This window comes from Idiotropiscis lumnitzeri, chromosome 1, assembly GCF_059441095.1.
Source record: "Idiotropiscis lumnitzeri isolate Australia: NSW breed Sydney's pygmy pipehorse chromosome 1, RoL_Ilum_1.0, whole genome shotgun sequence".
NCBI lineage: Eukaryota > Metazoa > Chordata > Actinopteri > Syngnathiformes > Syngnathidae > Idiotropiscis > Idiotropiscis lumnitzeri.
Genome location: NC_142391.1, coordinates 1470001 through 1674692, shown reverse-complemented (window position 1 = coordinate 1674692; position 204692 = coordinate 1470001). Strand labels below are relative to the sequence as shown.

Sequence of the window (204692 nt, the reverse complement as noted above, 5' to 3'; positions counted from 1 at the left end):
TTGCGCGACATTCACCCCAAAAACTTCAATCATCATTCTTATGTAAAGGGGCCGCTGCTCAACAACGCGGAAACTCGGCAATGAAATTTGAGTCCTAAAAAAAAGTCCGCATTTTAGCTCGATTTGTCAGCTGTTCAATGTTACGCAGAATCTAAATTTCATATCCTGAATGTTGCGAGAAAAAACAAAAATCTGACTTTTCTTGACTAAAATTGTAAGACTTCCGACTTGCAAATTACAATCAAGTCGTTAAATAGCTCACACTTTCACACTAAAGTTCAAAGGAAAAGCCGTACAACTTCATTAGTAAAATATTCATCTATTTTTACATTTCCTCTTTCTTTTTTTTTTTTTTAAATCAAAGTACGATTCATCAAAATAAAATAAACTAATTTTTTTCTTTCAAACTTTCCATTTTTTTTTATTGTTTTATGTTTTTAACATCAGGATTGACCTTGTTTGAGACAAAAAAAATAAATAAAATTAAAATTGGACATGTAGACGGCTAAAATCAGTTTTTTGTTGGCCTTCACTTTTGCATTCCCGATTACGACACAATTCTGTTTTCAACATTTAGATTCAAGATAGACAACACAACAGACATCAAATTAAACGCTGGATGTCAATTACAAAAAAAGTTTGGATTCAACTTTTTTTCTTTTTTTAATTTTCAAGCAATTCCCACTGTTGTTTTTAAAAAAAAATTTTTTTTTAAAGAATCCAGCGGCGAAAACCAGCAAAAACATGACAACAATTTAAACTGCTTTTTCTTCCCAGAATTAAAAAACTTTGCGGAGTTCTGACCTTTTCCCAAAAACTTGTAATCCAACCTTTAGCTCAATGAGGCCTTCAGGGCAAACTCCATTATTTTTATTATTACTCCAGTCTGTTATGATTTTCTTTTCTTTTTTTTTGCTTATTTACTGGTTTTCTCTCAGGGTGAAAAGTTAATAGCGTCGTGTTTGGTCTTGAGTTGGTTTTTGTCCGACACCTTGCAGCTGATGTTTGTGCGTGCGATGATAAGAATGTTAGCGGATAAAGAAGAAAAAAAAAAATTAAAAAGCACGTTTATTTCCCCGGCTTGAGGCTTTCCGACATCAACGTGCTTTTTAAATTTTTGTAAAATGGACGCTGAGGAGCTGGCTAACAATAATTTAAAAAAAAATATGTGCATATAAACAAATGTGGGGGGGGCGACAAAGAGGACACACACCTCACACACCGCCGCGACAAAAGCAAAAAAACGCGATGAGTCAACAAAACGTTTTTCCGCATTTCATGTGATTTTTTTTTTTTTGATGATTAAATAAAAGCAAGCGTACGGACGTCCACTTTGTCATGTTTTGCATTTGTTGTAAAAGTTAAACGAGTGCTTCATTATTTTTAATGAATTCATGACCAGAAGTGCTTATCGGCGCAAAACTAGCTAGCTATGCTAGGTAGCGTGTGGAGAAAGCAACCAAAAAAAAAACATGCCCGAAAACATGAAAATAAACCCCAAAAAATTGAGGATGTCAAAAAAACAAGACAAAAAAAATGTTGACTTGACAATAGTTAAAAAAAAAAATTTGGAACCCCACAAAAGAAAAACTGTTTCTCAGCTTCTTGGTTCGTTAAATTTTTTTTTTTTTTTTTTTCATTTAAATACAAGTGATGAGGTGGCGGTGACCCCCCCCAAAAAATGGACACTCGAGGTTGCGAATAAATAAGAAAATTGGGCGTATTGCAAATAAAATAAAAAAGTAGCATTCTTGTCTTTTTAATCAATAAGCTTGAACCTAACGAAAATTTAATTCTTTCACTCTTAGCAGGCAGCAAAAATTTAAACAAAAAAAACAGCAATTTTTTTTTTTTTTTAAATGTGAAAAGCCAACAAAAAATGACGACGAAAAAAAACAGTCACGAACGAGTCATTTGAGAATTCCGAAGCGTAATTCCAGTTCCAGCAGAGCAGCTTTTCGCACGTGACATTCCCCAAAAAAGACAGACATCCAAATATTTTGTTGGCTCGTTCTTTCCTGCCCTAATTCGTGTAGAGCAGCAAAAAAAAAAATGGAAATGCTAAAACATATTTTGTTTATTGTTGACATTTGAAATCAAGAGCAAAGAGCGAACAAAACGAAGCATTTGAGCATTTTGACGGCGTTTCGCTCGTGAAATTGAAATCCAACCAAAATTGGTCAATTTTGCAATTTCTTTTTTTTTTTTCTTGTTGGGAATTTGTTGGAACCGAGCTTGACACTAAAAGTTTGCATTCCACAATCCCAGGATGGCCCAGTGGTCTAAGGCGCCGCGTTCAGGACCCAGTCTCCCCAGGAGGCCTGGGTTCGAATCTCAAATTTCCCCATTGTGGGACTAATAAAGGGAATATTAAACGACGTTTCTGAGCTAAATGAACACGTTTATGCACTGCAACATTCCTCGAATCGTGCCCAAAAAATTGCTTTTTTTTCCTTTGCCAAACATTTAAGAGGCGGAATTACTTTTGGAAAAAAAAAAAAGTTTTTGTAATGAACAAAACGCTTAAAGTTGTCACAAACTACAAATTTCACACACAAAATACTCCCAAACGCAAAAAAAAAAAAAGTTAAAATTTGATTATTTTTTTTCTTTGACACCCAAAGTCGAAGAGATGGAATTAGTCAAACTCGCCTTCGATAGAATGTTTTTTTTTTTGTTAAAATCAAGCTGAGTTGCAAACGAGCAAATTGAGCATTCCAAGAGGATTTTCACATTCACGCTATTCTCTCAACGCACCAAAATTTGTCAAACTTTTCGTGGAAGAAGAGGAACCATCCGAAATCACATGAGAGGCGAAAATGTGACTTGTTGTTTTTCCTCCCAATTCAAGAGAATTTGCGACATTCTCCAAAGCGCCGCCGAAGCGACGTGGGCCAATTGGAGCTCGTCAATCGCCGCGGTTACCTCTGGAGGCGGAATCGGCCGGAATCCCGTCAGTCCATTGGAGAATGCGTCCAATCCATGCGAGGGCAAAGAGTCCCGTCCTCCAGATGACGACAATTAGGAACCAAATAGCTTGCGAGGACGTGGCGGGATTCCTCAGGGATGCTACTCGGGGGCTCCATCATTTCGTCACGAAACAAGAAGCGAAAAGCAAATCGTCTTGGGTGGGATGAGATGAACATCTCGTCTAGCAGCATGAAAGTGTTCCCAGCATGCACCTCTTCTGGGTGACAAGTGTCTGAAGAAGGGAGGAGGCGGGGCTTGGAGGCCGGAGCGCCCCCCGCAGGTCAGATGCAGGTGGACGGTTGAGCGCTGGGCTGCTGCTTGCGGCTCCTCAGACCTCCCGACTTCTCCTTGAAACCCAAACACATTTGTTGCGAAACGTCCACCAGAGCGCTCGCCACCGCCAGACCTAAGCAATCGAAACCAAACCAACAATCTTCAATGACGAATATGGGACGAGCCAGAAGCACGCGCACAAGCAGACGACAACGATAGATTTTCAACTATACATTGGAAAAAAAAAAGCTAAAACTGATAAAAACTAAACAAAAACAAAGCATAAATAAATTAAACTATTATAAATTTGCTGAAATTGAATTCCAAAACAAAAGCGGAAATGAAATAAAATAAAAAAAAAAGAAAGATCGTGAAAAGTCGAGAAGCGTGTCGCGCGTCACGTTACCCGACTGTCCCGGTGGCGGAATTCCTCCGCTGCCTCGTGGTAGACGAACGAAAATGGAAAGGACGGCCGCTTTGTTTCCAAAACACGGCTCCAACGCAATCGGCTTGGGAACGCACTGCAGACAAACACCACAACAACCACACAAGTCAACAAATTAGTATTATTATTTTTTTATTTTTTTTTGGGAGAGGGGGAAGGGCAATATACACATCCTTGCGATTTGGCACCTGCACATTCACCCAAATCTTTTTACCAATATTTTTAAAAAACATTTTGGGGAGGCAACTTCCATTTTATGTAAGCAGGTCAATATTTTGTTCGAGGAGTAATAATCCAAAACGAAAATCCATCCACTTTTCCTCATCTTTGGGGTTGCCGCCATTTTGGTCCTGTGGCGCCCCCTGCTGTCGACGCGAATTGTTCATTAAAGTGTCCTCGGGCACGCATTGCTTACGTCACAAAAAAGAGGTGAGCCGTGACTTCTTGTCTGTTCCTTCTGGTTTGTTTGATATTTTACACGCGTGACGAGTGTCGCGTATTCCACACGATTCGTTTTTTTGCTCAAGCCAAAAACATTCGAGTTTTACTTTGAGCAGCAAGCTCGCCAACTCAAACAGTGGGGAGGCACACACACACGCACATACACGCACACAATTGCGGACGCGCGCACGAATGGACACGTGCGCGCGCATTAACGTACTTTCATGTTATTCCGAGTCGGAGCCATTTCACACTTTCGATCTGTGTTGATGTTTACTTTTACCGGCAACTCTGACGAGAGAGCGCGCGTGTGCACGTGCGCGTGCGCGACCGTTGTAAAAGTGTTTGGTTGAGTGCGCTTGTTTTATTAGTCTTGCCTGAAGGCAGCAATAAAGAAAAGGATCAACTTGTTTTGTGTGAATTATTCAACGAGTTCCATTCATATAATATGTAACTTTTTATTTATTTATTTATTTTACTTTCCCGCCGGGAATGTCTCACTTTTATTATCGGATCCTTCCATTGCCTGCTTACACTTGTTCCTGTGCGTCCATAAACGTGTTCTTCCGCATCCGGCAGTACATGTTGTGTGCGCGTGCGCGTGCGAGTGTGTGCGCGTGTTCCTGTTCGTGTTGTTCTTCGGTGACCTCAGCACACCACAACATGATTTACTGTCAGCATGGACTATCTGGATGTGTGTGCGCGTGTTTGCGACCATAATCTCATTTGTCTGCATTTCAACTCGCTTAGCCTCTGTCAGCTATCAGACGCGCGCACGCACGCACGCGCGCGCGCACTCTTCCTCACTCACTCACTCCTCGTAATCTCTCTCTCTCTCTCTCTCGCTTTGCTTTCGGAATCCCTCATTTTGTCCCACTCAGTTGTGGTCTCATCTGAATTATTTCCTTGAATGTTGTGTTTCCTTCAGTCCTGTTATTCGCCTTTTTCGCCTTCCGCGGCCGCCACCGCAACAACAAACAGCCAAGACGACTTATTATCTTTCCGGCGCAGGCAGAACGACGCGTCCTACTTCAATTCAGCTCCAGTTATTAGCCTCCCTGCTCACTCACTAGCGCGGCGTGCACGCGCACACGCGCGCACGCCGCGCCTCTTTCATCACTCGCCGTTCAAAAATGAGCATCGGGAATAGCGATGAGGCGTCTTGGCGCGATGATGACTTCCCGTTGCTTCAGTTTGTCAACACGCAGAAATGAGCATTAAAAAAATAAAAAAATAAAAAAAACAAATACAAACGTTAGCTTGTTTCGCCAGAAGCAATTACAATCCTTAATTGGAATCTGCGCTATTCAAAACAAGAGATCAAAGATGCGGCCGTGAGGACATGATGATTCATCAATTATTCATTTATTGTTAAATTGGTTAGTTAAGTGCAATTTAATGGAGTTAATGTTGATATAAACGCTTCAATTAAAAACGAATTTTGAGCAGTTTGAAGCCTTAATGGTTTGGCAACGAGATCAATATGTTTTCTAATTTATCTCCGGAGTTAATATACTCAAGCAAAATGCACACTGAACATTATTTACGTTAAACATGACCGTGAACGGCAACACACCTGCAAATCGCTGCTCAAGTGATTTAAAAAAAAAAAAAAGAAGAAGAAATGAATGCTAATTGCTAGCGCTATTTTGTCACGATAGAGTTGAACCGGACCGACTGGCAGGTTTGCCGCAAAATCGGCTGCAGAAAATAAATAAATACATCAATTTTAGATTCTTGACTAGAACGTCTCGTCAAAAATTTAAACTTGACACCATTGGGGCATTAGTTTTTGCTAAAAACGATCTTGTGAAAGGGTGATTCTCAAAGTTTGACGTCAAAACAGCTTGCCAAAGAGTTTGAAATCAACAATATCTGAATATGAATTTCAAGCGATTTTTTTGTTACAACGGAAAACTATGAAAAAGAAAAAAAAATATTTGGAAACTGGCAAGCTCGCAGAGACGCTCAAAGTACCAAAGAGATGCTAATTGCTAATGCTAATTTAGCCCAAGACTGAGTTCATATTATATGGGAGTAATTATTGAAAAAAAAAACACAAAGTTAGTAGAAATGTCGTTGACGACCACAAAACTTTGTAGTTTGAAGCCTAAATGACATTGAAAATGAATAAAATGTTAATTCATTTCCTAACTCTATTTTGAGTTAATTCCGTGTAATTAAATTACAAAGAAAAATTAAAAACTAAATAAAATCGCTCTTTAAAGTATTGCATGGATTTTATCTTTCCTTCCTTTGCACACGGACTCGGAATAAAATGTCTGAAGAAATGCAATCTGCACAGATAAACACAAACCGGCGGACGCGGGCCGGACGTTGTGAAATTTTGCCGTTCATTCGTGCGACAAATCTTTGACCACCCCTCCCAAAAAAAAAAAAAAATGAAAACTTGCAGTTTAACGCCAATTAGAAACGGAACATTCTTTTTCAATCACTTGTAGCCGTGAGTAATGCGCGCGCGAGGCTTGTGGCAGCTCTCGCCGCCGCCGCCGCCGCCGCCGCCACTTTGGACAGCGATTTAAGGCCACCAACAACTTTTAATGAATGTGCGGGGCTTGGCGGCACGTCGCCTTTCAAACGGCGGCCTGATAAACGAGCGGCGAAACAACGCCGCCGAGAAGCTCAATCGGAGCCGCCTGGCAGATAGGACGGATGGACGGGCGTGCGGCCCGGTGGCGGCGCGGGGGGAGGAGGGCGGGCGGACGGGAGGATCTAAATTGGATCTGGGCTGCTGGGAGAGCGGGAGAAAGAAGAGGAGAAGAAGAAAAGCCAAAGCGCAGATGGAAGAGGCGGAGGAGGACGGAGCTGATAGCGGCAGCGAGTTGCTGTTTTTGACTTTGCGCTTGTTAAATACACGCACACGCACACGAACGCACGCACGCACGCACGCACACGCAAGAGTGCAGATAAGGCCCACACAGAAGAGCAGACGTGATGCGATAAGATCAGCAAAGAGGGTCCGTAAATGAGACGGAAGTCAACACGCCTGACGACGCAAAATGCCAGCGCTCCCGTCACTTTTTTTTTTTGTGGGTCTTCTCATGAGAGACGTGCCCACCAAATTCCACGTAGCCACGGCGGAATTTTCCGGTTAAATCCGAGATGGCGGATTCCGAGTTTCTTTTGAGGCGGCCATTCTTGAGAGTTTTGCGTTTAGACTCAAAAGCGTTGAAAATGTCCGGCAAATTTCGAGTGGCTGAGTAAAGCCAGCTTTAGGGACTGAACGTTTGGCGTTGGATTCTTGCGGGAGCCCAAATGGTGGCCTCAAAGTCGATTTCCCGATTTCTTGTCTTCCTTTTTTTTTTTGTGGGTTCCCACATGAGAGACAAGCCCACCAAATTTTATGTGTGGCCTCCCCCGTTCAGCATGGCTCCTTTTTTTGGAGGCTCAACTCATGACTGACTCGTCCATCGAGCGTCGTGAGCGGAAGAATTTTTGTCGAATCAGAAAATGCTTCCGAGCCAAAATGTCTGCTTGCAACTCAAATTTCTCTCTTTTTTTTTTTTAATGGGTCGACTCATTGCTGACATGTCAACAAATTTGACTTGGCGAAAGAAAACTGGAGTCAAGGTCTGATTTTGGTTTTTCTTCTGTTCAATTTTTGAGGGTTCCGTTTTAAACCAAAACAGCCGATTGTGTTCTTGCGACCTTTTGTGGCTCTCATCCTTCTCAGATTTCATGTTGCCATGTCAAACGTGTTTTTGGGGCTGACTTCCCGTTGTTCTTTCAGTCATGGCTTCAAGAATTTTTTTTTTTTTTTTTGTGGGTCTGCAACAATGAACAAACTCCTCCAGCGGAGATGCTAACTGGACTTTCTGCTCCCGTTTCTGTCTCTGTTCTGACAAATTCCCGGGACGATCCATCTTTCTCCACTTCAACAAACAACATCTGCTACGGAACTTTTTTTTTTTTTTTTTTGGGGGAAAAAGAAGCGGCACAAAAACAACTTGATTGCTTTTTCTTCACTTGTTTGTTTTCACGCCACACCGCCTCCTTTGGATGAACTTGCGTTGACGTCTTGTTACGCAAGTCAGCCACTCATTTACACTTCTTGATGTCTTCAAAATTTATAAACATCGACGAAAAAAAAAGGGGACGCCCGACAGAAACATAACCCAACAAAATAATCCGCCAGAAAAAAACTAAAACTAAAACTTTGCAATCCATCAAGCTCACCTTGACGTTTCCTCCAATCAGGTCCGGCGGCTCCTCATCCGTCTCCAAGGCGACGTTGACGGTGGCGAAAGGCCGGCTGGCCATCTGCTGCATCTCCCTCAGCAGTTGCTATGGCGACAGAGGAGGAGGGCTCACAGTTAGCCGCGGGCGCTAGTCGCTAACGTAAACGTAGCTGTGACGTAACAGCACAAACGAAGCGATTGAAAACATTTTGACTCGACTTGTCTGCTCTCGAGTGGCAAATGGAACTTATTGCGACAAAATAAAACAAATAAAAAAAGAAAAGCAACTGGATTCATACAATGACTCTCCAAAAGCTCCTCGTTCCCAATCGTCAAAATAAGCCAAAGAACATTTTTCATCTGAAGTTCCCAAAACTTTCTGGAAGCTAAAGGGTCCAATCCGAGACCTCTCCAAAGTACTTTACTCCCTCAGCACAATCTTGTTTCGGACCCAGTGGATGATCCTGAAACTAAATCCAAACAACCGGCATCCAGGTCCGAACACGCAAAAGTTCTGAGTTCGGTGATAAAGATTCTGCCATCTTGCGACAATAAGCTCAAGTGCCCGCCCAAGTTCCAAGTACCTAAAAGGCCTCAGCACTTGTATCGTAGTTCCTGGAACTAAAAGGTTCCACTCAGTCCTAAACGTTGCTGTCACCTTAAAAGTACTCACAACCTTTTGCTGCCATTTTTTGGACTCCAAAAGTCACTTGAGATCAGAGTTCGAGCTCGGAGGTTTATGGAGCTTTTCATTTTTTTTTTTTTTGGACCGGCCAACCGAATTACTTAGCGACGCCTTCTTTTGATTCAAGATGACCCCAGAACTAAATTAATTAATTAAGTCAAAAGTGCATTTCCAGTTCCAAGTCCGAGGAACAATATGAACCTGGAACGTTTACGTCGTTGAGGCCTCGGAACTGAATTTAGACGACAGTTTCAGTGATCCAAAAGTTCTTGTCTCAGGGGTTAAAGACACTAAAAAAAACGTCATCAAATCCTGACAGAGCCCTCCTGGATGCGTCCACGTTTATCCAGATCTGCACTGAATTTTTTTTTTTGTGGTCTTTAATTGAATCTCAGCTGCCTGCCAGTCAAAAACTGATAAGACTTTCCCGCATGTCGACGCCGGCCGTTAGCTTATCTGCTAGCGTCAATGTGGAGGTTGCGGGTGGGCGGGGGTCCTCATGCCGCCGGGAGGATCGGGGACTTTGGGAAGTGCTTCCAAGATGGCTGCTGATAAGTTTAATGAAGCGGCAGGCCGGCGAGCGGTTATCGACAAAAGCGTGTTCACGCGTCAACCTCGTGTCGGCAATCGTTAGACTGACACGCATTTACGAAACGTCACAGATGGGAAAAAAATCTGACTGGAAATTTGGAGTTCCACAAATGATCAGTCGAAACAAAAACTACGGTGGAGTTTCGACTTACGAGTGACACCAGTTCTGTGTTTTTTTTTGTTTAGTTTTTTTTTTATTCATAAGATTCGAGCCATCATGTTTTTTGTGGTGAACTGAGAGCAAAAATTGGAGTTGAGCGCTGGCCATCAGAAGTTAATGAACATTTCTTCAAAAAAGAAGTTATACAAGTGCGAGCTTAATGCTAACACAAAATGCAAAACTCTGTAGTGAGGCTAGCCTTTGACGAATTGAACACAAACGGTGGCGCAACATGTAGACAGGCAATGCCACAACATTTACAATCCTCCTTAGAATCGCGCAATTGGAAATTGCCGCCGATCGCGTGATTTGCAACTGATCGGTAACGGCTGAAAAAGATTAACTATTTGATATTTTGTTTTCTTTGTTTGGATTTCTTCTTTTGACAAAAAGAAATGACAACTTTGACAAAAAGGGTTGGATGATTTTAGTCCGAGCCACGAATCGGCCCTCGCGCGTGTGATGAACCTCCTCACGAAAAGTGCCTCCCCAACCCGTCAAAAGTTGCCGACAATTTTTAGCAATAAGGCCGCAGGGTCGAGGCCGGAACCGTACCGAGATCGGGGCCAAAAAAGGGTCAAATGCCCGGCTCGGCTTTCAACGGTCGACTTCATTACGTTATTCCGAATGCTGCGTTTGGATCGCGACAACTTGAAATCTTCAAGAAGGAACAACAAAGTGCAAAGTTTCTAGAACGTAAGGTAGGACAATCATTGGAAAAGGCGCTAACAAAAGACGCTCAGCGTAGCAGCGCAACTTTTCGAAACTAAATTGAAGCTGCAAGCTAACAGCTCGTCCTCATCTTCAGGCCGAAACTTCGATCAAACAAAATAAGCGCAAATGAGGTCATCCCTTTGCTGTAAGGAACCTGGCAACGATGATGGATGCTTTTGGGGGGGGGGGGTGCGAGGGGTCACGCGGGGGTGACGGAACGGCGGATTAAAAAGCTACAGCAGCCAGTGGAGCGTGTCCAAATGCTAATGATATGCTACATAAAATAAGGGAGCCAGATTAGCGGGATTAAGATGCATCATGGGAGCCGTGGGAGACAAAAAGACACGCGTTCACACCCGCGTCAAGCTAGCAGACGCGTGGAAAAGTGGAAGCGGTACAGTCGGCGGGGAAGAGAAGGAAAATGCAATGAGAATGCTCAGCAAGGAACGCTTGAAATAGGGTAAAAAAAAAATGGGGGTGGTTGGGTGTGTCATGTGACAGACATGAGCTGTTCTTGGCAGAGGATAAAGAATACTTAGCGTTATGTTGTCTGTCTTCATGTTTGTTGAAATATCCGTCGCTGAAAAGGGCATTAACGCCGTGACTATCGATGCTAATCGTTAGCCTGTCAATGACGTTTTCCATTATGTGTTAGCCTTATGCTAACCAGGACAAAGTTGTTTGCTTGCTTTACATGCACAACATGTACTTGTCTTTGTTTTAATGGGAGTTTTGGTTCTCAAAAATGAATCGAGTCGAGATGCTGTTTTCATTCCAACGATGGTGATGAGCGTGATTTGCAAGCCGGGTCATGTTTTCAAATTTAGGGCCAACAAACAGCTGGAATGAAACTTTTATTTGTGCGCAGGTTATCCTCAATGAGCCCTCGACGGCTGAGAGGCGACGTGCGGGGTTGGGGGCGGGGGGGGGAAGAGGTGAGCTCCGAGAGGTGCACTTTGAGAGGCTCTCCACACCTGACGCGGCGCGCAAACAAATCGAGTTCACGACACACCGCGTGTTGCCGGATGCGTCCGCCTCGAGAAAAATGCAGCACTCCAAAAAAATAAATGCATTAATTCATAAATACATCACTCATGTTCATGCTGAAAAGCGCCCCGAAAAGACAAAAGGGCATCCGACACAATCGAGGGGGGGTAAATTCAAAATGTGCACAAAATGGCGCCTTCGCTTTCGAAAAACACACATTAAGTTTAGTAAAAAATCGTAAAGATGAATCGAAAATCGATGATATCGATTAAGATGCTTAAAATATGCATTGATGTCAAAGAAATAAAATCATTTCTCAACGCTGCCACGTTAAACAACATTTTGGATATTACTTGATTTGACATGAAGCACGGCGGACGAATCACGAAACCCAAAACGTCGACATTTAATTTGAATAAACGTCGCGTTGCGTTTCCCCCCCCCGCCGGCTGTTTGCAAACTCGGACATCTCAACACTCAAAGTTACACAACATAAGCCAGAAGACATTGAAGGCAACATCTAAAAAAGAAACACAATTTAAAGTATTAAAATTAAAAAAATTAAAAATTAAAAATAAATAAAAACAATCTTCCTCCGCCCCCCCCCCCTTTTTTTTTAAGAAATTCAGGCACATCACATTTTGAATGTGTGGGATATATTACGCATACTAGAGAAGCAATGCAAATTCTTTGCATTGACGTTAAGTAAAAAGAAAAGAAAAAAATCAATTCAAGTTTTCTTTTGCACTGTTCATTTCCCTCATTTTGCGCAATTATTTTCTCTTTTTCTTTTTTCCCTCTACATCCCAAAAATGTTTTGGTGCCCAAGAAGAGTGACATTTCTTTAAAAATATTCATTTTAGTATTTCTATTTAGTATCATAGCATTAGTGTAGAGCAGGCGTGGGCAAACCACGGCCCGGGGGCCACATGTGGCCCGTTAAAGGTCTTAAACTGGCCCGCCAAACTTTTAAATGAATAAACCTTGTTTTTTTTTCATATTGTGGTTTTTCAAAGACATATATACTGTCAAATTTTAGAACCCATTGTGGCCCGCCAGTCAAAAAGTTATAAAATGATGTTGTTAGTAGACCACATAGTTGGCGGAAGAGTTTGTTTTTGCGTGTGTGAGTCGAGTTGATTTTGTGCAATGAGGGTGTCAGAATCACAAATCGTCTCAAACGACGGCGGCGGGCGTTCCGCAGGGACCAACCTCGCGTCTGCGCGACGCCCAGCAGCTCTGCTTGATCTTCCAAACCACGGCGGCCACCAGCAGCAGAGACAGGAAGCAGCTGCGGACATACAGGAAGTGGCGTCACTGACACCATCGCTAAGTTACTTTGAAATCACCTGAGCCGACTTGAGAAAATAAAAAAATGAAAAGAAATCAAAATGGCAAGAATTAAAAATGTGTGATGTCGGCGGACGTGAAAAACGCAAATATTGCAAATGAGTTCAATGACGCTGGTCGACGGCAAATTTGAATCAGAGATGCGGCCCGAAACGTTTTGGACGGCAATTTGAGAAATTATTTTCCAGCACATCAGGTTGGTCAGATATTTTCTATTCTTTGAGTCTGACCTATAAAAGCTTGCTTCACCTTGTGTTGTAATTTGAGAAAAAAATGTAAAAATCCACCCTTTGCTGAACGAAACTCTTAATTTATAAATTTTACTAAATATATGACTATGAAATTATTGACGTCATTGTATTTATATTCATATTCTGAAAACAGCGCAAACATTTGTGATTGTTTTGTAAAAACGTGTTGATCAGTGTTATTAATGTTTTAATCAAATTAGCAATTTAAAATAAATAAAACGTGAATCGATGGTTAAATGAAAAAATAAATAAATAAATAAAAACCACATTAAATAGGTAACAATTTTACGTAAAACAAAAACACCAACCAATTAAAAAAAATGAACTAAAATCAAAAGTCATGAAATCAATAAACTTTTAAAATCCTAAAAAGTATAAGGCAAAGCTCTGAATAACACATTCAAATTAAATAACTAAAAATAATTAAATAATAATTTATAAATCCATACAAAAAAAATTTTTTTTTTTAAATCTGCTTAATTAATGAGCAAACACGCAAATAAAAAGAAAATCCTCCACAAAATAAAACAACGTTAAATGTTTAGATTTAATACTGAAACATTTTGAGCAACATACGACGATGATGATGTCACCTGTCGTCAAGCAGATTGCGACGCTGCTGACAAACGTGCCAAACATCAGACACTTAAACACCCCCCAAAAAAAAAAATTTAAAATAAAAGCACAAACATCGTTTTGCACTTTTACACAAAATCCCCCCTGAGGAGGTCTGGCAGGTGCTGACGATGCGTCATGTCACCTTCTGAGTCAGCAACACACACAAACGCACGGCGTGTGTAAAAACCGCCACGTCCAATACCCGAAAGACCTTGATACATTTCCATTTTGATGATCCCACCTTTAAACTTTACGGCACAAATAAATCCCCTCAGTTATGACACATCACAAGTGTGTGCGTGTGTGCGCGTGTGTGCGTGCGCGTGTTGGTGCGTTGAAACGCATCAGCAGCGGCGACGTCTCTCGGCAATCGCGCCATTTCCTTTCTGCCGGTTCCAGCGCGCACCTTCAACAACTTCGGCGAGGGGGTAAAAAAATGAAAATGACCTTTCCGTGTTTCATTTGGATGCATCGGCAGAAAAAAAATCAAATAAAGAAAGAAACAGCATGAAAAATGTTGACGGAATCCCTTAAATTGGGTTCATCTTATAATATCGCTTGTGATGTTTCTGAAAAGCATTCAGACGCGTTTTTTGGTTTTTTAATGTTGAAGTTTCGTCGTCGCTTTGATGTTAACTGCAGTTGTCTTTGATGTTTACAAATTGTGCTTAAAAACGCAATGAAATCCTCTCGGTTCATTGATGGACATGAAAAGGTCTTTGATGTTATTTAAAAAAAACAAAAACGTTCGTTTGTGGAAGATGAAAAATGATCTCGTTTACGAAAACCTGGCGCGAATCGTCTTTCATGCGCATGAAATCGCCCGAAGTTTTTCCGAAAGGTATTCGTGATTAATTGTGGAATACATCAGCTTTGATGTTCATGAAAAAAAAAATTTACTCGAACTCGGAAGTGTCTTTGTTGTTTACAACCAAACACTCCGGCGACAAATTGAACGGATCATATTTGACCTTTACTGAAACATACGTTCATGAAGACTAAATTGCATTTGGCATTCAGTGAAAAAAAAAAAAAAAGAAAACAGAGAGCCAGAGATTTATTCTTTCTGGTTCCGTGTATTTTCTTGAAATATTTGTATTTTCCCAACATACTGATTGTTAAGTGCTCCAAATGTTGCGCACGTTTGCATGCTCGCGTATCGTACTAATGGTCTCGGTGGTATTAAGACGTCCATAGGGAGCCAACAATTATCGTCCGGGCAGATTATCGGCACCGATTTCCAAGAATATCGGCATCGGCCTTTGTTTTTTTTTTTTTGTTTTTTTTAAATTTGATGGTAAATCACCTTCAAACTGGATTTACTACATTATTTATTATTACTTTTTTTTAAAAAATATTTTTTGTGAACTTTATAATTGATTCAACTGACCCTGGGAACACACTCAGCACCTTTTATTTTTAGTTTGAATTCAAAACGAGGATAACGTTTTTGTTATTTTGAAATTTTGGCGACCTTTATTTGCTGTTGAAAGCTCACGGACGGCAAAGGACGTATGTTGTCCAATATTTATACAAAATATATAAAAAATAAAATAAAAAAAAATAATTGTTACAAAAATTAAAATCTACATTATGCAGACCCCCCCCAAAGAAAATGCTCAATAAACATCCTTCAAGATGTTTCTACAAAGTTTAAATTTGGGGGGATTTTGCCGCCAATATTTTCTTTTTATGAAACGGCTCGAAATATCAGTTATTGGTCTCCTTGCCTACTATCAAACAAACAAAAAAAACGCATCGGTCAATCTCTATAAGCCAAAAGCTGACGTCTTTTGACCTTTTGGTGGCGGCTTCTGATGTGCTAGCTCCCTTTTTTTTTTTCTTCGATTTTCAACGCTTTCCCACACTTTTTGGAGAGTAAATGCAATCATCACAATTGGGTTGGCGGCACACAACTGAACTTGTTCCCAAATAGCTACTACGCGAGCGTGTGTGTGTGTGTGTGTTCGTGCGTGCGTGCGTGCGTTCGACGGTGTGAAAAAGAGCGGCACCAGGCTTCCCACCGGGATGGCATCGTACTAAAAATACCCCCACCGAGTCTCCCGGAACCAAGCGCACCTTTTTCTCCCCCCCCCACCCCACCCCCTTCCTCTTTCTTTTCTTTTCTTCTGTTTTTTTTTAATGGCAGCCGCAGTGCGCCACGACAAGTTTCAACTCTCGGGGGGGAGAAGAAATGGAAATTTTCTGGAACATCAGGCCTCACCGCAGGAAAACATTTGAAGAAATAAACACAGCAGGAGCAGCAAAGACAAAAGCTCACACTTCACCTGACTGCTAATTACGACGCTACAAGCACAACAACACCGACGCCGGCTGCAAAACGCACTTTCAAAACCCCAACTTGACACCTTAACATTTGAAACCCCGCCCCCCGGAACCCTCATTTGAAACCCTAACCTATTCCGACAGCGTCAATGTGAAGCAAGCAAGATTGTAAGATTGGATTTGGTGTACCTAATGAGGTGACCAGTGAGCGGACATTTGGCGCGCACACACACACGCGCACGTGCTTGTGTGTGTCGAACAAGCGACCGCATACACACGCCATCAAGCGCCCAGTGGACACGCCTCCACACTCAATCTTTGGCAGTCATTTTTAAAATCAATAACACATTAGAGCACTTCCTGAAGAGATGCCACGCGGACCACTGAGCCTTCAACACACACACACGCGCCCCCCCACACACACACACACGCGCGCGCGCGCGTCGTGTACTTGTGTGCTGACCTGAAGAAAGTGACAAAGAACTGAACGAGGTCCATGAAGTTGCTGTGCTGCGAGAAGGCGATCTGTGGATGAAACAAAACATAACATCAGCACATCGGGCGACGAGGAGGCATCGGGAAGATTAACTTGGAGAAAAGTAGTGTATGGAACCTAGAAGGCGAACAGCTGAACTTTATTAGGGGGTCATCAAAAGGGAAGTTGGCAGGTGTGCGCTAACGATCGTTTTGGTTCATTCTGAACGCAGACCCGACGCGGCGATAGAAGGGTGTGCACACTTGCGCAACGCCATGATCTCATGAGTTTGTTTTCAATTCCCCTCAAAAGAGTTTTCAATTTAAGTTGAGTAGCACACGTTAGAGGTCACGTCATTTATTTAAATCATTCACGACCAGGAGAGTGAAAAAAAAAATATCTTGGACGTCTTTAGCCGTCAATGGCAGTCAATGAGTTTATAAAAGGCAATAGACTGATTTAAAACCCAAACTTTTATTGGAACCCAGACCTGAAAGGACAATTTGAAAACCTACACCTGACATCAAACCCAAATTTGAACCCTTCACTCTGTCTTTTTTGAAAGCCCAACATCGTCTTCAAACAAGCCGAATTTGAAACCCGAACCCTAATTTGAAAGCCTGACCCTGACTTCAAACCACAGGATTCCCTTCAAAACCCCAACCCGCACCTTCCAACCCAAACCCAGACTTGGCATTAAACCCCAATTTGAAACCTTAACCCTGCCTTAAAATGCCAATTTGACACCTTAACATTCTCTTGAAACCCCACCATGGTTTAGGACCAAATATTAAAAATCTGACTTGAAACCCTATTTTAAAACATGAACACCGTCTTGAAAGCCTAACGCGGATTTGAAAGCTCACGTTGAATACCGAACGTGAGCCGTCATTGTCTACCCCTCCAACCGACTCGGAACCTGAACTGGAAACCGCAACTCGGTCTTGAAACCCTATCCCTGTCTTCAAACCCTAATTGGACGTTGGAGTGCGGTTCATCCTGCACAGGCCAAAGGCACACGCGCTATTCGTAGCATTGCTGCTAACAGTTTGTGTGAGCCGCACGACGGCACCGCTCGTGAGCGTGCACGTGCGCACATGCACGCTCACGAGCGGTGGGCAGAAGAAAAGTCAATTGCATCAACGACGAGCTCCTTAATGAAGGTTGCCAGGGGCAACAATGGAAGTGTGCCACGAATGGCGTCGTCGAGCATCAGCCGCGACGCGCCAGTCAAAGGCGTCGCGACAGCGCCCCTCTCTGGCACTTTTGCGTAACAAACTCCATCCGCGACAAGTCGTCAGCGCGGCGGCTTTTTAGTCGTCCGCATCGGCGGGATTGGCACAACAAGTTCATGAATATTTCATGGTGCGTGAAGATATTTCTGTGTGGTTTGATGTGGAGGTCAGAGAGCGCCGTTTAGAATGGATGGGCGAGGGGGGTGAAGTTTGACGCCGTTCAAAAAAAAAAAAAAGCAGACGCGCCTCATCGACCAATTACAGGTTGCAGTGTCTGTTTGAAAATGTTTGTTTAGATGATTTTTTTTTTTGGTGGGGGGGGGCATTTTGGCATTTTCATTAATTTGTCATTTTCTTAATTGGCTGTCATCGTATTACGCGCGTTTATCTTTTGGCATTTCTTATTTTGTCATATTCTTTATTTACTCTAAATTAGATTTTTTTCCCCCCTCGATTTTAATTAATAAGCCACTTTGCACTCAGTCGCAATTCCTGCGTGAGTTAACTATCCAGTAAACCGCTCTCTGTGACTATTTCGATTTATTTCTCATTTTTGTACAGTTGGCTTAATACCTATTTTGGTTTAACGCTTTACTTGGTGCAATTCCACTATCGACCACAAGATGGTGGCACACAGTTTGAGACTAAATTTAAAAGAACAAAACAGGAAGGTTATCAGCACAGCCTGGTGTTTGTTGAACTCTGCAATCCTGCTTTTTTCGCCGACATAAAGCGACAACAGCGGCTTCATTTTTATAATGTACATTTTTTATTCAATTATTTAACTCATTTACTAAAGACGTCAAAGATCCATTTTTTTTTTTTACTCGGCTTGTAGTGAATTAATTGTGGATGTACTGTATATTTATTTATTTAGTTTTAAAAACACGGGATCTGTTTACTATTTACAAGTAGCGAGATGTGCACACTGTTTTTCTTTTATATATAAATATATATATATATATATATATATAAAAATTATATTGTAAAAGCATGCCAAGAGACAATTCAAAGAGGGAATTTTTTCATCGCACGAACAATCGAATATTGCAAATGGAGGAGGGACTACCGTAATAACACATTTACAAGCATTTTTTTTTTTTTTTAAATGCTCCCAAAACAATCTCCGCTGTCTATTGTTTTGCCTTTAAAATTCAACAAAACCGAAATGAAGCCAAGTTAATATTTGACCAGCTAGCGACGAGCTAAACTGTCAAGCTAACGTAGCTTACCTGTCTTGGTGTGTTTGACAGCAGCGGACGATGTTAGCTCTCAAAGTTGTCGAGTCGCAAACGGCGCGTTGACATTCTCGTTTTCCCCATTTGACCCAAAACATAATCTTCCGATCCCTTCTGGAAAAAGCGAACCGGCGTGTTCGATCAGAACCACAAGGGCCGGATCGGGAAAGTTGCTGTGCTGACCAGCAGTACTTTGTGGCTGGCAAAGTTAAAGGGCGGAGGGAGGGCGGATTTGCTGGGAATGTTAACGGGCCGAGCCGCGCTCGCCGCAGGCGAACACACGCAAAGTGCTTCCGCCGAGGCATGAAGACGCACATTCACGCCGGACCGCACAGCGCACCGGCGCGGACAAGAATCCTATTCATGTGCTTCAGGTGGACGTTGCGACGCAAAACAAACACACCCGCCGGGAAATAGAAGGTCGGCTTGTTGACAGAAAATTCGGGCCAACCAGCGAGGGGGGGGGGGGCCGTCGCAAGAGACGCAGACGCACCTGATAAGGTGGCGCGCCAACAAGAGGAAACACGAATCATCCAGAGCGTATTTAAAATAATGCGAAAATTTCATTTTTAGGCCTCATTTGAAAGCTCATTTATTTTTTTTCAATGACAAAAGCAGGAAAAAAACGTTTTTCTTCATTTTGGCTGAGTTATAATTTTTTTCTTCTTTAGTTATTTTTCTGCCAAAAAAAATCTCCCAGATGTTTTTTCTTAACTTTGTTTCTTTCCTTTTTTTTTCATAATTTATTTCCGATCATCATCTTTCATATTGATTTGATTTTGATATTTTACATTTGTCATTTCCTTCATTTCTGCAATGATTTCTCGCAGCCATTTCCTTTGTATTTTTTCATGACGATCATTTTTACTGATTTCTTTTTTTTGGTCATTTCACCTTTTTTACTGTCATGTTATCAATCAATTTGTCAGATTCTTTATTTTTATTTTGTCATCACGCAAATAATTTATTTTACTGCAACTTTTTACATATTCGATTGTCAAGTCGACATCTTTTTCTTTCTGCTTTCATGATCTGAAGATTAAAACGCACTTTGCCATCTGGTCCAGAATGATGAGGAATATTATTATTATTATTATTATTATTATTGGAAGCATTTTATTACTTTAGTCATAATTAGCAAATCATCAATATTGTTACAAGAGATCATTTCTGAACGGGGCGTTTGAAGTTGCAGCATGAGGCGAACGGATGTCGTGAAGCCGCGATGCTAACGCTAACGCTAACCCTTCAATCAAGTTTCCCTCCTCACCTGTATCTTGATGGGCCACGTGAAGTTGCTGACGTAGACGAAGAAGGTGATGTTGGGGCTGTTGCGGAAGTCAAAGTTCTCATTGGAGAAGCTGTCCTTGAACTCCTTGATGCTGCTGCGTGACACGATGGGGATCTCCTCGCCGCTCTGCGTGCCCGCTGGACCGCGACGACAAGAAACCATCAAAACACACCTCGACGATTAGTGGCTTCGTGAACGAAATGGGAGGGATTCATTAAGAGCTCACCCGTGAAGCTGGCGGCCCAGGTGATGTTCAAGTTGAAGTTCTTGGACGCGTTGATGAACATGTCTAAGTCTCGGTTCGGCTGAAGAGAGAAAGCGGTGAGCTTTTTAATGACGAGACACTCGATGGCGCAAAAAGGGACAAGAGAAGGCGGCGGCGGCGGCTCACCTCCTCGGGGGTGGCTACAAAGTTGATGGCCGTGTAGTAGCGGTCGTCCTCCTGAGACAGGCTGAAGGTGAACTGGTAGTCGATCAGCAGGGTGTCTGTTGGGGTTATTTAAGTTTGCTTTTGCCAAGTTCTTTTTTTTTTGTTTGTTTGTTTCATGAAACCAAGATGTTGCTCTTCCAAAAATGCTCGTTTCAATTTCATAAGACAGAAATCTGACAGGGACTGACTCAAGACATCAAATGAAATTTGGCCTTAAGACCACGCAAACGTTATTTAGTTTCAGTCACCAGGATGTTGCTCACGGGAAAATGAGGGTCATCCAAATGGCTTCAAATTTTGAAGCATGACAGTGTAATCATTTTTAATTTACTATTAAAAAATTTTTGTTTTTTTTCTGCATAATTGTTTTCTTAATTAATATTTTGTCCAATTTCTAATGTTTTCATTTATCCCCATTTTCTTTTTTCTAATTTTTAATTGGTCATGTAGTTTTTTTTTTAATCTCTCGAAGCACTTGGAGATCTAATCTGTGTGGTCCGGCGTTTGCTATATGCAAAATATATGATTATTATTATTATTATTGCAGTAAGAGATTATTTGAATGTAAAAAAGTCTGGGTGACCGCCACCCGTTTGGAACGTATGAGTCACGATTGTAGACTGTTATGTATGCCGACCCTGAGGCTTAATGAGATGCTTGATGCTAACCTGCTGCTGCCGCTATAAAAAGAAAATGACTCGCCGGGAAGAAAAAGCCGCTTCCCCAAAAAAAAAAAAAAAAAAGTTTCATCGATTGACTTTCAGTGGCACTTGGAATGCAGACGAGCGCCATCTGCTTCTTGTCACGTCTGCGCGGCATCAAACCTGACGAGTGGCGCTTTGATTAAAGTGGAGCGCAACTACGCGTTAGCATTGACCTCCATGCTCGCCCGTTAGCGACGTCTGAATCTGATTTTCCACAAGATGCACATTTTGTTTTAGAAAAAGCTCACGGCACACCGCCGAAAAAAATTGGGAGAGTCTTCGCCGCATGTGCATTTCTTTGCGCAATTTCAGCGCATTAAAAGAAAAAATATATATATTATATATTTAAATATATACAAAAGCCATTTATTTTTAAATTAAATTAAAAAAAATGTATAACGAGTTGATTAATATATGGATTCATTATTCATGCTTCTTCGCTATTCGCAGCAGGCCGTCATTCCTTTTGCACACGACTTCCTTGAGACCAATTGTTTTTCTCTGTCGCCATCTGGTGGCATGTCCGAGCGTTAAAGAAAAAGCACTGTCCAAAATAGCAGAAGAAAAAAAAAAAAAAAAAAAAGTGGAGGTTCACTGTGGCACTGAAATAAAGACGACCTCATCAACATTTCCTGCAAAATTGTGAAGTTGAGGCCCGTTTGGTTCAACAAACCGATTTTAGGCATGGCAGCAGGTGGATCAACACTTTAATTTGAACTTCGGGCATCTAACGTCACCATACGTCACTGGGATCAATTTCATTGTTTGTGGTAAATAAACATTTTCAGAGCGACTTAGTGAAACTGAATCTTTTCCCGGCAAAACGGCCTGAATGGTACTTACAATAGCATGTGCCTTTCAAAGGGTTGCCTTGGTAACGGTTTTCCAGCTCACACCTGGAACACACAATAAAAGTGATGAACAACAAAAATGTTATGCTTGTTTCATTCTGCTCCATCCGACCCAAAACGCTGAAGATGACCATTAGGTGCGTGCGTGAGTAAAAGTAATTACAATCCATCCACGGGCATTAATGAACAGATGCATAATGTCCGACACGCAGCACGTCTTCTCGGCGTGCGGTCGTGAAAAGTCAAGCTGGGCCTTGAAATGGTGTTTGCCGTCCGTTTGATGGCACATATTAAATGACAACGCCACGCCGCAACGGAGCCCGCCGGGACGCAAGCGGGCGGGACGACATGAAGGACGGCAACGAAAGATTATAGCAAAGTGAGAGAATGATACGGACAAACAGTGGACAGAAAGAACGAGGGATCAATGAAAACAAACTTCTCTTTAAGGTTTCCGACGCCAAATAGTTTTTGACATGAGAGAGAGAGAGAGAGAGAGAGGGAGAGAGAGAGAAAAAGCCAGAGAGAGAGAGAGAAAAAGCCAGAGAGAGAGAGAGAGAGAGAGAGAGAGAGAGAGAGACAGAGAGACAAAGAGAAAAAGCCAGAGAGAGAGAGAGAGAGAGAAAGAGGGGGACAGAAAAAAAAGAGACAGAGAGAGAGAGAGACAGAGAGAGAGAGAGAGAGAAAAAGCCAGAGAGAGAGAGAGAAAGCCAGAGAGAGAGAGAGAGAGACAGAGAGAGAGAGAGAGAGAGAGAGAGAAAAAGCCAGAGAGAGAGAGAGACAGAGAGACAAAGAGAAAAAGCCAGAGAGAGAGAGAGAGGGGGACAGAAAAAAAAGAGACAGAGAGAGAGAGAGAGAGAGAAAAAGCCAGAGAGAGAGAGAGAGACAAAGAGAGCGAGAAAGAGAGAGACAGAGAGAGAGAGAGGGGGACAGAAAAAAAAGAGAGAGAGAGAGAGAGAGAGAGAGACAAAGAGAAAAAGCCAGAGAGAGAGAGACAGAAAGAGGGGGACAGAAAAAAAAGAGAGAGAGAGAGAGAGACAGAGCGAATGGGTCTATCACTATTCCATGCCTGAGACAGAACGGCCCGGAGGCCGAGCCGTTTTTGAAAACGGACTGAAGTTTAGTCCGTCCCTCACCGGGTTAAGAACCCACGGACAGAAACACGTTCAGCCTGTCTTGTGCGCGCCAATACACTACTTGAGACCGAATGGTAGATATCCCAAGACGCCGGGACATATGAGGCAGACTCCGCCCACCAAGATGCGGGCGGTACGGACTTCTAAAAATAAACTTTTTAATCACCGTGGCGCTCATGAGTCAGTGAGGGACAACTGCAATTTAATTTTTGGGTGAGCAGAAGAACCAGCTTCCTTTCACACAGCGACGGACGGGATGACGGTCATGCGTCACAACGAGGTCAAGTACGTTCACGGAGTCACGTCCAAACGCAAGTGATCACGCCATGACAACAAACGAGCAAATAATGAAACAAGTCAAGACGCTAATTGACGCAAAAAATGTTGAAAGGTGTGGAGAGAAGCGCTTAAAAAGGACGAAGACGGACGGGGACGGAGTTCGATTATTTTTTTTGGGGGATAAGGACAGACGGGTGGGCAGGTTGCGGACGGAATGGCGAAATAGCGTAGAGTGGCCATCTTCGCTTATTTGCGGCGGACGTGACGAAGGTCGCCAAGTCCACAAAAAGAGGAGCGCGACTTTAAAATGTGGTCAATTTCTCGCTATTTTGGTTCAATCCGCAAAATGATTTTGACAAACGGGGCACCAAAAGAGTGATCAGCTTAAGTGTGAAAGGAGGAAAGGGGGCGGGGCAACGGGACACTTCTGACAATTGGGACACCCTGCACCATGGGTGGGCGAACTTTTGGATCGGCGGCCCACCATGGGTTCTAAAATGTAGAACCGGGCCGGACCAGGAGCAGATGGATCGAGTGTTTTGGTGTCCTCACCACATCGGAGAAAAAAAAATATACATTTAATTTTCAATGAAAATGAACAAACACATTACAGCAAATAAATCTGTCTTTGAAAGACCACAGTTTTTAGAAAATAAAACATTCACAAGGTTTATTCATTTAATTATTTTCAAATTCGGCGGGCCGGATTAAAACGTCGAACGGGCCGCATGTGGCCCCCGGGCCGCATGTTTGCCCACATCTGCCCTACTCACATTTGACAGGCACAAGGGTGCAAGTCGGACTATTTGGCTCGGGGTGGAAATATTTTGACGCATCTACTCTTGAACGGCTTGGAAGTGCCAGCTGATTGGTGGAGAACATTTAACTCATTCATTGCCATTGACGGATATCGACGCCAATCGTAGCAGGCATACCAAAACTCATTTCGAAGTCTTTTTGACAGAGAAACGCAGAAAAGGAGATTTCTTGCAAAACCATCAACCGAGCTTCAAAATTCTTCGTGTGTTGTGCTCAGGTTGAAGCAGAAATTCAAATCGGAGTCAGCATTTTGCCAAATGCTCAATTGGCTAAGACGGAAAGACAACAGAAAATATTTGTGCGCTGGTTGTACTTACAGGTGGCAGCGGTCTCCTTTGATGCCCTTCGTCGTGCAAAAACATTTGCCGTTGTTGGGGTTACACATGCTGGCGTGGCCGTTGCACTTACACGCTGTTGCCAAGGTGGGAGGGGGGGGATTCAAGTTAACGTTGCGCAACTTTGAAGTGACCTTGAAAAAAAAAAAAAAAAAAGTCCTACTGACGCTGGCAGCTGCCGCCGTTGGTGGGGTCGCCGTAGAAGCCCGAGATGCAGCTCTCGCAGTGGCGGCCGGTGGTCAGGTCCTCGCACTTCTCGCACACGCTCTCGTTGACGCAGCGGCTGTGCCCGTTACACTGACACGCTGGCCGCAAGAGCAACAACCGGCAATTATGGCGTGCAGGCGCAGGAAAAATGATGAAGCTTTCAACATTTTTCATGTCCAAAAAATAAATCAATAATTATCACGTTCTCTAAAGCGCCATCTTAAGATTTTTTTTTTTTTTAACACGTTTCTCAACTGATTCAAGCCATTCTGTCCTCAAAGCTCATTCAGGAAATACACAAGTTATGAGGACGTTCCCATTTTTTTTTTTTTTTTTTAAAGTTAGTCACCAAAAAAGAAAAAAAAAACCTCACCTATTCTTTCGTTTGCCGTTTTTGTGCTCAGGCCAAAGTTTGGTCTAATAAAAGACAACCCATAAAAGGGAAAATACTTTTTTTAAATGATGCGTCATTTTAAATAATTACTGCAAAATACACGATAAAGCCAAAAAAAAACAAACAAAACAAAATTAATCTGCAATAAAACATGAACAACTGGAAAACAATTTTTGGACCAGCTTGTATAAAAGTATTGCTTTGGCGCCATCTTGGTAACAAGAAAAGATGCTGGCATGAGGGGAGGAGCGTCCATCAGTCTGGCAAAAGCCCTGAAAATTGATTAATAAATTAAAAATCTAAATATTCCTTTGGCGTCATCTTGGTGCCAACGAAGAGGGGCGCAACTACCCACTTTTTCTCAGGGGGGGTGCAGACAAAACATTGCTTGCAAATTATATTCACAGTTTGACAAAAAGTGTGTTTTTTTTTTTTTTCCTTAGCTAAATCGAAATCATCTCAAGATGATAACCACTTCTGCTAAAAAAGAACGCTTAATGGGCAGATTACGCAACTCTCACCTGATAGTCAGGATTTGGCTCAATGACTTCCGGAATAAAAATAACGGGAATGTTCTTTTCGGACCCACCTGGGCACTGGATGAAGGACCAGTTGTAGAGCGCCTCGCCGGGGCACATGCTGGCGTTGAGGGCGGGCGGCGGGCTGGCGGGCAGGCCCGGCAGCGTGGACGGCGCCGGCACGGACGTCTGGAAGGGTCCTCGGTACGAGCCCTCCATGCACAGGCCCTTGCCCGTGTTGCTGGCGTCCGTACACCAGCCGCAACCCGGCTGCTCCAGACACTGGCCGCACGTACGGTAACCGGAACAGTTCTCGGCTGCCGGCGCCCAAAAAAAAAAAAAAGTTACGCGATTGCATGGCAGTTTTGCCAAAAGTTTGTTCTTACGTGGACACGTGCTCATGGTGTACCACTCCATGCACTGGCCGAAGGGGAAGGAGGCCACGTAGGCGTTGGAGTCGACGCACTGCTTCATGTTGCTGCACCACATGCACTCCGAGCTGCCGCTGGTGCACTCGCTGCACGTCGCACGCGTGGCGCACGGCGTGCGGCACTGTTTGGCGCTGTGGTTGGCTGTGGGAAAGCAACAAAAAAATTCTTAAAACACCCGCAAAATAAAACGTTGGCGCACCACGGGGTCCGTTTTCATACGGTATGATTTGGAATGCGAAATCCAGATGTGTCTTGGCGGTGTAAGCGATCCGTATCAAAGTGAACCGAACGGTACCGCTAGGTGGGAACGGCTCGTTCAACGACTGCGATCGGCAATCTCGTTCTCGACCGGTCGCGTTTCATGAGGGAGTTGGTCACGAGCGTCGCCGGCGGAGTCGAAGACACGTTAGCCGCCGCCGACCCCGAAGGCTACGCAGTTGCATCGCGTCATTAGCAATCCAAAAAAGACGATAACGCGTCAAGGAATTCTTTACCAAAGTAAAAATGGAAACGGTAGAAATGTATTTCGACACGCACACGCATGTACACGTGCCGGTCTTGTTAGCGAGAACGCCACTGCTTTTGATTTACATTTTTGAGGCCGTACGGTTCCAGTAACTGTACAGAGGTACCGAGTAGGATCAAATTCTGAATTTTGGTGACAACCAGGGCTGAGTTTAAAAAAAAAAAATCAAATATAAAAGAAAAAAATTCGATATATCGATTTTCCTTCTCCGAGCCCGACATCGATTCACAAAACCATATATCGATACTTTGAAGAACATCTTTTTCTTTAAAAAGTGACATGACCATGCGAGATCTTGTCACCAAAACTAAAATGGAAAAAGTCAGCGCCAACAAGAATAAAAGAAGATGTATTTATTGTTTCGATCAGGACGATTCATGGAACGGCATTGGCTTCAATTCTTCATGTCAATATTCAGATTTTGGCTAATGCAACTCGTTACAGCAAGAAGTCGGTACTCATTGCAGCGTTGGTTCTTCCATAAAGTTAAATTGCGACGGCGTGAAATCTTGGATTGAATCGAAAAGCGATCGAAAGTGAATCGAATTGCCTTAAAAAAAAATAAAAAAATAAAAAACACGCTAACAAGAGATGCATTTCCAACAAGTAAGGTACTCAAGTTTGGTACCAAAGAATTTAAAATGGAAAAATCGTTTTGCGTCTTGTGCGGAATGACGCAAGCGACCAAACTTTGGAAATGATGTTTTTGGTTACGACTCCAACAGCCAGGAACTCGACCGCAGAAACCCCAAAGAGCGCCGCGCGCCAATTCCGAAGACGAGACCGATCCAAATTGCTAATCCGAAATTGCGCAACTTTATGCCGTTAGCGTAGCATAGCGCGGCTCCGCGCACTCACCCGGCCGCTCGCACAGACTCCCGTTGACGGGGCTGATGCAGGTCTGCGCCTTCAGTCCGCTGGAGGCGGGCTCGGCCAGGTAGCCGCAGAATCCGGCGTCGCTGGGCTCGCCGGGCAGCCACTGCAGCGACGTGTTGGTGAACGGCGACATGTCCTCCCAGCACCAGTACGACACGTTGATCTTGCGCAGGCCCACCCACGGAGTCACCACGGCCTTGTACTGAAGCACATTCCGAAGATCGCGTTTCAACATTCGATTCCCACATTTTAGGTCAAGACGGAGTGGCCAAAATTCAACACAAAGATTCATTGAGGCAAGAATGACGATTTTAGAATGACTGCATGATTTTGAGTTTGCTTTCAAGACTAGAGGAGCACGTTTTCAAAACGGGATGACAAACGTTTGAATCGGACGTGGCAAAGTTGAACTCATTCACTGCCAATGACGGATATAGACGTCAAAAAGTACATCTTGTCATGCAGGATGAATTCCAAACGTTCTGAAAATCAAAGCAGTGTCTGGCAGAATATCAAAGGTGAAAACAAAATGAAAAGGACGCTTTCCGACAATATGAAGATTCAAGAGGTGACAAGATTTTAACATTTTAACTGTCAAGATGCTGACAAGTAAAAAAACAAATAAAAAGTCTGAAAATTTCCGGACAATTTTCTAAGAAGCGATCCCATTTCCAAGCCCAAAATACCGAAACAAAATGATTGCTATTCTGACGTTTCGAGCCGATATAGTCGAAAATGAATCGGTCCGAAGAAATGGACGAGCGCTCTCGCGTCCCCGAAGCGCTCAACATTTCAGAACATTCCAAAAATACGTTTACGGCGGTTTGGTCCGATAACGACGAAACAACAATAACAAGACGAGGCCGTGAGAGCAAACTTGGCCCCGCCATCAATTTCACGGGCCGAGCCGAGCCGAGCGAGCGCGGCGATAAAAGCGCGCTATCGGCAAACCATCCCGTCTGCAAATCAATTTCCGCGGCGCCTTGGCGTGTGTAAACAAAGAAAAGAGCTCCATCTCGCTCAAACGCCGCTCCAATTACACCTTTCTCCGGCGCTGCCATTCCGGGATTGATTGATCGTGTCTGGAAGGGGCGCTAAAGGTGGCGGCGAGATCGCGAATCCCCGCAACGCCACTCCCTTTGACGCCTTACCGCCACGATGGTGACACGTTTTCAATTGACAACATTTCAGGATGGTTTGCCGACATTAAAGGGGACGTCGACCCCAAAAATTTCCTTGACAAGAATTTGTTCCATGCGCCTTCACGAGTCAAAATACGACATCCCGATTAATATCGCGTTTGCGGAATCATCCACCTCCATTTTTGTTACTTGTCGTCCACTGAAAATGCGCGGGGCTGAGTGCACGGCCAATTGTGGCTCACCATCAAAAAACGGGATTGTAATGCACTTTATTTTGGAGTCAGCCAGCCTTCAACCGGTCCAAAATGCTGCCGCTCGTCTTCTAACTGGCGCTCCGAAGACGGATCACGCCACCACGATCTTGGCCTCGCTTCGCTGACTCCGTGTGCACATTCGCGTTCGCCTCAAGAGACTTGAAATCTTTTCATGGCCTCGCCCCAGCGTACCTCGCTGAGCTCCTTCACCCCGACGCAACTCCACGAAGCGCCATGCGGACATTCCAAAAAAAAAAGAAAAAAAAGTTCCCACTCTATGGCGACGTTTCCAGACGTGATGCCGATGTTCTAATTCGTTTCAAGACAAAAGTTTGACAAATAAAATGCCAACGTTCTTACCACCACGCTCATGATCTGCAGCTCCTTGAGGACAAAGTCCACCTTCTTCTGCGTGGTGAGGGACGCCAGGACGGCGTTGTGGCTGCGGCACGCCAGCTTGGCGTTGTCGTAAGAGTCCTTGGCGGTCAGGAACTTCAGGCACGAGTTGCCCACCAGGTGCCAGCTCTCGCCGCAAACGTTCGCTGCAAAGCATCAAAAGAAATTTCACCAGCCACGCTTGCGCAATGATTTCAGGAACAAGGTGAGCGCCGTTCCTTCATCGGCTCATCTTGAAGATGAGCCGCCTTCGCTGACGTATCAAAGGCGAGCAACTCACGAGCGGTAGCGCCGTTAGCGTCGTTAGCATCCGGCATAGTTACCAGGCAGCGAGATGCATTCCTGATTGCGCGGCTCCCACTGGCAGTTCTGGTCCAAGGCGCAGCTCTTGCAACTCATCTTCTTGTTGCAAACGAAGGACGCGTTGTCTTTGGGGCAGCCGTCAAAGTCCAGCACAGCACCCTGAACAAAAGATTAACGTCGCGTAGTTGTGATGGAGTTGATGATGTCGTGCAAGTGATGCGCAACGGCTAGCATGCAGCCCGAGACCGCACACTAGGAGTGGAGCCCCTTGATTTAAAAAAAAAAAAAAAAGTTGGGCTTCTAAACGTGCACCCCCCCCCCCAAACACTCACTGACAAATTAATTTATTTGTTAATTGTTTTTCCTATGATTTTTTTTTGTAGGGGAGTAAAAACATGGAACATTTATTTTGGAGGGTTTTGAGAGTTTTTTGGGGTATTTAAAAAAAAACAAAAAGCCTACAACATGAGTAGGCTGTTTTTTTTTTTTTAAGGCGGGGGTGACATAAAAAACTTTGGTGGGAAAAAAATGCCCAAAATGAAAAAATTTCTGAATTCTTGTAAAGCAGTTTTTTTGCCTTCCTTGAAAGTTAATTTTCATGCACAGCAGTGGTGGTTATTTTTGTAAAAATTTTTTTGGATTGTTTGAAGCCTTTGTTGTTTCTAGGCTGCATCTTTTACATGTGCACTGAAAAATGGATTATGAAAAAATAAAAACATATTTTGTCCATAATTAAAATGCCATTTTGTTTTATTTCCAGTTAGGAGATGTGTGCTTCTAACGGAAAAATAAAAATTGTGGCCCTCTCCATCATTGAAGTTGCCGCTCGCCGGCGTCGTGTTCGTTACCAAGGCGGCGGTGCAGTTGCTTCCCAGGGAGACGCACTGGGCGGAGCACCACTGGCAGCCGTTGGTGTTGGCCGTGCAGCTGAAACAATCCGTGTACTGGTCGCAGTGCTCGTTGTCAGCATCTGGTTGGGAGGAGACAAGGACATTGGGCCACACCTTTAAAAATTGTTTCACAAACGCCTGCATGCCAACGCTGCAAAACTGTACCAAGTTTTGGGACTGCAAAACTTGCCAGATTTTGAAGATGGCAGTGGTGGGCGGTCGAGGCCTTCTCTGCTGGACTAATAACATCATCAAGAAATTATGATCAGATTCTATCCTAGAGTTGTATTTTTCGTGAGAGTTTTTATCCAATCAGAATTCAGCAAGCTCGTGTTGCCAGGCAGAGTTCATGATACCAGTAGCAGGCACTACTCGTCCAAGGCCTTCACATACAATCATGCGGGCTTCTGTTCTGTCAAAATCAATGAGCTTTCAGATATGAAAGACATTTGCGATAGCCAATCAGATCGCGCGTTGACAGTAAGGCCTTCTCGCTGGTGATGAACGCATTTTTGTGATTGGATACTCACTCGTGAGCGGAATCAACACAGCCGGAAGTCGTCACTGGCGATCGTTGGAAAATCTAAAATAGATTCTTGCTTTTTTAAACCACATTGGCCGAAGGAGGGAATTTAATTGCAGATACACTTGCGAGGACATTTTCAAGAAGGACCTTTCTCGAGAAGCTAGGTCGTCCAACACTCGCTCAGTGGTGCGTAAGTGTCTTTCTGTATTTTATTTGTCCATCCGTGTTGTCATAAATGATGCTTTTATGAGGGGGATTCACTCAAGTCGGACTTGACAGAAGGCCGACGTGCGACGATAGCATTCGGAAACGAGTGAAAAGAGTCGTGTGGCGGCACCTACAGGATCTGGTGTTGCACGACACGGGCATCTGCGGCTGCTCCGGGTTGCCGTTGGCCCGCCAGGGCAGACAGGAAGCCAGGCTGCTGTTCCACAGGCAGTGGAGGCCCGCAGAGGCCTGAGTGCACGAGGCGGCGCTGGAGAAGGCCGCGCAGCTCGGAGACGTGTACACCAAGACGTCACTCAGAAGCAGACTGTTGAAGCCGCCCAGCACGTACATCAGCCTGCGAGCAGAAAAAAAGGATTTAAAAAATAACAGCAAAATGAAAAGGACATTTTGTTGTGCACTACTTGAAATAAATGGATTTAGTTTTGCGCATTGATCTCATTAATTAGTTGCGTAATTGAGATACTGTAAATAAATTGTCCAATTGTACGCGCAAATGGAAACTTTGGATTTATGATAGAATATAAGTCATTGAATACATTTCAGTATTTGATTAAAAAATGTAATTTTATTAGATAAATGACACTTGCATTTCTACAAGGGATTTATTTTACCACAATAAACAGTAATTAGAAATTGTCAATCAAAATATGAGAATTAATTATTGACATTTTTTCTCCCGAAACATTTTTTTTCTTCATTTTTTTAGTGTGATAATCACAAAGAAATTTTTAAAAATACAATAACTCATTTTCATTACCAAATTGGAATGAATCAATTAATTAATAAAGCAAAAGCAAACAAAAAAATGCTGAATGTGCTATACGTCTTCATTTTGCTAATTTCCATTATTATTTTTCAACAAATGAAGCATCTAAAGAGATACACTAATAAGGAAATTTTGTTTTAATAAAATTCAATCATTCTCATTCATATTTTATTAATATTTCACATCATTTTAATAAATGAACCAAATATTTAATAAATCATTTCATTTGAATATTTTTTGCGAATTAAATTAACAAATTGACTGAAAAAAAGATAAATAATAAATAAATACATTATGAATAATAATGATAATTATAAAAATACAAAAAAAGTTCATTCTCGTTTTAAATTTTCTCATATGTATAAAATAATTTCTTACATGATATTATTACTGCAATCAAATATTTAACGTGATAGATTTAAAAAATGCACGTATATTCCCTTGAGAATGAACTCAATTGTGTAAATTGCTGGGCGGCTCAACGTCATCACGCGCCATCTGCCTTCTCGCGGGCAAGTTTTGCCTCCGCCTCACAGCTGCAAGGACGTCAAGTGATGAGTCGAAAACGACCTTGGGGTCGTCACGGCCAGCCGAGTGCTAATTAGCCGAGAGCTAATCTTGAGAAAATGTGCAGGCGAGAGCCCTTAAAAAGTCGCACGCAAGACAAATTGATATCATTAAAAAGTGACATGACTCACATTACAAGTGATTGAAGACAAAAATCAAGACGCCGCCACAAAATTCTCAGTTGGCATGGCAAAAGTTTAAAGTCGCAAAGTCTTACAAACAGTGTGGGGAATGTTCAAGCAGCTTTAAAAGTCTGAGATTTTTCAACTTGTTTTTATTTCGCAATTTTTATTTTTGGGGAAAATGCTTCACTTTAGTTTAAATGTGCCAATACTGGTTTTATTCTAAGATATCGGGTACTCACAGAGGCTTCCGATACAGAGAAAGAAAGAAAATAAAAGTATAAGATTCAGGCTGAATTATAGGCACAAGTTTTCAAGATCGTATGACAAATTTCCAAAAGAGCACGGTGACTTTTCAAGCCGCTACAACGTTTCACAACGGCTCTCGTGCCTTTGAAGTCGTTAACCCAGAAAAGTGTGGCACGGATGTCGCTGTGGCCCGGCGTCAAGTCTCCTCGTGTCAAATATTCATGTACACGTAAAGACATCTCCACGTTTGCATGACATGTTCATATGTCACAAAATGTCACGCATGCATTATTAACACGCACTTCCAACCTCATCTTACTTACTCATATTTGAAAAAGCACGGCAGGAACACATACATTACATTAATATTCAATTTTATGGATTATAGATTCACCCGTCACTGGCGACCGCCGAGTGGCCGAAGCGGTTCAGGTCATGGAAGAGTTCAGGCCGGGGCAACGGCGTCCACTCGTCGCAAGCTGGAGAGAAGAAAAATGACAATAAGTTGACAAGATTCATCAAAAGACAAAAAAAAAAAAAGGTCCAAGTGTCTGAAAGCTGCAGCTCAACGGAGCAAGTCTCACTGCGTCATCCACTGTACAAAGGTGAACAGTGCCACCTGGTGTACAAAAGCAGAACTGCAAGCAACGAGACTCCTATGACGTCATTGGTGCAATGTCAAGCAAGGCCTTTTAAATGAAGCATTCTGATTGGCTGCAGCTTGACCAGAAGCAACAACCAGCAGTCCGACAACCATAGTTGTAAGTTTTCGCTTGCCGTTACAATTCCAAGCGTCCGGACGTGTCCCAAACGGGAAATGCAACAAATCTCACAAGCACACCCAGATAAATTCCCCCAGGAATTGAATTTGGACATTCGCCACGATGGAAAAAATTCATTATTTCACGATTATCAGAAACGATAATGGCAACAATACCAACCGAGGCTGTAGGCCATAAAGTCAGACGAGAAGCACTTGGCGCCATGACTCATGGAGGTGTCGTTGTGCGTGTTTCCACCAAACACCAGCATGGTGCCGCTCACGATCACGGCCGTGTGGAGGTAGCGGAAGAAGCCGCTGTCCTTCAGGATGGTCCTGCCGCAAAAAAAACCCCTCGCCGTTAGTGTGTGGATCGGACGCCCAAACGCCGCGCCGCCACCCACTCACCACTTCCTGGTGTCCACGTCCAGCCGGTAGAGGTCTCCCGCCAGGCCGCACTTGTTGCCGCCGAACGCCTTGTAGCCACCGTGCGTGTAGATGGCTCGGGTGGCGTCGTCGAACACGCTGCTGTGGCCGTAGCCGCCTTGGATCAGGGCCCCGTCCGTGGGCAACACGCTCCATTGGTTACGGTCTGCAACCGACGGCAAAAGGCGCTAAGACCCGACGACCAGGTTTGGAGATGCCATGATGAGGTTTCAAAGCACGATGACAATTTCGCAAGACGGTAGCGATAGACCCGTATGCTTTTTTCAGGGCCAATACTGATACCGATTATTAGTAGTCATGGAGGCCGATGGCCGATATTTGAAGCCGATATTCGTGGGTTGAAAAAAGGGGGAAATGGTGTAAAAAAAAAAAAAAAAAAAAAAAAGTTTTTTATTTACTCAAATTTCAGCAAAATCCGTAGCTTGTTTCCTCCCACAGTGAGCGTGACTCAAGGTGAAAAAGCAAACAGGCATCTGACTGCTGATTGGCTGCTACCCACTGGACAAGAAAGCAATCGGATGGTGCTGTGGGCGGGGCCAATCTGCTTCTGCGGGCAGGGCCACCAGCACAGCACAGAGAGAGAAGACGAGTGGGCCGCAGCGAGCCGAAATAAACCAGCTTTTAATTTAATTTATCGGCCTTGAAAGAAAAAAAGGCCAATGCAGATAATCTGCAAAATGACAAATATGTGCCGGCCGATAATCGGTCAATCACAATTATCCTGAGCCCCAACACCCCGTTTCAAGACTGTAACCGACGCTTTGAGGGGGGCGCCACGCTCAACTTTGGAGAGCGCGCGACTCGGTTCTAACTTACGAATGTTGTACTCCTGCACCAGGCTCATGTATCCGTAGAGAGGACAATGTCCAAAGAGCACCAGCATGACGGGGGCGTCGCCCTCCTGCAGGGGGGGCACCACGTGGGCCGAGTGCCCCACCACAGCGTACTGCTCCTTGGTGCGCGGGCTGAGGAGAACCCAAGTCTGGTTCTGGACGTGGAAAACCCACAGCTGGCTGGACACGTTGCCCGTGGAGTCCATCTTACCGCCGTACATGTAAACTTTGCCCTGTGGAAAGGAGAAAGAAACATTTCATACTTTTTTTTTTCAAGCCTCTTCAAAGGCACCCCCGCTCTCATCGATACAACCTCCCAAAAATAAATAAATTAGCCTCGCTCCACGGAAAACGTCAACCTGATCAAGCCCCTGGGCGCACCTCCTCTCCACAACAAGTGAACATGCCACAAACTATTTGAAAACATGCACCGACTTCAACATCCCAACAGAGTTGGCGCACCCCTTTTCACCTTGCACACCAATCAATCCTATTTTTTTTTTTTTTTTTTTAAGCCATGACCCAGAGTCGCCAATGTCTGAAGCGCACCCCTTTCAATATCGCGACACAATTGGCGCACCTCCACTCCCCGGCAAAAAATTTGCGTCAACCACGGAAATCCTGCAAAAATCCTTACTGACTGTGCACACCCGGAACCCTCCCTAAAAAAAAAAAAAAAAAGTAAATTCCTCGAATTTACCAAGGCCCACATCTCTGTCAACATCGTTATAGATTTGGTGCACCCCCTTCACCCCTACAAAATTTCCCAAGCCACACTTGCGCATTCAACATCAACATACTGAAAAATTTGATGCATCTTTTCGATCGCACCATTTCGTTTACTTGCCTGCCACCTCAACAATCTCCACAACATCAAAGATGGAAATTGGAATTACCTCGTATAGCGCCACCGAGTGTCCGTATCGAGCTGGGACGGTGTTGACGGACGGGTCCAGCGCCAGCCACGACTTGCTGCTTAAATTGAAGCTACGACGACAAGAAAAAAAAAAATCAAACTTCTTCTTTTGCGACGCCGAACTTTTCCGAGGATTCGCACTCACGCTTTGACCATGTGATAGTCGGAGGCGTTGAAGACGTATCCCCCGATCACCCACATGACGCCCTGCTCCACCGCCGCCTTGTGCGAGGCCCTGGCCACGCCCGGCTCCGACAAGAAAGCTTCCCGGCTCCAGAAACCCGAGTCGGCCGGGACGGACACGGAGCAGTCGGGACCTGAAGGCGAAAAGAAAACCGCGTTCCTTCTGTTTGCTTATCTTACCGCTTTTAGTTTGCCAAGTTGAGTTTGCTACTTCTTGTTTTTTTATCGATAGCGTCAGAATGATCGCAGGCGGAATGGAGTTGCATTTTGTGAAGAAGAAAACTAAATGACCCTGAATTGGATATTCTGTAACTGGTGTGAGCTTAAGTCTTGGTTGTGGTGACATTTTACATACTAGTGACAAACCGAGGAACGATACCGATATCGATTATTAGTAGTCAAGGAGGCCGATAACTAATATTTCAAGCCGATATTCGTGTGTTGAAAAAAGGGCATCCAAATTTGGAAAACTAAAAACTTCTCTTTAAAGTTGACTCCGGCAAATAGTTTTCTATTAGTTGTGAGTGGTAGTAGGCTGACATTTATTCACATTTTGGCAAAGTCTGTCACTTTGCCTTCCTCTGCTCACAGGACCTCTTCCATAGTGGATGTGACTTGAGGTGAAAAAGCAAACAGGCAGCTTACTTCTGATTGGCTGCTAACCACTGCACAAGGAACCAATGAGATGATGCTATGGGTGGGCCAATCTGCTTCTGCAGGCAGGGCCACCAGCACATCAGAGAAAGCGATAGAAGTGTGCTGCAGCAACCAAAATAAGATTTTAATTTATCGACCTTGAAAGTAAAATAAATAAATTACATTTTTTTAAAAAGGCCTATGGTGATAATCGGCAAAATGGCCCCAGTAATCGGTCTGTCACAAGTCTATACTTCCTGATTGGTTTGCTATCCTTCTCACACGATATTAAGCAGCCTCTTTTTTTTTTTGCACTTTTGGTTCAGTGATTTTTAGCATTATCGCGAGGCTTCAGTTTGATAGTTCGCTACTTCCTGTTCTTATTGCGTCGCTACTACCTTGACTGGAATTTGTCCAGAAGTTTTTGTGAACACAGGACAGTCAATTTGGTTGGTTGTGGTTCTCGTACGTTTTAATTGGGCAGATTTCAAATTCCTGTTTCAGCTTTTTGACTTTGAGTTTGGATCTTTGTGAGAATTGTAGGTTCAACTATTTAGCAACCATTTTAGAAATCATCGTTACAATGTTTTATTATGACAGGTTGCTACTTCCTGTTCTTGTTCCGATCCAATTGTGTTCAATGCGAGAAAGAAGTCGATTCTGGTTCTTACCTGACCCGTTTTATTTTGGTAGGTTTCACTTGACCCTTTTTTGCAAGTCAGTCCCCCGCCCTCTGACCGCGATCTCGATACCGTTGCGGCCCAGACCCTCCGGCCTTATTCCTAAAAATTGTCGGCAGCACTTTGATTGGGCGGCCTCACCTTGCCACCCGCGCAAGCAGTCGCACGTCTTGTCCCGACAGCGTCCTCGCTCGGGGAACCCGCAGTCGTCGGGGCAGTAGGGCACTTCGCAGGCGTCGCCCTTCCAGCCGTCTCGGCACTGGCACCGCGGCGGCTCCGTGGCGTTGACCAGGCGGCACTCGCCCCGACCCGAGCAGTCGTTGGGACACGTGTTCACCCTGCAAGCGAGGACACGAGCACACGTTGCTGAAAAGCAAACGCTGAATAAAACATCACAGGGCGTCTGATGAATTATTGACGCTCACATCTGCTCTTGTGGAATTTCGGGCCTGCTCTTTAAAGAGTGGAACACGCCAGTAAAGCCCAAAATAAGAAAACAGCGCAGGGGAATGGTGAGGATTTATTTGCTCAAAAGAAAACTCAACTTTTGACCTCCGGCATGAAAACAAACCTCGTCCTTTCAGGTTGATGATTAACCGCCGGTGTGCTTCATACACAACTTTTATAAACACTTTAAGCAGCCTTTTTTTCCCCACAAATCATTCGGCGAATGTGACACCGAGATAAATATATTTCTATTTCATCATTTTCATGTTTTTGACTCATTCACCGCCATTGACGGGTATGGAATCCAAAAAGTACATTCATTTTCGTGATCAAGAACGGAGGAAAACGTCGTCACCTGTATGAGATGTTGAATCCGGTCAGGTTGTAGGCGGCGTCGCTAAAGAAGTGCAACAAGGCGAAGCCCGACTGCGACGCCACCTCGGGGACGGTCTCGTTGCCGTAACTCTCAGGAATGATCAGACCGCTAAAACAAAGCAAATCGGCGCCGAGCGGAAAAACTTTCATTCGGTCCTCGTCGAATAACGGCGACGGACGGGAGTACCTGAAGGCGGCCAGCAGGGGAGCGTAGATGGAGTCTCCGTCGTACACGTAAAGGTGGTCCCAGCTGCACTCGGTGGCAAAATGTTCAAAGCGTAAGCGAAGGACGGAATTTGGACTGAGGAAGAAAGGAAGGACCAACGTTAGCGACCAGTTAGCAACCGGGATAAATGCGTTAGCGTTAGCGTATGTTGTTAGTTTCCTCCCTGTTAGCTTCCAACTAACCTCCTGGCCGGGATGCTAACTTCCTGTTAGCATCTTGTTAGTTTTAGTGAAAGACCGATTATTGGCCAGGCTGATGTTTGGCATTTTGCCGATTATTGGCAGATAAATAAAAACCTGGTTTATTTTTGCTCGCTGCAGCACACCTCTATCGCTTTCTCTGATGTGCTGGTGGCCCTGCCTGCAGAAGCAAATTGCGCCGCCCACAGCACCAAATGATTGGTTCCTTGTGCAGTGGGTAGCAGCCAATCAGCAGTAAGCTGCCTGTTTGCTTTTTCACCTCCAGTCACACCCACTACCGGGAGAGGTCCCAGAAAATCATGATAGCTTCCTGTTAGCAAACTGATGTTAGCTTTCCATGATGGTCTTGGCAGATTAGGCGAAGGCCTGGTGAGACACTGAAAGATTTCGATAATCTTAAAAGATTGTTTACCTGTCACTCGTCACTCACACCAAACATGAACATTTAATTTTTTATTTTTTTTTAAAGCGGCCTTTAACGGTTTTGATAGTAATGTGTGTAGTGTGCTTCGATAATCACAACACAGAACACCGCGCACCACCGCGGATCTCAAATTGAGTCGTGATAAAAAGTGATCCAACATAAACAAAAAAAAAACGGTGAGTAAGAAGTGAGGTCTGAAATTTGGCAACTGGCTGGTGTTACTTTTTGTTTTGGACGACCTTTGTTTTTATTGTATCTCCCGCTGCTTTCTTGCGTTCTATCAGGTCGCTTCTCGATTGGCGACATTCCATTTTAAGTCACGACAAAATCAGCTTTTGCCCACTCACCAAAAGTTTTGCTCAAGAATATTCAGCACGTTTCATTTTCAAGATTGTCGGCCCCGATTCATTTCTGACCCTTCAATCGGGACAAACGCGCTCGTAACACACCTTCAGAACGCAACACAATTTCTTTCGATAATCTTTTAAAGCATAAAACAATCTTGCGTTTGTCGTCCCTTTTCGTTCGCTCCCAGGCCGAAGAATAGGGTCACTTCATTTCCTTTAGCTCGCTTACGGACAATTTTAGCTCCTATAACAATGATGTGAGCTTTTTTTTCCCCCTCATTTAAAAAAAAAAAAAAAAAGACTTCCACAAGTTTTTAACTCATTTACTACCATTGACAGCTAAAGACGTCAAAGATCCTTTTTTTTTTTTTTTTTAACTCGACTGGTAGTGAACGAGTTAAATGTGTCCGCAGTGAGTTTTTATATTTGAACATGTCTGCACGGTGATGATTAACTGACACATGGTCCAAATGTTTCCCGTCCCGCAGAAACACGTCAACAACAATCTCAGGACACCTCGGTCAATTATTAAACTATCAAAGTGTCATTGGATCAAATCTGTGTTATCATGGCTGGCAAAAAAAATAAATAAAAAAGATTTTAAAAAAATAAATCTACACACCCCTGTTCAAATGCCAGCTTCTTGTGATAGCAAAAACATTTCTTTATATCTGGACAACTCAACTGGGAAAAAAAAATATCAAGAGGGGGTGCTAAAAATAAACAAAAGTAGTCGTGCACCAAAATGGCCAAATTGTGCCTTTTTGATTGTCAGTTGCAAAGCGTCGGAACGCGACAGAGTTGTGACGGGACTCACCGTCCTTCAATGAGCCACGTGCACTTGGTCTTGTATTTGTAGTTCCCGGGTCCGTCCGATAGGAAGCCGGAGGGCGCCGTCAACCTGGAAGCCAAACGCGCAACATTTACGCACCAAAACTTTGAAGATGACGTAGTTGAAGACATAAATGGCTTTTTTTTTTTGTGTGATTTGTTTGATTACAATTAGCGTCTCTGTCGTTTCTTTTTCTACAATCGGTGCCGTGTGCATTTTCATTTCACTTTTTTGTCTTCTCGGCGAGGTAATGCAATTTTATTTACAGAGCACTAATTCATACACGAGATAATTCGGTGCTTCGCAGCTACATCAAAAATAATGGAGAGGCAATGAAAATCAATCCATAAAATATTAAACCGTAACATTGAAAGTCATTTTTGCGATGGCGTTGATCTTTACATTAGCATACATGTCCATTCGACATGTGAGAAGACGTGACGTAGAATATACCGGGCCAAAAGATCTTGTGATTCACCCGAACCGTTGACTGCTGTAAAAAGAATTGATTCATCCGATCCAATACTTTTTTTTTTCAGCTCCCATGCGGTTTTTTTGGTGACCTTGTAGCAGGTCACCCTTCAAAAAGCCGTCAGGATCCTCGGCACTGTCGTGGACTAAAACGGACAGCTCGGTAGAAACACATTTGCCAACAAGCTCGCCGCCACTTCAGAACTCTTAGTATCCCCTTGCTGCTCACTTAACGACGTCATAGAGTCTACGGGGAATTTTGCCACCAGGAAACACAAAGTCCCTCAACTGGCCCGATGCTCCCGGTGTGGCTCCAAAGCCAAGGCGGAGTCTACCAAACGAACCAACGGCATTATCGAGCGCCGCCACGACGCTTTAGCTTCAAATGATTAAACAAAAAGGAGGCGTTTCTCCGTAAGAGTCTTTCAATTTGATATTCCAAAAGTACGATGAAAAAAAAGTATTCACCTGCACGGGAGAGTACAACAAACACAAGATGGCTCCTGGCTAATGACACCGACACGTGACCTGATTGCGGGCCACAAGATTCTGTAATCCATGCCTTCATTACATCTCAGGAGGATTACTTTATAAAAGACTTTATTTTGGAGTCAGCCAGTCAACCTTCTAGCATCTCCAGTTAAACCAAAATGCTGCAGCTCGCCTCCTAACTGGAGCTCGTAGGAGGGAACACATGACTCCAAATTTGACCTCCCTTTACACTTTAGAGTTCATTTATCTTATCAATATCTTGTTTTAGCTGTTTGTTATCATGCGCCACATTTTTATTTTATGAATACCACTTTGTATGCAGCTGCGTATTTTTTTAATGTGCTCTGTAAATAAGTTCAGTATGTTTTCAGGCCAAACCACCCTAGTGAGGAGAAGCGGTACTGAAAATGGATGGATGTTTTCAGGATAAAAAGTTAAATCCTTTCTTAAAAAAAAAAAAAGGTCTATTTTCTGACAAGAAAAAATATATTTTTTTAGATAAAAAGAAACATTTTCTGCAAAAAAAACGAGAACACACTCTAATCCTAAGAGTCCCTAAAAATAATTTAGTAACATTTTTCAGCATATTGCAATAGCATTGCAATATTAGAATGCATCAAATGTTCCGTTGACGTGATTCAGGTGATAAGAAGGCGCCGCCATGTTGCTCAGGTGAGACGAACAGCGCTTCAATGCTTTGAATGCTCGAAATGTTTTTACGTGTCGCGGGTCACCCGATCGGCTCGCTCTCGAACTGGTGCCGGTGGGGTGCCGAACTCCCTACCTGAATCTTCCTCCGCAGTGCTGGCACTGGTCCCCGACCCAGCCGGGGGAGCACACGCAGCCGCCAGTCGCCGCGTTGCATTCGCCGTTCACGCAAGGCTTGTCGCACTCCTTCGCTGCCGCCGAGGAACCGGGAAGCCCGACCACCGCCGCCGCGAGCACCACAAGCACCCCGACCGCCAAGCTTCGGCCTCCGGGGCCGGGCGGCGAGCAGGCCCGTCGCCGAAGCCGCGTCGTCCCGAACATTTGTCTCGCTAAAAGATGGCTGCTCGAGACCCCAGACGCACCGCTAGCTCCTGGGTGGGCGCCGCCGCCGCCGCCGACGGCGTCAGGCGTCGTTCGAACGCCGCCGTCGGAATAATGGCGCGTGAAGGCGTCGCTGGTTGTCGTTGTCTTGGAGGTGACGAGGCCGGCTTCACGGTTCCGTCGCAGGTTCCATGTTACATGTTGGGGGGCTGTTTGTGTTGCTCAGCTCGCCGCACCGAACCGCATCTTGACGTCCAGAAGTGACGTCACGGCGGCGGAAGTGCCAAAGAGTGGAGGTGGGAGGGGCGGGGTTAGAGTAGGAGGAGGGGCAACGAGGGGCGGGGGGCGCGGTTGTTGCCACGCGCGCTCACCTGGGACCTTTGCGGCGACCCACGACAGGCTGAAAAAAACAAGATAAAATAAAAAAAATAAAATAGAATAAAAAAGACCCACGACAGGCTACGTTTTAGGAAAGTCACGTTGGAATAGTACCACAAAAAATTTAATTATTTTCCCAAGAATACATTTAAAGAAAAAAAAAGTTATGATTTTAAGAGAGTCGTAATCATAAAGGGAAAAATGAGGGGAATTTTCCAAAAGGTAATCGTGAAATATGTTAAATTGTAATTTTCCCCTAAAAAAATATACTCGTGAAAAAACAACTGAAATGTAATAAAAATTGTATTATTGCAAGAATGAAGTTATACTTTGACAGCTGTAATTATGCTTAAAAAAGTAACCCTGCAATAAAAGTCATCATTCCTCAAAAATAACATTCTTCAAAGTTACACATATAAAGTTGTAATTAATGAGAGGTTATAATGTCCAGAAAAAATGTCACTATTTATGAAAATACAATTGGAAATAAGCGAAAAAGTTGTAATCCCTTTTTTTTGTAATTTTACAGATTCTGAGATGGCAGCTTGACAGCAAATAGCAGGAATATAAACATAATTATGAGGAGCAAAGGATGACACAAACCAACTTGTTAGGTTTTTTTTCTCAACAGTTTTATTAGTCAGACTTGTAAGAAGTCATTCTCTTGTTAATAAACGCCAACCCCAAACGGATTGATCAGCATGGAACATAAATAAAAAGCCAAATCAACATATTTACAATTCTGTAGGAAAAGAACGTGTGCCTTTTCACCTGGAGGAATTTTTTTCTTTTTTTTCAGCAAAGTAGGACCACGCTACTTGCACCTTCATATTTTCTCGCCCCCAATGTCACCCCTCGCCCCCCCCCCCCCCCCCCCCGTCTCTGTCAGAGCGAAACAAAAGGCAGCAAAACTTCCGCAAACAGAAGAGGAACAATCAATGATGACTTAACTTGGATGAGGATGACGACGTGGTGATTGTCCACAACATTGTGTGCGTTCCTGACTCACATTAGAAAAACAGCGTGGAAGGGCCCAGCACATGAACAATAACTTGGCTTCCAAAAACGCTGCATAACAATTAGAACAAGAATAACAATAATAATCATAATAATTCAACAAAAGACAGACAAAAAAAACTCCAAATGCTCTTGTCCCCAAAACGTTAGAAAATGACAATCATGGGAGTACACTACGGGTCACGTGACTCTCAGCGCTTGCTGAGCACGTGACGACGTCAGGTCCAGAATTTCGCCAGCTCACCCGCCGAAATTCGGCGGCGGCTTCTTCAGCCCGCGCCTAACACCGCAAATATTACAATCACAATTACAAAATGAGAAAAAAAACTTTGGAATATTCAGAGGAAAAAGACATTTTCCACACCTAATAATGAAGTCGTCATGAGGAAACAAAAAGTTGTCACAGAATGAAATCTCAATCTTACATTCTATGAAAAAAAAGTTGGGATTTTACACGCATAAAATTGTCATCATTGGGGTGCAGAATTTTCTGAGAAGTTGGTGGGGGGGGCATTATTTTTACGAAAACGTTTACATTTTAGAAAAACAAGTTGCAAGTCTTCCGAGAAATTAAGTCGGAATTTTCTTACAAATCGTCAAAGTCAAAAGTAATCATTTTTTGAGAATGAAACCCATATAAGAAAAAAAGTCGGAATTTTACACATTTATTTCCCATAATGAAGTTATTACTGTCCGAGAAAAAAAGGGGGAAATTTAGAGTTGTAACTTTTCTACAACAATTTCATCTGATCCAGCAAAAAAAAATGCAGATATTACTTAATTTCAAAAATTTGTATTTTCTCGGCCAAATAAAACAATTCCCAAGAAAAAGTACATTTTCCCATATGAGTTGAAACTTTGGCAGAATAAAGTTATAAAAAGAAACATTTTATAAGGATGCGAGACTAATCGCAACATGAGAAATTGGCATAAACCTTGCAATTCTGCAAGGAAGCAATTAAAGAAAGTCGCAATGACTTTTTTTTTTTTTTTTTTTTTAAAGTCATCATTTGAGGGAAATAGCAGTGCAAAATTCAGCCTTTTTTTCCCTACCATTATTCTCTTCATGTAATCACTTTCAGCGTGGCTCAAAAATACATTCTCATACTTTGGGCCACATGTGCACGTACACGGCTGGATTGAAAATAATTAGAATCACAATAATGGCACTTTATGATGGAAAGAAATTCCACTTTAAAAAAGATATTGCAGGTTGACCATGCCAAAGCACTAGGGGGCACTGCTGGACCTAACCGTGACCCCATTTTGCAATTGGAGAAGAACAAAACCAATGGAACAAAATAAACTGTTTAGAAAAAATAAAAAAGTAGCAGCCTTCTTGTGGACACAAAACTGCAATGAGAGGCGAGCGGTCACTCTGAAAAGCGAGCGGTCGCTACACTCCAAATCAAATGGAGACATTCCGAGAACTGCATGGCCTGCTGAGTGTTATCGTCCCATTTACACTTCAAGACCGAAGAGAGGCTTTCACACTGAGCCGGTCGGTGACAACATTTTATCGGAAACCCCAAAATAAAATGTAAGTACAAAAAGTGGACGTGGGCACTTTTTCCAGAATGGAAAAAAAACCTAAACTTTCAGAGAATAAAGTTATAGGAAAAATGCTGTCATTTGCAGTGAAAATATGACATTTACTTGTAAAGATTGTCTAATTTTCCAAGAAAATAGTTGAAATAATAAAAAAAGAATTGAATGTATATGAGTGATAGTGCAATGTTTATGAAAAAGAAGAAATTTTTTCAGGAAAGGTTGTGTGACTTTCCAAGAAAATCGTTGACATTTTCTGCGCAATATAAATTTTGAATTTTCCAAATAAAAACCTGATGTGCTACAAAAAAGAGTTGCCTTTTTTTTTTTTTTTTTTAAATCAGCGTCCAAAACACAATCAGCTGTCTCTGATGATATTGCAAACTATTATTTTCATGTAATATTTATGGAAAAATAAAAAGTCAACATTTTGAGACAAAAGACAGTTTAGATTTAGGATCAGTCTTTCATATCTATGCAGCGTCCTTTGCGCTAAACGGCGATGATTCATCATTCGGCTAACTTAGCAATTAGCATGGCCTCTCCGTTTCCTTCCGTTCATTATTCCTCGTCGCGCTTTGGTGAGAACCGCATTTGCAACCGCAAGCGTGGCTTATTCGCCGCCATGGAGGCGTCGAGGGGCAACTCCACGACGTGTTTTGTCGCATCAGCTCGCCAGCTGAAGCTCGTTGTTAGCTAGCTCGCGAGCTAGCCGTTGTGTCCCAAGAAGAAAGTAGCATCCTTAGGTGACAGCTGGAAGCGCCATTTCAGTTTTGCTTTTCTTTTTCATGCTTGTGTTGATTTCATCAGAGGCCTCACTCAAGTCAAGACCATGCCTGACACAATGGTTAAAAAAAAAAAAAAAAGTTTATATACCAACGCATTAGTTGTAAATTGTTTGTTGAATTAAGGTCACAGGAATCTTCTCGTTTGCTGAATTTGTTGCTTTTTTTTTTTAGGCTAGCGATTTGGCGATAGCTCAACTTGTCAGGCAGCACCAATACCAGCTCAGCGTGAAAGGGGTCGTAATAAAAGTAGAAGCAGTGGTAGTCAACCAAAAAAAAAAAAAAAGTACCGGATTGGATTGGGCCATTCATTTAGTCAAAAGGCAATTCAGATCCTTTCCTGTGCACATTTCAAACAAAATATGAAAAAAAATGAGCGTCCGTTTCTTTTTGGTCTTTTAAATCAGGCATGTGACTGAAGGCCTCTCCTCGGGGTTGTCATACCTGAAGCGTAACGTGTGCGATGGCGTCGGGACTGAAGCGTGACGGGAGGGGGGAAAAAAAAAAAGTTCAGAGAAGCACTTGGCTGAATTCAGTAGCAGTCGTGTTGAAAATGTGGCGTCCAGGCGGCGTGTCAGGTGGCGCAGGACTGTCGCGAGGGGCGTCCTCCTCCTCCTCCTCCTCCTCCCCCGCCGCCTCCTCCGCCGCCGCCGCCCGTCGACGACGTGCTGTACGTACGTGAGCGCTGTCGCACGGCCGCCAGCCGACACGGAAGCTCCAGGTCCTGGAAGAGCGGCAGGCTGATGATGTCCGCCGCCTCGGGACGCTCGCCGGGGACGAGCGACAGCATGCTAAGCACCATGCTCAGCTAACACACACACACACACACACACACACGCACACACAACAAATAGCCTTCAATGACATTACAATGAATTAGCGTGAGAGAAATAGTGTTATGTCATGACGCAAATGAAACTGCTAATAGTAAAAACAGAAATAATAAAATAAAAATGATGTGTCACATCAGGAGACTTAAGATGTAATGTTACAGGAAAAAGAAGGAGCAATATGCTGATTTAAAACAAGAAACGCGCACGCACAAGAGCATGTTCATGCCAATATGAATACCAATACAAAAATAAATAAATCACGCGAGTGTAATATTAAGGCTGAAGTTGTAATTTTACACGAAAAGTCGCTATATGAGGGGAAAAAAAATAAAAATAAATCACAAAATCCTCAGCAATGAGGCATACAAATATCACGAGGTCAACTTTTGCAAGAATAAAGTCATTATTTGACAAGACCAAGTTGATATTTGACAGAGAAGGAGAAATTTTGTTACATTGAACGCTTTGGAAATGTAGCTGTCATTTTACAAAGAATAAAATCCTCATTTGAGAAAAAAAAAAAGAATTTGGGCAGTCATAATATTATGAAAAAAACAATGAGACAACATAATTATGAAAAAAACTAAAAAGTTGTGCGTCATGAGAAAAAAAATGTTCAGGATTTATTTTTTAGCTGAATCAAATCTTAATTTTATAAAAAAAAATAACTCCTCCTTAAACAAACAACTTTAGCATTTTTTTTCTTTTTAAAATGTGTGTGTGTTTTAAAAATCATTTGAAAGCAAACAAAAAAAAAGAGATGCATTTTGTTTCCAGCAGATGGCAGCACTGACCTCTTGGGAGTTGTTTTTGGAGAAGGATTCTGGAAAGTGAAGCGATCGAACCTCCATCAACGTCTGCAGGGAGGCAAGACAACTCACGTCAACGTCACCCAAACAATTACAAGAGCACAAAAAAAAAGTTTCTTCTGTTTTTATCTAAACAAAAAAAGACATCAAAGTGGAGAATAATGCAGACAGTCACGTGTGCGTTTGATGACTTTCAGTCCGTGCGACTGAATAATCAATTGAGTCAACTCGGAGTCAATAAAATTCTTCTGACTATGATAAAGAGTAAATCCAGTCAATTTTGTTACCTCGTGTTTTTATTTTCTCGACGAGGTGGGTGACGTTATTGTGAAGTACATTTTTCATTCATTTTCTATCGTCAAAAAAAAGAAAAGATCGCACACAACAGCTTGTTGATTTTCTTATATTGTGAGTAAATATTGTTTCCCAACTTCTACGGTTAAAAAACAAAACAAAACAAAGGTTTAAATTTGAACGGAATGAGGTTCCACAAATTGCTAACGTTTGTGGACTACTTCTGAAATATGTCGATTTTTTTGGGGGGGGGTTTGTTTTACCTTCCATGATGTTTAAAAAAAAAAAGTGTCGTCCAATGAATGGAATGAGGCGGTTGAAGTTAACAATTTTGCTAAAAACAATTTCAAGAGACTGAAGTGAGAAACACGACTTCTTAATCTTGCCAATTTTGTAACCTTGCAAGTGGATGTTGATGTCCAAAAGAGGCACAAAGTGAGCAGAATAAGGTGCCTCAAGCGTCAAACAACTGAACAAGCCCATGGATTTTATGACCGGATGATTTAGCTCAAAAGTGGCACGCAGTGAAGGGAAAGACGGTTCGGTAGGCAGCAAAACGTTTGAATGACTCACCCTCACTCTTTCCATCTGCGTCCTAAACGGGTAGAGGAGCTCAAAAAGGATCAGGCCCAGAGAGTAAATGTCCACTTTGTGCGAGTACGACTGCCCGGAGAGCTGTCGGCGGGGGGGGGGGGGGGGGGACAAAAAAAAAAAAATGAAAAACTGAGTCGAAGAAAGCCACGTTGGAAGCACAAATGTTGTTGCCGTGACGACGCACCTGCTCGGGGCTCATGTAGAGCTTGGTTCCCACCTGGCCCGTGTGTCGCGTGAGGAGCGGCGCCGGCGTCAAGGTGCACTGCTCGCACTCGTCCTCCTCGTGCTCCATGGCCGTCACCAGGCCGAGGTCGCCCACCTTCACCACGTCGTCCACCGTGAAGAATATGTTGGACGGCTGGCAGAACAGACGCACGCACGATTTTATCGGAAGGCCGCAGACAAAAAATATGAAATCTGCCTGGCAACACAATCTCGCTGAATTCTGATTGGATAAAAACTCTCACTAAAAATACAACATGAGGATATAATATGACATCAATGTGAAGAATTAGATCCGAATTTCTTGATTATGTTTGGCCAGCAGAGAAGGCCTTGAAGGCCTTGACCGCCCACCACCGGGGATGCGGCGAATGGAGTGAGGTTCCCCGAGCAGGCTAAGCTAGCGCGCTCGTAGATCTGTCAATTTTGTCGCATTGATGTGAGTTGATGTTTTCATCTTCTGGAGATGCTAAAAATGGAGTGAGGGTCCACAGGCTGGTGTAGCTAGTGCGACATTAGCTATAAAAAAAATAAATAAAATGAAAAAAAAATCGCTGTCACCTTGTGAGTGGCGATTTTTGTCTTATAAACCCGTAAGTGTAAAGCAAATTAAGTTAGATTCCTCGGGCAGCCGGAGCTAATTTAATTATGAAGTTCAAATGTCCTGTCAAAGATTCGAAAACTGGTAAAGAGAGATTGGAGCAACGTTCCTTTGACGGATGAAATTAGCACAACACCACATGTGAAAAATCCTGCCAATTTTTGAGAAGAGATGTTTTTTTTGTCTTGTATATTAAAACAATTGATGACAAGAATAGCTAGCGTTACAATTTAGAAATTATTCAAAAAATCAGTTTTGATTTCAAAAAGGTTGAGCACAACACCCAAAAAAAAACCTGAATTTCGTTACTCTGTGGGCGGATGTTTTCATCCTGCGGCGTGAGGTTACTCGAGCCGGGAATAATTGACTAGCTTCCATACATTCAAAAGTGTCCGTAAAGAATCCGTACTTCCCTTTCCACACTTGCAACTATAAATAATCGATTTTTTGTTGCAAAACAAAACGACACCGTAGAGTTAATAATGGCCAAGAAGAGCGCCACTGCCAACTAGTGGAGTGGATGTGCAATTACACTTTATTGTAGTCTGGCCGAATAAAAGCATGTTCCCCAGCATGGCTATTTGAGAAGCGCTGGTTTACCTTGAGGTCCCTGTGCATGAGGCCCTTGCTGTGCAGGAAGTCGACCGCTTCGGCGATCTGGAGGAAAATGTCCAGACACTGGTTGTGCTCCCTCTGCTCGGGGAGGCAGCGTTGGGCCATCCAGTCCTTCAAGTTCTCCTTCCGGCACAGCTGCATTTGGATGTACAGGTACACCTGCGGACGGGACGCGACTAATTAGCGTTGCTACGAGATGAGCCGAAAAAAAAAAAACAACAAAAAAAAAACAGCAGCAATCCATAGGAGGGGATCCGAAAATTGACACTGTGACCCAAAATCTTTTCAAGCACAGCATTTTCTCATTATAGACGCGCCTCACAAATTTCATGTTGAGAAGTTAAGATGATATTTTGGATTTGGTTTAATTCGAGTGTGCTTCTGAGCCAAAATGTCCACTTCAAAGCAAAATGTCAGCCTCTCTTCAAGCAGAACTTTTTTGTGGGTCACCCCATGATAGACAAATCTACCAAATTTTTTCAGAAGTCATATTTTTACTCCGACTGAACCGAATCAAGGTTATTTACAGTAAATGGAACCTAACTAAATAACTAAAAACATTTCACGTTGCAAAGTGAAACTGGATTATAAGGCAGAATTTTAGAGGAAAAAAAAAGTGTCATTAAAATAGAGTTTTAGACGTAAATTTTCACTCCGATTGAACCAAACGAAGATTATAGTTAAGGAAAGCCAACGAAAAAAATAAAAGTGAATTTGAAAACATTTAAATTCATTTGTTTACGGAAAAAATTTAAAAAACTTAAAAGAAAATAAACTAAACTAAAACCACATCTTATGTTTATAAAACCAACTAAATTAACATTTTAATCCTGCACTTGACAAATATTCCATACGTTAAAAAACTAATACTGAAGCTAACAAAGACGAACAAACTTGCTCTAATCACTAATTCAAATTAACCAAATTAAAAAAAAAAAAAAAAATTCTAAATGAGATAAAAACTGCCTGTAACGAAAAATCCCACATTGTTTTAAGCCGGAACTAGTCTGAAGATCAGATCAAGAACAACAACGGAACAAATAAAAGTGGCATCAAAATGTGGAACCTTGGGAGAGGGTTGCCCTCGTTGGCCGGTCGGCATCACGGGCAGCGCCAGGGCCAGCGAGTTGGGCCGAGGAGGCGAAGAAGAGGCGGGCTGGCTGCTCTCGGGCTGTCGGGTGGGCGGCGAAGACGAACCGGACCTCTCGACACTGGACGGGTCCCGTCGTGTGGCGCCAGAGGCCGAGTCCTCCTCAGCGTCCACTTCAACTCCGGCGTCGCGGTCGCATCCCGAGTCTTCGAAGACTATGTCGAAGGAGGACGAGGTGCAGTCGCTGGGCCGGTGCGGCAGGCACAGATCGAATGAGTCCGGCGTGTCGGGGCGCTCCGGCTCGGCCTGGCTGTCCGGTTCCGACCCGAGGCTGTCGCGGCCCAGAAGCGGGGGGAGGGCCTCGTCTCCATTGAGGCCCAAGCCGGCGGCGGTGCCGGAGCCGCCGAGGAGCGACGGGTGACGATGATCGTACCCGTTCACCAGCACACCCGCGGCGCCCGAGCCGCTGCCCGGCGACGCCGAGTTGGACACGGGTACTTTGACGGACAGCGCCTCCATGTGGTCCACGAAGCTCATTGGAGACTCGGTAGCACTACAAGACAGAAATGCGTCAACTCAAGCTGAGTGACACCGACACCAAACACCATTTCGACTTTCGCCGGCTCAACCCGGGCCGATTCAACGGCACGTCTCGAGTCCAACCTGGCATCTTGCAGCCACCTGTGGTCCATCTTCTCCTGCCAGCCCTCTGGTGGGCTTTCCTGCCAGGCGTTGAAGTATCGAATGATGCCGGGATGCTCCAGCTTGGCCAAGGCCTTCACCTCCCGCATCACCTTCTCACGCGCGACCTCACTGACGGCGCGAGAGACCGCGTTTGAACAACATTTGCCGAGGTGGCGTTGACGTCGGGAACAAGACGAGGTGAGGCACCTGCTGGGAATTCGGATCCTCTTGATGGCGTAGTTGCAGTCGTCCACTTTGTTTCGCGCTTCGAAGACCACACCGAAGCCCCCGCGGCCGAGGCACTGCACGGGCTCAAAGTCCGTCAGGTACCTGGAGAGAGCAATTGGGCATTCCTTTGGTACCGCAATGTCGCAGTCGCGAAGCGGTCGGTGGCGAGGAACGACAATGACGAACCTGGACACGTAGTTGCTGGAGCGCGTTTCCTCGCCGTCCGGCTCTTTGGATTCGACAACCTCAAGGTCGCTCTTGTCGGTCTGGCACTGCGTCTCAGACTCTTTACGTTGCTTTAGAGAGGAAAAAAAAAAGAGACACATCAACTAAGCTTGAAATCCGTTAGCCGACGAGACAAAATGTCCATCTTTAGTTCTTGCTCTGACAGTCGTTGAGTTCAAGATTATAAGTACAGGTGTAGCGCATGTTCTCGCCCAATGTCCGCTTGGATTGGCTCCCTTCTAAGCTTCTCTTGCCAAAAGCCATCTGGGATCAGCACCCCATTTTTCTGACCCAAAGTCAACTGGTAATAGTGGTATCAGCTCCAGTCCAGGGAGTACCCTGCTTCTCTCGCTAAAATCTACTGGGATCGGCTCGGGTCCATGGTGCACACCGCTTTTCGCACTACAAATCAACTGGTACGGACTCCAGTCCGTAGAGTGTCCTGCTTCTCTTGCCTAAAGTCAACTGGGATAGGCACGGGTCCAGGGTGTACTCCACTTCCCTTGCTAGTCTAGCGTCAACTCAGGTGGGACAGACTTAAGCTCACCGGCGTTATAGAAAAGGAAGGCATGGCCGTTCTTCAAATTTGGGATTGCCTCAAACGGTCTTGGGGGTTACGAACCCCACATGTTGTTTTGTGTGTGCTTGAGGAGACTTTTTTTGGGGTCGGGGGTCTTACCCTTACGCCGACCGAGGCGGACGGGTGGAAGAATTTGCGCACGATGTAGGTGGTGGCGGCGATGCAGAAGACGATGGTGCCCAGGATCTCCTTCCACCAGGGCAGGAGCAGCACGGGGTCCTTGTTCCGGCCACGCTCAGGCTGCGCCCCGCTTCTTTTGATCACACTCACGGCACTGTCCCGCTTCTCCCGGTAGCGCTTGCTGTAGGGGAAGTAGTAGCCGTTGTCTACGGAAGGAAGAGAGGCGGGTGAGATGTTGGGAAGACGAGCTTTCGGGTCCAGACTCTCACCGTAAGGATACTGCAGGATGGACAAGGCTCCGTTGCTGTACTCGTCATGGGAGAACTTGTCGTTGTTCAGACACTTGTCAAACTCGTCGGAGCCGACCAAGGCCGGAGTCCGAGACGGGGAATCTGCGGAAGAACAGCGACCGGGGTTGTGGCGCTTCGTCATCCTGACTTTGCGTACGTGCAAGCCACCGGACTCACGGATGAGAGGCTTCCACTTGACAGTGGGCAGCGGAATGATGTCCTTCTCGGACCCGATGGCTTTCGACGGGAATTTTTCGGTGATCCTCACTGAGGACTGGAGGTAGAGTTGTCCCTGGAACATCCCTTCAAGGGGGCACATGATGGGACGGTCAACCCCAAAATATTCACCATTCATCGTATTCCATTTTTCTGGTAAGATGACACCAAGGCCCGGAGATTGGAAAAGTCCAATTTGGGGTCAAGGAACTTCAGGGGTGACTTTGGATATCGGTTTAATTCGTTCTGTGACCAGTATCTCAAATCATCTTTCCCCATGGAAATGGACTCTAATCCCATGAATAAATTACAGAAAAAATTTGAATTAAAAAAAAAATAAATAAAAAAAAAGCAAAACAATTTTGCACTTAGTTATGACCCAATTAAACAGAAACTAAACTTTTTGGCCCCACTCCTTCTGGTGTGCGTCTTGGCCACAAGGGGGCAACGGTGAACACATACCCAGGTAAACGCTGGACGCCGAAGCATCTTTGGATGCGTCTGGATTGTCGTCGTCGTCCTCTTCGTCCGTTTCCGACTGGTTGCTGTAAGCCGTGTCGTCAAACAGGCTTATCGGGGTGACTTTGCCCCCGCCCACCAGCCAGGCGGAGGCGATGGGCGTGCAGAACTGCAACGAGAGGAAGCATTTAGTGACTCCCAACGGTGAGCCGACTAATCCGTTCCGCTGACTCACCTGATGTTCCCAGACCAGCTGTCCATCAGGCTCGGTGCTGAAGGCCATCACTTTCCAATCAGGGACGGACACTTTGATGACCAGATCCAGGTTGGGGATCTTATTTTTGTCCGCCTGTTCTTTGGACTCCTCTGTGATAATTCTCCGGTTCTCCCGCCGCCACCAGGAGTCGCCGTTGGCCATCTCTCCCTCCAGGAAGTTGATGGACGACTGCGACTCCGGCAGGAGTTTCAGGTCAAAGTTTCCCACGCTGAAGTTCCACCTGAAGCCGAAAAATAAGAACGTACAAAAGAATGTATACGAGCGGGGTTCCAGACCAGATTTGGATACATAAAATTCCAATTAACTCATTCACTGCCATTGACGGATAAAGACCCCAAAAAGTACATTTATTTTAACCGGGCTTTTTTTTTTTGCCTTAAACAGTTGAGATCAGAAACGTACTGAGTACCTGATAACTTGAAATAAGACCGGTTTCAATCCCTGCCTGAAACCAACACCAAGTATCGGCACTCGCCCATCCCGAGGAATGAGACTACGTACTTTTCCATTCCAGAGCGGGGCCTGATGGCTCGGACGGTCTTCTGGGTCCTCTGAAGCAGGAGCACGTCTTCGCCCTCCGTTTCTTCGGCCCCCCAGCGGCTGCAGCCCACCGCCGAGCAGATGTAGCGCAGCTAAAGAGAAGGACGACAACTCAATTACGGTGCAACAAAGCTCGCGCGGACCGATAACGGGGCTCAATTGAAGCCTTTTCCCTGACTTGTGAGCCAAGTCAGCAAAGTCACAATTACTGGATTTTTCGTGAAATTGATCTTGAGAGATCATTCTGTGGTGTGAGCAAAATTATTCAGAAAAGTCACAAAATTACTTGTTAGAAAAACTAAAGCTAGTACTGAAACTAAAAAAAAGCTCAACTAAAACGAAGCCTTTTCGAAAAATAAAAACCAGGCAAACTTGTTCTAAAAACTGAACTAAAAAAAACAAAACAAAAAAGTCAAACTGAAAAAAAAAAACCCCAAAACCTTTACAAGCCAGGATGCGAAGTTTCTCAGGGTTGAAAACAATGATTCCATGCGTACAAAGTATCCCACGACCTCACCTTGCCGCTGTAGGCGCCAAGGCCGTAGGTGGTGAGCGACTTGCCGCCGACCAGGACGGTGTCTTCTCCGATGCGGTAGGACGACTCCAGCAGGGACTCCACGCTGAAAGGCACGGCCTCCATGCTCTCACGATCGCGGTTCCATTGGAACAAGGCGCCGTCCAGAGACGGGATCACCATCTTGCTGCCAAACACCTGAAGTGGAGACACGCACACACATTAAACGATGAGCCGTGATACAATTTCAAAGGTTAGTATTAGAATTAGAATTAGAATTAGAAATCCCTTTATTGTCATTGTACTCAAGAGTGCAACGAGATGTGAGAGCTCCCCTCTCCAGTGCAATACAACAATAATTCAGATAAATATATAAATTAGATAAATAAGAGAGTGCAATGGAAAATAATACTGAAGGGTATATAAAAACACATCACGATGCTGTTCTGCAAGGTAAGGGTGGTCTTGTGTGTGTGTGAGAGTTCAGGAACTTGAACGTGTGGACCCTTTCCACACACACGCCTTCGATGCAGAGGGGGGGCGGTACCGTCTTGTTCCTCCTGAAGTCGACGACGATCTCCTTTGTTTTTGCAGTGTTGAGTTGCAGTCTGTTGTCCTCGCACCAAGCCGTCAGCTTTACACGTCCTCCACCCGTACGCTGAGCACCGGTTCCCCTCAAGGATGCGTGCTGAGCCCTCTCCTGTACGCCCTCTACACCTGCGACCGCAGCCCGGCCCACGGCAACAACACCATCGTCAAGTTTGCTGACGACACGACAGTGGTCGGTCTGATCTCGGAAGGTGACGAGACAGCCTACAGAGAGGAGGTCCAGAGACTGACGGCTTGGTGCGAGGACAACAGACATTGCAAAAACAAAGGAGATCGTCGTCGACTTCAGGAGGAACAAGACGGTGCCGCCCCCCCAAGGACCAATAGACTGAGAAACAGTTTCTTTCCAAGAGCCATCTCCATTCTAAACTCTAACTATTCTCTTATTTATCTAATTGATATATTTATCTGAATTATTGTTGTATTGCACTGGAGAGCTCTCACATCTCGTTGCACACTTGAGTACAATGACAATAAAGGGATTTCTGATTCTGATTCTGATTTTGCATCTTGCGATTTTTCAAACATAACGATTGAATCAAATATTTTTCATTTTGTTTTTGTTACGCAACTTTGGATCTTACACAAACGTATGCCCGGATGACATCACTGCAAAAAAACTGACCCAATCCTGACAGTTTAGAAGAGATTGTACAAACAACTAAGACTAATCTCGTTACCCAATCTCAACAATTCCATTCATTATACAGTTTGTATTTATTTGATTTCTTCAATTTTTTCTTTCTTTTTTTTTTTTGAAGGGGGGCAGCGTTCCGGTTTCCGGCAGCTTCCAGATTGCCGACGGCGAGCGAGGGTGGAAGATTGATGGTGGACTGAAAGTGCCAGAAGGCTGATTTAGTGGCCGGCGGGCAGAGGTGATGTCATCGCTTCAAGATGATGAGATTTAGCTGTCTAATGAAGAGGATGTTGACGCGGAGGGGGGCAAGTGAGGGAGGGGGGGGGGGGCTGGATGGTCCTCGTCGCTGAATTAACGCATCCAATTGATTGAATCTAGCGTAGACGACACGTTCTTCAGTTGTTGAAGCAACAAACCATGAAATGACGAGTTGACGTGCAAAACGTCCGGATGAAAACAGACGAAAAGTGGAAAATATCCGACACTGGCACAAGAAAGTCACGTGGAATAATTTAAAGGAAGCGCGGCGTTATTGACACGCTTACTTCTCTGGCCGAGGGAACCTCACGTCATTCACTTTTTTTTTTTTTTTTTTGGGGCATCAAAATTTGCATTCGACATTGGAGGACAAAGAAAGCGCAGACTTGCAGATCGCCGCAATGACATGCGATGAAATGAATACACTCGGTTAAATAAATAGTCCGAAGGAAATTGGAGCAATTTGTGCTAAAAATATCCGAGCTCCGCCTCCTCCACATACGTCATGACCGAAGACGAATGACTTGCCAGCCAGTTGGCTCGGACGCTCGTCCATCACGGAACCTGATTCATTCACTTTGTGTGTGTGTGTGTGTGTGTGGTCTCCAATACGATGACATCATCTCTGGGCCCAAGCATTACCTCACTCTCCTAATCATACACACACACACACACACGCGCACACGCGCGCACGCAAACACCCCCCCCTCATCCCTTTACACTCGCCAGTGTGACTCACGCCGGTTTGATTGACGTCGTCGTCCTGACCTTTCGACACACAAGCGCGCGCACACTTGCATAAACATGCGGCACTCACGTTATCGCAAACACACAGGAACTTTCAACACGCTCACACAAGCAAGCACATATTAACAGACACACACACACTCACACACACTTGCAACAGGCAAACACACTCTCAGCACACGCACAAAAAATGAAATAAATCACATAAGCACGCATAGTACATCCATGAAAAGACACATGCGCGCGCGCACGCACGCACGCACGCACGCACGCACGCACGCACGCACAGGAACTTGGAACAGGCAAACACACAACATATTCACGTTCACAAACATGCGCGCGCGCGCACGCACGCACACAAGTGGTTAAGGTCAGGCAAGCACACACGTGCTCGACCTCTGTACGCACACACGTTTCTTTTTTGTGCAGACAAAGCAGTTTTGTGTTTGTCGATCTAAAAACCAGCAATGAAAAAAAGAAAGGCGCCAATCGGCACACTGCGGGGGGTGGCGTGGTGTGTGCGTGTGTATGTGCGCGTGCGTGTGCGTGGGCGGGGGGGTGGGGGTGGGGGCGCAGCAGGTGACTGGCTGCCGCAGCCAATGGCGCGGCGGCAGAGCCCTCCCCGACGGGACCCTAATCACCGAGCAGACTGTCTGAGTGCACGCCGCACGCACGCACGCACGCACGCACGCGGAAGACGCGTCGACGTAACCGCGTTAGCGGCGGTCTGAGGTGGCGACGCCACTGTCACAAAAAGTACATCGAAATAAAACAAATACGCGTACGCACTCTCGTCAAAAGTCAGAAGAAATGACGTCACGGCTAAGTGAGCAAATCGACTTGCTTCTGCTCTGGCACACTTCAAAGCCGACAGGTGAAAAGTGAAAGAGCGCACGTGCACGCGCATCACGATTCACAAAATACAGCCACTCAACACACGCGCACACAGACTGAGAAACACACACGCAGAGGCGCTCATATCTATTAATTTGTTTTTCCGAATCAAAATTTAAAAACCCAAATGTGCCTCATCAGGTGAAATTTTGTGCGCAAAATTTTTGGACCACATTTGAAAGCTTTGACTTCAGAGTTTCCGGCGATTCACATTGAAGCAGGAAACAATTTGAAATTTCAACGCAAACATCTTCAGAGAGAAAGTTGGCCAAGGTAATTGAGTCCGTTTGTTAAAGTTCAGAATCAATATTGCGTGTGTGTGTGTGTGTGAGTGTGTGTCGTATGTCGTGCGTGTGTGTGTCGGGATGACATGAAAGCAGTCGACGTTGAATTGAATGTTGCTGAGATGACAAAAAAATCATCCTGGTGAGGATTAAAGCCTCCGTGAAATGGTGTCGCAAAGCCTGGCATTATCATTTAAGGAGCAGGAGGGCTTTTTTGACATTTTTATCGACAGTTTGAGGAGAAGGGGGCGAGAAAAGACGCGCCCCATAAAGAATGGCGAGCGCGGGAACCAACGGCAACGTGCAGCGGCACCCCGACGCCACATTTCCAAGTCACGCGCCAGCGAGATGTTCAAAGACTTTGCTTCGAGCAATTTCCGTTGGTTTCACCCAAAACCGTTTTTGTGACAAGAAAGATGGCGAGCAGAATGAGCAAATCGTTTTGGCAGTCGTGACGCCTCAAACTAGAAAAACAACAAAAGCGAGACTGGGAAAGCACTTTTGGCGGCAAATATTATTTATTTGCGGCTACTGAGACGAGCGCCCGTGAGCGACCGTGACCCGAACCCTGCAATGGTTTGATTTTGTATTTATTCATTTTTTTACATGGCGTTTTCTCACGATTGCGAAACACACTTACTCCATACTAAGACATCCGCGTTGGAACTTCGCTCCCTCATAATGAACTCGGCAATTCTGGGAAAAAATAATAATCACGATTACTTTGATTGATATTGAAATCAAAAACAATTTTTCATTGACTTGAAAACATCGTATTTATTCAACGTTCATTCAGTTTTTTTTTTTAGGTCACTAAACAACACCAAGTAAAGAACAATAATAGGTTAAAAGTGGTTTTGGAATACACTTTGATGCAAAAGACAACTTTTGCCTCATGTCCGATTAAATTGTTTCCTTCCAATATAATGTTTTTATGCTCGAGTGAAACAAAAAAAAAAAAAATCAAAAGAATGATTACATGTTGATTAATATGAATAATCAAATTCACCGCCTCATCTTGAACTTCTCCTCAAAAGCGGTGCTGATGACAAATCCAAAGCGGCCGATAGTCATGAATGAGTGAAAAACACATGCATGGAATTTTGAATTCTTTCGTCGTCGTGGTGCCAACAACACAAGGCGAGGGCGACAAAAGTTGCCGTTCAAGGTGACATTGTCATGCAGATGGAAATATGAGTTTGCGCTTCACGCCGCTACGAGCTTCCTTCGGGGGCTTTGACACGTTGGAACCTCCGAGGAGCATGCGCGCAGACACAGCTCTGCTCACTTTTTTAGATCTCTCTCAAAAAAAAAACAACACACTTTTAGTCTGAAGCGTTACGTCTAAATTTAGAACGGCAGACTTGACGACAGCCGCTCTCATATTTCCTTTTTATTCTGCTCAAGTGTGAAGTTGGACGAAAAAAAAGAAACTTTGCTACCCGCAGCTGTCAGATAGCTAAAAGGGGGCGGGGCTGAATGCTGATTGGTGGACAGAACAGACAATTACGCAAAACAAAAACAAAAGGTTCTCCTTGTAAGTAAGAAAGAGTAAAACTTGCTTGAAACCTGACCTGAAATTTTTGCTTGAAACCGTAACCACTGAAGCAGGCTTGAAACCTTAATTAAACCCCAATCCAAGCCCGAGACCTTCATTCAAAGCCCTAACTTTTGCTTGAAACACAATTTGAATCCATCATCGAAAACCCTAACATGAAGCTTCAAACCTTAATCTGAACCCTTGACCCTGTCTTGAAACCCTAATTCAAAACCCTACATTGTTGCTTCAAACGCAAAGACCTTTCACAGAAATGTTTTAAACACTCCTCTGAAAACCTTACCTTGAAAACCTTAACCCGAACAGCGTCTTCAACCCAAACTTGAACTTTATTTGGACACCCTAACTGAGGCTTCGAACGCTTCCAACTCTTGACGCCGCTTTCGGGGGTTCAATCCCGGATTAAGGCGTCAAGCAGGGGTTAGGTTTTGATGGGCCATCTCATGGAGACTCACGGGAGCAGCATTTATCCTTCCAAGCGCTCGGTGGAAACGCGTCTCTTGAGATCTAATCGTGCACCCTCCGCCCCTCCGTTTCGACGGCGAGTTCACACGAGAAGCGAGCGGCGTCGGAGCGGTCGCCGCGATGCCGCTCCGATGTGGGCGTTTTAAGTCGGCATGTGCGCGTGTTCCGACGTGGGATCCGACTGCGTTTGTGTGTGTAAACCTCAGCGGCTCAACAAAAGCGGATAATCCTCCGGGCAAAAATGCGCCTCTTGGCGAGTGTGTGTGTGGGTGTGTGTGTGTTACAACGCGTTTACATGTTCCAAATGTAGGCAACGCCAACGCCTGCCCGACTGTTCAAAGTGCAGCGAGTTCAGCGGCGGCTCTTAAAGATGGGGCGCCCTGGGACTGGGGCGGGTGTGGGGTTGGGTGATTTGAGGGGGGGGGCGGCGGGGGGGTTCCTTTGAGCACAAATGCATCCTTGACCTTCAAATGGAACACAAAGGCATTTGTTTTTTTGGGTCATGTTCTACAAAAGTGCCCGACCGGCGTCTGCGTCTGCGTCACATCAAAGCTCGCCGTGGTGCCGGCTGAAGATACGAGAGTGATAATCGGGTTAGGCAGTGGACAATTCTTTAAAAAAAATAAACAGTGCAAATATTTCAACAAAAATGTTGGCGCTAGAAACAGTTCTGGTGGAATTCTTTTGTGGATGGATGTTTCTTAGGATAACCGGGGGCGGGGTCGGGGTGATACCTCGGGTTTGCTGAGGCTGGAGGACACCAGGCACCCCGAGCCGACGTCCAGGTCCCACTGCTTGCGGCCCAAATTGTGCGGATCCAGTGCCGAGATGCGCCCGTCCAGTGTGCTGATGATCACCAGAGACCTGCGCAAACAATCCAGACATCATTTGACGCTCAAGCCATTCCAAACACAAAGTCAGTCCGCACCGGACATGAAGTAAGGCATTTTCTCAGAACCCTACCGCCCTAATCCAGGTTTCCACTTCATTGGCCGGTGGAACCTCACTTCTTTTCTTGAAATTGTAAACCCGTCATGAAAGTTGAATTTGTAATAAACGAGATCCTTCATCGTTGCTTCAAAACGCTAAACCGGGATTCAAACCCTAATTTGAAATCCGAAACTTTGCAGAAAATCCAAACAAAGTCTCGAAACCTGAACATCACGTTTACGTCTGCAACCGATCGCGGAAGTCAAGAAAGAATCATTCAAGTCGCTGAACTGTTTTTGCTTCATTTTGACATTTGTGGCCATTTTTGCGGCGAGCGGCGCCTGTCGGTGGGTCGCGCAGGATTTTGCGGGGATGACGACGGCACAGATGGGAAGCGGCGAGCGCACACGTTGTGACTTTCTGTGGGTCATTGGCGACGTAAAAAGAGGCCTGCCTCATTTGCATGGAAAGCGGCAAATAAAGGTTTCACGCTGGCGAACAGAGCCGGGACGCCGGCCCCGCCCTTTTGTGCCGCACCGGCTGTCAATCAAGCGGCAGGCTGAAGGGGCGGACAATGGATTGGATTGGTGCAGCTGAGGGATTGCAGAGTTGGATTTAACTGAGCAGCATCTTGCTTGGGGAGAGGGGGGGGTGTCCGCCTTTTTAACTGCTCAAGTGGAAAGGCAATAAAACAACTAATCAATCAGGTCAATCAATAGATTGATGACAAGTGGCTTTTGGTGAGCAAAGGAATGTCCTGAAAAATGCAGCATCAAAAGACATTTCTGCTTAGCAACATGAAATTTGGTGGACATGTTTATCATGAGTAGACCCCCCCGCCCCCCCTCAAAAAAAAAAAAAAAAAATGAAATTTTAATTTTACCCCCCGAAAAAAATTCAGCCCCTGAAGTTCGTTTCAGAAGGAGATGTGAAATTTGGCAGATGTGTCGATCATTCGTAGACCCACCAAAAAAAAAAAAAAAAAAAAAAAAAAAAAGGTCTGCCATTTTAATTTGAAGCAACCACTTTTTTTTCATTTGTGACGTTCCCTAAAGAATTTAACAAAATTATTCAGCCCCTAAAGTCAGTTTGATTTGGCAAGTTGACGTGAATAAAAATGAAATGGAAGTACTGAAGGTGTATCAAGAGGAGACCTAAAAAAAAATAAATAAATAAATGCACTCAAGAAGTCGGGCCCCAAACAAGACAGGAAGTCAGACATTTTGTCCTACAATAGTTAGCACTTTGCCACATGAAATTGGCACGACGTCTCCCGTGAGTCGACCCACCAAAAAAGTGTCACCATGCCACGCAAATCGGCCCATTTGTTTTGATGTGACCATTTGAAGGTCATCCAGGGGTCATTCAAAGAAGAGCAATTTTCTCCAACGGCTTCCAAATTTCAACCCCGCCTACCAGACAGAAATGTGGGAAAAGAAAATTCTTTGGCATTACCAGTGGAATTTGACGACATAACCTGAAACTTTCTTTTTGAAGTCAGTTTCTCAAGTTGAGCAAAAGCTGACCGGAAGAAAAGCTCGTCAGCGCCCCCTTCAGCCTGAAATGTATACATGCAATCCCATCACTCTTGCTTTCTTTCAAATTGTCAACTCGGGATGACGACTCTTCAAAACACAAGCCGAACCATTTCTTCATCAAATTGGTCGGCCCGGCATCACTCGCTATTGATCAGAAATAACCTGCGATTGATCGCATCTATCGAACAGCGCTCAAGCATCAAGGAGAGCGAGCGTGCCGGAGGATGTGTCGGCCCGGAGACGACTAAAACCAGGATTAAGCCCGATCGATGGGAGGAAGTTTCTTCTGTTTTTGCACACTGGAGAGATAACACGAGCCGCCCGCCTGCAAAGCCTTTCCCGTTTGATCAGAGGAGTCTGGACGCTGCTGGGGGGAGAGGCGGGGGGGCGGGTGATACACTGCGGATTAGTTGAGAAAAAAAAATTCAGGCAAAGTTTCACAGTCAGTCAAAACGGGGGGGGGGGGTCTTAGTGTCAATTTCCACACTTGACCAAGATGCTGCGCTGACATCCGAGTCACTTTTGTATGCCAAAGAACGCAAGTGAAATGTGCTCCAACATTTTCCAGCCCGACGCCAAAAATGCAAACACGGCAACAAACCGTCAAGGATGAGATGATCAACACCTTAAAAAAAAAATGCTCCTGGCATTATCTGGCGTGCTAAGAAAAACATTGTTTTTTGTTTTTTTTTTCCTCTCTGGGCCGCCAATGAAAATAGGAATCACGTCGCCCATTCTATTGGCTGTCAGGCCCTTCAACTGTAAAGCCGATTGGCTGTTGCTAAGCAGTGGCTTCAGGACCCGCCCCCTTTGCTGAGGAAGAAAAAGTAGTAGTAGTAGACTAGAGTACCAAGTCGAGACGGAGATCAAAAGCTTTTGTGGACTGCCGATAAAGGATGAGGGGGTGGGGGTGAGCGGCTTGTGTACGTTCGTAGCATCATAGCGTGACGCTAATGGAGTAAATGAGCAGCAGCCAAGCCAGACAAAAGACCAAAAGACAAGACATGAAAACTATTTTCTTTTCTTTTCCAGTCCCACGCAGTGTTCTCAACTGCAGGCGGTTTATTTACACAAGTGGTTGTCAAACCCGGGTTGGGGGGCCGGGGGAGGGGACCTGACGATCAAAATGGAGGGAGAGCGGCGAAGGAACCCACCAAAAGAGGTCTATGATTGTTTGCAAATAGCCACCACAGAGGCGCCGTTGCTGTGGTGAGCCCAAAATGATGACAAGTGGGAAAAGCAATAAACTGTACACACTTGATGCAAATATTCAGGCTTTGGCATTTGCCAATTTATTTTGGAAACCAATACCATCCCGCATTTTGCCGAAAAAAAAAGATCTTTGTGCCAAGGAACTCTGTTGAAGTGCATTTCGATCAAAGTAACGCTTTGTCGCTATTTTATGGCATCCTGGTGGCAAGTTGTTGACGTTCAGGAACTTCATTTGGACAAAAGTAGTCATTTGATGTCATCTTGTGGCACCTTGGTGCCAAAGCTCGACGTTCAAGTGAGCTGAGGATCTTTAGTTGACAAACATAGTGCTTTGCCGCCAAATTGTGTCCTCGTGTTGGCAGGGAACAATGTTGACGTCAGTTGAGATGCTTCATTGAGACAAAAAAAAGGGATTTGCTGCTTTCTTGTGATATCTTGATGACAACTGTGTGATTCATCTGGACAAAAGCAGTTTTTGTGAGTGCTACTAAGGGCACTGGACTCAAGAAACTTGAGGCGCTTCATTTAGACAAGAAAGTGCTTTGGTGCTATTTATTGGTATTACGGTGCCAAATAACTGCCTTGATGTCAGTTGAGCTGCTTCATTTGGACAAAAATAGAGGTTTGCTGCCAACTAGAAGCATTTTTCTGCAAGGGGACCGAATCGAGGAAGTTCATTTAGACAAATGTAGTGCTCTGCCACCAACTCGGGCGAAGTGAGTTAGCTTCATTCGGACAAAAGTAGTAACTTGCTGCCATCTTGTATGGATAAAAAAACGCAATGACAAATCTCAATGAAGATATGTCAAATCATTCTTTTCGGCGTAGTTGCACACCGCAATCACGCAACGGCAGCAAACGGACGCGTCTGCTTCTCGACGTCGTGGAATCAGAAGCGTGAAACAGCCGCCGAGGGGGAAGAAGGCTGAGCTCGAGGAGGGGCGAGGCCACCAAACGGCGGCTCGTTAGCGTGGCGAGCGCCGTCACGTCAACGTGTCAGAACAGCGCCGCGCTTCTTCAACGGCGGCGGAGAGCGAGGAGCCAATTAGCCTCGCTCTCAGCGCTCCTCGGAGACAAGCGCACACTCGCGGGAGGTGCGAAAGTGAGCTGTAAACAACCTCCATTGAAAGAAACAAGCGGCGTGTTTACATATGGCCGCTCTCGAAGGAGAGCCGCCACGGCCAATCGGGAGCCGGCAAACGCCGCCTGCCAGCCAATGGGGGCCGTGTTGTTCTCCGGCGCTCGGCCCAATGGGCAGGCGGCCTGGCGCGGAGCCGGCCAATGGCGGAGCGGGGCTGCTTGTAACCATGCGACAAGGAGAGCGCCGAGGAGCAACAAAAATACGAGCGCGTGGGGAACACGTGGTGGGGAGAAAAAGTTATGAATGCGGCGCTCAGGCGGCCGCACCCAACGGCAGCATCAAATTGGAAACGCGCAGGCCGAAGTCTTTGCCGCACAAGGAATCTTAGTCACGCAAGATGCCGCGCTTTCAAGAGCGAGCTGCTCAAAAAGTGAAAATAAAAGCTGGAGACAGCAGATTTTCATTAGTGTCAGTAGAAGCGTGTCATGTTTTGGCGAAAATGCGGGTGCAATTGGCACGCACGCACACGCACACACGTGGCCATGTGACAATCACTTTACAAATTTCGGAAATAAAAGAAAAATCGACAGTTGCGTCATAATGATGATGTCGTGAAAGTTCTAATATTTCTTGTTTAAGGAGCCATGTCAGACAGGTCATTATTTATTATAAATTTGCACTGTATAATGTATGCAAGGAACCAAATTTGGCAACCGAACTTGACGCACGATGGAGGCGGGTAAAGCACACTACAAAATCGATTCCGATATTAAGTACATCAAACTGTGGCGTTAGTTTTATGTCACGAAAGTAAGGGGAAAAAAGGGGTTTAAAGAAAAGGGAAAAAAAAAGGATTAAGAGATTAAATGACTCCAGCGGTCAATTAAATGACCACTTTGTTGGAAAAGGACCAATATTTGTCAGGGAATCCTTTTCATTCCATCCAAATGGAACTTTATATGGCAGGGAACCATATTTGGCAAATAAGATATGACACAAAAACAGACCTCACGGATCAGCACAAAGCTGCCGATGAGGAATCAACTTTTTTTTAACGTCGTTTGAACGTACTGCAAAGTAGGCTAAATGCAACAAAAAAAATGCATCCAACAATAAATTAAAAACTTCACGGAACCTTATTTGGCAACTTAAACGGAAGCCAAATCGATGCCACATAACAATAATGCTGATGTTAAAGCATAACTAAAAATTCCACAAAGTAAGTCAAAAACATCATGAAAATGATTACAGATTCAAATTTTTGTAAGGTTCAAAACGTGTTCTATAAATAGAAAGTCACACGGGACAAGGAGAAAGCGACCCGTTCCACATGACACATCCCAAACGGCATCACATCACATCACGACGACAAAAGTCAGCAAATTGTTTTTGGTCCTAACAATGTCACGTCTTTTTATTTGTGTTTCTCTCGTCACACTACTCAAAAATGCAACCAGCTCCGCTTCAGAGACATTCGGAAAACGTCTTTCGTCAAAAGGTGTCGACGTCAAGGCGACTGCAGAGTCAAGGGTGTGGTTTTTAGGTGGTTAAAAAAAAAAAAAAAAAAGCTCCGAGACTCTCCTTCCTCGAAAAAGCGCACTGGGCTCCTCATGCTCCTCTCATTCCATGTCCGCTCACACGTGCTCAAATCCAAAACTGCGTGGCGCCACGCTCCTGGCAGCTCATTGGCCGAGCAGCCGCCACGCCATTGGTTGTTGCCAAGCAGTGAGTGGAGCGAAAACAAGACAGCGTGGTCCGGGCAGCTGCCGGCGAACGCCGTGTTTTTCCTCGCTCTCCTTCTCCGAGCGAGCGTTCCATCTCCTTTTTTTTTTTTTTTTTTTTTTGCCTCTGCCCCACCCAAAGTGCTGCAGTGCTGCGGGATGTGTCCTGCTGCCGACTTGTCAAAGTCGCCCCTGACCTCGTAAATTCAATCTGCTGCATGGGGAACAACTTTTCGACAACAAATATGCCATTAGAAGCTCCACACACGCAACGACGAAAAACATTTCCTGCAATTTAGGCTCCAAACGTGGTTGCAATATGATAAAAACTCCACAAGTTCATCTATCAAAAAAAATAAGTAAATAAATCTCCACGACATGGCCACTTTGCAAGCACGGCTCAACTCCCTCCCTGGGACTTATTTTGTGGCTCGACTGATCAAAAATCAACGCTCATCCCAAATTTCATGCCGCTAAGAGGAACTCGTTTTACGGGCTGCGTGTTTCAAATTCTAGCCGGCGCGACTGAGCAAAAATGGCGGCGTTAGAGCAAAATGGCAGACGTGGCCGGTTCTTGAGAGGCGGCACGGTGTCCGACTGGTGAGCACGACCGCCTCACAGTGCAGAGGTCGTGGGTTCGAATTTTTGTTTGTTTTTGTGTGCCCTGCGATTGGCTGGCAACCAGTTCAGGGTGTACCTCGCCGACGGGTCGCGACCCTTCGTGGGGAGAAGCAGAACAGATAAATGGCTGGATGGAGGATTCTTGAGACTTTTTCGTGGGTCAACTCTCGATAGACATGCCGACCAAATTTCATGTTGCCAGTAAAATTGGCTTTTGGGCTGATTTTTGATTTTTTTTGTCAAATTTTCAGACTGCTTGAAATTGACTTTGGAGTATGTTTATTTTTTTCGTGTGTGTGTGTGTAAAAAGCTACAGAACCAAAAGGGCAGACTCCCCGGAAGTTTCAGGTTTTGGACGAGAGACTTTTTTTGTGGCTCTACTCATGATGGAATGCCGAGCAAATTTCACGGCAACCGACAAAGCCAAGATGGCTGCCTCATAGCAAACTTCCTCAATCTTTTTTAGGATTGGCTTCTTGAGACGTTTTGGTGGGTCTACACATGGAAAATAAAACTACCAAATTTCATGTGGAGAGGTTCAAACGACTTTGCGGACGCAGAATCTTTATTATTTTTTTTTTTTTAAACGTAAAGGCACTACCAAGCCAATATGGCCACTTCAAAGCAAAACGACAAGCTTTTCAAATTTTTTTGTGGGTCTACTCATGATGGCCGCTGACCAAAAATCTACTTTGAAACAAAACCAGCCTTGGAGTTTGAATTCAATTTGTTAAATTCTAGAGGGTACTTTAAACTCAAACTGCTTCAAAGCAGAATATTCGACTTCTTGCGTCTTTTCAGCTTTGTCGTCTGTCGACCGGAGTTTTTTTTTTTTTTTTTGGTGAGTCTCCTCATTGATTGACATGTTGACAAAATCACATGTCGACGTCAAACTGGTTCGAGCGGCTGAATTTTTAAAAAGCGTAGGACGAGTTTGTGTTGTTGTTAAAATTGCCGCTTTGCACCAAAATGAAAGTCTTTACAGGACTTTTTTTTTTGTGCAACAACACACGATCAAATCTCAAATTTCTTTGTCCTAACAATAACGACAACAAAAGACACCAAGCAATTTCAAGCGTGTCAACAATAAAACGATAACGAGGACGCACTAGATTAGATAAGATAACATGACGTAAGCTTGTTAAAGAGGAAAAAACAAAAAAAACTCGCATCCCGCGTGCTCGAAAACTTTCCCTCACACTTCCTTCACTGCCTCTTCTGGCCCGCCGCTATTTTGAGGACAGCTTCTATTAATAAAGTCTCCCCTGGTTGCAGCCACGTGGCGACTCAAACTAAGTCAGCAGGACGGACAAAAAAAAAAAGGATGAAAAACATCAACTCTTACACCTCCTCCTCCTTCTCTGCAAACTAACCAGAATCGGACCCATATGGCCCCGGCGCTCGAATACGAGCAGCGGCTTGTTTCTTCGACGCCATTGGCCGACCGGCCCATTGGCTGTTGCTAAGCAGTGGGGCTGCTGCACAGGAGCCGAGGCGGCGAAGGTGTCGGAGCCCTGAGGGGGCAAGATGGGAGGGGGAGGGGGGCGAGGGAGGGGGTGTTGAGGGCGGAGGTGCAAAGGAAGATGGGGGAAGCAGGTTCAAGCCGTGCCAACGTCCTCTCGCGGCCCGAAGGTGGCGCCGCCCGGCCCCGTGTCAGGTGATCACGACTTCATTGAGTGGTTCACGAAAAAAAAAAATAAAAAATTACTCAATTCTATTTTTGGGTGTCTATTCTTTCGAGGCCATCGGAAAGAAATCGTCGGTCAATCCATTTTTTGAAAGAAATGAAAAAAAAATAAAAATCAACAAAATAATGTGATCTAGTGGAAACTAAATTTCATAAAAGCACAAGGACGTATAATTTGAGAGATTCTAGAACCAAATACAATTCGGTTGTATTTAACTTTAAAGTACGAAACAGTTGCATTTATTCAACGACGGTTTGCCCTTCTTTTATTTTGGAATACATTTTTTTTCTTTTATTTGACGTTTTTGTGTGAAACATTTTCATTGATTCATGAAGTCGACTTTTTTTCTTTTTTTTCCTCACATATTCAAAAGTGCGAATGTTTATCCGGTACATAACGGAACAGTCGCTTACAATTAAGGCCCCGCCAATAAATCAGCCAGCAGAATTAATTGGTTCATTTTATTTCTTGGCAAAAAAAAAAAAAAAAAGGGAAATTTTTGATGACATTCCATTCACCGCCTTTACAATTTTTTTTTTTTTTTTTTTTTTAATTTTCTTTGTGTTGCAAAGTAGGACAAAGTATTGTTAAGAGGAGCTGCGCTCGTCAACGGGGCGACAAGCGTCCTGTTCAGCAGGCCTTGCCGGTGTTGAAGGTACGCAAAGGTTTCCGCATACATGATTCACACACATGCATGTAAACACGGCATCTTCGGGGGGTGTTGGGGGGGGGGGGGCGGTAGACGCACAGCGCGACGTTTGCAGGTGAGTCGCTGACAGCAGCTGCTGATCAAAGCCAACGTCTGCAATATTCATAGAAGACAAGAAACAACGCACACAATGGGAACCAGCAAACGACAAGCGAACGTTTGATGGCCGAATGTTGGCCAAAGAAAAAAAAAAAACAACCTGCTGACAACGACGGCATCAACAAGGGTCGACACCTGACCATAGAAGTGCCGAGCAGCCGCGTATCGCGTGATTTTCGGTCGCTTGAAGAGCGAGAGGCTCATCAACACAAACTCAACTGTTGTCAATCCCTCCAACGCCATTTGGACGAACTTCCCACTATTGATGCACTACTGAGCGAGTGTTGGACGAGCGAGTTTGTCTTGAAAAGTCCGTCTTGAAAATGGCCTCGCAAGTGCATCTGCAATTAAATTCCTATCTTCAGCCATTGTGGTTTAAAAAAGCAAGAATATATTTTAGATTTTCGAACGGTCACCAGTTACGACTTCCGGGTGTGTTGATTCCGCTCACGAGTGAGTATCCAATCACAAAACGCGTTTGATCACCTTCAGTTTAAGGCCAGCGAGAAGCCTCACTGGAAGCGCCGCGTGATCTAATTGGCTAGCGCAAATGTCTATCCACTCTGAAACCCCCTTGATTTTGACAGAAGAGCTGCCCGCACGATTGTACGTGAAGGCCTCGGACGAATAGCGCGTGCTACTGGTATCATGAAATCTGCCTGGCGACACGAGCTAGCTGAAATCTGATTGGATAAAAACGCTCACGAAAATTACAACACGAGGATACATGATGACATCAATGTGAAAAATAGGATCCTGATTTCTTGATGATGTTCGGCCAGCAGAGAAGGCCTCGAAGGCCTTGACCGCCCACCACCGCAATTACGTCAATTGCAGCATCTTAGCCTCGCCCACCCGCGCCCAAAAAAACCGACATGGTTAAAACTGTGCGACGCGATATCAAAACAGAAGAACACTGCATGCACGTTTTCCAACTTTTTTAGAAATACATCTCAGAAGTGACTTTATGGGGGGGGGGGGGGGGTTGACATTAAATGAAAAATGTTGCTTATTGCCTGTTGCGCTTGTATCCTTTCATGTGTGCGTGGCGCGGCCTGAGCTAAGTTCAATGGCAATCCTCCTGACAGATGGATGGAAAGCAGGCAAGCAAACCTCAGAGGACCCGACACAAAGCAGCAACTTGCTTCTCCTGTGAACAAGGTGAACGCAAGGAGCCGAGGGGGGGGTGACAAAGGGCGTGCGCGCACACACACACCCAGTCTCGTCTGTGCTCTTGAAGCAATATTGACGGCAAACGAGACATCCCCGATGATCCGTTGTCATCATAAAGAACGACGGCCCTTCCGATCGTCTTTCGTTAAGCATTCAACACGTCCTCGATGGTGTTTGATCCCCATGAAGGAGCGGCACGTTTCCTTTTTGTCCCCCACCACCTTTGTGACTTTTATGTACACGCCGTGTACCTCGCCGATCGCTCTTCAAAAGTTTTCCTCTTTCAAGCCTTCCAAGGCCAGGCTTGATAAATGGATGACTGATTTGGGATCAGTATTTATTTATTTTTTTTTGCGCCGACTCGTGATTGACGTTTTGCAGTAGATGCAAAAAAAACAAAATAAAATAAATGCATTTGATGTAAATAAGTCAATCAATCAGCAACAAAGACTGGCGGGAAATAAATGGAGCGAGGTTCCCCAGGTTGCAAAGGTTTGTCGGTTTTCATACTTGCTTCAACTTTGATCAATGTTCAACTGAAACAAAAACAAAAGTGGGAAAGACATGGAGGGAGGTTCCCAAGTGGCTGAATTTAAAAAACATATTGCAATATAACATGCAAGTACAACATGGACCGGTGTGTTGTTCCACAGGCTCGTCAAGTGAGCACGTCCAAACATTTGCATTCCTTCAACGAAGAAATTCTCGCCATACTTCGCTCGAGTACGTCAAAGGACAAGTGGGAAAAAAATCAAGTGAGGATCCCCAAATGTCACAAGTGAGCATGTCCAGAATCATTTGCATTCCCTCAACTTGAAATTATTTGGAATTCAAAATTAATGTGCGTATTGCATCGTTCCAGCAAAGAGTCACGTGAAAAAAGTGAAGTTCCCCAAGCGGCTAACGTTAGCATGTCAGATTCATATTATTTAGAATTATACATTTTTTTTCAAAATATCCCGTATGAGTACGTCATGGACTGGTGGCCGATTGATTCCCAAGATAAGTCAAGTTAGCCTCATGTTATTTTGTCTGTCTACATTTGTTCTCCACCGTTTGTGTTCTATCGCTTGTGCTTGAAGGCTTTGTAACGCCACGACAGGGAGCCGTTTGTCAACCCGTCCGTCTACAACCCTTTGCAATATTTGTTCGCATTGTTTTTTTTAAAAATTATTTTCCTCCATCATGTTGTTTTTTTGGGGTTGGAAATTACATTTTGAACACTTTGCGAATTTTTTTTACAAAGCATTTCAATGGCCGTTAATCCTAAATGGATTTCCGCTATTGTTGTCGGCTGTTAGTTTTAAACTCACAATGCGGAATTCTCTCGAGTTTTACGTTTAGTTTGACGACAAACTTCAACAACCTGAAGGCTCTCTTTTTATTTCAAGAAGAAGAATCGTCTTAAATGCCGCTTGCTGCGCCTCACTCGCAAGTGGAGGTCGAGCAGAATCCCCGACAGCGTTAGTGGAGCAGACAACAACGTGGCTTGTTTGGTCTCTTGACGAGGGGAAGCCTCGTCCATAAAAAAAGTTGGACAGGAAAAACGGACGCAACTTCAATACGCTTCAACGCCTTTCAAAAGCTTTTCATCTATTTCGCCATTTTTGATCCTGATCCGATGCCCGCAAAAAGACACGAGCGAGTGTGTTAAAAAGACCTCACAGAGAATAATTGAGCGGTTACGGCGAATGATCGGCGGCGTCGGTTCGCAAGGAGGCGGCATGAAGAAAAAAAAAAACCCAAAAAAAACCACTGCGGCAGATGCATTCAAAGTGACGGCAGGGTTAAATCAATGTCCGAGTGCTGCATCTCTCACGTTCTCCAACGCCGGCAACTTTCGACACCAAACTTGAAATCGATGCCCACAATAATGCCTTCTGATGATAAATATCATTTGATTTTAATCATAATAGATTGAATAAGGAGCATGAGAGTAAAATTGCTCCTAGACGTCATGAACAATGACGTCAATGACAAAAAAATCAAAAATAAATTGATCTTTAAGAAAATAAAAACAGCAATATGGTTATTTCAATTGTAGTTTGCAGTGTAAACATTTTGACTTGCAATCTTTGAAGCGTTCACTGCGACAACTTGCATAAACAAGTCAAATTACAACAAAGGCGCTCACAAATCTGTGACTTTTATCACTTCAACTTTTCCTGAAACAATGAAATGTAAACACGTCGACTGCACTAAACTTCTCTGGACACTACCGAACAGAAATCAATCAATAAAATAAAAATTAAAAAAAACAAAAAAGAAAACAAAGCCTGCCAACTGACTGAAATGGAGCAGAGGTTGTTGTTTTTGGATTTTTTCTTTTTCAAAATCACATTCTACTGAATTGCAATGTTCATTTGAATCGGATTGTTCAGCCCAACTATGCAGAGCTGTTTTTAATATTGTGATGACTTGATTGAGCCACAGGAATGACACCTAACAATCGCAAATTAGAATCACAACAATTATAATGTTGAGAAAGCAACGGTAAAGAGTTGTCGCTAAAATGCGTTCGATGGGGGAAACTACAAATTCTACCTTCACAAAGATAAAAATGCTCATATTTCATAAGAGTGCTATCTTGGTTATTATTGTACAACAGAATAACAGGTTTTTCATCATGGCAAAAGACTCAAATTGTTTCCATCATGCCGCCGAACAGTTGTGTGCACCTGCAGACTTCAATTTCACACCCAATCACATTCATAAACACAAACAAATCAGCCGTTTTGACGCGTTATCTCCAAAAAGACGCATTTTCCAATGCGACTCTGGCCGACCGTGCAGGTGTGCCTCATGACGTGATTATTTTTATCCAAGTTTGGGATCACAGCGCAAATAAGTTACATTAAAACATCAAACACCACACCGGGCAATTTAACAGCAAGAAATTGATTATTATACTTCTGCTTTGGAGGTAAACGAAGATTCTTGCAAGATATAATTAAAAAAAAAGTTTGCTTGCGGAGCTGCCACATCGTCCCCGCCCACAAACGTGTCGCAAAAAAAGCAAAATACAAGCTTCACATTTCAACACCTTCAATTAGGACAACTTGAACTTTATGGAAGGAGCGATATGTCCGCTTGCTTGTCTTCTTGAACACTTTGACAGAGATTAACGCCGATTTAAAATGGCAGAAGAAAAAGTTGAATTTGAAGGTATGGTGAAGGGAATTTTTTTTATCTGACTGCTAGTTTCTTTTTCTTTTGTGTTGGTTGCTCGAAAACGACATAAAAGTTATTTCGGTCACATCTAATCTCCTCAATGAGTCAAGTAAGCGAAAGCTTTGAAAGTCAATTTACATAACCGCTTCGTGGGGGCAAACGTGTGATGATGCTGGTCAGCTCGAGTCACATCCGCCTCGCCTACCTCCTCATGGGGACACTTCCGCGGCGTTGTCCGCCGCAGGAGCCTCCGTCGTCGTCGGCGGCGGCGGCCGGCCCGCTCTCCACGTCCTCCACCGTGACATCCGCCAGTCCCGGGCGCAGCTTCACGGCTCGGTGTCCATCGCCCGAGCCCCTGGCGGCCAGCTGCGGCTCCCGGCCGGCGACGACGAAGCCCAAAGTGTGCAGCGTCCCGAGTCCGATGACCACGTTGAGGAGCAGGAGCGCCAGAGAAATGCACACGTTGCCAAAGCGAAGCCCCCTTTCCATTTGGAAGGCTGGCTCATGAGGGAAGCAGATTTACATGCCACTGGTCGGCCGCGGAAATCTTTACATGCACCAAAACTAAAACAAACAAACAAAAAGAATCAAGTGTCAATAAAAGTAATGTCGCGGTTTGCCCTCAAGTGCCCCTTTTCCTCGTAATTGATGTAAACACGGCCACAGGAAAAGAACGCCGTGTTTTCCCCTTTATACTTGACGCAAGACTTGCCGTGGTTACGATTCAAGGCCCCGCCTTGTTTCTATACTGTGATTGGATGACGGAAAGCATGTGTTCGTGAAACCTTTTTTGTATTGGTTGCTGAAGTGTCAATCAAAGAGGAGGCATACTCAGCACAAGGTGATTGGATCGCCCACCCGTCAATCTGGGAGAAGCCCGCCGAAACAGTAAGTTTCCATAACAGTGCATATGATTGGTTGAGTCGCCAGGCGTTCGAAGCGGCGCGTGCGCACATTCCCAAAGTGTACGATTGGTTGGAGGGGTGTCTTCCAGTTGTCCAATCAGAGAGAAGATCGTGGTAAACAACGACACGATTGGCATAACGCGTTGCCCTGTTTACTTGAGGGGATGACTCCATTGGATAATCCAGTCGTCAATCATTGGCGGTTGTTGAGTCGCCTGACGCAAAAACACCAACGTGGCTCCCCCGGTGGACAGTTGTCGCGATATTTCCTTTTCCTGGTCACGGGTTATCTTCCTGTTGACAAATCGATACTTGAAAAAAAAAAAAAGACGTCAGGCTCTTAAACGAAATACCGATACTTAAAAAAAATAAAAACGGGTAAAAATAGAAACACTGATTCAACTCCTTAAGTAAAAGCAGTACAGGAATTAAAGTTTGATAATACTGTAATAAAAACAGACATTCATATTATATATACACATTTTATATACACACATACAAATATATATACACAAATATTGGGAACGTCTGATGCTTTTAAACTCTGCCTTCTCGGAAAATGTTATTACGTCGGAATCACAGCGCCACCGTGTGGCATACACGTGAGACTAATGCCTCACCAAATAGCTTTTCTTAAAATAAGTGATTCGTGTTGGACCGTAGGTCTGTAATAAAAACCAAGTCAAATATTAGATCATGATTAAGTTTATTTGTAAAATTAGAAGCAGGCACATGCATGATTTTGGGCATGTATTTTTGGGAAATAAAAGAAAAAGAAAAACGAGTAACTGGTACAGTCAAAAATCATCAGTCACAGTCACATTGGAATGATTAAAAAATTTGGTGCAAAACAGACTTTGGTGAAGCGGAAGATGCGGATTTAGCGATGGCACAGGCACTGAAAACAACTCAGAGAAAAGGCAAAGGGAAAAAAATGTTGTTTTTTTTTTTTTTTGGTGCGAGAAGTGAAGACAGGAAGCACAACCTGTACATTTATGGTTTTTGTATTATGACATCCCTGTGCCTTCATTTGACTTCCTTCTAAAAACATCAGACACTACGTCAAGGCACAAAGTGCGCAAGTCAGGCGCATAATAAAATGAGGAAAGCGCTAACAGGAGAATATGGCCCGTCGATGTATACTGCATCCCATCTCTTTATGTAACCGTTGAAAATAACTCAGACGGCAGCACAAAACCCAAAATTGTCGGTCACACAATCCAGATAAAACCCGATCACATTCCCCAGAAAAATAAGAACGGGATGACACGATTCCAGAGAGCAATCACGTGATCCAATGGAGTCATTGCCTTAAAATCCTCCAGAGTTAAAAGATGTGTCCATTGTGCACATCAGACAGTAGACTTGTAAAACCAAAATGAGGAAAATTGTGTTCCGGTCGCCGTTGTCAGTTGACGGGCGCGTCGCGTAGCTGCACGCGCCCGTCCTGCATGCCGAAGTAGGCGCGCTCCGCCATGCCCACAAACAGTCCCGTCTCCACCACCCCTGAGGACGACACGGCAGACGAGCAAATGGCACCACACGCTTGCAAAAGTGGGCACACCCTCTTATTCTTCAAAATGAACTCATCCCAATCCGACTCGCATTAAAATGCGAGTCATCACGCAGCGCCGCCATTTGAAAATGGCTCTGATAAACGCTTCAGATGTTCGAGCAACCTCTTCCTGACATTCAGCGGACCTCACCTGGAATCATTTTGACGGCTTGGTTGACGTCCTTCCAGCAGTGAGCGCGCTCAAACTTCCAGTCCAGGATGAAGTTGCTGTTGTCTGTCACCACAGGACCCTGACAGGAAAGAGAAGAGAGAGAAAGAAAGAAAAAAAAAAAAAAGAGCTTAACTTAAAGCGACAGTTGCAAGAACTGTCGTCTTTACACTGCAGAGCATAGTGTAAAGATAAAGATGTCCTTTATTAGTCCCACAATGGGGAAATTTGCGTGCTGCTTTTATGAAACAAACCAAAAGTTTCTGTGTTCTAAAAAAATGAAATAAAAGATGGAAACATCGCACATCTTACGATGTGAATATTGCGCATGCGCACGTCGCAATCGCGCAGCCCTACTTGGTGAGCTATTTTTAGAACAGACCCGTTGGCTACTTATGTTGTCCTTGGGACTAACTCGTACCCGCCGGCAGATTGTCACTTTTTTTTAGGACAAAGTAAATGATCAAAAGAGCAAAAAGGCATTCATGTTTGCATCAATCTCACTTTTGTTGATAGTTTGTTTTTATTGCAACTTACAGCTTTACTGACGCCCATCCGCAAGTTGACCTCCCCTCCGAAAAGTTGGACGATCCTCCTGGAGACGGGCACGTGGGCCACGGGGACCACCTCGATGGGAACGCCCTTCTTCCACTGCTGGCCTAACGCTTTGGAGTCCTTCCTGACGGGAGACACCACAAATATTTTGAAAAGCCCTCGGCTCAATAAGCTCTCTTCTTCAAAGCAGATCATCTTGAATCCAAACCTGTAGTCCGCAATGACGATAAAATGGCGGGCGCAGCCTGCGACAATCTTCTCCTGAGTCAAGCAGCCACTGACAAAAAAAAAAAAAAAGTCGGCGATGATCGTGAACAAAAAGAGCCAAAGGAGCCACGGTAAGCGGCGATGCCACACGGAACTCACCCTCCGCCTTTGATCAGCGTCAGATCGGCGTCCACCTCGTCCGCTCCGTCGATGGCAACATCCAGCTGACCGAAATCCAGGAAACACAATTTAAGATCAAGAAGTGGCCTGCGCCAAAGCCAAACAATCACGCCATCTCGTGAGAAAAAGCTCACTGCAGGCTCTGCGGCTTTTGTCGTACGATTTCAAAAAGAAGCTGCTTTCGGGTCATCACTTACCAATTCGACCCCAAAATATAAACGAACACACGCATCATTGTCACATTTGGTGGAAGTCAAACTACCGTAGTTTCCCGAATACAAGATGCATATAAGCCTTTTAACACGGCAACAACTTTGCTCATGAAAACAGAACACCACCCCCCAAAAAATAAAATGTGAGATTTATTTAGCGTATTTTCTGAACTATAGAGCGCCCCTAGTGGTGAGAGAAAAAGCCACAGAAAAGCCGCACCGCTGTATTAGCCGCACGGTTCAAGACTGAGGAAAAAAGTAGCGGCTTATAATCGGCAAAATATGGTAATGTCCTGAACCTTCACCTGATGCGTCAGTCATTACCTCAGGGTGTCTGTCCAGATCCGACAGCATCAGTCCGTGCTGCAGAATCAGCTGACGGGCCTGAAGGAGGACAAACATGGAAACTTTCATTCTTTACTCGGAGAACATCAAGAAATTCGGCATTACAGGAATACAGAAAAGACAAACTAGCCTGGAAGGAGGTGGGCACACAGATGATGTTCAGCTTCTCCTGACGCACTCTCTCAGCTGAAGGAAAAAAATATAAAACACACACACACAAAAACAAAATGAAATACTCAAGCTGCTTATCCACCACATTAGGATACATTAATATCATCTTTGATGGCCGAAAACCTGGCGGTGAAGTTTAAGATTATCTTTCCGACAAATGAATGGCCTTTTGTGGGGGACTCAACAAGCCTGACGACTTTTCATCGCCAACACAAGCTCCCTAACACACACCTTTGGGGTAAAATAAAAAAATCAAAATCAGCCCCAACACGTCTCAGCCAGTCGACCAGAAATTGAGCGTGTGCATTTTGACAAGACACACAAAAAAGTATCAAGGACCCACGGCCAGAATTGAACATCAAGTCGGCCATTTGGGTTTGCGGTTGTCATTTTGCGCGATTCCAGGCTTCACAGACCAAGTCCGTCCGACAAGAGAATTGGGCCAACCATTCCCCGTTCAAAAACAAGAATCGTTATGTTGACAAACTTTTTTTTTTTGGGTCTATGGCATGTCACATGGGTGGAGCTTGGCATCAAATGATCAATTTGAGAATCCCGGGGGCCCCGGAAAAGTAAAAAAAGAATTAAAAATTAAATGACCGAGACAGTAATTAACACAAAATCGGGTGGACATGCCTGCCATGACAGGAAACACGAAAAAGCCTCATGGATGCGTGGTCATCCATTTTCTGTTGAAACAGCCATTTTGAGAGAAATCCCAACTTTCAGAATCAAGACTCGTTTTTTGTATTTTTTATTACCATGAAGATTCACTCACCTAGTCTGTCCACCGCATAGACGATGGTCGAGCCACTGCCGACTCCAACAACCTGATTGTTCTGTTGGGCAGCACACAAATTCCAAATCATTGCAATCGATTACACTAGAGTGGACTTTAGAAGTGTGTTGTTCTCTGTGTGTGTGTGTGTTTTGTTCTTCTTCTTTTTGGTGATGAAACAGTCTTGTGTTTGTTCCAAACATACAGTTAGGAATAGTGGTCAAAATGTGTCAAAAACAAAACTGTCACCGTGTATGCGACTCAGAAGGGTCGTATAGCAGATTAGATTGACATGGCAACAGAAAGAATCTGAATTCTGATTGGACAAAACAATACTCAATTGTTTTGTCTTGCTAGCTAGCTAACTTTTACAGTATAACCAGATTGATACGTGCAGGTCGTGAGTGGGGCGGCAGCTATTTCAAAGCATCAACCGCGGACGATGATAATTAAAACAAAAGCGCAAGTCCCTACCTGCACGTGGTTGTCCACCGCCGCATAGGCGGCTTGTTTCTTCGCCTCTTCCGCCATGCTAACAACACACGTGCTTGTCTTGAAACCGGCGGCGAGGACGAGAGGACAACGACCGGACGCAGGAGACAACCGAAGGAGGGAGGCAGGAGCGAGTTTAATCCAGGAGACCCAACCCAGAAAGCTCATGGGCCCAACCCACAAACTCGCAGTCGACTTCCAAAATGTGCACTGGGGTCTGCACGCGACATTTCCGCGTTTGGGGTCCAGCGGCGTGTAAACTTCCGGTCGCTATGGCTAACGCTAGGCCTAGCGGTAACAAGACCAAATGTTTGTCAAGTTACCGTAAATAATGTTGGACCGTCATCACGTTACCGGTGCAAAATTTCGGCCGCGTACCAGTTTCCGGTCTCTCCACTTGTTTCACTTGATACTCGGACGCCATCTGCAGGAAAAATAAACCTTGTTAATTTTTTTTTAATGTGGGCGATATCGCAGTGGTCAAGCTGGTGTGAGCGAAAATGACGGTGTCACGCCGAGTGCCCGTTTTTGTTTTTTGTTTGTTGATACTTTGGGGGGGAAAAAACACCCTCCGCTCCAAACGAGGCAGTGGCCAATGCCGTGAACAGTGCGTAATGCGCATGCGCAGATGCTCTACCTGAAGTGTACTCACCTGAGTTCTTGGCAACAAATATCCGAGAGGTGACTATTCCTTTTCACCCTTTATGATACATTATCCACATTTAAAGACACAAACTCAAAAAAACGCATCCCGTATTAAAAAAATCTCTTATTTGTTTTGACGCTTTTGATGTAATTGTAGTGGCCCGAGGGTGGCGCAAGAGGACAGTTTGAAGTGTCAAGTGTTGAGCAGCGCACGACTCAAGTCTCGTAATAAAAAAAAAAAAAAAAAAAAAAAGGTCTCGTCACTAAGAAGTCTTCCATGTTTATAGTTGAGCTTATTGTCCATGTTAGGCATTTTGTCAGCAAAATAAAGGTTCCTTTTTATTTTTTTGTAATTAACGATTGTTGTAATACAGTGAACACAGACAAACTTAAACAATGATAATGTGAATCATATTGTATTGTTAATGATAAAGTGAATTTGCAGTGATCAATAGGGGCAAGGCTTCGATCAAGCGTGGTCACTAATTGGGTTGAGGTGTTCATTCCCCACAAACTTGCAGGCAACTTATTTGAGGTGAGACATTGATTTGTTCAAGTGTCCGAAGATTTATTGGGGCACGGCTCCAATTGTATTGAAGGCAATTGACTGGGGCGCGGCTTCGATTAAAGCCGAAGCATGCTGGGTCGACTGGATTAAGGGTGGCGTTCATTTGTGTGCAATTAGCTGGAGCACGGCGTTTTATTTGCTCAAGCGGACGGATATTCATCGGGGCACGACGTGGGCAATTATTTGAGGTGAAGTGATTGCTGAATAATTGGGGCGCGGTGTTTCGGAGGAGGTGCTATTATTTGAGGTAAGGCGTTTATTTGTTCAAGAGGACAAGGTTTAATTGATATGGTGTCCATTAGAGAGGAACAGAGACATCTCACATTTGAAGTGAGACGTTTTAGTTCATTTAATTCAATTTAATTAATTACATAATAAATAACCCTAACGAAGTGGGATACAGACCTTTAATTAAATAAGCTATTTAAGGTAAGGCATTTATTTGTGGATGGCTATTTATTGTGGCACAGAGTCAAATAGTGGGGCGGCCCCCGCGCCCGGGGGGGCACGGTGCGATGCTGAGGGGGGGTGCGTGCGACCGTGGAGAACATGCTTTTTTTTCCGCGCACTTCAATAAAGTGTAATAGCACATCCTCTCCAGTAGTTGACAGTGGCGCTCTCCTTGCTCATTGTGCGCAGCGAGTATTTTAATTCTACGGTGCAGGTTTGTTTTGCAACAAAAAATATTCATAGCTGCGCCGGAGAGTGGGTGGTGGTGAGGGGCGTGAGGGGGGGGGGGCGCAAATTGTTTTTTCTTGCTGGGGGGGCGTAACAAAAAATAATTGCAAAGCATTGTAATAGAACAAAGTATTCCGGGTGAGGCGCTTGCAGGTTAGCATAGCGTTAGCTGTTTGCGAGACATCAAAGGAGAAAAAAAAACACCTCCAACATGACTACTTTTTTATTTGGCAAACAGCTTGAGATAGTCTCTTTTTTCAGTATGTATGTATATTTATAAACATATATATACATACAGTGTATATATATATATATATATATATATATATTCATTTATTTATATACTATGTAATAAAACAACACATTCTCTTAAGATATTTTTTTACATCATATTCCAGCTTACAAATATAGCTGATCTTTTCCCACAACAGAAAAATTACTCAATGACACCCAAGTGCGAGATATATATATATATATATATATATAGTCACATCTTACATTCATGGTTAGAAAAGTAGGCTACTGTATATGTAAGAAAAGAAAAAAAGGTTTCCGGAATGCAGAGGACAACAAAAGTTGGGCACAGAGAAAACAACTAATACACAATAAAACACTTTCGAATGGAAGTTAAGAATGAAAAAGACTTTTGGGATGATGAAAAGTTTGTACGAGTCCGTGTGACTGCTCGTTTTCCTCTTTTTTTTCTGCAAGGATCATTCAGAGGATTATGCAAATGTCTCCACGTCGGCTTACGACTTTTTTCCCGCGTGGTCCGACTGCACGAGGGGAGCTTTTTTTTTTTTTTCTTTCTTCGTCTTCAAAAATAGAGCTCACTGAGCTTTTTTTTTTTTTTTTTTTTTTAATTATTTTTATACACAGTATTGCTGAATCGTCGAGTGTTGCATTCAAGGACGGTCTGTGAATTGGCAATGAGTTGTAGGAAAAAAAGCAAGACACGTCGAAAAATCTTGACTTTCCGCGTCGCAAACGTTGTCGTTAATCCAAACTTGGAGGCTATGACGTGATGTTACTTTGCAAAAATGAGCCATTCGAATGCTTTTTATGCCACTTTGCAGAACAACGGTGGACTCGGGACGGCAGAATGTTTTTTCCGAGATGTAAACACATGAAACCAAAATGGCCGAATTGCCAACACAATAAATGAGAAGCGATTCAAAGCACACAACGGAAGAAGCCTTTCTTTAAAATAAACCAAAAGATAAATCGATATTCAAAGCGATAATAGATATTGAGAATTGGCGTTAAACTACATGTTTTGGTTTGTGCTGAGATTCCAAATAATTACACACTAATATATATATATATATATATATATATATATATAAAAGTAATGATTTCCATTCCCCATAAAACATCAGGGACAGGACAGGAAGAGTCAGGAGGAGAGTTGGGATGAGGTTTCAGAGTTGGGGTTCAGGATTTGGGACAGTACAAGTTAGGGGACGAGCGACGTTAGGGGAAGGGGGTTGAAAGGTCGCTGGTGGGGGTTTCGGTTCAGCAGGGAGCAGTTTGAACAGAAAAAAAAAAAGATTTCTTCATGAGGCATGAATCATTTCATGGAAATCCAGCAGGAAGGGACAGGACAGTGGGCACGGGAGTAAGGAAGAGGACAGAAACAGGAAAAGCTCGGGTTAAGGGGAACCGACAGGAAGGCGGCGGACATCGGAGTTGTTAAAGATTCGGACTGGAACGGTTGTGGGAGTGTTAAGGTTGGTGTTGTCCGTAAGGGATGGGACAGGCTTGCAGGAGGTGCGAGATATTGACCAGGACAGCAGGGAGTGGGACATCGGGGTTTCCGACAGGACTTGTTTGTTGACAGTTGGCTTTCACATCAAAAGACGATTATGAGACTCAAGTGCAGCTTTTATTTCATGGAAAACACATTTCCATGAAATAAAAGCTGGACGTCTGAACTTTTTTTTTTGTTTGGCGGTTGGGACCAGTGTTGTTTTCGTCAACGATGACGTAAATATTTCGTAAACGCCCCTTTTTTTCTTGACGATAACACAAGAGTGGGCAAACCTTTTGATTGGCGGGCCACAACGGGTTCTGAAATTTGACAGAGGGGCAGATGGGAGTGTTTTGGTACATTTTATTTTCAATGAACGTGAACAAAAGCATGAAAACAATAAATCTGTGTTTGACACACCAGAGTATTTAGAAAATAAAAGATTTTTTATTTCATTTTTTCAAGTTCGCCGGGCCGGATTAAAACGTTTAACGGGCCACGTGTGGCCCCCGGGCCGCCGTTTGCCCACACCTGCGATCACAAGCACAACGTGGCTCTCTCACGTGGCGTGACGAAAAAATCGGGATCAAATTGTTAGCGTGAGGTCCGTCGGTTGTTCCAAATTGATGACATCACCTCCAATTGGACAAGCAATCTCGTTCCCAAAAATTGTGACAGGAAGTACCAGAGTAGATCAGAGTTATAGTTCGGGACGGGAAGGGGAGGCGGATGTCAACTGGAACGGTTAGGGTTATGGTTGGGAACAGGACAGGAAGTGTTGGCGTCAACGGTAAGGTTCAGCATTATGGTTCGGAACAGGACAGAACAGGAAGTGTTAGCGGACAGGAAGAGTAAGGCCTTCGGGGTAAGGCGTGCATTTTAGGACAGGCAAAGAGGGGTTAAGGGAGAGAGACAGGACAGGAAGGGCTCGGATTGTGGCTAAGGTTGGGCCAGGAAGTGCAAGAACTTTACCAGAACCTTAAGAGACATTTAATGCCAGTCATTTTTTTTTTTATATATCAAATGAATTTTGACTGAATTTGACAGAAGATATTCATTCCTAATGTCCTTGAAGTGTGAAATGGTGTTTGGTATTGCCGCTTTTTTTTTTTTCATGCCAACATGTTGCCCTTTCATGACAAGTCAAGTGATTGGTTCCAAAAGATGATTATTGACAATTTTTACTGCAGCTTTTGACGACGCTGACCGTCTTTTGTACTATTCGGAACAAACGAGCGCAGACATGGAGAGGACATCGTGAGGGCAAGACAAGCCGCAATGATGCAGAGTCGCCTCCAGGGGGTGCTCTAGGGAATGCCTGAAAGAAGAGGGGGAAAAAAAAAGTCCATGCTACCTTTTGGATCTAGTATTCAACTACTCATCAACACAGTGTAAGTACACGTCACGTGGACCAAACAGCACCAGCACGGTGTGAAAACACGCAGGTGTGAAAAAAGGGGGTCGTGCCGTTACATGGTTTGTCACTTACACGGCATTAGTGAGTAGTTCAAGTACTCGAAGCAAACACGACGACGACAACTGCGACGAATCGCGGACTTCTGGAATGGGTCCGCGGGCGCCTTTGGACGCTCTGTTGGAATGTTCCCGCTTTGGCAACTGTCGCTGCTCAACTTCCTTTTTCGCCTTTGCACAGTTTGGCGTTACCAAAAAAAACAAAAAACAAACAAGCAAACCTTTCCCTTGCCCTTTTTGCGGCAGGTCTTTTGTGTTCCATCTGGCATGGTTTTCGCCTTCTGGGGCTACATATGTTGGGCATCCATGATGTCCAAGTATTTGGCTTCAATGATGTGAGGAAGCACCCTGTTCCTACACACACACACAAGAAGAAAGTGAGGTTCTACGTGACTTTTTAAATTGAATTCAGATTTGATGATTATTAGTTTTACTTTTTGAAAGGAATTTTTTTTTTAGGAATTTTTACTTGATTTGGTGTGAATTGTTTTTCATTTTTTTAAAAACTGTTTTAATTCAATGTTACCTGTTATCAAGGAAATATTTAAAACTGTTTATTTTTTCAATGTTTCTAATGCATTTTTAAAAATATAAATGTTGATTTTCTTTCTTGATTTTTATATGAATCTTTTTTAATGAATTTTGGTATTTTTTTGACCCATTTTAATTAATGACAACTAATTTTAAATGTTTTACTTATATTTTATATTTTTTAATCATTAAAAGAATACACAATGTGACTGAACTTTTACTTAGCTTGAAATTTGGATTGTTGAATAAAATTGTACTCAAATTGCTTTTTAATGAAGATGAATGAATAAATACATTTCATAAATTTCTCCTTACTTTTAGATCTTTTCTTTTTCAAGGTGGGGGGATTCCCCACCACTTTTTAAGATTAATTCTTTAGTTTTTATTTCAGGAACATTCAACCTTCAGAAAAATAATAAATAAAAGGACCTCAAACATTTCCCTGGGGAACTCCAGTGTGCTAATAAGTGTGTGAAACGTGAGCGGGATTATCTTAAAAAGTAAAAAACGAACAAGTGTACTTGATGAAGTGGCTGAGTGCGTGCGTGCGTGCGTGCGTGTGCGCACCTTTGAAGTGCAAATGTTCATTTCTTATTGAAAGCAAGTGCACTAGAGAGACACGTCGCGCACTGTATAGAAAATCATATATAATGCAGAGCAAACATCTGCTCGCTTTCATGTCGTCTTCCAAGTGAGGAGCTGTGTTGTGTTTTCCAACAAAATGACCTCAACTCAAACACAACAAAACATGGAATTCTCCCCACCAAAAACAAATCAATCAATCAATCAATCAATGCAGGTTAAGATAAGATAAGATAAGATAAAATGTCCTTTATTAGTCCCACAATGGGGAAATTTGAGGTGTTACAGCAGCAAAATGCAAATGCGTGAGCAAAAGAATTTGAAAAGCGGCGTTTTCTTTGATTGCAAGTTGTTGGAAATAAAGAAAATGCATTTGGACAAAATTATTTGGCCAACTTACCGAAAGGTGAAAAGGAGGAAAAAATGGACACTAATGATAAGATTCCTTGTTTTTGTATGATAACTGATTTTAAATAAATGTATAAATGATTGAGTTGGACTTTTTTTTGTATTTCTACTCATTGCAATTGTTTTTCAAATGTGTAACTTTAACAAAAAAATGTATTTAAATGACAATTTATCAATTACTTTTACTTTTTATGATTTATAAAATTAATTTGTACTTATGTTCGAATGAAAAATCTCAAATTGTTGATCGATGAATTTTTAAGTCTGTCTTGTTTCACTTTTAACTCATTTTTAAAAAATAATTAAATAATTTTTTACTCATTTCTAATGAATTTGGAATTTTTTTTTTAACGTTTTTGCATTGTCCTTGCACTTCAATATTCTTTTAAGAGTTACTTTTTAACTGAGTTTGTTCATGTTTGATTTTTTTGTAATTGTTACTTTTTGATATTTGTTTCGTATTTATTTGCATGCTTTACCTTTTCAGTTTTTTTTTAATTAAAATCTCTTTTTTTTTTTTTAGGAGTTTGATTCATTTTTTTCTTGCTTTTTAATGAACATTTTCTTTGGGACTTCATTTGTATGAATGGTTTTGTTTCATTTGTATTTGTAAATTAGTCGCCTTCAATTTTCACGCGTGTGTCACCTGATGGGGATGAGCAGGATCATGACCAAAGGGAAGATCATCTTCATGTAGGGGATGGGGTACATGCCAAACGTGCACAGCACCAGCAGCTGCATCATCTGCAGGAAGGTGAAGTAGTGGATCTTCCTCTGGGGCACTTTGCGGATGTAGTGGGTGGGCGGGTACGACGTCTGCGGCAAAGGGGGCGAAAAAGCGTCAGGAACCGGCCGGGAAAATTCAATTCCCTGCGGTTGTCTTCCTCCAGCTGTTGCAAAGGGAACATCTCCAGCAAACGACGTATGGATCAACATGAAAAGCAAAGTTCATTCCCAAGACGCCACTTTTAAGCTTTGCCGTTGCTTCTGCGTGAATGGCAGCAACGCAAAACGGAACGACGAAGGAAGCCGGCAAATTTCGGGGCTTCGGCTGTACCCGAGGAGCCAAAATCGGAGCGTGAAGTCCTCGTTCGCACAACCCGTCAAACCAGTTTTTGTTTTTCTCATGTCGCTGAATTGTGTGAAAGGGTCCGACACGGAAACTTGAACATTTTCCAGTTTGAGAGGCTCAATGTCAAAGGGAATAGCATCGAGCCAGATCAAGTGTGTAAAGCTCGTCGCCGGACTGTGCGAAAGGGTCCAAGGCAGATTTTGGGCTACAAAGCCTAAGAATGAAGATAAAAATCAATGTTTTAAAAAGGCAGCAAAGGCCCCTTTCGCACTGCTGAATTGAAGTGACTGGATTGCGTGAAAGGGACCGAAAGAACAGGAAGATCAAAGCAACCCAGAAATGTTCCGGCTTGAGAGGCTCAACTGTTGCTTTGGTCAAAGTGCAAAAAGCAAGAAAAAGTCTAAGTCCCCTTTCACGCTGCCATCTTTGTTGCTGAATTGTGTGAAAAGTGCCGACTTTGGTCCCAGAGGAAAAAGGCAAACTGCAAAAAAACCCCACAAGTTTTGCCAAAAGGAGTGGCAGCAAGGGGTGCAAAGTGCCCTTTCACACAGCCATTTCCTACCCATATACCCGTTGACTGTGTGAAAAAGTCCAACACAGATTCTAGCAGACGAATCCTAAGCGTTGGAAGAAGAACCGCAGCTATGTAAGAGAGAATCGCGACAAGATTGAAGAGAGGTGAAAAGTTGGCTTTCTCCAATTTATTTTTCACCCCGTTACTTGATTGCGTGAAAGGGGCTACGGGAAAAGGTCAACTCAAGTGTCCCACATTGCGACTCCCCTCCGACACCGATCTCGGGGTGCAAAGGTGAGCCGTGACCCCCCCGGCATTGGCGCCGTGAGAGGGAAGACCGACCCCCCCCCCTTTCACACAGCCCGCCAAAGCCATCTTGGCGCCCGCTCCTCACCTGCTCCTTGAGCAGCAGGGCCATGCGGTCGCACATCTGGTTGCCGTCGATGGAGGTGAGCGCGATGTAGAGGAAGAGTCCGTACAGAACCGGCTTGGGGATCCACTGCAGCGGCAGCGGCAGCAGGAAGACCGACGCGCCGATGAAAACGTTGGCGGCCAGCGACGTCACGCGCGTTTCCTTCACCTGCACGATACTGAGCACAAACAAAATTACACGCTGGCCCAAGGTAACGCAAACCGAAATTGAAAAAAACATTTTTGCTGATAAAATGAAACGAAAGCAAAAGTGCTAAAAAAATAATAAAAAATTAAGAAAAAAATACTGTTACATGGAAAATGTCCATCGCTTTCATCTTTGTCGATTCATACGTGAGGGCTCATTTTAAATGTATTTATTTTGGCATCAGTGCACATCCAATTGCACACGACAAATACTCCATTTAAAAAAAATACAATAAAAATAAAATAAAACGAACACTAAAACTAATGAAGACTCAATGAAAACAAAGCAGTTAAGGAAAAAAAACTGCAATAAAACAAATGTAACTGAATTTTAAACAATAAATAAAAATCCAAGTTCAAAATGAAATAAAAAGATTCAGTTTTGCACATTTGCGGATTTCTCATCCTTAAAATTGGCGAATGAAAGTCGTGACTTTGACTGATCATCAAAAACAAATGATTTTTGGTTCGACTTTCTTGTTAGCGTGCCGCGACTCTCGGCCGATATGTTTGGCAGCTTTTTGTAAACAAAATGCGTTTGACCCGCACCTTCCGCGGCTGGTCTGAGTTACTCGTTACATTTCAACTTCCTGTTGACTCCCAGCCGAATTATGGAGCATTTAGCCAAGTTCGCAGTTTTATTTTGGTAGATTTCTACTTCCTGTTTTTTTTTTTTTTTTTTTTTATTGGACATGATTGTTATCGAGCAGCTTTTTGTGAAGAAAGGGGTGATTTTGAAGCACGACTAAAATTGGAGCCTTTAATGTTAACTCATTCACTTTGACGTCTTTACCCGTCAATGGCAGTAAATGTGTGAAATATGTTATAATTTTGAATTTAAGTTTTTTTTTTTGTTTTTTTTACTTATTTTTTTAATGTCTTATGTGGCATCCATCTTGCCTTACACCAAACATTGCCAAAATATTCCGAACAGCAATCAATATACTTCATGGCACTTGGATCTCACCCCCCCAAAAAAAAAAATAAAAAATAAAAAAAATAATTAATTAATTAAAATAAATTAAGATAAATTAAAATAAATTAAGATAAATTAAAAATAAATAAATAAATAAATAAATGAATACAATTATTTTTCTAAAAATATTGATCCAGAAGCTCCTTATTATTCAGCATGGCCAATTGGCCATCCCGTTCAATGGAGGTCAGTAATAACGCTTCTTGTCTTAAAGGCACTCACGTCTCGTAGAGGTGTCCTCCCTCCACGCGCTGCTCGACGAAGGCCAGCTGGCGCACGTGCAGCGTGGAGTGCGGGAAGGCGGCGTGCATCCAGGGCAGCCCCAGAACCGACATCAGGATGTTGATCAGGCCTGACAGCATCAAGTCCCAGTGGTACGCCGTGCCCTTCAGCAGCCTTGGCGCCGCAAAAACAACAACATCAACAAACGCATGCGTATACAAAGACCCCCCCCAGCAACTTCTTATTTTGTATTTTGATTTGGATTTTTTTTTTGCTTTGCAGCACGAAGCTGCTGTGACTAAAAACTTTCAATCAGACGTGTTGAGCGGAGCCTCGAAGGCTCTCGGGCCGAGCTTAGCGGACACTTAAGTGAGTAAGTGGCCGAACAGCATAATTGAGTCATTTGGAACTTACTCGCACAAGAGCAATCTGATTTTTAAATGTTTTTTTTTTTTTAAATACCAATGTGATTGCGCAATATTTGAACCGAGGCAACCGGACTCTTGTTTGTAGAATTTGTTGTGTTTGGTTTTGCAAAAGCCTTCCAAATTGACCGAAGCAATTACGTACGCTACTCGTCAAACCAAACAAGATACAAAACAATCATACATTTTTTATTTTTTGAAAAATGAAATATTCTGAGCCGTGAACTTCCTCAAAAGTCCTCCAAAAGTGTCAAGTTAGAAAAAAAAAAATTCTGTTGTTTTGGAACTAACAGATAGCAATCGCATATTGTTAGCCTGATAGCATTTTTGCTAACGTGGTCTTTTTTAACGTTTTCGGAAAATGGAAAAAAAAAAAAACAACAAGAAAATCAAGAAACCATCACTGCCTTGATTTAACCTTTGCGGACGACCGTGAGAATAAGAAGGAGACGAATAAAACCAGAATAAGGTAACCGGATTTGAATGGTAAATTCGCCACGTTTAAATAAACCTCTGCCGTTAGCATCTCTCCTTTTTTAATTTCTGGGGCCCGGAATGGGGTCGGGGGCCGACAATTTTTTCTGAATAAGGCCGGAGGGTCGAGGCCGAAACGGTACAGAGATCGCGGCCGGAGGGCGGGGGACTGACCGGCAAAAAAGGCTCAAGTGCCCAGCTCTGCTCAGAAATGAGGTGAAAATAATGGTTTCTGCGCTCCGGCACTGCAAACAAGCTTTCAAACTTCATGACTTTTGATACCATCTTGGACTAAAAGAATCCAATCAAATGTGTTTAGTTTGAAATTCCCGAACACTTTACTTTAGGGCCGTCTAACTCATTTTAGCTCAGAGGCCACATAGACGAAAATCGATGACCGAGTGGGCCGGAACAGTAAAATCAGGATCTGGAACATCAAATAATTGGCGTCAATATTACTATTATTGTTGAATGTGTTGATTTTTTTTATGTTGTACTCAGTTTTTTTTTTCCTCCCCAACTTGCTCTACTCATCTGAGCATTGCTTGATTTTGCGAAAGGCTTACGGGTTGACGGCCACATTGAATTTTTTTTATTCATCTTAAAAGTCCATTGAATTGGGTTGACAGCGTGTCGGCCGTTTGTTGAATTATGGGGCCGCTGTTTGTTCAGTTGGGCCATACTTATTTTTAGACTTGGCCAAATCTTCTCGCGGGCCGGATTAAATCCGCTTGAAGGCCTGATCCGGCCCACGGGCCATACGTTTGACACACAAAAAAAAGGCTATCTCTGTGGCCCCGTTTCCAGCTTTCAACGCACCTAAAATAAGAGCAACGCCGACCTTGAAACGTATCGAATAAATGTGAAGTCTGTACACTTGACAGACTTCCCCTCCATAAAAGAACGTCCGCCGTGCGCCGGCTCACATGTGGCGTCGCATTCATCAAAGTCGGCGCCGCCGAGCGAAGCGCGACGTCGCCTGACTTTTAGCGAAGATCAACTTTTACGGCGCACCGCAACATTTTCATCCCCGCCACTCATGAAAGTTACTCGCGGCGGCCGCGGCTTTGTGAGACTTTTTTTGGTGGGTCTATTCATAATAGACATGCCGAACAAATTTCACGTTGCTAAATGAAACAGATGCCTAATACATTTTTTATTTTTATTTTAAATGTCGCAGGGATGCCAGCGGGCCAATTTGGGAATGACACTAAATGGTTGCTTCAACTGAAACTTCCTGTGTGTTCTTGAGGCCTTTTTGGTGGCTCTGATAATCAAACACGACAACAAAATTGCAAAGTCCGACTGGCCTGAGAGGCTGAAAAAAAAATACATCAGAGGTGCTCCTTAGCCTATCTTGAGCAAAATCTGCAAAGCGGTTTGTGTCGTTTAGGGCAGAGTTGTTGTTTTTTTGTAGACATTTTAGTGCATCTTTTCATGATAGACAAGACGACCACATTTTATGTTTCTAAGGCAAACTAGCTTTGATACATTTTCTGTATTTTTGAAAGAATTGATTCTTGAAACGTTTTTGTGGGTCACTCAAATTTCATGTCGCAGCGAGAAACTTCCGCGGCGTTGGGGGGAGGGGCTAGCGCAACCTATAAAAATATTCAAGAGGCACTGAGCTAAATCAAAATGGTCAAAACCAGCGTCAAATGTCGACTTTCGAGCAAAATGGCAAACGTCCTGTTTCGTGGGATTCTTGGGACGATTTTATTTTGTAGCTCTACTCGTTCTAGAAATACCAACCAAATTTCATGTTGCTAAGGGAAACTCGCTCAGCGCTAAATTGGATAAGCGAGAGAGCATCCAAAAGTAGCTGCTTCAAAGCAAAATGGCCGACTTCCTTCCGTCTTTCGAGACACGGCTTCTTGGTACTTTTTCGTGGGTCGACTCATGATAGACACGCCCACCAAATTTACAATAAATCAATCAAAGAAAGAAAATTGCGGCCAATCCGTCCAAAATGAGCCTCAAATGGTTGGTCGAAAAAACAAAATGGCCGACCAGCTTGTAACTTTTCGGGGACGGCTATCAGATAATGAAATGGATTCCCGTTTAGTAGCTCTCATTTATGAAGCAATTTGCTTTTTTGAAGGATTTATTGTGGCCAAGGCGCTGATTTATGACTTGAGATTCGCCGGCGGCATCACAATCGGGCAGTCGGCCTCATGTCGGCCTGCGATTTGTGGAGGGCGGCAGGCGGACCAGATAAGGCTGCAAAAAGGTTTCACTTCCTGTTTTGGCTCAGATGTCAACTTTTGTGGCTCACTTGTCGCTAACGCGGCGAAAATCGCCAAAGGTCGTCCGTGGCTTTTGAAGCAGGCGAGCTCGCCTACGATTATGATGAAGAAAAATACGGACGCGGCAACGTCATCGGCTCGTTTGACGTATTTTGGTTGCTTTCTACTTCCTTTTTCGTTCCCCCGACATCGTTCTGACTTCAAGCGGCTTTTTGTGAACAACGGACTGAGTCGCGTTTCGTCAGCTCTCACGTTTGAACTTTTGCTTTATGACCTCAGCAACTTTTTTGCGTGAGGTGTGAGCTTTGATTTCCGACGGTGTCACCAGTTTTATTTTGGTAGGTTTCCGCTTCCTGTTTGGATTCTCTCTCCTGTTGTCTTGACAGGATTCTTTAGCGTTGGAGCAGCTTTTTGAGGACAAAGCAGCGCAATTTGGATCTCGCAAACGCAAACAATAAATGTTGGTTCTGTTTGGCAATGTTGAGCATTTTCACCGCTTTTATTTTTTTGATTATTTTTACTTCCCGTTCTGGTTCCGTTGACACTCTCAGTCAACTTTTTGTGTACAAATCGATTTGGATTTTTTTTGTTGCTGCAATCTTTACGGCTGTTATCGCTTTTATTTTGGCAAGTTTCTACTTCCTGTTCTTATTCTGTTTCTCTGACTCTTAGATGTCACTCGGCATTTTTTTTTTTGTGAACAAAAGATTGACTTCGATCTTCTGCGACTTGTTAAGTCTATTTATAATATTTAGCGTTGCTGTCGTCACTTTGCTAACTTCCTGTTTCGATTCCGCTCATGTTGTCTCGATCGCAAGGAACATTTTGTGGACAAAGGAGAGAAATTTGGATGTTCTGTGACATTCAGGTTTTTTTTTTTTTTTCCCCCACCTGTTCTCGGGCGCATTGGTGAGCGACACGACGATGTTCTGGTCGATGAAGATGAGCAGGGCGAGCAGGAAGCCGAGGCCCATGGCGCTCAGCACGTTCAAGGCCGTCAAACGCTCCAACGGCGCCACGCTGAACGTCGGCTTGTTGTGGACTTTAAACACTGGAACTGGAAAAATCACAAAAGAAAAGCATGCATTTTTCACAACGTCTGTCAGATTTTTCAACCATAGATGTTTAGGGGTTTTTTCTTTGTCAAAATTAACCATCAATAACATATTTTTCCTCCAATTTTTAATTTGACCAAAAAAGTAATAACTGTATTTTATATATATATATATATATATAAATATTATAAATAAATATTAGGGTTAGGGTTAGGGTTAGGATATATATTATATATTTTTTCACAATTAAAAAAAAACATTTTTTTTATTCTAGTCATATTTCTTGTATTATGTTAAATGTTACTGAAAAAAAGACATAATATTCCAACCATAAATTAGCATTTTTTTGGGGGTCAAAATAAAAGGCTCCACTGATTTTAGGTAAAAAAAGCTGCGTCATATTTTTGCCACATCAAGTTTTTCTAGTGTTTCCAGGGAAAATGTTGACTATTTTGGTGACAGAAAAAGTCAGAATATTCCTAAAGTGGAGTTAAATTCAATGAGAAGTTGTAATTTTACAATAAGAAATTGGTATTTTTCTCAAGCAAAAAAGCTGCATTGTCTAAAAAAAAATCTTCCAACACTAATTTTTTATTAATAGGCATTAAAAAAAAAAACATTTCTGTCATTCCCCCCCCATACTTAAAGTAAGACTTTTTTTTTTCAGAGACAAAAATTTGAAAAAGCCTCAGGTAATTATTGCTTTTCTAAAATTCTATAAAACATACCAATTAGTTCAAAACAAATCAATAATCAATAAAAGATGGACATAGTTTTCACGATGAGCTTTTAAAAAATAAAAATCTTCCCACAATTAAGAAATGTCTTTTGAGGTAGATTGAGATTTTTTTGCATTTTTTCAGATAAAAAGTCCAGTTTAGAATATAAATTTTTCTTTTTAATAATAGACATTTGCATCATAAGATTTGTAACATGAAATATAAAAAAAAAAAAAGGCATGTTCCGACAATACATTCCTTCTTATTTCCTCCCCAAAAAGACTTTTTATTGTTTTTTATAGTCATCGTTGACCTTGAGGTGGGCCAGTAAAAAAAAAAAACAAAAAAAAAAACATGTTTTTCATGTTTTTTTGTTGTTGTTATTTTTTCCCTTCATGAAGTCGACTGCAAGTACGCGTTTGTAGGGCAGCGAGGCCTTGAGGTGTTCCCCGAGAGACACGCGGCAGACGCTCACGTGTCTCGTCCATGAAATAAACATTCTCTAAACAAAACATGAATAATAAGGTAGACGGCGGATATCGCCGTTCAATTCCCTCGGCCAGGCGTTGCCCCACTTCACGTGCGCGCTCCTCACTTAAACGTTTATTTGTGCGCACCTCAACGGCTCAAAACACAAACAAATCGTATGCGAGTGTGTGCGTGTTCAAGCCACACAATGCTAAGCTAACACAAAATGCACTTTTATCGTTATCTGACGGTAAAATCGGACTAAAAACCAGCGGTGAACATTTTGAAGCTAAAAAGTCACAGTTCGCAATAAAAAATTGCGATGCTTCTTTGAGAAAACCTTTTTCAGAAAAAAATGCAATTTTCTGGCCCACCCCCGTCAAGGAGGCGTTTGTGTGATGAGGCAAAAAAGCAGAAAGTGTACTAACGTTCGATGTCGCTAAACAGGTATGATCCGATGAAGGAGAAGAGAAGAACCGAGATGGGCAGAGCGCAGTCGGACAACACCTCCCTCACTTTGGCGTGCAGGAACGGACTGACAACACACACACACACACACACACACACACACATCGAAACCTGCACCCATCAGGCCCGACGAGGCAGTCGGTGGCGTTCATTGGCTCATTTGAATGCCATAAAGACAAAAAGTATTTTAATTATTCGGCACGTCCATGCAGTCAGTCAAGTTTTCAATTTACAATCGGATTCACGTTATCAGGCCCAACTATGCAGATGGTGGACTTCGACGGCTCGTTTGAACGAAATGAATAAAATGAAAGGTACGCACTCGGTGTTGTTTTCTGTGTCACGTTCATACTTTTTCTTTATGCATTCAAAGCATTCTGGGTTATTATTCCCCAGGCCCGACGAGGCAGTCAGTCGGCGGCCCTGCGAGCGCATACCTCCTCTTGAACTGGTAGAGTGTGTAGCCCATCCACAGCGTGCCCATCATGAGCAGCAGACACAGGACGGGCCGCTCACGTGAGCAGTTGATCAGCGAGTCGGGTAGGACCTGCAGCACCGAGGCCACGCCCAAGTCGCTCCCGTTGACCCCCGTGGCGTCGAAGCGGGGCGTGGCGTTGGTCGTGCTGGCGTTGGCCAGTGTGGGCGGGTGGTAATACCTTTGGAAGACTGGAAGCACGTCGGAATTGGAGCTTCAATTGTCGGGATTATGAATAATGCCTTCTCAAAATGGCGTCCGAATGTCTCCAATCCATCAACAAAATGGAAGCCGCTCCGTCGGGACTGATTATTAAAAATAGGGTGCTCGTTCATCAACGTTACAAATGTATCAAAATGCAGAATGAATTAGCATTAGCGGCGTCGGAGGTTAATGTTATGCTAATGGCAGAGCGGCTAGCGAGGTCTCCATTTGAGGAAATTAAAACGGCTTGAAATATTTATGAAGGGGCTGCGACGGGCAGCGGGTCAGGATACCCAAACCTCACCGACTTTTTTTTCTTTCTTTCTTTAAACCACGACGACACATTGTTAGCGCACCGAATTATTCAAGAGAAGGCTCAAAGCAATCTGAACTTTCTATTCATCAGGAAAAACAAATGAGTCATCATGCTAATGTTCAAACTCGAGTTGGATGATTTGCGTGGTTAGCTGACTCATCCATATTAAGTTGCGAGACGACACGGAAGCTACCGTTAGCATTGGGGCTCACTTGTTTCAGACGGGTCGCAGAAAGTTGTATCTTGGGCGCTACGGTTAGCGTCGGCTAGTTAGCGGACTAAATGACGAGCCCTCTGAGCACAGGGCTAGCTAAGGAGTTCCTACGATTAGATAGCATCATGCTCTTTTTTTTTTTTTAATTTTGTTTCTTGATTTACATTTCAAGACAGATCCCCGCAGTTGGTTCTGAAATGAAAGCTTGTGTTAGCTTTTAGTCATTAGCTGACTCATCTATGTAAGCTGAGAGACGACACAGAAGCTAATGTTAGCATCCAAGCTCATAAACGGATACGCTCATAAAAGTTGCGCATGTTTTAGCAATTAATATATCGTTTTTTTTTTTGCCGAATTCAAGCTGCAGTATGACATGAAGGCTAGCATATCGTTATCATTGGCGCCCATTCACTGACTTGACAAAATATGGATGCTAGCATTAGCATCAGCGTTTGTTAGCTGACTTGTGAACAAAAACTGCTGGGCAACATGGATGCTAGCATTGGCATCAGAGCCAGTGAGGTCAAAATAAGGCAAGCACGGAAGCTAACGTTAGCATAGGCGTTGACTCATGTAGCATGGGAGCTAGTCAACTCATTCGTTGGGATGACATGGCGGCTAACATGAGCATCGAAGCTCACGCGCTGACTTGAAATGCCGCAAAATGTCGTTAGCATTCGAGCTAACATTAGCATTTGTCACTCACTTTTCACCGTTCCTTTGACGGCGTCCACCACAAACGCGATAGAGATGAACAGAGCGATCACCTCCTCTGTCGACCTGCAAATTCAACAAAAATCAGCGATCAAAAGTCGGACTTTTGGCCTCTTGTCTTTTTCTTTTTTTGCGCACCTTTTGAAGAGCTTCATGACCAGGCTGAGGTTGAAGACTCCTCCCAGGATAAGGAAGAGGCAGTTCCACAGCCCGATGCAGGCGTAGAAGGCTGGGAAGTCCAGCTGGTAGTCATCGCAGACACCACGGATTACTGCCAACAAAGACATTCGCATTCTTGTCGTTAACAGGCCCGACTATGCAGCCCGTCGGTGGCCTTTGGGGGCAAATGATTCTGGTGGTTATCCAGCCCCGACGACGCAGGTTTCTTGGTCATCTTCATACTTTTAATACACGATGTGCCATTTTTATTGCTGTCGTCAGGCCCGACTATGCAGTCACTTTTTAATACGAGGATACTGATAATTGTCATCAGACTGGACTATCAAGTCTCCGTCAGTGTTGTCCTCTTTTTTGTTTTCATATTGCGCTTAAAAAGTACATGAAGATTGTGGTCATCAGACCCGACTAAGCGGTCAGTGGTGTTTTGAGGCTCATATCAATACTTTATCGGAACGACAAGTAAATTATTGGTATTTTTCGACTACAAAATGTTTTCTGTTTTCTAGCTCATGGGAATAATCATTAAAAGGATGACAAGTCCATGCTTATTGATGTCATCAGGCCTGACGGTGCAGTTTGTGGTGTTTTCTTGCTCAACGAGTGCAATAGGTACATGATGATAGTTCCTCTCAGACCCGACTACAGAGTAAGTGCGGGACCATCTGATTATTCTCAAGTTCATGAATACTGTCACCAGGCCCTGCTAGGTAGCCCAAGGTGTTTTATGATTCAAGTACAATCTGGTGATTGTTTTCACGAACCGACTAGGCGGGGAGTTTTGTTTTTTGGGATCACTGTGAGACTTTTAGTACAAGTGAATTGACACAGATAATCGCTTTTGGGCCCTTAAGTGGTATAAGTACATGGTTAGGGTTTGATATCAGGCCCAACTATGCAGGCAGCTAGCTCACGTAGTACTTTTTTCCGTAGTCAGGCTGGCGGCGGCGCCGCTACCAGGATGCTTTAAATTCCAGAGAAAACTGCGTGCTGATGTGCGTGTGGCGATACGTACCACTTATGAAGATGGCGAGGGGGGCGGTGGTCAGCGGGATGACCAGCGGCGAGCCGGCAAACAGCGAGTAGATGACGCCACCGATGGACTGCCCGATGATGGTCTTCCTCACGTCTACGTGCGCATGCGGTGATTAAAAACAGAGATGCGATATTGAGAGTGATCATGTGACAAAGTATTCCCAAGAGATACTTTCAATGTCTTAACGCTAGTCGTAAATTAAAAGCCATTTTTTTTATAGCTTACCCTAACCCTGCACGTTTTCGAGCTGTGTTCCCAAACGTATCGTGATGTCAGCAGCCACAAACATAAGCGCTGGCAAAAATTCACGCCAGCACGGAAAACACAAACGTACTCATCAGGCCCGACTGTGCAGTCAGTCTGTGCTGTTTAATAGCTCAGGTACACCAGGACGATTGTCACGCGGCCCGACTAAGCAGCTCGTGGCGCTTCATGATATAAATACACTAAAATTATTGTGGACGGTGCTGTTTTACAGCTTAGTTACAGCACATTAACTTTCTTATCATCAGGCCCGACTATGCGCTCAGTCAGCCAGCGCTGTTTTCTGGCTAAACAACATGAAGATTATAAGCAGGCTCCACTCCACCGTCAGTCAGTAGCGTTTTGTCCGCCTCATTTATTTGTAATGGGATGACAAGTACATGATTGCTATCATCAGGCCCGATCAGGCAGCCAGCCAGTGGTGCGAGGTAAGGGATTGTTGGTCGCGCTCTCCCCGCGCGTGCTCTCGTTGTTGAGCGAGCCGAGCGCAATGGCAGGCAGCGGGATGGCGATGTACAGCTCAAGTACAAGAATTCTTTTATCAGACCCGACGCACAGTTAGACAAGTTTTCGGAAGATTTTTGTCATGGCGTTCGAGGTGTGGTTTTTGTTGGCCCATTGGAATATATATACAATAATTGTAGAGGTTTGTGAGGCAACGGCAACCATATGACCGTTGGTGTCATCAAGCCCGACTATGCAGTCAGTCATCGGTGCGAGGTAAACTATGGCTGGTACCGATCTCGCCGCGCGTGCTCTCGTTGTTGAGCGAGCCGAGCGCAATGGCAGGCAGCGGGATGGCGATGTACAGCTCAAGTACAAGAATTCTTTTATCAGACCCGACGCACAGTTAGACAAGTTTTCGGAAGATTTTTGTCATGGCGTTCGAGGTGTGGTTTTTGTTGGCCCATTGGAATATATATACAATAATTGTAGAGGTTTGTGAGGCAACGGCAACCATATGACCGTTGGTGTCATCAAGCCCGACTATGCAGTCAGTCATCGGTGCGAGGTAAACTATGGCTGGTACCGATCTCGCCGCGCGTGCTCTCGTCGTTGAGCGATCCAAGCGCAATGGCGGGCAGCAGGATGGCGATATACAGGAAGATGGCGGTGGTCATGTACTTCAACAGGGTCTTGTTGTTCCCCACGATGCCTGCAGGGGGGACAAACACACACACACAAAATCACATGCTAACATGCTAATCTAGCTAACAAGTACTTGATCATGGAGTTTGTGCCAAATTTCCGCTTATTATTTCCCGCAGTCAGACGGTTTTACAATCAGGTCTGAAGACCGTTGCTAGTTAGCTAGTGGCTTGTTAGCCGGTATCGAAGATGACTCCGATTCTCCGGGGAACGCAAGCTAATATGGCTAACAAGCACAGGAAGCAGGTTAGCCACTTGCGTTTTGCGTTTTGGACATCATGTGGCAAACAAATAATTGCCAAGACACAGCAGGCGGGTTCGCATTCAATGTGGGCCCATTCTTTGGCCAACAAGATAACGCGGCTAGCGAGCACTCGCTAAGGAGTTTGTCTTCTTGTTTCGTTTCGATTAGCATCTTATTGCTTATTCATGCTGTTGGGCGAGCGACGCAGGTGCGGCACGTGGACACAGATTAGGAAGCAAATCCCACCACCATGTTGTCGCGCCAATATTAGCGTCAGGCTACGTGCAAAAAGGCTAGCGTGCCGTTTGTCGCACCGACGGGAAGCTTAGTGGCGACACTTAGCATAGTTGGAGCGACACAGGCGTCGGGCGTCGGGCGGCGGGCGACTCTCACCATCTGTGAAGTCGGACGCGTAGAGAGGAAGGCGGCGACACAGGTCCTCGTAAATGCCGCGGCCCGCTAGGAAGAAGTCTGTACACTAGGAACACAGAAGGGGGGCTTGTTGTTAACGAGGTTGTTGCGACCCGACGGTGCAGGACGACCCGAGCCGCTCGGCGCCGTCGACATGGCAACGAGCTTCATCTTCAGCTTTCTTTTAGTTGCAGATATTTGTTCACTTGAATACCGCCGTGTCACTATTTAGATCTTTTGGATAATCTTTTTTTTTCCAATTCAGTTTCTGATGAACTTGCCCATTTGACATTTTAGACAGAATCAGAAATATTTGTATCGATGTTTATTCAACTAAAATCGGTGAAACTCAACACGATGTACTGTGATGAAATTGAGTTTTGGAAGTACGTAATTATTTACGATTATGTTAAAATTCAATTAGTAATTTCGATTCGATTATAAATGAATTGATTTTGCGTCGATCTTATTTGTAAGAATGAATGTGCTTTTTTGTTTGGAATGATTCCGATTCGATTTCCAATTGAAATGAATTCAATATCGTTAATTTGAATCATATTACACATTCAATTACAAAAGCTAATTATAGTTTGGAAGTATGGAGGGGAATTTTGAAATGAAGAGACATGATTATAGAATTGTAATTAATTAATCAAATGCTTAATTGACTTTTTGAGGCTTCTAATTTGGGCACTGATATATATATATTTTTTTTTATTTTCATTTTTTTTAACTGCGCCCTCCTCTTCATCATCCTTCCTTCTTTTCCTAGCTTCTTCCTTTTTGCCACCCTCAGTGCACCCTTCCTTCATTGAACGACTCTTTCGTTTTCTCCCTTCTTTTCTTTTCTGTTCTTTCTTTTTCGGGCCTGAGGAAGGACACCCGACATGCTTGAGTGGAGGAAAAATGTCTGCGAGCCCTCAACTGTCAACAGGGTGTGTGCGTGTGCGTGTGCGTGTGCGTGTGCGCGCACGTGTGTCAGGGACGAACGGTAAGCTTCTTTGGAATGGAAGCTGATCGATTGTGTGCAGGGGAAGAGATGAAAAGAAGTCGGGCCGGTTTTCTGAGCCCTTCAGCAAAATTGTGACAAGTTGGTGAAAGAATTGCCTTTTTTTTTTTTTCTTTTTTTACAAATTGTGGGTGGTGAGGGGGTGCGCCATGTTGAATGATCTGCATGTCTTAAAATGTTTGGGAAATGTTACATACTTTGAGAACGTGTGGCACAATATGACAGGATGAAGGGGGTGCGTGGATTTAAAAAGTTGGGAAATTTGAGGGTTTACGATACTTTGTATGTTTTACTGGTATGTTGAAATGGGTGTGTTGCTTCAAAAGTTTGAGAAAATTTGAAGGGGTGAGGCGGCGCGCCAATTCTTGTCAAGATTTTGAAGGGAACACACTACTTGAAAAGAGTGGAAAATTTCATGTTGAAGGGGTGTGCCAACGATCAGGATGTTAAAATGCTTCAAAAATATGGAGTCACTTTGTTTTGAGGTGTGTGCAGGGCAGAGGGGGTGCAACATCTCATTCACATAAAAAAAATAGTGAGGAGATTTCACAGAGGAAGGGGATGCAACAACAATTTGGATCGGAAGGTGGTGCATGTTGCAAAAAGTCAGGGAAATTTTGCCCTTTGAGGGGTGCACGATTTGATCATGTGGAATATGAAGTTGGGATTAGACGTTGAAAAATGAGAAGCAAAAGAGGTGCGCTCACCTTGAGGGGCTTGTGGCTGTGGGGGTCGGTCTCCTCCTTGCCCAGGGCGGTGGGCTGCTGGTTAGCCGCCGTCAGCTGGTGGCGCTGGAACACCAGAGCCTCCTTGAACTCCTCCTGGGTTTTGGTCTCCAGAAGCTTCTGGCGGAAGGAAATGTCAGAGAAAAGCGTGGCGAAGGTCCTGCCCAGCTCCATCGCCGTTTTGGTGCTTTTCTGTGGGACAAAACAGGAAGCAAATATTGGGATTAACATGCGGGGAAACCACACAGCGCACCCCTGCACACCCGCTAAATATTCTGACCTATCACCATCACCCTTCCCAACATACCCATAAAAAAAAGTCAACATTTCACTTTTTAAGTCACAAACTGCGTTCAACATCACCGCAGAGTTGGTGCACCTCCTTTCCCGCGTAAAGTATCAGAAAAAAATCACGCCATCTACACGCACCCAATGAACATACCATTGGATCGTGTGGCACATTCTGAAAAATTGTTATATATATATATATATATATATAATATAGTGTCTTTTTCACGGACTGCACAAGAAAAAAATGAAAGAAATGAAAATTAAATAAATAAATAAAAGAGGCATTGGCCAGATGAGAGCGGAAAATGTTGCCTCGTTGTCATGCTTGTTTGATGTGACAGTTGTAGCCGAGAAGTCGGCCGGCGTTCTTTCGGCAGGATTTCATTCCACAGATTCGTTTTGGCTAACGAGACCAGAGAAAAGAAATGTCAGCGTCCAGCAGAGACGAACAGGAAAAATAATCAGCCACCCGAGGGCAGGACGCTGATTACTCGCCGTGTGTGCGTGCGTGCGTGCGTGCGTGTCAAAAGACTGTATAGCTCCAAAAATACAAACAAATACAAATATAGAAATACAAAATGTATAAAATGTAAATAAAAAAAATTGGTGTCAATTAAATGCAGTATTACAAAAGCGCTAATTTAAAAAAATCTGAAATATATTTAAACTATCAAAGGACGAACATATGAATAAATTAAGTCTAAAAATATTCACTAAAATAGATTTTTTTTTAATAAATCAAGAATAATATTAAATAAAATGAAAAAATTCTAATGGGAAAATGTATGCACGCCAAGCAAAAAATGTCTAAAAGAACAAAGAAAATAAGAGTGTTAAATTATAATAATTCAAACATAAATAAAATTTTAATTATTACAAAATGAATCTGAAAAAAAAGGACTAATTTAAATGACCAAGAAAATACAAATAAAATAAATACAATATAAGGAAGCATTGAAATAAAATAAATCATCAATAACATGCAATATTAAATGAACAAATTCAAAATATAAAAATAAATAAAAACTGAAAAAAAATATCGGTCAATGAACAATAATGTACTTTGTAAAATATCTATTTTTTAAAAAATGATTCTACAAATATAAAAAAAATATCATTATAAATTATATACAACCAAAGAGCAGAAACAATATAAAAAAAAATCTTTTACTTGATAAGCCAAAAACAATTAAAATCCCAACAGGCAGTCGACTGCAATGCTACATTTTGGAGGAAGATTAGAATTGACTTTTTACTATAAACAATAACGCAGATTTTTTTTTTCTACATGTCTGGCAATGAGAGGTAAAGAAAAAAAATGTTGAATTAATTTTTTTTTATCTCCATTTTTACCATCTTGAGCGGCGCTAGGACCAGGATGACGTAACGGACCTCGCAGCAGTTCTCCCCCCAATTCTGAGGCCTCTCCAGCCGCGAGATGCACACGTGGCGGCGCTGCAGGTTCTTCAGGTTGCACCTACGCACGCACGCGCACAGAATAGAATAATGCCAAGGCCACAGTTGCACGATACAAAAAAAAAATAAAAAATTCAATTCACCCGTCACGTGTATTATTACTCAAGTCGTCTGTTTTTCTAAAACGAATCTTGGTGAAGCAGCATGCGGCTTCCGGGTACTCACAGTATGCAGAGCCAGGACTGCTGGTAGTGAACTCCCGTGTCGGTCGCCGTCACGCCCTGGATGGTCTCGGACAGAAGGTGAACTGAGCGCCCCAAAAAAAAACAAAAAACATATGAGAAGGCGTCATGCGCTTCGGGAGACATGCAAGAACATCGACGACGAGAACATGAGAGTGGAGCTGAAGGTGACCGTCAACGTTATCAGCACGCACACACACACTTCAAGTAACGCAACTCGAATTTGAAACCCTAACCCGGACTTGACACCGTATCCTCGGCTTGAAACCTTAATTTGACACCGACGCTCTTCCTCGAAATGCAAAACCTCGTCGGAAACCGCAAGCTCATTTGGAATCCCTCACACTGTCCCCAAAGCCGGATTTACCGTCCTCAAAACTGGAATTTGAAACCCAAATCCATGTGTGAAAACCTCATTTAAAACCCTAATCCTCATTTTTGGAACGCCTCACTGGGATTCAAGAGCCAAATTTAAAAGCTAGACTGAGTTAGGGAACCTCACCCTGTTTCCAAATCCGAAGCTCAGATTGAAAAGCCTTCTTTGAAAGTCCAACCTTCTCTTGAAACCTAAATTTGGAATTTGGAAACACTTAACCTGTGTCCAAAACGTTCATTCCAATTTGACCAAAACGCAGAATCTGATTTGCCGCCAACGAGATTGGACGTCGGGCGTTTGAATGCTTCATTCCGATTGGATGTCAGAATCTTGCCGCTCATCAATATTCACGACGACCTCCCGGTTCATTTCGCCTTCGATTGGATTTGCCGTGCGTTTTGTTTTCTCGGCCAATCCAGCGGCGCTCGCGTTCGTGGCGGCAAATGACGGGCGTCGCCGTGGCAACCGGCGGAATGAGGCGGCCGCCGTGCGCGAATAAAAGACCAGCGCGAGCGGGAAGAAAGGACGAGCCAGAAAAAAAAGAAGAAGAAAAGGAAAAAAAAAAAACTGAAGGAGAACATTTCAATTCAATTCAATTATCGACGCACGGCGAAATCTCAGTCGGGAACCACGCAACAATTTGGGCTCACTTGCTCCATTTGAAAACCCAAACAAGGTTTGAAACCCGAAAATGAAAGCCAAGACCGCTCTTGAAACCCTCATTTAAAACCCCAACCCTCTCTTGACACCCTGATTCAACACCTTAATTTGAAATCTCAACCTAGGCTTGAAACCCAACCCTTTCTAGAAACCCTACCTGACCTAATGCCGCAACCTGGACTTTTTGGCGCCGTTTTTTTGTCTTAAAATCCTTTTTGGAGACGCACACCCTGTCTCGAAACAACAACCTCGGCTTGACACCCTCACCAAAGCTGCAGAGCCATAATCAAAAAGCCCTCCCCCTGTCTTGAAACCCTACCCTCGCCACCCGTGTACTTTTGCAGCCGTCTAAGTCGAGTAACGACGACCAATTAGTCACGTGGTGGAAATTTGCTCTCAGTTTGCTTCGCTCAGGTCAGGTCGCTCCAAAACTCAAAAGATGAGATGAGGCCAAGAAGGTTTGAGACCACTTTTGTCACACCTTACCAGTACGAGTATTCGACTCTCTGAGTTTCACCGATACTGAGTGCTGGGGCTGAGAAAAAAATAAATACATTTTGCCATTTATTGCGATACTTTTTGGGCCGATACCAAGGAGGGAGAATCGGTACTTTCGATAGCGACTTGCACTCCGGTGTGTTGATGCAATTTTCAATGGTGACACTTGAATAAACGTCAAATGGCACTTAAGTTAAAACTTTGTCATTCACGAGCAGCTGAGTAATAAAAAAAAATGGATCTTTGACGTGTTCATCCGTCAATGGCGGAAAATGAGTCAATACATATTTTAAAGTTAATACTTAACTCATTTACTGCCAGCCAAGTTAAAAAAAAAAATTGACATCAATAGCCGTCATTGGCAGTGAATGAGTTCATATTTACGTATCACAAAACGTATGGGATCGCCACCCAAGTATCGGTATCGGTATAAAGTGTATCGTCCCCGCCCTCTTGCATTCCGATACTGATGGAAAATAAAAATTGTGAAACTGCCAAACACCACAAAGGACGACTTCCACAACGTCAGATTGATTTTGCCTTAAGTATCGGCGGCCGGTATTGTCAGCCTCCGCGAGGTTTCGATACCTTAAAATAAGGCCGCTATCGGCACTTAGTGATACTTGAAAGAACCCCTAATTTTGGACGCAAATTTTGTCACCCGAATCCTTGTTTGATTTGGAACCCCAACTCCGACTTCACACCTAAATTTGAAACCCGAACCTTTTGTTTCCACCCCAAACTCTTGTCTTGAACACTTCACTTGTAACCCTAACCCTGCTTTGAGAACCCAATTTAGGCTTGAAACCCGACCCGTCTTTTGGGTTTAAAACACCAACGCTGTCTTGAAGCCCTTCTTAGTAAGCCTCACCCTTTCTCAGAACCTTAACTTTGTCTTAAAAATCCCAGGAGGGTGTCCCAAACGCGCCTCATATTCCAAATGTGGCGTCTAATGTGCGTCGTATTGGCTGGAGGTGTGCGGCAGGTTGAGGAGCATCTTTGGAGGTGACCTCAATAAAAGCCCACAATCTTATGCAGCCTCAGAGATTAACTGTCACACACACACACACACACACACGCCGACTGAGGAATGATTGGTTCCCCTCATGGCCCGGTGAAGGAGGTGATTAAACGAGATGAGGTGGCCGATGAAACACTTATCCTATATGAAGGCATCGAGGGCCAATCAGCACGCGGCATGCCGATGATGTCACACCACGCAGATGAGAGGATGTAACAAGGGGGGGGGGGCGGCTTGTCGACAATCGGGGTTTTCAAATCCACCAGGACGCCAATCGTAGGATGGCAGCGAGGTCGAGTGGCGCCGACATGCCGCGCTAAATGGCGGTTACATAACGCGGTCGGACGCGAGCGAGCAATCACAAAATATTCTCCTACGCCGTCCGCATTTTACGTTATAGTCCAAGGAAGTAACTTGCAGTGCTGGGATGAGGAAAAACACTAAATAAGATGCTAACGCGTCACGCTAAGTCGCAATTAAAAAGCCTTCTCCCACAAAAACTGTCCCGAATGTTGGTCGCCACAAACTAACATGACAAATTTTAGGACCCTAACATGTGTCCTAACTCTCAATTCGGAAAGAACGTCTGGCCACAAACCGGGACGGAGCTGGCGAGCTAGCATGACAATCATAATAACTAAGACGCTAACACATTGTGCTAACTGGCTACGGAAAAACACAAAGCAGGAAGTAGCTTACAAGCTATCATCTAAAAAGCTCGAAGGACACAAACATGTCACGCTAACTCAAAACCATAAATCTTCTTCCTCGGAAAAGCACGTTCGTTTACGTTATTCCACCAAATACAAGAAGTAGCTAGCAAACTAACATACGACACCACATATGATAAATAAGACGCTAACATGTCATGCTAACTTGCAATTCTAGAACATTCTCCAACAAAAAACACATTTATTCACATTTCATGTTCGCAAACGAGGAAGTAGCTTGGAAATTGACGTACAACGCAAATGATAGATGCTAACACGTCATGCTAACTCAAATTTATGAAGCTATCTCCAACGCAAAGCAGGTATGTCCGCATGCTACATTACTAAAATACTCAAATGAAAAAAAAATAGAAAGTCGTATGTCACCAGTGAAATGATCTATTCACTTATTTTTAAATTTTGCTCACGAATCGTCTGCACGTAATTTCTGTTGAAAAAGCCATTTAGCTAGTTAGCCATGAAACAGGCGGATGGATTGGCGACGCGATGGATGAAGACGGGGATGAGGACACGGGCAAAGAAACAATGCTGGTTTTGGACATTTTTGTTCCCGTGGTTGCTTACCGTCGTCAAAGAAAACAAAACTGTGAGACAAGTCTGCGTGCAAAACAAAGGAACAAGAAAGAGGAGGAAGAAAGGTCACAGGTCAAAGAAATTCACATTTGATCTTAGTTCAGTGCCGCACAAAGTTTTCATATGAAAATAAAAGGTTGGGAGGGGCACACGTGATTGTGCTCCAGTTATTCTGAGTGCCGACAAATTCTTACTTGACCAGAAAAAAAAAAGCAATCCAATTTCAGTTACTTTTTTGTGATTTATCGAGACAATAAATGTTTCATGGCAGCGAATGGTCACATGACCAGCACAAAAAAAAAAAAAAATCTCCCAATTACATTTGACTTTATATAAAAAAGCTGTTTTATTACGCTCCAAGAAGTCTGCCTAGCAACAAGCGGTCACGTGGCCAGAAAAAAATAAAAAAATTAAAATAAGCTATCATTTCACTCCATATATTCTGCCTAGCAACAAGTGGTCATGTGGCCAGAATTTTTTTTTTTTTTTTAATTAAAAAATAAGCTACCATTTTACTCCATCTATTCTGCCTAGCAACAAGTGGTCACATGGCCAGAAAAAAATAAAAGAATAAAAATAAGCTATCATTTCACTCCATATATTCTGCCAAGCAACAAGCGGTCACGTGGCCAGAAAAAAAAAATCTATCATTTCACTCCATGTATTCTGCCTAGCAACAAGTGGTCAAGCACCTGCGAATTCTGCCTAGCAACAGGTGACCGGGAAGCATCACAAGCAATTTTGTTGCCAATTAGCCGTATTTTCGTCGCAGAAACGTCCCTAATGTGTCACGTTATTCTCCCTGAATGCAAATCGGTGGCGTGTTTGCTTGCATAACTGACAAAGTGTTACATCACATCTTCAGCGCCGCCGCCGCTAATTAGCTCGTGGCTTGCTCGCGTCGGACATGATTGCTGTTGCCGCTACTGCTAAGATGTTTCCTCGGGAGGGAAAAGCTGCCTGAGTTTTTCGGCCGAATTAAAAAGTATCCCCGGCACCAACTCGGAGCTAACGAGAGAGTTATTCCAGTGCGTCAAAGTTGTGCAACGGAAAAGTCCTGCTTAAATATATCCACCTCATAAATGTTACACTGACCTTCAATGTGTGACAGCGCTCGTATTTCCCATTAATGTTCCATACATTTCATATTTTTCCCCCTCCAGCACACTACATTGAGTGCAGAGGTGATTTTGCATAAAAGCATCCAGCAGATGGCGCTGCTATAATAAAAAGAAAAACTATTTTTCTCTACTCTATGATGACAATTTTTTTTATTGCTTTTTAAATGATTCAACGCCAAAAATCAGTGATGATGGTGCTGTACAAATTCTGCCTAGCAACAAGCATCCAAACTCCCGTTCGTTGTTACTGTTAAGAAATTTAACAACAACATAAGAGTCGTAAATGTTCTCCACAAAATTCCAGAAAAAAAAAATAATGCGTCAGATTCATAAGCATCCGAGCACAGATTTCTTTTTCGTGATTCCGAGACAACGTGGGATTTTGTGGCACAAAAGCCTGCCCTCCGCAAATTCTGCCTAGCAACAAGCGGTCACATGACCAAGGAAAGCGCATCTAGCACCGTTCGTTCAAATGTTTTGGTGTTTGAATAAAACGCGGGCTTGGAGGCACACAACAACAAGGCAACACGCTTAGTGAGCGCCTTAAAAGCGAAGAGCATCTGAACACCATTTTTTTACTTCTTTTTTTGTGTTCCGATCGAAATCTGAGCGTGCAAATTCCCCAAACTGGTCAAATGATGACCAAAAAACATTTGTTCATTTTTGGTACCGTTCAGCTTTTTAATGACGAAATTTGTGGTTTCAAGTCATGCTGCGGGATTTCCCTGACCTTTCGCTGCTCTGCCGGCTAACCGAAATGTCATTTTCCAAAGACGATAAAAGTGGATGGCCTATAATTGTTGCCCGCATGAAGGGCTGGTGCTCCCAGGAAGGAGGCGGCGGCACGCGCTGGAGTGGCGGCCGGATGCCACGTTGGAGAGACGTTTGATGCCACCGCTCAATTATCACCTGGCCCAGGTGTCAACAACGTGGGGGCGGGAACCGAGCCTCGCCCGCCACCCACCTGGCGGTCCCGCTAAACGCCGAGCGTGCCGCAACAAGACAGGCGGCCGTCACCTTGGCGAGCCTTCGTCATCGAATTTGCATCTTGTCAACCAGACGTTTTGTGTGAATGTGAGGAATTTATTCAAGACGGACTAAGGAGGACTTCACGGAAGGCCCATGTGTGAAATGCGCGGCCCGCCTCGAGGTAGTCGTCGTAGTCGAGAGTACTCACCGTTCACTTCCTGCGCGCCGGCGTCAGTGAAGAGCAAACTCATGATGCCCTCAAAATTGCACCCTGGTTCCGGAGCATTGTCGTCCTGTCCAACATGTCTCAGCATTCTCTTCAGGACGTCATCCAGCGACGCCGCTGTCTCATCCAATAGGATGCTGGCACGAGCCAGGAAGCCGTCAAGGTCGCGGTGGGCGCGGATCTCCTCCTCGAAGTTCATCAGCTTCACGTACTGCACCACACAAGTTTTTTTGGGGGGCATTTTTAGCAACGAGCTGCATGCTAGCAATCACCACAAAAACCACATGAGCATTGTTAGCTGAGCTAGCCGACCACTTGGTTGCGAAATGTCAACTGTTAGCATTCTCATTATAGAGTCTTGTCAGTTTTCTAGATGTTAGCATGCTACATGCTAACAGTCAAACTGTTTGCATGCTAGCTAGCCTTTTGTCATGTCTCATTTGAAATCATACATGACAACAGGGCATGAGGTCAGCGATATCGCTATCAACTGTTAGCATTTTAGCATTTGCCACCTTGAAGTTCATCAGCTTCAAATACTGCACCACAACGCCGCATCGTTAGATATCGAATAACTCCATTTACTACGTATTGGCTTGCTATATGTTAGCATTGAAGCTGCTAGCATGTTAGCATATTTGCCAAACTTAGTGCATTGTAACAATCATAATACATATTAAAAAAAATAATTCATTAAAAATCCTTTGTCCCGAAAAAAGTCAAAACACACACACACACAGTTTCCGACTCTTTCAGGAGACGCTTGAATGGGCGACCAGATGATTACGGTTCGATAAAGAGCGTAGACCCCCCCCCCCTCAACTCCTCCCTTGGAGTATTGATCGAGGGATTGACAAAAATCCCAAAGACTGGTGGAAGCCCCCGCTGCTCTCTCTTTGCAAAACATGAAAGGACATCTTTCTGGAAGACATCGCGACACACCGCATTGTCGCGCCGTGTTTGTTTGCGTGTCTGGAGACGCGGGTGGGCGCCTATTTTGGGCTCCCGTCAACTCGGCGTATTTTTATTTATTTATTTATAAATCATGTCTTTGGATCAAAAGCGGCATGCATAACACACGGAGCTGCTGCGGCGAGGATAAACGTTAAACGCGCTCGTCTGACGACAACGCTCGCGCTTAAATGGCGACAAACTAAACTCGCAGAGTCAATCGAAAATAGACGCTTGATTACGTCCTGATTTAGTTCTTTGCGTTAGAATTCATATATTGTAGGGCTGCACGATATTGGAAAAAAATGACATTGCGATTTTTGGGGAGGCTGCGATGTACATTGCGATATTGAAACTAGAAAAAAAATGTCACCAGATGACTCCAATAGCTCTGTTTGGGAAGACTTTGCTTAGTTTATTGTACAGCTCTGGGATGGCACCTTTATAAAAATATGTGCGCCACGGCATTTTATACTTTAGAATTATTTAGGTATTCGTTCAGCTTCAGCTGGTTAAGAACAACTCACGTCAATGACAAACGGATTACGTCACCAAATCGTAGAAATTGTACGTTGGGTGAATTGGCCTTCGATCGTTAGTCAGTTCGTTTCGGGACTCTTCTTTTTTTTTTCTTTTTTTTTTTTTGCAATTTGTGCTTTTTCTTGTGTTGTTTAAATGCAAAAGAGCTCCCTCAAAACATGCAGCGGGTGCACATAAGATGAGCACGTAAGCCGCAAGATGTACGTAAGAGCATATCGACGATGACAGCAGAGCATCTGGGTTGTCAGGATCGCTCACACAAATTGCGTTCACCAACCAACGGGCGGCACAACGTTGTGCCACTCGTGGGGTTTTTTTTTTTAGCGAAAACTGATGGTCTCCAGAAAGTCCTTCTTAAGGACGTGCGTTTTTTTCCTTTTTTAAAAATTTTTTTTTTATCTTGAGCGGCTTGCCGCTAACGAGCGCTAGCTCGTTAAAGCCCTTTTTATTAATGAAGTCATTTCAGGCTTACCCTCCTGGACGTGTTGAGCAGCACGCAGCCGGAGTCGTCGCTCTCTGCACGGGGGAAGCAAAACAAAACACAATTAGACAAGATGTTAAACATTCACACACACACACCCCCACACGCACCCCCACACACGTTTAGGCGACGTCATGTCGTAAGAACAAAAATAATTGAAAAGTAAAACAAGACAACTGGAGAGGAAAAGTCACAGCGTGGTGAGGCAGCGGGGGGGCGACGATTTTTATGAGTAAGGTCAGAGGGTCGATCTGTACCTCGATCGCGGAAGGAGCGCGGCGGACTGAGCGGCAAAAAGGGGTCAAGTGCCCGGCTCGGAATGTGACGTTAAAAACGAGTCCGCTGTTCTTCTCTGACCTGATGTTGGAAGCAGAGCTTTAAACGCCAGCATTCAGTTTCGATTAGTCGTCAAAGACAGAATAGTTGATGCTCGATTATGCGTTCTGAAGCACGATGGCCTCGCAATGCGGAGGTCGTGGGTTCGATTCCGGCTGCGGCTTTCCTGTGTGGAGTTTGCATGTTCTCCCTGTGCCTGCGCGGGTTTTCTCCGGGTACTCCGGTTTCCTCCCACATTCCAAAAAACATGCATGGTTGGTTAATTCAACACTCTTAATTATCCTAAGATCTAGACTAAATTTAATTGTAAGTTTATTTTTCACCCTTCATGATGCAGGCTTTTTTTTTTTTTTTTTTTTTGAAAAATATTTTGAAATTCTGGGGGAAATATTGAAAATTTTCTTAGAAAATGAATAATTGAGAAAAATAATTGGAACATTTTTTTTACATTATTAAAATATTTATATATATTTTAAAGGTTTTTTTAAAATTAGCAGCATATATTGCATGGTTTCTTAATTTAGAAAAAGGAAAATATTCTAAATCATTGAGATAACGTATCAAAATATTTCAATTTTTTTTTTTTTCATTTTTCTTCAAATTTATTGTATTTATTTTCTCAGCTCGATGGAAAAAATTATGTCATTCAAATTCAAAAGGCAAATGAGACAAGAGGCAAAACACAGAAAAACGACTTGAGCAGACTTGCTGTCGGGCCTTGAAAATGCTGCCGGAGAGCGCGTTTCTCAGGAAGCAAGGCCATCGAAAGAAGACAAATTCCCGCAAATCAGCTTGGGGAAGTGAAGGCGAGGAGAAGAAAGAGAAAAAGAAGGCGAGGAGGGATCGTTGCGATGCGAGGCTGCTTCTCCGATAACGCTTTTAATCTGCACGTGATTCCGAGCTCGGCGGTGATAGAAGACCCAAAAAAAAAAATAAAAAAAGTCTGACTACGGGGGGAAACCTATCATGCCGGCCTGCCGTTATGTAACGCGCTTAGCGTCTCGCGCGGGGACAACGTTATTAGCTTTAGCGCGGGCTTTCCTCCGTGGCCTGTCGGAGAATCAATGAGAGCTTAAGAAAGCCGTCGTCTCTGCTGCGTGACCGAGATGTTTGGGGCTCGGGTGGGGGCTTTATGATTTTTTTTTGGGGGGGGGGGGGGTCGCGCACGTGGCCTAGCGGGCCGACACCACGCTCTAATTGCTGTCAGGCGGGCGCGCTAAGAAGATCGTTTTTCCATCCATAGAAGAAGAAGATTAGCCCATGTTAGGTAATCGTCCTTTTGAACAATCGTGGCCGTCAGAGGAGGAAGCGACTGATGACATCACACAATGAGACCAACAAGTTCATACCAAGCGGGGCTGCACGATGTGCAGTTTGAAAAAACATCCCGAGACAACCACATTTAGTGAGGAGGTGAAAAAGCGTTCATCTCGTATTCCGGCGGCCATTTTAGATGATGAAAAAGGACTTTGTCCCGTGCGCAAGTAAAAGCGTGAGATTTATCGGCGCGTCGACCTTTGGGTAAACGATAAATCTGCGCTCGCTCCGACGCCGCAACATGACGAACGACTCCATCATATTTGACAAAATGACGAGTCAATAATATCTGACGGCGATGAGGTCTCACCGCACGCGTCCTCGCGTCCACATTTTGACTTGCCGCCATCAATCTCGGACATGTAACGTAGCGGCAGTTAAACGTCCAGCAGACACCGCGTTGCGACGTTGACGGAAAGGTCGACATGGGCAGGAGGGGCGCAAAAAAAAACGCTAACAAGAAAATCCACAGGCGGTTTGAGGAGGCAGCCATTCCAAAACAGCAGAGGTCACGTGACTCGTTTGTCTCAAATCATCTCTTCCCATTGAAATCAATGGAAATGCCATCGATCCGTTTCTTCATTTTTGTTGAAACATTTTTAAAATGCCCAAAACAAATATTTGCGTCACAATGTATTTGGGAAACTTGTGAATGGGAAAAAAAAAAAAAAAAAAAAATCTCCCCCAAAAATTTGAAGCTCATTTTCAACTCATCTTACAAGATCCGCCTTAAAAATAAATGTCTCTCGGTTTTTGATTTGGAATTTGTGTTAGCGTCTATCAGCGCTCCGTGCCGGCTTGCCGAGCGGCGATTTTCTTATTTTATCTGTCAGCGTATCGTCACGTTTTAAGCTAGCGGGCGTCTGTCGCTCTCCGGGATCACCTGGGACCGTTACCATGGAAACCGTTGACCTGTGAGGACAGGGTGTGTGTGTGTGTGTGTGTGTGTGTGTGTGGAGGAGGGGGGGGGGGGGTCCACGGGTCCAAATGGTGTACACCTGCAGCTGAGGAGCCATCCACACCTGCCATCCCGTTGTTATGGAAACAGCGCAGCAACACCGCGGGAAGGATGTCAAAAGTTGATTTTATTTTGGATTTTTTTGTTGTTTTTTTTGAAAGACGCATGACACCGGGCCTTGTGTGACATCAGTTATATGACACCATATGGAAAGCGCTTTGTTACACCTCCATCTGAGGTGAAATGCGCTAGAAAAATAAAATTGTATTTAACATTTTTAACAATGCGCGTATGAGTGTGTGTGTATGTGGCAGTTGGCGTGTGTGCATGCATTTTATTTTGTTCCATTTTGATTCCGATGCTGACCCACATACGCACACGGGAGACGCACGCTATTGAGCAACATCACAACATCGACAGTAAAAATAGTCCTGCTAATTTTACTGGCATCAATCCGAAGATCAGCACCAAAGTGTCGGAACAATTTAGAAGCCCATCGTTGACACGCCCAATTTGGAGCCAACACGTCAGCATTTGACAACAAAAGCGCCTCCTTGGATCACACGGACTGCTAGCATCTCCACGCATGTTAGCATCTTGACGGCAGTTAGCATTTCGACGCATGCTAGCATCGGTAACAAAGTTCTTATTACCAAATGTGTTCACGTCTCTAAGTGAGTTGGCATTTCTGCGTGAGTTCTGTTAGCATCTCTTGAGTGACTGAGACACCCGAAAGGTATGCTAGCATCTCAAGGTTAGTTACGGTCTAAGCGAGTTAGCATAACTGAATGTGTCAGCGACTTGGTGGCTCAGATTCAGAAAAAAGGTGAGCCATGATTGGCCATTACCTGAGCCCTGAGAAACTGTGATGTCATTTTTAGTCCACAGAAGTGACAAAATGGCCGCCCCGTGCGGTGGTTAAAAACGGGTGGATTTTGCTGCATTACTCATATTCCACAAATATTAACGTTTCGAAGATTTTCTGGGGGGGTTGACTTCCCCTTTAAGTGAGTACACGGACCTGGTCCAGGAGTGACCTGGTTGTCGTAAAGCTGGACGTCGTCTGCGGAGGTGACGGGCGAGTCCTGGACCTCCTCTGGGCCCTCGCGTTCCTCATCCGGCTCCACCTCCCTCTGCTCTGAGGACACCAAGACACGGCGTCAGCATTTTTAGCACTGGCTGGTCACCTCATTGCCCTCCTTCACGTTTTGCTCGCATTGTTAGCACTAGCAAGTTATTTCTGACATCCGGGACCTTGCCGTTATGTTTTAGTAGCATTATTGGCTCATGAATGTCTGTAACATTTTAGTGGCATTTTTGGGAATAGCTAGTCACTTCAATAATTTCCATTCCATTTTGTTAGCATTTTTAGCAATTGGAGAGCACCTCATTAACTTCCGTTACCAACCCCATGGCCTTCGGTCACATTTCCTTGGCATTGTTAGCACCAAAAGGAAAACAAACTGGTGTTATCTGACAAAAATTCTAAATGTTTTCTTACCTTTATAAGTCATCGCAGGCCGAGACGCTTTCTGTGGCGACAGCAAGCTAAGCTAATGCGGCTAGCACTGGGTTGCATCTGTTGCTTTTAAATGATTGTCATAGCAACAAGGGGGCTAACAGCTCAGAGAATATCATAGGTTGACAACAACATGCTCCCTTTTAAGCCGCGTGCCGACGGCGACGCTAAGCTAGTAGGGGCAAAGGTGGTTAGCGCCTTTGCGGGGATGGCAAGAAAACTGAAACTAACAAAAATGAAGGCACGTTTTGCGGCATACGGTTATGCACAATGGCGGCCCATCACAAGGAAACTGGGAAAAAACTTTGAACGAGTAAAACTATATTTTGGTCTACTTTATTTCATTTATTTATTTATTTTACCAAATATTCTGGCATTGGAAAAAAAATCATCCTTGACAGATAAGCCAGTTGTGACTTCATTTCTATGTCCATGCGTGGCCTTTGAGGGGAACATGACCTTACCAACATGTCCGCCATGATGGAACGTCGGGTAGCCAGGCTGCTACACAATGCCGGCGTATTTAGCCTTCTCTCCATTTGTCTTTCTTGTCACATTTACGCTATGTTGGTTTAGCATCTTTTAGAATCGTATGCGACAAAATTCTGGTCCAAACTTACCCATTTCCTGAAAGAAGTATCCATTCTTGGACATGCCACAGGGAGGCGCCTCTGCCGGACGAAAGAAAGAAAGAAAGAAAGACAACGTCAGTCACGTGACCTAAAGGGCGTCATCATTATTTGCATCATAATAGAAACCAAACAGCAACGACAACAACAACGTTGCTTAAAATTGGCACCACACCGAATCATTCCGAAACGCCAAACTTGCGGCAATTCAAAATGAGGATAACCATTAGCGCTGCTAGCTAAAGGATAGTAGCGAAGCTAGCAAAGTTTAACACGTGTTTTACACCTAAAATTGTATTCGCTACTCCTAACAATGCTAACAAAATGTGCCGAAGGGTCTCCATGTGGTCAGATAGTGCTAACGATGCGAGCAAAACACGACAGAAGTTTATGAGGTGACCTGCTAGCGATAACAATGCTAACAACCCAGTTAGATAAAAAAATGGTGGTAGAAGTCAGCAAAGTGATTTGTTGGCATGTTAAAAAACAACAACAACAAAAAAACAGAACCATGACAATGTACGTCAATGTTTTCCAGCGAACAGCTAGCAGTGTGGCTAATGCTAACTCAAATTGACTTTGCTCAAAGCAGAACAGCATGAGTCGCCGCAATCGGAATTAAAGAAATCCATTGAAACATTTTTAGCCACAAAAACGAAGATTTAACAACTCTAAAGAAAATGATGTGTTTTTTTTTTTTTCCTCGCCACGCGTTGGCTCATCACTCATGTGGAAGAAACCTGTTGGCCAAGCTTCCAGTATGCCACGAACGTCGCTTTAAATGTCGCCGACCTGAAAGGTGACATTTTAGAAATGCCGGTGGGGGGGAGAAAAAAAAAAAATGGAAACTGGTCATTTTCACCTTAACCTCAGTTGATGTGTCGCAGCTGTCGCACTGTGCGATGCTCATGACGATGACGACGAGATTCACGCAGGACAAATTCACACAACAATGTGAAGCAACCTCATGACTTCAGCGGAAACACAAGAGCGTGGAGCGACCACTCGTTCATGTCGACTCCGCAAAACATTCAAACAAGCGGAAGCTCACAATGTTGGAGAATTGCTCAACTTTACTGGAATGTAAACATTGTGGAGCAACCGCATTCCAATGTAGTAAAACAAACGTGGACACACAACAGCGTGCAGGAACCACGTTTGGGTCTACTCCACACAACACTGCGGAGCGACCTCCAATACTGTTGACTGGAATTTGAACTTGGATCCGCACAACATTGCGGAGCAACCACGTCAGAAAACAAATATCGACACACAACATTGCGGAGCAAGCGGACGACTGTGTGAGTTGACTGGAACATAAAAGTGCAGGCGCGCAATGTTGTGGCACAACCGCATTGCAGAGCGGACACGGCGCTTAAGGGGTGCGCCGTCACAGTGCAGCCTTTGTCCCGACAGCGGAGACGTGCAGCATACTTGTCAAATATTTGCCGTCTCTTTTAAACGACATAAAATGCTGCATGTTTTTTCAGCTGTCATCAAAAACTGAAAACTGCGACCAAGGGGCCCAAAATCAGAGTCAGGACGGCGACAGCGTGAAAGCCGCCACAAGTGTGCGACACTCACTTATTCACTTCTTGTTGTGTTCAAAGCAATTTTTGCCGCCGACTGCGCAAAAGTGTCCGGTGACGCGGCTCTCCTCGGACCCTTTCACGCGCTCTGCCAGATCTGACTCTCAGGTTTTTTTTTGGTGTTTGTTGAGCTGAGAGTAATAAATGTGTGCGTCTCTCTGCGTTCAAGCGTTGCGTGACATGGCTCACTCGTACATCAATCGAATTTAACGGACGCGCAGCCCCTTTCACACTGTCCGTCGGCTCGCTTGTGCCGCAATCTCGCTCACCTCGTTCGCTGTCTGTCGCGTTGAAAACAATTTTTGCGCTAGCCTTCCTGCGTGAAAGCGTCTTGTGACATGGCTCTCTCACAAACTAAAGCCCCCTTTCACACTCCTTTCAAAGCCGACCCCCCCCCTGCCGTGTCATCATTATGCGTGAAACATGGAATGATGGGATAAAGCCAACCCGGCAATTTCTTTGTTACCAACGTAGCATCAAAGTCGGGACGGTGGCTGTTTGAAAAGGAACAATGAAAAGCCGGGACCGGGTGGGGGACCGGGTGGGGGGGCGAGAGGGTTAAAATTGAACACCCTGCTGCCTCGTTGTGTTGAAAGGAACGATTATTTTTAGACCTCACACGAGGATCCGGTGCCAGAAATCTCGGCGTGAAAAGATGCGCTGCAAAATACGCCGACATGTTCGGCCGTTTATTTGAGCCACTTTTTCCAAATGTGACGCAGCGGAAAATCGGAACGTCGCCTTTGGCGCGCAAATAAATCTTCAAGCGCCGAGTTGGGTTGCGGCATACAACTTTGCCTGCAGGAATTGACATCAGTCAGTTGGAGACTCAACAAACATCAGAAAGACGTCGTCAACTTCAAACAGTTTTTTTTTTTTAGAAATATTTAGAGGCGTTTATTGAGGTGTCTACTTGGTCGTGGGCGGGGTCGGAGTTGGGGGTGGGGCCGATTACGCCCGCGGGCGCTTTTGAAGAGCGGCGCTATCCCCCTGCCACTTGCATTTTTGGCTAATGATGCTCATTTTGGAGAGGAATTTGTTCCCGCTGACAATCACAATCAGGGCCGTTTGTTTGTTCGCGGGCAGGATGACAAAGCAAAAAGAAAACCAACGTCTTCAAAGTGTGGCGGCGGGCGACAAAGTGCGGGCGAAGGGAAAATGTGGCGACTTTCAGTGCAAATCTGGTTCAATTCAAGTATTGAGCAGAAATGACACGTGCAATAAAGTTATTTCGCACATTTCTTTTTTTTTGGGGGGGGGGCAGTTTTTTCCGCCTTCCTTTTATTTCATGTTTTATTTTTGGCATGAAACGCGACCGCAAGCGACAAGTAGAGCATTTGAGCTCAGCGTCGATGTTGCTGATGATGACTGAAAGGCAATCCTGCTTTTTGTTCCTACGGAACGCGACAGCTGTCGGCTTATTTAGAATGTACATTTTTGTGGGATGATAAATTTGAAAAATGCGGAGGGATGACGACGGCATGGAGTTTCGATCCAATGTACGGGCGCACCCCCCCGCACTTTAATTTTTGCTTCAGTGAAAAGCTAAAAATGTGTCCTTCAAAATTCTCAACGCTCCGCACGATGAAAACTAAGAAAATCACACGCATCAGCAAAGTATTCACAGCGCACCCCCCCTTTTTTTTTTATGTCACGGCCTTCTTCATTTTCATTTTTTTTTTTTTCACACCACAACGCCAAACGGAAGGTGGTACGCGCAATATTGGCGCAAATGAAAACAAACGGAAGAAGACTGTGCGGTTGCCATGGCAACGGCCGCCACTCTTTTCTCACCTGTTTGCCATCCGGATGATTTTGAGGGGCGACATTTTGCGGTGACACTCCGCCCTCCCGTTGTTTTGACGAGCTTGGCGACGGCGGCCCACTGCTTTTATTTGACAACGAGCGGAAGTGGCGCAAAGATTTTTAACACCGGGCGAACGGTGCATTTATTGGATCGACAAGAACCTTGAGGTGCAGTGATTCACTGCAGACGAACAGGAGAAAATAAATAAATAAATAAATAAAGCTTCTTTTCCCACAAAGTCTCATTGTGATGGAACGACACAGCGTTGCGGTTAACGCGAGCGTTTTAGGACGTTTGCAGCCACCGATGAGAAAAAAAACGTGAAAACACAAAACGGGCCAGCATGCCACAGCAACAGGGGGCGCTGTGGCCACAAACTGTCCTCTTGACCAAATCACGACTTTCCGGTGTTTTCCGCGAGAATTTTTTTTTTTTTTTTTTTTTTTGCAGGAAATGGCCACGGTTGGTCAAGTGGTCAGAGTTGTGCTTACAGTTGCGATAGCAAAAAAAAAAAAAGTCTATGAGTAGCTCACTGACAGACGAGTGTTGTATTGTTATTACAATTGACTAGTCAGAGTCAAGTCAAGGTGAAAAAAAATGTTGACGCTACAAGCACAAACTAAAACTACACGAAACGTTTGACACTTTTACAAAAAAAAAAAAGCTCAAGTGTGCCATCATAAAACGGCACCTAACCTTTTGTCATGAAGACTGAGTGTCCGATTGTTTTGTTGCTTAGCTTCCTTTTCCACTCAAACGGCTCATGTCGTGTGCCGAGACGTCATCAAACTTTGTCATTTAAAATTTGGACTGCGTCTGATTACCGATTTTTTTTTTTCCTCGATTTTGAACCATTCGGCTCATACATTGGTGCGGCTTTTCTGTGGATTCACCACTAGGGGCGCTCTATCGCTCCGAAAATACATTAAATAAATCTCAATTTCTTTTTTTTCCTCTTGGGTCTGTTGTGTTTTAATGAGCAAAGTTGTTGCTATGTTTTAACAATCTGGTTTTTTTTTGTACCTTGATGTGCATTCACAGTACAAAATCGTTCTGTACAGGCAGTGAACAACTCATTTTTGAAAACAGAAAACTGCGGTTTATAGCCTGTTTTTTTTTTAATCTGTAATACATTTAAGAACGTAGAGAACAAAACAATTTAGCACAAAGGTGAGCAGAATAAATGACGCAAAGCTTTAAGATGCAAGTTGCGACCGAGCGTCTTCTTACATTTTGGACAGAAGCAAGTTTGATCGTTTTGTCGGAGTCGCATCTCGAGCGGCGTTTCGTGCGGCGGGTCAGCAAGCCTCGTTTTGTTTTTTTCGACAGCATCAAACGTGTTTTGGTCTTTGCGATGACGCGACGCAAGCGACGACAAGCGAGAAAACCGAAACTTGAAGTTTCATCGCTTTCAAATTTCCCAAAGGAAAATATTCATTGAAATGCTTTCACACACACACAAAAAAAATCTTGGTGGGAAGAAAGATGTCAGGCATGCAACAGGTCAAGAGCACGCACATTTTCGTTTTTTTTTATTTGCGTGGTCGCTGCCGCTGTGGCATTGCGAAACTTCAAATGTCTTTTCCCCACTTCCACGTCATGCCGGCTCGCTGCGGTTTTTCGTCTCAGCGTTTTTTTTTTGGGGTTGCAACGAAAGTTACATCTTGTACGCGACACGTGACACGTTTCATGCGGCGTGTAGCGCACATGACAACATGCGGCATTTTCTCCTCACGGGGAGGAAGGCGGCGCGGCACAAATGAAAAGCGGCAAGCAAGGGAGCGGGTCGGGTTTTTTTTTTGTGCTCGTTGAGTTTTGCACTCGGTGGTGGCGGCCACAGAGAGAGAGAGAGAGAGAGAGAAAAACGCAACAGAGGCAAGAAGACGCTGTTGGCGCCTGGATTTAATTGAGGCGAGGCAAGAAGAGAATGTGTGAGCAATTAGCAGGAATTCCCTCGCCTTGGCTCACGCACGCGCGCGCACGTGCGCACGCCCGTAGCGCACTCATGTCGTGTCACATAAAACCTTCATTAGCTGCACAGGCGACGGGCTAAGTCACATTTTAATATTCTTCACTGTCATACAAGTGTAAAAATAAGTGAAGCGCTGTTTTTTTTTTTTTTTGCAAAATGGAATAACAATAAGGCACTCGGTCTGAACGAAAATAAAGTTGAAGTTGAACTTCATTAGATTTGAGCTTTGCATGGCTCATTTCTTTTTTCCAGACCTTTTTTTAGTCATGCAAGTGTAAAAATGAGTTCATCGCCGTTTCAAGTCGAATGGAAAAACAACAAGACACTAAGTCCCAACTTTAAGAACTCATTTCATTGACGTTGCACTTGTGCTTCCCGTTTTTCAATCATTAATATTTGCAACTGTCTTACGAATGAAAACAAGTTGGCCGCCGTTTTAGAGGAAAAATGTGACGTACTAACAATAAGACACTCGGTGTTAATTGAGACAACAAACGGAAACGGTGAACAGTCACAATACAACAATCTCGGAAAAAAGAAAAAAATGTGTGCGCGCGTGCGCGTGTGAGCATGACAACCCACGATGAGCGAGTTTTTTTTTCCTCTTCTGATGATGCAATTTCACACGAGTGCGTGAGTCTAAAGATTTGAACAACTGTCTGCGTGCGCGCGACAACCCCATGCAAGTGCGCGCGCCGCCGACTTGCCTCGCCTCTTGATATGTCGCGCGTCTATTTGCGTGCGTGTGTGTGGACTGGATCATAATTTGGGCGTGCGCGCGTGCGCACAGATGGCTGCTCGCCGGCTGCGGCGCGTGAGACGTGTTGCCAGCGGTGAATACTGATCAGAGATCTGTGTCACGTTGACGCACACGCGCACACACGCGTATCCAAATTATTATACAGTACGCACGCACACACACGCACACTCACGGACATGCAAATCTATCCACAAAAATAAAAAGATGGGACATGAAAGCGCTGCACACTCGCATGGGATTCTTATGCACGCGCGCACACTTATCCAAATGATCACACGCACACACACGCACGCACACGCACACACACACATTCAAGTATGGGAATATCATGAACGACAAGAAAGCAACACACACACTCACTGTTCTCATCGGCTCGACAGGTGACAACGTGACGTTGTGTCACGACTGGCCAGCAGGGGGCGCCGTCACATTCCAAATCGCATCGCCGACATGCCGTATTTATGTTGCCTGGACTTGATGTTCCACGTTTAAAAATGAAGTGGCGACGAGTCAGGCGTCTGAGCGCGTGTTAGTGTGCACGTGCACGCAGGCGTGTGCGCGCGTTGCTAGCAGCGACCTTGAGCGAGCGTCAATGACATTGAGAGCGGAGGCCACCAATGCGAAAGATGACCTCTAAGTGCGTGCGTTTGACTTTTTCTGTGGCTCGGCTCTTCTTTTTTTTTTCATCTTGATAAAGTCAACCCGAGAAAAGTTGCAGCTATCAAACATTTTTGGAATCGAGTATTCTGTTGGTCATCCCGGCAATTATCTGTGACTTTTGAGTGTTTATGGCTTAAAAAGGCGGAGCCAGTGCTGGTGAGTGACATGGGTGTCATCGAATGAGCCGGCTGCAAAGGCCTGCGTGTTGAGCGACTCGGCATGAGCATATGTGCACATGGTGTGTGTGTTCATGTGTGTGTGTGTGCGTGGTATACGACAGGGTCTAAAAAGTCTACACACCCCTGCTTAAACGACAGCTTTCAGTCATACCGAAAAATGATACCAGCCAAAAATGTCAAAGCTTTTTCCTCCATGAATGTGACCCGTACAAGTCAACTGCAAATAACATTCTTGAGAGGAATAATAAAATAATAAAAATAAGTTGAGATGTTCTAGTAGGCTTTCCCTGGCATCACAATCACATCAATCTCGAAAATACATACTGTCCATTTTTTTTTTTAAATGATGTGCAGGTCACAAGGAGAACGTGTCTTTATTTTTATTTTTTTACACGTTAGGAGGAACAGTGCAGAGCTTTTTTATTTAATTTAATTTTTTTTTTTTTTTTACATTTATCGCGCATGATGAAATGCAGCGTTCAAGACGGCCTGCATCGTCACACATTCGATTAGAAAACAGTCGGCTTCCTCCACTTTCCAGGGGTACCTAATGACGTGTCCGTCAACGTCAGCCAACCTCGAGGGGGCAAGAGGTCAAAAGACCACCTGCGGCCCTCGGGCGCTAACGCTAACGCTAACGAGGCCATCCGAGACGTGGATGAGTGCGTGGCAAACGTTAGCCTTCGTCATCAGCAACGGATATGCAAATGAGCCACACGCACAGTCATACTCTGTCATATTATCCTGCAAGGGACACGCTGGTGCACACACGCACACACATAATCCTGTCTCGCGCACGCACACACGCACTGTGGATAAACACACACACACACCCCCCCCCAATACGCTCACGGTCGGTACGGTGCCTTCTAAGACAAAACTGAAGTAAGAAGGCAGCCACATCGCACCCCAAATTGACTGGGAGGACACGCGTACCCAAACACGCACACACACACACACTTAAAGAGGACCCCCTCAACACACACACTCAGTGACAGACAAATGCATATAGAACCACTCAACACGCACACCTCTCTCACACAGGAACACGCACACAAGTGTCTCGCGCAGACATACACGCGCACACACACACTCATACAAACGCGTGCGCGCGCACACGAAAGTGTATTTCTGCTTTTTCTCCGCAATCCAGCTGTTCCAGCCGGCCAGGTAAGACGTATGTCAGCCTTCTGCCGTAAACAAGACGGAGAGGGAAAGGGGGGGGGGGGGATTTTTTTTTTTTTAATGCGTGTGCGTGTGTTTTTTTTTTCCTCTGGAGGACCTCCTCCATACAGAAAAAGTCAAACATGAGTCAGTTGCAAACGGAGCGAAAACAACAAACATCTGGTGAGGAAGTGCGTTTAAAAAAAAGGGGGGGGGGCGGGGAGGGGGGTGCTCTCCGGCTTCACCAGGAAGGGAACCCCAAGGTTCTCCCCCATGAAGGAGGCGGCGGAGGCGCTGCATTCACTTACCCAACGGCACGAAATGAAGAACTTTGTTGGTCTCCATGGCAGAGCGCGTGGCGGCAGCAGCGGCCGTGGCGTGGAACACACACACACACGCACGCGCGCGCGCACACACAAACGCACACACTTCCTCTTTCCGACGGAGCGACCGACCGCCTCCCTCCGTCTGTCCCCCCCCCCCAGAACCACAGTCAACCCATCATGGTGCCGTTGCCCTCCGCGCGCGACATCACCTTCTCGCTCGCTCAGCTCCGACTGACGCGCACATGCGCGCGCTCGCGCACGCACGCAGTGACTCAGCCCAGACAGACACACGCCGCCGCCGAGGCGATCCCCGGGTCCTAGTGCCTCCCGGTCGCTTCTTCGCCGCCGGTCCTTCCAGTTTTTTGGTTGTTTGGGAACAAGAGGGACTATTAGGACATTCAAGTCGTTTTAACAACAAGAGAAAGTCTAGGATCGCAATAAACGAGTATTTTAATCATCGATTTCCGAGTTGATTACTTTTTCAATTAATTGATGAATCAAAACCCCTTTATTCCAAAACAGCAGATTATTTTCCAAATGAAAATTCACAAATATAAATTGATTACATTTTAGTTACAGATTTGGTCGGCAAAAAATGTTGATTATCCTTTTCCAAAGTAAAAGCAAGTTTGGGAATCAGTCCGCATTCACGGAGGACTACAAATATTGGAGAATATTTACTGCTGAGAGGCTGAAACTTTGATTATTTGGACAATTTTATGTTACACAAGCTGTTTGGACGGTATTTGTTAATTTGATAATTGATTATTCGATTCACTGCAGTATGTCAAAAAGTCATTCAAAAAACAAAACAAATTGAATCCAAGTTTGTTTTAACACTTATTCACCAGCTTCAGATTTTTGGGAGTAAAAATCTCAGAATTGCTGAAAATTAAATTGTGTTTATGTTTACAATAAAGCTCAATCCAATTATACAAAAACAAAGCGCAATTTTTTTGCAGGCGGGGGGGGAATAGTCGTAATTTGAGAATAAAGTAGAATCTTATAAAAATAAAATGGCTTGATTGAAAAAATAAAGCCCTTTCGGAGGAAACGACTGGTAACGTGAATATTTGTATTTTTTTTTTAAAGAAATAAGTCAACAAAAATATTCTCATAAATTACTCATAAAAGAATTTAATTGTAATTTTTAAGAAGATATTATTTTAAGTTAAAGGCACTTTTTTGGGGGGGGGGCAGAGATATGTTATTGTAGATTGTAATATATGACCACTTCATTTATTTTTTTAAGACTTTTCCGATAAAAAAAAATTAAAAAACAAATATATTCCTGACCCCCCAGAAAAAAAAAAAAATCATAGAACCTTTTCTGGAAAAAAAAATCCAGCCTCATCTCACCTTGGAGGAGGTATCCAAGCATGAGGGATGTTTGCACAAGGAGGAGGAGGCGTGCACGCACACACGCGTGCCAACGCATCCGGGTGACGTGAAGCGACAGGTCGGCTTGGGCATTCCGCATTCGGAACCGCGGCGCCTGGGAGGCTTCCCGCAGCGCCGACGTGACAGGTGGTTTGCTTAGTGCAAAAAAATAAATAAAATCTACCAATTTTTGGGCCAATTTCAAAAGAGCTGATATCGGCTGATTCAATCGATCGGGCCGTAATATTTATCAGAGCATTTCTACAAGAACGTAAATCATTCTTGACACGTTCCACTTGATTACCTCTCATGTCATTTCTCAATAAATGGCGCTCCACGTGCGCAGATTTTGGAGCATTTTGTGCATGCGGCTGTGAAGCGGCGGCATCCTTCCGAGCGAGCGAGCGAGCGAGCGAGCGTTTGTTGCCTTCCTGGATGCGGCGGCTTGCTTGCCAAAAGGTCGCTCATTTGCATCCGTCTGCATATAGAAAACGTCCGCCGGCCCTGCTTTGCATTTTGGACCGTTTGGTGCCAGCGGGGTTCGTGCGTCAGCGCGTTAGCGTTAGCGGGCCGCATGTCGGAACGTGTCAGCTACATGTGCCACCTGCGCGGGCGCATTTGGCCCGCTCTTGACACCGCGATCGTTGCAATTGAAATGTGTGAAGCAAACATCGGGAAAAAGTGAGAAAATCGCACACTCAGCGTTTCTGGGTTAAAGCTTCAAAACACTCCGGGCGAAAACAAATTAAAAAAAAAAAATGTTTTTCGAGAGTAAAATATGTGGAAATCTTACTGACAGGCTTTTTTTCCAAATGTCTGATTTCTTCTAGGAGAAAAAAAAAATCGAGTCAAGAGTTTTTTTCTAAATTTTTTTTTAAAAATGACAGAACACGAATAAATGTTTGGTGTTTTTACCCTAAAAAAATAGATTTTTATGAGAATAGTTATATTTTTTAGGCTATAGGATATATAAAAGTTTTCAAGGAAAACAAAAGTGCTCTTTCAAGAATAAAATAAAAATGAAATAAAACAAAAGACAAGAGCGATTTTGGAAAATAAAGTGTGACTACAGAGGAAAAAGAAGTCATTTTATGAGTCGAAAAGAGGGAAGAAACATTTTGATAACTAACAAAATAATGAAGGAAAAAGTCGGGATTTTATAAGAATAATTTTCCACAAATTAAGTCCTATTTTTTTATTGAAGACAAAAGTAGTAATTTTATGAAAAATAAAGTTGGCATTATTCAGGGATAATATTTGATTTTTTGCAATTAAAGTCGAAAAAAAATGGTAGCAATTCTGAGAATGAATCTGGATGATTATTCAGGTTTTTTTTTTTTTTTTTTTAGAACTATGCCATATTTTTTGAAACCCAAAAAGTCTTGAAATTACAATGAAAATGTCAGATTTTTTTTTACACAGGGAAGGAAGTCACGATTTTTGGCTCAATTGTTTGTTTGTTTTTTAAATTACATTCGCAAAAAAAAAAAAATAATAATTTTTACAAGAATACAGTTGCAGTTCTCACTTAAAAATCCCTCGGAAAAGCCCAATTTTTCCCGAGCAAACATCTTGTGAAATGACCCGTCTTCCACAAAACGGCTTGGGAATATTTCAATATTTGTCGACAAATTCTAGACGACGACGCAGCGACAGAAAGGTCGGCGAGCGATCTCGCATCAAGCGCGAAGCTCGGGAAGAAGGCCGGCCGGGAGGGCGAATGAAAAAAAAAAAATGCAGTCGCGTTCGAGTGGGCCTGCCAGGACCTGCTGTGGTTCAGCGTGGACCGTCACCGTCGGTCAACAAGCTCCTGGAGATGATTTGTAAGCTTTGAAGGAGGTCACGTGTTGCCGCTTAGACAAAGGAAGGCAAAGGCTTTTTTAAGACCGCAAGGTAGCGACAGCCTCATTCGGGTGTCTGGTCAATCACGTCTTCCAAAAGATTAGTTGTCAGTTGGACTGTCCTTGAGCATTTCATCATTCAAGAGTGGGGGGGGGGGGGGGGGGGTTGAGATGGAACAATTTTTTGGGCTGGCTTGCCCAAGAGAGAGAGATTAGTCGGTTGGACTAGTTGGGTTAGGTGGGTTGTATGGTGCTTGTCAATTATTTTCCGTTACGCCCCCCCCCTAGCAAGAAGAAAACAATTCGCCCCCCCCCACCACCCACCAACACTCACGCTCCGCCGCAACGATAAATAATATCATTTTTGTTGCAAAACAATCCGACACCGTAGTTTTAATACTCGCTGCGCAGAATGGGCAAAGAGAGCGCCACTGCCAACTAGTGGAGTGGAGGTGCAATTACACTTCATTGTAGTACGGCTGAAAAAAAACAAAAACTGTTCTCCAGGGTGGCTCGCCCTCCCCAGGGGGAGGTGCCCCACTATTTGAGAAGTACTGGGTTAGTTGGTCAAAGTGGAGGGACTCGGTTGGTTTGGAGTGACCGGACAAGATCGCTTGCTTGACGAGGGCAAGATTAGTTCAACTTTTTTTTTTCGTGATTTGGACAGATTAAGTGAGGAGTTTTGTTGGTTTTACAAACGAGAATGTGACTGGGCGTGTCGGACGTGGTGACTGCTGGTTTGTTTTAACCTGGGTTATAAGTCGTTAAAAGTTGGACTGGTTTGGCTTAGTGCGATGGATGACCGGTCGGTTGGTTTGACTGGTTGTATTTTTTGGAGTCTGTTGGTTGGAATTGGTTCGACGGGTTCGGTTGGACAGGTCAGATGAGAAAAGTTGTTTATTTGGAAGCGTGGGCGAACCCGTTGGGTTTGGGTTGGGTGGCTAAAATCATTGGTTCGGTTGTACCCGTTGGCCGTTTTGGACGCTAAATTGCTTTGGTTCCGAAGCCGAATCGTTCGCTTCGAGTGATTAAGTTTGTCATTTGGATTGGACAGATTAGTCAGACAAGTTGGGTTGGTCGATTAAGATTTGTTTGCAGATTTGTTGGTGACAAATAAAAATTAAAAAAAAAAAAAGAATTCTGTCTTCCTGACTACGTCTCGTTAAATATGAAAAGTAAACATAAATTTGTTTGTCACGTCGCACAAGCTTGTTTTGTGTGTCTCGTTGAAGAGGAGGGAAAAACAAAAAGAAAAAAGATTTCATCAAAATGAGTCAACGCGCCGCACGAAGTCATGTGAGCGTTTTTCCGTCTGCTGACATCGACATCACATGAGCGCTAATGAGCCACACAACTTCAGCCTTTCAATCCACTTTTATCACGCCTAAACACATCAACGGCACCACTCGCCGCCTTCATATCCTGTGCCGGGCCGCGCTGATAACGCTTCGGCCGGCGGCGACCACTCGGTGGCGGGGTGCGCCGAGTATGCCGGAGGCTCGCGCCGGCGTGATGAATCACCCACACCGCTAGATAGAAATGAGGTGCGCGCCAAGACCTTTGGACACACGCCTCCAGGGATGCCATAGGACCACAAAAAAAAAAAAACGGAGCACCAGCGCACCAAAATGCAAGTGGGATGCGCAACAAAACAGAATAACAAAAGGACCTACAAGAGAAGTGCAAACAAAACCAAAAAAAAACTGCCCAAGCCCATATAAGGAACGAGTTTTCAACATCCTGACAAAGTTGGCACACCGCCTTCAAAAGGAAAAAAAGTCGGTACACTTCCTCAAAGTTTACTTTAAATGTGCATTCCCTTAAAAAAAAACAAAAAAAACGCACTTCCCCATAAAACCATGATAGACTTTGTGCACCCACGAGAAAAAAAAAAAAAAAAAAACAGAAAGTAAGGCAAATTCCTGACACACTCGGTGCACGTTTCAAAAAAGACAAAACAAAATGCACACACCACCACAAAATCCAGACAGAGTAGACACACCTCTTCAAAGGGGGTACACCACCTTGAAAATGAAAGCGCTCACCCCCCACACCCTTCAAAGTCATAACGGAGTTGGTGTCTCAACTTCAAAAAGAAATGCACCCCTGGAAAAAAAAAAAGGGGGAAAAAAATCCACCACAATGCTGACAAGCATGGCTAATTTTTAACTTTTTTTTTTAAATGTCAAAAAAGAATAACGCACACTACTTGAGCAACCTTGACAGACTTGGCGCACCTCCTTTTGTCTCCAACCGAGCATTGAAATGCTCACTTTGATAGCCACCCTTCAATTCTTCAAAGAATATAAAAGCAAATCAAATGGAGCATTTTAAACAATCAAAGACAACTACTGATGGAAAAAAAATGGTGGGGGGTGGGGGGTGCGCTAGACAATCAAGGAACAGGCATTTGATGAGTCAAGCATAACACGTTGCGGAGAAATTGCACAGTGTAAACGTCCGAGTTTCTTGGCACTGGTGATTACTAAAGAACAGAAACAAACTTTTTTTTTGGGGGGGGGGGTGAAAACTTTTGCTGCTTATATTGTCACCGGCCAAAATATTTCGTTGGCCAGGAAAAAAATCAGTTCAAATGCATTCAATCGGCTGAACGGCTTTGAAAATGGCTGCTAGTTAAAAGAACTGCGCACCCTCACACCCCCCGAAAAAAAAAAAAAAGATATATTAGGATGTGTTGGAAGAGATTCAAGACATTTCAATTGTTTTCAAGAGGGATGAAAAAAAGAAAATGAAATTGCGGTCCGAGTTTGGAAACAAAGCGGTTGGGGAAGTGAAGGTGGCGCTGTTGCACCACTTTGGAATGAGCGTGCGGCCCAGAATGGCTGCGGAGCACTGCCGTCCTTTTTGCCCTTGCGCCGCAAATTCCGAGCGGCCATCCCCAACGTGCCGCCGACGTGGCGTGACGGGAAAGCGGCGGCGCACTGAGTCATCAATCAGAGTGAGAAAGAAAAGAAAAGGGGAATCCTGGGAACAACCTTCATTAGCAAAGTGTGTGTGAGCGCACGTGTGTGAGTGTGTGTCGACTGGAAATGTGTGTTTGAGTGACACCTTGGAAGCGGCAAAAGGATGAAGATGATGAGGAGGAAGATGAAGATGAGGATGAGGGGAGCAGCTGGCTCTTGTTACTCAGCCGCCCGCACACACTACATCGCAGTGTGTGTGCGTGTGTGTGTGTGTGCGCGCAAACGGATCACGATGAATATTAATCGTAAAATAACAATGAATATGTCATCATGTTCGCATAGATTTTAGATTGGTTGCAAATTCCAAAGCAATCAATTCAATCGTTTAAAGAAAAAGCATGAAATCAATCATCAAAATGTCAAATTAAAAAAAAAAAACGTGGATTGATCGACTGATTCTTCAAATTACAAAATTTAAATTAAATCTGGCATAAAATGTCTTTTTATTCAATAGATAATTAAATATCTCATTAAATAAACAAAAATAAAGATGAATAACGCAGCCATAAAAAAAAAAAAAACGAACTCAACAAATGTCATTCAATAAATAAATAAATAAAATAATGGCTATTCATAAAATCAAAACAATAAAAATATAGAATAGCAATGTGATAATGTTCGAGTGGATTGGAAGTTTAAAATGTATCCATTATTTTTTATAATAATTTAAAAAAATAGAAATGTCAAAAGAAATCTGATTAAATGAAGAAAATCACAAAAAAAATCCATGAAATTATAAATTCCATTAAATCATTTTCATTTTATTTTAAATCAACAATGTGATACGGTATTAATGTCAATATTACATTTTCAATTTTCTTTCTTCAAAATTAATTAATTAAAAAAAAAAGTAAATTCCCAAGTAAAGAGATTTTTCCACATTATCACTTCCTTCCACATTTTTCGACCGATTCAAACAATTCCAACAAAATGTTCAGAATTATTTCCAAGAGCCAAATTCTGAAATTTTTAAAATAAACTCATCAAAATTTCAAAATTAAATTCCCATTTTTTTTCCTCCAGCATATATTTGCTGAATCCTTACTTGGTACTTGTGCTTTTGAATTACAGAACAAGTCCATCTTGTTTTTATTTGATGTCGCTTGAAGTGAAACAATGCCAAAAAAAATGTTTAGCTTCTCGACTTACTTTGGAGCAATAAGCATTGATTCCACTTTTATCTGTTTGTCATGCGTAATCCGAAATCGTCCATCAGAAAGTCTTTGGGTGGAAACCTCGTATGCCTTGTTTGAACTAAAACGGACGAAAACCTTGTTGAGTTTTCGTTGAATAAATTGACGAAAAGTAGCGTTTCCGTTGACTAAAAACGAGAAGAAATCCTTTTTTTTTTAGTTTTCGGCAACTAAAACGATCACAATTTGGAATGACTCAAAGTGCATTTTCGTCCAAAAGAATAAGACCAAGACTAAATCTAAAATGCTTGCCAGAAACAACACCGGTTGACACACATGCGCACACACTGCCCCCTGCTGGAATTTGCAGCCACTGAAACAACGACAGTGGATTCTTTACTACTGCAACGGACATGCAGGACTTTCCTTAGATCACACACACACACACACGCGCACACACGCGCACCCCCCCCCCACACACACAGGAAATGTCCGCATCCTTCATGAACATCCTAAAAGTGTGACGTAATGCTCCCAGTGAAAGAGTCAAACTGTCCAATCAGCATCAAGGACCCAAACTCAAATGTGACAGCAACAATAGTACGTAATATATATATATATATATATATATATATATATATATATATATATATATATATATTAGTGCTGTCAAATGATATTTTTCTGAACTAATTAATCACAAAAAGTTACATGATTAATCGTGATTAATCACATTTTTCAGCTACTATTTTTTGTGACGCTTGTAACAGATATTTACTTGAATAATATCTTGGAGTTGATGCAAAAGTATATTTAATTCAAAGACTGTTCTTATAGCTTTCTTGGATTCTTGAATACGACCGAATTTCTCATTTTTCTTCGAAACAATTCTCAAAACTGCCCACGAGCGCCACACTCCAGCAGTGTTGATTTGCAAGGCCCAGTGGTAATTTTAACACAGTGTTTTGTTCTGAGATGTGCTAAAGATGGATAGTTAATATGGCATAATATTTGCAAAGTATGTCAATTATTTTTGAAGTAAATCAAACTGAGTTAAGTGAGTTCAAAAAGATTTGGATTAATCACCTGAGTTAACGCTTCAATTTTGACAGCCCTAATATATATATATAAATAAATATATATATATATATATATATATATGAATATATATAGCTGTGAAATGCGCTATATAAATACATTTGTATTGTAAAAATAAATGTGTGTAGTATACAAGTAATAGTTTGAGAGTTTCAGAATAAATCCCCTCCCGATGCCATTCTGATTCTTTATTTATTGGAAATTTGAATCGTAATTCGGATGAGCCTTCAAAGAACCTGATGGTCTGCAATATTTATATTTCTGCGACATACGGAGAGAATCTGGCACTTTGTCAAGCAACAGTCATCCAACCAGCAGGGGGCGATAGCAAAGTTACGGTTTCAGTGAGCTGCCCAAGGAACAAGCCTGCGCATCCTGCTCAAGTCAGAAAGTACGGCAAAAATTGGAGATGAGGAGCGAGCGCTTCTAAAAGGTTCTGCAGCCGTCGTCTGGACTTTGTGATCACAGATTTAATGAGCAAGCTGGTTGTCATTTTGGTATTCTTGGATCAATCATTTTTTTCATTTGGCACTGAAAACTGCTTACATGTCACACACTTATTTTTTTTCTACTAAATTTTGGCATGATGTCATTTTGAAAAAAGTTGACACAAACGTGTTTGTTTGTTTAAGGAGTAGAAATAGAAATAGAAAACGCAGCATGCCTGAAAAGTCTAGCAAAAATAAAAATTCCACATAAAGTGGTGTTTACAAAGTTCTTGGCTTCCATACCGAGCGCCGCGTTCATCCTGCCGTGCGCTAACACGATGGAAGCTCTTTGAACTCCCGCCGGAACCAAACAACACGTTTGCCGCCGCGGCGTGTCGGGGCGGACGTGTCAGCCAAATGGCAAGTAAAAGGCAGTGGCGGCAACAACGTGACGCAAAGTGCGCGTCAAGGTGCGCCAAAGGTCAAAGTTGAAGGTCGAGTCAAAGAAAAATGTTAGCTACATTCAATGACTCAAAATATTAGGGACAGCCCTCACACACGATGAAATCAAATCCATGGCGTGAGATGTCACGTCACATGTGTCGACCGTGACCGTGGAGTCCCTCAAGGGTCTGTCCTTGGACCCATTTTGTTCTGTCTGCACATTATATTCGAAACGCTTCAGAAACCAAAGAGCAAGACCGAAATTTTGGGGCGCTGACAGCCCCAGACCTAACTTTCAACAATCATATCCAAGTCATCACAAGAAGAACCTTCTCCAAAAGAAACACTCATGCAAGCTTTTCTCTTCCGACTGGACTCCTCGAAAACAACATCAAGCAACGGCAACTCATTCAGAAGGCTGCGGCTCGGGTTCTAACCACGACATATTAGTCCAGTCCTGAAGACTTTAGACTGGCTCACAATCAGCTGCGGAATGATGTTTGTGGTCTAGAAATCGCGCAAGGGTTTGCGTCTTGAATAAGGGAAAGAAATACGAATTGAATAGAAACCAAAACGGATTCTGAGGTTTGCAGACGCGGGTCAATCGGTGGAGCCCGGCGTTCAAAGCACATTTGGTGAAGCAGCATTTGGCTGTCATGCTGCACGCAAATAAAATAAAAGGTGATTCATGTTTTTTTTTAAATTTGCTTCACAAACTTCACTCCCACGTCTCGTAATCATTTTCTAACATTTCTTTCTTGGAGTCTATTTTTTAAAAACTACTTTTATTTCTTTACATTTCAAATTTGAGAATTTATTTGTTAATTTGTTTAAATGCTGACGATGTGTGTTCTTTTAGTCCTTTCGGTCAACTAATTTAGTTTTGGTTCGTTTCTGGAAAATGTTGAGTCTTGTTGTGCTCAAGCAACAACAACAATTAGTTTGTTCCTTGTCGATTTCGGGCTAACAAAGACTTCAGGTTTTTTTTTTTCTGACTTCATTAGAACAGTTTCAAGCTCGAATCAACTCAATGAGTCATGGCAACTTTTTCGGACATGCAAGCGAGGAGAACGTGAACGTTTTCAAATGTTTCCTCCTCATCTTCGACTCAAAGTGAATATGAGTTGTCACTGACCGATGACATTTTTTTGTCCTATTGCAACGTTAAAACTTGAATTGGTTGAATTGAACGCACGCAAAAAAATAAATAAATGAAAAAACAAACAAACAAAAAAAAAACGGCAGCAAGTAAACGAGCAAAGCACAAACACAAAAGGTCAGAATCTGGCATGCAAATGAGGGGCACGAGCCTCTCAATTAAGTCATGAACGAGTCGAAACGACAGAAGAAGACAAAAGACATGAAAGTTTACTTTAAAATAAATAAATTAAAAAAATGTTGTGACCTGGTGTCGGACCGCCATCATCCATCGTCGCGGGCTTCATGATGACGTCACAGACGCGTCCGCCTCACCGGAAGTGAGCATGAGCAGCATGAACGTTGGAAAAAGTTGAAAGACAAAAAAAAAAAAAGTGGGGAAAAAAAAGAAGCAATAAAACGCCAAGACGGGCTTGACTCAAGGGCAGGCTGGAGCACGCGTGCCCGCGTCCGCCGTGCACGCGAAGGCGGCGTGATCGGCGTGACGTCATCGCGCGGCCAATTTCGGCTCAGTGACAAGACAGCTTCAATAAAGTTATTTAAAAAAATATTTAAAAAGCAGTGACAAGACATCAAAAGTTGGGAAAGTTTTGTCTAATGACGTCTCATTGGTTACAAGAGTTTTTTTCATTTCAATTAACAAATTGTATTTTATATATGTTTAAAATGTGTACTTTTTTTCATAAATTTAATGACAATGAATTAACCAATTATTTCATAAAACAAAGTGAAATAGCTTCTTTTACCTTTGATTTTATTATTTAAAATAAATCAATGAACCAATTATTGAATATTAAAAATCAATAAACATGAAAACAAATTCCACCTTAGTGAAAAAAAACGGGTAAATGAATGCAACAATACAATAAAATGCAATATTAATGTTGACTTGACAAGCGTATCTTTTGGAATTCATTTTGACAACGTACTTAGCTCATTTTTCCCAAAACAAAATGCAAAACAACTGCGTGGAGTTGGGCCGTTTGCAGAGGAGTCACTGACCATGTCGGCTGGAAATGGTCTCGCCGGTCACATGATTCACATGCTGGCATGTGATGCCGCGCTTCATTTTCAATTTCCTCATTTTGCCGTCGCCGTGACAACCGACACACAATGGCTCCAATGTCAAGGCCCGACTCGCGCTTCTTCTTCTTCTTTTTTTTTTTTTGTTGTTTTTTTTTCCATTGCAGCTGATGAGTGTCGGATTGCGGCGTGAAGCACCTAAAGGCAACGCATCATCTTCATCATCATCGTCATCGTCATGCTCCTCCTCCTCACCAGGTGTTTGAAGAAGATGAGGCCAGCAGGTGTGCGCAAGATCACAGGAGAAGCTCGCAGCTGGAAGCGTCTCAACGTCCCGTCGGACAAATCTCGGCCTTCATTTTGTCCTCACAAACCAGCGACGGCCACTTACACTCCTTGAAAAGCCTTCGCAGTTCACGTGCAAATGGGATCGATGCCGCTCGATGGTTTCCGGTAAAAGTTGAGCGCATTAAGTCCAAACGTCTGCTAAAATGAGAAATATTTCATTCAAAATTAGAAACAGCATTCACTTCTACGAACATGCACACAAAATGCGGAGCGCAATCATCGCCTGCCCCCCCCAAATGTCAAAATTGGAACTGAACCTCGATTTAGACCAATTTTTCACAGTTCGTTTCTTCACTTAGAATGGAGTTAGTCCACTACAATTCTCGGAATGTATCGGAAAGAGAGAACTTTTTTCAGCACCGAAGTTAAAAATGAGCAAAATGAAGTTAGCCCACTTTTGTTCTCGTGGCAAAGTGCTGAGTGCAATCATGTCAAAATGTGTCATGAAAGTTGGATTGACACCAGAATTCATCTGAAAGTAATGCCGTTACATTAAAAAGGGTCGAAACGGAGTTAGCCCGCTCTTGTTCTCGGTGACAATGTTCAGTGCAATAATGGACTCATTGGAAGTAAATGTTGATTTCCACTTCAAGACACGTCTTGACGAAAATAAGGGGGGGGGGGCCCACTGTTGCTCTCAGTGGTGAAGTGACCGAACCTTGACTAAGGTCAAGGTTCAACGAAAAGTTCCGTTTTCATTTCTGCACTTCAGATGGAGTTGGTTCCCCTCTCGTTGTCAACGGCTCTTGTGATTGAGCGGACCTCACGTAACGTCCAGTCGGCAACAAAAAATGCAGCAGATGCTTAAAAGTCCCAGTTGACATTGTTTGACAATTCTTTTTAAAATCTCGCTTAGGCTTCCTCTTCTTGGTCCTGGAAGCCGCTTAACGTCGCGAGCCGGTTTCTGCCCTCCCGCGTTTCGTCTCTATTTTCGTTGTCGGACGCTGGCCCCGCCCACTAAGCCGAAGTGAGCCGTCAAGCCCGCAGACGATTTTACGGCCGTGCTCGCTCACATCGACAACGTGCTGGCATGACCCGGTCGCCCTCCCTCCTTGCCTTGTCTGCCCGCCGACGGGACCGACTCAGGCGGCGCTTGGGAATAATCCCCCAAAAAAATGTTTCAGCCGAGTTTGCGCAAAAAAAAGAAAGAAGAGCGGCAAATTGAAGTCATTTGACATGTGGAGTATTTTATACGATACAGAGCAGCGACTTCCTTACAAATTCTGCCAAACAACACTTGTGTGTCCATTCGAGAAGCTTTTTTTTTTTCCAAACCTGGTTTAAGAAGTTTGTCAGTTTGGCAAAATCTGCCTGACAACAGGTTGAAAACAGGGACGTGTTTTCATTTGTCGAATAAATGTTTCGATTTCAGAGAGAGCAGTAGAGTAATTGGCGGTTCTTGTTTCCTGGCTCCTCTGCCCTTTCAGTTTTTTTTTGTTTTTTTTTACGGGCCCGGGAGAGGCGAGCGCTTCGAAATCTGCCTAGCAACAAGTGTCAAAATTGTGTTTGTTTGTTCAAAATCCTACTAAATTCTACGTTAGTTGGGAAGATGCTACACCGGTGTCTGATATCTATTTTTAGATTTAATAGAGTAGTACGGCACTTGTCAGTTGGCATACGATATATATTTGTGTGTGTGTGGCTTTTTGGATTAAATCGGATTTGCAACAAGAGTTCAAAAAATGCTTCACTTTTTTGGGGGCGCAAAATCGCATTCAATTCTGGAGTAATTGACGTCAATTAGGTGTAAAAAAAGAAATAAAAGTAAAGCAAGAAAGCAGTTTTTACAGTTGCCATGAAAATTGTGTGCAGCGAATGAGTGGGAGGGTGACGCACGGCATTGAATCGGCGTTATAAATAAGCGCGTTTTCCTGTCCAGCCACTTGTTTGTCAATCTCATTTTTATTGGCGCTGCAGCAGCAAATGTTTGCACGCCGCGAATTCCGCCTAGCAACAAGAGGAACTTGCGCAATTCCGTCAATCTGCGACCCGGCGTGTCCACCCGATAAAATTTTATGGCGGCGGGAGGTGACGTTTATTTTTTACAAGGAATCAGAAATGATTTACTGCCTTTGCTATGTATAGCCAGGCCGAGTTGAGCCTCAGCGTTTGGAGTCTGACCATTTTTATCTCGAAATATACAGTAAACACCAGCATTTGCCCCCAAAATTGATTTTTTTATTTAATTTTTTTATTATTACATTTATTAATCATTGTCATATTTCCTTGACACGACAAGCGAGCTCCCTCGGCGAGTTTCATTCATTCCAAGACCAAACATTCCGACTCCTTTCTTGCGACTCTTTTGGTTTTCATTTTGTGTTTGCCTGTTTGGCCTGTTCACAAAGCAGCTGTGTGTGTGTGTGTGTGTGTGTGTCCACATGGCAGAGCAGACCAGCGAGCGAGCAGGCGGCCACGTCGTCGCGAGTGATGACGTTCACGCCAGCAAGACCAAATGTTGAAGAACTACAACGGGCAAAAAGTTCAATGCTGGAAAGTGGACTCGATTTTTTTCGCACACGACACAAAACAAAATGATGGCTCAAATCTCCGAAAAGTTGGGCCACTGAGCAGTCAGCTTATAAAAGTTGATAGAAGGTCAAATGAAGTTCAACTTTAAAGGTGAAAGTGCATTTTAGGTTGATCCTGAAATGTCAACTCGAAGCTCAAAACATCCTCAAACTTTTTCTTAGTGAATAAAAAAAAAAATGGTTTCCTTGGTGAAAAAACAGAAGGGTGCAAATAACCTCCCCAAAGAATTGTTCTTTTTTCGGGAGCCACTTAGCCGACGGCGACTAAGCCCCGAGACACTTAGCCACATTTTGACTGTCCGTCAAGAATTTTTCAAGCTTCAAGTTTCTTTTTCGGGTGGTTATCCTCACCGCGACTTGTTGATGTGTTTAGCACCAACGGACACATTATGGGATGCCGGCCCGCGGGTGCAAGCCAACATACATCCTCGTCACGCCCACGCACACGCGCACGCGTGTCGGCCACCCCGATTGGCCGCTCCTTTGTACTATTTTTAGGCCCGTTATTCTGGGGCCCGCTCCTGGCAGGCTATATAAGCGGCGCCCCCGCCAACCGCCGCCCACCGACGACACGGGGAAACAAGTCCATGCCGCACGCTTGCGCAAACTCACGGCAGGCATTTGAAATCGGCTCGGGGTGAGTACACGTCGCGCCGGTGAGCGTTCGGAGCGCGTTTGCGGGAGCGAGACGGCTTTCATCAACGTCCTAAATGGCTTTCAGTGGGCGTGTTTGAAAAGTGGCCCGTTTCAAAACCGAGCGATTGGATTTCAATTCCAGCTGTACGAGGTCGTCGCATGCGGCGGTGAGTCCGAGTCTTACGACAAAGACGTGTTCATGTGGACGTTGTTTACCAACTGCTCGTGACTTTCAAAACAAATGGGGAAGAATATTTACGTTGTCTCGCAGATGCGAAAAAAAACGAAACGAGCCAAAAACTCGAGGAAGAAACAAAGGCGCAAATATTGACAGGCAAATTGGCAATTTCAATCATTGCTGTTTGTTTTTTTTTTTCATCTTGTGGATTTGAAAATGCTAAGAAAAATGCATCGTTTCTCTTTTTGATCCAAAAATACAACAAAACAGATCCAAGCGCAGTGTCGGGCCGCGCATTTCACACGAAGGCCTTCAGGGAAGTCCGACTTGAATGAATCTCCCTCATATTAGCATCATTTCTGACACCACGGCTGGACAAAGACACTTACCCACTCCTGAGTGAGTGTCGGACGACCTAGCTTCTCTTGAAAATGTCCTCGCAAGCGTATCTGCAATTAAATTCCCTCCTTCGGCCATTGTGGTTTAAAAAAAGCAAGAATCTATTTTAGATTTTCGACATTCGCCAGTGACGACTTTCGGGTGTGTTGATTCCGCATAGCGCCGCCCCCTCACGAGTGAGTAGCCAATCACAAAACGCGTTCATCACCTTCAGCGTAAGGCCAGCGAGAAGGCCTCACTGTCATCAACTCGCGATCTGATTGGCTATCGCAACGGCCTATCAACGGTGAAAGCCCCCTTGGGACACAATACAGACGCCCGCACGATTTTATTGGAAAGCCTCGGACGAATAGTGCGCGTGACTGGTATTGTGAAATCTGCCTGGCAACACAAACTCGCTGAATTTTGATTGGATAAAAGCTCTCACTAAAAATACAACTCTAGGATAGAATATGACTTCAATGTGAAGAATATGATCGTGATTTCTGGTTGGTGTCAGGCCAGCAAGGTCTTAAAGGCCTTGACCGCCCGCCATTGTTAGACGTATAACTTCTTTAGAATCTCGCTTTTCGCCATCGGCCGTCTTGAGGACAAAAAAAAATTTTGGGACTTTGACAAGTTCTTGCACGTTTCAGTTGCAGTTCAGTTAGCAGGAAATCAAACGGCTCAATTTAAATCATGAAGACATTTCGCGATGTGATTTCAATTTAGCGACAATCGGCAAATCCTGCCCAAAAGTGATCCCACAAAAAAAAAAAAAAAAGTCAGAGTTAGATTAGTCAGCGCACGTTTAAATTTGTTGCGGTTCCACGTCATTCCTGAAGCACGTTTTCAAATTGTTGCGGACTGTCAAAACAAATCAAGAAGACAACTGGTGGATTCGGAATGCTAATGCTAATGCTAATAAGGAAACAACACGCTTCTCCAATCTGCGTGTTCACACTTGACACGATTCCCTTTGTCGCCTGATTTTCGCCAGCTGTTTGCTTTCTTTGTTTGCTAATGCTAACATGCTAACAACATAGGAGCTTCTTGCTCCTTTAAGTTGCTACAAAAACTCCACGAATGAAGCAGAGGCACGTCTTCGAGACACACAACTCCCTTCAGAGCCAGATTTTAGCGAGCGAGCTGTTGGCCCACTTTGAAATGCTAATAGTGGAAGCAATGCTAACAACATAGCCGCTTCGCTAATCAGTGTTTACGCAATTTCCTTTGTAGCCTGATTTTAACGCGCCAACTTGATGTTGATAATGCAAAAAAAAAAAAAAACCAAAGTAACAATTTGTCTGGCAAAAGATACACAGGTGCCTCATTTTAGTCGACTGTTTGGCTACTTGGTGACAGAAAAAGTTCGGAAGGATTGGGAACTCTTTCAGTTCAACATTTTTCTTTGTCAACCTTTTTTTTTTTTCTCGTTTCAAAATGCGACAATTCCAGCAGGAAGAAATTGTAACGTGAAAATAATCGGCTGTAAGACGTGACAAAGACGAACGACGCCAACCTCTGCCATCATTAACAGTCACGAATAGAAATCATTTCATTGCCAATTCGTCACTGTCGTCCGGAGAGCGCATCGTATGGAATACGCAGATAGACCGTCCATCCTGAACGCCAGAATCTTGTCTTTTTATTTTGGGGGTCACTCGTTATGCTTTCTCCCTCTAGGCCGTGATGATTTCGGCAGAGGTCGGAATCCAGAAGTTCTCGTTCCCCTTCTCCCGCTCCGCCCAACTTGATGAGGCGAGCCAGCCGGGATGCATCCAGGTGAAGGCCCTGGAGCTCGGCGGGCTTTCCCAAAATCCCGCCTTCAGCCCGCCAAGCGCTGTTGCGTTTGTCGGCATTTTGGCAGACCGCGCCCACCTGCCGGGGGACGCGCCGAAAAGCCCCGTGGACGACGTCCAAGCCCCGCAGAGCGCCGTGCTTTCCCGCCGCAGCGTGTTCGAGAAGCTGGCGGCCGAGGCCGAGGATCAGCGGCCGACGGCCAAGCGGCAACTGTCATCGGAGAGCGCCTCCAGGAGCGTCGCGGTGGTGAAGAAGAGCGCCGTGAGGGCGGAGGAGCCGCAGAGGAACCTCAAACCCAAGGCAGAAGTCGCGCCGAGGAGCGCGGTGACCACGGCGACGGGAAGGAGGAGAAGAAAGAAAGATCTCTTTGCCAATTCCGACATCTTCCACCGGCTGGATTCTCATGTCATCGGGGCAGGCGCGGAGGTGAGAAGTCGAAAACAGACCCGATGATTCGTTGACGCCAACGAGCAAGAAAGGAACAAAAAAAGTCATTTAGGACGATGTGGGTCGGAGAAAGGATTCAATTTCCAATACGAATGAAAATCAGTAGAACAAACCCAACCTAAACACGAGTGATCGACCGATATGCTTTTTTTCAGGGCCGATACCGATACACATTTTTAGTAGTCACGGAGGCCGTGAAGGCGTAAAATGGTGTCCACATTTTGAAAGTTTGCTTAATTGCCTCTAAGCACGTGTTTCTTAAACAACTTTAGTGATTTACAAAATAGTAAAGTTTTTTTTTTTTAGATCTTGCAAAATAGACAAATTAGTTTTAAAAGTCAAACAAAAAGTGCACGGAGCTCCCAGGCTCAGCTGAATGTCTTAAAGTTCAATGAAAACAAACTTTTTTTTCAAGTTCACTACGGCAAATAGTTTTCCATGAGTTGTAGCAGACGTTGCCTGTTGCCTCCCGCAGTCCGCGTGACTCGAGGCGAAAAAGCAAAGAGACAGATTACTCCTAATTGGCTGCAACAAGAAACCAATCAGATCGTACTGTGGGCGGGCCAATCTGCTTCTGCAGGCAGGGCCACCAGCACAGCAAAGAGAGAGAGAGAGAGAAGTGTGCTGCAGCGAGCCAAAATAAACCAACTTTTAATTGATCGGCCTTGAAAGTTAAAAAAAAAAAAAAAAGGCCAATGTCGATAATCGGCAAAATGACAAATATTGGCCCCGATAATCGGCCTGCCAGATAATCGCTCTGTCACTACCAAACACTAACCGAGGATAGGACTGGATTAAAAATCAGGTGAATAAGAAACCCCCCCCCACCGGTCGTCATGGTATGGCTCAGCAGGTGAGCAGTGGCTCACTTGCACGAGACAGGGAGTAGGCGTAATCATTTTTTGTATTCTGACAACAAGAGAGTGTGTTGACTTTCCAAAATGCATGATCCACTTTTTGTTGGCGTTTGTGTCGCAGCTCAAGGAAAAGCGCGTTTACGACGTGGCGACCATCGTCCGGAACATCGCAAGCGTTGCCAAGAGCGAGCTGGAGAAAATCCGCGCCATCTGGGTTTGGCTCTGTCACAACATCGGTGAGGATAAGTCCAACTCGGATCAGCTCGGTTCCATATTTTGGTGCCGTTTTATTTGGGCATCGGAACACCAACGCGTCGTCCTCAACGTCCGCAGAGTACGACATCAGCGGCTTCCTGGGACGATCGGAAAAGCTGTGCTCCGCGGAGGAAGTGATCGCGACCGGTCGGGGAGTTTGCTGCGGCTACTCCAGTCTCTGTATGGAAATGTGCAGGTAATCACTCCCGCTGGCCTGCTAACAAGTTTCTTCTTCGAGGTAGTGGACGCGAGTCCAACGTGAGTCGCCAATTTCACGACTTGGGGCAAAAACTCAAATTAAGAATGACTCCACTTGAACTGGATGACTTGATGACTCGTTCCCCGGCAAAACTACCGGCCGTACCCGAGTACCCGTTCCGACGTGCCTCGTGTTCAAAGAAATTAAGTATGTCGATCACTTGGACTTGTTTATTTTTCAAGTTGCTCGCAAGCAACGACGCTTTGTGTAGTTGAACTAGCAAAAGCGGTCGCCGCAGTTTTGCTCACTTTGGTCAGATGACAGTCACTAGAAAAAGCAGCCACATGACAAGTCACATGACAGTGACAGCGACAACAAAGAATGCTCTTCCACTCGTTGGCCGGAGTTAAAATCAACCCGGTTGACATTCATACAGAATAATAGCTTGATGGGAAATATGCGTCTTAGTTGGCAAACACAAACTCAAGCGGCTAAGACCTTCAAGGCCTAACATCATCCAGAAATCGCCATCATATTCTTCACATTGATGTCATATTATATCCTCGTGTTGTATTTTTAGTGAGAGTTTTTATCCAATCAGAATTCAGCAAGCTTGTGTTGCCAGGCAGATTTCACAATACCAGTAGCACGCACTATTCGTCGAATCGTTTGGACATCTGTTCTGTAAGAATTTGGGGCTTTTTGTGATAGCCAATCAGATCACGAGTTGATGACAGTGAGGCCTTCTCGCTGGCCTTCCGCTGACGGTGATGAACGCGTCTTGTGATTGGATACTCACTCGTGAGGGGGCGGCGCTATGCGGAATCAACACACCTGGAAGTCGTCACAGGCGACTGTTCGAAAATCTAAAATAGATTCTCGCTTTTTTTAAACCACAATGGCCGAAGGAGGGAATTTAATTGCAGATACGCTTGCGAGGACATTTTCAAGAGAAGCTAGGTCGTCCGACACTCACTCAGGAGTGGGTAAGTGTCTTTGTCCAGCCGTGGTGTCAGAAATGATGCTATTATGAGTCTGAAGGCCGACGTGTGAAATGCACGGCTCAAGCAAAAAGTTGACCGGAAGACTCGACTTTGGTAAAATTGAGTGTGGTAAGTTGACTTGGTATCGCCATGGCAACTCGGGACTTGAAACTTGCAGGCCAAAACTTAAGACCGCCGCCGCCGCTTGTTTGTCTTCTTTTCAGGAAAGCGACGGAAATAGATCGACCACGACAGCAGTCGGTAGCTTTGACGGAGTAAAGAAGTCATTGCGACAAATCGTGCTTTTCTTCACAGGGAATGCCAATTTGGAGATTTCAATCACAAGCGGCATGCCGGACACACTGAGTCATATTCCACAGCGCAACGCATTTAATGGACTTTTTCATGGGCTCACAATAGAGCGCCATTCGGCCCTTAATCCCTTTGGGATTTTCAAGATAGACATTTTCCGGGGACGTCATGGGGGGGTGCGCTCTGCTTGTTTTCACAGGTTGGTGGGCATGGAGTGCCAAGAGGTGGCCGGCCACAGTAAGGGCATCGGCTACCGCCAGGGCCAGAGCCTCCGGAACGTGAAATCGGATCACCTGTGGAACGCCGTGCTTTTAGGGGGGCAGTGGTTCTTAATGGACGCCTGCTGGGGAGCCGGACGAGTGGACATGGAACACGAGAGCTTCGTCAAAAGGTCTGGGGAGGGAACCCGAGAGTTATTCCGCCGCCTCGCTTGATTTCGCGGCGATTAGTGGTGAAGCGCGGCTTAACAAAAGCGATGCTGGGGTGTCTGAAAAAGCACCTGTCGTTTGTCCCCCCCAAAGCTTTGACGACTTCTATTTCCTGACGGACCCGGAGGAGTTTATCGAGTCGCACTTCCCCGACGAGGAGAGATGGCAACTTTTGGAGGCACCCGTCACCCTGGAGGAGTTTGAGAGGCGAGTCTTCAAGACCTCGGCGTTCTTCGGCATGGGGCTCAGGCTCATGCAGCCTCATCACTGCCACCTCGTCACGGGTCAGTCTGACACGCAAATGATGAAAGCCCGGAAATCCGTGAAAGACGTTCGGGGAATACCGAGCCGAATTTAGCCAAACTGTGACGTCAGGACGACGCTAATTTACGTTGTCTCCGCCCATGACTTTGGAAGTAGGCTGAGATTTTCCCCGTCAGACTACATTGAAAGTTTATCATGTTAAAGCAAAAAGCTAATCGGCGTTAGCTTCCGATAAACGACCCACTGGGATGTTTGGCTACACGAACTGACGTGTCACTCGGCGGCTCGGTGACGGTCGATGCGGGTCACGCTGGAGGCGGTCTCCGTCTGAAGTAATGCCGGCAAAAAGCGGCTCGAATGTTCTTGTGAAATTCACCAATTCCGGCATCAGATTGCAAAGCGAAAGAAAAACTGACGTCATCTCTTCTCCTCAGACGAAGGGGAGGCCAACATTTCCTTGGGCTTCTCCAGGCCCGTCACCTTCACCTACGAGATCACGCCGCACCAGGACTTGCTCCACTGCGGCACGCTGGAACACAAGGAGGGCGGCCACTCGTCCTTCGGCCTCCTGACAGTGTCCCGGCGCAGCATGAACCTGCAGCTGCTGCCGCCCGCCAGCGGCACCTACAACCTGAGGCTGTACGCCCGGCCCGAGAGCGTCGCCACTCCCCTGAGTTGGGTGTGCTCCTTCACCGTGGAGTGCCTGCAACCGAGGGCCACCGAGGAGATCCCGGAGAACCCCTACCTGTCGTGGGGGCTACAGCTGGCGGCGGCATCCTTGGGAGTGGCGGGTAGCAATCAGGGCAGCGAGATGGCAGAAGTCGAAGAAGGCCGCTTCAAGTTGGCCTTGAGGACGTCGCGCTCGCTTATGATGCTCTGCGAACTGGTTCATCCGGACCTGGAGGCTTCGGTCACCAAGCGATGCTTAGCATCTCAGATCCAACCGGAGATGCTGACTTGCCACGTCGTGTGCCCGTCACGCGGCTTCTACCGCCTCTCCGTCTTCGTGCGGGACTATGACAAAACAGACGTCAAGTTCCAAAACGCCGCCAACTTCCTGCTGCACTGCAAAGGGAAGGTGGCCGGCCGGGACGAGCTCTTCCCGCCCAATCTGAGCTCGACGTGCGGGCCGGGCACTCGCACCTCAGAGGCGGGGCTGAGCAAATTCAGCCACACGGCGGCGCTGGTGAGCACGCCGCAGGGAAAATGCAACATCACCTTTCACAACCAGCGAGACCTGGAGCTGCATACCACGCTCCGGCAGGCGGACGACAAGCAAACGTCCGCCTTCCCGCTGGCTCGACATCTTTTCTGCACGCACACCGACAGCAAGGTGACGGTGAGCGTGGGTTTGCCGGGCGCCGGGACGTACCGGCTGGGCGTGTACGCCAGGACCAGCCCCGGCGGAGAGTTCAACCCCATGTGCGACTTTGTGCTGAGGAACAGCTGCGACAAAGCGGGACTTCCTTTCCCGCGCGTCTACGCCGCCTGGAGAAAAGGGTGCGTGCTCTTTGAGCCCCGGGTGGGCCTGCTGGACACGGCCTCCTGGGTCCGCTTCCGGGTGAGGATCCCGGGGGCGCGGCGAGTGTGCGTGGTGGGTCACGGGCGGACCGAGCTGAAACTGAACAAGAGCCGGGTCTGGGAAGGCGAGGTGTTCAGCGGGGAGGGAGTGGCAGAGGTCAAATTGGCGGCAAACTTTGGAGATTCCGGAGACATGGTGGTCCTGATGACCTTTGACATCAAAAAGCCGTCGCGCTGACACGAAATCCTTGCGATCCAACTTCAGGTCCATGTACTTGCGTGCTCTTTGTTCTCGCGAGTAAGACGATTCGAGCCGGTTCAAAAAGCTCTCTGAGCATTTCTTCGATATTCTTGAGGTCGACTGAGTCGTGACCGCGGACAGTTGGGCAGCACGGCTACTTTTAAAACTGTCAAACTGATTATTTAGCCGACCGCTGATGGCTCAGAAGCAAGTTCCACCCTAAAAACGGTGCACTCTTCACAATAACTGACGCAGCACAAGCAATGCTTCGTTTCATTCTCGTTCCCTGTGCTCGGTCGTTTTGACAAGCTTAAAATGTTCTGTGGGCTGGGGTCAAGTCAATAAATTTGCCAATCCCACTGGAGGGGGCAGCTGCTCATTTGTTGTCATCGCATTGATTTTCCATTTTAATAGTTACTAGTAGTAAAAACTAGTTTGATTACGTTTTGTGGCGCCCCCTGGAGGCCAAAGCGTCCTTAGCGCTATACAGTCTTGCCTCAAGGCCTCGACGCACCAATCGGCACGGAGAACGACCGAAGAACACGCCACAAAAGCCGACGGAGACGCCAACTACCACGGACCTTCCGTGCATGCGTGAGATGCAGTACCCCTCCAAGCCATCGGCGGCGATAGTCAACATGTCGCCTTTCACCATTTATGTCCAATAACGGCGGCCGTTGGTGATTGAGAGTGATTCCTTCTTTCCAAAGAGGAGAGAAAATGAGCAGAGTTCATTTAGTTCTTGGGCAAGAGAGTCAGCGTTTTCCTGCTTTCGCTAGCCAACAGCCAATCAGCCCGACTCTCGATTGGCGTGTTGAGGCCCTTGAGGAGCAAACTCGGATGTGATTCGACTCGGAGGACAACTACATGTTATCTGTGAGTAAAACGTGTGCACTAGTTGGCAAACATGCGCTACTAGTACCACTAGGAACATTATAAAATTCTACGAGGTGACAACTGGTGCACAGTTTTGCCTCAATCGTAACGTCCGATGGCAGAACTTGGACCTGAAGATGGGTGACAAGGACACGGACGAACTCCTCAAGTGTCTTTTTTTTGTACATAGCTGCTAACGATTGTCATGAGACCGAAAGACGGCAAAAGACGACGGAGTTTTGCGCAGGTTCAAATTCAGCCGGTTGATTGTTGAAAAGCTTGAGGCTTTTGATGAGGCAGACTTCAGGACGACAGTTTCAACTTTTTTTTTTTTCACTGGTGCTCAGCTGTCACGGCTGAATTTCAATGTATTTATTTTGTGTATTGGCAAGAACGGCTGCTCTGTTATAAAATACGGATTCAACATATATCAGATCTTTTTTTTTTCAATAAATATTGAAGGAAACATGTTTGTGTTTATGCTGTATTTTCCAAATGAAGACCTAAAAAAAGATTGTAATTTATTTCACCTAAATGTGTGATTGAACACAAAGTACAACTATAAATTGTTATGAAGACTAAACCTTTTTGAAATTTTTCTTTCCCCACACTAGTTTTTCCCTTCAAACACAACATTGCCTGTGACCAAAAGAACACCACAGTAGTAGAAATTAGTAACTGCTCAAAGCAAAAAAAAAAACTTTCAAGCTTACAAGAAGGCAACAAATGTCATGAAAAGCCTACTAGAACAGCTGAACTTTATTTAGGGTTAATCCGAGACAATGTCAATCCAGGCAAGTGCGTTAAGATAAGTTTGAATTTCATGGGTTCAATTTTGAACAGTTCGAAGCGGGTGTGCACACTTTTGCAAAAATATCACTTGAGGTGTTCATGTTACAGGTCACATGAAGGGTGGGAAAAGTTTTGAAATCGCCGATCTCGGTCAATTTTTTTTGGTCATTTAAACAGGGGTGTGTAGACTTTTGAGAGCCTGCCGTGAGTCCAGACCTCAGTCCACTCGGATGTCCACTCAACCCAGTGAGAGTGACGAGTGTTTACGTGAGGCCGTCACGGTGGGACGCAAATAAACCGGCACAATGCGGGGCCCAGGCCGGGGGAGGATTTTGGTTTTTTTTGGGTTGGGTCGCAGCAACTCTTGGTTGATATTCGAAGAGAGGCGGCCCGCGAGGGGTTCAAGGTGCGTGCGTGTTCCCGCGCGCATGCCATGAGTGTTTATGTGCGTGGGCCTTGCCTTAAGTCGCTGGGGGAGAAACAGGCGGCTCGGCGGTGGCAGCAGGAAAGGTTGATGTCAGAGGTTAGCCATGTGGAGCGCTCCATCTGCCTGGCAACAATACCACACACACACACACACACACACACACACACGCATTTCCCCAGCTCATAAACACACACACACACACAGACGCATGAGGAAACAGGAGCCGTCAAAGCTTCTTGCCATGCGGGGCCGCATCGTTGGCATTCTCAGCACTTTTTGAGCCGCGCTCGTTCTTGGAACAGAATCCAAAAAACTAGCCGAAGAACTCCTCAAAATTTACAACTTCAAATTCAAATATCTGGTCTATGAAATGAACAAAATATGTCCGTGTAGACAAGGTTGAGTGTGCAAAAAAAAAAAGGTTTGGCAGGTTAGAATAGTTTTGGGTTGTCCAATGATAGTTTTTATTAATTTTTGTTTTATAAAAAATGATGGTTTTAGTTTAATTTTCTTCTTTTCTTAAAAAAATGTGCATTTCTTGTGGGCAAGATGTATATTACAAAAAAAAATTTTGTAGCAAAAACACACCAAAAATATGTGCAAAAGCAAAATACTCGTCAAGTTAAACGCATCACCACCGTACCGTCTTAAATAAAGCGTTCCTCGCTTGCCAAGTTGCCAACTTCCAACGTGGATTTGCGGCTTCAATTGCTGTTAGAATTATTGGATGGAGTCCTTTGCTTTCTTTGAAAGATATATTTTGTTTTTCTATAGGAACCAAAAAAGGAGAGCACTGATTGAGATACGTGACAAGGGCAGGGAAGCCTGTTGAATTCTATGTTTTTTTTAATTTTAGCTTTAGTCTTACGAAAATTAAATAGCAATAAAATGAGTTCAAAAATGATGTACGTAATATAATCGTAAATTGGGGGAAGTGGCCACTGAAGGCCCAGGTAGCAAATTTGTGCACAAAGTTGTCATGGATCCAGTGGAATACATTTTTAATGTGATGAACGCACACACAATCAGATTTTTACTGTTTGGTCAAGAAAAAAAACAAAAAAAAACGGCATCAGTCACAGGAGAAAAACAGAAGTTACAGCAAATTGTTGTGCAAAATACAATTGGGCAGAAATGTTTGGCAGCCTTTCGAAAGCAAGAGAGAAGAAGTGAGCCCTTTGTTTCCTTCTTTTTCTCCTTCCCGTAATCGAATTCTGTCGGCGTGACATCAAAAATCCATCGCGACTCAAGTGGGGACAGCCAGAATAAAAGCTTCCTCTTCTCGTTGCGCACGGACATTAGTCACACACAGCTCGGACAAACGGACGGGTCGCGTATGCAAAGCTCCCGCCGGACGCAATTATTTCACGCGAACGAGGCCTGAGAAAATACAAGTCACATTTGAAAACATTCCGCATTGGATTGTTGGTGCCGCTTCCCACCGAACTTTGTTTTTATCCTACAACATCCGCTCGGAAACATGAGCCAGAGAGCTCGCCAGCTCGGGAGGTGCGTGGAGGGCCCTGTGGGAAGCCCCAGAGTGCAATTTTGGGGGGTCGGCTCCTAAATTTGGTGCCAAAGTGCATTTTTGGCTTTGAATCTCAACCAGCAACGAGCACTTTGTACAGAAGGTGGTTTTCGCACGTCTGCGTCGCAGTTTGGAGATTGCGGACTCGTCGCAGTTCACAGACGCGCGCCGTCGCTTCACTGGAAACTTAAGTCTGCACTTTGTGAGCAGCGGAACGGCGCGGAGGCCGGTCATTTTGCCGACGGGTGCAGGTCGGCGGATTTGCGAGAGGGAGGGCTTCGGCGCCGTGGGAGTGGTCGCGGATAATTTCCATTATGGCCAGTCAAAGCGGCAAAAACGCACTTTTAACACATTTGAGGCTACAGAAATAATAATCATCGTGTTTGTCATCCAAAATTGGGGCAAAAACATCCCGACTTGAGGTCTTCGGTTCTGTTCTAATAAGGTCCTAGTCTAGTTTTCCTGTTCTAAAAATGAACAAAACATTCGGTCAGCTCAGACGGCTGAAAATGAGATTTGGACGTTATTAGCCTCGTTTGCATTTGAAGTGCAATTTGCATCGATTTCAGCGCTCCAACTCGGGTTGCATTTTGCTTTGGAATGCTTTCGAGCCCTCGTGCATCGTCGCTGCCCGCGCGACTTTGCTCTCTGGCTGAGTTTAAAAAAAAAATAAAAGAAAAATCAATGATAAGGCTGATTCCAACGATTCCTTTCACCGACACTGTTTCAGATCTAATGACGCATCTTTGCCGACCAGGATGAAGAAGTCAACCAAGGCACTGCTGGAGCCCACATTTTTTTTTTTTTACTCCAGCAATTTTCAGTTGAATATTTTACAAAAATATTTTTTGCTGGTTTGTTCATAGGCAGTCTTTGTTTGTACCAGTTGCTTGGTGAAAGGCTTTGACGTGGCATCCTATTCCTATGACATCATCACACATGCAAATACAGTGCAGGCATAATCGTAGTAGGAATCAGATACGTGAAGAATATCAAGTTACAGAGGAAGTATAATCTCAGTGGTGGACGAGGCTGTTTGGGGGTGCGCAACATCTGCGCTAATGCAAACTTTTTGCACTCAGTTCAATTTTTTTATGCCTCGAAATTATTTTTCAATTAATTATTTTTTTTTTTTTTAATTATTTTTGCGGAACCCAGGACCAATGTGGCGTGTTTCCGTTTGTTGTGGCAAACGCTTTGGACAATTTTCTTCAATTCAATTGTTTAAATGGGCCAAAAGAAAGTTTGAAAGTTGTCATTTCTGCAAAGCGGAGCTGCGGTCGCTCGTCGATTCGATCGCGTGTTAGAACGCATTCTGAGGCAGATTCGTCGACAGAATAATGGATAGAATAAACGATTCTAAAAATATTTCGCTTGGATATCTTTTTACAAAGTAATTTGATTTAATGTCTTATTTAAATTATACAAAGCCGTTGAGATTACGATTCTCAATGAAACAATTTAATATTTCATTTATGATGGTCATGAAATAGAAAGTTAGGGAAAAAATAATAAAAGAGACAAAGAAAATTTTAATTAGCATTTCAAAAAAATATTTAAGCATTAAAATCATTAAAATATTAATTACAAGAGGGATGCACATTAAATGGTTTGAATTATTATTATTATTGAATTATAAATTATTCTCTTTTTTTAAAATTCAATCAAAACATCTTGGAAAAAAAACTTGGAAATTTAACACATTTCAATTCCACCATTATCCATTTTCTTTTAAAATAGTTGATTTTATAAATATTTTCAAACCAGTTTTAAAAAGAACATCATGCTCGAGACTAGTGATGAAAGAACGTTTTTGTGTGTGTGTGTGTGTGTGTTCACTCACAGCAGTCACATTTCTTTGTTGTCACACCTCGCTTGCATTTAATCCCTCCCGTCTTTTTGAGGACTTCTTTAGGCCAATTAGCGTTTTGCCAACGCGCCGAGCACAATCCCCGGCGGGATTACGTCACCGACACGGCGACTGTTGCGGGTTTTAAGAGACGCCAGCGAGCCGCCAACGCGACCATGCAGTCCCGTTCGTTTTCTTTTGCATACAAAAGGATGTCGGTTACACATAATCGTTAATGTTTTTCATTTTTTTGGGGATCATTTTACATTTTTAAACAGTAGGAGCAATGTGATTCGTACAAACGGTATAGTATCGATAAAAAAGCAGATACGACTGTAATCGGAATAATAATAATCTTCCATTTCTATAGGGCCTCAAAGTTAGGGAAAGAAGCGAGCGCACAACGGAGGGAGGGGCCGGGGCGTTGACCCTCGTCCGCAGGCTAAGTGGAATACATTACAGGCTTACTTGGTTGCTATGTTGCGTGCTATTCTAAGCATTCCGTTATTGGAAAAGATCGCGGTGGAGCAAACACACCAGCACGGGATCGTATGGCTCGAGAGCGAGGACGGCGGGACAATACGTGGTGCCTTGCGTTCGGGAGGGGAGCGGCAGGGTGGATTATATAAATCCGCGCAGAGACGCAAGCACAAGAGGGCGAGGGGGGGGTGGATAGCTTTTATCACTTTTGCCCTGTCGACCTGGAGAAAGCGCTTTTATTGTTTTCCTTTCCTCTCGCTGTCTGGCACCACGCCGACGACCAGCCAAAAAAAAATAATCATAATTTCGGCAAGGCGACCCAGAGAAACTCATTGTGGAGCCTCCTTCTCAAAAGGTAGACGAATTGATTTGTGGGAAAGTTTGAATGTTATTATTAGATATATTGGGAAAATATCGTCCGATTAATCGGCGCAGCGTTTGCCTTCCGATTCATCAAATACTAGAGAAGAAGTGTATGCTCTTAAAGCGGCTGCGTCAAAAGTAACCCAAATTGGGCCAAATTGCAAACGATGGAACGTTTTCCAAATGCGGCAGGTGTCCAAGGATCGTTTACGTCACGGCAAGAACACACAGTTTTGTTTTTTTTTGTTTTTTTTTGTCAACACTGCTCCATCATGGATGAAATGTTTTTTTTTTTTTAAGCTTCTTTCTGTTTCTGGTTCTCATGTTGTGTTGGAAAACATGCACAGAACAAGTCAAACACGTGAGCTTCTATGCGAGACAATACATAAACCAGCGTCTTTCACCATTTGTCATACATCAAGGGTGTCCAAACTACAGCCTGCGGGCCATTTTCCACATCGGTTCTTCTTTTTTAAACACTTTATCAACCAATTAAAAGAGTTGAAAGTTGAGAACAAATCGATCGACTCTTTTTTTTTTTTTTTTCTTGAAAGACAGCAACGAGCAAAAACAGTTTTAACACGTCGGAGTAAGTCCGCTACATCAAAAACGGCTCCAAGCGCTCAGCCACTATAGCATCACTCATGGCTCGAAGGTCTTTGAAAAAGAGATTGAAAAGTTGATGTACATGTTTATTAAATTAAAGATGAAGAAGGTCAAAGTGGCCCTTTTTTTTTTTTTTCAGTATATGGCCCCAGACAAAAGTTTAGACACCCCTGTTCCAATCGGGAAAAAAAAACATCTGTGCAAGATGTGTAATCAGCTTGCATCTATCTCTGGCTTTCTTCCTGGTAACCATGAGTGGAAAAAAAAAAAAAAAAAAAAGAGCGCGGTGTTGTCGGACACGTAATACCGTCCTCAGCTGTTCCGCCGTCGTGGGGACCCGCGCTCGCTTAATTGAACTTTCATTAGCTTTGCGGCAAGGGACTCTTAAAATAACGCGGCGGGCTCGCAAGCCGCTGTCGTGGTGCCGGCGGCCTCAACGTTTCGCTGTTTCCATCGGGACAGAGCAGACAGGTGCTGGGCCGGATTGGGTGACGCCAATTCTTGAGAAAGCCCACCGGCGGGGGAGCCCGGCACGGCCGCCGCAAATAGAGGCATTAATTCGCCAAGTGACATAAAACGCAAACGGCGCGAGCCGCCCGCCAGTCCACGTGGAAATTCCCTTTGGTTTTGTGCGGCGGGTGAGGGACGGCGAAACGGACTTCCTCCGAAGCTCACCTTCGCTTGAAAGAAAGGAGCCGAGTGTTCGGCGACCCTCCCGTCAAGTGGATGATCTCACTTTCAGGGGTCAAACAGGTCCGCTTGCAGATCCAACTGGCGGTTGAACACCTCGATGTGCTTGTTGGCCTCGGCCACGTACTCTTTAACGAACTGACGCATGTCTGCGGCGACAGGAGGGTGAAGGAGAACGGAGGCGCGGATGCGACAGTGTCATGACTACGATCCCACGAGTTCTCAAAACCTTTAAAAAAAACTAATTGCTTTAAGTACTACAATCAACATTAAAATACATCAAAAAGAAGGCAGAGGTTTTATTCCTAAAATGTATATTTAAGATCGTAAACCACCGCAACATTAATATATTGATTCAATACAGGAAAACAAAATACTGGACTCACATTACAGAAAAATTGTACCTATGCAAATATTTGCTCTGGAAGACGGAATGCAAAATGAATTGTTAAATACAAGCAAATTGTATTAATCGTCGTGATAAGGTTGACTGTAGTACGCCGATTGCATCGGCAAAAACATTGATAAATAAAATGTTTAAAAAATCTGATATCACCCCCCCAAAAAAAAATAAATAAATACAAAACATAAATAAATACTGAAAAAAAAAATGTCACTGTGCAGTCCCTTCGTTTCGTGCAGTTCAATTGGAGAACTGGATGTTTTCAAACATTTATTGACGTATCCAATGCAAAAAAAAAAAACTCTGCCTCATTTTTAAAGTGTATTTTAATGCTCTTGGATCGCTAAGATTTTTTTTGCCACAGGATTTGGCCTAAAAAGTTTGAGAAGCAGTTGCGATAAACTGCAAATTTCTGCAAGAAGGGATTTTAAACACTCCACAAAAAAATTAAAAAAAATAAATAAATAAATCCACGATATAGTGGTGGAATAGATGATTTCTGCAGTTAAGATATTCAGCACACGGCGTCACTGCTGAAGGATACTTGGATGGCGGTCTCGCTTCTCTCCAAACACGTCCACGTATTGACAACCGTTGTAGAAGAATCCCGGCGGCAGCGGGTCGAGATGTCGGCTCATCTTCACCACGGGAAAAAAAAAAAAAAGGTCACGCACAGACACACACGCGAGAAGACGACAAACTAAGCGCCAGCATGTCTCGAACGCCGACGACTCACGAGCTTGTCGCAACTTTGCCAACCGCAAAACACTCACATGAATGTTCTTCATTTCTTGAGGCGAAAGCGTCGTTTCGCTCTTCTTGGTCTGCATCTGCGTGCAGCGCAAATAATTGATGAAAATCCATGTTTGTCTCTATCCAGTGGCACCTTGACTTACAAGTTAAGTTTCCTCTGTAACCATGCTCTTAACTCAAACCGGTCACCTCAAAATCCACTGAAATGACATTCGTCTGTTCAAATATTAAAAGTCAAATAGATTTGCATGTAATTCATATATTTATTGTTTGTAAGTGTTAAGGGACTAAAAAAATAAAATACTTTATTATTATTAATCAGTTATCAGAATTTGATCCTACCAAATATCCGAATCGGCATGAGCCTTAGAAAAGCCACATCGGTTGGTCTGAAGTTCAATCGAAAGTATTTCATTTTTTTTTTTTTTTACATGAAGCCAAATTAATACATTTATGTATTTATTTTTTTTTTTTTTTTAAACCAAGCAATGCCTGGCATCTGTCAGGTCTCAGGTCTCAAGGTACCGCTGAATCCTATTTGGCTTAATTTTGACATTAAATGCAATTTAATAATTACAACACTATAATAATACATTTTTTTTTTTTTTTCATAAACTACCTGCTTGGTGCACAGTCTGAGCGAGTCCTTGAGCGCATCTTCGCTCAGGCCGATGCCATCAAAGACCAGAAAGCTCTGGAGCTCGGCGCTTTGTTCCGGGACGATGCGCAGGTCGCCGCTCACTGCGCTGTAGCTCACCTCCGTCACGTGTGGCGAGTCTAGAGTGCCCCGTGGTGCACGGAGAATGTGTGTCAGAACGTGTGCTCAAGAATAAAGTGTGAGCAAATTCCCAAAGTTTGTGCTGAGGAATTGAAACCAAAATTGCTTGTGGGTCCCAGAGATGTTTTTGTGTGTACTGTGAAGATAAACACATCCACCCAATTTCACGTCAATGATTTTTTATTTTTTTTTCCTAATTTTGAGTGACGAGAGAGTGTCGGGGGATTGTGTTCCGGAGCTCTAAAGTACAGTTTTGGGGGGCATGGTGATGCCTCCAAAAGGACCGAATTAATCACAACAAAAAGAACAATTTCTGATTAGAGCTGCGCGTGATGAAAAAAAAAAAAAAAACAATCTCCTACCAGAAAACCTGACTTTTCCCCAAACGTTGTAGATGTTCCCTTTGAAGGGGCTCGGCCTGAGCAACGCCTTGAATGCTACAGAGAAGACAGAAGCAGCAAAACGTATTTTACTTTTTCAATTCCGACCGACGTTTTCATGTTTGTGAACTGTCGCAACCAGGCCAGCGTACTTTGGGTGGCGCAAAAGCAGTGGCGGGAAGTCAAGGCCTTCGAGGCTGGCCTAACATCATCAAGGAATCACAATCATATTCTTCACTTTGATGTCATTTATCCAAGTGTTGTATTTTTAGTGAGAGTTTTTATCCAATCCGAATTCAGCAAGCTTGTGTTGCCAGGCAGATTTCACGATACCAGTCGCGCGCACTATTCGTCCGAGGCCTTCAGATACAATCGTGCGGGCGTCTGTTCTGTCAAACTCAATGAGCTTTCAGAGTTGATTGACAGTTGCGACAGCCAATCAGATCGCGAGATGATGACAGCAAGGCCTTCTCGCTTTTGTGATCGGCAGCTGCTGACTTGAACTGAAAACGATGACGAAAACTTCCTGCGTTTTGGGTTGCACCGTAAGGTATGCCTGAAAAGGTTCAGACATTTCTCTACTTGAAAAAAAAAAAGGAGTGAGGCATTTAAATCGAGTAAATGTAGTAAAGATTCGGTTGAGAAACTGCCTGCAAATGTTGTAGCCACTTCTAAGGGGACACGAAAACGTCCATCGTCAGCTTTGTGGAAGACACTTTTGCGGAACAAAGTAGAAAATGTTGTCTTGAGTCAATGAGTCATTTGGCAAAATGTAACGGACGGCCCGATAGCGCACGCGGACTAAAAAAAGACAAATCATCAGCCAGTCGCTCACTGATCGTCCCATGCCTGAATTTCCTCCACATTTATTTTGGAATCAACGTAGAAATCTAAATTACGACCGCCTCCCTTGCGATCAATGTACCTCACGTGACGTGCCAAACATTTCAATCACGGCGGTTGAGAAAGAGCCAAGGCAAGTTTTCTCAATCGGGTTTGAGGATTCTTGAGCTTTCGCCACCCGCAATTCCGTGTGACGTCATGGTGCAAAAGGTCAAGAAGCACAATTGTTCAGTTGCGAGCTCCCAGGCAAACGTTTGGCAGGTTGCGCTAACAATGACATCTCTTTGGCACCGCCGGCGTGCTCAGATTTGGAGGGCAAGGCGCTATTATGTCATCGGAGAGCTCGCTGCCAGCTTGGAGAGCGAGAGAGGCGGGGGTCTTTCTTTCCATCTTACCTTTACAGCGGGCGACAAACGCCGGCCTCTCCAGGGGCCGGCTGAAGGCCACGCGATGCTGGGCGAGGACCAGCGACCCCGAACCAGAGACGAAGCGGCCATTGCACCTGAAACCAAAGCCTCGCTCTTGTTAAGTGGAAAAAAGCTCAAATTTAGCCCCTGGTCACTCTGGTACAAAGTCGTTGACATTTGCTCGGCATTGTACAAACGTTTTAGGATACTGAATGACTCCATCAGGAAACATAGAGGATGACTTCCTGTTTCTTTTCGGCATTTTTGCAACTTTGACACTTTTTTGGGTTTGTTTTTAAGAGTAGAGTAGTTGTGATGGATAGATTTGTCTTCCAAATTGCAAGTGCCTAAAAATGTGTTTAGAGGAGTGAATTGGAATTAGTTTTGTTCAATTCAAGAGGACACGACAGAGCATGAACTCATCTACTGCCATTGACGGATAAAGACGTCAAAGATCTTTTTTTTTTTTTTTCAGGCTTGGATTCTTGAGACTTTTTGGAGGTCTGCTCATGAGAGAAATATCAACCAAAGTTTGTTTTTCAAAGTCAAACTGGCTTCAAGGGCAGTTTTTTTTTTTTTTTAATTCAAGAGGGCACGACCGAGCCTTAAGGCCTGAAGATGCGCCACCTTTACGCGTACTCTTAATTAAACTCCGATTTTGTGTTCCCGGCTCCGTTGCGTGTAATTGTGACTGGTGGCGCGCCGGAGCGGCCGCTGATTGCTGTAAAGCCCGCCGGGCATCTTGTGTTCTATCAGCAGCTGCCCGCTCGCAGCCCAGTAACAAGCTTTTGGCCACACAGTCCAGTTGCCATGTAACACAGAGGGATCGCCTTCCCGCCTGGACCTGTTCCATCCAGTCTTCATGCCTCAGTGCTCAGAACCCCCCCCACCCCCCCTCGTGCCTCTCCCCCACCCCTCCGCCTCCTCCTCCTCCTCTCCTCTTCCCCCAAGTCCCAAGATTATACTCTGGCACCAGCCTGGACTTTTTAGTAGTTGATCTCCACATTTGAGCATCCTCAAATGTCCTCGCTGGCCTCGTTCCTGAGTAAATAAGCCTACTTCAAGAGACAAACCGGAATGGGCGGTTTCATTTTGCAACATGAAATTTGGCAAGCATGCCGATCATGAGAAGATCCACAAAGAAAAAAAAAAGAAGAAAAAGCCATGCCCAAAAGGGAACACACGATCTGCCATTTTGGTTTGAAGCAGCCATTTTGCATTGGTAGCACCCCGTAGAACAGGTGTGGGCAAACCACGGCCCGGGGGCCACATGCGGCCCATTAAACGTTTGAATCCGGCCCGCCAAACTTGAAAAAAATTAGATGAATAAACTTTGGTCATGTTTTATTTTCTAAATATTATGTTTTTTCAAAGACATATTTATTGTTGTAATGCTTTTGTTCACTTTCATTTCAAATTAAATGCATTTTTTTTCCCGATGAGGTGAGGTTACCAAAACACTCCATCCATCAGCTCCTCTGTCAAATTTTAGAACCCATTGTGGGCCGCCAATCCAAACGTTTGCCCACCCCTGCTGTGGAATTTAGCAAAAATAGTCAGCCCCGCTTGATGGCTCTAGAATGCATTCAACCTCCAAATCCAGTTTGACTGAGCGAAAAATGAAATTTAGTAGGCGTGTCCATCCAGAGAAGACCCACCAAAAAAGTCCCAAGAGGCCATGCCGGAAAAGACACGGACGGGGAAGTCCGAAATTTTGCTTTGAGGTGACCATTAACTGTTAGGGTTAGAGTAGGACAAAGTTGACGTGGTTCGAGGTTAGGGGAGGAAGACACATGCATGTGTGTGTGTGTGTGTGTGTAGATACACACAAGGGCACAGACAAGCGGACACGAGGCGAGACTGCAAAGGACACCACGCCGGAGGACGTATGCCGAGCCATAAAGTTGGATTTACAGCAGAACATAAAGGAGGCTAATTGGGAAGGTGGAACAATGATCGTAATGGAGAAGATATTGGAAGACATACAAGAGGACATTTTAGAGGTGGCCGGCCTGCCGGCGAAGCTGAGGGCGGAATGGTAATACAAGAGGGAAGGTTCTCACCAGCCAGGGTAGAGGACGTAACGCGCTCGCAGCATCTGAGGTCCGCTGAAGCCGCTCGCCGACAAAATCAGCTTGACATCTTCATTCCTGTTGAAGGATGACAATGCAGTCAAGCCTACACGCATCGTCAAGGTTACGTAAAGCCGTGAAACATGGGGATCTGATCGGTTGAGCTCTACTGCACGCTTTCATAACATTTAAATGGATTAAAAGAGGAGTTGAAACAATGAATTGTAAATTTATATCAACACACACACACACAAAACATTTTGTGTACGTATCTGGATGACAGATACGTACACGTGCGGGGCCTGTTGGGGTGACGGAAGCTCGGGTGCGAGCTGTGGGCCACAGCAGCCAATGGCCGAGTTTGCTCATTCTGTGTTGCATTGTTCTGCCGCTGATCGAAACAGCCGCAAAAATGCATCGCTGAGTGTGCTGCTATTTTCTCAACAGTTAATTGAATTGACAGCTTCCACTTTTTTCTTTTCCGGACTAACTTTCGGAGGGCATGAGAGACAATCCCTGCAGCGCACAATAAACTAAATGGCGGCCATTTAGTGGCGTAGTGACTGAGGCCGACATTTTCAGGCCAAATTTCGCTTGCAACACAAGAAAGGAAAAAAAAAAAAAGTTGTGGCACTCATAAGACTGTTGCATCCTTCGAAGCAATTAAAATGAAATCCCCCTTTTTTCAAACGTAGCAAACTTATGTCCAAAGATGAACATTTAAAAATAAACCGGCATCTGAAAAGGCTGGATTACAGCTGATGACATTCAGTCATTTACAAACATTTCCTGTTTCATTCTTCTTTCAAATTCACAAAAAAGTATGACGCCATCTAGTGGTGAGAAATCAAATTACACCCATTTTAAACTGAAGTTGCAACAAAACACAGTTATTAACTATGCAAAAAACCTGGGGAAAAAAATCTGCAAAATAGCGGTACCGTGAACCTGGAAACTGCGATGTAGGCGGGGCTTACTGTATGATGACAACATCACCAGCTACAATATTATATAGCCACGCGATATAATAATTGATAAGAGTAGAAATGCATCTGCGGGCGTCCGACCTGGTGACGGCGCCTCTCGCCGCCGAAATGAAGGCGGCGGTGGGGTTGGCGGCGCGTACCACCTGCTGAACGTGCCGCGAGAGGGGATGCGTCTGGTCTGCCGCGGCGCCGGTGAACACCACCGCGCTCACGATACCTACAAACACAAGCCGATATGACTCAACATCCACATCCAGTTTGGCATTCATCTCATTATTTATTAGTCCATTCCTTGCTCATGTGAGGCTCAACTTCAGATCCGCATATAAAGGAGCCTCATTACAACACGCTACTTGGATCCGTTTCCCTGTGACAAACTTCAAAACGTTCGGCGACATGAAAAATTGCAAATTGCATAGAATTAGCATATCAATTGTCGACTCCAGTTTGAAAGACACACGTCGGAGCCCTTTGTGCCTCTTCCGGAAGTGTTGATGAATACGTGGAGAGCACCGGAACACATCATCATTCCCGGGAGACTCGAGGGACGTGACGCAGACGAGACGAGGGCTTACCTTGACTGCACTGCTCCAGCAGCTTGGGAAAAGCAAACCTGAAAGAGGAGACAAAGAAGCACTGAGGACAGTTTGCAGGCGAAAACAGAACTAACTTGCCAGCAAGTAAGGGGAAAAAAAATGTTAATTAAATTGGTCTCACGCTGACCTTGTGGAGCTGCATTAGTCAAGAGTTTGGTCTTTCATGACGTGTCATCAAACTTTTTAGTTTTGGGGGCTGACTTTTTAAAAATGTCAGGGAGGCGCTACCAAAACAATTTGGACAAGGACCCACAGAAATTGGTCCTTAACTCATTGACTACCATTGACGGCTAAAGACGTCAAAGATCCGTTTTTTTTGTAGTTGTTTTTTTTTTTTTTTTTTACTCGGCTGGTCGCGAATGAGTTCAAAGAAACAAAATGGTAACCTTTGCGTGTCTTTTCTAGCATGGCTTCAGGAGACATTTTTGGGTGGTTTTACCCCTGATAGACATGATGAGCATATTTCATGGTCCTAAATGATCTTCAGGGGCTGAATTTTCCAAACACACCGAGCCACTCATTAGGGCAGACGAGCTCCCATCATGAATAAGACATTAGTAAGAGGACGTGTGCATGTGGTGCTCGCTGGATTGCGAGAGATAGCGACCAAATTTCACGTTGTTGAGTCAAAAAAGTAGTTTGAAAAATATCTGAGGGGTGCCAACTTTGACAAGCACATCTGGAAATGGATTAAATGAACCGAAAATGGAACATTTTTTGGCATGTTTTGGTTGTTTTGGGGGTGAGGTTTCATTCATGACAGGCATACTTCCCAAATTTCATGTTGCTGATGAAACAAAATTCTACGAAAAATCTAAGCAACAAGTTTATTTTTTGGAAAAGGACATCTAGAAATGGGCAAATTTACTCTTAAATGGACTCTTCAAACCAAAATGGCAGACTAATTTTGACTTTCTGAGCATGGCGTTCATTTAATTTTTTTCAATTTCAGAGGGCCGGATTAAAACATCTAACGGGCCGCATGTGGCCCCCGGGCCGCAGTTCTCCCACCACTGCTCCAGGGGCTGAATTTTCCAAACACAGCAGAGTCCCTCATTCAAACAGATTTATGGATAAGACATTAACAAGAAAAAAAACCAAAACAAAAAACATTTTTGCCTGTGACGCCATCGAATGATGTCCCCGTGGCAGAATTTCGCGTCTTAACCGATCAACTGCGGTGTCCGGGCACGGGGCAAATCTTCATGGTAACCGAGTCATTAGCAGCCCCGCACATCCATTACCCTCCCGCCTCCTACGGATCAGTCATTTGAGAGGCATTTATCTTCGCTGTCCTGATGTAATGAACTGTCGCCGACCATCACAAAAAATGGATCACGACTGACCGATAAGCTTGGCCGAGGATGCTGTTGTGTGTGTGCGTGTGTGTGTGTGTGTGTGTGTTGCTGGTGGATTAGGCGAGCAATGTTGAGGGAGGTGACAGGCGGGTCAGGCCAATTAACATCGCGACTGGCGGTCCAATGTATAGAGAGCGTCAGAGGTGTGGAAGACGCCTCAAATAGTTCCTGGAAAAAACCCCAAAACAAATCATGCGCTCATATGCGTGTAGCTAAAGTTAAATAGAGTCTATTAAGCGGAGTGGAGCGGCTCAGTCCAGCTCCGTCGAAAGCTTGCATGCATGGGACACAAAGAGCGGCGGATTAAATACAAGGTTGATCCGTCTTGACTTTCAATAGCAATAAAAGCGTCACGTCCTGGAAAGCTACGACAACTCACAACCCCCGTCAGTCAGTCTGTCAGATTAACAAAAGAAATCCTGTTTCCCAAATTCACGGCGTTTTCCTACAGTTCTACGTGATAGAAAAAAGTCATTTTTCTTTTGGGATTTTTTTTACGACAACAATTGTTTGGATATTTCTGCCTGAAATGGCCTTTTTTGTGGGGGAGGGGATGAATGAAACAGTCTTTGGAGGCTAAATTTGCAAAAAATAAAATTAAATCTCAAGAAGAAGTTTGTCTAAGAGAGACGCCTTGTAAAACAACCACCTCAAAGCAAAATGGCAGACTTGTTTTGTTTTTTGTTTTTTTTCTGGGCATGATTTCTGGAGACTTTTTTGGGGGTGCAGTCATGCTAAAATGTTCTTGAGTGAAACAAGCTTTTGGGGCTGAATATAAAAATGAATTAATAACTAAATAAAAATTGGGACACACGGACGTATGCCGGTCCTGAAAAATGGCAACTTGAAAACAAAATGGCAGCCTTGTTGCGTTTCTTCGACTTTTTTTGTGGGGTTGTCATTGTGTTGGCCCGGAACGAACGTTTCACCAAGCAACCTGAATATTAATAATCCCGAAATGTCAGAAAACATACCAAATGTCCGGAAGCACCAAACTTGGACAGATTTTTTTTTTTTTACTTCCGTAAAACTCCTTTTAGGTGATGAGAATATATATTTTTTGAATATATCAGCATTTTCATTATTTTTTTCTATTCTATTAAAAATGCTGACAGCATAAAATCAGCAATCCTACTTTGTGGCACGGGAAAGACGTCGTGCGTCATTTTATTTTCCTAAAATCAAATTTTTTTTTTTTTTGATGGCCTCAACAATTCTGAATTTTTTTTTTTAATCCGAGTGAAGTTTAAGAACCCCCAGACACAAAACACCCCAAAACGCATTCAAGAGCACAGTCGCCTGGAAGAAAAAAACAACATCCGTTTTGCAGATCGACGCGAAATTCGGCAGCAATGAAAAGGTTTGCAACACCCAAGCTGGAAACTGAAAAGGAGTTTGGCCATTTTGGTTTGAAGCAGCCAAATTGTTGATTGGCAAACTCCAACAAGGGCAGAAGCGACACCTGTGCTCCATGCAGGAGGCGAGCGGATCCACGCAGGCGGTGACGGCGCCAATGACCAACCGGACCCGGACGACGGCGTCTGGGTGTTGAAGCACGGCCTGGACAACGTCCAGAACATCCGTGTAGCTGTGAGAGTCCAAATCCTCAAGTCAGCATCTTCGGCCAGGATGATCTCTTTTGTCACGACGATGCAAAGTCGTTTCCTTACCCGGGCGAGAGCACCAACAGGCGCACCTTCCCCGCCGTCCGCCTCTTCTGGCTGGCGCAGACGTCGGACAGAAAATCCTGCAGGTGGGAGGCCGAGAAGGCGCCGTCGCAGCCGCCCAAAGTGGGAGGATACACCAACCACCTGCGGGCAACACCAAAAATCTTTTCTTGTTGGCCAGGAAACATTTAAATGCATATCGCCATCCAAGAGCAACGACACAATCTGAGGTGAACAGTATCTTACTTGAAAAAAAAATATGGCATTAAATCTGCTCATTTTGCCCTGTAGAGAAAAGTATTTCCTGCATGAGATAATAAAAATGCAACATCTCTAGGCGCATGTTAAATATTGCAATAACATCCAAACGGAAATATTCAACACCCATATCGCAAGGTTTTCCAATATTGGGCAGCCCAAATATTAAGATTTTAGTAAAATTGTTTCTAGTCAAATAATTATTCATGAACTCAATTATTCATAAATAACTTAAATACAAATATTTATTTATTTATTGATGGTCTATTCAACATCAATCAATACTAATTTTATTGTAGAATGTCTTTGTTTAATTACCTCATCCTTTATTCAAACAACTGTCAAGAAAGATTTTACCCATATTTTTGCATTTTACTGCATGTAAAATAGCTCACGGTAATAATTTATTATTCATATTTAATTCAGAATAATCGACTGAATATTTAATAATATATTGTACATTTTATGTGTTTTCATATTTTATGTTAGAGTTAAAATTCATTTTATTATTAAAATATTTTTTTATTATTTCATTTGAATATAACAAAATCTTTTACTTTACATGTTTGTGTTTTATTATTCACAATAAATACATGTATAAATTATTCAATCCAATAATAGAATAAAAAAATAGATATATATTTAATTTAAATGATTATAAATGTAAACAAATATTGCTGAAAAAAAAAAGTGCAACAAATATTCCAAGACTGCTCGGCGTGGCCGATTAACAAAAGATGTCGGTGGGCTTTAGTTTGTCTAACCCTGAATTTTGGACAGCAGAACAGAACCAGGTTCTCCCACCTTCCGTACTCTTTGTTAAGCCGCACCAGAAAGTGGCAAAGGGTCTCCTTGTGGCTTCCCGGCAGCCCGCTAATGACCGTGACGACAACCTTTCACACACAGAAAAACACAAGGTCAGCCTCAACCGCAGCAGAATGGCGGCCAGTCTGAGCCCACCTTGTCTGCCAAGTTGCTCGAGTCCACATTCAGTTCTGCGGAGGGGAAGAGCGCCCCCAAGTGGTCGGACAGTATGGGCTCCTCGCCAATGCTGCTCAGGGAGAAATGCTGCAGAAACCTGCCAAGGTGCAGTTAAGACCCTCACATATGGGACAAGAAATGGCGAAAATATTATTTGGATGATCCGAGTGAATACGAACATGTCTCGCTCAGGAAGGTGCGAGTGGCACGTGACCAATGTGCCTCTCCGTTTGGCCACCGGCGGCTCCTGACCGTCGTGCAGATGTTGCAGCCTGCTGTGCCTGAGAATGGAGCGGAGTTGCATTCAAAACGGGTTGGAAGCAAACAACAAAATAACCACAGAGTGTCATTTTCTTTTTCAGAGCCAAGCTTCTCTCTCTTGCATAAAAATGTCCATTCCAAGACGGCACAAAATTGTTGAACAGCGAACCAAGATTAAGTCCAAGAATTCATTTTGTGCAATTTTTCCACAAATTTTGACACACTCAAAATGTTAAGATTATTGAGGTAGATTGTTTGTCCTGCATATCATTCCAAATGTGCCCCAAAAAAAATTATTCAGACTACTCATGTGGTTGTATCGGGCAGTACAAGTGATTTTTTCTTAATCAAGCGGCCACTCAAGAGTGTGGCCGGCGGGCAGCACGCGACCCACGAGCCAACAGTTGCTCATCGCGGACCTCGATGATACCGACCAGGATCTATGAAAATGAAGATGATGCCAGTACATCAGCGTCAATCTCAAAATCATACTCAAATTGGAGAACCACAATTTTTGCACAAATCAGAGGAAGTAGTCCTATCACCAGATTTTATTGCAGTCCTCAAATTTTCAATCACTCTCCTGCAAAACCACAAAAACGCAGTGAGCCCACTTGAGTTTTCACCGTCTCAATTGCTTTCAACGCAATCATGAGGGAGACGTGTGCAGATATTGTGAAAAACCTTAAAGCAAACACCGACAATCTTTACAGGCAGATGATAACTATGGGAACTAAAAAAAAAAAATAATCTTTCACGTTCAAAATCTTACATGTTTTTGTGGCTCCATGTCAGCTGATGCTGCTCCACCAATTGCAGCCCGAGTCCCCGTTCAGCACTTTGCCACACCGGCAAAACCTACACAGGGGGGACATACAATTTGTCATCACTCTTCGGGGATCCCCGGTGAGGGTCTCACCTTGGAATAGAAGCCCCTGCTGCTTTTGGACAGGGGCTGCAGGGCAAAGACCAGGCAGTGGTCTGCGCTGCGGAGGGGGAAGGGCAGGTGGGGGAGCAGAGCGCTCGTGTAGTCAACAAAGAGCGACGCCACCCCATCGGGGTCCTGTCACAACACAAAACATTTCAAGCCAGTCTTGAACTTTGAATGGGCGACATGTCGACGCAGCGTACCGGATGGTAGAACCTGACGGCGCTGATGTGTTCCCGCGAGAGGGTGACGCTTCCGTACTGAGCGTGCACAAACAGAAGCCCCTCGGAGAAGAAGGCCAATTTTCCTGGCATCGACAGTTCATGTTAACGAGCCGCTGATGACAACGCGTGCGCCATCTGCAGCGCTTACCGTCTTCGGGCGCCGATAGAAAGCTGCTGGACAACACGTACGCGCCCTCCGCGTTGGTCAGGGCGCGCCCCAGACAGGTGTCTTCTTCATTCTGTTCACACAGGACACATTTACAAAGCGGGAACTCGCTTGCGTGGCGATCTGTCTCAGAGTCATGCAGTGTGGATGAAAACAACAACATATTGTTCTGTCGAAGTTGGAAAAAGGGACAAAGGGGTGCAGTCTTTCAGTCTGTCTAATATACATTGTCTTGCAAAAGTATTAGCCCCCCTCAGGGACTTTTTGACCTTTTGCCTCATTTCAGCTTGCAAGATGAAAAATATTAATGTGATTTTTTTTTGTGTGTGATGAATCAAAGCCAAGTGGGACACAATTTTATACTACATTTCCAACTTTTTGGGTCAAATTAAAAAACAGCAAAGTAGGACGTGCAAAAACATTGACCCCCTTTTCGTGAAGTGCAGCCAACTAACTCCAGAATGTTTTGTTTTTTTGATTTCTGAATGATTCAATGTTGACCTCCACGACAACCCTCCTGCGTATAAATAAATTAAAAGAAAATTGGGGCGCAAACTGCGGTTTGAGGGAGATGTGATTCTTCACAATTTTATGCTTCAACCTAAAATGTGGAAAAAGGCTGAAAAGGTCAAGGGGGGCTAATACTTTCGCTAGACAGCCACTGTATGTGAGGGTTCATATTTGGTACCCAGAGGACAAAATCTGTCGGACGAGTTCCCTTTTGAAGAGCCCTGGCCTGGTAGTTTAATTTTTTTTAATTAGAAATTTATTTGGAATATTCCCGCATAAAAATGTCCAGATCAAAACATTTTTCTCAATCTAACATCCTAACGTGGTTGTTTCAAATTAAAAGAGATCTTTTTTTTTTCTTCCAACGCTACAGAGGTGCTGCCAGGCCAATCTGGACAAGGCCATATAGTATTGGCCGAAATATTTGCTTTTAACCAAAACGGGGGCTTGGGAGTTCAACTCATGACCTCTCGTGGACACACAACAACACAGCAGTGGTAAAGAAGGTCCACCAGCGTCTGCACTTGCTGAAGGTCCTCAGGAAATTCAACGTGGACAAGAAGCTGCTGCTGGCCTTTTACCACTCGAGCTGACCTACCGTGTCTCCACCTGGTACGGCGGCTGCACCGAGGCGGACCGAGTGCGGCTCAAGACGACAGTTAAAACAGCGCAACGGATTATCGGCTGCCCTCTCCCCTCCCTGTCGGACATCGACACCACATTTCTGATTTCCGATTCTGACAAGTCGACCAAATCTCACAAACCTCTCGCATGACTGGATTCAAATTGGATTGTCATTGTGGTATGGAGTGAAAATCACCTTTGTGAGTTGCTGGGCCAGCTCGGATTGCCTGACATCAGATTCCATCTACATCAAATAAAACAACAAGGACACATTTCAGCGCGAGGAAATTAAAATCAATCAATCAATCAATCAATACAAGAAGATTTAAGAAGGAAACGAACCATCCAACAGGCATAGCGAGGCACGGTGGCGGTCAGGACGGTGTAGCAGCTGTCGGCTGTCATGACGCCATCTTCTCCAGACGGAAAAACAGAAAATCCATTCAAACCAGAGAATTGCTGACAAGTTAACGCTGCTCTGGGATGCTCATTGAAAAGTTGAATGACAGAACGCGAGACTAGCCACATTTAAGGATGAGTTCAAGTTGACGACAAGGACATTTTTGTGGGAAATTTCAAATTATGACGAAACCTTTGCGTTGAATGCTAATGCTGGAGTCAAGGAACGCTTCGGAGAAGACCACCGAGCCCAGGTTGCCGCCGTGACCCTGCAGGTCTGGCACGTCACGAACCGTCATGGAAGCCTAACAAAAAAAAAAAAAGAGGGAGACCGGGAGTAACTCCAAATAAAGAGCAGAGACAAAATCCTTACTGTTTTGATGACAAAGCGGCTTGCGGCATCAGTCAACGGAAGGAGTCTGAAAGGAACAAAAAAAATGCATTCAACTTGCTTGCAGTCTGTCGGCAAGCTGATTGGCGGGCGGACACTCACCTTCCCTGCTTATCAGCTGCCTGAATGTTGAATTCACACCTGGACCTGAGTGACCACGCAAATACAAATCAAACACAAGACCATGCATCTTTGAAAGGTCTTTTCAAGCGTGAGAAGCGACCTGAGAACACTGCGGTATTCGCTCAAGTCCGACGAGTCCAACGATGTGAGGAAGGTGTGCTCCGCGACGTCGTTAGCCTGGGAAGCTCGCATCATTAAAGCGAGGAACGATGAATGGCAAAAACATGGCGGGGATGTGATGGCTTACCTTGGCGGCGCTGGAAGTGCCGGAGAAGCATTTAATTCCTCCAAGAACAGCTTGAACGGCCGCCGAGTACACGCAAGACAACAACCTGGAAGGTGACGCTAAAATAAGCCTTCACGTTGGATTCCAAACTAAAGAATGTCAAAGCCAACACTTACAAGACTGGGCTTTTCTGTGACTTTGCATGTTGACGTCCTGTGGATGAAATGAGTGGCTTTTAATACATCATCGTTCAAATGACGGACAACATTATTAACACTGACTTGACGTCGTTTGGTCACTCAAGTGCCTGCTCGCCTGTCAAGTGCGAGATTAAACAACCAAGTATATCTGTGAGAGCTGCCTATTTCCCATAACGTGACTGTGAGCGAAACGTTCAGAATTTTGGCTCATTTACATCATCCGGCCACGACAGCAGTGCTTCTCAATTATTTTCTGTTACGCCCCCCCCCAGCAAAAAAAAAAAAAACAATTCGCGCCCCCACCACCACCCACTCTCCAGCACAACTATAAATAAATCGCATTTTCGTTGCAAAACAAACCGGCACCATATAGTTCATACGCGCTGCGCACGATGGGCAAGAAGAGCGCCACTGCCAACTACTGGCGTGGAGGTGCAATGACAGTTTATTGTAGTACAGCAGAAAAAAAGCATGTTCTCCAGGGTTGCACACGCGCCCCACTTTTCGAGAAGCACTGCACTACACCAATGACTTGGAGGCGAGGTTGGGTGAAGATCCTCCATTTCCGGACTGCAATTATTGACAAGTGTCTAAATTGCAGCGTACGAAGTGCGGCCTCCACAAATGAAAATGCTCTGACTGTCTTTATGAACGCTCAAATTCCGCCCTCCACCCCCACATACTCGGCACCACTTCTGCCTGTAAGGGTCCCTTGCCTAGTTGCAACGCCTTAATTTTGTCCCCAGTCGTCAGGATAACAAAACGCCAGATTCACAGGCTAAAAAAAAAAAAAGCTTTTAATTTTCCCCAAAATCGACAGCGGGTTTTAAAATCAGGTGCGACTTTATATATGGATGTTGAATAAAGTTTGACTCATCCTGGTTTTCCTCAATGAGTAGTAATGCGCCTTATGACCCGGTGCACCTCCTTTATGGATATTCATTGAGATTGCACCTTCGAATCGTGTAATTTACGCTAATATGTATCCTTTAAGATTCCGGAATACATGTCTCACCGAGGAAGGGTGCGTGCGTGGTTCCAAAGAAATAGGTCCGAGAGCAGGCCAAGTGTCCTCGGGCAGCAGCGCACTGCAAAATCTGACCATGAAAGAGTGGATCAAAACTCACAGCAGGTAAATAAAGTTCCAACATTTCTGTCATGTGACTCAATCCCGTAAGAATTTTTTAAAAAAGTGTCAAAATTCAGTTGCTGTTCCCGAGAACGTCAGCAGGTGGTGCTGCAGGACAGTTGTTTATTCTTTGCTTTCCTACCATGTGGCTGGCCAGAGAGCCTCCACTTCCGGTGTTGCCGACTTGGTGACTCTCGGAAGGAAAGTTGAAGGAGTAGCTGTCCATGTCCTCTGAGGACGAGTGTGCACCAAACAACACCAAGGGCCGACGATCTTTACTGAAATCACAACACCTTTTTTTTTTTTTTGGGAACCAAACACCGCAACGATGAGGTTTTGACGACTTACATTTTGTCGGTGATGTTGCTCGAGATCAGCCCGTGGGAGAAATACGTGCGGAAGGCCTGTAGGGACATGATACTTCGTTTAAGAACCAACGCACATTAGGTGAGAACTCAACTGTTTGTTTTTTTTTTGTTTTAAATCATTTTACCTCTCCAGCCTGAGCCTCAGTCAGCTCCAGGATGGACAAGTGGCTCTCCAGCTCCATGCGGGAGAAGAAGCTGCTCCACTGCCTCTCGAAAATTCTTAAATCCTGAAATAGAGGGAACACAATGTGAGACTGAACTTCACACTAATGTGAGCTTGCTGACAAGGCGGACATTTCATGAGAACAAAGTGGACAAGACGACTGCACACTGTCAAACAAATGTACTTTTTAACGCCCGAAAAGGTTGTCATGTCAATTAATCTGTTAATAAACGACAGAGCGGACGCGATCAGCTTGACAACATGCAACTAACGGCGTCGAATGAAAAGTACAAAACATATTTTTGCAACGGTTTCAGCCTCCATCGGAGGAAGAAGAAATGCCGCCATGGTCTCACCGAAAACATCATGCATCTTATTTAAGTGGCCGGCGAACCGAACTTCAGAGTTTGATTATTCTGCTGCATTTTCAGGACACCGAAGTCACTTTGTGCGACTCTGACCAAACTTTGCACAAATTGGATGGTTGCTAATGCTAATCAAAAGGACGTAATAGTTGTGGTTAAAGGCCAAAGTTTACATAACTCAAGCATGTTGTTGTGTTTCATGTTCATCGCCACTGACGGACTCACAATTACAATTTAGTTCGTCAACAAAAGTGACGGACTGACGAATGACGGACTACTAAAATTTTGTACGTCTGTGAATAACCAAATTGAATGACTTTCCAAATAAAAAAACAGTAGAAGTAAAGCCAGCGTTACCTCGGCCAACAGCTGGTCCAGCGACACAGAATCCAATCTGCTGTAAAGCCGCCACAGTCGCTCACTCATGTCCGACAACTGGCAAAAGAAAAAAAAATCCTCATTGAAGTGGAGTGTGCGAGAGCAAGCAAATGATCATTTCTTTTCAAAACGCAGCTCACCTTGTATTTCATGGTGAAAAAGCTTCCTCCGCCAATGCCCTCCAGGGCGAAAGCCTGAATGAGGGGCCACTTCTCCACCGTGAAAACGTCAAACTTTTGCACATGGCCTTATAGTTAAAAAAAAACAAAAAGCTTTATTTGTCTGAAGACATGCAGTGGAGGTGAAATGGAATCAAAGCAGAGATACCCAGGGAGCTGTGGGGCACACCGATACGATGGCAATCCTGCACCATGGTGACAAAACTGGAGATCTTGAACTCCTCCGCCGCCTCTTGGTCTTCGTACTACGTGAGGAACACACGAGTGAGTGAGACGCTGATCATTCAATTTGAAAAACAAATTCACAAGTATACACAGTTTTCGTTTTTTTTTGTGCTCTTTATTTAATTGTCAAACCTCGGCCTCGGTCATGCAGTAGAGGTGCAGGTTCCTCCAATGGGACACGTAGGGCAGCAGATAGCCCAAATTGAGCGGGTTGCAATAAAGGTGAACGCACTCGGCCTTGATTAGAAGGATCACGTCTAGAAAGTAAAGCAACAACATGCGTTCACAAAATTGAGTCGGCAAAGACCGAACTGACAAACTCACCATCCAGCATCTCCTCCGGAAGGAAATGTTCCGCGTCGATGGGATTTGTTCCGTACAGTCCGTAGAAAAGGTATTTAGCCAGCTCCGAGCAGCCTTCGTTATACCTGCTGTCAATTCCTGATGACAAAAGTTTAATCACCGTCCTGTGAAGTCTTTGAAAGAATAATGGTGGGACTTTTTTCCTACCGAGAGTGCACAAGATTCCATCGGAACTCAAAGTATCACCGACGCTGAGCAGAGACTGAACCTGACGCAGGCGGCAACAACTGCATAAAAAGGAATATTGTAGTCATCTTTTAGAATTCATATGCACTAAGCACTTGGCAAAGATTTCAGTGATCGTTTATGCAGCCCCAGTCAAAAGTTAAAAAAAAAAATTCTGAGCAAATATATACTTTATTAACACCTGCAAATTCACCCTTTGCCATTAAACGAGTTATTGTGTTTTATTTGGTTGTCATTTGATTGTCTGCTTGCTAGCCATAGCAACGGTTGCTGAAGCGTAAATTAATACGAAATCGAATCGTGCGTCTTCACTTTTGCGATTCAAACGGGAGTTGGGTGTAGTTGCCGATTTATTTTGATTTGATTTTGTTTATTCATTTATTTTATTTTTTTTACGTTTTTTTCCGCTGCAAAATTAAGTACTTGACAGACAGGCTAGCGAGCGTTAGCATGCTTGACAGCAACGCCGCTCGCGGTTATCAACGATGGAGACCTACGGTACCTGACAGCGGGGTTGACTCCCGGATATTTGCCGGTTGTTCGTTTTATCCCGGCCATGATTTTTTTTTATCGTCGCGAAGTCGCAGTGAGACTTTTTATATCGTCAAAAGCGGTGAGCTAGCGGCATTTTTCTCCATCACTCCAGGGAACGTCCACACTAGCTTAGCAACGGAGCGAACCATTGGACACCGACAGAGGGGGGTATGTTTATCTAGGCCACAGTTTACAATATTTTACGGTGGTTATTGTTACTGTTGACAATATAATATGTTTTAGAATATTTTACGCCGTATAGGTCTCCAAAATAAAAACAAAACTATGTGTGAATTTGGCAGATAACCCCCCCCCACCCCCAATTATTCAACGCGGTGGTTGTGTCGTGTTTTTCGCCATTCTGACTGCATCACTAGTGGTGCAATCCCTGCGCAATATCGTTTTTTTCTTCCTTTGGGAATTTCACTAAATACTTCAAACCACGCAGGAGGCTGGCTAGAGCATAGCATAGTTTGGAAGGCATGCCGTTCTTATTTAAATAACAGTAATTACAGTCATCATGTAGCCCAACTTCCCTTTTGGCTTGTGTGCTTTGTTTTTATTGTTGCATCCGTATTACATGCGTCATTATTACTCAAGCACAAAACGCTTACATGCCCAAACTATTCGGCACAAAAATACACGGGGAAAAATTTCCCACTTGTTTAGAAAGTTTTGTCCATACTATACAGTTGTGACGCAGTTGTCAAATTCACGCTCTGATACAACTGAATGTAAGCGCAGCTCTTTTTTTTCTCCCAACAGCCTAATCTTCCTCTGCTTCACTTGAAAGAATAGCATACGTAAACACAGTCACCCAGGAAGCAATGCAGTGGTCACACAAAAAGTCACACACTGATGGAAGTAACACTCACGGTGTTACTCAGGAAGTAACAAGTAACTTTCTACAGTGTGCTTTCCCAAGAACAAATCCTGTCTGCAGAAACTTGTCATGAATGGCATAAATGAGACAATGCTTTGGAGCAGTGTGATGGCCTTAATGTTCTCAAAAATGGCGATGCACTCCAATTGGCAGCACAGACTTATTTCAATTATGTAAAATAATGGGAACTCAGCTAAATGCACTTAACACATTTTTTGTGTTAAGTTGGTTCATGTAAGAAGCAGGAGAATGGCACGTTTGATCAATATCTGCATTGCACTCAATGCAAGAATGTACTTCCTTGTCGAGAAAAAAAAAATCATGTCATGAGGGGAGACATTGGGCATGTTGTTGCAAAGCCGGCGGATCCAGTCCAGTCACTTGTATTTTTTTTTTGGACAGACAGCAAGCATCTGAAACCAGCACCTCCGAGAGTCATGACCAACAGTAAGGGTCCTTTTCTTACCTATGAACGTAAATTGTTTTTGGAATTTGTTGTAAATCCGATGTTTTGGTCTTCTTGCAGACGGTGATGTTGACACCAGGCAAGCCATGGTGGTCCTGTCCACGGATGACGAATGGTCCTCCCTGGAGTCCCTGCTGAGGGAGAGCATGGTAGAAAAAGAGTTCATCTCACGGGGATCCAAAGGGGTCTACTTGGAACTGGTTCTGGACAACCGCTTAGTCAGCCTGCACCGTGCCGCCATCCCACCGGACGCCACAGACGAGGTCGTCAGCCAGGCCATGAACGGATGCTTCGGAGCTTGCAAAGACCAGATCAGCGCCTTCCTGCTGTTGATCCAGGGTGGGAATTACACCAAGGGGCAAATGCGCCTGGTGAAGCTTCTGCAGGTTCACTTTGGAGCCGAAGCCTTCAAGTACCTAGTGGTGCTCTCTCTGGAAGTCGGTAAGACGGCGGACACGCTGGACGACGTACTGCTGGAGCTGATCACCGCCTGCGACGGCCGCTACTGCCGCCTGACCACGTCGGCGGCCAGGGATAAAGTCAACGCCTTGGTCGGCACGGTGGCCTACATGCTGGCCGAGAGCGGCGGCGGCGGCTACAGCCGGGCCATGTTGGACGAGGCCAAGCGCAAGAGCACCGAGGACACGGCCATGAGGATGCTGAGGCAGAAGGTGCGCCAGGCCGAGGAGAAAGTGCGGGCCTTCGGGCAGATGGCGGCGCAGAGTGAGGACAGGAGAGCCAAGGAGGCCGAGGAGCTGAGGGCCAAGCACGCCGAGGAGAGGCGCAAGGAGGCGGCCGAGAGGAGGCGCTACGAGGCCAAGAAGGAAAGCCTGGAAGAGGCCGTGATCAGCCATCAGGCCACGTTGCGCGCCCACATCAAAGCCGAGAACGGTAAAAATCAATCAAGACGACGTGTCCCATTTCAAATCCAAGTTTGCGTTCACAGGAAGTGATGACAAAACCGTTTTTCGTTTGCAGACGACACCAACAAGCTGTCCGTGGTGCTGCTGGGTCTGTCCGGCAGCGGCAAAACATGGGCCCTTAACCTGATCTCGGCGCGAGCGGGTAACCGCTACCCTGACTCCATGTGCGACCGCGAGACCCCCCAGCCCACCCTGGCGTGCACTCAACGGGAAGTCCGCGCGGCAGGCAGGAGGCTGGTCCTGGTGGACACCCCCGAGCTGTGGGATGAGGACGGCGTGGAGAACCTGGAGATGGTGAAGGACTGCCTGGCTCTGTCTCTGCCGGGGCCTCACGTCTACCTGCTGGTGCTCCAGGTGGGCCGCTTCACCCAATGCGAGAGCCTGATGTTGGCCCACCTGCAGAAGGTGCTGGGCAGGGACGCGTCCCAACACGCCATGGTGCTGTTCATCCACATGGATCAGGGCCCGAAGCGGTCTCCGAGGGTCCACGACTACGTGGCGGGGGCCCACGTCACGCTCCGGGAGTTGGTCCGACGCTGCGGTAGTCGCTACTATGAGCTCAGCCTGGCCGCCCCCTGCAACGAGCTGACTTACCCGCAGGTGAGAGATCTCCTCGCAGGCATTGACAAGCTGGCGGCGTCCCACGGGGGACAAGGACACGTCGTCAAGAGATTCCAGCTGAAGGATCTCCGGGACAGGAAGAAAGCCATGGAGGACACAAAGGACGCACCCTGGGAGGACAACTTCCTACTCATGGAGGACTGAATTTTTTGGGCGGCCATTTTGTGACCTCCGTAGCAGGTGTGACCATTAAGAAGCAGCCAGTTTAAAATCCCTGCCCTGCATTGCCAAACACCTTCTAGATCTTCAATTCTTAAGCACACCTTTGGCATCAATGCTTCCTGCAGCAAGATTGTCCTTGCACATCTGGATGGACAGTTCCAGAACCACCCGACCGGGACCAAAGGACCCCAATTTGGCAAACTTCAGCAAAGGGGGGACGACATCAATGAGATAGCGTCTACGATTGCTTCAAATCGAGGTTGTTGATTTTGACTCCTTCCTCATCCTCACTTCTTGCACCGAGATGGTCTGGTTCTGGTGCCGGGTCATCCAAAAAAAACTTGAGGTCGTCAGACCCTTTCGGCATTTCCTCACTTTGCACAAGAGTAGTCTTGTTCTCTTTCCTGGACTCCCGCACGACTTGCACAAAGATGGTCGGCACCGATCATGATTCGGGTCTCTCGGATTATCGGAATCAGCTCTCCTCGCTTCAATCAGAATTTCAAATGGACCATTTACTCGGTCCATCTTGGTGCAAGATGTGAGGATCGGCACAGGAACGCGTTGGAAGATGCGTATCGGACTGAATGGAGTCTGTCGAGTGGACCGACGAGGCGAGGACATCACAGGGTGACTTCTGAGTCTTTCTTGAGAATGCGAGTATATATCGGCTCTGACTGATTATGATAGTTTTGAAAAGGGCTGATATCGGCCCATGAATTGGTCAGGGCCTAGAATTTTGTCATTAACTCATTCACACCCAAAAAAAAATCTTTGACGTCTTTAGCCGTCAATGGCAGTGAATGAGTTAAAACCTGAGAACCTGACTTTTAAGTTGTTTTTTTTTTAATTAAAGCAGAATGAGACACCTAACGGATGCATTTCATGTCTTTGAAAAATGTTGGTGCTCTTTTATTTGTCATTATGATGTCAGTGATGTGTTGATTGCGATTTCCCCCCCAGCAGGCAAACACAACCAAGTAGCTAGCGGGCAGCCAGGGAGGAATCGGGAAACATTTTTGATGCGTGACTTCCTTGACAACCTTGAGCTATCAAAAAACTTGGTATGTGACTCATTATAATCGTCATGTAACATTTTGTTTTAATTGCTGTGCTTTCGTCTCTGCTCGGGCTGCGAAGAACACGAAGCGATGCTAATTCCGTATCGTATCATCATGTTGCGTTTGTATGGTCAAGCGTCGGCTTGAAGGCCCATGACGCCGTCGATCCACTCGGTGTAGTGCGAGATGGTGGTGTAGATGCCCGGTTTCTTGATCTGGCCGCACTTTTTCCCGCCATTGGATGTGATGCCCACCACTACGCCATTGTAGAGAAGAGGACCACCAGAGTCGCCCTAAAAATACAGAAAATACTTGTCAAAATCAGATAAAAAATGGAGAGCGTGGACTTGATTTTTTTTTTTGCGTGCAAGTAGGAATACGTAGATGATTAGCGCTCCGCTTCAAACTCTGATGCTTTTCTTTACTTTCGTCGTCCATCCTTTATATATTACGGCTGTCAAAATAAAAACCTGAACTCTAATTTATAAATGTTTAACTCATTACTTCAAAAATAATTTGCATACTTTGCAAAGCCAAATTTAAATACTGTACAAAATATTGTGCTCAAATTACCGCCGGGCCTTGCAAAGGAATACTGCTGGAGTTAGTTGGTGCCTGCGGGCGCAACTCATTGTTTCGAAGAAAAATGCCTGTGAAGACGACTCCGCTTGGATTGCGTTCAAGAATCAAAGAAAGCTATTAGAAAGGAATGAAATAATACTTCATATTTGGTTATTTTACTTTAACTCATTCACCGCCAGCTTTTTTCCTTCTATACCCAGTGAATGAATTAATGTCATGATATTAATCAAGTAAATATCTCTTACAAGCTTCACACAAATAGTAGTTGAAAAATGTGATTCATCGCAATTAATCACGAATGTTTTGCTATTTTCTATTAATAAAAAAATAATCACTTGACAGCACTTATATTGTTGATGAAAAGTCACTTTTGGATAAAGATTAATTTCTGGCAAAAAAGTTTGCGAGTGATATCGCCATACATCCCCAATCCAAATTGCGATATTGAAGACAATTGCTACAATATCGCAATACCGTTCACTAGTATCGTGATACCGGGAGTGTGTTGTGATCAATTCTCACTAAATGTTTTCCGTCCATTTTGCCAGTATCACGATACAGCACAACAATATTTTGCCGACGATATGATCAGAGCACTGTGATGGCACAATATCAAAAGTATCACCATTTAGTGAAAGCGTACACGGACACAGAATGACTTGCGTCTCGGAGTCGGTCACACAACAGAACTGTGAAAATTCCAAGTTTAGGAATGCCGCGTATGAGATCCGTCTAGTCGCCTCGATGTTATGAATCCGGTTTGTCCACTCACATCACAAGAGTCTTCCACCTTGTGCGGCCGATCGCACGGGTCCGAGCACAGCTTGTGGGCGCAGATCATGTTGGCGGTGAACTTTCTGCCAAAGTAGTCGCTACGTCGGCAACGGGTGGAGCTCACCACACGGATGAGCGCCTCCCTCAGCGTGTCTGATCTGGAGCCCAGATTGTCCAAGGAGCCCCAACCGGCCGTCTCCACCTCCGCGTCCCGTTCGGGGTTGACGCCGCCGGCTCGCAGGAAGGCCACCGCCCGGACCGCCTCGGAGGCGTTGAATGGGCGGTCTAGCTGCGGTGGGAAAAAAGTCTCTTGAATAGTCGTGGGAAAAAAAAAAAGATTTTCAAGAAGGTGGGCTTACTTTAATGAGAGCGATGTCGTTGTCGTAGTTGTCGGGGTTGAACTGAGGGTGGTTGTGGAGCTCCAGGATGTCAAACGTTTGCTTGGTGTCTTCGGCTTGACTCAGTGAGTGAACGCCCAGGACGACCTTCCTGCCATTGGCCCTGTTAGAAGACAATCAGATGGAGAACTTTACCCGGCAATTACAAGAAAAATGATACAAATAAGATCGGAAATATTCTCTGCATGTTTTTCCAGCAATAAAGAAAAATCATGAATTCAAACTTTTTCCCATAGATATCAAAAATATCACAATACTGTGATTGGGTGAAAAATCAATTGAATCGATTTCATTTAAGAATCATATTCTCCAAATATTTTCCTTTTATATTGCTTGTATCGTGATACTTTGATATTGTCAACTGGAAGACACTCATGTCTCACTGTGATTGCATGACTAAGACATAATGGAACAAAATCATGTGCAATCATTACATTTAATTTTTCAGTGATTGTGGTTGGACAAAAACTATATCATATCTTGAACTTGAGCATATCATTAGTATCACGATACATTTTGTGATGGTTGGCATATTGGTCGAAAACCTTTGAACTCATGACAGAGGGAGATGCTGACACAGTGAGGGCCCAAGGCATCAAAATGAGAAGGGGGGGCGGGGTCACCATGCCCCGCCTTCCCTGAAAATAATTCAGACAATATTGTGGGTGGTTGAAGAAGATAGCTAGCGTGGCGTTGTTTTCTTACCCTGTGGGCATACAATGCACGGCCGTCATCACCCACCGCTCGCCGACCACGAAGCCTCCGCACTCGTGCTTCATCCCGTCTCGCTCGGCCACCTGGATGGACGCCACGTAGGGCCGAGAATGGGGCGCCGCCTCTCTGCCGCCTATGATGGCCTCCCCTGCGCACAGCGAGCTTGTCACACGTCTGCCGAACGACAACGCGTCCGTCTGCTGCGCGTTTCCGACAACTCACCGAGCGAGAAGATTCCCGCCAAAAAGATCCCCACCGCCACGAGCGTCTTGCCGCACAGCATGGCGGAGCTTCAACTTACAAATGCGCACAGCTGGGATGCTTTAAAGGCTTTCGAGGGAGGACGTGGAAGTTCTTCCTCCTCCTCGTGTGCCTTTCTGGGAACACAAAAAGCAAAACAGGAAAGGACGAGCCATAATTCAAGTCGAGAAGCACCAAAACAAAAGACTCCCAAGAAATGATTTCCTGCAGGTTTCTGCAAATTGTTGATGTCCTTTGCATTGGAGCGATTTTTAATCTTGATATAAACCGAGCATGAATCACTTCAACTCTTTTTTTTGGGCCGTTTTCCTGAGCAGGAAGTCATGGGACGCAACAAAAAGACAATTTTTCACTGACTGCAGGGCACAAGATGTGACCAGGAAGCGGCGAAAGAAACGGAGGGCAAAAGCAAATCTCCACAATGAAAACGTAACTTCCATTTTTGGGGACTAAAAAAAAACTAAACAAAAAAAACAAAACAATTTGAGTTGCTAGTAATTATTGACATTAATTTAACGTTAGCACAACAAAGTTGGGCTGATTTTGCTAACAGGTCAACCACAGATCATTTTCACAACATTAAAATTTTAAATATTTTAATTGTCTAATTTAGAATTTTATTGACGTTTGTTGTCTTGAAATTTTGAGTTCACTTTGGGCCTAATTTGGACAGTTTTTTCACTTTTTTCTTGCCAGCCGTTTAGACATGAAAGATTGTGTTGAGTTATTTTTGAGAGGACATAACATTTACAGTTATACACAGTTCAATAAAAGATTTTATTAATTTTTTATGAGATATCACACAAGCTAACTCTTATGGATTTGGGTAGTATCCATGACTCAACAACACCATAATTTGCCATTAATGTACAAGTTAGTGATTGTGTGATGGTTAAACAAATTGGAAGAAAATCAGAGCTGATTTTCTTCCATTATCCTTATCGACAGATATCGCAACGGAATTGCAAAAACAGTTAATGTGCGATCTTTCGTGATTTTGTTGCAAAATTTTTCCAGTGTTATCGCGCAGTAATTGAACTATTGTGAGAAATTTAAGTCCAAATATGATCACAAACTGACAGAGTGAAAAATGAGTAATAATTGTTGATATTTAACGATCTCGATGGTATCATGATACTGAACAACATTTGTGTCATTTACAAAATGGACACGCGTGGAAGGAAATTGATGCACAGCAGTAGTTAGAAGGAGGTAAAGTTACTCATGCATGATACATATATGATACGACTTCTATTAGCACGACTTCGTCTCTAGTCATGCCTCGAGATGCAATTAGACAGATTTGAGCCTTTGGAAGCCACGCGAAAGTTACACTACACTAGGCTGCCCTCTACAGGCTGGAATAAGAATATCATGTGCAACCAAAACCAACATTCAATCAGACTGAGTCACCTGAGCATTGAGCAATGGAGTTCTTCGCAAGAGTGTGTGTGTGTGTGTGTGTGCGTGTGTGTGTGTGTTCCACGTGTGTGGTCTGACATCCAGTAGCTATTAAAAGTGCTTAACAGCTGATAGTTTTATTGCTCTCCCTCTGTGTCTCCGTCTCGCTTGTCTGTCCTACCTTTCCTCTCATGTTCAGACGAGTCAGCCAAGATCGGCAACCGATCAGTTGACTCAACTCAAGACGTCTCTCCTGTGTGATCATCATGTCGACAAGAACAATATCCACACAGGACAACACGCGTGCACACAGCCCGAGTGTGTGCGTTGTACTGCGTAACAAAAAAACTTTTGTTACATTTACTCAATTTCATTTTGGCGAGTGCTTGCACAAAATGAAAATAAAAACACCTGGATCCGGATATATTTTTTAAGTCGACGATACATTTACTCCAAAAAAATGTGTCTGGATCCAGATGGAATTTTACGATGACACCTGAGACCGGAAAAAATAGCCAATTTGTCGTTGTTTTAGGGGATGATGAAGATGAAGATGATGTCAGTGTTCCACAGAAACCTATTTTCAAAGTGCAAATGTTAAGAAGTCGCGTCGGCCCGATCTCCACAGACACACGTGAGCAGTAGCTGCACTTCCTGTCACGTGATCTACCGTCGCCAATCACGGCTCGCACAACATACACGCGTGCCTGTGTGCGTGTGCGTGCACCCTCACACTAGACACATACGTAAGCGTCGACAGAAGAAAGATGGGGCTTTTTTTTTTCCACCTCACTTGTTGACAAATGTCAGACGTCTTTGACTGGCTTGGACTGGAGGTTACGTCAAAATAAAAATAAAATTAGGCAAAAAAAACCCGCGAGGCCCATGTGTAACACCAATCAGCTTTTCTTTTCATGTTTTGTCATTAAGATGAAGACGCCTTTTTTAAAAAAAAAAATCTGCTTCAACCGCATTTTTCAATGTTTTGGTCTTAGGGGTCGGCCATTTTGTGGCGTTGCGCCCTCTGCTGTCGAGTGAAATTGACGTCAAAGTGCATTGCCAACGTTACAGCTCACCTGTTTTGCGGGTTTGGATGCAATTGTAATGCGAGTACGAGGCCGCTTTGATGTCACTTTTAGTCGACAGCAGAGATGGATGATTTTCATTTTTTTTTAATTATTTTTTTTATTATAGGACATTTGTTGAGGTGACAATTAAAAAAATGGTCGCAATAAGTATCGTTATGGTATTTTTTTTAAAGCACTCTCACTTTTATTTTAGTTCCTGAACAAAAATATTGTTTCAGTTTTAGTTTTCGTTCACTCTAATAACCTTGCACAGAACCCACGCATCTTTTGTTGGGTCAAATAAATAACCCACAAACGACCACATTTTGGGGGTTTTAGTGGCTATTCATTTCATCTTTTTGGATTCATTTTGACCTTTCTAGATGGCACGACTGCATATTTTATTCGTTTGCCATTTCACAATCAACAGTGGTTCACTTCTTTTTACACTTGTACGACAGTTACGGCCCATTTCAAAAAGTTGACTTTAAACGTTGCTTTTATGACGCCCGCAGCACATTATTTCGACATCCGTTATTTCCTATACAGGGGGGGAAACTGGATTCCAAATTGCGTTAAGTGCTCTTGGAGGCTCTTTGAAGCGCCACAAAATGAGATGTTGAGCAGTATTTAAGCTTCATTACACACATCCATTAATCACAAGTCATAAAAAAGGGCGTGTGGGCGAGAGAGGGGGAGAAGAAGGGGGAAAAAAGTGGACGTGTTCCTCCTCAAGAAGAAGAAGAAGAAGCAGCCTGGAGGAGAAAAATCCTCACAAGTGGAGTCGCCTTTGGAGGAGGCGTTCAGGGCCTCTGATTAAACGGAGGAATTAGCAGCGTCGCCGCCCCTTCAGTTCCTCTCGTATTTTTGTTCTGATTCCAACGACGAGCCCCATCTTGCCCGACTTTCAAAGCGTAATTGACACCTTGACTGTAATTTCATGGTTTCACTCCACCTGCCTTTTGATGTCTGCTTCGTGTGTGTGTGTGTGTGTGTGTGTGCGCGCTGTTCTGTGCCGCCAGTCACTTCCAAGCAAGATGTCTTGTAGCTGCAAGGCCGACAAGGGGGGTGAAGAGGTGCATGCTGGGAAGTTGCCCTCGCTGGATTCTGTGCACAAGGCAAATGCCTTCAAATTCAAAGTTGAATTTTTTACGTGACCAAGTTAAAAGTAGAAATTCCCAATTTGAATACTTACGATTTAAACACCCCAAACTAATAAACGTAACATCTCACAATATAAATCAACAATCACGCACAAAAACGCGCAAGCCGACAGCAGTCAGTTCCGGTCGGCGTAAAAAGCAGGATTGAAGGGGATTTGAAATTCGATAATCTTCATTTCGGTTCAAACTCTCCCTGTTTTGATTCAAAGCAAAAGTCACAACACCAACAACTGCTCGTGTTCTACGCTATTCGTGCTTGTTGAAGAAGCAAAAAGCGTGAATCATGAAAACGTGCAAATAAAAGATTCTCCTCACTCCAAAAGGAATTTGTAATGGGGTATAGATGCCACAAGATGGCAGCAAAGCACTAAAAGCAGAGATGACCATAAAGCATCAACATCTTGTGTCGAGCGTGTCTAAAATCCAGTGGTGAGGGGTCAAGGCCTTCAAGGCCTTCTCTGCTGGCCTAACATAATCCAGAAATCACGATCAGATTCTTCACATTGATGTGGTATTATATCCCAGGTGAGAGTTTTTATCCAATCAGAATTCAGATAGCTCATGTTGCCAGGCAGATTTCATTATGCCAGTAGCATGATGCCTTCAGATACGATCGTGCGGGCGTCAGTTCTGTCTGTTTACCGTTGATAGACAGTTGCGATTGCCAATCAGATCGCCAGTTGATGACAGCGAGGCCTTCTCGCTGGCCTTCCGTTGAACGTGATGAACGCGGCTTGTGATTGGTTACGGAATCAACACACCCGGAAGTCGTCACTGGCGATCGTTCAAAAATGTAAAATATATTCTTGTTTTTTTAAATCACAATGGCCGAAAGAGGGAATTTAATTGCAGATACACTTGCGAGGACATTTTCATGTCGGACTTTTTAAGAGAAGCGAAGTCGCTAGCAAGTTAACATTTTGCCATTTACACTCCACAGAAAAGCCGTTGTCAACCTTTTAAGCTTGGGCCACCCCGGAGAAAATGCGATCACTGTGTACGAGGTGACGCACCCCCGTTGACATTGAGGAAGCCTTCCTCTTGCTGTCTCGAGTGTTAGCGACGTGTTGACAGGCAAATGGCCGCCGCAGCATGAATCATCGCAAACACGACACCCAAAGACACACCCCCTCACGGTAATCGGCACTCCATTACAGGTTTCTTTATGACCCGCCGTGTCGGGCGCACCGCATGCCGGCAACGTAGATGAGGCTCAGGGGGTGCAGCAACTCTTATTTTAAGTAGGGTGGTGTGTGGGGTTGTGGGAATTTTTTACTTTTTGATGGATATGTGCAGGCATCACTTGACAATTTTGGAATATATTTCCTTTTTTTGGGGGGGGGCGGGGGTGTTCAGCCAACTCTGATGTTATATCTAAGTGGCCGTGTAGCGCAAAAACATTTTAGGAAATGGTTACTTGTATCGTGCTTTTTTTGGAGGATGTATGCAGGGGTGCGCTAACTCTGTCAAGATGTGGAAGGAGCGGAGGGGGTGCACCACCTCTGTCGGAACGTTGAAGCGGGTGCGCGGCTGATTCAGAGGAATCCGGACAGCCTCAGTCGATCACAGAGAAGCAGATGAGTGGCCAGCAGGAGAGGGGACGGGGGGGTGGAGGTGTTGGGAGGGGGGGGGGGGTGCGCGGCCCAGTAAGTATTGGTCATCTCGAGTTCAGGGCCGTCCCCCCTGCTGCGTGCCCCGACCTCGGCCCGCTTCGCCGCCCTCGGCAGCGTTCCAGTTTTCTGTCCAAACGAGCAGCGGAAAGCGCACCCCTCCCCGACGTACCACCCACCACCACCACCACCACCATTGCTGGCCTGCCGCGAAGCTGACGGAGCATCGCGATTGGCCTTAGATTGCACCTGCGATGAGGGGGTTGGGGAAGGGGGGGGGGGGGGGGGGCGGTTACCGTTTTCCAGCTTTTGGTTCTTGCAAACAAGTCAAGCATGTTTGTGACGTGTTGCTAATCATGTAGCAAAAAGAGTTTTGTGCCAAAAACCAAGGAACAAATATACTGTACATAATACGCCGACGTACCTGCAAATATTGACATACATTATTTGTAGTTCATTATTCTTTTTATATTTATCAAATTTATAATTATATTTTAAATTGTATTCATATTTACTTAATTTTCTCATTTTTTCTTTAAATGTATTTAATTTATATTTGAATATTATGTATATATTATACATTATTTATGGTATAATATTTGAATATATTTTTTAAATATTTTTTCTTTAAACAATATATCGAGAGTTTTTTTTCTTATATTCTAATGGCTGCCAGAATGGCCGAGTGGTCTAAGGCGCCGCGTTCAGGACCCAGTCTCCCCAGGAGGCTTGGGTTCGAATCTTGAATTTCCCCATTGTGGGACTAATAAAGGGCATCTTATCTTATTTTCATATTATATGCGCTAGCAAAAAAAAAAAATAATTATTGGGACTTTCTTCTCTTGCTCCAATTTTCTAATGGATTTCCAAAATTTGCAAATCACGCTGCCGTCAAGCGTTTTGCGCTTCAGCCCGTTCAGAGTTGACGTTAGCATTGCAGCTGACAGCGGCGTAGCATCAATTTCTTTTTAGACGAGCGCGTCGGAGAGGTGGCCATTCGTGAATGCTTTTGTCAGTCTGTGAGTTTTCTCGTCAGTATTTCTGTCGGAGTCAACCAAAGAGAACGGACTTAACAGGACCAGGACACCCGCAGGTGCCGCACTCTTGACACAAAAATCTTTTTTTTTTTAAGTTGAAAACTTTTCAGTCCCACAGAACTCAATGACGTGTCCTATTTTGTGTTTATTTCACCAATCACGGACGGACTGACGATGAACCACCCCTGGCGGCTAGCGCGTTGCGGCTAGCGCGTTGCGGCTAGCGCGTTGCGGCTAGCGCGTTGCGGCTAGCGCGTTGCGGCTAGCGCGTTGCGGCTAGCGCGTTGCGGCTAGCGGTCGCTCCAGGCAGCGCCTGCTGCAGTGTCAGAGGTGGCGTTTACCTCATAACAAGCAAGCGTGATGGTGACGCCCCACCATTGTGCCACTGTGTACACAAACACACACGGAACACACACACACACACACACACACACACACATGTAAACATTTGCAAAGGAGAAGGGGAGGGGGGGTGCCAAATTTGGGATGCTTAAATAGGTTTTGGAAATTAATGTGATTTTTTTTTTTTAGGATGTTCTAAATGCTCGTGTAACTGGCTTTTTGTTTTGAAATGCCCACCAAATTTAAGACATGATTTTCCCTTTCCGGTGGTCTGAGTGTGCTGTCATCAGCGGACTTTTCAGACGTCAATTGTTCTAAAATAGCCGAAAGCTAGAAAAGGGAGTGACGTTGTCTTCGAGACACTGACGAGGAAAAGAGGGATGAAGGTGAGCCGCACATTTCCCGGCTGGAATCGTGGCGGTTGGAACACCACAACGCTTTCACGCTGCCCATCAAAGCCATCTTTGTCCAGTTTTACGGCGGGAAAAGAAATTTGGGAATTTCCATCGGTGGTCCGAATCCATTCCTGTCCTGCCGTGACCTCGGGAAACTGAACCCGGATCAACCCCCCAAAACCAGTAACCCTCCTAACCCCGCCCCACTTGCCCTCGTATGCCGACATGAAGCTGTTCGTCGGAACGTCGCCCGACTGGAAACCCCCCCCCCCCTCCCACCAATCACCCGGCTCCTACTTTGCCATGGAGGCTGCTTTCGCCCTCTGGATGAACTTGTCTCCGAGACCCCGAGCTCAGAGGGGGCTGGATTAGAGCCTGGATGCAGAGAGTCTATGTGTGTGTGTGTGTGTGTGTGTCTGCGTGCATGTGGGGGGGGGGGGGGGGGTGCGTGTGTGTGTGTGTGTTAGCAATTATTCCCATAGTGACACACTGCTGGACTTTTCTGCCCCCACAGCGCCATTTGTAGGTTATGTTTGAGATTTGCACCATGTTTTCCATTCCAAAAATTGAGCCCTGAAATTAGTTTGATTTAGCAACACAAAATTTTGTAGCATGTCTTTGGCGTAAACCCACAAAAAAGGTGTCACGAAGCCTGACCAGAAAAGATGCAGGATAGTTGCTCTGTTGGTTTGAATGTTGGCCATTTTGGCTTGGTAGCTTAGAAACATGACATTTGGTCGCTACGTCTTGTATAAATTGAGCAACAAAAATATCCTATGCTAAAAAAATTTTTAAAAAAAAACGAAGTCTGAAATTGTGATTTTGAGCGGTGCTTTCTTGAATTCAACACACACAAAAAAAAGATTCAAGCCCAAAAGCCAGTTTCATTTAGCACCTTGGAAATGGGTTGACATGTCTCTCATGAGAAGACCCGCAAAAAAAGTCCAAAGAAGCCACGCTTGAAAATACGGAGGAAGTCCGCAATTTCTTTTTTTTTTTTTTTTTTTGAAGAGACCCGTTTGGCTTTTGGCTTAGAACATCCAATGGGAAGGAAAAAAAAAAATCGGACCTAGAAGCCAATTTGACTTTGGTCACAAGTAGACCCACAAAAAAGTTTCAAGAAGTGGATGGTCGTGTTTTTTTTTTTAACTTTTAAATAAACATTTTGGCTCAGTAGCACTTTCAATAATTCTTTTCAAAATTCAGCCCCAAAGCCAGTTGGTCTTAGCAACATGAAATTTGGTAGAGTTGTCTATCATAAGTAAACACCCCCCCAAAAAAATCTCTAAAAAAAATAAATAAATAAATAAATAAAAGCCATGTCCAGAGGCGATTTTGGCTTGGAAACATCTTTTCAGATTAAAAATAGAAAAATAAATAAATAAATAAATCCATCCGAAAAGGCTGATTCCACTTTAGCACCGTAAAAATGTGTTCGGACTGTCTATCATAAGTCGATCCACAAAAAAGAAGAACAAAAGACACAGGAAGTTGGCCATTTTGGTTTGGCGCACCATTTTGTTTTTGGTGCGCATCTAAAATTGAACAAAGTTTGACTTGGCAACATGAAATTTGGTCACCATGACGAGTCATGCCTGAAAAGGTGAAACCTTTGGTTTCCTCCTCACTCCCATAATGCACTGCAGCACCGTGAGGGCGGTGTGGAGGGGTGGGGGGGTGTATTTCGATTCGAGGGGGTCCCCTCGGTGGTGTGTTGTCGCCGGGCGAGGCGTAAAGTCATATTTTTGCCAAAGCAAGATGACGACAATGAGGGTGTTACAGTTTGTTTGTTTTTTTGTTTCCTGGGGGGGGCAACAAGATGGAGCTTGCGTCAACTTGACCCTCAAACGCACCCCCCCCCCCATTTCTGTTTGCCTACATCAACCAAAGCGGCCCCCCCACCGCCCGTCCCAATGTTAAGACGTGGACAGCCGGGCGAACAACAGTCCCGGCCGTACACAATGAGAACGTCCATGTCGATTAATGTGGGGGGGGGGGGTGGAGGTGGGGGGGTCTAATAGCTTATTACGCAGTGTAAAGTGACAGTGTGATCTGGAGGCCCCAATTAAAAGTGTGTGTGTGTGCGTGTGGTGGGAGTGCCAGGCAGTAGGCCAACGATGCGCATACCAGCAAGACGGACGGGTTCCCTGCTGGGAATGGGGGGGGCGGGGGGGGCTCACACCTCACAATATTTGAGTATCCGCCCACCCGCCTGCCGGCTGTTGGGAAACACGCCGGAAACAAAACGCAAACACGCTAAAAGCACGCTTTACGTGTTGGTCCAGTGTGGTCCGTTCATTCGACAGACGACAGAAGTTCTGGTCTTCGGACCCGGTGGGCCTTTTACTCTCAACCCCGTTGACCTCGGCCCCCTGACGTCTTATCTCAAGCCGACCGTCTCAAACTTGGCTTTTAAACGGGACTTCAAGTGGCTTGAAATGAGATGGGCGTTGTTGGATCCGGCTTCTTTCATCTTTGGCAGCTGGCTAAAGCGAAGCAGTAATCCACGCCTCGGCTAGATTACTGTCACGCACTTGACTTTGGAGTCAGCCAGTCCTCCCTCAAGCGGCTCCGACTGCTCCAAAATGCTGCCGCTCGGAAGACGGATCACATCGCCTCCATCTTGGCCTCGCTTCACTGGCTCCCAGTAAAGTTGGCTTCAAGATACGTCTGTTCGTCTTTTCATGGCCTCGCCCCGGCAAACCTCGCCAAGCTCGTCCACCCCAACGCACCTGCCCGCGGCCTCACAACTGCCGACCAAATCCCGCTGGAGGCGGAGCCTCAGGGAGTGGGATCGTGCCTTTTCTGTTGCCGGTCCTTCCCTATGGAATGACCTTTGACCTCCCATTTAATGTTAGGCAAGCCAAATTTTAAAACCCGTTTGAAGACATTTTTCTTCTTTCGCTTTCGACTCGACATGAGACTGTCGCTCTTCTTCCGGTGTCTCTTGTTTCTATGAAAGCATCTGGAAACCGCTTTGCTCACGCTTCAGCGATTGTGAAATGCGCGCGAGAATTAAAGTTGGATTGCATTTTTTCTTGCAAACTACAAAAAACACAACTTGTGACCACAACAAACGGAAGAAAGCAGGCGACTAAATAGAAACGGGCGAAACAACGAGGCACACCTGCACCAGGCACAAGAGGCGGGAGGGAGCCGATCAAAGGAACAGCGCTGACGAGGCGGAACAGGCGGAAAAAAAAAAAAAAAATGACAAGACATCAAGAGGAGACTCAGAAAAACAAGACAACGTGAAACACGAAATACGTCAACAACTTATCAAATCAAATCCGAATGCGCAGGAACAAACGTCATTGATAAAGATGAAAACAAAGATTTAGTTTGAAAGTTTTTATTTGTTTCATTTTGCCCGTTTGTTTAAGAAAAGGGGTCTTCCATTTTTGCTTGATTGATTTTTTTTGGGTTTTGTTTTGTTACCTGTAATAATCACGCCCCTCAGCAGTCGGACAGCCAAATCAAATGAAAAAAAAAAAAACATTCCCAAAAAAAAAAAAAAAAAGGGAAATAAAACTGAATTGTACTTAAGCAGTGATTCTTTTGCGTACCAGCAGAGGGCGCCCAAACGCCATTTTGATGATGACTGCTTTTAGATCATTTCATTTCCAAACTGTTATTGAGCAAAGGCACAAGAATAAAAATAGTCATCAGAATAAAACGACAACGATGCAAATTCCCTCACTTATTTGATGGCTCTGCTTGTCACGAGAGAGATCGACAAAGCAACATTATTTTTAGTGAATGAATCATGAAAGGAAATTTTCCACGATACATTTGTTGGGAATCGCATCCGTGACGTTGTAACGCCCCCCCCCCCCCCTCCCAAAAAACAAAAACGTCAGTCGCACTGCAAGCCGAAGGCGGGAGCGCGCAGGAAGGAAGCGTCTTGACGGGGCGAGCGAATCGGGGAATGATTTGATCCAGCGCGGCTCAATTAAGTGGTAAGTCGCTGCAGCCGTCGTGCGGAGCCGACGAATTGGAGCCGGGTCATCTCCGGGTGAAGGTGTTATTCATTATTTTTCCGCCTGTCGGATCCCATGAGCGGCGGCGGGAGACGGTGGCGGCGCGGCGGCCGGGGAGCAAAAGGGCTCGCCGCTCAGGGTACGTCAAGCGCGCTCAAAGCTTCTCCGCCGGCCGGGGGGATTATGATCAACAAAGCATGTCTCGCACCTGCAGCCGCCCGCACAACGGAAAGGACGGAACGCTTGATTACGAGAGGCCCAGTCGCCAGGACGTGGATCACGTTGACCCGTCGCCATGCGCTTCCTCTCCATTCCGAAAGCGCAAAAACGTTTTGAGCTCAAGTTGACTCGAAAAAGAAAAAGAAACTTTCATGTCAGCGCACTCTGAAAATAAAAAAAGAATGGGTGTTTCTCATTCACGAGATCGAAATGCTCATCCCCCAAAAGAAACACAAAAGATTTGGACAAGAATGTGACATCCTGACAACATTTTGCACCATCTGCCAATAAAAACAAATCTCGCTCACACGCGCTATAGAAATAAAGTTGTATTTTTATCGTAAAAGCAGCGCTTCTCAAATAGCGGGGCGTGGCCCGATGCTGAGGGGGGTGCGTGTAACTGGCGAACATGCTCTTTTTTTTCAGCCGTACTACAATAAAGTGTCATTGCACCTCCACTCCACTAGTTGGCAGTGGCGCTCTCCTTGCGCATTGTGCGCAGCGAGTAGTAACGTTAGTTTTGCAACGAAAGGCAATTATTTAGAATTGCGACGGAGAGTGGGTGGCGGTGGGGGGGGAGCGCAAATTGTTTTCTTCTTGCTAGGGGGGGGCCGTAACAGAAAATAATTGAGAAGAACTGGCTTAAAGGAACACTTGATTGACGTTAACGTTGGCAATTCTATAAAAGCTTTGCATGTCAGAATGACATCATTACTAAAAGCCCCCCCCCCAAAAAAGTCTGTCGTGATTTAAGTTTATTTTGTTTTTGTGTGATGAGATTTACAACAAATTGATTATTTTTTCCCGGTTTCGGCATCTACGTCACAGCAGGGATCCAAGCGAAGTAATATTGCGGATGTGTTGTTGAAAACGGCGACCGATCGCCACCAAAATGACAACTCTTGTGAAAGTCGAAAAGCGTTTTGCGCAAAACTTTGGATTTATGGACATCAAATGTGAGCTCACCTCCACAAAATCCAAAATACCGTGCCGATCGATTCTCCACTTACACGTGCTGAAGCGGACAAGTGCGAGAATGCGCACGCGAACCCCCGACGGGTTATATTTCAGCTCGGCTAAAGTCGCGTGAACTCGAAGGAGGCAGACGGCGGCTGACAGCGGCCAACGGACTTTATTTCTCCCGTTCCCGCAGTCGGATAACGGCACAGCTGATAGCAACAATTAGCTTTGGGCTGTAAAATTTCAAGGCGTTAGCATTACAAAATTAGCTTCTTACCCTTCCTGCAACTTCCACAGTTCCTCATTCTCGGCCACAGAGAGGTCAATCCTTTTGATATGTTGAAGAGGTCATAGGTCGAGACGTCCACATGAATTACGGTGCCAATTGATCACTGTTTTCGGACGTTATGAGCAATGAAAGTACGATGCTTTCCAATGGAGAGTTTGTAATCGGTCCCTTTCGTGACTCTTGCAGGACCACGGGGAGTGAGGAGGGGGCGTGGCCATATTCTTCGTTAGAAGTAGGCGGTTTTCAAGTCGTCACTTATTGCCGAATTTCTCCAAAACGAATGGATAAAAAGACATTTGTAGCCTTGTCCGCCATATCCAAAATGGCCGAGTAAGTCTTTGACGCGGGTAAGCGGCCTTCAATGTAAGTACACAGCTTCCATTAAAAAAACGATCCATCGCGAATGACCTTTGATGCTAACAAAGAAAGATCCTGCTAGCATGTTTCGCCTTTTCCACCATGTCCAAAATGGCCACTCATCGTCTCTTTCTGAGATTCTCATTAACGAGGTGTCACCTCTGGCGGGGGTCTTTTGAGGACGGCGATTTACGCGTCGCCCCCCGAAAACGTCGTCTTGCGGCCGCTTCCCAGCCGCATCAACAATGGCGCTTTTCAACGTCACCCGATGGCGACGTTGCCAAATGAGGAAGGTGGGCGGGAGTGGGGGGCCCGGGAAGGTGTCACCAATGGAAGGTGCTCAAACGGACCCCCGGGTCACTGGATCTTCTCTAATTGCAAAGTTGGCAGCCGATTCGCTCATTCACTCAAACTGCTGCCAGGCTGGGAACCTTCTGGACAGGAACAAAAATCTTTATGACGCTGTTATTTGAGGGTTTTTTTTTTTTTGACCTGATTTGAAGTTTACAATTTCATGACAGCACCGAGTTTGGCAACAGGTCACTTTGCAACCAAAATGATTTCTTCAACCTCATTTTGAAAATTACACAGGCAAAGTCCAAAAGAAATCAAACGTGTTTGCACAAGTCTGCACACCCTCTTAAATATGTGGCTGCATTCAAACGCAAAACACATCTGCAACTATTTCAAATGCGTTTTAGATGTTTGAGGAAGATTTTTCAGATTTTTTTTTTTGCTTTCCTCTTCTTTACGTCTCATCCTGTTTTTGATTTTGAGACCTGGGATGTACTTTTTAACGTCTGTCGTGGTCATCGGCAAAAGTTGACTCAAGGCAACAAACCAAAAGGCAGCTGGTGCGACGGGCCATTCGCCAGCCACACCGGGGAAAAAAAACAACACCTCCAAGGGACACACCCACCAGAGACCACTTTTAGAACTGAAGACGCGTTTTGGATTAAAAGTGAATTAAAGTCCAGTTGCCTCCTTTCAACTTTTTGTGGATGCACTTTTATCGTGACGGAAACAACAAAAAGGCACAAACTAAAACGGCCAATGGACGCCTTATTTCAAGGTATTGGGTACTTATGAAGGCTGCCGATATCAGACAGCAATAGTTAAGGCAAAAAAAATCTAAATAAAATAAGTCCTCCTCACCAGTAGTTGGCGCTGCCATGAAATGTCGGCAAATCATCGCACGCATAAATTATTTCTCATTGTATAAGTTGAAATTTTAAGTATTAGAAGAACTATTGGTATGGGTCAGTTCTCAAGAGTCTTGAAAAAAAAGTGGTAACCAAAATGAAAACAAAAAAAAAGTTTTCTTGACATATCCGCAATTATGCAACCAGGTCAACAAAATTGTGCCTGGCGGAGGTAACGATAAGGTGCCGTCTTTAGATATCGACACGTTGAGCTTTCTCGGATCGGCGCATCCGTGTCGGCTAACGCTAACCATCAAAGGCTAACAGCATGAGAGAAGCCAAGCCTTTGATTGGCGGACGGACGAGCAAGAAGGAGCCGGGACAAAAGACAAAAGCGCTTTTGTTTTCCCACCGTCATCCACCAAGACGTGCCACAAACTCGCTGGAGCCGCGCCAAACTTTTGCTCTCGACATTGCCGAAAGTGGCCTCCGTTTTATTCTACTACTTTTTTTATTTAAAAATAGTCGCTAAAAACATTTGTTCTACTTGAATTAATATCATTTGCAAAAAAATAAATCAATCAAAAATGAAATTCCTCCTAAATGAAAGCTTGCTAAATGTCCTTTAAATATTTGCCCGTGACTCATAATTCGACTTCATTGAATGTAACCACAACTATTGTGCAAGAATGAGACTTTCTCGTTGGGTTTCGTTCTGCTGGATGCTCGAAAGTAACGTGTCAGCAACACCGAGATTTGCTTGAAAATTTTTGTTTGATTTTTTTGCCCCCCAAAAACTAAACTGAAGAAAAATGATGTGTTGGATTTTAAAATAATGTTTATATTTTGTGCAACCACTTGACAAAGTCAAAAAAAAAAAAAAAAAAAAAAAAAAAGTCATTGTAGTTATTTGAGCAACTAATTTCCAATAACAATGTCGAAAAAAGTTGGACGTTTCATATTTTTGATGCACATTTTTGTTTCCAGTTTCGACATAATTCTGACAAAGATAACAAATACATATTTTAAAACTTCTCATGTCTTTGATGTCAAATAAGAAACTTTTAACTACTAAGTGCAAATTGTTTGACAACTATTTAGTTTTTTTTTGTTGTTGTTTTATTCGATAGTTACATTTGTAATCATACATTTTAACATGCTTGATAAGCTTCCATATGATCACGCTGCAAATCGTTACAACTAAGTCAAACATTTTTTTCGGTTGTTTTTACATTATTTTTCCAAATGATTATTTCCATTTATTAATAAAACCTATTTGTAATGTATTGAATTCTAAAATGGATTCATTTCATTCAAGCCCGACTTATCATTGATACAAAATATCCTTCAGCAATTTGAATGACGTGAGGTATTTTATTAAAATTTTCCTGTCGATTAAAAGAATGCCATAAAAACATGAAGCAAATCGGGGAGAGGCGCCGGCATCTGAAAATCATGAAAAAAAAAAAAAAAAAAGACGATCAAGTACATGTTATGACAACAGGGCATTTATTTATAATAATCACAGTTAGAACTGCCTACGCGTGCGCGCATGTGTGTGTGTGTGTGTGTGTGCAGATTAGAAAAAGTTGAAGGATGTCTCACCGAATCCTGAGAAAAAAAATACCAGACAGCAGTGATTGATATGATACATCGAGAGAAATCATCGGAAAATTGTCGAAAAAAAAGACCGTTCATCCGCATAAATAGCATAAATATTTGCAAAGTATAATTTACAAAAATAGATTTTGTTTGTTTGTTTCAGCCATCAAAAGTTGTGCGATGTTTACTGCATGCCGAGCTGCGAGGAGACGTCTTGTCTCTGTGAGGTAATGTGAGGCGATCAATCTCCATCCCCACCCCCACCCCCACCCAAACTTGCTCCCTGCTCAAAAAATAAACGGCAACTTTGGCAGGTTTCAACACGCTGGGCCGCCAAAGAGCAACATTTTTTTTTTTTTTTTTGGGGGAAAAACTTCCCCTATGGGGTTAGTGCTGATTTGCAAGTTCAATAAACGGTGGCAATTGAAGTTTTTTGGTCATTGCGCCTTCACACGGGGGAATATCGTCGAGGGGATGACACATCTGGAATGTCCTGGTCACGGCCTTTCATTTGAGATATGACTCGCGCACTTTGTCGCAAGTGGCACATTTACGAACTTTAACATATCGGATCTCGATCGGAAATCCCGCAAGCTCTGAAAACGATATCCTCTTCATTTGAATCAGGTGCGTTGGAGGAGGGAAGCATCTAAAACACGCAGGATATGCGGCCCTCCAGGACCTATTCCAACTTTCGATCGTTATGTTTACACTTTATGGAGTAAAACGTTGCCATTATTTGAAATTTAACGAAGCAAATTTTAACAGACGCCACACTTGACTAGCCAACATTTGAAGTTGACCTCGCAAAATCTGAACATGCCAAAATCTTACGTAGGCAAAGTTTGACGTGTCGGGACTTCATCTGATCCCTGGCCAAAGCTTGACGTAAACAAACTTTAGCTAACCAAAGCTTGGAATTTTAGCCAAAAAGTGATTTTTATCCGGCAAAAATCTTGACAATCTGGACTTGATCTGGCAAAAGCTCCACATATTGAAACTTTATCCAGCCAAAGTTCAAAATTTAACATCGTCAAACTTTATCGACATCTGCGAGTTTTAGCGAGGTCAAAGTTCAACATATCGGAACAATATTGAGCCAAAACTTGACCATCAGAACTTTCGCCAAAGCTTGAAAATCTGAAATTTGCTCCTCGCTGGAACTTGTAAATAAAACCTGGACTGTACAAGTTAAGGAAAAAAACAAAAGTTGCTAAAATGAGAGCAAAAAAAACAACAAAACATAATCTAATCACACGTCTAAATTGACAAACGAGCGTATTTAATGTCATTTATCAACAAAAGGAGATAAGTGCTTGATGATGCATCACGAGGAAAAGTTCCGCTCGCCAGACACTTCATTAGGTACACACGCACCCAAAAAAAACCCGTCTCTTAGCAACCCAAAAAAACGGTGAATTTTTGATTTGAGGTGTACCTAATCAAGTGTCTGCGGAGTGTACCCTGGGTCGTCCCCCCTTATAGCTCGGCCCCATCTCGGGGGTAAATGAGGCTGTTGACACTGAAGCTGTTGTACAAGTGGCTGTTGAACTGTCCGCCCTGCCCCCCCCCTGCGAAGGCGTTGTAGTACACGCCGCGGTTGAAGTGCAGACCCTCGCCGCTCCCGCCGTGCTCGGACCCCGCCGAGTCCTGCTGGCTGCCGCCGTGGTACGGGCTCGGCAGGGCGCTAATGTTCCTGCTGGACAGCTCGTTGAGCAGGCCCAGCGGCCCCCCCTGCCTCCCCCCGGGGGCCGCCGCCCCCCCCAGGGATGACATGCTGCTATAAAAGTTGCTAAAACACGACGGCGACGGCGTCGGCGTCTTGAGGCTCTCGCTCAGGGCGTCCATGTCTGAGGGCGACGGCGAGGGCGGGCCCAGCTGGGGGCTGTCGGAGGCTTTGGGCGTGGGGGCCGGCGCGCCGTCCTCCATCTTGGTGGCCCCCGTCACCGGCGCCGACGCCGGGTCCGACCGTCGCTTCCTCTTCCGCCGGAAGTTTCCGTTGTCAAACATTTTCTCGCAGTTGGGGTCCAACGTCCAGTAGTTTCCTTTGCCTGCCGTGTGAACATTCACATTTGTCAATCATTTGGTTTTCGACCGGCGGCGACTTTAGTGTCGGACGTTTGCCAGTGACATCTAGGTATGTTCCGCAAATAACTCGGGCCAGACCGATTCATCGACGTTGATGTTTTCTGCCGATGATAAGCCGTTTTTCAAAATAAGAATAATCAGTTTTGCTGATCGGTCAAGCGGACACACGTGTACTTGTCGTTCAAGAAACAGCGAATGCTGTTCAGTGTCGGCATCGCTCTCCATGACGTCCTTGCAGCGTTTGTCCACTAAGTGGAGCTCTGAAATTTGACAGCAAACTTTTGTGCTCGTCACCGTTGGCAACAGGTGGGCACGGTGAAAAGTAGAAGATTTTAATTCACCGCTTAAACATGAGAACGTTTTCGGTGAGTTGCAGCTTTTGCGACAAGAAAATGAAGTTTTGATTTTGAATGGCAAAAAAAATAAATAAATAAAAAAAAGACGAGCGTGGAGGAAATGGGATTTAACGTCTGAGGGTGTCGTGCGTAAATCTCGTTTTTTGCCGATAACGTCACTTGGTTTCTTAAACACGGCAGAAATTTTATGGCTTCAATCTGCAGCTAAATTCATCTTGAAATGTTTAAAGTTCCAAAAATATTGAAGGCCAAATTCGTGCCAAACATTCGTCCTCGTTTTCATATCTTCCTCGTTGGAAGCGTTGAGGCACCAAAAGTGAAGTCATTTTATTTCCTTGCATACTTTAAAAAAAAAAATAATCGGACGATCAATCAGTTATTGTGATTTTATGCTGCCAAATATCAGAATCGGCCTCCCAAAAAGTTGGACTCGTATGACGTTGTTAATACAGACGAGAGGACGACGCTTAACCGTGTGTGTGTGTGTGCGTGCGTGTCTTCATTTTAGATGAAAAATGAAGACTTAGCTTTTCAGTAAATGTCACTTTCTAAACGTATCCAACTCTTTTTGGTGTTTAATTAATGAGTCTAGTTGAGTCTGTTTAAGATAAAACTAGAACAAAAAGAGGAATACCTTCGCACCTCTTTTTTTTTTTATTAAAATGAGTTGCGTAGTGTTGTGTTGCTCATTAAAAAAACAAAAAAACTGATCCCAATATTACGCCACATGACACCCCCCCTAAAAAAAAAGTCATTCTATAGTTGCTTGCGATTCATTTTCATTCAATTTTTGTATTCTTCTATTTTTAACAAATGGCAACATTTCAATTGACCCTCTGGGGAGCGTTCCAAAATGATTTGAAAGTATCTTATTTGCGGAATTCTGCCAATCAATTGGTTCAATGCTGGTTCTACCAATTTGGTTTTGTGTTTGGAAAAGGAGAAGTTGAAATGTTTTGGGGGGGGAGTATGTTCACACTTCCGATATGTTGATTGATAAAATGATTTTGGGCAATCGATCACAAATCAAAATAATCTGTCTCATTTGAAGTTGGAAGTGAATATCTGTCACACCAAAAAAAAATAAAAAAATCAAGATGACATTAGAACGTGATCAATTTCAGGTTTTAGCGTGATGACAAATGTCACGTTAAAATTTGCTGAATTCCACATCTGGCAAAAGCAAATGAAGCAATTCCTTCGGGTTAAGGTGAGTGACAACAAAAGTCTGTTTTGGGTCGTATAAACAAAAGCTGCAAAATGCGCAATTACATTCCCCTTCTATGATATTGATTTAAAAAAAAAAAAAAAAAAGTGTTTATTCAAGTTGAAAAGAAGACGCATACCTTCGTCAAACTCCACCAGTGACCTAAACTGTTAGAAATCGCTTTGCTTTGTTTGAACGCGATGAATGATCACGTTTTAACGTGAATTTTATGACATTGCAAAGTTGTTATCAAGTTGAAACGTGATAAGTTTGTCACATTATAACGCAAACGTTACAAACTAATATTGTGAAAATTGATCGCATTTTCACGTTACACTTTGAAATTTAGCGCCTTCAAATGTGAAATTGATGAGATGGATTTGTATTCAGGTGTGACAGTGATACATTTTTGGGCTTTTCTAAACGTTTTTTTTGTGCTTGAGTGTTTTGTTTGATGTTCAAATTTGTTTTTCAGAAAAAAAAACATGAAATGTATCACATTTTTACCGTGAAATTGATTATGTTCAAAATTGAAATTTATCAATTAAAGAAAAAAAATTATGTTAAAATGTGGAATTGATCATTCTTAAAATGTCAAATTTGTCACATTAAAACGAGAAATTGATGACATTATAAAGTGGTACTGATGACCTTTTTTACTCCCGCAATTGTCTATCCATTTGAACATTTTGTTTTATTCACAATTTGTTTGCCATGCACAAAAGTGGATTTTAATACGTTGAAATGTGTGCGACGTCAATGTTCGTTTTGGATTTCTTTCTCGCGGATTTTCATCAGTCTGCAACGATGGACAGTGTCTCCTTGAATATAATGACATCTAATCCTAATTGGACGCCAGACGTATAAAAGTTTCCGATGATTATTCTTTGATTTGATTTGATTTGATTTTTTATGCGGCCCTTGAGGCGGCGCGACGGCGAGTGGTGCGTTCACGTACCGGGGTCGTCCTCGTCGCGCGGCACTTTCTTGAAGCAGTCGTTGAGCGACAGGTTGTGGCGGATGGAGTTCTGCCAGCCGGCCTTGCTCTTCTTGTAGAAGGGAAAGTTGTCGGCCACGTAGGCGTAAATCTGACTGAGCGTCAGTTTCTTGTCGTGCGCGTTCTGGATGGCCATGGCGATGAGCGCCGAGTACGAGTAGGGCGGCCGCACCAGCTTCAGCAGCTCCTCCTGGCTGGCCACCGACAGCCAGCCCAGTTCCGGGCCGCCGAAGGCCGACGAGCCGGCGGCTAGGAACGGCCGCGGGGAGCCGTACGCCGGCGGGACGAAGTGGGCGGAGGGGCCGCCCGCGTGCAGGTACGGCGCGGCCGCGGCTGTCGGTGGTGGCGGCGGGGGAGGGTTGACGCCCCACAGGTACGGGCTGGGAGGGGAGCCGAAGTCCGCCAGGCCGAAGCCGGCGGCTCGGTGGGCGGCGGGCTGGAGGTTCTGAGGCGGCTGCTGCTGCTGGTGGTTCTGGAGCTGGTGCGGGGGATGATGGTGGTGGTGGTGGTGGTGGTGGTGGTACATGCCGCTCAGGGAGTCGCAGTAGACGGCCATGTCGGCGGCCTCCTGGACGCCTTTGGATGCGGAGGAGTGATGCTGGCTCGGCTGGTTCGGGTGGTGGGACTCGGGGTCGATCATCACTTCCAGCGAAGCCGGCCGGCACCGAGCTGGAGCGCTTTTCTTTTTCTCCGGGTTTCTCAACAAGTGTCAGACGGCGTGAACAACTTCTTTGAATTGTATTGACGCTGATGACAGCAAAAAAAAAAAAGTTTGCCAGCCAATCAGCACGCAAGGGGGCGTGGTCGACTCCAGACGCGGCGCGAGTCTGCCGGAGGTCATTTTGGGAGTCGAACCTCCCGTAGCGAAAATGTGACAGGTTTGCTTTCACTCGGTTTGAGTCTCACGCCGACTAAACTAACTGTGTGTTTTTTTCCCCTACAAAAATAAATCATAACAAATAATGTTGTTCAAGACTTCGAGGAGGGAATCAAGTCATTGGACCTATATGATTATGTTTAGGTTATTGTCTACAAAATTACGAAAATGCCCCCCCCAAAAAAATTGTACAAAAAGAAAATTCTTCCACAAAAATGAAAATGTCAGTATAAAAAAAGCCCCGCAAATATATTTTGTTAAGTACAAGTTGTACAAGTAAGTAAAATTGAAAATTTAAAAATAAGTAGATCTGTATATTTTTTAATCATGGATTAATATATATATATATATATATATATATATATATTTTTT

The 204692-nt window shown here is 44.3% G+C and overlaps 9 protein-coding genes across 15 annotated transcripts; 2 read left to right on the top strand and 7 right to left on the bottom strand.

The window, feature by feature from the left end:
- Positions 1 to 2372: 2372 nt before the first annotated feature.
- atrn (attractin) lies at positions 2373 to 42622 on the bottom strand. The gene is made up of 29 exons (XM_088309970.1): positions 42212 to 42622; positions 40450 to 40533; positions 38623 to 38736; positions 38416 to 38544; positions 37755 to 37951; positions 36260 to 36431; positions 36095 to 36185; positions 35182 to 35431; positions 34327 to 34510; positions 34100 to 34254; positions 33553 to 33637; positions 31568 to 31788; positions 30659 to 30780; positions 29831 to 29969; positions 29472 to 29653; positions 27698 to 27917; positions 26269 to 26454; positions 25954 to 26199; positions 24931 to 25068; positions 24746 to 24839; positions 22187 to 22239; positions 20601 to 20695; positions 20436 to 20514; positions 20189 to 20346; positions 16434 to 16495; positions 12678 to 12756; positions 8327 to 8434; positions 3650 to 3764; positions 2373 to 3376 (listed from the first exon to the last, which is right to left on the bottom strand). Exons 1-29 carry the CDS (start codon positions 42454 to 42456, stop codon positions 3252 to 3254), a joined length of 4128 nt encoding a protein of 1375 aa, XP_088166096.1. The 5' UTR covers positions 42457 to 42622; the 3' UTR covers positions 2373 to 3251.
- Positions 42623 to 43737: 1115 nt separating this feature from the next.
- eif2ak3 (eukaryotic translation initiation factor 2-alpha kinase 3) lies at positions 43738 to 75470 on the bottom strand. Its single transcript, XM_088309959.1, has 18 exons — positions 74976 to 75470; positions 61562 to 61691; positions 55379 to 55573; positions 54823 to 54953; positions 54280 to 54541; positions 54048 to 54213; positions 53547 to 53672; positions 53349 to 53471; positions 53059 to 53285; positions 52341 to 52450; positions 52134 to 52256; positions 51906 to 52055; positions 51219 to 51795; positions 50138 to 50311; positions 48899 to 49072; positions 48694 to 48795; positions 47812 to 47874; positions 43738 to 46992 (listed from the first exon to the last, which is right to left on the bottom strand). Exons 1-18 carry the CDS (start codon positions 75257 to 75259, stop codon positions 46759 to 46761), a joined length of 3351 nt encoding a protein of 1116 aa, XP_088166085.1. The 5' UTR covers positions 75260 to 75470; the 3' UTR covers positions 43738 to 46758.
- Positions 75471 to 76364: 894 nt separating this feature from the next.
- rpia (ribose 5-phosphate isomerase A (ribose 5-phosphate epimerase)) lies at positions 76365 to 80878 on the bottom strand. 2 transcript variants are annotated; one of them, XM_088316079.1, is made up of 10 exons: positions 80718 to 80878; positions 80322 to 80627; positions 79848 to 79908; positions 79029 to 79084; positions 78878 to 78937; positions 78321 to 78385; positions 78163 to 78231; positions 77937 to 78078; positions 77382 to 77481; positions 76365 to 77181 (listed from the first exon to the last, which is right to left on the bottom strand). In XM_088316079.1, the coding sequence occupies exons 2-10, from the start codon at positions 80505 to 80507 to the stop codon at positions 77084 to 77086; spliced, it is 837 nt and encodes a 278-aa protein (XP_088172205.1). In that variant the 5' UTR covers positions 80508 to 80627; positions 80718 to 80878; the 3' UTR covers positions 76365 to 77083. The 2 variants fall into 2 exon arrangements, with proteins under 2 accessions (XP_088172205.1, XP_088172196.1); XM_088316070.1 differs by having other exon boundaries at positions 80322 to 80876.
- Positions 80879 to 82440: 1562 nt separating this feature from the next.
- Positions 82441 to 137382, bottom strand: slc4a11 (solute carrier family 4 member 11). Of its 4 annotated transcripts, none has more exons than XM_088309911.1 (21): positions 137195 to 137382; positions 118016 to 118066; positions 116898 to 117014; positions 113257 to 113300; positions 111276 to 111504; positions 108969 to 109001; positions 105102 to 105183; positions 104814 to 104937; positions 103152 to 103361; positions 101418 to 101502; positions 100662 to 100787; positions 99347 to 99460; positions 98293 to 98425; positions 98147 to 98220; positions 96669 to 96897; positions 96192 to 96298; positions 94413 to 94578; positions 90377 to 90550; positions 88955 to 89150; positions 87621 to 87790; positions 82441 to 85807 (listed from the first exon to the last, which is right to left on the bottom strand). In XM_088309911.1, the coding sequence occupies exons 1-21, from the start codon at positions 137232 to 137234 to the stop codon at positions 85741 to 85743; spliced, it is 2571 nt and encodes an 856-aa protein (XP_088166037.1). In that variant the 5' UTR covers positions 137235 to 137382; the 3' UTR covers positions 82441 to 85740. The 4 variants fall into 4 exon arrangements, with proteins under 4 accessions (XP_088166037.1, XP_088166045.1, XP_088166054.1 ...); XM_088309919.1 differs by lacking the exon at positions 137195 to 137382 and adding an exon at positions 126464 to 126622; XM_088309928.1 differs by lacking the exon at positions 108969 to 109001 and having other exon boundaries at positions 137195 to 137370.
- Positions 137383 to 141422: 4040 nt separating this feature from the next.
- Positions 141423 to 150673, top strand: ky (kyphoscoliosis peptidase). Of its 2 annotated transcripts, none has more exons than XM_088309831.1 (7): positions 141423 to 141486; positions 143728 to 144270; positions 145270 to 145384; positions 145482 to 145599; positions 147097 to 147288; positions 147419 to 147609; positions 148024 to 150673. In XM_088309831.1, exons 2-7 carry the CDS (start codon positions 143734 to 143736, stop codon positions 149346 to 149348), a joined length of 2478 nt encoding a protein of 825 aa, XP_088165957.1. In that variant the 5' UTR covers positions 141423 to 141486; positions 143728 to 143733; the 3' UTR covers positions 149349 to 150673. The 2 variants fall into 2 exon arrangements, with proteins under 2 accessions (XP_088165957.1, XP_088165965.1); XM_088309839.1 differs by lacking the exon at positions 141423 to 141486 and adding an exon at positions 141517 to 141652.
- Positions 150674 to 150967: 294 nt separating this feature from the next.
- dnaaf9 (dynein axonemal assembly factor 9) lies at positions 150968 to 176521 on the bottom strand. The gene is made up of 37 exons (XM_088309886.1): positions 176355 to 176521; positions 175814 to 175893; positions 175628 to 175744; positions 175436 to 175560; positions 175227 to 175323; positions 175040 to 175146; positions 174879 to 174956; positions 174119 to 174220; positions 173974 to 174029; positions 173768 to 173903; positions 173512 to 173593; positions 172473 to 172509; positions 172318 to 172402; positions 172171 to 172247; positions 172050 to 172094; positions 171930 to 171975; positions 171750 to 171861; positions 171500 to 171570; positions 171354 to 171401; positions 170006 to 170096; positions 169837 to 169940; positions 169625 to 169768; positions 169478 to 169563; positions 168624 to 168725; positions 168424 to 168541; positions 168268 to 168356; positions 167209 to 167349; positions 167001 to 167126; positions 164160 to 164197; positions 163666 to 163801; positions 162590 to 162676; positions 160515 to 160621; positions 159259 to 159333; positions 158738 to 158895; positions 158139 to 158195; positions 157910 to 158003; positions 150968 to 157111 (listed from the first exon to the last, which is right to left on the bottom strand). Exons 1-37 carry the CDS (start codon positions 176408 to 176410, stop codon positions 157011 to 157013), a joined length of 3411 nt encoding a protein of 1136 aa, XP_088166012.1. The 5' UTR covers positions 176411 to 176521; the 3' UTR covers positions 150968 to 157010.
- LOC148342582 (uncharacterized) lies at positions 175551 to 180513 on the top strand. Of its 2 annotated transcripts, none has more exons than XM_088309851.1 (4): positions 175551 to 175697; positions 177672 to 177716; positions 177796 to 178626; positions 178714 to 180513. In XM_088309851.1, the coding sequence occupies exons 2-4, from the start codon at positions 177707 to 177709 to the stop codon at positions 179421 to 179423; spliced, it is 1551 nt and encodes a 516-aa protein (XP_088165977.1). In that variant the 5' UTR covers positions 175551 to 175697; positions 177672 to 177706; the 3' UTR covers positions 179424 to 180513. The 2 variants fall into 2 exon arrangements, with proteins under 2 accessions (XP_088165977.1, XP_088165987.1); XM_088309861.1 differs by lacking the exon at positions 175551 to 175697 and adding an exon at positions 176152 to 176554.
- cfd (complement factor D (adipsin)) lies at positions 180319 to 185117 on the bottom strand. The gene is made up of 5 exons (XM_088309874.1): positions 183193 to 185117; positions 182962 to 183118; positions 182218 to 182359; positions 181857 to 182147; positions 180319 to 180795 (listed from the first exon to the last, which is right to left on the bottom strand). The coding sequence occupies exons 1-5, from the start codon at positions 183251 to 183253 to the stop codon at positions 180634 to 180636; spliced, it is 813 nt and encodes a 270-aa protein (XP_088166000.1). The 5' UTR covers positions 183254 to 185117; the 3' UTR covers positions 180319 to 180633.
- Positions 185118 to 199097: 13980 nt separating this feature from the next.
- foxi2 (forkhead box I2) lies at positions 199098 to 204155 on the bottom strand. Its single transcript, XM_088305056.1, has 2 exons — positions 203405 to 204155; positions 199098 to 200846 (listed from the first exon to the last, which is right to left on the bottom strand). Exons 1-2 carry the CDS (start codon positions 204081 to 204083, stop codon positions 200275 to 200277), a joined length of 1251 nt encoding a protein of 416 aa, XP_088161182.1. The 5' UTR covers positions 204084 to 204155; the 3' UTR covers positions 199098 to 200274.
- Between the last annotated feature and the right edge of the window lie 537 nt (positions 204156 to 204692).

Coding starts and splice junctions, on each gene's coding strand:
- slc4a11 (XM_088309911.1), bottom strand. CDS start 137,234: ATGAAGCCCGCGACGATGGATGATGGCGGTCCGACACCAG. Junction 96,898..98,146: donor CGTCAAAGGAACGGTGAAAA/GTGAGTGACAAA, acceptor ACGTGCTTCCAG/TCTTCCAAAGGTATTACCAC. Junction 94,579..96,191: donor CCTGTTTAGCGACATCGAAC/GTTAGTACACTT, acceptor TGATTTTTCCAG/TTCCAGTGTTTAAAGTCCAC.
- dnaaf9 (XM_088309886.1), bottom strand. CDS start 176,410: ATGGCCGGGATAAAACGAACAACCGGCAAATATCCGGGAGTCAACCCC. Junction 171,862..171,929: donor GCCGCTTTGTCATCAAAACA/GTAAGGATTTTG, acceptor TTTTTTTGTTAG/GCTTCCATGACGGTTCGTGA. Junction 168,726..169,477: donor ACATGGAGCCACAAAAACAT/GTAAGATTTTGA, acceptor CTCCATTCTCAG/GCACAGCAGGCTGCAACATC.
- cfd (XM_088309874.1), bottom strand. CDS start 183,253: ATGCTGTGCGGCAAGACGCTCGTGGCGGTGGGGATCTTTTTGGCGGGA. Junction 183,119..183,192: donor GGCGGGAATCTTCTCGCTCG/GTGAGTTGTCGG, acceptor CGCTGTGCGCAG/GGGAGGCCATCATAGGCGGC. Junction 182,360..182,961: donor GTGCATTGTATGCCCACAGG/GTAAGAAAACAA, acceptor GTCTTCTAACAG/GGCCAATGGCAGGAAGGTCG.
- eif2ak3 (XM_088309959.1), bottom strand. CDS start 75,259: ATGGAAAGGGGGCTTCGCTTTGGCAACGTGTGCATTTCTCTGGCGCTC. Junction 55,574..61,561: donor CCAGCCTCAGCAAACCCGAG/GTATCACCCCGA, acceptor TCTCCACTTCAG/GTGTTTGGCAGCAAGATGGT. Junction 51,796..51,905: donor AGGTGGCTGCAAGATGCCAG/GTTGGACTCGAG, acceptor TCTGTCTTGTAG/TGCTACCGAGTCTCCAATGA.
- atrn (XM_088309970.1), bottom strand. CDS start 42,456: ATGTTCGGGACGACGCGGCTTCGGCGACGGGCCTGCTCGCCGCCCGGC. Junction 38,545..38,622: donor CCCCTGCTGGCCGCCTTCAG/GTACTCCCGTCC, acceptor GCTTTGTTTTAG/CGGTCTGATCATTCCTGAGA. Junction 29,970..30,658: donor GCAACTGCACCGCCGCCTTG/GTAACGAACACG, acceptor TCTTTTGTTCAG/GGTGCTGTGCTGGACTTTGA.
- rpia (XM_088316079.1), bottom strand. CDS start 80,507: ATGAGCTTTCTGGGTTGGGTCTCCTGGATTAAACTCGCTCCTGCCTCC. Junction 78,232..78,320: donor ACGCTGATCAAAGGCGGAGG/GTGAGTTCCGTG, acceptor TTTTTTTGTCAG/TGGCTGCTTGACTCAGGAGA. Junction 77,182..77,381: donor AGCCGTCAAAATGATTCCAG/GTGAGGTCCGCT, acceptor TGTCGTCCTCAG/GGGTGGTGGAGACGGGACTG.
- foxi2 (XM_088305056.1), bottom strand. CDS start 204,083: ATGATCGACCCCGAGTCCCACCACCCGAACCAGCCGAGCCAGCATCAC. Junction 200,847..203,404: donor GCGCGACGAGGACGACCCCG/GTACGTGAACGC, acceptor TTCACACGGCAG/GCAAAGGAAACTACTGGACG.
- LOC148342582 (XM_088309851.1), top strand. Junction 178,627..178,713: donor CCACATCAAAGCCGAGAACG/GTAAAAATCAAT, acceptor TTTCGTTTGCAG/ACGACACCAACAAGCTGTCC.
- ky (XM_088309831.1), top strand. CDS start 143,734: ATGATTTCGGCAGAGGTCGGAATCCAGAAGTTCTCGTTCCCCTTCTCC. Junction 147,289..147,418: donor CACGAGAGCTTCGTCAAAAG/GTCTGGGGAGGG, acceptor TCCCCCCCAAAG/CTTTGACGACTTCTATTTCC. Junction 147,610..148,023: donor TCACTGCCACCTCGTCACGG/GTCAGTCTGACA, acceptor TCTTCTCCTCAG/ACGAAGGGGAGGCCAACATT.